The 243793-nt window shown below is 42.5% G+C and overlaps 1 protein-coding gene across 1 annotated transcript; it reads right to left on the bottom strand.

The window, feature by feature from the left end:
- Window positions 1–7132: 7132 nt before the first annotated feature.
- Window positions 7133–182231, bottom strand: LOC139415103 (mannosyl-oligosaccharide 1,2-alpha-mannosidase IA-like). The gene is made up of 12 exons (XM_071162916.1): window positions 181530–182231; window positions 140643–140739; window positions 117077–117192; window positions 103077–103157; window positions 62155–62249; window positions 35542–35665; window positions 35132–35225; window positions 24177–24292; window positions 22156–22375; window positions 18846–19018; window positions 15629–15744; window positions 7133–10298 (listed from the first exon to the last, which is right to left on the bottom strand). Exons 1-12 carry the CDS (start codon window positions 182031–182033, stop codon window positions 10172–10174), a joined length of 1863 nt encoding a protein of 620 aa, XP_071019017.1. The 5' UTR covers window positions 182034–182231; the 3' UTR covers window positions 7133–10171.
- Between the last annotated feature and the right edge of the window lie 61562 nt (window positions 182232–243793).

Raw genomic sequence — 243793 nt, 5'->3', positions numbered from 1 at the left:
GCACACTTAAATATGATGGGAGCATCATATTAATTAAGAATTAAGTGCCAAAAATATGTTTTCATGATAATATGGCAGTGTGCACACGCCTCGCTGAAATATTTGGTTGTATGTCATGTCACCACAAGGCACAGGTGGCACCTTAATAGTAATGGCTGAAATGGAATTCATTGAATGGTATCAAACGCATCAAATAATACTCCATTACAGTCATTATTATGAGCCGTCCTCCCCTCACCAGCCTCCTGTGCTACAAGGGACACTTACACAGCGATGAATAATGCATGTGTACAGCTCTCTGCACTTTGTGCAAATGTCAAGATGATGGGACCATGTAGCATTACTCAGCACTGTGTGACGCTGCCAACAGGTCAGGATGCTCTGTTCCAGTGCCAGGTCCCTGGTGTAAGACATTGCCACTCTTAGCTTTCACCAAATCTGCTACATTATGAAGCAGATGGACGCACATACGCTCACGCACACACTAACGCACACAAACACGCCTGGGTTAGGTTATGGTTAGGGTGAGGGTTGAGCATGGATGTGGACATGAAAGCAGGGTTAGGATTATACAAGGGAATATTGGAGAAATATTTGACCCATGGTGCAGGAACCTGCTTCCAGGTAGCTCCTGCTCAATTTAACCACTGCAAACAAACACACACCCTCTATGGACAACTGCATGCATATTCATTCTCCTCTTGCACTCTATGTTCTCTGAGAGTCTGTCACTGGGTCTCCTTAGGGGATGACATGAAACATGCAGAGAGAGAGAGAGAGAGAGAGAGAGCAAAATAAAAGGATTGCTAAACTCACATATAAACTCAGCAAAAAAGAAACATCCTCTCACTGTCAACTGCGTTTATTTTCAGCAAACTTAACATGTGTAAATGTTTGTATGAACATAACAAGATTCAACAACTAAGACATAAACTGAACAAGTTCCACAGACATGTGACTAACAGAAATGGAATAATGTGTCCCTGAACAAAGGGGGGGTCAAAATCAAAAGTAACAGTCAGTATCTGGTGTGGCCACCAGCTGCATTAAGTACTGCGGTGCATCTCCTCCCCATGGACTGCACCAGATTAGCCAGTTCTTGCTGTGAGATGTTACCCCACTCTTCCACCAAAGCACCTGCAAGTTCCCGGGCATTTCTGGGGGGAATTGCCCTAGCCCTCACCCTCCGATCCAACAGGTCCCAGACGTGCTCAATGGGATTGAGATCCGTGCTCTTCACTGGCCATGGCAGAACACTGACATTCCTGTCTTGCAGGAAATCACACACAGAATGAGCAGTATGTCTGGTTGCATTGTCATGCTGGAGGCTTATGTCAGGATGAGCCTGCAGGAAGGGTCCCACATGAGGGAGGAGGATGTCTTCCCTGTAACGCACAGCGTTGAGATTGTCTGCAATGACAACAAGCTCAGTCCGATGATGCTGTGACACACCGCCCAAGATGGACCCTCCACTTTCAAATCGGATCACGCTCCAGAGTACAGGCCTCTATGTAACGCTCATTCCTTTGATGATAAAGGCGAATCCGACCATCACCCCTGGTGAGACAAAACCGCAACTCGTCAGTGAAGGACACTTTTTGTGTCTGGTCCAGCGATGGTGGGTTTGTGCCCACAGGCAACGTTGTTGCCGGTGATGTTTGGTGAGGATCTGCCTTACCACAGGCCTACAAGCCCTCAGTCCTGCCTCTCTCAGCCTATTGCGGACAGTCTGAGCACTGATGGAGGGATTGTGCATTCCTGGTATAACTCGGGCAGATGTTGCCATCCTGTACCTGTCCCGCGGGTGTGATGTTTGGATGTACCGATCCTGTGCAGGTGTTGTTACACGTGGTCTGCCACTGCGAGGACGATCAGCTATCCGTCCTGTCTTCCTGTAGCGCTGTCTTAGGCGTCTCACAGTATGGACATTGCCATTTATTGCCCTGGCCACATCTGCAGTCCTCATGCCTCCTTGTAGCATGCCTAAGGCACGTTCACACAGATGAGCAGGGACCGTGGGCATCTTTCTTTTGGTGTTTTTCAGAGTCAGTAGAAAGACCTCTTTGGTGCCCTAAATGTTCATAACTGTGACCTTAATTGACTACCGTCTGTAAGCTGTTCTTAACGACTGTTCCACAGGTGCATTAATTGTTTATGGTTCATTGAACAAGCATGGGAAACAGTGTTTTAAACCATTTACAATGAAGATCTGTGAAGTTATTTGAATTTTTATGAATTATCATTGAAAGACACGGCCCTGAAAAAGGGACGTTTATTTTTTTGCTGAGTTTATATATATATACAGTATATATAGAGAAAGAGAGAGAGAGAGAGAGAGAGAGAGAGAGAGACAGACCAACAGCAGTGCCGTTGGCCCATGATGCATGCCATTCCAACACTATGGTCAGAGCAGAATGCCACAATGCTGCTTCAGTATCTAGGACACACAACCACAGGCGTAGCCCACCCTTATAGCTGGCACACTATCTGGGGTCTGTCAGCAAGACAAGTGTGACGGTCTCATTCCTCCATCTCTTCCATGGACAGAACAGCTCACACGGTGCCCTGACACACAGCTCTCTCCCCACTCATCACATTCAGAGGGGACAATTAGCTGAAGTCTGGTGAATCTGGTGATCATCTAATTACTACTGGCACCAACATCTATCTCGTTAACTGGAGAACTGTGTCCATTACTCAGCTGGTGGTTTGTCCCCAACCTTAAGAGTTAGAGTGGAACTTTTAATATTGGTTAAGGTGGTATTGTAAGGAAACATACTTCTGTCTGTCTCTCAGTACCCTGTTCTCATTGGCAGTCAGAGGAGGACTGATTGTGAGTTGTGATCTGAGCTCGGGACTCCACTCATTTTGAATGTACATTGCGACGCACCCTGTCTATGGCCCCTTGTCGACATAGATGAGGTCATTGCTAATTGATGCCATGATAGAGCTGCAGACTCAACTCATCCAATTAACACATCACTCCAATAATTGATTGGGCTGAAACAGCCCATGGGCGGACATGGTCAAGTGAAAGTTGTGCTCAGAACATCTTCCAGCAGAATTTTCTGCTTTGGTCCTAATAAAACATAAGGTCTCCCTGTCTCTCATTTCTCAGCACATTATAGCAGAACAGTCATCAAATATTAAGACATGAATAGGCATTTCATTTATCTGTCAGGCACCAAGGTCTCATCAAATGTCACTGTTCCTTGTTTATTTCTCTTTTCTCTTCCTGGTCCCTTCGATAATGTTAGTATGCTGTCCTCTAGAGCACAGGGCAGAGGTTCAAAAAAGCACTGAAGCTAAAACAGATGGAGAGAGCCCTGGGATGTTTTAGTACCCAGGATGCTGTTTAGGATGGATCGTGTGCCCTGGAGGGAGTGTGTGTGTGTATGCATGTGTGTGTGTCCTGCAGAGACTGGAAGGCTGTGACGGATTATATTAGGCGCTCAGAACACAGGACGAAGATGAAAACTGTAATATTAATAGACAACAATAGAGACAGTAAAGCACAGACCTCTAATAAAACACTGACAGTTACTTCACACGTATCCCCAAGTTCCAACACACAAATCCCCTACCTACATGAGAGCTGCCTGCCAGGCAGCATGAGTCATCTCAATGTGCATAATCTTTTTATTTCCCCCAAGTCGTCCCAATAATCTGCTGAACTCTATTAGCTCTCTCAGATCACTGCTGTGTCATGGTGTGAACTGAGCCTTAGCCGCTCTGGTCCAGATACCACACAGTACACACTCCTCCCTCCAAAAGCAACCTCCCTCCCTGTTCCTCCCCACTCCTTCTCGGAGCCTCATCCAATGGGAACGCCACAGGAAAGCATCCTCGGCTTCATCCCAGACTCAATGGGACACGGGCTGTAACCTGACAGCAAACACAGAATAAGCTCCATGCTGATTTGCATAAGGGAAAAACACATTAAATTGACTTCTTCAAAAAGCAATTTGCAAATAAGATACACATTCAGCAGATGATATACTGAATGTCTCTCTGCGTAGCTATTTCATTACCAGCAGTGTCTTGTATTTTATTTTTTTTACCAATATTCAGAACATGGAGAAAATTAAAGAGAGTGGCTTCCATGGTGGCTCTGATCTGTAGAACAGTTAGACAGTTATAAATCAAGTCAACATTTAGACTGCAGAGGAGAGAAAGGAGAATGGGTATCTGAAAAAGGAGAACTGGACATCATCAATAAACTGAAGAAAGTCTCAAAATTCACTTTTAGGTATTCACTTAACATCAATTAGTAAAAATAAACAATACAAATGAATTGTCTAGTCAAGCACAGGCGTGAATCCAACCACCAGCCTAGCATAAAATGTTTGACGTGTCTCTTAGTTTGTTTTCATAACCTTTTGATTGCTCACATCAGGCCTAAAATAATGCATTTCCAATATACTGTATCAGTAGTAGTTTTGCTGGATGCTGGTTAATCCTCTCTAATGCCTGCAATCCCGGTCAATCCCCGTAGCTCCAACAGCTGTGTGACTGTGGCTCCCAGATTAGAGCACTACCCATGGAGCGGCATCACACTGATGCATAGCAGCCCCTGCTGGAGCACAGTTCATATCAGCCCCGCGGTGTCAGTGATACTGCATAAACATATTTTTCCCTCCTGGGCGAATGTTTAATGAGTTTTTCAATTCAGAGGTTCACCTCTCCAGAAAACACACAAAAACAAACAACAAATAATAGAAAATGTGTAGAACAACTGACATCGAGGTAGACAAGTCTTTAGAGGTACGGTACAGAGGATCACTAAGGACTAATATACATACATAATCAGCTATAAATACCAAGTATATGGCCAAAGAGACATTTAGTTGGTCTAGGTTGGAAATAGTTAACTTGACTGAATAATATAAATGCAACATGCAACAATTTCAAAGGTTTTACTGAGTTACAGTTCATATCAGGAAATCAGTCACTAGAAATAAATAAATTAGGCGTTAATCTATGGATTTCACATGACTGGGAATATAGATACCTTAAAAAAAAGTGAATCAGAAAACCATTCAGTATCTGGTGTCACATCTTCTTCGCATAGAGTTGATCAGATTGTGGTCTGTGGAATGTTGTCCCCCTCCTCTTCAATGGCTGTGCCAAGTTGCTGGTTATTGACGGGAAATGGAACACGATGTTGTACACGTCGATCCAGAGCATCCCAAACATGCTCAATGGGTGACATGTCTGGTGAGTATGCAGAGTATGCAGGTGAGTATGCAGAGTATGCAGGTGAGTATGCAGCTTCCAGTATTTGTGTACAGATCCTTGCAACATGGGGCTGTGCATTGTCATTCTGAAACATGAGATGATGGCGGTGGATGAATGGCACGACAATGGGCCTCAGGAATTCGAATGCACAGAGACACCATGACAAGTTGCCATTGATAAAATGCAATTATGTTCGTTGTCTGTAGCTTATACCATAACCCCACCGCCCCCATGGGCCACTCTTTTCACAACGTTGACATCAGCAAACTGCTCGCCCACACGACGGCATACACGTGGTCTGTGGTTGTGAGGGCAGTTGGACATACTGCCAAATTATCTAAAATGACGTTGGATGCAGCTTATGGTAGAGAAATGAACATTCAATATTCTAGCTCTGGTGGACATTCCTGCAGTCAGCATGCCAATTGCACGCTCCCTCAAAACTTGAGACATCTGTGGCATTGTGTTGTGTGACAAAACTGCAAATTTTAGAGTGGCCTTTTATTGTCCCCAGCACAAAGTGCACCTGTGTAACGACCATGCTGTTTAATCAGCTTCTTAATATGCCACACCTGTCAGGTGGGTGGATTATCTTGGCAAAAGAGAAATGCTCACTTACAGTGATGTAAACAAATGTGTGCACAACATTTGAGAGAAATAAGCTTTTTGTGTGTATGAAACATTTCTGTGATGTTTTATTTCAGCTCATGAAACATGGGACCAACACTTTATATGGCATGTTTAATATTTTTGTTCAGTGTAGGGATAGACAAAGTCCCTCATAGCTATTACTGTGTATTTCTTGGTTGTGCTGCCACCCTGTGTCCTTAGTTCACAACTGTATACAGTACATTACCTAGCTTTAGATGGACCTCAATTCAATTTATTAAGTGATTATTTGAGAAATAGCAACCATTTATATTATTGGTCTACATGTCCCTGAACAATTAACATTCCTTAGCCTCCTAAGAACAATGCTCACAAGCTTACATTCGGACTATATTGATAAAAGTCACCTTGTCCGAGAGAGATTTTCATGGTAATCAAAACCTCACACCAGGGTAAGCCTACACAAAACACAGCCCTTATTTTAAGTGTTTATAAAATTCCCTATGGGAAACATTTGTGGTGGAAAAAATACTGGAACCATTTCTCTTTTTGACCGCTAGGTTTTATGGGTGTTATGACACCTCCACTGCGGGGCTCTATTCCAAAAGGTAGGTTTAACAGAGCAAGTGAAACGTGATCATACAGATCACCCATATATCGCCAATAATGCTATTTAGGCCTATATAGGATTTGTAAAGTTATCAACAGCTATTGTTTTAATTAAACTAAAATAGACAATACCTAGTTCTAGGGTTTCAAGCTCTGATTGATTACAAATTAATAATTTATATTTATTCACATCTCAATCTCAACCAAAAATCAAATCAAACATCATTTAAAGTTTGATTTGATTTAGTCCTACTCTTTAACTGATCTTTTTGATCGAGATGGAGATGTGAAGCCAACATATCAATTATTAATTTGTAGACAAACTGGAATTAAAGCCAGACTAAGTCAGTGGCACAGATGGAACTATCCAAGCAGATAGCTTTTGTTGGCACAAAAAAAAAAAAAAAAACACTGAAAGGGTTTTGATACTCTTCTGCCACCTAGTGGATAATAGCTATACACACAGTTTCACTTGGAAGTGGTTTGGATCCCAATCATTACAAAATGACAGATAGAAAATGAAGCCAGATTTTCAATGAATTCTGAGTGTGAGAGTGAGACAGTTCTGAATTTCCTCTGATAATCACATATTGACTGTCAGACACATTTGACCTGGACTGGAAGCACTAATATAAATGATGTTGAGGTCATTTCAGAATAAAAACACCAAAAATGCTTGATATTAAAGATTGTTTTTATTCACAATAGAAGTGTAACAAATATAGTTTATGAAACATTTTGCTGCTCATTTAATATCATTTAAGCTCATAAGATTTATATAAATGTATAATGGCATATTTGCCAGAATGGAATATTTACATTTCAATAACAAACCACACACAAAAAAACTGAACAGAACAATTCCTCACAAAATTAAACTTGCATATAAACCAAAATAAACTATGTGCAATGGAATGATTATCAGCATTATTGTATCATTTACATTTGAGGTTGTTTCACAAAACCATTAAGAGATTCACAAATAAAAGGCATTGTAATGTGAGAGATCATCAACACAATATTCAACCACAAAGTCAATTTGAAATTAACAGCACGTCTTCTAGTCTGCATATCTGAAACAACGACGAAAGGAAATGCTTCATATGTCATGTGTTAGCATTTTACAGCGACTTGAAGTTTCTCAGTATCACTACGAGTAATCTCTGCTGCTCCCTAAAGCTGCAACAGTCAGGAGAACCACTTAGGCTCTCCGACAGTGCAGAGATGGTGAATGCAGCAATTTCATATCTACAGTGTATCACAGTGTATAGTGACGCTCTTCCCTGGAGCCGGATTGGCTACCGAACTGAACTAGGTAGTAGGGATGTCAGCCTACATGGATATCACAGTTTCTCTCATTAACATTGCTTCCTCCAGTAAGGTAAACAGGTATTATTATTATGTCTTAAAGAATGCTGTAGAAAGCAGAGTTTGGCTCCAGTAGTGGGCTGATATCAGCTTCTCAAACCTCGTCTGGTCTATCCTCTAATGTAAGAAAATTACTTCAACCTTGACGAAGGCCCTTCTTCAAGACCTCTTGATCCTACCCCGTTTATTTCCCAATAAGATGTACTGTATGTGGACATCAGTGGCCCCTGACTGTGAAAGATGTACACTACAGAAGAACGGGACCACGAGACCTAGTTTGATACAAATCCGCTCCCCTTTAACTTTGCCTTTATGATGAGACAACAGAGTGGTTTGATGGGTCCTGTGGTCACCTGAAAATCCATTTTTGAGTGTCCATAAACTTCCATGTTCATAAGTGTGTTGGAGCGTGTGAGTGTGTAGTGTGTACTTCTGAATACGATATGCATGTACAGTGTGACCACTTTGATGTATTCATCATCTTGTCTTTATACAGTATTCAGCATGTATGTATGCATGTTCATATGTGAGTGTATGCCATCAGTGTAGTGGACATACAACCTTCCTTGCATCTTCTCATTGCATTTCAACACAACTAAACATCTCTTCTTTGTGCTTCCTCTTCTTCTGAACTGACTAACAGCTTCCTCTTCTTCTGAACTGACTAACAGCTTCCTCTGATCGGTACCGCCAGAGCCATATATTTTAGAGATTTGGGCAAACTACGAATTTGGAATATTTCTTATCCTAGACATTCCGTTACATATCATTATTTAAATATTCCCTATGTAACATAAATGGGGAACTAACATGGCTGCCATAGAATGTTGAGGTGTCATGTAAATGCCTCATAATGCAGGAACCTCAATGTCCCACCTCTTGAAATAGATTGCTCTGGGTACCACGACACATTGTTTCAGCATTTTGTGCTGTCCAGAAGAAAGGAACAAAAAATACATCTCAACAAACAAATTTAGAACAACAAAAGGTAAAATCATCTTCAGTTCACATTTGATGGTACATTCATACGATGCATTCGTTACATATGATTGACTCCCAAATTATTGGTCTGATTCTGCCCTTGTCTCCCCCACACTGTCTCCCTCCCGTCTCCCAAATAATCCACCTAAACAACAACACAGGGCCCATTCTCTCCACAGTGCCACCAAGGTGCCTGATGCCAAACCTTCCTTCCTATGTACTATGGAATAAATTAACAGCAAAGCAACTATTTTACATCACATGGATTAATGTCTCTACCACCTGTAATAAAGGAACAAACAAACAAACAAAGCACATGTCAACTTTGTCAATTAAAAAACAAAGGAACATGATGATGGGGGTGGGGGACTAGGCTGAATGAATTGATGACATGTTGGTAGAAGGAATCTACTGTCCACACGTTCCATACTTCAGGAGGAAGGGAACAGATAGATAGTCAACATTTCTACTTCTTTAAAAACAGAGGTTGTTCTCAGTGCAGGTCTTTTCCCATCAAGGTACTTAATCTCCTTCAATACTCTATGTTGACCTGCTACACTCATCTGACTGGACTGGTGTATTACTGGTGTTCAACACCAGATGTCAGTGTGGTAGAGGAGGTGACAAAGCACTCAGTCAACCATGCCATGTGAACAATGATGGTACCTACCTACCGGTTTAAATTAAAAACCTTGCCATTTGCCTGAACTGCTTATTTGATAGACCATATTAGACTGAAAGGCACTAGTTAAGATTTGACTATCAAAGCAGGTGAGAACCAAGCTCTGGGTCTTAAACAGAAATCCACCTAAATGGTCCATTGTTAAAGTGTGACTAAAATCATACTTACGATAAGAACGACACAAATGTGATATGTTGATTGACATTGATCTATTGTCAGTCACACCCACAAACACATACCTCAAATGGTGGAAAGAACGAAAGAAAATAAATGACAAAGCTTTCTTCAAATCGGTATGGCTTTTTTTGGAGTGACGGCAAATCTTACAGCGCAGTGTCCTGTTCTCCTCACAGAGGAGGGTAGATTTACAGCACTGGGAGGGGGGAGCATGCAGACTATCTTTACAAGATGACAAGAGGAGAACTCTTGGATGAGGTGGTTCCTCCCAGTCCCCAGTAGGTGGCAGTCTGGCTCTGGAGAGGCAGGCAGCCGGTCCGGTTCCATCTGGTCTGGTCAGGGACTCCAAAACAGGAGAGTCCAGTCTGCCAGGGAAGCGGCCTGCCTGGGTGAGCTCCACCCATGGTGGGGGAGGAGTAAGAGACAGCTCCGCCCACTGCTCAGAAGGGGAGGGGGTAGAGGAGTTTGGTGGTGGGAGGGGTCAGGGGGTGATCCAGGAGGACCACTCTACTCCAGCTGGCTGGGCTTGTCTGTCATCTCCTTCCTAATGACAGGGAGGGGGTGGGCCTCGGTGTTGAACACCCAGTGTTCCAAGGGAAGATGGTCATCATCAGAGAAGAGCAGGTACAGGTATCTGAGAGAGAGAGAGAGAGAGAGAGAGACTCAACTTAGCTCAAACACTCAAATGTGATCAACAAAACATGAGGACCTCAGACCGACTGACTGATGCAATCATGGACAACATCTACTAGATGTCTGAGAGTGTCAGAGACGGTGGTGGGCCGGGGGTGGTCTCACGAAGACACGTCCCAAAACCAACTCAGGGAACAACCAGTTCAGGAGCTCTCCCATGCCAATATTTCCCTGCCAAGCTTGGGGAGAGCCAAGCCAACAATGCAAATCAATGAATAAATAAAAATGACAAAAGACTAAACAATTTCTGTTTCCTTTGGCAGAAAACAGCAGCTTGGTCACCGCATGCCAAAAACTATCGCACTCGGCATTAAGTTTTTGCGAGTGAACCGGTCGCAAATCAAAAGTTGATTCCAGAACCAACAGTTAGGGGACGAGTGGAGGCGGATCTATACCCTACACGTCCTTAATCAGGTACAGAGGTGACACTTGTTGGAACCGGCTAACGCCATGCCCACCCCGAGTCCCCACGGTGACCTTGCGGACACCACTCCATGTTCAGAGAGAGAGATTCAAAGACTCAATCATGGACACTCGTGACAGTTGTGGCTGCTTCACATGATGTATTGTTGTCTCTACCTTCTTGCCTTCATGCTGTTGTCTGTGCCAATAATGTTGTACCATGTTTTGTGCTGCTGCCATGTGGTGTCGCTACCATGCTGTGTTGTCATGCGTTGCTACCATGCTGTGTTGTCATGCGTTGCTACCATGCTGCGTTGTCATGCGTTGCTACCATGCTGCGTTGTCATGCGTTGCTACCATGCTGCGTTGTCATGCGTTGCTACCGTGCTGTGTTGTCATGCGTTGCTACCGTGCTGTGTTGTCATGCGTTGCTACCGTGCTGTGTTGTCATGCGTTGCTACCATGCTGCGTTGTCATGCGTTGCTACCATGCTGTGTTGTCATGCGCTGCTACCATGCTGTGTTGTCATGCGTTGCTACCATGCTGCGTTGTCATGCGTTGCTACCATGCTGTGTTGTCATGTGTTGCTGCCATGCTGTGTTGTCATGCGTTGCTACCATGCTGTGTTGTCATGCGTTGCTACCATGCTGTTGTCATGCGTTGCTACCATGCTGCGTTGTCATGCGTTGCTACCATGCTGTGTTGTCATGCGTTGCTGCCATGCTGTGTTGTCATGCGTTGCTGCCATGCTGTGTTGTCATGCGCTGCTACCATGCTGTTGTCATGCGTTGCTACCATGCTGCGTTGTCATGTGTTGCTGCCATGCTGTGTTGTCATGCGTTGCTACCATGCTGTGTTGTCATGCGTTGCTACCATGCTGTTGTCATGCGTTGCTACCATGCTGCGTTGTCATGCGTTGCTACCATGCTGTGTTGTCATGCGTTGCTACCATGCTGTGTTGTTGTTTTAAGTCTCTCTTTATGTAGTGTTGTGGTGTCTCTTGTCGTGATGTGTGTTTTGTCCTATATTTATTTATTTAACTAATTGAGGCCTTTTGCCTTTTGATGGGCCGTCATTGTAAATAAGAATTTGTTCTTAACTGACTTGCCTCGTTAAATAAAGATAAAATCAAAATAAATAAAGATGGAGAATGAGACAGAGTGAGAGAGAAAGGAGAAGTGGCTCCAGATGTTACAGAGAGGGATGATTAAAGGCCGTGGGTGGGAGAGTCCAGGCACTCCTCCCAACAGTTAAACCACACCTGACCTGCCAGATCAAGAAACAGCTAGGGGGAGGAACATTGAGTCCACCACAGTCAGTGAGCCCCCAGTGTTCTCAGAACTCAAGTGATTACTCAAAACTCAAAGCCCCATTGCACTACACTAGGAATGATGAATACAAGTAAAATAACTCCTTAAGTCACAGCATAGCATCCCTCTTTAACAGTGTCTCGTGTCCTAATACTGGGAACAAAGTGAACATCGGGAGGGCTTTTGGGCCCCTTCATGTTGATAAGTGCTTTTGATCTGGGGGAACATGTTAATGCAGTAGACCACGGCAACAAGCCCACAGCACAGTCCACCTCCCTGGGAAGGAACGGGAGGAGACAGCAAAGCAAACAGCCAGATATACACTGTTTTCAGAGTCATCACTACTAATGTGACCTCACTCTAAGAGAGGAAGGAGGAGGACCCTGGCTATGAGGCAGAAAGAAATGGAGAAAATAAGGAGAAAGGAGAGGGGAGACAGGAAGAGAGGGTGAGAGAGGGAAAGAGAGGCAGAAAGAAATGGAGAAAAGGAGGAGAGAGAGGAGAAAGGAGAGGGGAGACAGGAAGAGAGGGTGAGAGAGGGAATGAGAGGCAGAAAAAATGGAGTGGAAGAAAGTAGGGAGTGAGGGAGAGCCAGTGTCTAATAGATGGATTTTGCAAGCATCAGTAAACAAGACATTTGGGGAGGCCTGGGATCTGGAGACCCTATTCGCCAGATTGCATCACTTTCCACCACCATTAAATACTACAGACGTTTGAACGGCTCTATTAAGCGGTGGGACTCACACAGCGTTTCATAGCAGCATCAGTCAGAGAGGCAGATTAGCCCAGGGGTTTGACCACAAAAGGAAAATAAACACCAACATCAAAGTGCTGCACAATTATTAAATGCACAGGAGGGTGAAAACATATTTAACTTTTCTGTCAAGCAAGTCTCCCTCCCTCACTTAGCCTCTTATCCTTACTCTAGCCCAACCTTGAACCTATCATCTTTTCCTCTCTCCCCGGGTCCCCCCTTTCCATCTCTCTCTTCATCTTCCTACCCCTCTTTCCCTTTCTTTCTCTCCCTCTCTCCTGCATGCAGCTTGTTGTTATCTCACTGAGTCATGGTGACGTGGCTGTGGCTATCGTACCTAGCCCCGGGGAAGAGCAGTGCCAAGCAGGGGAGGGACACAGAGCAGAGCGGGGACACAAAGAAGAGCAGGGACACAGAGACCATGACCTCTCTATAAGGTCACACCAGAGTGCTGTGACAAGGTTCCAACAAGAGGGGAGCAAAACAACACCACTGACCCTCAATAGAAACAAAACAACACCACTGACCCTCAATAGAAACAAAACACCACCACTGACCCTCAATAGAAACAAAACACCACCACTGACCCGCAATAGAAACAAAACACCACCACTGACCCTCAATAGAAACAAAACAACACCACTGACCCTCAATAGAAACAAAACAACACAACTGACCCTCAATAGAAACAAAACAACACAACTGACCCTCAATAGAAACAAAACAACACCACTGACCCTCAATAGAAACAAAACAACACCACTGACCCTCAATAGAAACAAAACAACACCACTGACCCTCAATAGAAACAAAACAACACCACTGACCCTCAATAGAAACAAAACAACACCACTGACCCTCAATAGAAACAAAACACCACCACTGACTCGCAATAGAAACAAAACAACACCACTGACCCGCAATAGAAACAAAACAACACCACTGACCCTCAATAGAAACAAAACAACACCACTGACCCTCAATAGAAACAAAACAACACCACTGACCCGCAATAGAAACAAAACAACACCACTGACCCTCAATAGAAACAAAACAACACCACTGACCCTCAATAGAAACAAAACATCACCACTGACCCTCAATAGAAACAAAACACCACCACTGACCCTCAATAGAAACAAAACACCACCACTGACCCGCAATAGAAACAAAACAACACCACTGACTCGCAATAGAAACAAAACACCACCACTGACCCGCAATAGAAACAAAACAACACCACTGACCCGCAATAGAAACAAAACACCACTGATCCTCAATAGAAACAAAACAACACCAATGACACTTAACAGAACCCATAGAGAGGGGGGTTAATGCTCTCTCAGACCAGGATTAGACTGTAAAAAAGACAGAGATCCATCTATACACCATTCTATAGTCCATCTACTCCTCAGGCATTCTGCTCTTATCAATGGTGAAAGTGGAGAGGAGACAGAGAGAAATTGAATTGAGAGGGGGGGGGGGGGGTATAATGGGCTCAGTAAAAGCGCTCTGTCTGCCTGCCTGCCGCCGCCTCCTTTTATCTATCTCTGTGTGTGACTGCTGCTATCTCTGAGAAGACTGCTGAGGTCCCTGTAGTCCACAGCACACTGCCTGCCTGTCAGTCTGAGCCGGCCGTGACAATACAATACACCCAGGACGTCAGTAGTTTCTCTTCAGAGGCCCGCAGGCACAGCACAGACAGAGGTGGAGTACTCAGTGGGGGAAGGACATTATTCTACTTGTGATCTGTTTTGAAGTGTTCAAACAAACTGAATGTCAGGAATACAACATAAAGTCTGTTTTTCAGGGTGTGATGAAATTCTAGAGCAGATCTTAGATGTCATGAAACGGTGTGGGTGTCAAACTCATCCACACACGATAAGATGAAGATAACCGTCTAGTTGGCATGATGGGGAGGAATATTCATGACCCCACCTGTCCCAGTATATTTAAGAAAATCGAATACTGTAGTTATTCAAGGGTATGTTCTGGGGGAGGATGTAGGATAACAAAATCATGCCAACAAACCTGATGTATTTTTATCTAATGGACTAACAATCGCACTTGACTTTTTTCCCCCTCTTACTAGCTCGGACTATGCTGATAGCTACTTTATTGAGGAAAACTGTACTCACTTCAAATCAAATCAAAGTTTATTTGTCACATGCGCCAAATACAACAGGTGTAGTAGACCTTACAGTGAAATTCTTACTTACAAGCCCTTAACCAACAATGCAGTTCTAGAAAAATAAGTCATGAAAGTATTTACTAAAATAAACTGAAATAGTAAAAAAAAAAAAAAAAAGAAAATAAAAGTATCAACTAATTAAAGAGCTGCAGTAAAATAACAGTAACGAGGCCATATACAGGGGGTACTGGTACAGAGTCAATGTGTGGGGTCACCGGTTAGTCGAGGTCATTGAGGTAATATGTACATGTAGGTAGAGGTAGTGACTACGCATAGCTAATAAAAAGAGAGTAGCAGTTAAAAGATTTGGGTTGGGGGGGGGGAGACACTGCAAATAGTCTGGGTAGCCCTTTGATTAGCTGTTCAGGAGTCTTATGGCTTGGGGATAGAAGCTGTTAGTTAAGAAGCCTTTTGGACCTAGACTTGGCGCTCCGGTACCGCTGTGATATGTGGGTCTTCCACCCAGCCATCTTAAGATGAATGCACTAACTGTAAGTCACTCTGGATAAGAGCATCTTCTAAATGACTGAAATGTAAAGGCAAGGTGAAAGTTGTAATGCTCGGTATCCAGATGCCTCTATGCAGAATGACAGTGTGTGACTAGAGGGTCTTACTTGAGTGTCTCGGCCAGGTAGAAGCTCTGCTGGACGTCATCATGGTTGGGGCTGGAGGCGTAGACGTCCCGCACTCCACTGTAGCCCCCCTCCACACGACAGTGCTTCTCCAGAGCCTGAGAGACACAGAGAGAACAGACAGTAGACGGGGGACAAGAACGTGAGAGCGGAGGGAGAAGTGTTGAGCTGACTCTGTTCTTAGGTCAGTGTGTTGGAGATGTATGCACAGTGCTAGCTAGTTGCTGAGTAGGCACATTTCAATTCAGTGTGGCTGCTCTGCCTGGGGGTAGGGGGGAAGAGGAGAGGAGAGGAGGGGAGGCTGCCTTAGGCACAATGACTCAGGGAGAAAACAGGGCTGATGAGGAAGGGGCTGGGGCTGGGGCTGTAGCGCTCACACATCCAGTCTGGCTGAACAAGGTTGAGGTACAATATCTGCAGGCAGGTAGAGAGGCAGGCTGATTTATGGCTAACACAAGGCCCATCATAGGTAATCTCATGTCATTTGTGGATACAATTACACAGCTCTGGGATCTGGGCAATCAGCATTGCCACTGTTCTGTTGCAGCATGGCAATGATACAGCAGACAGGGGAGAGTGAGAGAGAGAGAGAGAGAAAGGAAGAGTCTCAGAGGTTTTGGAGACTCCTGCACTCAGAACTAGCCATGCGTAGACCTGAATGAGTCTACAGATCACAGTGATCAGAGGTCAATTGGAATGCCTTTTCACTGTGATTTCAGGGGAAGTCTCTTCTCAGTGGAGGTTAAGAAGGGACAGAGTGACACAAACATGACAGGAAGGACTGTGGTGGGATAGTTATGATGGATGATGGGTACTGTAGTTTAGGCTTGGGTGGTATACCGTATATCGGGGTATTTGTAAATAGCCATGGCATGATTTTTTAAATACCAGGTAATTTTCAATACTTTTGAAATAAATGCAGTCAACTCGTGCAATGCGTTAGGAGATAAAGCAGATCGCGTTATTACTTTGTTCACCAACACCGTCGAGTCAGTCACGTGTTTGTTTGTAAACAGCACAACAGGAGAAAGCGGGAGCAGGTGAGTCCAGCTGTGCATTGTTTTAAATTAAACAGTGTTTTTTTGCTTCAATAGAGTGATCAAGGACGTGCAACTATAGTTTTCCGACACAGGAATTACATTAGAGCAACACATTCAATATAAAATAACTTCATTTTCATCAGATGACAATAGAAGTGCAACACTATTTGGCGAGAAGCCACACAAGAAGATAAGCTTACAATGAAAAAGCAAGGTCATTTTAGAAAAAACAATGCGTGGGCATCATATTTCAACTGTTCAGGCCTATCACAGAAAGAATGTAGCCAGCTACATTTCCTAATGTTTTGCTTAAGTTAATCTGGCATTTTAACAAAGAAAAATAGGCTGGCTACACTGAGAAAAGTACTGGAGAAAAGAAGCTCCACATCAGTGGGAGCGCTGTCTGCTGATAAAATGCCCCTTAGTGAATTCTCATCCGAGTTCAGAAGTGCAACTGAAGCACAAATGAGTCTGAAACCGAGCAGAAATTACAATGAGAAGCCTTTTAGATGCGTTTACAAAACGCAGCAAGATATTTCTTATATACGTTTTATTTATTTTTTCCTGAGTGAAAAACGCAGAATTGTGTGTTAACACAAAGCCTAGTTTAACTTGGCATCTAAGTAAGTGCCTCAATTAATAAGATGATGGGGCGTCATATCGTCTCAGCTTTCTGACGTGTTTGAGAAGTCAAAGCCTTTTGGATGAGTTCCACTGTTCTTTTGCCCATCTTAAATTTCTCTTTTTATTGGCCAGTCTGTCTTTGAAGGTCAGCATCCCGGAGTCGCCTCTTCACTGTTGACGTGGAGACTGGTGTTTTGCGGGTACAATTCTTTTTTTTACCCCCTTTTCTCCCCAATTTCGTGGTATCCAATTGTTAGTAGTTACTATCTTGTCTCATTGCTACAACTCCTGTACGGGCTCGGGAGAGACGAAGGTCGAAAGCCAAGTGTCCTCCGAAACACAACCCAACCAAGCCGCACTGCTTCTTAACACAGCGCGCATCCAACCCGGAAGCTAGCCGCACCAATGTGTCTGAGGAAACACTGTGCACCTGGCAACCTGGTTAGCGCGCACTGCGCCCGGCCCGCCACAGGAGTCGCTAGTGTGCGATGAGACAAGGATATCCCTACCGGCCAAACCCTCCCTAACCTGCCCTAGACCACTGCGCCACCCGGGAGGCCCTTTGCGGGTACTATTTAATGAAGCTGCCAGTTGAGGACTTGTGAGGCATCTGCTTCTCAAACTAGACACTCTAAAGTACTTGTCCTCTTGCTCAGTTGTGCACCGGGGCCTCCCACTCCTCTTTCTGTTCTGGTTAGAGCCAGTTTGAGCTGCTCTGTGAAGGGAGTAGTACACAGCGTTGTACGAGATTTTCAGTTTCTTGGCAATTTCTCTTATGGCCTTCATTTCCTTCATTTCTCAGATCAAGAATAGACTGACGAGTTTCAGAAGAAAGTCCTTTGTTTCTGGACATTTTGAGCCCGTAATCAAACCCACAAATGCTGATGCTCCAGACACTCAACTAGTCTAAAGAAGGACAGTTTTATTGCTTCTTTAATCAGAACAAAAGCTTTCAGCTGTGCTAACCTAATTGCAAAAGAGTTTTCTAATTATCAATTAGACTTTTAAAATGATAAACTTGGATTAGCTAACACAACGTGCCACTGGAACACAGGAGTGACGGTTGCTGATAATGGGACTCTGTACGCCTATGTCGATATTCCATAAAAAAAGCTGCCGTTTCCAGCTACATTAGTCATTTACAACATTAACAATGTCTACACTGTGTTTCTGATCAATTTGATGTTATTTTAATGGACAAAAAAAAAGTGATTTTCTTTCAAAAACAAGGACATTTCTAAGTGACCCCAAACTTTTAAACGGTAGTGTATAACTTTATGATCTGGATGGACTATCTTTGCAATTCGTTTATTTTTGTTTGCATATTTAGCTAGAAGCCGCTATGCAAATTCACTATTACCTGTGCTAATTTTGTTAGCATTTTGGTAATAGACGGCCAATGGGCTTTTTTTTGGTTGCTTTTTTTGGCGACCACTTGTGTACTAAGTCGATAATACAGTAAGTCCCGGGGTGAGAGAAGGACGGTATGACGATATGAAAATCGGGATACTGCCCAACCCTACTGTATTTCTCACCTGCACGGCCTCCCAGCCCCACTCCCTGTACTTAGGGTCGTGGGTGAACCTCCACATGTACATGTAGGTCTCTATGACCTCTGGCCTCAGGATGAAGTACTTCTCGTTCTGTCGCGTGGCGATGGCCTCCACGCCTCCGTCAAACCTGAACGCCTCTGGGCCCAGCTTCAGGGCTATGACATGGGAACAAAGGAAGAAGACAACATGTCAACAAAAAACCAAGCTCTAGGGGAAAGTAAAGGACACAGAATGTCAAGACAACCAAAAAAACTCAACTTCAGTTCCTGGATGGAGCATGAACCCATGACGACATTTCACAGACAAGAGACCAGATTATGAGTAAAGCAAAGTTCAAAAGGTAAAGGGAGTTTGTCACGTGATTTTGTGTGAATTAAGGGTTTAGCAATATTGTTATTTCCTGTAATCCCTGTTTGATGAGAACTAGCACCTATGCACACAGCAGGCAGTGACTCAGCGGGGGTAGGGGGAGAGGATGGAGGTGGGTTGGAGGTTGAATGGGGGCACAGGGGTGCTGTGGAGTTAGGCAGGGCCAGGGGATTACACTGCTTCATAGAACCATATTTTAATCTAATCTAGTGATGTCCTCAACCAGTTCTGTTGATAGTAAATATATAGATAGTTAGAAGGATAGATAGTTTGTAGTGATGGAGGAAAAAAATTGATAGTTGCATATCGGCATATAATCTTTTACGATATAGCGTATCGTTTTGACAATATTGCAATATTATTTTTGCACTAGTTTGCTGTACCTGCACCAAAACCCCCAGTATTTTCCCTTCATAGCTTGTTCTCCATCTTGTTTTGAAATAAGGAGCCAATTCATTTTCAGAACTTAAATTTATGACTGATCAAAATTCACTTTCTCATAGCTCTCTTGTCCTTCTGCACCAAACACATGGTGAGCAATATGTTTGGAACATCAAATCACAATACATATAGTATCGGTACGTAAGTATTGTGATATTATTGTATTGTGAGGTCCCTGGCAATTCCCAGCCCTAATAGATTTCCTGATGGTCAATCCGGACCAGAGGAAGTGAGAGAGGAGAGACCCTCTGACTCAGACTAACCTGGCTGGCACTATGCTCTGTCTACCCAGCAGCCCTTCTGGCCTCAGAGAGAAACCAGGCTCAACAGCTCCTGAAGAGGAGTGAGTGAGTGAGTGAGAGAGAGAGTGTGAGAGAGTGAGAGAGAGAGAGTGAGTGAGAGACAGTGAGTGTGCTGTTGTTGACACCCACACCTCCTTTTGTCTAGGATTCAGAACTAATATGGTCTCACCTGGGAGGGAGAGAGTTTTAGACTAAAAAAGGTAAGGCCTTCAGAGAGTAATGCCAGGTACTATGATCTTGCAGAGCAGAGCTACAGTATTAGGTTTCTATGATTGAAACAATATCTAAAGGAGGTACAGTGCCTTGCGAAAGTATTCGGCCCCCTTGAACTTTGCGACCTTTTGCCATATTTCAGGCTTCAAACATAAAGATATAAAACTGTATTTTTTTGTGAAGAATCAACAACAAGTGGGACACAATCATGAAGTGGAACGACATTTATTGGATATTTCAAACTTTTTTAACAAATCAAAAACTGAAAAATTGGGCGTGCAAAATTATTCAGCCCCCTTAAGTTAATACTTTGTAGCGCCACCTTTTGCTGCGATTACAGCTGTAAGTCACTTGGGGTATGTCTATCAGTTTTGCACATCGAGAGACTGACATTTTTTCCCATTCCTCCTTGCAAAACAGCTCGAGCTCAGTGAGGTTGGATGGAGAGCATTTGTGAACAGCAGTTTTCAGTTCTTTCCACAGATTCTCGATTGGATTCAGGTCTGGACTTTGACTTGGCCATTCTCACCTGGATATGTTTATTTTTTAACCATTCCATTGTAGATTTTGCTTTATGTTTTGGATCATTGTCTTGTTGGAAGACAAATCTCCGTCCCAGTCTCAGGTCTTTTGCAGACTCCATCAGGTTTTCTTCCAGAATGGTCCTGTATTTGGCTCCATCCATCTTCCCATCAATTTTAACCATCTTCCCTGTCCCTGCTGAAGAAAAGCAGGCCCAAACCATGATGCTGCCACCACCATGTTTGACAGTGGGGATGCTGTGTTGCTTTTACGCCAAACATAACGTTTTGCATTGTTGCCAAAAAGTTCAATTTTGGTTTCATCTGACCAGAGCACCTTCTTCCACATGTTTGGTGTGTCTCCCAGGTGGCTTGTGGCAAACTTTAAACGACACTTTTTATGGATATCTTTAAGAAATGGCTTTCTTCTTGCCACTCTTCCATAAAGGCCAGATTTGTGCAATATACGACTGATTGTTGTCCTATGGACAGAGTCTCCCACCTCAGCTGTAGATCTCTGCAGTTCATCCAGAGTGTTCATGGGCCTCTTGGCTGCATCTCTGATCAGTCTTCTCCTTGTATGAGCTGAAAGTTTAGAGGGACGGCCAGGTCTTGGTAGATTTGCAGTGGTCTGATACTCCTTCCATTTCAATATTATCGCTTGCACAGTGCTCCTTGGGATGTTTAAAGCTTGGGAAATCTTTTTGTATCCAAATCCGGCTTTAAACTTCTTCACAACAGTATCTCGGACCTGCCTGGTGTGTTCCTTGTTCTTCATGATGCTCTCTGCGCTTTTAACGGACCTCTGAGACTATCACAGTGCAGGTGCATTTATACGGAGACTTGATTACACACAGGTGGATTGTATTTATCATCATTAGTCATTTAGGTCAACATTGGATCATTCAGAGATCCTCACTGAACTTCTGGAGAGAGTTTGCTGAAAGTAAAGGGGCTGAATAATTTTGCACGCCCAATTTTTCAGTTTTTGATTTGTTAAAAAAGTTTGAAATATCCAATAAATGTCGTTCCACTTCATGATTGTGTCCCACTTGTTGTTGATTCTTCACAAAAAAATACAGTTTTATATCTTTATGTTTGAAGCCTGAAATGTGGCAAAAGGTCGCAAAGTTCAAGGGGGCCGAATACTTTCGCAAGGCACTGTATATGAAATAGAGAGACACTTTACAGAGAAGGGGTATGCAACTCTGGTTCTGAAGGGCTGCAGTGTGTACAGGATTTTGTTCCAGCCCAGCATTAACTCACCTGATTCAACTAATCACAGCCTAATCTGAAGATTAGCTGGACTAGTTGAATCAGGTGTGTTCAAGCAGAATACAAACAAAAGCCTGTACACACTTGGCCCCCGTTGCCTACCACTGCTGTGTAGAGGGACACACGGAGACTGATGTTCCCCAGACGACGGGGTCAGTCAGTCAGACTCACTGGTGCGGGCGTAGGACTCGTGGCAGGTGCGGGCAATCTCTGAGGCCTGCTCCATCTGGTGACCCGTCTTGTCCTCGGGCGCTCCGTCTGCCCCCAGGGCGATCATGCCCCCGGCGAAGCACGTCAGGTGACCCATCTTGTGCTCCAGCAGGCCACCCTTCCACTCAGCGATGTACGTCAGTCCCCCGCTGGACTTTCTTATCAAACTGGTCTCAATGGCCTGGAGGACAATGACAAGAACGGAAGACAGATGAGCACTCTATCCACTCCCAGTCCCAGACAAGAGCCATTCCCCTGCAAATGGAGTAGAACCTTCCGGAACATGAATAACTACTGCCCAAATAGCATCGTTAAGCTTGATGAAGCTGCTTTTGCAGGAAAACTAGGGGTCGTGGTCACCAGCCACTGTTATCTATTTTCTGGGGTGGCGTGGACTCAAAGTTCCTATTTGTCCCTGACATTTACACATACACACAAGGGCCACTTTACCCAGATATATTCTCAAATGGCGGGCGTGTTCAGAACAAAGGGTGGCCCCTCTCCCCCACTAGCCACACAGCAGGTGTCCAATACGGTACCATCCCATGACTGACAGACAAAACATAGTTATTACAGAAATAATGGGCCATTATTGATGTAGAAAGAGATATAAACCTACCTTTTAACATAGGGAATAAATAACCGCAGCTAAGACGAGTCGAGGGCATGCTGAAACGCTACACTATTACAGGTGCATTCTCTGATACGCCTAATTGATCATCACGTCATTTGGCATATTTTTTTCATATTCATTGGGTTTGCTTTTCTTCTGCTGGGGGAAGACCTAAGAAAAAGAAATATGGCAACTCTCCTGAAAGTAATGACATTTTCAAAAGATGATTCAGATCTGTGCTTTTGCAGTGACACATCAATCAAATGGGCCGTGTATAGGCGGCTGGGCTTTATACGCCACGATCCGCCTCAGAAAACCAGCTGATTAATATTCCCCTAAACTGGCTATTTTATTTCCTTTGGTCTCTTTAAAGGCAGCCTATATTCTGTTTAGCAACAGCAAGCCTGACAGACAAATAGACCTGGGCTGGGCCAGAACAGGAGCAGATAGACAGAGGCAGACAGCAGCGCATCTTGTTCAGCTTCTCTTCTCATTGGGGGGGACAAAGCGACAGAGAGACAAAGAGACAGAGAGAGAGAGAGAATGTAGGCCAGGCCGGCACTGAGGCGAGGATGCCAAGGAGCCATTAATAAGAGAACAGAGTCTGTCCTAACCGCCTGCCTCTCAACATGCCTCACAGTCTGCCTGACCCAAATAGAGGATGGCATGGCGTGGCCATGGGGACCCTCTCGCTGTGGGTGACCTGCTTGTGGTGATGGCAGGCAGGCGGACGAGCGGGCGGACGGGCGGGTAGATACGCAGGTGTGGTGGGGAAACGAGGCTGTCTGGGAGGGGACTTGAGGAGGGAGGGTAATATCCTGGAGCAGTCCGGGTCCTTGTGGACCTCTGCACAGAGAGAAACATCTTTATCTCCCACAGGACAGGCTGCTTGGCTCTAATGAAACAGAGAATTGGGCTAGCAGCAGTCAGAGCCCATCTCACCAGACAGAGCTCTGAGCCTGGCTGCCCCCCATCCACTGACAGCCTTCAACCCTACTTGAACTATCTCCTGTGGAGTGCAGTTTGTACTCCACACTCAGAAATAGACAACTCCTACCTGGCGTAGCATGCTTCAAATTCAGACTCCAACCCATACTTTTATTGATTTCTGACTCTGACTGTTCACAGTAATGGAAGAAATGTAACTGTTGTTGACACACAGACAAGCACTTTCAATCGAGGTCGAAAGAGCCTCTTGACAAGGTATAGTCAGTGCTTCAGATAGTGCTGGTACTGTAGCCATTAATCTCAGTAAGACAGGAGAAAAGTTGAGTAGAGAAGACAAGAGGAGAGGAGCGGAGGGGGAGTAGAAAGGAGGGGGGAGAGGAGAGAAAAAAAGAGTGTAGGCTAGGTTTCTGGAGGGGTTTACCTGCAGAGCTTCGTAGTAGAGCTTCTTGCCCTCCTCGTCCGTCTTGTCCGACATCAGCCAGGCCTTGAGGAGGTACTCATAGAAGCTGTCTCCCAGGCCGCCCACTGACACATGATCTACAGGACAGACCCAAAACAAAAGAGTAGAGGATCACGCTGGGGTCTGGCTAATAGACCTACTCTCATCCCGTTAGCACCCCCCCACCTCCTTCCTTCCCTTCCCTCCCTCCTCCTCCCGTGGCCTGCTTCACCTCAGGATGATGTATGGCCCAATGATGCTGGCCATAATCTCACCACCCTCGAGGCTGATTACACAGGTGGTGACCCCACAGAAGGTGACCCCTAAATGCCTGCTCAGCCTCAACGATAGAGGGACGTGTCTGGCATAGGCCAGGTCGAGGGGACAGGGACGGGAATGGGGACCAAACCCAACAAAGCTACAACAGTAATGTGATTAGACTCCTTTGATGGCTTATGTATTGAAGATGTATGCAGAGGAGAGATTGTCCTTCTGATGAGTTTATCAGCTCCCCCAGGCATGTCCCTGTCACTGTGTGTATGTGTGTGTGTTTGTGTTTGTGTACACCTGTGAGCGTGTGTAAAAGAGGGAGAACGTGAATGTGTGCACATCTGTCTGTGACTAATGTAGTCTGTGCATTTATATGACAGATAATGTGTGTGTGTGTGTGTGTGTGTGTGTGTGTGTGTGTGTATCGAGCAATACCACAACGTGATAAAAAGACCGAGGGTCTGTGCACACAGAGACATTCAGTGCGTTGAGGGGCTGTGCTTTGTGCTGTGCCCGGTGATGGGGTTGTACTCTCCTGTCCACTTCACCACTTCACTATCTGAGGAATGAGTCTCCTGGGTCTGGGAGAGAGCCCCAGCCAAGCCACTCTGTTTGTCATATTGATTGTCATGCCCCTCATACATATGTATATGTCATTAACAGCCACAGAGTTGTTTGGGAGATGGAGATTCGACTCCAGCAGGAATAAAGGCGACAGGACAGAGCACCAGAGGTAGGGGTTTAGAATGTTGCCGTAGGCCTTAAAGGGGCTGTACTTTCTGGCTGACTGGGGTCGTTTTGGGCCTGTCTGACTCCATGCCATAAGGGTAAACAGGTCAGAGAGGGAACACAAGGTCAAGGATCTGATCATGGCCCTATCTGATGACATCTGAGAGACATGGCGGTGGCAGGTCCTCTCCAGGCTGCAGACTGACACCTTTGTGTAGGTGACTTGGGGACGTTATCACATCATGAGTATGAGGTGTGTGTGATAGCTTGTGGGTGTGTGTGTGATGTGAGTAAGTGTGCATCACCTGGTAGATGGCTAGTGATGGCTGTTCAACAGTCTGATGGTCTGGTAATAAAATCTGTATAATAGTCCAAACACCTGGTAATAGAAGCTGTTCAACAGTTTGATGGTAATAGAAGCTGTTCAACAGTCTGATGGTAATAGAAGCTGCTCAACAGTCTGATGGTAATAGAAGCTGTTCAACAGTCTGATGGTAATAGAAGCTGTTCAACAGTCTGATGGTAATAGAAGCTGTTCAACAGTCTGATGGTAATAGAAGCTGTTCAACAGTCTGATGGTAATAGAAGCTGTTCAACAGTCTGATGGTCTGGTAATAGAAGCTGTTCAACAGTCTGATGGTAATAGAAGCTGTTCAACAGTCTGATGGTAATAGAAGCTGTTCAACAGTCTGATGGTAATAGAAGCTGTTCAACAGTCTGATGGTAATAGAAGCTGTTCAACAGTCTGATGGTAATAGAAGCTGTTCAACAGTCTGATGGTCTGGTGTTAGAAGTTGTTCAACAGTCTGATGGTCTGGTGATAGAAGTTGTCCAACAGTCTGATGGTCTGGTGATAGAAGCTGTTCAGCAGTCTGATGTTCTGGTAATAGAAGCTGTTCAACAGTCTGATGGTAATAGAAGCTGTTCAACAGTCTGATGGTAATAGAAGCTGTTCAACAGTCTGATGGTAATAGAAGCTGTTCAACAGTCTGATGGTAATAGAAGCTGTTCAACAGTCTGATGGTAATAGAAGCTGTTCAACAGTCTGATGGTAATAGAAGCTGTACAACAGTCTGATGGTAATAGAAGCTGTACAACAGTCTGATGGTAATAGAAGCTGTACAACAGTCTGATGGTAATAGAAGCTGTTCAACAGTCTGATGGTGATAGAAGCTGTTCAACAGTCTGATGGTGATAGAAGCTGTCTACCAGTCTGAGGGTAATAGAAGCTGTTCAACAGTCTGATGGTAATAGAAGCTGTTCAACAGTCTGATGGTAATAGAAGCTGTTCAACAGTCTGATGGTAATAGAAGCTGTACAACAGTCTGATGGTAATAGAAGCTGTTCAACAGTCTGATGGTAATAGAAGCTAACAACAGTCTGATGGTAATAGAAGCTGTACAACAGTCTGATGGTAATAGAAGCTGTTCAACAGTCTGATGGTAATAGAAGCTGTTCAGCAGTCTGATGGTCTGGTAATAGAAGCTGTTCAACAGTCTGATGGTAATAGAAGCTGTACAACAGTCTGGTGGTAATAGAAGCTGTTCAACAGTCTGATGGTAATAGAAGCTGTTCAACAGTCTGATGGTGATAGAAGCTGTTCAACAGTCTGATGGTAATAGAAGCTGTTCAACAGTCTGATGGTAATAGAAGCTGTACAACAGTCTGATGGTAATAGAAGCTGTACAACAGTCTGATGGTAATAGAAGCTGTACAACAGTCTGATGGTAATAGAAGCTGTACAACAGTCTGATGGTAATAGAAGCTGTTCAACAGTCTGATGGTAATAGAAGCTGTTCAGCAGTCTGATGGTCTGGTAATAGAAGCTGTTCAACAGTCTGATGGTAATAGAAGCTGTACAACAGTCTGGTGGTAATAGAAGCTGTTCAACAGTCTGATGGTGATAGAAGCTGTTCAACAGTCTGATGGTCTGGTGATAGAAGTTGTCCAACAGTCTGATGGTCTGGTGATAGAAGCTGTTCAGCAGTCTGATGTTCTGGTAATAGAAGCTGTTCAACAGTCTGATGGTAATAGAAGCTGTTCAACAGTCTGATGGTAATAGAAGCTGTTCAACAGTCTGATGGTAATAGAAGCTATTCAACATGCTGATGGTAATAGAAGCTGTTCAACAGTCTGATGGTAATAGAAGCTGTTCAACAGTCTGATGGTAATATAAGCTATTCAACATTCTGATGGCAATAGAATCTATTCAACATGTTGATGGGCTGGTAATAGAAGCTATTCAACATTCTGATGGTAATAGAAGCTGTTCAACAGTCTGATGGTCTGGTAATAGAAGCTGTTCAACAGTCTGATGGGCTGGTAATAGAAGCTGTTCAACAGTCTGATGGGCTGGTAATAGAAGCTATTCAACATTCTGATGGTAATAGAAGCTGTTCAACAGTCTGATGGTAATATAAGCTATTCAACATTCTGATGGCAATAGAATCTATTCAACATGTTGATGGTCTGGTAATATAAGCTATTCAACATTCTGATGGCAATAGAATCTATTCAACATGTTGATGGTCTGGTAATAGAAGCTATTCAACATTCTGATGGCAATAGAAGCTGTTCAACAGTCTGATGGTCTGGTAATAGAAGCTGTTCAACAGTCTGATGGTGATAGAAGCTGTTCAACAGTCTGATGGTAATAGAAGCTGTTCAACAGTCTGATGGTAATAGAAGCTGTTCAACAGCCTGATGGTCAGGTAATAGAAGCTGTTCAACAGTCTGATGGTAATAGAAGCTATTCAACATGCTGATGGTAATATAAGCTGTTCAACAGTCTGATGGTAATAGAAGCTGTTCAACAGTCTGATGGTAATATAAGCTATTCAACATTCTGATGGCAATAGAATCTATTCAACATGTTGATGGGCTGGTAATAGAAGCTATTCAACATTCTGATGGTAATAGAAGCTGTTCAACAGTCTGATGGTCTGGTAATAGAAGCTGTTCAACAGTCTGATGGTAATATAAGCTATTCAACATTCTGATGGCAATAGAATCTATTCAACATGTTGATGGTCTGGTAATATAAGCTATTCAACATTCTGATGGCAATAGAATCTATTCAATATGTTGATGGTCTGGTAATAGAAGCTATTCAACATTCTGATGGCAATAGAAGCTGTTCAACAGTCTGATGGTCTGGTGATAGAAGCTGTTCAACAGTCTGATGGTCTGGTAATAGAAGCTGTTCAACAGTCTGATGGTCTGGTAATAGAAGCTGTTCAACAGTCTGATGGTAATAGAAGCTGTTCAACAGTCTGATGGTCTGGTAATAGAAGCTGTTCAACAGTCTGATGGCAATAGAAGCTGTTCAACAGTCTGATGGTCTGGTAATAGAAGCTGTTCAACAGTCTGATGGTAATAGAAGCTGTTCAACAGTCTGATGTTCTGGTAACAGAAGCTGTTCAACAGTCCGATGGTAATGAAGTTGTTCAACAGTCTGATGGTAATAGAAGCTGTTCAACAGTCTGATGGTAATAGAAGCTATTCAACATTCTGATGGCAATAGAAGCTGTTCAACAGTCTGATGGTCTGGTAATAGAAGCTGTTCAACAGTCTGATGGTGATAGAAGCTGTTCAACACTCTGATGGTAATAGAAGCTGTTCAACAGCCTGATGGTCAGGTAATAGAAGCTGTTCAACAGTCTGATGGTAATAGAAGCTGTTCAACAGTCTGATGGTAATATAAGCTATTCAACATGCTGATGGTAATAGAATCAATTCAACATGTTGATGGGCTGGTAATAGAAGCTGTTCAACAGTCTGATGGTCTGGTGATAGAAGCTGTTCAACAGCCTGATGGTCAGGTAATAGAAGCTGTTCAACAGTCTGATGGTAATAGAAGCTGTCCAAGAGTCTGATGGTTTGGTGATAGAAGCTGTTCAACAGTCTGATGGTAATAGAAGCTGTTCAGCAGTCTGATGTTCTGGTAATATAAGCTGTTCAACAGTCTGATGGTCTGGTAATAGAAGCTGTTCAACAGTCGGATGGTAATAGAAGCTGTTCAACAGTCGGATGGTAATAGAAGCTGTCCAACAGTCTGATGGTCTGGTGATAGAAGCTGTTCAACAGTCTGATGGTAATAGAACCTGATCAACAGTCTGATGGTAAGAGAACCTATTCAACATGCTGATGGTCAGGTAATAGAAGCTGTTCAACAGTCTGATGGTAATATAAGCTGTTCAACAGTCCAATGGTAATGAAGCTGTTCAACAGTCTGATGGTGATAGAAGCTGTTCAACAGTATGATGGTAATAGAAGCTGTTCAACAGTCTGATGGTAATAGAAGCTGTTCAACAGTCTGATGGTAATAGAAGCTGTTCAATAGTCTGATGGTAATAGAAGCTGTTCAACAGTCTGATGGTAATAGAAGCTATTCAACATGCTGATGGTCTGGTAATATAAGCTATTCAACATTCTGATGGCAATATAATCTATTCAACATGTTGATGGGCTGGTAATAGAAGCTATTCAACATTCTGATGGCAATAGAAGCTGTTCAACAGTCTGATGGTCTGGTGATAGAAGCTGTTCAACAGCCTGATGGTCAGGTAATAGAAGCTGTTCAACAGTCTGATGGTAATAGAAGCTGTTCAACAGTCTGACGGTAATAGAAGCTGTTCAACAGTCTGACGGTAATAGAAGCTGTTCAACAGTCTGATGGTAATAGAAGCTGTCCAAGATTCTGATGGTTTGGTGATAGAAGCTGTTCAACAGTCTGATGGTAATAGAAGCTGTTCAGCAGTCTGATGTTCTGGTAATAGAAGCTGTTCAACAGTCGGATGGTAATAGAAGCTGTTCAACAGTCTGATGGTAATAGAAGCTGTCCAAGATTCTGATGGTTTGGTGATAGAAGCTGTTCAACAGTCTGATGGTAATAGAAGCTGTTCAGCAGTCTGATGTTCTGGTAATATAAGCTGTTCAACAGTCTGATGGTCTGGTAATAGAAGCTGTTCAACAGTCGGATGGTAATAGAAGCTGTTCAACAGTCGGATGGTAATAGAAGCTGTCCAACAGTCTGATGGTCTGGTAATAGAAGCTGTCCAACAGTCTGATGGTCTGGTGATAGAAGCTGTTCAACAGTCTGATGGTAATATAAGCTGTTCAACAGTCCAATGGTAATAGAAGCTGTTCAACAGTCTGATGGTAATAGAAGCTGTTCAACAGTCTGATGGTAATAGAAGCTGTTCAACAGTCTGATGGTAATATAAGCTATTCAACATGCTGATGGTCTGGTAATATAAGCTATTCAACATTCTGATGGCAATAGAATCTATTTTCAACATGTTGATGGGCTGGTAATAGAAGCTGTTCAACAGTCTGATGGTAATAGAAGCTGTTCAACAGTCTGATGGCAATAGAAGCTGTTCAACAGTCTGATGGTCTGGTGATAGAAGCTGTTCAACAGCCTGATGGTCAGGTAATAGAAGCTGTTCAACAGTCTGATGGTAATAGAAGCTGTACAACAGTCTGATGGTAATAGAAGCTGTTCAACAGTCTGATGGTAATAGAAGCTGTTCAACAGTCTGATGGTAATAGAAGCTGTTCAACAGTCTGATGGTAATAGAAGCTGTTCAGCAGTCTGATGTTCTGGTAATAGAAGCTGTTCAACAGTCTGATGGTAATAGAAGCTGTTCAACAGTCTGATGGTAATAGAAGCTGTTCAACAGTCCGATGGTAATAGAAGCTGTTCAACAGTCTGATGTTCTGGTAATAGAAGCTGTTCAACAGTCTGATGGTAATAGAAGCTGTTCAACAGTCTGATGGTAATAGAAGCTGTTCAACAGTCTGATGGTAATAGAAGCTGTTCAACAGTCCGATGGTAATAGAAGCTGTTCAACAGTCTGATGTTCTGGTAACAGAAGCTGTTCAACAGTCCGATGGTAATGAAGTTGTTCAACAGTCTGATGGTAATAGAAGCTGTTCAACAGTCTGATGGTAATAGAAGCTGTTCAACAGTCTGATGGTAATAGAAGCTGTTCAACAGTTTGATGGTAATAGAAGCTGTTCAACAGTCTGATGGTAATAGAAGCTGTTCAACAGTCTGATGGTAATAGAAGCTGTTCAACAGTCTGATGGTAATAGAAGCTGTTCAACAGTCTAATGGTAATAGAAGCTGTTCAACAGTCTGATGGTAATAGAAGCTGTTCAACAGTCTGATGTTCTGGTAATAGAAGCTGTTCAACAGTCTGATGGTAATAGAACCTGTTCAACAGTCCGATGGTAATGAAGTTGTTCAACAGTCTGATGGCCTGGTAATATAAACTATTTTTTTTGTCTCCTAGTCTTTGATGCACCTGTACTGTCTCCATTATGACTGTGGGCCATGTCATTGGTGTGATAGGATGTCCGTCATGACTGTGGGCCATGTTATTGGTGTGATTAGATTGTCCATCATGACTGTGGGCCATGTCATTGGTGTGATAGGATGTCCATTGTGTCTGTGGGCCATGTCATTGGTGTGATAGAATGTCCCATCATGACTGTGGGCCATGTCATTGGTGTGATAGGATGTCCATTGTGTCTGTGGGCCATGTCATTGGTGTGATAGAATGTCCCATCATGACTGTGGGCCATGTCATTGGTGTGATAGGATGTCCATTGTGTCTGTGGGCCATGTCATTGGTGTGATAGAATGTCCCATCATGACTGTGGGCCATGTCATTGGTGTGATAGGATGTCCATTGTGTCTGTGGGCCATGTCATTGGTGTGATAGAATGTCCCGTCATGACTGTGGGCCATGTTATTGGTGTGATAGGATGTCCATTGTGTCTGTGGGCCATGTAATTGGTGTGATAGAATGTCCCGTCATGACTGTGGGCCATGTTATTGGCAGCTCCACATAGGAAGATATGAAAGTCAAGCAGCTACTTGGCTCAGAGGGAAACTGTACTGCACTGACTAAATTCAAACATCCCATCAATAACAACAACAGCAACACCAGAGCTTTGATAGGCTGTCTATACTGTACAGAGACACTGAGAACGGCAAGACCATTTCTATGAGATCACCCTCAGGTGGTTCCTGTCTAATGTACAAGTAAACACCGATCACAAGTGACCTGCTGTGAACCTTTCTATTTTTGGAAATCACATCCAACATTACCATCCCTATACCCTCTAGATATTTGTCACTTGAGTTGTTTTTCTTTACATGGAAATTCTTCTTCCAGCTAACACTGACCATATAGACCACATTAATACATTGAAAAATACAAACTTTTAGAGGTGCTTTATGCAATGTTTGTCTTGGAACTTTCTCTATGTTTGAGAAAAGCTTGGTTTGGCATTATTGTTTTTTATTTGACCTTTATTTAACTCGGCAAACCAGTTCAGAACAAATTCTTATTTTCAATGACCGCCTAGGAAAAGTAAGTTAAATGCCTTGTTCAAGGGCAGAACGACAGATTTTTACCTTGTCAGCTCGGGTATTTGATCTTGCAACCTTTCGGTTACTAGTCCAACACTCTAACCACTAGGCTACCTGCCGCATTACTGGCGTGGTACATCTACCTTCCCCTAGGCAGTCAGCAAATCACAGAACCACTTTCCTCCTAGCCTGGCTGGCTCCCATCAGAATAGCTACATGTAATTACAATAATAATACTACATTTCAAAGACCCAAATATGTAGAGTCATCCAGAGAGACTCCGTTGTCCACTATATTACGGAGTTGCAAACAACACCCAGATTAATCCATGCAGAAAATCCCTCCGAGTGCCTCTCGAGTTGTACAGTGTTAAGACACTGCATCACAGTGCTAGCTGTGCCACTAGAGATCCTGGTTCAAGTCCAGGCTCGGTCGCAGCCGGCCACGACCGAGAGACCCATGGGGCAGCGCACAATTGGCCCAACGTTGTCCAGGTTAGGGGAGAGTTTGGCCGGCAGGGATGTTCTTGTCCCATCGCACACTAGCGATTCCTGTGGCGGGTTGGACGCAATGCACGCTGACACGATTGCCAGGTATATGATGTTTCCTCCAACACATTTGTGCGGCTGGCTCCCGGGTTAAGCGGGCATTGTGTCAAGAAGCAGCGTGTCTTGGCTCGGTTGTGTTTCAGAGGATGCACGGCTCTCAACCTACGCCTCTCCCGAGTCCAATACGGGAGTTGCTGCGATGGAACAAGACTGACTACCAATTGGATGCCACGAAAATGGGGAGAAAAATATATAAATAAAGAAAATCCCTCTGGGAGCAGTGCAGTAGATGGGATGAATCAAGATGTCAGAGAGAATGAGAGACAAGCAGGACGGTTGCCCTCCTTTTCCTCCCCTTCTACAGATCCACCCAGTGGCAGGAGATAGGTTGGACACACAGCAGTCAGTCATTAGGGGTGAACACGGCCCCTCTGTGCCTGCCCCCCCGGGACGACAGCAGAGACAAACACAAAGACGGTTAGTACGCGTATTCATCAGACGTGACATTTCAGCAAGGGCGTAGAGGGGGCATTCAATCATAGGAGTCACACACACACACAGACCTCACACTGGGATGATCATAGATCATTAGCATGACAGAGTTATTAGACACACAAAGATAGACTGCGGTTTAGACTGCTGGTTCATGGGGACTGGGGAGAGACTGGCCAAACTGATCGGGGGAAGGACCAATGACTGTGTGAGAGTATGTGTGTGTCTATCTGTCTACGGGGCTGGGGAGGGGAGGTAGTACCACATAGAATAGCAAAACAAACAACAAGGCTAAGATATGCATTCAAATGAGTGTGTGTGGTGTGTGTGTGAGAGAGAGGTGCAGTGGGTCCATCATTATGCTACAGCCAGAAGTGTATGTCTGAGTTAGCGACTGGTCAGGTCTGATCTGTACTATGCATCTCATTGACCTTTTGAGGGGCTCAGAGACAAACACACTCATTAATAAGGGGATCCATGGCAACTGCTGGGCACAGGGCTGTCTGAGCATGGACACACTTCAGGGTTCCTCCATTGTCATCCCCACCACCACCTCCGCCTCTCCCTAGCCACCTCACTTTAGCATAGATCAGGCAATCCTTGGGGCTGAAGCTTGTTTTGTCAAGAGTTGGCCTGGCTGGAGCTGGGTAATACCACAGTGGCAGTGGCTCCATACAAGTCAGGGATAGGGGTACTGAACTGTTGTGGTGCCTGAGTGGCATGACACTCATTTACCAAGTCAAAGGAGCAGGTGTTTGAGTTTGAGTGAGAGTGTAGTATTGTGTGGAGGTATCAGGAATTAACTGCAGCTTTGGAGGACTAACTACTTTACTGGCAGCATTCAGACACCTGAACGCCACAGTCATTTTTAAGCACTGTCATTAGCCACAGGCACTTCTTTCTCCCTGATGTCACTGTGTGGCATTAAGTTACATAATATTCTAATGCACAGCCCATGCCACCAGAGGTCATGTGTACCACTGGACTGACGTGGCTTTCCTGGCTGTAAATGGCTTGATAATTACAGGCTGCGGAACCGCAGTTGACAGCCACTGGTGTACCACTAATGGAAATGGAATGAGGTGAGATGGGAGAGAGGGATGATAGTGGTGAAAAGAGAGAAGAACGGGCCATATGGAAGATAGAGGTGAGACGGTTAATGAGTGATGTAGAGGGAGGAGAGAGGGAGAAAGGAATGAGGCAGGAGAGGGGTGAGAGATGGTGAGAGGGAGATAGGAATGAGACAGGAGAGGGGTGAGAGATGGTGAGAGGGAGATAGGAATGAGACAGGAGAAGGGTGAGAGATGGTGAGAGGGAGATAGGAATGAGACAGGAGAGGGGTGAGAGATGGTGAGAGGGAGATGGGAATGAGACAGGAGAGGGGTGAGAGATGGTGAGGGGGAGATAGGAATGAGACAGGAGAAGGGTGAGAAATGGTGAGAGGGAGATAGGAATGAGACAGGAGAGGGGTGAGATGAGAGAGAGAAGGGTCAGATGAGAGATAGGGGACTTACGTTGTCCCCACTGTCCGCTGTTAGGGTTCAGGTAGTTGGGGTACAGTCCCTGGGGCTTATCAAGGCGATTCAGAACCTTCCGGATGTTCATGACCTAGGAGGCGGAACCAGAGAAATGAGTTTCTACTTTCTTCCTGCAACCTCATTGCCTCCTCATCTTCCAGCAGCACGGCACAGTAATGCACTTTAAATGGCCTTGCTGCAGGGACGGCAGTTAAGGGAGGTATAAGAGAGAGACGCCTCTGAATCATAGCGGAAAGAAGGCATTTATCTGCAGAACAGGCGTTAACAAGAATAGTAATGAAGGTTGCGGCTATGAATAACATTGTTAGGCTGGCTGAGTGCTCAGTTTAGACTGGTGTTAATGCACTGGAATGGAAACGACGGTGCTGTGGCTCCCTAGCTCTCACCTTCTCTGCGAAGGCTGGGTTCCCTGACAGCTTGGAGAGGTGCATGAACTCCAGGTGCAGGGTGCCGTACTCCGCCAGGATGCTGCTGCCTCCAGACGCCCAAGGCCAGTTCCTCCCGATGCCACTGTAGACACAGAAGACAACACAGTTAACTCAGGTACTCCAAACAACCCCGTTGCAGCATAGGGGAGGCAGGTAGCCTAGCAGTTTAGAGCAAAAAGGTTGCTGGGTCGAATCCCAGAGCCGACATCGACAGGTGAAAAATGATGTGCCCTTGAGCAAGGCACTTAACTCTAATTTCTTCTGTAAGCCGCTCTGGATAAGAGCATCTGATAAATTACTTAAATGTAAAATATAGAACACGAAACAGAGCTCTACGAAATCTCAGGTACTCCGAACATCACTGCAGAGGAACCCCCCCCCCCCACACACAAACATTCCCTAGAGAGCTCCCTCCTCCACAAGTCAACCACTGATTCATGGGATCAAACCTTCCTCTCCTCTTATGAATGTCACATACAATACATCTGTTTAACATCATACCAAATTGACAGTGTGTGTGTGTGTGTCTTTACAACGTCCTGTACTATCTGTCCACAGTGTGTGTCTGTAGGTGTCTGATGACTTTCTAAACAGCAGGCCCTGGTCAGAGCTGCCCTGACTTCTTTCTATATCTCTCCTGAGTCACCCTGATCGGACCCGCGTGTCAGTGCCCACTAACAGGACTAATAGCTACGTGTCAGCTTGCTAATGGTGCATAATCATTGACTCCACAAATAATGGCTAGTGTCACTATTGTTATTAGAGCACAGGCAGATTTCTGTCATTAACACCACATTAGTCAGGCTGGCTATTACAGGGGGCTGGAGGGATCAGAGGGTAAGAGCCAAAAACACATCCCCTGTGTGTGTGTTGCGGAAAGTGTACTTTACTCAGACACCGAAATTGAACTGGCATCCCAATGACTTCATTACGAAATAAAACTTGTTTGTAAACATTAGTATAACTAATTTGACCTTCCTCCGTGCCAAGAATTGAGCTGAAGCTGTTTTCTGTATTTTAGAAAAGGCCTGATAAATCCCAACAGCCTACAGCTCTGAATTATTTCAAGAAACATACAGGCTGTCACATTCTGACCATAGTTCTGTTATTTTATTCTTTGTTTTAGTATGGTCAGTGAGTAGAAGCAGCCAGGAGCATGCTGCTCAGCCTCTAACACTACAACCCTTAAAGCAGTAATTTAGACTGCTGATGTTTATTTTTATTTTTTTATGTACTCTGACATTTTTTTTGTCATCCCCCTCTGTCCTTGACTTTTCCTAAATAACTATATATATATATATATATATATATATATATATATATATATATATATATATATATATATATATATATATATATATATATATACTATATATATATATATAACTATATACATACATACATACATACAGTGCCTTGCGAAAGTATTCGGCCCCCTTGAACTTTGCGACCTTTTGCCACATTTCAGGCTTCAAACATAAAGATATAAAACTGCATTTTTTTGTGAAGAATCAACAACAAGTGGGACACAATCATGAAGTGGAACGACATTTATTGGATATTTCAAACTTTTTTAACAAATCAAAAACTGAAAAATTGGGCGTGCAAAATTATTCAGCCCCTTTACTTTCAGTGCAGCAAACTCTCTCCAGAAGTTCAGTGAGGATCTCTGAATGATCCAATGTTGACCTAAATGACTAATGATGATAAATACAATCCACCTGTGTGTAATCAAGTCTCCGTATAAATGCACCTGCACTGTGATAGTCTCAGAGGTCCGTTAAAAGCGCAGAGAGCATCATGAAGAACAAGGAACACACCAGGCAGGTCCGAGATACTGTTGTGAAGAAGTTTAAAGCCGGATTTGGATACAAAAAGATTTCCCAAGCTTTAAACATCCCAAGGAGCACTGTGCAAGCGATAATATTGAAATGGAAGGAGTATCAGACCACTGCAAATCTACCAAGACCTGGCCGTCCCTCTAAACTTTCAGCTCATACAAGGAGAAGACTGATCAGAGATGCAGCCAAGAGGCCCATGATCACTCTGGATGAACTGCAGAGATCTACAGCTGAGGTGGGAGACTCTGTCCATAGGACAACAATCAGTCGTATATTGCACAAATCTGGCCTTTATGGAAGAGTGGCAAGGAGAAAGCCATTTCTTAAAGATATCCATAAAAAGTGTTGTTTAAAGTTTGCCACAAGCCACCTGGGAGACACACCAAACATGTGGAAGAAGGTGCTCTGGTCAGATGAAACCAAAATTGAACTTTCTGGCAACAATGCAAAACGTTATGTTTGGCGTAAAAGCAACACAGCTGAACACACCATCCCCACTGTCAAACATGGTGGTGGCAGCATCATGGTTTGGGCCTGATTTTCTTCAGCAGGGACAGGGAAGATGGTTAAAACTGATGGGAAGATGGATGGAGCCAAATACAGGACCATTCTGGAAGAAAACCTGATGGAGTCTGCAAAAGACCTGAGACTGGGACCGAGATTTGTCTTCCAACAAGACAATGATCCAAAACATAAAGCAAAATCTACAATGGAATGGTTCAAAAATAAACATATCCAGGTGTTAGAATGGCCAAGTCAAAGTCCAGACCTGAATCCAATCGAGAATCTGTGGAAAGAACTGAAAACTGCTGTTCACAAATGCTCTCCATCCAACCTCACTGAGCTCGAGCTGTTTTGCAAGGAGGAATGGGAAAAAATTTCAGTCTCTCGATGTGCAAAACTGATAGAGACATACCCCAAGCGACTTACAGCTGTAATCGCAGCAAAAGGTGGCGCTACAAAGTATTAACTTAAGGGGGCCGAATAATTTTGCACGCCCAATTTTTCAGTTTTTGATTTGTTAAAAAAGTTTGAAATATCCAATAAATGTCGTTCCACTTCATGATTGTGTCCCACTTGTTGTTGATTCTTCACAAAAAAATACAGTTTTATATCTTTATGTTTGAAGCCTGAAATGTGGCAAAAGGTCGCAAAGTTCAAGGGGGCCGAATACTTTCGCAAGGCACTGTATATATATATATATATAAACACACTGGTATTAGAATCTTAATATCACAAACAGAAATTGAGTTTCCCCCATTGCCCCTCCTCCTCCCGACAGGACGGCCTGCTCGCTCCTTCTTCCAACAGTTGAAAGTGCAGTGCCCTATCTTGTAACTGTCTCGACACCGAACATATACCGAAACTAATTTCACACATAAAACAGATTTAGAAAAATTAAGTAAAGTATGATGGGGAGAAAGGGGGAGAATGGGTGAGTTGATGAGCGAGGAGAAGCAAACAATGCAGAATTATGTCATCACCAATTGTGAATAAAGAACAGGGCAGGCCATTCTATTGTATTGATCCATTCTAATTATAATCTTAAAATGGTATGTACCCTATATCAGTCCACTGAATCAAAGCAGTCTTCAGTCCACTCTGACCTACTTGGAGTAGTCTACACAGTGAGCGCGTGCGTAACTGTATGAGTCCCGTGTAGCTCAGCTGGTACAGCATGGTGCTTGCAACGCCAGGGTTGTAGGTTTGATTCCCACAGAGGACCAGTACAAAATGTATGCTGAACAACTTTCAGTAAAAAAAAATATCCACATCGGGCAGCAGGTGAGTGAATGTGGTGATGATTGTGGAACCAAAGACAATTTCTTCACTTCACTGTCAAGTTGTTTGCAAAGAAAACAAGTCTGGCCGGCACCATGAACAAAGTGAGACGGGAGCTCCCTCACTCTGCACAAAATAACGCACCTGCACAGCTGTTTACTCCATAACGCATAAGGCCACTTGGCGCTTCTAATGGTGTTTAGGCTGTGTACAATCTGTTACCATGTTCTAACACATATGTATTCTGTTTCATAGGCTATTGTGTTACATATGAAAAATGTAAATAAATAAAAATATGATCTATATATGTGTATATATATATATATATATATATATATATATATATATATATATATATATATATATACACATACACATACATACAGTGGGGCAAAAAAGTATTTAGTCAGCCACCAATTGTGCAAGTTCTCCCACTTAAAAAGATGAGAGGCCTGTAATTTTCATCATAGGTACACTTCAACTGTGACAGAGAAAATGGGAAAAAAAATCCAGAAAATCACATTGTAGGATTTTTAATGAATTTATTTGCCAATTATGGTGGAAAATAAGTATTTGGTCAATAACAAAAGTTTCTCAATACTTTGATATATACCCTTTGTTGGCAATGACAGAGGTCAAATGTTTTCTATAAGTCTTCACAAGGTTTTCACACACTGTTGCTGGTATTTTGGCCCATTCCTCCATGCAGATCTCCTCTAGAGCAGGGATGTTTTGGGTCTGTTGCTGGGCAACACAGACTTACAACTCCCTCCAAAGATTTTCTATGGGGTTGAGATCTGGAGACTGGCTAGGCCACTCCAGGACCTTGAAATGCTTCTTACGAAGCCACTCCTTCGTTGCCCGGGCGGTGTATTTGGGATCATTGTCATGCTGAAAGACTCAACCACGTTTCATCTTCAATGCCCTTGCTGATGGAAGGTGGTTTTCACTCAAAATCTCACGATACATGGCTCCATTCATTCTTTCCTTTACACGGATCAGTCGTCCTGGTCCCTTTGCAGAAAAATAGCCCCAAAGCATGATGTTTCCACCCCCATGCTTCACAGTAGGTATGGTGTTCTTTGGATGCAACTCAGCATTCTTTGTCCTCCAAACACGACGAGTTTAGTTTTTACCAAAAGGTTCTATTTTGGTTTCATCTGACCATATAACATTCTCCCAATTTTATTTTATTTTACCTTTATTTTACTAGGCAAGTCAGTTAAGAACAAATTCTTATTTTCAATGACGGCCTAGGAACAGTGGGTTAACTGCCTGTTCAGGGGCAGAACGACAGATTTTGTACCTTGTCAGCTCTGGGATTTGAACTTGCAACCTTTCGGTTACAAGTCCAATGCTCTAACCACTAGGCTACCCTGCCGCCCCAATCTTCTTCTGGATCATCCAAATGCTCTCTAGCAAACTTCAGACGGGCCTGGACATGTACTGGCTTAAGCAGGGGGACACGTCTGTCACTGCAGGATTTGAGTCCCTGGCGGCGTAGTGTGTTACTGATGGTAGGCTTTGTTACTTTGGTCCCAGCTCTCTGCAGGTCATTCACTAGGTCCCCCCGTGTGGTTCTGGGATTTTTGCTCACCGTTCTTGTGATCATTTTGACCCCACGGGGTGAGATCTTGCGTGGAGCCCCAGATCAAGGGAGATTATCAGTGGTCTTGTATGTCTTCCATTTCCTAATAATTGCTCCCACAGTTGATTTCTTCAAACCAAGTTGCTTACCTATTGCAGATTCAGTCTTCCCAGCCTGGTGCAGGTCTACAATTTTGTTTCTGGTGTCCTTTGATAGCTCTTTGGTCTTGGCCATAGTGAAGTTTGGAGTGTGACTGTTTGAGGTTGTGGACAGGTGTCTTTTATTCTGATAACAAGTTCAAACAGGTGCCATTAATACAGGTAACGAGTGGAGGACAAGAGGAGCCTCTTAAAGAAGAAGTTACAGGTCTGTGAGAGCCAGAAATCTTGCTTGTTTGTAGGTGACCAAATACTTATCTTCCACCATAATTTGCAAATAAATTCATTAAAAATCCTACAATGTGATTTTCTGGATTTTATTTCGAATTTTGTCTGTCATAGTTGAAGTGTACCTATGATGGAAATTACAGGCCTTTCTCATTTTTTTAAGTGGGAAAACTTGCACAATTGGTGGCTGACTAAATACTTTTTTTGCCCCACTGTATGTATGTATATATATATATATATATATATATATATATATATATATATATATATATATATATATACAGTGTCTTGCGAAAGTATTCGGCCCCCTTGAACTTTGCGACCTTTTGCCACATTTCAGGCTTCAAACATAAAGATATAAAACGGTATTTTTTTGTGAAGAATCAACAACAAGTGGGACACAATCATGAAGTGGAACGACATTTATTGGATATTTCAAACTTTTTTAACAAATCAAACACTGAAAAATTGGGCGTGCAAAATTATTCAGACCCCTTAAGAGAATACTTTGTAGCGCCACCTTTTGCTGCGATTACAGCTGTAAGTCGCTTGGGGTATGTCTCTATCAGTTTTGCACATCGAGAGACTGACATTTTTTCCCATTCCTCCTTGCAAAACAGCTCGAGCTCAGTGAGATTGGATGGAGAGCATTTGTGAACAGCAGTTTTCAGTTCTTTCCACAGATTATCGATTGGATTCAGGTCTGGACTTTGACTTGGCCATTCTAACACCTGGATATGTTTATTTTTGAACTATTCCATTGTAGATGTTGCTTTATGTTTTGGATCATTGTCTTGTTGGAAGACAAATCTCCGTCCCAGTCTCAGGTCTTTTGCAGACTCCATCAGGTTTTCTTCCAGAATGGTCCTGTATTTGGCTACATCCATCTTCCCATCAATTTTAACCATCTTCCCTGTCCCTGCTGAAGAAAAGCAGGCCCAAACCATGATGCTGCCACCACCATGTTTGACAGTGGGGATGGTGTGTTCAGCTGTGTTGCTTTTACGCCAAACATAACGTTTTGCATTGTTGCCAAAAAGTTCAATTTTGGTTTCATCTGACCAGAGCACCTTCTTTCACATGTTTGGTGTGTCTCCCAGGTGGCTTGTGGCAAACTTTAAACGACACTTTTTATGGATATCTTTAAGAAATGGCTTTCTTCTTGCCACTCTTCCATAAAGGCCAGATTTGTGCAATATACGACTGATTGTTGTCCTATGGACAGAGTCTCCCACCTCAGCTGTAGATCTCTGCAGTTCATCCAGAGTGATCATGGGCCTCTTGGCTGCATCTCTGATCAGTCTTCTCCTTGTATGAGCTGAAAGTTTAGAGGGACGGCCAGGTCTTGGTAGATTTGCAGTGGTCTGATACTCCTTCCATTTCAATATTATCGCTTGCACAGTGCTCCTTGGGATGTTTAAAGCTTGGGAAATCTTTTTGTATCCAAATCCGGCTTTAAACTTCTTCACAACAGTATCTCGGACCTGCCTGGTGTGTTCCTTGTTCTTCATGATGCTCTCTGCGCTTTTAATGGACCTCTGAGACTATCACAGTGCAGGTGCATTTATACGGAGACTTGATTACACACAGGTGGATTGTATTTATCATCATTAGTCATTTAGGTCAACATTGGATCATTCAGAGATCCTCACTGAACTTCTGGAGAGAGTTTGCTGCACTGAAAGTAAAGGGGCTGAATAATTTTGCACGCCCAATTTTCGGATATATTTTCGGTATATATATATACATATATTCTTTTTTTTTTTTTGAATTTTACCCCTTTTTCCTCCCCAATTTCGTAGTATCCAATTGTTGTAGTAGCTACTATCTTGTCTCATCGCTACAACTCCCGTACGGGCTCGGGAGAGACGAAGGTTGAAAGTCATGCATCCTCCGATACACAACCAACCAAGCCGCTGCTTCTTTAACACAGCGCACATCCAACCCGGAAGCCAGCCGCACCAATGCGCCGGAGGAAACACCGTGCACCTGGCCACCTTGGCTAGCGTACACTGCGCCCAGCCCGCCACAGGAGTCGCTGGTGCGCGATGAGACAAGGACACCCCTACCGACCAAGCCCTCCCTAACCCGGGCGACGCTAGGCCAATTGTGCGTCGCCCCACGGACCTCCCGGTCGCGGCCGGTTACGACAGAGCCTGGGCGCGAACCCAGGACTCTGATGGCACAGCTGGCGCTGCGTACAGCGCCCTTAACCACTGCGCCACCCGGGAGGCCTCTATATATATATTCTAATGTTACCTAATGTTACCTACCTGTTGCCTTCATAAACACAACCAAATCATGATAGCATTTATAAAATGTATTAATTCCACAGTTAGAATGCTGCAGTCAGAATGACTGCTCATGAGCTTGAAGGGGCCCGTCGAGGCCCAGCGGTTCTAGTGTTAAGGACAGGAGCATGGCTGTGCATAGTGATTACCCCCTCACCCACATGCTGTGCCAAAACGATTTGTTTTTCATTACACAGCTGATTAAATAATGTTACTGGAAAATCACACAAATACTGTATCAGAGAGGAAAGAAAACGGAGAGAAAGCGGCTGTTCTTGGGTCAGAAAACCTAATTGGTGTTTATGATTGAGACTTAATCAGATTGCCACAGCCTGGGATGGAGTTGATAAGCATGTTAATGATGGTGAGTCGTGCATGTGTGTTTATTTGTCAAGAGTGTATGTGCTCCGAGGAGGATCAGACGACAATAGTGCACCTGGTGCAGCAGCCGGCCAAGAGGCTGAGGGAGCTGGATGCAGGTAGACCTGCCATCTCTCCTTCATCTCCATAATGCTCCATTACAATACAGTGGGGCTCTTGCCTGTATTGTGGCATAGCACTGCCATGTCCTCTCTTTCCAGACTCGAAGAACTGCATTAAACCTGAACAATCATGTGGACTGCTCTGTGCTCTCCCACGGAGTCCCTGCAATGGAGCCTCCATCCCTTTCACTCTCTCCCTCTCTATATCTCCTTCTCGGAGTCTTTCTCCCTCCCTCTATATCGCTGTATCTCTCTGTCTCCCTCCTTCCCCTCGCGGAAGACACCTGGAGATATCACCATCCATCCATCTGATGAGAGCTAAATCTCTGATGAGAGCTAAATCCACAGGAGGAATAACAAGAGGGAGCCTAAAACCAGCACAGGGCTAAACCTAAAGGGACAGGGCTGGGGGGGGGGGGTTGAAATGGCACATTTACAGTACAGTGTAGTACAGGGAGGGACCCCTACTGAAACATACCGTTCCAGCTGGATGTCCTCTCTCCCTCTACCTCACCTTACTGCTCACTCTCCAAGTTGAAACTTGAATCAACTTGAAACTATCCCTCTTCCTCTCCTCCCTCTCTCTGTTTAATACAGAATGCTAATGATTGCCTAAGGTCTGAAGTGTGTGGGCACTGGGTAGGCTAGAGTCCAAATTCGGTGGTATTTAGCCGTTCCTCTTAAGGGGAAGAAAGAGAGATGCAGGCTGGCACTGACAAATCTGCAGCTCTGAGTACATAATGGAGTGGCTGACAGGACCTTGAGAGAACACAAACAGCCTGCTGGACAATGAACTAACAGTGGCACTGTGGTAAAGTCCACTTCATTCCAGTCAGGTGCCAATGTTTTTATGTCTGGGTAGCGTCTATACAGAATGGATACTGAAGCTTTGGCTCACTGCTTCCTGATATTAGCTCTTAGTTCCAAACTGGATCTCTCCTCCATATCTCTTCCTCTCTCCGGGCGAAAGGGGAGCTATAGATCCAGAGTTAAGGGCTTAATTAAGGGCTTCATTCTTTAAATCACGCCAGACTTATTTGTCAGGGGGTGCTAAGGAGGCTGGGTGGGGTATTTGGGGATCCTAGTGGGAGACTACCTCCAGCAGCTGTAATACTATTGGCCTTTTTGTATACTTCAGAAAATCACAGGTGTCTGTAATCATCTCTGGCCCTCTGTGTTGCCTTATCTCATGTAAAATATTAAATAATATTTAAAAATATAAATAACATATGATACATTGCTGTAAAACATTATCCTAAATATAAACCATCAACTTAGTGAATACCATTGGTGTTTAATGTGAGGGTTTCAGCATGAAATATCCTTTATATATATATTTTTTTTTACACACTTTCATTTATTTTACTATGTTAATATGTCTTTGTTGTAAATGTTTAGTCGCCAAACTGGTATCAGTTGTGAAAAGTTAATAGTTGGAAGAGTTGCGGAGTTAATTGAAAATAATGCCATTGTTGATTAATGTTTTTTTCATCAATTAGGCTATTTTCTCTTGAACAATATGGTCTATCTACTAGAAACTCAGACAACATGACACAGATATAAAAAAAATTATACTTTTTATATGAATAATTTTTTTTAAAGTTATTCAATTATAAATTACGAAAGTTAACATAGATTGCCATTGACGACCTCTTAATTACCAAAATGACAGAAGATTCCGGTAATTCTCAACCCTTCCCTTTGGCCCAGTGGCACCAATCCTCTCACCATCAACTATCAACTTCAGGCTAACCTGGTTTCACCAGGCCAGAGCTAAAAACGGCTGATGTAATTCATATTTGAATTACAGCAGATGAAGCGGTGCCCCTGTGTCACAGTGTGGAAAATCTCAAGGGCTTTTCTAATTGAGCCACTCGGAATCCAGGCTTATTAATCAAACCACTTTCCTCAGATTCCCGGGATTGATTGCACAGCCTGAGAGTGAACCGCAATGAGGAAATCTGCTAAAGCTGGCGTATTTCATGCCAATACGGAGGGGAAAAAAAGAGAGTTTGTGTGATGCTGGCGTATTTCATGCCAATACGGAGGATAAAAAAAGGGAGTTAGCTTTAACTTTGTGTGTGATGACATCCACCTTAAAGTCAATTAGATTGGAGAGTAATTTCCTGCTTGACATTTTATCAGGGGGGAAAAAGGGGAATTCAAAAAGACATACATCAAAATGGAGCCATTGTTCCCTGAGGAGGGAGACTAATGTTTAATTATGAGCGCTAATACATCAGGCCTGGAGTCTGGCCTTCCTGGCCCTTCTCTCTGTCCCCAGAACAAACGCTCCATTAAAAAACGGTGCAGTGTGGCTAACGACATTGCGTCTACACCGAGGTACCAATATAGAACCTGTTTTATTGAATCACCACCTACTGAGGAGAGCAAATCTACACCAAGGCATTGTGAACTGTTGACAGTAAATTACATTTACGGGAGGCAGACACTTCAGTTTAACCGGTTCAACAGACATCAACGTCTCCTCGCATTTGTTAGAAATCAAGAAGCCTTCAATACGTTAAACCTACTCATGGCTTTTATTTTCTCCACTTGCAATTACTGATACTTGATTTCATACTTTGCATGATAACTTAACCTGTCCAACACGTCGTTTGGTGAAATAAATATACAATTTGCCAAGCATAAGCATGGATGCTGCTGACAGCACTGTTGTTATGGCGTCGGTGAATGTTGCTCTCTATTATTCTTTTGTCCTCTTTCTAAGAGTGTCATTTTTCGGGTTGTTGCTAGCATCAGTAAGTACCAGGGGTAAAGCCCTTCATTGCTGGGTGATATTGCCACGCCGTCCACTGCTCTCTGCTCAGGACCTGGAGAATGGAAGGGCTTGATGGGTAAATGGGACTAGTGATGAGACAGTTTTCTTCTGAAATAGGATATGGTACAAAGAGTACTTCTGTTTAAAACAACAAAACATTTCTTGGACATGTAAAATCAGCTTATATTCATTTCAAATGTGAACACCACCAGATCAGATCGCTATGCTCCTGGAGCGTATTTAACCAATAAGGCACGCGGAGGTGTGGTATATGGCCAATATACAACGGCTAAGGGCTGTTCTTAGGCATGACCCAGTGGTGGAAAAAGTACCCAATTGTCATACTTGAGTAAAGGTAAAGATAACTAGTATTTCACTGGGTGATAAGGTAAGTAGAAGTCAAAAAGTATTTGGTTTTAAATATACTTAAGTATCAAAAGTAAATGTAATTGCAAAAATATACTTAAGTATCAAAAGTAATAGTTTAAATAATCTAAAATTCCTTATATTATGCAAACCAGACGGCATGATTGTCATATTTGAATTTACGGATAGGCAGGGACACACTCCAACACTGGAGATAGATGAAGCATGTGTTTAGTGAGTCTGCCAGATCAGAGGCAGTAGGGATGACCAGGGATGTTCTCTGTTTAGTGAGACCACCAGATCAGAGGCAGTAGGGATGACCAGGGATGTTCTCTGTTTAGTGAGACCACCAGATCAGAGGCAGTAGGGATGACCAGGGATGTTCTCTTGGTAAGTGTGTGAACTTAACCATTTTCCTGTCCTGTTCAGCATTCAAAATGTAACGAGTACTTTTGGGTGTCAGGGAACGTGTATGGGAGTAAAAAGTACATCATTTCTTTAGGAATGTAGTGGCGTAAAAGTCAAAGTAGTCCAAAACATGAATAGTAAAGTAAAGATAACCCAAAAAACGATTTAAGTAATACTTTAATGTATTTTTTACTTAAGTATTTTACACCACTGCCAAAGACAGAAATATTACCCATGAGGTTATTTGACCACATTAAATAATGACTGCAATTTAAAGCCAGATATTCAATCATGATTAGCCTTTTAGTAAAAGAAAAGCAACCTGTTCTGAATGCTAGTGTATGCTTAGCACAGCAAGGTACAGTCAATATACAAAAAGAACATTGCAGCAATTAGCTTCATAAGCAGTGGGGTAAGGAGGTGGTAGGCTATTACCCTTGCTGTGCTGGTTTTCACCACCCCCACTGGCTTGAATGGATAAAAAGATTACTCACAGCAGTGGCCTTTCATTATTTTGGACTATATTCCTAACTGGGGAAAGCAATAATAACAGCAAGAATGCTAGTTTCTCACGACAGAACGTGGACATTTGTCACTGGAGTCTTAGTACTTGTCGTTATGTCACCATACTATAATTTGTCAATCAAATAAATAATTACTACATTTTTGTGTGACATTGCTATGGTTTTCTTGGTATTGTTCCACTAGCTTCTTATACATGCTATATATACACATGTGATCTTGCAATGGCTTATCTAGAATAAAATATAGGCCTGGTTTGCCTCTGACCAAAGGAAAGATCAGCACAGCTGCCCCTAAAACTCTGGAACACTCTCGCCCCAGCCACCCGCAGCTCTGACTCACCACCTTCAAAAACAATACAATTAAAAACACCTATTCAGTCTGGCATTCCTCTCAGCTTAGCTCTTACATGCTGACCACACTGCTCGCGAGCGTCTGCGTAGCCAGGCGCTAAAATAGAACTTGGTTCTTATTTTTTTTATATTCTTTGCTGTACAGTGTCCTCGTTTTTTGGGGGTGTTTAAATTACATATATTATTATTATTAAAGATGAAAAAAACAAGAAAATCATATAGTTGACACCGTGCCATGTGTGAGAATGCGGACCCACGCACGCACTCGCATACACTCACACACGCATCGCCGTGTGCCCCTGACCAAGCACCCTCTAACAATTTCCCATTTAATGGAATTTAGGCAGGTTAGGTCAAGTTAAACTGATGTCAGGCTTTGGCGGCAGGGAAATTTGATTTGAGAATCCTTTATCTTGCTTATGGTCCTAATAAAAGTAAATGGGAGAAGGTGTGGAACATAGATAAGCCCAAGGAAATGGGGTCAAAGAAAATATTTGTGTGTGTTGAACAGAGGGGGAGGGTTCATTGGCCAGCACACTTTGACAGTCCAGGGGGAAGTTTCCAACTACCGTTACCACAATTTCTAACTAGCATTAGCGTAATGACTGGACGTCTATGGGACCAGCTAGTATGCAATGGTAGTTAGTTTCGTGAACCAATGCTACCTCTAACACAAGTTCATCTGACTCTGGGAAAGTAGATAAAGGGCCTCATTGCCAAAATCCCAAATGATCCCTTTAAGAGCACACACTTCTGTCCCACCTGAGGGCTAGCATTAACAATGAAATAGTTGGATGTTTGTTAATGAAAAGCATTTATTCTGTAGAACTTTTGACTAGAGATACTTTCTATAACCTCTGAAGAAAGTCATCCCTAGAACGCTTTTAAATTTGTAAGCTCACTTCAGAGACTCTTGATAGGGTCACACTATGACACTTTTATGTGAGGTTAAAGAAATGGACAGTCCAAAGGGTTTTGGGAATTTGGAGGGATGAAGCTTAGAGTCTATTGGAGAGCTGCTGAGGGTGAGAGGGGGCTACTGTGAGGGGCTGCTACTGTCCCAGTACATCGAAAGGCTTCTTCTGACCATCTTCAGACAAGCTGAGAGGGTGTCTGTCTGTCTGGTACACCTGCAGCAGACACTCACATAACTGTCAACTCCTCAATAGGACTGGAAATGTCCTTTCGCTCCATTACTCATCCTCATCTCCCTAAACATTAGCTGGCTGTCACAGAGTACAGTATTTTTTCCCCTAGAAAAAACCCACCCACCTAAATATAGGCAATTATTACCGCGGCTTGAGTACATTTGTAATTGCTTCCGCGTTTCAAACAAACTGCTTCAGTGGTTTTGAAACTGTATCATGTAATCATGAAAGTAATGTCTGTTCCATTTGACTTTCAGAAAGGAGAAAATAGCAAACGCAAAAGTTAAGGGAAGAATTGTGATAGTGTTTGATTTCACATAAAGGAATCTAGTCATGTAGCTAGCAAAAATATTTTACCATTGCCTCTTTGATGAAAGGTTGAATTAATATTTACGTAAAAACACAATCAGCTAATTAAATAATCCAATCCCTCTGGTGTAGATTTGCTTGATTATTCTAGCGGTATGATTCTTGTCGTTTAATGTAAACCACAAGATGAAAATACTTTGTTCAAGAACAAAGACATCATCTCCACTCCATGGGAGGATGAAAAGGGAGACAAACAAACAAGAAGAGAACAGAAGAGATGAAGCCAGTCAGACTGATTACGTGACCCAGGAACAACAATTAGTGGTAGCAAGCCTAGCGGTAGCAAGCCTAGCAGTAGCAAGCCTGTATGCCAGGAACTCTCTACCTTGGTGTTCATAGGAGAACCATCCATCTGTGACCTGAGAGGACATTCTCTCACCTGGATAGCGATGAAGACACACTAGGAGCAGAATCCCATTGCCTTTTCTGCTCAATTACCAACCATCAATGGCCTCAATGAATGTGCTCTGGCCCAGTCCATGCTCACAGTGATTTGCAAAGCTAGGATAATCTGGAAGTCCATAGAAGGGAGGATGAGGAGGAAAGGAGAGGTAAGGGACTATGGACCAAGAGAGAGAGTGAGAGTGAAAGAGGGGGCGTGATTTGACCACGCTCCCTTCGGGTACACCCAATGCCACAGGCCCGTTCTAGCTCAATCTGGGTGAAGGTTGTGGCGCGGCGCTAAGAGTAAAATCAATAGTTTTCTTGTTCACCCAGCCCTGGTTCTTTCCATCCTTCCTTCATATGCTGGATGTGCATGGATTGGTAGAAGTAGCCTTTAAAAGCCTCTGTATGCAACCCACCGGGGGTGTCCTCGGATGGGGCCACAGTGTCTCCTGACCCCTCCTGTCTCAGCCTCCAGTATTTATGCTGCAGTAGTTTATGTGTCGGGGGGCTAGGGTCAGTTTGTTATATCTGGAGGACTTCTCCTGTCCTATTCGGTGTCCTGTGTGAATTCCTGTGTGCTCTCTCTAATTCTCTCTTTCTCTCTCTCGGAGGACCTGAGCCCTAGGACCATGCCTCAGGACTACCTGACATGATGACTCCTTGCTGTCCCCAGTCCACCTGGCCGAGCTGCTGCTCCAGTTTCAACTGTTCTGCCTTATTATTATTCGACCATGCTGGTCATTTATGAACATTTGAACATCTTGGCCATGTTCTGTTATAATCTCCACCCGGCACAGCCAGAAGAGGACTGGCCACCCCACATAGCCTGGTTCCTCTCTAGGTTTCTTCCTAGGTTTTGGCCTTTCTAGGGAGTTTTTCCTAGCCAACGTGCTTCAACACCTGCATTGCTTGCTGTTTGGGGTTTTAGGCTGGGTTTCTGTACAGCACTTTGAGATATCAGCTGATGTACGAAGGGCTATATAAATACATTTGATTTGATTTGACCTCATGTGTCACTCTGCTAGCAGCTTCCAGCAGTTAATGACTCTTAGTGGAGGTGAAGTTCTCTCTCTTATGTTTATTTTTGATTTATTTCACCTTTATTTTAGCAGGGAGTCATGCTGAGACCCAGGTCTATTTCCCAGATGAGCCCTGCATGAACACATCAATAAACAACAATTACACTATATACAGTGCATTCTGAAAATATTCAGATCCCTCGACTTTTTCAACATTTTGGTACTTAACAGCCTTATTCTAAAATTGATTAAATCGTGGCCGCCTCGCTTCGCGTTCCTAGGAAACTATGCAGTTTCTTGTTTTTTTTACGTGTTATGTCTTACATTGGTACCCCAGGTCATCTTAGGTTTATAAGAGCAACATCAACTCACCATCAGTACGACCAGGAATATGACTTTCCCGAAGCGGATCCTGTGTTCAGCCTTTCACCCAGGACAACGGAATGGATCCCAGCCTGCGACCTAAAACAAAGACGTCGTAAAAGAGGGAAACGAGGCGGTCTTCTGGTCAGGCTCCGGAGACGGGCACATCGCGCACCACTCCCTAGCATACTTCTCGCCAATGTCCAGTCTCTTGACAACAAGGTTGATGAAATCCGAGCAAGGGTAGCATTCCAGATGGACATCAGAGACACTAGCGTTCTTTGCTTCACGGAAACATGGCTCACTCGAGAGACACTAACGGAATCGGTGCAGCCAGCTGGTTTTTTCACGCATCGCGCCGACAGAAACAAACACCTTTCTGGTAAGAAGAGGGGCGGGGGCGTATGCCTTATGGTTAACAAGACGTGGTGTGGTCACAACAACATGCAGGAACTCAAGTCCTTCTGTTCACCTGATTTAGAATTCCTCACAATCAAATGTCGACTGCATTATCTACCAAGGGAATACTCTTCGATTATAATCACAGCCGTATACAGTGCCTTGCGAAAGTATTCGGCCCCCTTGATCTTTGCGACCTTTTGCCACATTTCAGGCTTCAAACATAAATATATAAAACTGTATTTTTTTGTGAAGAATCAACAACAAGTGGGACACAATCATGAAGTGGAACGACATTTATTGGATATTTCAAACTTTTTTAACAAATCAAAAACTGAAAAATTGGGCGTGCAAAATTATTCAGCCCCTTTACTTTCAGTGCAGCAAACTCTCTCCAGAAGTTCAGTGAGGATCTCTGAATGATCCAATGTTGACCTAAATGACTAATGATAATAAATACAATCCACCTGTGTGTAATCAAGACTCCTCATAAATGCACCTGCACTGTGATAGTCTCAGAGGTCCGTCAAAAGCGCAGAGAGCATCATGAAGAACAAGGAACACACCAGGCAGGTCCGAGATACTGTTGTGAAGAAGTTTAAAGCCGGATTTGGATACAAAAAGATTTCCCAAGCTTTAAACATCCCAAGGAGCACTGTGCAAGCGATAATATTGAAATGGAAGGAGTATCAGACCACTGCAAATCTACCAAGACCTGGCCGTCCCTCTAAACTTTCAGCTCATACAAGGAGAAGACTGATCAGAGATGCAGCCAAGAGGCCCATGATCACTCTGGATGAACTGCAGAGATCTACAGCTGAGGTGGGAGACTCTGTCCATAGGACAACAATCAGTCGTATATTGCACAAATCTGGCCTTTATGGAAGAGTGGCAAGAAGAAAGCCATTTCTTAAAGATATCCATAAAAAGTGTAGTTTAAAGTTTGCCACAAATCACCTGGGAGACACACCAAACATGTGGAAGAAGGTGCTCTGGTCAGATGAAACCAAAATTGAACTTTTTGGCAACAATGCAAAACGTTATGTTTGGCGTAAAAGCAACACAGCTGGACACACCATCCCCACTGTCAAACATGGTGGTGGCAGCATCATGGTTTGGGCCTGCTTTTCTTCAGCAGGGACAGGGAAGATGGTTAAAACTGATGGGAAGATGGATGGAGCCAAATACAGGACCATTCTGGAAGAAAACCTGATGGAGTCTGCAAAAGACCTGAGACTGGGACGGAGATTTGTCTTCCAACAAGACAATGATCCAAAACATAAAGCAACATCTACAATGGAATGGTTCAAAAATAAACATATCCAGGTGTTAGAATGGCCAAGTCAAAGTCCAGACCTGAATCCAATCGAGAATCTGTGGAAAGAACTGAAAACTGCTGTTCACAAATGCTCTCCATCCAACCTCACTGAGCTCGAGCTGTTTTGCAAGGAGGAATGGGAAAAAATGTCAGTCTCTCGATGTGCAAAACTGATAGAGACATACCCCAAGCGACTTACAGCTGTAATCGCAGCAAAAGGTGGCGCTACAAAGTATTAACTTAAAACTTCTTGACTATACTTGAGACGCAGATGTCTCAAGTAGACACCTGGAAATGCAAATGCGCTACGCTAAATGCTAAATGTACTCGTTACAACTCAAACCTTGATCAAAATTCACAAGCAGGGTATTGAATTAAAGCTACACTCGTTGTGAACCTAGCCAACAAGTCAGATTTTTAAAATGCTTTTCGGCGAAAGCATGAGAAGGTATTATCTGATAGCATGCACCACCTGAAAATGCCTGAATGCGACGTAAACAAAGACTCTGCTTATCCGACGCAGCACAAAACGCAGAAATAAAATATAAAACATTCATTACCTTTGACAAGCTTCTTTCTTGGCACTCCTATATGCCCCATAAACATCACTATTGGGTCTTTTTTTCGTTTAAATCGGTCCATATATACCCAAAATAGCTTTGTATGGAAGCTGTGTCATTCAGAAAAAAACATCGTTTTTAAACGCTGCGTAATTTTTTTAAATTAAAAAAGTCGACGATAAACTTTCACAAAACACTTCGAAATCCTTTTGTAATCCAACTTTAGGTATTAGTAAACGTTTATAATCTATCAAAATGATTACAGGGCGATGCATATTCAATAGCTCCTCGTTTGCAAATCAATGGCTGCCAATGTCCACATTAACAACATCCGGGTGAAGACTGGAAGAAACGGATGCCAGATAGATGGATTTTCCAACAATTAATTCAATTGAAAATGACGACAATGGCGACATCGTGTGGAATTTGTATGAATTGCATGCAGGTCGATATTAAATTTTGTCCTCTTTTAACAACTCATGGAAGTGACTTATGGAAATTATTTTTAGCTTTCAGAGAGCAGTTTTTCTTGTGTTTTTCAATGAAACACACGATCTGTTATAGTCACAGCCGTGATTTAACCAGTTTTAGAAACTTCAGAGTGTTTTCTATCCACACATACTAATCATATGCATATACTATATTCCTGGCATGAGTAGCAGGACGCTGAAAAGTTGCGCGATTTTTAACAGAATGTTCGAAAAAGGAGGGGGTAGAAGTAAGAGGATATGGGGGCTGAATAATTTTGCACGCCCAATTTTTCAGTTTTTGATTTGTTAAAAAAGTTTGAAATATCCAATAAATGTCGTTCCACTTCATGATTGTGTCCCACTTGTTGTTGATTCTTCACAAAAAAATACAGTTTTATATCTTTATGTTTGAAGCCTGAAATGTGGCAAAAGGTCGCAAAGTTCAAGGGGGCCGAATACTTTCGCAAGGCACTGTATATTCCCCCCCAAGCAGACACATCGATGGCTCTGAACAAACTTTATTTGACTCTATGTAAACTGGAAACCACATATCCTGAGGCTGCATTCATTGTAGCTGGGGATTTTAACAAGGCTAATCTGAAAACAAGACTCCCTAAATTGTATCAGCACATCGATTGCGCAAGCAGGGCTGGTAAAACCTTGGATCATTGCTATTCTAATTTCCGCGACGCATATAAGGCCCTCCCCCGCCCTCCTTTCGGAAAAGCTGACTACGACTCCATTTTGTTGCTCCCTGCCTACAGACAGAAGCTAAAACAAGAAGCTCCCGTGCTCAGGTCTGTTCAACGCTGGTTCCGGCCAATATGATTCCACGCTCCAAGACTGCTTCCATCACGCGGACTGGGATATGTTCCGCACTGCGTACAACAACAACGTTGACGAATACGCTGATTCGTTGAGCGAGTTCATTAGAAAGTGCACTGAAGATGTCATTCCCATAGCAACGATTAAAACATTCCCAAACCAGAAACCGTGGATTGATGGCAGCATTCGCGTGAAACTGAAAGCGCGATTCACTGCTTTTAACCAGGGCAAGGTGACCGGAAACATGACCGAATACAAACAGTGTAGCTATTCCCTCCGCAAGGCAATCAAACAAGCTAAGCGTCAGTATAGAGACAAAGTAGAGTCATAATTCAACGGCTCAGACACAAGAGGTATGTGGCAGGGTCTACAGTCAATCACGGATTACAAAAAGAAAACCAGCCCCGTCACGGACCAGGATGTCTTGCTCCCAGGCAGACTAAATAACTTTTTTGCCCGCTTTGAGGACAATACAGTGCCACTGACACGGCCTGCAATCAAAACATGCGAACTCTCCTTCACTGCAGCCGACATGAGTAAAACATTTAAACGTGTTAACCTTCGCAAGGCTGCAGGCCCAGACGGCATCCCCAGCCGCGCCCTCAGAGCATGTGCAGACCAGCTGGCTGGTGTGTTTACGGACATATTCAATCAATCCATATCCCAGTCTGCTGTTCCCACATGCTTCAAGAGGGCCACCATTGTCCTTGTTCCCAAGAAAGCTAAGGTAACTGAGCTAAACGACTACCGCCCCCGTAGCACTCACTTCCGTCATCATGAAGTGCTTTGAGAGACTAGTCAAGGACCATATCACCTCCACCCTACCTGACACCCTAGACCCACTCCAATTTGCTTACCGCCCAAATAGTTCCACAGACGATGCAATCTCAACCACACTGCACACTGCCATAACCCATCTGAACAAGAGGAATACCTATGTGAGAATGCTGTTCATCGACTACAGCTCAGCATTTAACACCATAGTACCCTACAAACTCGTCATCAAGCTCCCTGGGTCTCGACCCCGTCCTGTGCAACTGGGTACTGGACGGGCCGCCCCCAGGTGGTGAGGGTAGGTAACAACATCTCCACCCCGCTGATCCTCAACACTGGGGCCCCACAAGGGTGCGTTCTGAGCCCTCTCCTGTACTCCCTGTTCACCCACGACTGCATGGCCATGCACGCCTCCAACTCAATCATCAAGTTTGCGGACGACACTACAGTGGTAGGATTGATTACCAACAACGACGAGACGGCCTACAGGGAGGAGGTGAGGACCCTCGGAGTGTGGTGTCAGGAAAATAACCTCACACTCAACGTCAACAAAACTAAGGAGATGATTGTGGACTTCAGGAAACAGCAGAGGGAACACCCCCCTATCCACATCGATGGGACAGTAGTGGAGAGGGTAGTAAGTTTTAAGTTCCTCGGCGAACACATCACGGACAAACTGAATTGGTCCACCCACACAGACAGCATCGTGAAGAAGGCGCAGCAGCGCCTCTTCAACCTCAGGAGGCTGAAGAAATTCGGCTTGTCACCAAAAGCACTCACAAACTTCTACAGATGCACAATCGAGAGTATCCTGTCGGGCTGTATCACTGCTTGGTACGGCAACTGCTCCACCCACAACCGTAAGGCTCTCCAGAGGGTAGTGAGGTCTGCACAACGCATCACCGGGGGCAAACTACCTGCCCTCCAGGACACCTACACCACCCGATGTCACAGGAAGGCCATAAAGATCATCAAGGACAACAACCACCCGAGCCACTGCCTGTTCACCCTGCTATCATCCAGAAGGCGAGGTCAGTACAGGTGCATCAAAGCAGGGACCGAGAGACTGAAAAACAGCTTCTATCTCAAGGCCATCAGACTGTTAAACAGCCACCACTAACATTGAGTGGCTGCTGCCAACACGCTGACTCAACTCCAGCCACTTTAATAATGGGAATTGATGGAAATTGATGTAAAATATATCACTAGCCACTTTAAACAATGATACTTAATATACTGTTTACATACCCTACATTATCCATCTCATATGTATATGTATATACTGTACTCTATATCATCTACTGCATCTTTATGTAATACATGTATCACTAGCCACTTTAAACTATGCCACTTTGTTTACATACCCTACATTACTCATCTCATATGTATATACTGTACTCGATACCATCTACTGCATCTTACCTATGCCGTTCTGTACCATCACTCATTCATATATCTTTATGTACATATTCTTTATCCCTTTACACTTGTGTGTATAAGGTAGTCGTTTTGTAATTGTTAGGTTAGATTACTCGTTGGTTATTACCTCATTGTCGGAACTAGAAGCACAAGCATTTAGCTACACTCGCATTAACATCTGCTAACCATGTGTATGTGACAAATACATTTGATTTGATTTGATTTGAAGCACCTTTTGCCACGATTACAGCCTTGAGTCTTCTTGGGTATAACGCTACAAGCTTGGCACACTTGTATTTGGGGAGTTTCTCCCATTCTTGCATGGGCTCATTCCTTGTTCAATAATAGTGGTTAACGTGATTTTGAATGACTACCTCATCTCTGTACCCCACACATACAATGATCTGTAAGGTCCCTCAGTTGAGCAGTGAATTTCAAGCACAGATTTAAGAACTAAGACCAGGGAGGTTTTTCAAAGACTCGCAAAGAAGGTCACCGATTCGTAGATGTTTTAAAAAAACTATTATCCCTTTGGTGAAGTTGTTAATTAGGCTTTGGGTGGTGTATCAATACATCCAGTCACTACAAAGATACAGGTGTCCTTCCTAACTTAGCTGCCAGAGAGGAAGAAAATTGCTAAGGGATTTCACCATGAGGCCAATGGCGATTTTAAAACAGTTAAGAGTTTCATGGTTTTGATATGAGAAAACTGATGGTTGAATAATTCTTTAAAGAATATGGGCAAATATTGTACAATCCAGGTGTGCAAAGCTTACCCAAAAGACTCACAACTGTAATCAGCACCAAAGGTGCTTCTAGAAAGGTTTGACTTAAGGGTGTGAATACATGTGTAAATTAGATAATTAATTTTCAACACATTTGCAAAAATATCTAAAAACGTGTTTACTTTGTCATTATGGGGCATTGTGGGTAGATGGGTGAGAACAAAACATTGAATCAATTTTGAATTCAGGCTGTAACACAACAAAATGCGGAATAAGTCAAGAGGTAAGAATACTTTCCGAAGGTACTGTAGCTGTCATCCTCGTTAGAAAGGGCTGGAGGGCTGGACAGGTTTATACTGTAGGTGTAGGAATTTCCCTCTGCAGATACTCTACAAAACTGTCTACATGTTGAATACATATTATCTACTATAACTGTAATTTCAGTGTTGAAAATGTTGGGAATGGTCTTCTACAACATTAAAAATCACTTGGCTTCACTTAGCTGTTTTCTGAGGAGTGTGGAAAAGGAGAGGGAAAACTGCCCGTGGCTGTCTGCAATTGGGTTACTGGTTCTAACACATCTGAGAACATGTCCCTCCATTTAAAGTGGGACAAAGTACAAACGCCAAAATAGCCCAAACGTTCCTCCTTCTATTACAGGGTAAGTGTCATCTTTTAAATTGGGTTACGGTGTTGCTGTCAACATTTAGCGGGTCAAATACATTATTTACCAGGTTACAGCAGTAGCCAGGTTAGGAGGCTTTGTACTTTAAAAGGTGAAGAACCATCATCTCTTTCTATCTGCAGCGATACAACAGTGAGTTTAGATTCAGAATTCCCCAAAGGGACCACTTTGAGATTTTTTTAGCAACAAGCATCCACAAAATGAAAAACACAGGGAAGAGGGCTGGCCAAGCATAACCTCCAACAAGAAAATTAGTTGCATACAAAGAGGCTTTTGACAGCCACAGAGTTTGCCTCGTTAGTCATCACGTTAACGAGAGAGAATGAGTATGAGAGCTGCTGTGTTTCCTAACAAACATAACACAGCTCACTGTAAGTGAATGGAGGTTCTGCCTACTGATACACATCTGTTTCTAGACAGCAAGTAGACATATGCCAGCTCTGCATTAACGTGTGTATACTTTGTGAAACCTATTCCACTTTCCCATATCCAGTTTATTCGCTCATATGCCTTAGCATCTCCATATCAGAAATTACATCTGTGGTTGAGGTCTGGTGGGCTCTATATAAGCTAACCCAATTATGGTTCAGTGACGTGGGTAAATGCATCATTACCACCTATCTGTTGGAGCTCCTGGGGGCCTGTGGTGGGGTGAGGACCATGCCTGGGCGGGCGGCAGTCCTCTGGGGCCTCAGATCTAACTCCAGGAGACTAGTAGCTTCAACCACCATGTGATGATACGTGAAGAAAGCCCTTCATTCGCCATAAGCGGGGGAAATGAATTTGTTACACCGACCCGCATGGCCATCTCCAAGACAACCTGGGTTTTAATTCATATCTGACGAACTGGGCCGAGCACTCACTGGCGAGAAAAATGAAAAGAATGCATTCAGATGAATCCTGCGATTACAGGGGGAGAGCTTTGAGGTTTTCTTCTCCCTCCTGGCTAATAAAAACAGCCATCAGACAGTGTGTAGGTATCTGAGAAAATATAACATACAACATATTAAGCTAAAGACATTTATTTAATTCAGTGCAATAGCAGTGACAAGCCACACATACATGAGTATGGTATGCAAATAAGGCCTCTCTCAGCCATTGGACTGCCGGCGTTGAGCACGCTACACTAGCTTCAGGACTGGAGCAGACAGGACAGATGGGACATAACAGAGAGGATGTTTATTCTCATAGCTGAGACTAACCGCTGGCGTCACACGCCCCCCTGTTCTTCCTCTCCCTCCCTGCTTCACCCCCCTTTTACCCACCAGGCAGCAACTTGTTTAGCGTCTCTGGAAAAACAATTTCCCAACCCAATAAAAATCCTCCAACAGGTTTGCCCCTGGAGAGTAGCAGCTGACCCTCTATCCTCCAGACTCCATCCCGTCTCCCTCTCTCTTTTCTGAGGGAGGTGGGCGGATAGGTTTGTCCCTTCAGGGGGGATACGGTAAGAGCGAGGGTAGTGATGGAGGGAGGGGAACAAGGAGGTCCAGGGAGGGCAGTCTATGGATTTGTTAGCCGGGACAACACATGACCTTGACAGCGCTGCATTGTTTTGAAGCAGTTTCTGTGTAGAGCAGGAGAGAGGGAGCTATGGCAGCTATGGACACTGTAGTCGAGACGCTGAGCAGGGGCCATTCAGAGTAAGGTGCAGGCAGGATAATAATCTAGAGGCAGGCTCCATTTGCGAGAGAGCATCATCAACTAAAAACTTGGTCCAGACAAGGTGTAGTCAAAACACTGACTTATCAATGGCAGAGCCCAGAACATCGATACACAGACAACATTCCTCACTTCTGTGGTTTGGGGGATGGAATAAAGGAAGCAGCAAAACAACTGTGCTTTATGTGCCAACCACTATGCTATCAAACCAGAGTGGAGAATACTTTAAAGCCGGGGAGAAAGACAAGTATTTGCAATAGTCTGTGCAGTTAATGTAACCGAGGGAAACCGAGGGAGGGAGAGTGAAACTATTGAAGGTAGGGTGATATATCAAATAAATGTTCCACATGCCTGTATCGCTAGAATCATGAAAAAAATAAAAATGCATTAACGTTCTGTCTTTTTGGTCTAGTCTTCTGTGCTGTGTAGAGTGTGCACCTTCCCACCTGCACACAGACACCAAGCCCCCCCCCCTGCCACTCACAACAACAGAAGGAGAAAGATAACTTCTTCCTCTCTGACAACAAGCAGTTTAAACACACTACAGAATGGGTCATATGGACAGCAAAACGCTTAGAGACATTATTTTACTGTAATAGACAACTTAACCTTTCCAACCATACCCTTTATGTCTCAACTACCAAAATATAAACAGGGCAGACCCTACTAAAACAAGAGTATTAATGATTGTGGAAAATTCATGCTCAGTTACTGTTATGCGCGGCATTGCAGTACCACACACTGCTAGAAGCATTTTAGCCACAGACTGTTTTGTACTAGCTGTCTAGTCTGAGTTTTATAAATGTGCAATGAGCATTAAAAGACGCATTTAAACAAAGAACTGGCAACTGGTTCTCATTCTGAGAAATTAGCATCTTCTTATCCAGATAGGCCAGTAGATTTTATTATCTAAACAACTGGTTCTCATCCAGATAGGCCAGTAGATTTTATTATCTAAACAACTGGTTCTTATCCAGATAGGCCAGTAGATTTTATTATCTAAACAACTGGTTCTTATCCAGATAGGCCAGTAGATTTTATTATCTAAACAACTGGTTCTTATCCAGATAGGCCAGTAGATTTTATTATCTAAACAACTGGTTCTTATCCAGATAGGCCAGTAGATTTTATTATCTAAACAAAGTGAACTGGCAGTGTTGTTCAAACAATTAGAGACAGACAGGATGGTGTATGCATAACAGTTCAACTGTTCCACCTGGTTAGCAAGCAAATAGATCCAAGTTGACTAGACTTTAGCTTGCTACTTACTAGCACGTGCGTTTGTGCTTGAGAGATTGTTTATGAGACCTGTGTTCATTATATATAATGCCTGCTACAAGAAGAAGTTGTTCATTATTTGCACGGTTCTAGTTAAATTTGTAACAAAAAAGGGCATTTTCATAGACAGACTTGAAAGCTAGATCAGTGATTATTGCAACAACAAAAAAAGGGAAGAGTGAGCTGTTTCAAGCTGCTCAGTGGGTGTGTGTCATGTCTGTAGAGGTGCAGGGTCTAGGTATTGTCCTCTTCTAAATGTATAATGAGTGATGTTCCACTATTGGGAATAGTGATTTACTTGTAGTAGAGTGGGCAGACTGTACAGTGTGTATATAAACAGACAGACATGTGCTGTATGAGTGCAGGACTCACCTCTTCAGGTTTAGGAGGGCCCAGGGGATGCCTGTGGGGGTTTTGAATGCAGGCAACAGCTTCTCTCCCAGTTCTATGGCCTTCCTCCTGAACACCTGCCAAAAAAACAGAGAGCGACTCATCAGCAAAAACAATCTCTTCATGTCATTCCGTCAATGTCTAAGAGGTGGTGACAGGGATCCTTGGACAATGGCCATAAAGCTCTTCCTGTCACATGGGCCTTTATTCTCACATGCAGTATGGCCCTGCTTCCTGTTAGAGAGTAGGGAAAGAAGAGGCTGTTTCCTGGTGTGTGTGTGTGTGTGTGTGTGTGTGTGTGTGTGTGTGTGTGTGTGTGTGTGTGTGTGTGTGTGTGTGTGAGAGATGGAGAGAGTGAGAGCGCAAGGCAGAGAGGAACAGAGAGAGTGAGAGGAAAAGAAAGACAGGGAAAGAGACAGAGACCGGAAGAGGGAAACAGAGAGAGAGTGTTTAGGCCCGCTTCCTGCACCAGGCTGATAAGAACTAATCAGATAAGAGCAGAGCAGAGCGTGGAGGCTCTGAGGCCTTCCTTCCCATCCTGCACTGCACTCTGCTCTGCTCTTCAACGCTGAGCTGCCTCACACCACCTCCCTCTCTATGCCTCCTTTCTTCCCACCGTCACAGCCCTGGATATACATCTATCAACCCCTTCAGATCAGGGACAGGAAAATGTCACCATGTCACGAGAGCTTTACATTGAATCAAATACAATGACACCAATATACAAGGCACATGTGCATCTTCCCGTCTATGTTGAGTCCTGAGAGGATTCTGTACTGTAGGAAATAGGAATACTCATGTAGAATAAATACATTCCCTATGAAGTATCCAGACGTTTCTGTGAATGCACTCACTCTCAGGGAGATGCTCCAGTCAATAATCTGTATTTCATTCAGACATTTTGGCTCTCAGAAAAAGTGCTCTGTGTGCAGCTAAATGCAGCGTATGAGTGTCTGAATGAAATTCTGATTATTGGGATCTACTGTAACTAACCGAGATAACAAAGCTGTACACATGATCGTATCTGTGTGTTCCATCATCACATGTTCCTGTACTAGTTCTGAAGTGATATGGAGCTGTCAGAGGAGGTCGTAAGACGCTGTGAAGAACAGGGAGTGTTGGTCTTGGATATGCGCGGAGACGTCTCCAAGCAGCAACAATCCGGTGTGTGTCATTGCCTTCCGAGGGACCTGTGCCACATGGCTTCATGCTAATCCAATTGTTGTGAAAAGATATTCTCTCCTCTATGAAGTATTAAAATGGCATGTCCAGCCTCTCAATAGTGGGGAATGTCTCACTAGTACCAAACGCCTGCACAAAGACGAGAGGGCACGAATGAATAAGGTAAAACAGCAACAGAGTCGGTCTGTTGAAAGTCATTTAATGGGGTCTTTTCAAAAAGCAGATGTAGATGATGTATAAAGAGTACAATCTCAAAGGCAGGAGCTGGTGGCCTTTCAAAAGAAGCATTCAGGAGCTGCGTAGGTACAGGGCGGTGCTTTCCCCCATCGTTTCATTCACTGGACACCCGCTGAGACTAGTGCCCTACTCAAAAAAACACGGCTAGGGCAGTGTGCGTCAGCCACCAAATAATCTCCTGCTGTGCCCTTGGAGTCTCTGGACAAGGTCACCTGTTAACCTGCTCTACTAATAATCACAATGTCTCCCGCTGTGTCCTTGAAGCCTCTGGACAAGGTCACCTGTTAACCTGCTCTACTAATAATCACAATGTCTCCCGCTGTGTCCTTGAAGCCTCTGGACAAGGTCACCTGTTAACCTGTTCTACTAATAATCACAATGTCTCCTGCTGTGTCCTTGAAGCCTCTGGACAAGGTCACCAGTTAACCTGTTCTACTAATAATCACAATGTCTCCCGCTGTGTCCTTGAAGCCTCTGGACAAGGTCACCTGTTAACCTGTTCTACTAAATCCACAGCGCTGTTCCTTCTGCCCGCCACTCCTCCGTCTGCTCTGTGATGAGGTGTTGGTTGTCTGTCTACCTCTCTCTCGCCACTCTGTCATTTATTACATTGGACTTTTATGGCTCAATTCTGAGGAGGTTATGAAAGTAATCTGGAGCTCCCGTGCCGTAAGTAGAGGACATCCACAAATCATCCCATCCCACCAGGGTTAGCACATACAGACAGGCCGAGACTGGAGATATCCTGTGTACCTACATCTCATCCAATTTGTGTGATTAATGCTTTTAATGATGCCAGGACGCTGGAGAATAAATAAACCAGAGCCCCACCTAGAGTCATCAAGCAAACTGTCAACAAGGTTTAATAAGCAATCAAATGATCTGCAACCCCAAACAACCGGGCCAGGCTGGGTGGCAGATACTATTAGTAAATATTGATCATGATAATCATATTCCTCACTCCAGTGAGTTTGAAGAATGACTTATCACTGATATAAGAAAATCAGCTTTGAAGTAGAACAGATGTTATACAGAAGACAAATACAGCAACAGTTCTTTGTGCAGGTTTCCTGACACTGAGTAGGAATAAGGTAAACACTCATTTGGATGATTCAGGTCAAAGGAAACAAAGAAGGAAGCAGTTCTGAAGATGGGGAGATGAAAGTAGTAAAGATACAACTTGCACACACCATATTAGTGCAATAGGGGCCATATTTGTCCTCTACAAAGTCATTTAGGCAATAAGGACAAAGCAAGACAGAGACAGTGACACAAAGACAGAGAGGGTGTAGTTTGTACAACAGGACTATGTGCCCGTCACTGGGAGCCAGGCTAACGGCTCCTGTGCTTTGTGGCTGTGGGGAAGAGGGCTGGACATGCCACTAAATAAGATGAATTACCTTGCTGGGCCGGGGGTGACTGGGCCGCCTTGCGGGACACAGCCCAAATTACTCCATGCGTCTGTGGGGAAGAACCAGACAGGGCTCTGGCTCCTCCAATAGATCAACCCACACCCAGCGTTCCCCCATGGCCTAGCTGTCCCTGGATGAAGCCTGGCAGGGAGGGACTGGGGGATATAGGCCCAGTAGTTGGAACTCCAATCCCTTGACATGAAGCTCCAGGGAACACACATCACAGGTCACCAACAGGACTGAAAATGGCACTATGAAAATTCACTTCACCATGGCTACCATACCATAATATTTAGGTTAAATCTGAGAACTTACTGTACGTGCTTTCTACTGTAGCCATTGTGGATTCATACACATTGTCTTTGAAAAGTATTCAGACCCCTTCACTTTTTTCCACGTTTCAGCCTTATTCTAAAATTGATTAAATTGTCCCCCCCATCAATATACACACAATATCCCATAATGACTGACAAAAACTGTTTTTTTTAGATTGTTTTCCCAAATGTATATAAAAAAACAAATATCACATAAGTTTTCAGACCATTTCCTCAGTACTTTGTTGAAGCACCTTTGGCAGCGATTATAGTCTCGAGTCTTCTTGGGTATGACGCTACAAGCTAAGCACAGCTGTACTTGGGGAGTTTATCCCATTCTTCTCTGAAAATCCATTCAAATTCTGTCAGGTTGGATGGGGAGTGTCGCTGCACAGCTATTTTCAGGTCTATCCAGAGATTTTCAAAGTCCGGACTCTGGCTGGGCCAGTCAAGGACATTCAGAGACATGTCCAGAAGCCACTGTCATTGTCTTGGATGTGTGCTTAGGGTCGTTGTCCTGTTGGAAGGTGAACCTTTGCCCCAGTCTGAGGTCCCGAGATCTCCTTTAATCTTTCCGTCGATCTTGACTAGTCTCTCAGCCCCTGCCGCTGAAAAACATCCCCACAGCATGATGCTGCCACCACCATGCTTCACCGTAGGGATGGTATTGGCCAGGTGCCCTCCAGACGTGATGCATGGCATTCAGGCCAAAGAGTTCAATATTGTTTTCATCAGACCAAAGAATCTTGTTCCTCATGGTCTGAGTCCTTTAGGTGCCTTTTGGCAAACTCCAAGCAGGCTGTCATGTGCCTTTAACCTTCTGTCTGGCCACTCTACCAGAAAGGCCTGATTGGTGGAGTGCTGCAGAGATGGCTGTCCTTCTGGAAGGTTATTCCATCTCCACAGAGGAATTCTGGAACTCTGTCAGCGTGACCATTGGGTTCTTGGTCACCTCCCTGACCAAGGCCTTTCTCCCCCGAATGCTTAGTTTGGTCGGGCGGCCAGCTCTAGGAAGAGTCTTGGTGGTTCCAAACTTCTTCCATTTAAGAATGATGGAGGCCACTGTGTTCTTGGGGACCTTCAGTGCTGCACACATTTTTTGGTACTCTTCCTCAGATCTGTGCCTCAACACAATCCTGTCTCAGAGCTCTACGGACAATTCCTTCGACCTCATGGCTTGGTTTTTGCTCTGACATGCATTGTCAACCGTGGCACCTTATATAGACCGGTGCGGTGCCTTTCCAAATCATGTCCAATCAATTGAATTTACCACAGGTGGACTCCGTTCAAGTTGTAGAAACATCAAGGATGATCAATGGAAACAGGATGCACCGGAGCACAATTTCGAGTTTCATAGGAAAGGGTCTAAATACAAAAAAATTGGTTTACGCTTTGTCATTATGGGGTATTGTGTGTAGATTAATAAAATACAGTGAGGCAAAAAAGTATTTAGTCAGCCACCAATTGTGCAAGTTCTCCCACTTAAAAAGATGAGAGAGGCCTGTAATTTTCATCATAGGTACGTACACTTCAACTACGACAGACAAAATGAGAAAAAAAAATCCAGAAAATCACATTGTAGGATTTTTAATGAATTTATTTGCAAATTATGGTGGACAATAAGTATTTGGTCACCTACAAACAAGCAAGATTTCTGGCTCTCACAGACCTTTAAGAGGCTCCTCTGTCCTTCACTCGTTACCTGTATTAATGGCACCTGTTTGAACTTGTTATCAGTATAAAAGACACCTGTCCACAACCTCAAACAGTCACACTCCAAACTCCACTATGGCCAAGACCAAAGAGCTGTCAAAGGACTAATTTATTCCTTGCAACCCATTCTGAAACTAACCGCAGCTCTTTGTTAAGTCTTGCAGTAATTTCAGTCGCTGTAGTAGATGATGTGTATAGTGTTGAGTGATCCGCATACATAGACACACTGGCTTTACTGAAAGACAAAAATTAATGGGAACTTATTGGCACCGTACGAAACATATACACGATGTACAATACCACTCAAATGGACGTTGTTTCATTCAATACGTATTGCAAATGCCTTATGGCAAATGCCAAGTGGCACACAGCAAAAATCCAATATATGGCGAGCGCGCTCCACGGTAAATTTTCATATTGCAAATGCACATCAAGTCAAGACCCAAGGGTCAAATTTTGAAATGTTGATTTTTTTTTCAAAAACGTATCACCACCTTAAAAATGCTTTTGTATGGAAGGGAGTTCCATGCGTTCATGGCGCGCTATAAAATTCTGCGTTGCTGTGAATTCGTTTTGGACTTAGGGACTGAAGAGACCGCTGTTGGCATGTCTTGTGGGGTATGTATGGGTGTCTGAGCTGAATGGTATTTGATTATACAGACAATCTGGAATTTCCACAGCAATACTTCTCATAAAAACTAGAAGAGAAGCAGTTAATCTCTCGTCAACCCTCAACCAGGAAAGACTGGCATGCATGTTGTTGATGTTAGTTCTGTATGTGCAGTTAAGGGCAAGATGTGCTGCTCTGTTTAGAGCCAGCAGTTGTCTTTTTTTTGCTGCACTTGACTATATTACTGGACAGTAATCAAGATGGGACAAGACCACAACCTGAAAAAATAGTAAAGTTGATGTGTCAAAAATAAAACTTAAAAAAATAAAATAATAGACATACCCCTCCCCATCTTCATAACTTTTACAATATGACTTGACCATGATAATTGATCATCCAATGTTATACCTAAGAGTATAGCTTCCTCAACTTGCTTACACCCTTTATGTACAACTCAAGTCAAGGTTTAGGTCTTAGAGAATGTTTTGAACCAAACACAATGTTTCAGTTTTAGATGTATTTAAGACCAGTATATTATTAAGCACTCATTCTGATACTGACTGGAAGCTCACTGGCTTTGGGTTCTGACAAGTAGAGTGTGGAATCATCCGGCTCAAGGTTTCCATTAGCCGGTAACTGCTGGCTTTTGGCCACAAAATCATTTTTAAAAAAGCAGATAAATAAAATTGTTGCTGACAAAATGACCGGGTGAAAAAAAAATCCCATTGCAAAATAATGGTTTTCATTCATTTATGGAAATGTCAGTCGACGTAAATACTTTTGACTGTCATGCTTATTTGTCTATAGGTTAATTTGCATGATTTAGTGAAATTAAATTGTCCTTTTGTGTGTTGCTAGTCATGTGTCATATTTATCCAACACAACTATCACACACCCAGCATACAGAGCATATTTTGAGAACTTCTCCTGCAGCTCCTCAGCTGGTTGCTGCTGGAATAAAACATGTGCCTCTATTATCCCATTCATTGTGCAACAATTCTAAATGCAGTCGTGTGTGTAAAACAGTTTTGGTGCACAATTAAAACGAGATCATATTTTTATTTCTCAACTGGTAATTGAAAGCGCGCCTCCCATTCACCATCCAAGTGCAGGCAACAGGCTATCAGTGTGTCACCCACCACATAACAATGTGAGCTGGACATAGAATGCATTTTGAAAACATACTTAATAGGAAAAATCTGACTATGGAAACATAGAGTTTCAGGACAGGGGAAACAGACACATGCTCAGGCACACACCCTCCCTCAACATTATCAGGACAGGGAAAACAGACACATGCTCAGGCACACACCCTCCCTCAACATTATCAGGACAGGGGAAACAGACACATGCTCAGGCACACACCCTCCCTCAACATTATCAGGACAGGGAAAACAGACACATGCTCAGGCACACACGCTCCCTCAACATCAACAGGACAGGGAAACCAGACCAGACACTCGAGTTTTCCCCACCTCTTCCACAATAATTTGACCAAATTCAAAACAACAATACTTCTCTTTAACTATTAGATATTTTATACAAAAATGTAATGGTTCAATGCTGTCATTTCACTTGAGTTTTTCCACTTTACTTGTGAAATATTGAAATGATTGCCAATATCGAAAGGTTTTGTTATAAATGACCCATCAATTTCAATGAATGATGGAGAGGAATGAGTTTTCTGCCCATGATGCCTAGACAATAGCAATGTTTCCAGACTGGATCTTTTATCAGACAGAGTGGTCTGTCCGTCTTAAGATGCCATCTTGTGCTCAGCAGGCTAAAGCCTCAAACAGGGCCTGAAAAACTAATTGCTGGGAAAGAGCAGCTTTGTCCGATCTAATTGTGGTAAGCTGCACACACAGGAAAGAGGAGGTCAAATTGCATTACGAAATGAAACCCAGCAGGCTGTTAACCAGAGTGCACTGCCAGTTAACTTCCCCCTGACGGAGTGACTCATAGCAGTGCTGTCCTCCCTAAGGACTGAGGGGAACAACATTCAAAACAGGCCTGGACAGAACTGGGGCTTTCAGAAATGGCAAAATTCAGAAAGTCAAAAAGGAGTCCTCTGGCACTTTTTGCTGTGCCTAAGCACTGAAAAGATTGATTAAGCCATCGATTGGGCAGTGTCAGTGAAAGAACTCACCTGGTGTCCCCTGACATGAATGATCCACCTGATTGAAAAGTAACAAGACTGAAGTCTTTAAGATCAGGGGTTGGGCATCCTTGCTTTACTGTACTGCTGAGGTGCAGCTTTTTAATTCAGCAAAGAGCCTGAGGTGTGACTTGAGGGGCTCCTCTGGCCTCTCGGGAGGGGCTTCAAACTGCCCGCTGGGCATCACTTACCTCACATTTTAAATGACGACTCAGTCCTTTCTCCTCTCCTTAGTGAACGATTAAGCAGCTAGATAGATTCCCTATTTCACCCCAATAAGTATTTCTTTGAGGAATGGCGTTCCTATGCTTTAAGATTACTAGGTGCCATTTGTAGTTTGTGCCCCTCTGTTATGCCACCATTAATGGGGCTAACCACAGCAGATCACGCCCCGGGTGCAGGGGGAGACATTTTTGAAAGGACACTTCAAGGCAATTACCACACTCATTTGTAGGGATTTATCTTAAGTCAGCACTGTGTGCCTGCTATATGAGGGGCTGTAAGGCCCCTCTACTTCCCCCCTAGCTACTCATTACAACTAAGAATTCACAGCAGAGAGAGAGGCTGAGGGAAAGAGGGAGAGTGGGTTAGTGAGAGAAGGGTATTTTGTGGGAGGGAAAGTTTGAGAAAGAGAAAATGCCCTAGGGAGAGGGAGTGAGTGAGAGGGAGAGACGACATTAGAAAAGTAGAGAGAGATTCTGAGGGGCAGCAGTAAATCCAAATGAGGTGACCTAGATCTTGTGTCCTTCTGTCGATCTACTCAAAAACATTTGTTGCATTTAACTCAAATAATGACTTCCATGACATTGATAAAATGAAGCCTGGTTCGTTCAAAGGTAGCTTTAATATGCTGAAACTGTACTTTTATATTCAAATGAGATGGGTAAAACGTTACAGTATGTCTGATATGCTAACGTTACCAGCTATCAATATTGTCTTGCAAGCTACATTTAGCTAATGTGTGTACGAACAACAAAATAAACCCTTTAATTGCCTGCACATGCTTGTGAATTGTTGCATTATTCAAGAGTGAAATATGGTTGGCTTGCATTATTCAAGAGTGTAGCTAGCTAATATGTTTTAGAAGAAAAGTTGCTTACATTGTTGAATAGCTTGCAATCCTACTGGCTAGTCAGTGGCTACTTTAATACTGATATTTAAGGTACATTTTTAGCTGCAGAGCAAGAATGCCACGTTGCCAGCCAGAAAGAAAGGTAAGGCAAGGATGGTATGTAAATTTAAATGTTTATGTACATATTAAGCTAATTCAAAACCTCTTCGTGCTGCCTCTCAAACGTGTGTCAATGAGAATAGCCTCAGAGGCCAGACCAGGTGCAGGAAAACTGACTTCTCTGCCACAAGCAAGATCCTTTGGCAGAGCTAACATATAGGCAGTGGAATGGGACTATCTGGTACTGGAGCGGATAGCCATGGCCTACTTAGCCGAGGAGCAACCATTTCCACAATCTACTCTAAAGACCAAAAGGGCACATCAAGCTCTGACACAGCCTATCAACTGACCAGGGCCCAGATGTGTGGCTTAAGCTCAGTGCCATCCGACTTGGTTTTCACACTCTGGTCTATAAGCACACTTCAAGCAGTTTGAGAGAGAGAGCGAGAGGAGCGAGAGAGAGAGATGGAGGGAAGGAGGGAGGGATGTGGTATGTGTTGAAAGAGGCCTTAGATGAAGAGGGACCTCCGCTGAGAATGGACGAAAGGCGCGTAGAGGCAGACAAGGACGTCCATTCACACAGGAGCAGGAGGGCTTAGTGCTGAGAGCAATCAGGACCGGACAGACAGGAGGGAAAGGCTGAGCTGACGGGCTCTGCCTGGCTGCCTCTTTCAGCTCACACTTGGGAACCCTGGACTGCTTTAAACAACGGTTTCTCATCAGCTCCTCAGCAGTCCTCTTCAATACGGATTATTGTGCCTGAGAGCCTCAGAGCTGAACCCACTGAGCTGGGAGGAGGAGATGGCGGAAGAAGAGGAGGAGGGCTGTGGCCGACTAGAGTGATAAGCTGCTCCCAGCAGCCCCATTCCCAAAGTAATTTAGGCCTACGTAAGGCAGGGATGAGCTGGGATCTTCCTCATGTCTGAGAGGGAGGAGAGAAATAGTTGTGTCTATATGCCTGAACAAACTAGCCACAGTACTAAGATCTTCTCTCTTGTAAAAAACAAACAGAAGGCTCTCCCTGAGGGGGTAGATGATGGTAAACAACCAAACGGAAGAGAAGAGGAGAAAAAAGCCCTGGTGTTTTCTGGAGCCTAATCCTTCAGGGGTGGAACTGGCTCAAATCTGCTCAATGCGAGGCACCACTCGCACACAAGAACATAGTGCATAAATTGAAAACACCAGTGAGGAGAGATCCTCTAAAAGCCTGGATTGATACCAATCCATGGAGGAGAGGACACTGATATTCCCCGGGCCCTGGCTCTCCAGCTAATGAAAGGCATGTGCTGGGGAGATCTGCCCTATACCAGAGAGTCCGACACAGGGTCTGTTACACCAGTCACGACACATATCACTTCCCTGTGTGTTCCTTATCAATTACACCTCAGTCACAAAATAGGCAAGAGAACGGGGGAGAAAACACCAAGCTCATTACCGTCCGTGAATTGCTAGCTTGTATTGATTGGAGTTTGTGCCTGGCAAAGTGCTGCCGTGACTTTCCAAGATAATTATGTTTCAGTCGTCAGTGCGTTTTCTTTAATTCATTCATTCTCTCTGTTAATGGCGGGGTGACTCTGAGAGGCACGCAATATAACATGGCATGCAGCCCGGAAATAAGAGATTTATTCAGGAGCCGAGCTAGCGGATGTCTTTATTGTCCCAGATAGGCTGGCTCCATTGTGTTGGCTAAGGCGGCGTTGGTGATGTGAGATGAGTGAGCAGATGCTAGGTGATAGAGGGGTTTTATCTGTGCATGATCCCATTGAACAACTCTTGCTGGGGCACGAGAGCTGCTGCATTAACTCGGGAATTAACTCAGGCATCCACACACATGATAAACCGAGGGGAGAAATAGAAAATGAGAGGAAGAGATTGTAGGGTAAGCTATAAAAACTGATCTAGTCGTCCATCATGGCTTTCACTGCACCATTGACCACACTAAACATTATTGAAAAATAAATGAAAATAAGTGATGGGGGGGGGGGATCAATATTATTTTTGACAATATATAGTATCGTATCATTTTGACAATATAGCATAGCTTGTTCTCCATCTTATTTTTTAACTAGGGAGCCAATTTGTTTTCAGAACTTTTATTTCCTTGACTGATCAAAACGCTAAAAACTTTTCTCATGGCTCTCTCTTGTCCCTCTGCAGTCGACATATGGTGAGTAATATGTTTGGAACACTGAATCACAATAAAATCACAGTATCAAATCGCAACATTTGAATCATGAGAATTGCAAAACATTGTATCGGCACCTAAGTACTGTGATAATATCATATCGCGAGGTCCCTGGCAATTCCCAGCCCTAATGAAAATGAGTATATTGTGCGTGTCTGTATGTAGGGAGTAGCTCAACATGAGCCAGGTCATGTCTGCCTGTGCTGCTATTCAGATGGAAATGAGTGACTGAGAGAGGGCACACTGCCTGATGGAGGGAGATACAGAGACAGAAAGAGAGCGAGAGAGAGGGAGCTAGAGAGCCAGATAGAGAACAAGAGATAGACCTCTTAGCTCTTGTGGCGTGAATGTTCTGTGTCCCACCAGGGACCACCTGTCAGGAGCGATAAAGCAGGTTGGATCAGAGGAACTGGGCAGACAGACAGACAGAGACACAGTTCCTGCAGATGGGAGGAGAGGGAGAGGAGGAGAGGAAGAGGGGAGAGAGATAGAAAGAGTAAGAGAGCTAGATGGGGGAGAAAGATGAAGAGGAGAAGAGGGGGAGGGGCAGCATCATGGCTGGCTGTTGTTTGGCCGTCTCGGCGGGGCTCCATCAAACCAGCATGTGGGCGTCAGGCAGGCAGGCAGAGGAGCCAGTGGGACAGCTCCTGTTGGCCCCTCTCACTACCAGCCTTGGAACCTTGATTATGGCATTGTGTTGGGGAACAGACGCACATGTGCTGCTGAAAGCCCTCTCCACCACATGGACACGAGGGCTCTGGCCCTGGTACTCTCCCTCGCTGATCACTACACTCCCAGAGGATATGTCAGCCAGCCAGCCTCTCTCTCAGCTAGATAGGCTCTAGGAGAGAAAACAGAACAAATGGCCTTCAATCCTTTCCTCCTGTAAGGCTCCACTTGCACCATCCTCACAACATACAGGACCTCATACAGAGAGACTTACAACACCACCACCACGTCAAAACGGGGGCGGGATAAAACCTTCCTCCAATACCCTTAGTGGAGATGAGAAGATGGGTGTCAACGCAGCAGCTTATGGAGCGAGCACAAATGGCAGACTGGGGGATTGCGATGCTGCAGACTGTGCTAGGTTACAGCAGAGACGCTAGTCTGGGAGGTCACCACACCACCGCTCGCTAGCGCTCAGACACCCAGGTTGTTTCTCAATATGCATACTACCGTGCTCAACACTCTCATGCTCCAAGTGCATTCTCCAACGATGTTCTTGTGAGGACAAGAGTGTAGAGAACGCATAAAACATTACATTTGAGAAGCACTTGCACTCCCCCTACTCTATTACCTCACACTGCACCTCCCCATTCACTGAACCTTCTTCCAGCCAGGACAATGACAACAATAGACAAAACAAGACATACAAAGCAAACATTTTACTTTAGAATTATCAGATAGATGTGAATCTTAATAATCTAGTTAGCCAGCTAGTTAAACAGGCAAAAATGACCTAAAACTAAATGTTATGCAAGGTAGATGTCAATTATTCTACAAATGTTTCTTGGCTAGCTAGCCCGATTGACTTACTATGGACTTAGCTACCCATTCACTGAACTGTCTTTCCACCAGGACAAAAGCAACAATAGGCCAAACAAGATATACAAAGCAAACATTTTACTTCATAACTATCAGCTAGCTATATGTGAATCATAATAATGTCGCTAACCAGATAGGTTAAACAGGCAAAAATGACCTAAAACAAATATTATGCAAGGTAGATAGCAATTATTTGTGGTCATCCAGTTAGCTCTATCGACTTATTATGGGCTTGTGATCAGGTAAACATGCCAAAATTAACACAGCATGTATTTATTAACGTATCAAGATCCAATTTTGTAGTCAGGCAACATATTACATATGAATAGGCAACATTTCATTCCGAAGTCGGAGTGTATTTTCTTTTGCTTTCGCTCAAATAATGGCCACCATTGATTTCAAGAAATGTTGCGTCATATTTTTTGTGGTTGCGTCATATTTCTTTGCATATTTGCCGTTCAAACTTGCATCGATGCATGCTTCAAAATATGTACAAACGGAGTGCGCATTCGAGAAAGGCCCACCTTCCTCCGTTTCGCATATTTTGATTTGGACTCCTACACCGATCCTCCCGTGCTCGGAGCACCGTAGTATGCATTTAGAGAAATGCCCCCAGAGAGACACGGCAGTGGGTGGACAACTGTCAGCTCTTACACTTAATTTACAGGGCACTCACTTCCCCTGCCTCACCCACCCTCAAACAGATGAAACATCTAATGAACACAGCACAGCTCCCTGCTCTGAGAGTGCACACATTCATTACCTGCTGTCAGTGGGGAGAGGGGAGCACACATGCACAGCATAGTAGAGCACAATATTGGCTAGTCAGGCTCAACTCAAGCACAGATGTACCATAATTTAAAGTTAACACTAGGATCATACTGTACAGTACATGCCCTTGAAATAGTTTTATAATCCATGTACTTCCAATGAAATTCCTGCCTGTTCTCTCTTTGTAATGCAACTCAATTGAGGGAAATGTTGGTTGAGATTGATTACCATGTTCATAAATTAAACGCATTAGAGTGGACGACCACAATAGAAGTCTGATGTAGTATGTGGTTCCTGGACTCAATAGTACTCCTCTCAACCCCTCAAGTGAGAACCCTTCTTCGTGCATCATGACTGTTTGGAATGTAGGTTACATTAGGTTTTCATGAGTGAATTAGGCCCGACTCAGTGGCCCGCCCACGTGAAGATACATAGGTTGTAAACTATGAAACACGCCCCTTTTCTCCCTTCCTATATAAAGCCATGACGACAATATAACCTCCTGTTCCGAGGATGTGAGGACGACGGTCCGATGTCAGAATGGTTCAGATAATAACTACAGAATGAAGCCAACATCAGCGTGAGCTTTGGTTGCGAATGGTATGAACCTTTGAACTCTTATTCACTACAGAAGTGACACCTCCTAGCCGTTGAGTTAGCAACAGCAGCTGCAAATGCAGGTTAGGAAGGAACAGACAGAGTATCCTGTCTACCACACAACAACGTTACTACAACGTATCCAATTGACAACCAGAGACATTCTTCAAATGACAAAGGACTCGGTTTGGCAACATGGCCTTCCATCTAACACCAACCTACCGAAGCGCAGCTCAGAGTAAATATTTAGTGCATTTTCCTTTTCCAAATGGGCGGTAATTTAGAATGCATAAGATACTGTATTTACGATAGCACAGCTTCTTACCTTTGTTCCTCAGTCTTCCCGCTCTTTCACTCAAACCCAGCCCTTTTCTTTTGTGTAACAAGCTGTCATATCTGTTCCGGCCGCTAGGGACGTTTTCCTTTATGACGTAATTTGTAATCAAGTTATGATTTAATTATGTGTATGTGTAATTATGTGTGATTAGTTAGGTATTTAGCAAATAAATAATTAAACCCAATTTTGTATTGCTAGTTCAACTTGTTAGCCAGGGTTCGTGCAGATAACCAAGAATTTACAACTTTCAGATGAGACTGAATTAAGGTGACGATTAATATTGACTGCTATTGATGTAAAATATTACTAGGTCTTTAAGAGTTTATTCGGAAGATAACAGCTCTATAAATATTATTTTGTGGTGCCCCGACTCTCTAGTTAATTACATTTACATGATTAGCTCAATCAGGTAATATTCATTTTTTATAGCATATCATATCCCTTAATCCGGCATAGCCAAAGACACGACAGTAGTATGTAGGGAGATTGTAAATGAATACTGAAATACTGGCCAGGAAATTAAGAAACAAACACCACCACCTTAATGATGTGGAATAGAATAGAAAATTCTCACCTCGTCAGACTGAACAGAATATTTCCCTTCTCATGGCTGTGGTGGAGCTGACAGAGCAGTACATGTTACAGTCAGCTCTTTTGACTGGGAAAATTAAAGGAGGATCATTTGCATAGACAAAAATGGCATATATCATTTGCATAGTTGAAACACACACAAGCCAATTTTAAACAATATAGCGAGGTAGTTCATTTATATTCTTCAGTACAATAGTAACACAAGTATGACTTTTCAAATGCCCAGTCAGTAGCAGAGTTCCATTCAAACACACAATGTAGAAATATCTAAACTATCCACCAGACGCAAATACTTTGCATACTAGAACAACACAACTGAAGGCACAAGTCAAGTGAATGACATGTGATGAATAGCCTAAGGACATTAATTCTCAAGGTTCCCTGTGGGCATCCCCATAATCAGAGGTATCCATAACAGCAAGGTGGGATCTTTGCAAAAAAATGCTAGTGTTTTTACAGTTGTTTGCAAACAAAGACCAGTCACCACACCAGCTTCAAGGAGTGAATAAATCCCTTTGCGGCATGCAGAAAAACAAGGCTGGTTACCGGGTTTTGTTGTGTGCTTGCCCCTTAGCCTACATTAGCATGCAATGATGGGTCAGACCAGAGACAATAGAGCGGTGAGTAGTGTTTTTAGCTTTGATGATTATCCAGTGTGATCTTTGCAACAGGCTGACACAGAACAAAGGCTGATGGATTTCTTCTTCAGGCAGGGCCCATAAATGAGCCCAGTGCAAAACAACGCAGCCAGCCCGCCATCCCTCAGATCTCCATGGCCCAAATTTTTCTTTTCAAGATCCTCAAAGAGATGGTATAACCTTTCAAAATAAAAATCTCATCACATCCAAAGGACAACTGGGGATTTGCGCTGATGTTTTGATATACAATGCATTCAGAAAATATTCAGACCCCTTGACTAAATCCACATTTTGTTACGTTACAGCCTTATTCTAAAATGGTTTAAGTTGTTTTCCCCCCCTAATCAATCTACACACAATATTACATAATGGCAAAGCAAAATCAGGTTTATAAATGTTTGCTGAAATATCCCATTCACAAAAGTATTCAGACCCTTTACTCAGTACTTTGTTGAAGCACCTTACAGTCTCGAGTCTTCTTGGGTATAATGCTACAAGCTTGGCACACTTGTATTTGGGGAGTTTCTCCCATTCGTCTCTGCAAGCTCTATCAGGTTGAATGGGGAGCATCGCTGCACAGCTATTTTCAGGTCTCTCCAGAGACGTTTGATTGGCTTCAAGCGTGGAATCTGGCTGGCCACTCCTGCGTTGTCTTGGCTGTGTGGTTAGGGGCGTTGTCCTGTTGGAAGGTGAACCTTCGCCCCAGTCTGAGGTCCTGAACGCTCTGGAACAGGTTTCAAAAGATCTCTGTACCCTGTTCCTTTCATCTTCCCTTGATCCTGACTAGTATCCCAGTTCCTGCCACTGAAAAACCTCCCCCACATTATGATGCTGCCACCACCATGCTTGACCATATGGATGGTGCCAGGTTTCCTCCAGACGTGGCGCTTGGCATTCAGGTCAAAGTGTTCAATCTTGGTTTCATCAGGCCAGAGAATCTTGTTTCTCATGGTCTGAGAGTCCTTTAGGTGCCTTTTGGCAAACTCCAAGCAGGCTGCCATGTGCCCTTTACTGAGGAGTGGCTTCCGTCTAGCCACTCTACCATAAAGACCTGATTGGTGGAGTGCTGCAGAGTTTCTCCCCTCTCCACAGATGAACTCTGGAACTCTGTCAGAGTGACCATCAGGTTTTTGGTCACTTCCCTGACCAAGGCCCTTCTCCCCCGATTGCTCAGTTTGGCCGGGCGGCCAGCTCTAGGAAGAGTCTTGGTGGTTCAAAACTTCTTCCATTTAAGAATGATGGAGGCCACTGTGTTCTTGGGGACCTTCAACGCTGCAGACATTTTTGCTACCCTTCCGCAGATCTGTGCCTCGACGCAATCCTGTAATTTGCAAAAATGTCTAAAAACCTAGTTTCGCTTTGTCATTATGGGGTATTGTGTGTAGATTGATGATTTTTAAAATGTTTCATCCATTTTAGAATAAGGCTGTAATGTAACAAAATGTGGATCAAGTCAAGGGGTCTGAATAATTTCAGAATGCACTGTACTGGTGGTACTCAACCAGGCATAGTTAAATATAGAAGAAAAATCCGATATTAGCCTTTTATGGATGTATTTGTATCAGTGTTTTATAGTGTGAAAAGAGGGCACTCTTTACATAGCTATAAGCCTATCTTGCCTTGGCGCGCTACAGCAAGACTGGACACTATCACCCAACGCAACTACATCAGACGGAGAGGAGAGTGAAATACTTTGAACTAACTGCTTATGGTTCTATGGTGAGTGCAGAGTAGATAGAAGTTTGTCAGCTCAATAACGCGCACTGGCCACATACTGTTACAAAGAGTGTCATGGTAGGGTGTTGGGTGTCGTAAAAAACAATGGATGCTATGCCCAAATGTAAAGCAAGTGCCCTGCTAAGAATGTTCAACTCTGTGGTAACGTTAACTTTACAGCCCTTTAGTGAAGCCTGTGAAATCTGGTGTGTTATATTTGCTCTTTGCGAAGTATATTATTCCTCAAGCTCTTTCATTTAAATGTTTTCAGATGCACACAAAAAAAAACCTAGTAGGTTACAAAACAGCGCTTCGTAGCTACATTTTGATGTATGGGTTGCAGTGGCGATTTTAACATGTATATCTTGGTGGGGCAAACTCCCCCCAAAAATGTTGGATGCATGCCAGAAAAGCCACTACACAGCGCTAAACAATACATTAAATGCACTATAATGGTGACAAGCGGAGCTGACAAACTGCTAGGGCCTACATAAAGCTGTCCCAACACTTTACCACTGCTACAGCTGGCTATCAGTGAAGCCTTGTCTGGCAGTGAAACAGTTCATTCAGCCTCATTTACTGCCTTTTAAAAAAACATAGCTGATATGGCTGACTTACTAAAACAAATGTGGTTTCCACTGACAATTGAGATGTACAAACTATGGCATAAGGGGACAACGAGCGGATAAGAGGCAATCCGTAATTTAAATGAAAACATTAATGACCGAGCTAGGACGGACGTAGTAGTCAATAACTATTTGTTCATCACTTTTGAAATGTATGGCTACAGAAATCAGAACATGGGCCGTTCTTACAGTATTCTCCCTGTACACAAACTCAGAACTGAAGGATAAATAAAGGGGGCATATAAGCAGACTCTTACAATTTTCAATAATGATATTTCTTTAAAACAGGCTACATGTTCACCACCAAGTCAGAGGAGTAGGCTAAGTTATGAGGGGGAAATAGACCCAATTATTAGGGTGAGGCACATGGGCTAATAAAGAGCTTACTACACAAAATAAACTTAGTATTACTTCCTTAGCTACAGTATACATACAGTGGGGCAAAAAAGTATTTAGTCAGCCACCAATTGTGCAAGTTCTCCCACTTAAAAAGATGAGAGAGGCCTGTAATTTTCATCATAGGTACACTTCAACTATGACAGACAAAATGAGATTTTTTTTCTCCAGAAAATCACATTGTAGGATTTTTTATGAATTTATTTGCAAATTATGGTGGAAAATAAGTATTTGGTCAATAACAAAAGTTTATCTCAATACTTTGGTATATACCCTTTGTTGGCAATGACAGAGGTCAAACGTTTTCTGTAAGTCTTCACAAGGTTTTCACACACTGTTGCTGGTATTTTGGTACATTCCTCCATGCAGATCTCCTCTACAGCAGTGATGTTTTGGGGCTGTTGCTGGGCAACACGGACTTTCAACTCCCTCCAAAGATTTTCTATGGGGTTGAGATCTGGAGACTGGCTAGGCCACTCCAGGACCTTGAAATGCTTCTTACGAAGCCACCTTTGCAGAAAAACAGCCCCAAAGCATGATGTTTCCACCCCCATGCTTCATAGTAGGTATGGTGTTCTTTGGATGCAACTCAGCATTCTTTGTCCTCCAAACACAACGAGTTGAGTTTTTACCAAAAAGTTATATTTTGGTTTCATCTGACCATATGACATTCTCCCAATCTTCTTCTGGATCATCCAAATGCTCTCTAGCAAACTTCAGACAGGCCTGGACATGTACTGGCTCAAGCAGGGGGACACGTCTGGCACTGCAGGATTTGAGACCCTGGCGGCGTAGTGTGTTACTGATGGTAGGCTTTGTTACTTTGGTCCCAGCTCTCTGCAGGTCATTCACTAGGTCCCCCCGTGTGGTTCTGGGATTTTTGCTCACCGTTCTTGTGATCATTTTGACCCCACGGGGTGAGATCTTGCGTGGAGCCACAGATCGAGGGAGATTATCAGTGGTCTTGTATGTCTTCCATTTCCTAATAATTGCTCCCACAGTTGATTTATTCAAACCAAGCTGCTTACCTATTGCAGATTCAGTCTTCCCAGCCTGGTGCAGGTCTACAATTTTGTTTCTGGTGTCCTTTGACAGCTCTTTGGTCTTGGCCATAGTGGAGTTTGGAGTGTGACTGTTTGAGGTTGTGGACAGGTGTCTTTTATACTGATAATAAGTTCAAACAGGTGCCATTAATACAAGTAACGAGTGGAGGACAGAGGAGCCTCTTCAAAAAGAAGTTACAGGTCTGTGAGAGCCAGAAATCTTGCTTGTTTGTAGGTGACCAAATAGTTATTTTCCACCAACATTTGCAAATAAATTCATTAAATGTGATTTTCTGGATTTTTTTTCTCATTTTGTCTCTCATAGTTGAAGTGTACCTATGATGAAAATTACAGGCCTCTCTCATCTTTTTAAGTGGGAGAACTTGCACAATTGGTGGCTGACTAAATACTTTTTTGCCCCACTGTATCTATCTGGCATATTCCATTATTTATGTAGCAGCATACAATACATGTTTGGACTCACCATTCTATGCTGTGCTCACTTGAACAGGAAGGTGGTGGTCCTTATTGTGAGCTCTAGAAAGAGGCCCAAAATCCAGACTTGGAATTCAGAGTTGGATGACCGTTCACATTTTCTTTTCAGTATTCTCCCCAGTTGGAGGTAGTTTTATTTCCAGTTGTCTTGAAATCACTGAAGATTTTCTGGCCCATGGCGTTACCCGCTTTTAAGTGATATCCAATTGGTAGTTACGATCTTGTCTCATCGCTGCAATTCCCCTACGGACTCGGCGAAGGTCGAGAGCCAAGCCGCACTGCTTCTTGAAACACTGCTCGCTTAACCTGGAAGCCAGCCTCACCAATATGTTGGAGGAAACACTGGTTGACCGACCAGCACGCCATTAGGAGTCGCTAGAGCACGATGAGACAAGGACATCCCGGCTGGCCAAACTGTCCCCTAACCCAGGCGATGCTGGAACAATTATGCGCTGTGCCATGGGTCTCCCGGTCACAGCCGGCTGTAAAACAGCCTGGGATCGAACCCGGGGCTGCAGTGGCACCTTAGCACTCATTGTTGAATTTGCGATTTCCCACTTGTTGTGTAAGGTTTATGTCCAATGGCCAATGAGCACCTATACGTTTTTATCTATACTTTCTCTTCATATGACAAGGATTAAAAAGGATTTGCAAGTATATTGCCGACTTGATGCAAGATGATGAATGCTTGTCTAGCTTGCTAGCTAAGATTTTGAAAGTATGATGTTGACATCAGTCCAATCAAAGCTAAGGTAGATATACCGTGATTTAACATAATTTTTATCTGTGGCCAATGACCTTGAGCCTTCTTGGATGGGAACTTCTAATGTAAGTCTATGGCAGGACACAGGGAGCTTGAATTTCGGAGCTATGCCCTTACATTTTGCGGTGACATAGTGTCACCTGCATTTTGGAGCTGTCTTACTCAAGAAAACAAAAAAGAGACCATGTTTGTATGTGGATTAATTAACTCAAGGGTTATTATATATAGTTTTTAATTGTTTGGAAACTGATATGTGACCCATATTAATGCCAAAATAACATACAAAACAATATATTTTTTTATATATATATTGTTTTTACTCCTGCTAAACAGGGGGACTGAGTATCTTTGTAGGGCTGTTTTAAGCACAATCCACACAATTTATTTAATTTTATTCCAGCTATAATAATAAATATATTGGCATATACAAATATCGGTTATGGATTAATATTTCCACTCTAAAATCGGAATCCTATTCAAAAATCCCATATCGGTAGGGCTCTACTAAGCACGCAGGGAGTGATAAAAGTGTGAGACTTTGAACTGCCCTAGGGATCCTGGTTCTAACTGTGTGTAACTCCCCTGGGCTAATTTGCTTGCTGTCATCAGTTGATACAGTTTAAAACAAGGCAACACTCATACACTTGAGCGTATAATAGAGTGGAGAACAAAGGGGCAGTGTAATAGGATCCCTTTCAGCCCAGATAAGATAGCATCTCTCACAATATGGTGACGACGTCGAGGGAACCCTTAGTTGTTAAATTCCTCCCGCTGTAGCTTCCTGTGTGGAGCGATACATATTAACATTGCAGATGGCTTATTAGCCTTATCAGCCTCCCCAAATGGAGAGATAAGAGACATTGACAACACGCTTAACCTTCCGAAAGGCACAGCAGCGTCTGTGTGTCAGAGACCCACTGAAACTGTCTGGCAGTGGAAGTATGTTTAACTTACAATGAACTGTACAGAGCAGTTAGGCTACAGTACTGACTGGGGGAGCACTGAAGGGGGTCCTGAAACCGGCAGGCCCTTTGGCTGTCTGCCAGATAGCTTATATCCATATGCTATGGCTGGAGGGAGAGGGAGGAGAATGGGAATAGGCTCTTCAAACTGAGAAGAAAAACGGGAGAGACCAGGGGTTAGAAATGATAGGCGGGGGGTCTCAGCACGTCTTCAAATAAATGCTGTGCTCAGTTTTGTACGAGACGCGATTGATTTGTTGCACAGCATGAATGAGCTGTAGAGGAATATAGTAGGTATATACAGTATAGAGCACAGAGGAGATGGGGTGGAGAAAAATAAACCGTAGCGAGTGTGTCAAAATTATATCCTCTGTCAGGAACACAATGGGCAAGAAGTAACGCTTGTTTCCCTTTTACACTGGGTGGAGGGGTAGTAAACAAAACCAGTGTAGCCAAGGGCTCGTACACACACTAAAAAGCATCTCAGTTTCTTAGTTGATTAAGCCGTCGTAATCCAATGTGTGACCTCGTCGCCAAAACCAATTTCCCCCTTGTCAAACCACTGTGGTGGTGTGTGTGTTCAGTAACATATGCTGAAATGTAGGCTAGAACGCAGGCGGTTGGTTCATCCTCTTCTTATGGTAGTGGGGCGGGAAACAGGGTCATTATATCAAGTTTGGGAGAAGTTGAATGATGAGAACGATGAGAACACAGCCGACAGCTAGTAGATAAGAGACACTTTCTTTCCGTCACTGGCTCTCTGGGGTTTGGATTAAACAGATTGCTAATTGTGCTTAACCTAAATACTGTAGAGGGAGGGAGAGTGCCACTGTTGCTGAGGACTAGAGAGAGAGCCTGATAGCCCTGGCGGTTATGGGTGTGGCTTGTCATTGCTCTGCCATAGTAATCCAATTAGGACAGTTTGTTCAGAGACAGAGATGATCCAGACGGAAGGAGGCTGAACAGTTCACACTTAATATACTGTAGAAGGCCTCGTAGACTTGATGATGTTATTGTGGGGGAACAGAAAGAGTAGTTTCTCATAGAAAGAGTGTGGGATAGTCTCTCACAGAAATGATTCTTCCTGCATGGCTGTGTCGTTTAAAAATTGAGGGATCCTTCGCTAGACAAAACTCAGCTCTAAATCCCTAAGCTGGAAGAGATAGAATCAAGGCTCCTGTTTCTGGCGACTGCATTTAGAGAGTTTTTTGAAGGAGAAAATGCCTGAGTCAGTCTGAGCTAGGGCTGTTGCGGTGACCACACCGGCGGTCACGAGTCAGGAAGGCAATCAAATTCCACATGGACAAGTACATTAGAGTATCTAGTTTGAGAAACAGTCCTCAACTGCCAGCTTCATTAAATAGTGCTCGCAAAACACCAGTCTCAATGTCAACAGTGAAGAGGCGACTCCGGGATGCTGGCCTTCTAGGCAGAGTTGCAAAGAAAAAGCCATATCTCAGACTGGCCAATAAAAATAAAATATTATATGGACAAAAGAACACAGACACTGGACAGAGGAAGATTGGAAAAAAGTGTTATGGACAGACAAATCTAAGTTAGAGGTGTTCGAATCACAAAGGAGAACTTTTGTGAGACGCAGAAAAAATGAAAAGATGCTGGAGGAGTGCTTGACACCATTTGTCAAGCATGGTGGAGGCAATGTGATGGTCTGGGGGTGCTTTGGTGATAAAGTGGGAGACTGGTACAGGGTAAAAGGGATCTTGAAGAAGGAAGGCTATCACTCCATTTTATAACGCCATGCTATACCCATACTCTGCCAAGAAGGCCAGCATCCCGGAGTCACCTCTTCACTGTTGACATTGAGACTGGTGTTTTGCGGGTACTATTTAATGAAGCTGCCAGTTGAGGAATTGTGAGGCGTCCATTTCTCAAACGAGACACTAATGTACTTGTCCTCTTGCTCAGTTGTGCACCGGGGCCTCCCACTCCTCTTTCTATTCTGGTTGGAGCCAGTTTGTGCTGTTCTGTGAAGGGAGTAGTACACATTGATATACAAGATCTTCAGTTTCTTGGCAATTTCTCGCATGGAATAGCCTTCATTTCCCAGAACAACAATAGACTGACGAGTTTCAGAAGAAAGTCCGTTGTTTCTGGCCATTTTGAGCCTGTAATCGAACCCACAAATACTGATGCTCCAGATACTCAACTAGTCTAAAGAAGGCCAGTTTTATTGCTTCTTTAAATCAGCACACCAGTTTTCAGCTGTGCTAGCATACTTGCAAAGGGGTTTTCTAATGATCAATTAGCCATTTCAAATGATACATTTGCATTAGGTAACAACGTGCCATTGGAACACAGAAGTGATGGTTGCTGATAATGGGCCTCTGTATGCCGGAAGATTACATACACCTTATCAAAATACATTTAAACTCAGTTTTTCACAATTCCTGACATTTAATCCTAGGAAAAATTCCCCACCTCATTTTAAGAACGTGAAATGTCATAATAATAGTAGAGAGAATGACTTATTTCAGCATTTATTTCTTTCATCACATTCCTAGCGATTCTGAAGTTTTCATACACTCAATTAGTATTTGGCAACATTGCCTTTAAATTGTTTAACTTGGGTCAAACGTTTCGGGTAGCCTTCCACAAGCTTCCCATAATAAGTTGGGTGAATATTGCCAATTTCTCCTGACAGAGCTGGTGTAACTGAGTCAGGTTTGTCGGCCTCCTTGCTCGCACACGCTTTTTCAGATTGCTCACAAATTTTCTATAGGATTGAGGTCAGGGCTTTGTGATGGCCACTCCAATACCTTGACGTTGTTGTCCTTAAACCATTTTGCCACAACTTTGGAAGTATGCTTGGGGTCATTGTCCATTTGGAAGACCCATTTGCGACCAAGCTTTAACTTCCTGACTGATGTCTTGAAGTTGCTTCAATATATCCACATACTTTTCCTCCTTCATGATGCACCAGTCCCTCCTGCAGCAAAGCGCCACACAACATGATGCTGCCACCCCCATGCTTCACGGTTGGGATGGTGTTCTTCGGCTTGCAAGCCTCCCCCTTTTCCCTCCAAACATAACAATGGTCATTACGGCCAAACAGTTCTATTTATGTTTCATCAGACCAGAGGACATTTCTCCAAAAAGTACGATCTTTGCCCCCATGTGCAGTTGCAAACCCTAGTCTGGCTTTTTTATGGCGGTTTTGGAGCAGTGGCTTCTTCCTTGCTGAGCGGCCTTTCAGGTTATGTCGATATAGGACTCGTTTTACCGTGGATATAGATACTTTTGTACCCGTTTCCTCCAGCATCTTCACAAGGTCCTTTGCTGTTGATCTGGGATTGATTTCTACTTTTCGCACCAAAGTATGTTCACCTCTAGGAGACAGAACGCGTCTCCTTTCTTAGCGGTATGACGGCTGTGTGGTCCCATGGTGTTTATACTTGCGTGCTATTGTTTGTAGAGATGAACGTGGTACCTTCAGACATTTGGAAATTGCTCCCAAGGATGAACCAGACTTGTGGAGGTCTACAATATTTTTTCTGAGGTCGTGGCTGATTTCTTTTGATTTTCCCATGATGACAATCAAAGAGGCACAGAGTTTGAAGGGAGGCCTTGAAATACAGCCACAGGAACACCTCCAATTGACTCAAATTATGTCAATTAGTCTATCAGAAGCTTCTAAAGTCATGACATCATTTTCTGGAATTTATCAAGCTGTTTAAAGGCACAGTCAACGTAGCGTATGTAAACTTCTGACCCACTGGAATTATAGATACAATGAATTATAAGTGAAATAATCTGTCTGTAAACAATTGTTGGAAAAATTACTTGTGTCATGCACAAAGTAGATGTCCTAACCAACTTGCCAAAACTATAGTTTGTTAACAAGAAATTTGTGGAGTGGTTGAAAAACAAGCTCAATGACTCCAACCTAAGTGTATGTAAACTTCCGACTTCAACTGTAGATATTCCCTAAAAAACAATAGTCATTTAGAACATTAACAATGTCCATTAACAACTGTATTTCTGATCAATTAGATGTCATTTTAATGGACAAAAAAATGTGCCTTTCTTTCAAAAAACATTTCTAAGTGACCCCAAACTTTTTAACGGTAGATTATATGTTTTAATAAGGTTTGTATCATAACTAAATTGGCCAAATTACTTTTTAAGAGGTTTAGCGCCTAACTGGCATATAAACACAGCAAAAAAAAGGTCCCTTTTTTAGGACCGTGTCTTTCAATGATAATTCATAAAAATCCAAATAACTTCACAGATTTTCATTGTAAAGGGGGTAAACACTGTTTCCCATGCTTGCCTAATGAACCATAAACAATTAATGAACCTGCACCTGAGGAACCGTCGTTAAGACACTAAGTAACAGCTTAACAGTAAAGAGTCCTTTCTACTGACTTAGAAAAACACCAAAAGAAAGATGCTCAGGGTCCCTGCTCATCTGCGTGAACGTCAGGGGCGGTGTGCCACAGAATCATCGGACTGAGCTTGTTGTCATTGCAGACAATCTCAACGCTGTGCATTACAGGGAAGACATCCTCCTCCACTCATTTGGTACCCTTCCTGCAGGCTCATCCTGACATGACCCTCCAGCATGACAATACCACCAGCCATACTGCTCGTGCTGTATGTGATTGCCTGCAAGACAGGAATGTCAGTGTTCTGCCAAGGCCAGCGCAGAGCCCGGATTTCCATCCCATTGAGCACGTCTGAGACCTGATGGATCGGAGGGTGAGGGCTAGGGCCATTCCCCTCAGAAATGTCCGGGAACTTGCAGGTGCCTTGGTGGAAGAGTGGGGTAACATTTCAAAGCAAGAACTGGCAAATGTGGTGCAGTCCATAAGGAGGAGATGCACTGCAGTACTTAATGCAGCTGGTGGCCACACCAGATACTGACTGTTACTTTTGATTTTGACCCCCACTATTTCAGGGACACATTATTCAATTTCTGTTAGTCACATGCTTGTGGAACCTGTTCAGTTTATGTCTCAGTTGTTGAATCTTGCTATGTTCATACAAATATTTACACATGTTAAGTTTGCTGAAAATAAACGCAGTTGACAGTGAAAGGATTTTTCTTTTTTTTGCTGAGTTTATAAGCAGCGCATGACTTTCAAGTTTGAGGAAGATAATTTATAATAAAAGCATTACAATCATAATTGCATTTGCGGTCACTTTTGATAATGGTGTTTTCCGCTTTTCTGCGCTTATAGCCTACTACCATGTGCACATTTCTGTGCTTATAATATGAAGAAATAGCCTAATAGTTTATTAACATTTTAAGCTAAACGTTTTGACCTGTTGCGTCAGCCAAAGTTTTTGTTGATGCTAGTGGTTGTATTAATTTTGGATGTATCACTTCAGACTGTTTGGAGTATTTATTTCTTGCATAGAATAGTTCAACTTTTGTACTATGGGGGATAGTAGATTGACATAGGCTAGTGCTTTTGCTTTTGCTGAAGCTGGGGGGCACTATTTTTATTTTTGGAAAAATAACGTTCCCAAAGTAAACGGCCTATTTCTCAGGATCAGATGCTAGAATATGCATATAATTGACAGCTTAGGATAGAAAACACTCTAAAGTTTCCAAAACTGTAAAGTATAACAGAACTGATATTGCAGGCGAAAGCCTGAGAAAAATCCAATCAGGAAGTGACTCTTATTTTGAAAGCTCTGTGTTCCTATGCATCCCTATTGACCATTGAAAGGGATATCAACCAGATTCCTTTTTCTATGGCTTTCCTAAGGTGTCTACAGCCTTTAGACGTAGTTTCAGGCCTTTATTTTGAAGAATGAGCGTGAACGACCACATTACGTAAGTGGTCAGGTGTGGGCTCTCAGAGTGATTTTTGAGCAAAAGAGAGAATCGGCCATTGTTCCTCCCGGTCCTAGTGAAAAGCCAACTGTCCCGGTTGATATATTATCGAATAGATATTTGAAAAACACCTTGAGGATTGATTATAAAAAACGTTTGCCATGTTTCTGTCGACATTATGGATATAATTTGGAATTTTTGTCTGCGTTGTCATGACCGCTATTTCCGGTGGATTCCTGGGCATAACGCACCAAACTAACGGAGGTATTTGGATATAAAAAATATCTTTATGGAACAAACGGAACATTTGCTGTCTAACTGGGAGACTCGTGAGTGAAAACATCCGAAGATCAAAGGTAAACGGTTAATTTGATTGCTTTTCTGATTTTCGTGACCAAGCTTCCTGATGCTAAGTGTACATAATGCTATGCTAGGCTATCGATAAACTTACACAAACACTTGTATTGCTTTCGCTGTAAAGCATAATTTCAAAATCTGAGACGACAGGGTGATTAACAAAAGGCTAAGCTGTGTTTCGCTATATTTCACTTGTGATTTCATGAATATGAATATTTTCTAGTAATATTTTTTGACTGTTGCGCTATGCTATTCAGCATTGCTAATGACAAATATACTGGATCCGGGATTGGTAGTTCTAAGAGGTTTTAAGCCTACTCATCTTGTTGGCTGATGAAAAGTAAATGTGGAATGTTCTTCCAGTATCTTCAATACGCACCTTGGAATTGGATAAGGACACACGCAGTTGTGTCCCTGATGTGTCTGTCTTTACTTGTAGCCTGTGAGAAAGACTTGATCACATGATGGAGAGCCGTGTGAGTGAGAGACACTTCGGATTTCGCAGCACAGGGAGAAGGGTACAACTCTGCACTCCAGGCAACAAAAAGCATGGATTTTTTTAGGGTGCACAAAGTGGATGCTGCCTTGAAATTTGAGGCATTATCAAGTGCTTGTCAAAATGTGAATGATAGACTATTGGAGTGTGTACAGTCAAGAGACTTTTTCCAAATCATCATTAGTCTCATCATGCAGCCTTACAATGTATTAAACATCTAAACATATAGCCCATGTTTGTCAAACAACTAAAGTTACATAAATAACTCTAAATTAAGCATTTAGGAGTATCCATTTCTTGGTTAACCGTTCAACACAGAATAGCGCATGTGAGCACTCTAATCGTTTGGAGAAAATATTAATATTTTATTCAGCTTTTTTCAATTGTATTTTTCATTCTATAAAATAATATAAAATAATGCCCGCGGAATTATAAACAAATCTTGTCTGTTAAATGAACTAGTCTAGAACACAGCCATAAGGACAACTTAACATAAGGACAACTCAGAGTATGCTATTCTGTTATTCTGAAATAGACTACATTTTCGTCATATCATGCTTCTTTAGACCAGTCTAAAATCATTAATAGATTTATTGTGAAGGTGTAGGCTATATTACATGGATTTATTAGACTTTTAAAAATGGCTTGTAGACTATGTGTGGAAGCCAGGAGATGCTAAATGTGTTTATGTTCATTAACGGTCAATTGCCGTGAGTCCGACAGTTATTTGCTTGACAATCACCGGGTGACAAGATTTTGTGACCGCCACAGGCCTAGTCTGAGCCACTAGAAATCTCCCACCAGCCAGTCACCACCACATTATAAAACAGATTCAATAACCCCTCAAACACCAAGGTCCCTCTGAAGAGGTCGGCTGATCTCTGGAAGCAACATCGATAATATTGTTATAACTACATACCATACTATAGAGGAGAGAGAAATAGAGGAGAGAAATCGCTCTGAAACAGTCCGGAAAAGCAGAATACAGAGACCGGTGTGGAGTTTCACATTAATATACCTAATGAAAGGTATTTTCACGAGGCATGCACTTACCCTCCCACACTGGTTTAGAACGGGTGGTCTAGTGCGCACTTACCCTCCCACACGGGTTTAGAATGGGTGGTCTAGTGCACACTTACCTCTGAAGCTGAACAAGTTGCTATGGAAATGGGCCCGAGCAAAACACTTCACTTAAAGACAACAAAACAAACACTTTAATTCCATTCCTGACACAGCGATGTGAAGTGTGGCGAGACAATCTTAAAAAATGCCCAATGCTAGACGAATTTACTCAGAAGGGGGATAAACAAATAGCGACCCGGGATCGCCTGTGTGAATTGAAAATGGTCGCCTGCAGTCTGGATGAAATGCCCCCCAGCTGGGAGTGATGTGAATCTGTGGCTGGCCGCATCCGTAAACGCAGATATCTAATCAGACACCCGCTGAGCGTGTCGGGCCTCACACCCCCATCCTTGTTTAACTCCACTTCCACTTCAGTGTGCTGCCTCTGGTCAGGGAGCTCAGCCTCACTCAAATGTTCCTTTAGCCATCAACACCATGGAGGGCTTGTGTTCTGAGTGGGTGTGGGCTGTAGACTTCACCCATCCAACCACAGCAAACAAAACCAGAGGGACAGGAGGGTGGAGGATGCACCCCGACCGTGGAACATGTTTAAACCCTTAACCCATCTGCGGTAAATGTAATAATAATAGTATTTCTGACACTTAGGAGATAACATGGTGCAAAGCCTCCATGTGAATTGACGAATGCACTGGAGAAACCTACAATAACATCTGAACAAACAGCAGAGTAATCCCACCATGACTCCTCAAAGCAAAGGTCATCATAACATTTACACTGACCAGAAACAGCTGTGGCAGACTTATGTACATACCATACCTCCACACATACACTGGTGAGGAGAAACGATGTCACTGGCTTACAGGTTATAGCTCTGGAGAGGCTTATTCCAGCATGTGAGGTAAATAACATTTTGTTAAGGGAGAAAATTGGGTTTGCAGGGGGAGCAAGAAAACAAACTTTTATCCCTCTCTTTTTTCCTACCAATAAAGCATATTACTAAACATACTGCTAAACTTGAAGATATCCTTCTTAATCCCCTTTCCCCAAACTAATCGGCTCAGTGGAAAGTGTTGCTGGTGCCTGTGATATGTGAAGTGGATCCTGGGTGTCCTGAACCCCATCGAGGCGCGAGGCGACAGCCTGAAATTAGTTTCTGTCCTCCCTCATCTCCTCCCTGGCTCTAGGACCTGATCCTGTTGCCTGGCATTACCGTTAACACTGCTGGAGCACCATAACAATACAGTGTGGCACAGCACAAAGAAGACGGAATACAGCACCGGTGTCAGAAAACATATTACACTCTAGAATATGAGGGGTCCACGGCAGCAGACACACATACAGTAACTGGGTCATTCATATGGCTTGTAGAATTTGGCTGTGTCCCAAAATGTCTCATTACATTATCATTCAAATAGAAGCCACATGTAAATGTACAGTATAATCTGCTAATGTAAATGTTGCCCTTATCATGATGAGAACTCATTAATGTTCTACAGAGGTCAATGGGCTTGATGGACGGTCCTCCAGGGAGAGGAGGGTAGAGACCTCTTAGAGGTGTTTAATAAAACAACTTGGAATGAGAACCAGCGACAATACTTCCTTAATATCTACCACTTGGGCATACTCCTTGATTAAGGCATGCATCTAGGTATAGGCTAGGCCTATTCCAAGGAACTTTGAGCTGTTATGAATGCTTATGGCAAGTAGTAATCCTTTAGTCAATATGACCTGTGTGCAAAGCTTGATGAAGGATTTCTAGCCTTGATACATTAAGAAAGGCTGGTTTAAGGAGCCATGATCTGTTATGAATAGTTATCATATCATCCCATGCATCATGTGGTGACAAGAGGTAATAAATGAATAATGCTTTAATCACCAGCGGCTCATAGAAAGTGTTATCCCACAATAATGATTATAGCCATTATAATTTCTCCTCAGAGAACTTTGGCATATCATTGGTCATAATAACAGATGACGTCTCCTGACTAACAGCAGCTCATGTAATAATATCCGATGCTCAATGAAGCGGAGCCATCTCTTTCCCTTTCTCTAATTACTTGGTAGTGTGGAGTAATGAACACTTCATAAGCACCTGTTTCATCTCCTAAAGAGGGAGGTTTCAGTTGGAGCCACTCAGACAGACACATCCTAATAAGCCCAGGAGAGGCGATGGTGAGATCAATATTTGGGGTTGGAGTCAAGCTGCCTTCCACATGTCGCAACCGTGTTCATTATTACCTGCTCGACTTCAATGGAAAGCCATTATCGAGCGCTAAGCTCCGTCCTGACAGTTTTGTTTTTTCATCCTCTCCATGGCTGTAACAAGAGGCTGTGGCTGTAGCGTGCTCGTCTCATCAAACATGATCTACAATCTGCCAATCTGCCCTGTGCTCTCCACGTCAAACCTCTTCATCTGCCCTGTGCTCTCCACGTCAAACATCTTCATCTGCCCTGTGCTCTCCACGTCAAACATCTTCATCTGCCCTGTGCTCTCCACGTCAAACATCATCATCTGCCCTGTGCTCTCCACGTCAAACCTCTTCACTGTCACTTAACCTTCAACAACAGCTTGCAAGAAGCCACTTTGAATATGGGCAATTCCTATTAATTCATCCCATCATATGATCTGGAACCAAGTCTTTAATTATAGAGAAATCTTCCTGTATCGCAGGTATTAAAGAGAAACTGTCAGTACGACAATTGCCTTCACAGGGTCAAACTTATGGGCAATTCCACGGGAACAGAATGATGCTGAAACATTTTCAATTTAAAATGTATGCCATAGCTGTGCCACCAGAGACTCTGGGTTCACGCCCAGGCTCTGTCGCAGCCGGCCGCGACCGGGAGGTCCATGGTGCAACGCACAATCGGCCTAGCGTCGTCCGGGTTAGGGAGGGTTTGGCCGGTAGGGATATCCTTGTCTCATCACGCACTAGCGACTCCTGTGGCGGGCCGGGCGCAGTGCACGCTAACCAGGTAGCCAGGTCCACGGTGTTTCCTCCGACACATTGGTGCGGCTGGCTTCCGGGTTGGATGCACGCTGTGTTAAGAAGCAGTTTGGTTGGGTTTCGATGGACGCAAGGCTCTCGACCTTCGTCTCTCCCGAGCCCGTACGGGAGTTGTAGCGATGAGACAAGATAGTAACTACTAACAATTGGATACCACGAAATTAGGGAGAAAAAGGGGTAAAATGTAAAAAATAATAATGTATGCCAAACAAAAACCAATGATCGCAAAGTTAAGCAAACCATACAACTCTAAGCACAAGGACAACCTGTAGTCTCTCAGCTCAGATCATATCCGGTTTCCACTGAACATTTTTCAAAAACACATTTACTTCAAGACCAGCGCAGATGCAAAGTTCTTCAAGTAAATGTGTTTTTGTAAAATGTTCAGTGGAAACCGGATATGATCTGAGCTCAGTGAACTACAGGCAGTAAAAGTTATCTGTGATTAAATGCACAGCAAGGCGACTTACCGCTATGTGCTTGAACACAGCACATCAGCATACAGGACTCATCCAGATTTAGAGTGTTTATGGGACTTGTGGTGAATTGAGCTTGTGAAACAGCGGGGCTATAAAGGCAGATAACAGTCATGTCTAGAAAATGTTGGATGAAAAACCACTCCATTGGGTCCCCTCTCACTTCTAACAATGAGAAAATACGTTTGACTAGTCTATGGATTTGAGTAAAGGCTCTGACACTCTAAGCCTCTCTATTTCGACTTTCTCCAGAAGGGAGCCACGATGCTTCAAATCGCCTCATTAGAGACTGCCACAGCTGACTGGCCGAGTTAACACATGGACCTGCTATCGAGTTCTGGTTGAAACTCAGAGCTCCTACGTCCCCTGTCCTGGACAAGGTTACTGGTTAAGTCCATCACTTCTCAGTTCAGACACAGCCTCACTGCTCTGCTATTCTCCTCAGCTCTGTGCCCTGTCCAGACAGGACAGAACTGACAGTACTTAAAGGGGGGTGCAAGGTACGTGCTTAGATGGATGAGTCTCTTTAGAGAACATGAGGGAGAGACTGGCTTCTAGAGAGGCCCTCACTTATCTGTCTCAGCCTCTCAACTGTTATCCTGATGGCATATTTCATAAAACCCAGTAAGACACAGGGAAGCCTCAGGGGCCAGGGACAGTCTATGGCTCTGAATGCATAACAGAATGTGTAAACGGGGGATGTCATTGTACTATTTCATACATCTGAGGAGGCGTAGGCTGGGGCGCAATGTTTGGCTACAGCGAGCACACGGAGGGTGACATGCTGAAGGAATTTGGTGACAGCAAGATTCACTTAGATTGTTTTTCTTTTTGACATTCAGGAGGACAGCAGTCGGGCATTCCGTGTGTGTGTGTGTGTGTGTGTGTGTGCGTGTGTAGAGAGATCAGTTTGAGAGACATGTAGGTGTAGGGGGTGGGCGTTGAACCACAGGACCCAGAGCAACTGTAAACTAAAAAGACCTCATCTAATGAGGCTTGTGTAAAACTCTTTCTAGTGGAAAGATGAATGCTGCGACCACAGCCTAGATCCAATCTCCAATCCAATCTCCCTGACTGGCAGACCACGCAGGTGGGCACCAGGCAGGCAGCACATCTCCTAGGGAGAGAAGAGGGAGCCAGAGTAGGCAGACAGGAGGAATAGAGTATCGGAGAGAAAAGGCCAGGAAGTTAAAACGGTTTTAAGGCCAGGCAGTGTCACTGCCAGCACAGCAGGCAGCAAGGCCAAATTACTCCACACACGAGGGCAAAACTGTCCTATTCAAATGGCAATGATACAGCCATTTCTTGCAGGGTCATCATACCCCATAGCATATAAAAATGTCATGTTAAGCATGGAGGTAAAATGTGAGCAGGAGTAATGAGTGCACCTTGATTCAACCCCCAGGTATGCTCACACTCCAATGGACAGGAACATATGGGGGGTTATGGTTATGGTTATCAACGGTAGACAAATGTAGTGCTTCTACTCTCTCACTCCGATACAGCACAACTTATGATCCCTGAGTGTTCAACTAAGTCTGCCGAGATCTACCAAGTGTGAGATTACTACACAAATGGGACACACCATTCCGGGAGTTATTGTCAGGTAAGCACAGAACATAACGCAAAACCCACCTTCATAGTGTGGTGGGTTCTAAATGATGTCATATCCATATGGTGGTTGTTCTGTTGTGTGATGCCTCACGGTAAAAAACCTTCCCAGTGGAAAGTTTCATTGGTTCCAATGAAGATATTCATTAGTGCCACCTTGAGTGCCGTTCCAACAGATTGCAAGGAACCTCCAGGCATTCCAGCAGGGGATGTACGTTCATTGAGATGCATAGTCACATATGGCAAATGTAAGTTTGACTGTCATGTTCGTAGGGGTAGAAAGGGGCATTGCGCCCCACAGGACAAGCTGCAACAGAGTTATTCTCATTAGTGCAAACAAGTATCAAACAAGCAATCTTCATTACCGTAAAGAACACATGATCCATTACTCATGTCTTTTAATAGTGTTTAATCATACTATTTTATATACAGCTGCTCCTATCTTGGCATATTAGAAGCATATCACACGACATGTTCCCCATGTAGGCTTGTGTTGTCTCTCCAAAGAGTAGTGTGCAGTGTGTTCTACAGTAACAAAGTCCTTCAGGTCAGAGAGAAGATCTATTAACAATGCTAGAAATCAACTCTCACTTCAGAGTAAAGAGGAGCTCCGGACAACAGAACAGAAAGGAAAGTGGAGGAAAACAAAGGCAAACAGACACACTTCTCTGAGGCAAGAAGCCAGAGGAGAGGACTGAGTGACAGTGCAGTGCTTACCCTCCAAGCTACGACTTTATTTCGGTTCAAAACGTTGTCAGTCACCAACTCCAAAAGGCTAAACATATCCTATCCAAGATGGCACTCTAAAACCCTGGCCCATCCATCACTAACCAGATCATTATTAGCGCGCTCTCTCATGAACGTTGTGGCTTAATTAGGGATGAGAGTAAACAGATTGTTTACTGTAAAAGCGGGTGTCCTGTAACAGATACAAGCGGCTGTGGACCCTGGGCTATGATTAATATCCTCCATGTCGCGACCCTCTGCCTGCCGTAAACAGGGAAGATGCACTTTATAATCATACCAGCCAAAATAGCAATAAACAGTGGTAACGAGCCTTCAGCCCACTGTTTGCTAATGAGTCGTGATTTACCTGTAAATACAGGAATGTAGACAGAGCAAACAATCCTTGTGATCTTGTGATAGTCAGTCACTTGAAAATTGCTAGTGTGAAATGATTCACTGATTTGTTCGCTCGTAATAAGAGGGCTTCTCTCATCTCGTCAGATAGGCTCTAGAAAAAAAAATGTACACGCACAAACTGTCTGTCTGTTACTAAAACTTTCAGGACATTCTGAGAAACAGAGATTGCATTCAGACTGCATTAGCATTTCAGTGGGGAGAGAAGTAGTCCTAACAACATACAGAAGAAAAGATATTGCCTCGACTTGTACGTCCTAGCCAAAAGATGGCCTTTGAGTACTCATCTAGAGTCCCTGACTGTGCTCAAAGAGTTGGCAACACTATGTTTCGATCCTATCGTTTTTTTTGATGATTTCACCTTTATTTCACCAGGTAGGCCAGTTGAGAACAAGTTCTCATTTACAACTGCGAAGATGGCCAAGACAAAGCAAAGCAGTGAGACAAAAACAACACAGAGTTACACATAAACAAACGTACAGTCAATAACACAATAGAAACATCTGTGTACAGTGTGTGCAAATGAAGTAAAGATCACAGTTGTATAACAAAATCACAATGGCTGAATGTGTTTTCAGCTTGACTAACCACAACACTGACAAGAGAGAATACAGGATGTGGCAGGTGCAGTGAAAAATGCATGTTTTCTTGTTTCACAACCATAAACAGGATTAGCTACTTGATGACAGAGGAAACAGGCTTAAGAAGAGAGCGGCTGTGGAGTGGAGCCTACAGGCGTGCGGTGCGGTTTCATGCCAGCCCTATATGTGTTCCTGGCCACGCTTGCTTGCGTTCGCCTACAGCCCGTTGGAGGAGGCTAAAAATAGGAGCGGGCCTCGTCACCCGCGGAAAACCTAAGGCCTTGTGTTCGGACGGAGGGAAAAGGCAAACTCCAAAGGTGACCTTGGGTTCGAGCTGCTCGAACACACAGACAAGAGTATAACCAAGAGCTGGAAAGAAGTGAAATCAATGTATTTTATTTTCCCTCTTATGTCAAAAATAAAAGCCTGTCTGTCTGGAATGAGAGGGTGCAGCAGCGACGGAGTACATTTTAAAACTCAGTGGCTGAGTAGGAGTGACTAACTGAGTCCGTTTCTGTGTGCTTATCCCTTTGACAATGCAACACTTTCTGAAGACTAGGCTATACACTTTGAAGTATCCCCCCCACCCCACCATTTATATGAATCATCTCCACACACAGCAAACCGGAGGCTGTTATCTTCAGCTGGACCATACCCTAAATGGTGTAATAAATTAATAACAAAACATGAGAAAAGGAGAAGATAAATACATTGACATTCCTCAAACCTTGACGTGTGTGTTTGATGGGGAAATACAATTTTCCAAACTCCACCAACCAGAGTGTTTTTTTTACACAGTGGATACACCACTGGCTGTAGAAAATGACTCATTAAAGAGAGTCAAAACAGGACTACTGCTAGTCACACAATGTAACTGAACCGAGAACAGATCAAAAAGACTGCAGAAGCCCGGCTTACGAGCTAAATCCTTGGCTAAGGCGAGAAAAGAGGCAGGTTTGTTAACTGGTTCCAGGTTTCTTAATCGTAAAGGTAGGCAGCATATTAGATCCAGGCTAAACTGCATCGATAATGGAGAGGGAGAGATCTAACAAGCAGCTTCCATGTGTCTGGGAGAGACTCCACGGCCAAGGCTGTCTGTGTTCCAGCCAAACCCAGCCAGACTCCCTGCAGACCAGGCCCTGATCGTATCATTGACCGGCAGACAGACAGACATGAGCCTATTTCAACAGCAGCTCCTCCACTCTCTCACCCCACTGAGAACCACACTGTTTAAATAGCACTGCTGGCGCTACAACACATCTCCAAACAAGATCATTCTAAAGCCTCAGACAGAGCACGCACCGCCCGCCATTAATGACAGGCCCAAAAATGTAGGCGGGTTTCGCAGAGGTATTTAACTTGGTTCCCCCAGATCTCTGAAATATTTAGTCTTACATTATATTTCTTCCTCCCACTGACATGGTAAAATGTTCACATTGTGGGGTACTCAGTGCTTACTTCAGCCATTAGAGCCTAAATACCCATGGTGTATAGAGGTATATGTAAGCTTCACTAGTAAGAGGGAGAGAAGAGGATTACACCTCAATAACCTTCTCCTGACTCTGATTGACGTAAGATCCCAGATAATAAAAATATCCCCAGCGTAAGATTGTCACAGTAATCAGGTATGAGCGTGTATGAGTTTTTGTGCTGTCCCTAATCTCTGAATGGATTTTTAAAACTCTGGGGTCCATCCAGTCCATTCATTTCTGATTCCCAAATAGCTTCGGTCGGTTATGTAAAATTACCTATGGCTCCGGAAATCAATATCTGATCCATTGAGGAGTTAAGTGCTTTGCTCTGACAGATCAGCCTATCCCATTCAGCAACACGTCAGGTAATGGAAAACTGTACAGCTGTAAATAACAGCAGGTCTAAGTCAGCCCTGTATTAATCCCCATCCATTACTCATAGGAAGAAAAACAGCCATGGTCTAAATCAGAGGTGACCGGGGGCCAGGTGGCCTTCACTTCAGTACAACTTATGAATGGTAAACAACTCCACTGCATCAATAGCTTTTTTCCCAGAAGGTCCTGGTAAAACTGATCTCGCAGTACATTAAGCGGTATGTGGTGCGGACAACGGCCGCAATGAGCACATCAGGAGGGGAGGCTATTTATGGCTCCTTCCTCATCCCTTCGTCATGATGGTGAACAAGTGTTCAGCTCTCCAATCTGTCGTCTCAGGGCTGGCTGACCGACAGGGACGGGCCTGACCAGTATGCAGGGCTGTGGCTGTACTGCCAAGCATCTGTTTAGTTTCACTGATTCATTCTTTATCAAAGGGTCCGGCCCACTTTGACTTCCACCCAAGCGAAAGGGGCAGGGGCCATCACTGAAGCCAGGGAGAGATCTCAGAGGCTGCCTACCAGGCCCCATCTCCCCTACCACCCGCCCCCCGGCTTCCTGCACGTGTCTCGGCCTCCATTGTCTTGCTCAAAGCAGCTTAAAGCAGGTTGGGCGTACAGAACTGACTCCCTCTCCTTTCTGCTGCAGGACTCGGAGGAGCTCCCTGGACTCAGGTTCTAAGTCTCACATCAATGGGTCCGCCTCTCAGAGGATGAAAAGGTGAGCAGAGCTCAGTACGCTCAGTTTTAGAGAGGAGGAAATGGATCCAATCTGCTGGGAGGTGGCACAGCCTCACTGTACAGGTGTTGGAATACAACAAAGGAGAATACTATAAACACACCTGGTACACTTGTTATGTCTGTCAATAACACTATTTCCAAGCTCTGCATACCAGGACATTATTTTCTATGGTGGTAAGTCAAACACCCTATTCCCTGTGTAAATCAGGACTAGGTTCTGCCCAGGTTAAGCTGCAGAGCACTAGAAAGCAGCATTATGACATGCTTATCACGTTGTTATGATGAAAAACTGCGTTGGACAGGCTTGCCAATCCAAGAAGAACAAAAAAAAGTGCTTATTTTAACCACAAACCTCTAGAACCTATAGTCTTACCGCATGATGCGTCACTACTGTACTAGCATTCCCCTGGCAATCACTCATCTGAAAACAATATGCAATGAACTAGCTGGTACATCTACCTACTGTAAGCCCTTTTAGTCCTGTGGATTTCTGTCTCAGAATATAGTCGCTCTTACAGAGAGGACTTTAACATAATACATACACCAGGTACATAATTACATATTCCCCACTCTCCAAACTGTAAAAAAAAGAACCAGCAAAGGTGGTTCATTGTAGTTGCTTCTGTGAAGCACGCTTCCTTGTTACTTCCATTGCTGCTTGTGCTTAACGGTGTGACTTGCCTCTCCTCAAGCTCCTCTCATCTACATTTTACAGTTCAGAAATCACATTAATATGAATGGAAGCGAAAATACGAGGTCTCATTACAATGAATTACAATGCAGCTTTGTGTGCAAGTCCTGGACATAACACATTGCCATGTTCTTTGTATATTCATTAGTACAGGGAATTTCAATAGCAAGCCAATATGCAAGCTTTTTTACAGTGCATGCTGTAAGCTGATGAAACATTCCCCCAATGTCTCTCAGTCAGAACAAAATGATGGGAAGCACAATGAACTCTTGAGAATTCCTGTAGGGAACTAATACACTCAAAACCCTGTCTGCTTCTGGTGTCTGTCAACAGAGGGCTATTTGGAGAAGCCTGGTGTTAAAAGGTAAAGAATTACTGTCAACCTCACTCTCCAGTAGTATGACTTGCATAAACCCTCAAGAGGGACCTATTTCATACCATTTTACCTTAATTGGAGGGAAATTATATTAAATTAGATAATTGCTCTGAAATAATTGGCAATATTTGATAAACAGCATCCTTCAGAATGATGCATGGCTTCATAACCTAAAACGCAGTTCTGCGGCGTGTGGGGGGGAAATAATTGCAGTATGCTCTCCATTTTATTAAAAACCTCTTGCAGAGAAAAATGTGTAAGAGACAGAAATGATTTCCGTTTAGAACTCATGAGTTTCCAGACTTGGTAATTCTATAAATATTTGATAATAAGTCATCCACAGTGAGCATCCACAGTGAGCATCCACAGAATACAAAAAGAGGGGATACAAAGATCAGCTTCTTTTTATGCTTCTCTTTAGATTGGGCCTCTTCATATACTTTTGCTGAGCTCATTGAACTTCTAAGTGTCTTTCTCCCACTTTGGTGTTGCTACTGCTGTTCTGTTTATGAGAGCCACTTAGCTTGGAACCAAGGTTCAGTAGTTCCCTAAAAACCTTTTGAAATGAAGAGAGAAAAAGCATAGATTTTCTGGTTGGAAAAGTCCTCATATCTGCTGGAATTCAACTGGAGGAGTCTATTTGGTGGGATCTATGACTTGACCTTATTTTCCAACCATACATTAGAGAAAGTAATTTAAAAAACTCTGACTGCATGCAGACAAATAGAGATCTGATATGAGTCACAAAAGCTGAATGGGAAAAGGGGTTTGGTTCCTAAGAGATTGTTTCCTGACCATGTGAGAGAACTGCAGTCCCACACAAATCCCAGAGTTAGCAGATCTCCTCTCAGACGAGATTGGCTAAACCCCTGATACATTTCACAGCTTTACATCTCCTTGAAGGACTGTCCTGCACTCAAGAGATTGGCAGGCAGCAAAGCTCTCACCTCTCTTTGACGGTACAACTTCCAGAAACTTTGGAATAACACTGTTCCAACATTGCAGCAATACAATTCTCTGAAGTCTCACGTCACTCTTTTCTAGGGGCAATGGTTGTTCAACTATTGGCAGCTATCTCAATGTAATTGTCTCCACTAACATGGTGTCTATCAAACTGTGGCAGATGGAATAAATTATGTCCTCTTTTCCTTATGACATGTATCAGATCTCATTGAGTTATAGCAGTAGTTCTGGGCAGCACCAGCAGAGTTTTCACAGTTAGGTACATACCTCTTTGCCAGAAAGGTAATAGGCAGAGAGCAGGCCTCCGACAAACCGGATGTTCACTTCAAAGACAGAGACCTCAGCATTCTGCAGAGAGAACAAACAAAGGAGAGAGATGGAGAGATAGAGATACGGAAGAATGGAGAGAGAGACAGAGGGGGAGGAGTGAGACAAAGGTTACATGATTAGGAGTATTCAACCTGCTGAGTCACCAGGCAGCAGCTGGCAGGCGGTACACAGGGTAGGAATTAGAGATCGACCGATTAAACGGAATGGCCGATTAATTAGGGCCGATTTAAAGTTTTCATAACAATCGGAAATCTGTATTTTTGGACACCGATTTGGCCATATTTTTTTTTACACCTTTATTTAGTCTTTATTGAACTAGGCAAGTCAGTTAACTTCTTGAGTGTAGGAGGCAGGATTTTCGTTTTTGGCAACAAAAAAAACTTACCCATTTGAAACTGCCTATTTCTCAGCCCCAGAAACTAGAATTTGCATATAATTGTCAGATTAGGATAGAAAACACTCTAAAGTTTCCAAAACTGTCAAAATATTGTCTGTGAGTATAACATAACTGATAATGCAGGCGAAAACCTGAGGAAAATCAAGTCAGGAAGTGCTGTTTTTCCTGAAAGCTCTCTGTTCCATTGGATGCCTTGCCTACATTTAAAGGGATATCAACCAGATTACTTTTCCTATGGCTTCCTCAAGGTGTCAACAGTCTTTAGACATAGTTTCAGGAAAAATTAAAGATAACATCGCGTCAGTGGATAGCTGGGTGTTCGCAGAGTTTTGCTTGCGCAACAGAGTGGGGCAGCCATTGTCTCTCCCTCTCCTATTGAAAATGCGACAGTCCCGGTTGATATATTATCGATTATATATTTTAAAAACACCCTGAGGATTGATTATAAAAAACGTTTGACATGTTTCTGTGGACATTACGGATACTATTTGGAATTTTCGTCTGTGATGTCGTGACTGCTCGAGCCTGTGGATTTCTGAACATAACGCACCAAACAAATGGAGGTATTTTGGATATAAAAATAATCTTTATGGAACAAAAGGAACATTTATTGTGTAACTGGGAGTCTCATGAGTGCAAACATCCGAAGATCATCAAAGGTAAGCGATTTAATCTATTGCTTTTCTGACTTTCGTGACCAATCTACTTGGCTGCTAGTGTTTGTAATATTTTGTACATGTATATTCAGCTAAAATAAATCCAGGTTAGCAGGCAATATTAACCAGGTGAAATTGTGTCACTTCTCTTGCGTTCATTGCACGCAGAGTCAGGGTATACGCAACAGTTTGGGCCGCCTAATTTGCCAGAATTTTACGTAATTATGACATTACACTGAAGGTTGTGCAATGTGACAGGAATATTTTGACTTATGGATGCCACCCATTAGATAAAAAAACGGAACCGTTACATATTTCACAGAAAGAATAAACGTCTTGTTTTCGAGATGATAGTTTCCGGCTTCTACCTTATTAATGACCTAAGGCTCGTATTTCTGTGTGTTATCATGTTATAACTAAGTCTATGATTTGATAGAGCAGTCTGACTGAGCGATGGTAGGCACCAGCAGGCTCGTGCGTTTTCGTGCGTTTGCCAGCAGTTCGTCGCTGTGCTTCAAGCCTATCAACTCCCGAGATTATGCTGGTGTAACCGATGTGAAATGGCTAACTAGTTAGCGGGGTGCGCGCTAATAGTGTTTCAAACGTCACTCGCTCTGAGACTTGGAGTAATTATTCCCCTTGCTCTACATGGGTAACCCTGCTTCGAGGGTGGCTGTTGTCGATGTGTTCCTGGTTCGAGCCCAAGTAGGGGCGAGGAGAGGAACGGAAGCTATACTGTTACACTGGCAATTCTAAAGTGCCTATAAGAACATCCAATAGTCAAAGGTATATGAAATACAAATGGTATAGAGAGAAATAGTCCTATAATTACTATAATAACTACAACCTAAAACTTCTTACCTGGGAAAATTGAAGACTCATGTTAAAAGGAACCACCATATGTTGTCATGTTCTGAACAAGGAATTTAAACGTTAGCTTTCTTACATGGCACATATTGCACTTTTACTTTCTTCTCCAACACATTGTTTTTGCATTATTTAAACCAAATTGAACAATGTTTCATTATTTATTTGAGGCTAAATTGATTTTATTAATGTATTATATTAAAGTTAAAATAAGTTTTCATTCAGTATTGTTGTAATTGTCATTATTACAAATAAATAAATATAAATAAATAAATATATATATAAAAATATATACATTTTTTTGGCTTTTTTTGGTCCTCCAATAAATCTGTATCGGCGTTGAAAAATTATAATCGGTCGACCTCTAGTAGGAATATCCTCGCATCACACACTGAATGTAAACACTGCAGACATACACTAACTCTTTCAGTTGGTGGCACCAGCAGAATGATTGGGTCCCACCAATTTTTTAAATAATAAAATGTATATAGATGTGGGCTATAGCTGAGGACCCACTGAGGTATCAACATCCTTATCCCATGACTTTACAGAGGACTCTGTACAGTACATCAGAGAAGTGATCAAAAAGTGTCATTTTAGAGTCAACTACCTAATGTTACAACAACAAACATTTAACCAACTGTATCGATACAATAGTGTGGTCCACTATCCCCATAGTTAAAATAGAACACAAAGAGGAGGGTCTGTCAGAGAACAGACTTCCACAGAGCTCACACAGAGCTGAGGCTAAACAACACTGGGAAAAGTTATCTATAATTCAGAAACTACCCACACTGGGTTCAATTTACGTGTGTTATTTCATCTCAAGGTCAAGCTGGGAAGCGTGAGTTGCCACCAACAAATTTAAGCAATATGAAGAGGTGATGAGATGCCTTCCTGGTATGGAACACCGTCTTGCCCAAACACAGACCTGCACTCAGCCCATTTCCCTTCGAAGGGCCCAAGGCTTGGTTTTCTCCATTGGAATAGGCAGGCTTATTACCCATTCCTCATGTAGATTGTCATTACTCTGAAAAGAAGCATGTGGAGCCTGTCTATCCAGGATAAATTGCTATTCTTTTAATACTGAGAAATGATGGTTTTCATAACCTCATTCTAACTTCCAGCCCTTAGCTTTATATGATAGATCATGTAGAGTGGCCATCAAATACTTAAGTTAATCATATTATTATGTGCTTATTCCTTGAGGTTTTACTGAGAGGAAATGTTCATGTTATTGCCTCTACTTTGAGTGTACCACATAAAACATTTTTAAATAAAAATGGTGCTTTTTACATTGGACTAAACTTTATCTTTCCACAATATGAGAAACTTCCGTTCCTAATGGGGGGGAGAGAGGCTCAATGACCACACATGGTAATTATACCGAATAACAATGAAATATCAGTAGTTAAGACTTTTTTGCCCTCATTTTACCATGGGTTATTTGTTTCCTGCAGACTATTTGTTTTGGGACAAACAACAGAACATTTGTAAACATGTCTTTTTTATGTTGAATTGTAAAGCTTTATCTCTTAGATTTTCCCATACAAAGGCTTCTGCGTAGCATGACTCTGTATTTCAATTACAGTTTTATCATGAGTAAACTAATCTGGTCCGGAGAGATTCTGTAACTTATATTCTTCAATAGTAGAGAACGTGTGACAGGCAGGCAATTTAATTTAACAGCAGGCCAGCAGACAACCTTATAATTAAATCTGATGTATTTAGTCCAAACCTGTGGACTGTGAAACCCAAGTTCATCATATTTCTGTTTGCATTATCAATGGTGTGTTAATGACTTAACATTTTGACAGGTGGCAGTTGTTTAAATGGGGGAAGGCATTTTTCATTGCTGGAATTAAGTGTTTTTCCCCTGACTATGAACCGAATGACTTGGCACACCTCAGTGGAAATAAGAACTGTTGAGGAGGGGTTGAACTCTCCTGAGGACACTGCTCTATGTAGCTGGGGTGCTTTCCACTCTAAGAGACATTAGAGAGCTATTCTGGCCCTCAGTCAAGGACTTCAGTGAAGCCAAAGAATCAAAAGGATTTCATGACAGTCTGCTGCACTGCACCCAGGGTTCAATTCCACAAAATGGAAAGTTAAGGATACTGATGAGGTAAAAAAAATAATACACAAAGAACATCAAAATGTGATTGTACTGTATTGTACAAAGCGTGTGAACTCCGTAAAAAGGGATCAAATCTAGACCACCAAAACAACTTAAACTGACAACCTCAACGTATTCAGACCAGATGTTACAGGTTGCACAATTTGAATTTACATCTATTACAGTGAAACCAAAGCAGTCTCACACACGGTATCTTGGCAGGAGTCATTGTTGAATTCTCCAATGTCTGAAGAGGTCCTGCTGCTGTTTGTGTAAATATGCAATGTCTTCATGGAAGACTTCATAAACACCGGGGCCAAACTTGGCTGTACTGAACCATGGTTCATTAAACCCTCACTGTTAATAGGGTGGTAAAGTAGGGTGAGTGTCTGACTGAACACCATTCATTCTTCAGCCATGTGACAACCCACAGCCCTCCGTATCATGACCATCTACTGAAAACTCTAGTCAGGCCTAACTTCAACCTGAATCAGATGTGATGTTATAATGTTATCAATTATACTCCCTGTCTATGTTAAATGAATGAGCTCCTCTTCCACTGAAAAATTACAAAAGACACTAGGGAAAATAGCTGAGATGGGCTGAGGGAATGGAAGGATGGAATGATGAAATCAAATCAATTGTATTGGTCACATACACATATCAAGCAGATGTTATCGCAGGTGTAGCGAAATGCTTGTGTTCCTAGCTCCAACAGTGCACAACAATACACACACAAATCTAAAAGTAAAATAATGGAATTAAGAAATACATAAATATTAGATTGAGCAATGTTGGAGTGGCATTGACTAAAATACATTAGAATAGAATACTGTATATACATATAAGATGATTAATGCCGTATGTAAACATTATTTAAACATTCTTAAACTGACTAGTGTTCCATTATTATTGTGGCCAGTGATTCCAAGTTTATGTATATAGGGCAGCAGCCTATACAGTCTAATGGCCGTGAGACAGAAGCTGTTTTTCAGTCTCTCGGTCCCAGCTTTGATGCACCTGTACTGACCTCACCTTCTGGATGGTAGTGGGGTGAACAGGCCATGGCTCGGGTGGTTGATGTCCTTGATGACATCGGGTGCTGTAGGTGTCCTGGAGGGCAGGTAGTTTGCCCCAGGTGATGCGTTGGGTTGACCGCACCACCCTCTGGAGAGCCCTGCTATTGCGGGTGGTACAGTTGCCGTGTACCAGGCGGTGATACAGCTTGACAGGATGCTCTCAATTGTGCATCTGTAAAAGTTTGTGAGGGTTTTAGGTGTCTTCACTACACTGTCTGTGTGGGTGGACAGTCAGTGATGTGTACGCCGAGGAACTTGAAGCTTTCCACCTTCTCCACTGCGGTACCGTCGATGTGGATAGGGGCGTGCTCCCCCTGCTGTTTCCTGAAGTCCACGATCAGCTCCTGTGTTTTGTTGACGTTGAGTGAGAGGTTACTTTCCTGGCACCACTCTCCCAGGGCCCTCATCTCCTCCCTGTTGGCTGTCTCGTCATTGTTGGTAATCAGGCCTACTACTGTCGCGTTGTCTGCAAACTTGATGATTGAGTTAGAGGCGTGCGTGGCCACGCAGTCATGGGTGAAGAGAGAGTACAGGAGGGGACTGAACACGCACCCTTGTGGGGTCCCTGTGTTCAGGAAGTCCAGGACCCAGTTGCACAGGGCGGGGTTCAGACCCAGGGCCCTGAGCTTAATGATGAGCTTGGAGGGTACTATGCTGTTGAATGCTATAGTCAAGGAACAGCATTCTTACATAGGTATTCCTCTTGTCCAGATGGGATAGGGCAGTGTGCAGTGCGATTATCTGTGTAAATATTGGGGCGTAAAGCAAATTGAAGTGGGTCTAGGGTGTAAGGTAGAGGTGATATGATCCTTAACTAGCCTCTAAAAGCATTTCATGATGACAGAAGTGAGTGCTATGGGGCGTTAAGTCATTTAGTTCAGTTACCTTTGCTTTCTTGGGTACAGGAACAATGGTGAACATCTTGAAGCAAGTGGGGACAGCAGACTGGGATAGGGAGAGATTGAATATGTCCGTAAACACACTTAAATATCTTACTCACGTCTTCTCCGGCCAAGGAGAAGGAGAGCCCACAGTCCTTGGTAGCGGGTCGCGTAGGCGGCACTGTGTTATCCTCAAAGCGAGCATAGAAGGTGTTTAGCTTGTCCGGAAGCAAAGACATCAGTGTCCGTGACGTCCGTGACGTTTCCCTTCGTAGTCCGTGATTGTCTGTGGACCCTGCCATATACACTACTGTTCAAAAGTTTGGAGTCACTTACAAATGTCCTTGTTTTTCATGAAAACATACATGAAATTAGTTGCAAAATGAATAGGAAATATAGTCAAGACATTGACAAGGTTATAAATAATGGTTTTTAATTGAAATAATAATGGCATGGTGTTACAAAATGAGCCTAAAGACATGTTACGCAACATGAGCTCATGGGCTCTCATGAAGTGTTTGATTACTTTTTTGATCACACTTGCATTGATGTCAGAGTGATTAGAGGGACAATGGAGTGCTGAGTACCAGGCAGTTAGCAAGTTTGTAGTCTAGTAATGACCAACACCAGCATCAGAGCGGTCATGTGGAACGACCGTGTGAAATTTGACTGCCTTCAAGACTCGTGACCGCCGGTGTGGTCACCGCAACAGCCTGGGCTCAGACTGACTCAGGCATTTTCTCCCTCAAAAAACTCTAAATGCAGTCCCCAGATGGCGTCAAGCACTCCTCCAGCATCTTTTCATTTTTTCTGCGTCTCACGAATGTTCTTCTTTGTGATTCGAACACCTCTAACTTAGATTTGTCTGTCTATAACACTTTTTCCCAATCCTCCTCTGTCCAGTGTCTGTGTTCTTTTGCCCATAATAATATTTTCTTTTTATTGGCCAGTCTGAGATATGGCTTTTTCTTTGCAACTCTGCCTAGAAGGCCAGCATCCATGAGTCGCCTCTTCACTGTTGACGTTGAGACTGGTGTTTTGCGAGCACTATTTAATGAAGCTGGAAGTTGAGGACTTATTTTGTCTGTTTCTCAAACTAGACACTCTAATGTACTTGTCCTCTTGCTCAGTTGTGCACCGGGGCCTCCCACTACTCTTGCTATTCTGGTTAGAGCCAGTTTGAGCTGTTCTGTGAAGGGAGTAGTACACAGCATCGTACCAGATCTTCAGTTTCTTGGCAATTTCTCGCATGGAATAGCCTTCATTTCTCAAAACAAGAATAGACTGACGAGTTTCATAAGAAAGTCCTTTGTTTCTGGACATTTTGAGCCTGTAATTGAACCCACAAATGCTGATGCTCCAGATACTCAACTAGTCTAAAGGAGGCCAGTTTTATTGCTTCCTCAATCAGAACAGTTGACAGCTGTGCTAACATAGGCAAAAGGGTTTTCTAATGATCAATAATAAACTTGGATCAGCTAACACAACATGCCATTGGAACACAGGAGTGATTGTTGCTGATAATAGGCCTCTGTACACCTATGTAGATATTCCATTAAAATCATCAGTTTCCAGCTACAAAAGCCATTTACAACATTAACAATGTCTACACTGTATTTCTGATCAATATGATGTTATTTTAAAATGGACAAATATTTTTGCTTTTCTTTCAAAAACATGGACGTTTCTAAGTGACCCCAAACTTTTGAACGGTAGTGTACGTATCGTGTCTGAGCCGTTGAATTGCGACTCCATTTTGTCTCTGTACAGTCATTTTGCCTGTTTGATTGCCTTACACGGAAGGAATAACTACACTGTTTGTATTCAGCCATATTCCCAGTCACTTTGCCATGGTTAAATGTAGTTGTTCGCGCTTTCAATTTTGCGCGAAGGCTGCCCCCTATCTACGGTTTCTGGTTTTGGTAGGTTTTAATAGTCACAGTGGGTAAAACAATTCCTATACACTTCCTGATGAACTCAGTCACCGTATCCGTGTATTTGTCAGTGTTATTCTCAGAAGCTACCTGGAACATATCCCAGTCTGCTTGACAAAAAACAATCTTGAAGCATGGATTCCGATAGGTCAGACCAGCGTTGAATAGACATTAGCACATGTATTTCCTGTTTGAGTTTTTGACTATAGGAAGGGAGGAGCAAAATGGAGTCGTGATCAGATTTTCCAAAGGGTGGGCGGGGGAGGGCCTTGTAGGTATTTCAAAAAGTTGAGTAGCAGTGGTCCAATGTTTTACCAGCGCGAGTACTACAGTCAATGTGTTGCTAGAACTTCGGTAGCGTTTTCCTCAAATGTGCTTTGTTAAAATCTCCAGCTACAATAAATGCGGCCTCAGGATATGTGGTTTCCAGTTCGCATAAAGTCCAGTGTAGTTCTTTGAGGGCTGTCATGGTATCTGCTTGAGGGGGGATATACACGTCTGTGACTATAACCGAAGATAATTTTCTTGAGAGGTAATACGGTCAGCATTTGATTGTGAGGTATTCTAGGTCAGGTGAACAAAAGGACTTGAGTTTCTGTATGTTATCACAATCACACCATGTGTAGTTAATCATGAAACATACACCCCCGCCTTTCCTCTTCCCATAGAGTTCTTTATTGCTGTCTGCGTGATGTACTAAGAATCCAGCTGGCTGTATGGACGGGGACAGTATATTCAGAGAGAGCCATGTTTCTGTGAAACAAGAGTATGTTACAATCCCTGATGTCTCTCGGGAAGGAGATCCTCAGCCTGAGCTCGTCTACTTTATTATCCAGAGAATGAACATTAGTGAGAAATATGCTCAGAAGCTGTGGATGGTGTGCACTCCTCCTGAGTCGGACTAGAAGTTCACTCCGAATGCTTCTTCTCAGCCGGTAGTGTTTTGGAGCAGCTTCTGGATTAATTTCAATTGCCCTGGGGGGTACGAACAAAAGGATACAATTCTGGAAAGTCGTATTCCTAGTCGCAATGCTGGTGAGTTACCGCCACTCTGATATCCTGCTGTATTACAGTATGTAATAACACAAAAACAATTCTGGACTAATAATGTAAGAAATAACACAAAATTAAAATACTGCAAAGTTGCTTAGGAGCTAGAAGCAGAGATGTAGGCAACAGCTTACTCTCTGATAGAACCTAGTGTAGAGGTTCTAGAGCTAAGGTACTGTATAGCTGAGCTCCTTCTTATCACAATGCTGAGAGCAATGGCAGTGAATGACAACAACAGTAATACTCTGACAGTAAAATCCCCTCAAGGAAGCCCTTGCGAGGTCACAAAGAGCAGCAGTGAAAACAGACTACTGGAGATGATGCACAAATGCACTTACTAAGCCTGGCTACACTGCTACACAAATAACATGCTGCCATGTCTGTGGATCAGCTGTCAGAAGACTCTTAGCAATACTCATCCGCTGATGCTGTGCCTGTGTGCGTGTGTGTGAGAGCGACAGGATCTACCTGCGCTGCATCTACCTCAAACCTCTGGCTAGAAAATGTCTCCCTTTTGTTAGCATGCAGGCCGATGTCCAGCAAGGCTGTGCAGTCATTACACAGATCCTGCCTTCAGGCTGAAAGTGGAGCGAGGGCCCTTCCATAATACATAACCTCTGCCTTTGTTCCTGCACTGGCCTTGCCTTTCACAGCAGCCCACAACACAAAGCATCTAGGCACAAGGCAGAGGCAAATAAAGATGGGCACCAGGGGCTTGCTTGCTTTCTCGCTCTTCATCTCTTCCCGGCAGGAGTGATGGGAGAGTGAAAGAAAAGTTGTCCCTGGCCATTATAGTCCGAGCTGGTTAGCGTGTTGTGTTTGACCAGACCCGCTTTATATTCTGACCTTGTGTGTCTGTCTATCCGTCGTGCTCGTCTGTCAGAGTGAGTGGGTGCGCTGGGGCACAGCCTATTAAAGTGTAACACACAAAGAGGAGCGATGGCAGGAGAGGGACCCTGGTTCAGAGGGCAAGGCAGTGGCTAGCCTACAACGGATGGGCTTTTCGTTTAATAAAATACTTTTTAAAATCAATTTACAGGGCATGACATGAATCAAAGACTGGGGGAGCTCAGCAATACTTGAATTACCAATGCCTTGCTTGTCAATGTCAATTGGCTAGATAATCAAGACAAGTGTCATTCAGGGATCCCCACGACCTTGTCTTGAAACCTGAACATTAAACTCTGAGACATCTCCCCTGTTCCAGTGAATCTGTATTGAACAGAGGCATCAGGAGATGCAGTGGTTAGCTCCTGTCTTTCAGTATTCCAGTCATGGCTCCTCACTAATACCACAGTCAGGCGGGATGGAGGGCCAAATGGAAAACCAGACCACTCCATCCATGTTAAGACAATATTGCAAGGGGAGGAGCTGGAGAGGAGGGGGTTGTATCAATCTTTGATTTAGATGATTCTGTATTCAGAAGACAAAGTGAATATTAATGCCTGGTCCACCAGGGCTTTTGTAGGCTCCTTTATTGTTGGAATTGCTGGAGGGCAGTGAAGCCAAAGCCTTTCAATTAAAAGTTTGTTAACACTCTTTATGAAAGCTTCTGATCACTTATGCTATTTTCTCTCTCTCCCTCCGTTAGAAAAGCATAAGGGTGGACAAGAATTTAGTGCTTCTTAACGAGAGGGTTCTCCAAGGGGAATAAATAATGAATCTGGTTCCCCAACATGGGCAAGATCTAAGAAGGCAGAGGAGACATCAAAGTAAAAGGACTGAAGGTGTTTTTTTTTAACCTCAAGTTCTGCAGCGCCATCACCACCCCTCCTTAATCCATGCTAGTATTGAACAATCATTTCACACAGAGACTAGGCTTAATAACGGTACAAGTGGAAAAGTTTGTCAACAACTTTTAATTTGATGAGTCATCACATTTCCTTGTGCTATAACCTTCCCTATAATCTCTGGTATTCAATTTATCACAAAATTGCATTATAGGGATATGGGATGGTTCAGTTGTTCACATACTAAAATTGCACAAATTGCAGTTTGACATTTCTCAAGTGGGGCCATTCCTTTTATTGACGTAAAATAAACCAAGAAAATAACTTGCTAAGAAATCACAAATTGTTGAGGCATGACCAATGCTGAGTTTACACTAGATTAGAGTTGCATTAGAGTTGATCAAATGCAATTGAGAGTGGTGCAAGGCATTATGCAAATACAAATGATTGCATTCCAATAGACTAGGGAGTTGATTTACAGGGTTATTTGGGCATTATTGATAACTTTTGGTCCAGAAGCACTAGTGAGCACCATTGTCAATATCATCATTTCATAGGTATATAAATAATGGTGGATTGCAAAGTTTTTCTAATTAGTGTGACAATGTCAGAGACAGACTTTTCAAATAGTTTTAGACATCTCTTTCATTTCCATGTGTGGGAGTTGTCTGAAGGGAAAACTGTATTGTTTAATATTAGAGACAGGAAGAGACAGCGAATGGCTTGAGAAAGGCAATGTGTTCTACCTGACAGACCCACAAAGTCTTAGCTCCTAAAGCACATTACCTTCAGACTGATGAGTCAGGTCTATATTGACTGATTAGAAGGTATCAGAGTTAAGTGCTCTCTCCTTCTCCCTACCCCACACAGTGGAATCAAGGTTACTTAATTCAGTCCACTTCTACAGACATATGCCACTCTAAACAGTGGTTTCTTCCAGGCGAGTACTTTAACTGTTCTGTCTGAAACAGAGCACTTCATCAAGGCCCAATTACCTGGAGTCACCTTGAGTGTCCCTGTATTCTCTCCATGCTGATTACAGTGGGGTCCGCCTAACCAATCAGATTGTAGATCTCCTGTCCTTGTGAATGTCAGTGGGTGACTTACTAGCAGAGTTTGGTAAGAGTGCTTTCAGTTTTGCTGGCCCATAATTTTGGAAATTTTGCAGAAGGACCTGGAACTAAATAATTTTATTCCGATTGATACATTTTAAAATCACAGATCAGAGGGCTGCTGATCACAAATTGCACGTTTATAATCCTGCTCTTTTAAGCTCTTTGTTTTAACTTCCATTCATTGTTGTGTTTTATGTTGTGTTCTTTCTCATATGGAACTATATGAATGCTGCTTGGCCAGGGCTCACCTGGAAAAGACATGTAAATCTCAATGTGACCTCCTTGGTTAAATAAAGGATAAATTAATCAAAGTAAAAAGATAAGGGTGTTCTATGGTGCTACTAGCTAGCAGACAAGGGTGTTCTATGGTGCTACTAGCTAGCAGACAATGGTTGTTCTATGGTCCTACTAGCTAGCAGACAATGGGTGTTCTATGGTCCTACTAGCTAGCAGACAATGGGTGTTCTATGGTCCTACTAGCTAGCAGACAATGGGTGTTCTATGGTCCTACTAGCTAGCAGACAAGGGTGTTCTATGGTGCTACTAGCTAGCAGACAAGGGTGTTCTATGGTGCTACTAGCTAGCAGACAATGGGTGTTCTATGGTCCTACTAGCTAGCAGACAATGGGTGTTCTATGGTGCTACTAGCTAGCAGACAAGGGTGTTCTATGGTCCTACTAGCTAGCAGACAATGGGTGTTCTATGGTCCTACTAGCTAGCAGACAATGGGTGTTCTATGGTCCTACTAGCTAGCAGACAATGGGTGTTCTATGGTGCTACTAGCTAGCAGACAAGGGTGTTCTATGGTCCTACTAGCTAGCAGACAATGGGTGTTCTATGGTCCTACTAGCTAGCAGACAATGGGTGTTCTATGGTCCTACTAGCTAGCAGACAATGGGTGTTCTATGGTTCTACTAGCTAGCAGACAAGGGTGTTCTATGGTCCTACTAGCTAGCAGACAATGGGTGTTCTATGGTCCTACTAGCTAGCAGACAATGGGTGTTCTATGGTCCTACTAGCTATCAGACAATGGGTGTCCTATGGTCCTACCAGCTAGCAGACAATGGGTGTTCTATGGTTCTACTAGCTAGCAGACAAGGGTGTTCTATGGTCCTACTAGCTAGCAGACAATGGGTGTTCTATGGTTCTACTAGCTAGCAGACAAGGGTGTTCTATGGTCCTACTAGCTAGCAGACAAGGGTGTTCTATGGTCCTACTAGCTAGGAGACAATGGGTGTTCTATGGTCCTACTAGCTAGCAGACAATGGGTGTTCTATAGTCCTACTAGCTAGCAGACAATGGGTGTTCTATGGTTCTACTAGCTAGCAGACAATGGGTGTTCTATGGTCCTACTAGCTAGCAGGCAATGCGTGTTCTATGGTCTTACTAGCTAGCAGACAATGGGTGTTCTATGGTGCTACTAGCTAGCAGACAATGGGTGTTCTATGGTCCTACTAGCTAGCAGACAATGGTTGTTCTATGGTCCTACTAGCTAGCAGACAATGGGTGTTCTATGGTCCTACTAGCTAGCAGACAATGGGTGTTCTATGGTCCTACTAGCTAGCAGACAATGGGTGTTCTATGGTCCTACTAGCTAGCAGACAATGGGTGTTCTATTGTCCTACTAGCTAGCAGACAATGGGTGTTCTATTGTCCTACTAGCTAGCAGACAATGGGTGTTCTATGGTCTTACTAGCTAGCAGACAATGGGTGTTCTATGGTGCTACTAGCTAGCAGACAATGGGTGTTCTATGGTCCTACTAGCTAGCAGACAATGGGTATTCTATGGTCCTACTAGCTAGCAGACAATGGTTGTTCTATGGCCCTACTAGCTAGCAGACAATGGGTGTTCTATGGACCTACTAGCTAGCAGACAATGGATGTTCGATGGTGCTACTAGCTAGCAGACAATGGGTGTTCTATTGTCCTACTAGCTAGCAGACAATGGGTGTTCTATGGTCCTACTAGCTAGCAGACAATGGGTATTCTATGGTCCTACTAGCTAGCAGACAATGGTTGTTCTATGGCCCTACTAGCTAGCAGACAATGGGTGTTCTATGGTCCTACTAGCTAGCAGACAATGGGTGTTTTATGTATAATGGTTATACTCACCACGTTGAAGTCCAGGTTCTTCTCCACCCACTCTGTGGCCATGTCAAAGTCCTCAAACATCTCCATGATGTACAGGGTATCCAGAGCATCCACGATGGTGGCTCCTTTTATGCTCCCTGGGAAGGCAAACAAAACAAAGCCTTTAGGACTAACATCATATTTTCCTCTCATAGCAACATATTGTATTGGTGGAACAACAGCACAGTCAGAGTCATGGTTCTGTGATTAAGACCAGAGGTAAAGCCTATAGGGAGGAGGTCAGATCTGGCAGTGTGGTGCCAGGACAACAACCTCTCCCTCAACGTCAGCAAGACAAAGGAGCTGGTCGTGGACTACAGGAAACAGAGGGTCTAGGCACCCCCATTCACTGAAGTGGAATCGGTTGAGAGATTCAAGTTCCTCGGTGTCCACATCACTAAGGATCTATCACAATCCAAACACACCAACACATTTGTAAAGAGGGCACTAGAACACCTCTTCCTCCTCAGGAGGCTGAACAGATTTGGCATGGGTCCTCTGATCCTCAAAAAGTTCTACAGCTGCACCATTGAGAGCATCTTGACTTGCTGCATCAACTCTTGGTATGGCAACTGCTTAGCATCCGACCACAAGGCGCTACAGAGGGTAGTGCGTACGGCCGAATATATTACCGGGGCTGAGCTCAATGTCATCCAGGACCTTTATACCAGGTGGTGTCAAAGGAAGGCTCTAAAAATTATCCAAGACCCCAGCCACCCAAGTCATAGACAGTTCTCTCTGCTATCGCACGGCAAGCGGTACCGATGCACCAAGTTTGGAACCGACAGGACTCTGAACAGCTTCTAGCCCCAAGCCATAAGACTGCTAACTAGTTAGTTAAATAGTTAACCAAATAGCTACCCGGACTATCTGCATTGACCCTTTTTGCACTAACTTTTTTGACTCATCACATACACTGCTGCTACTGTTTACTATCTGTCACTTTATTCCTAGTTAAATGTACAAATCTACCTCAATTACCTCGTTCCCCTGCACATGGAGTCGGTACTGGTAACCCTTGTATTAAGTAAACCCTTGTAAGTTATCATTACTCATCGTATATCTTATTAAGAGTTTCACTTTTCTATCTTTTTTTTTTTTTCTTTCGCTCTGTATAGTTGGAAAGGGCCGTAGTAAGTAAGCATTTCACCTGTTGTTTACGAAGCACGTGACAAATAAAATTTTATTTGAAAGGTCCAGGGCAGCCGGGTGTTGGAACTGGAAGTGTGCTGTTTTATTCAAAGAGCGGAGCATATCTCCTGCTGCGCTGGAATATCGCTTCAGGCAACCTCTGTTTATCTCTGTGCAACGTCAGGCATATGAACAAGTCTCACAGAGCACCTTTGGCTATTCTGTCAGGTTTTACCTGGTCGAGGAGGATGTCTGTGGCAGAGAGAGTGGAAACAGAGTGAAAGAGTACATTAGCGAGGGTTTCTAAGTCTTTTCACAGTGGGCTGATGCTTTGGGAAGGCTCTTGGCCACCAGACTTTACTTCACTAGCTAGATGACATTATACCATCCTGACAGAGCACCGTGTTCATTCATCTGGTATTGTGCAGCTAAAACTGCTTCTGCTTCATTAAGATAAGAGCAACAAGCTAAATGGAATGACTGTGCTGTAAATACATGTAGCCTGTATGCAATTTATTCTCCATTGAAGGTTCTGTTTTCCACCTCATTTTATTGGGCTAAGTGGTGGTGGGGTACGGATGGTTATTCCATCCAAACACGTGATGATCAACTATTGCATGACAAGTTATATTGTTGCTGTGTTTGTTAGATCCATAAACCAATTCATACATCAAACAAATCTCTGGAGGGTTAAAGCCTTGTATTCAGCTTTATGGCAGTGACCTAAGACACTAAGCCTATACTGACATGGTCTGGTTAAGTCTGACCCTAGCCAACTAAAACTCAACTCCAATATATATGTGACGTCAGGGCTCCAGTCCGCCCACTCTCATCTCCGCTCAACTCCGTTGATGTGAAGTAGTACATCTTGGAGTTACGTTTTACTTGGCTAATCAGACCCAAACAACCTCCCAGTGTTGGATCTCAGCTAAACAAGATCCAATACGCACAATAACAGGTGTCAGAATCACTTCTAGTAACACAAGAGCAGCTAATGGAAGTGCAGATGTTGTGTGCTGTGTTCGGGGGTAAACCTTTCATTCAACAGATGGTGACAGAGGAAACATTTATTAGCCACAATAAAAAAAAGAGAGGAGTACAGTGAGGACTGACAGCAGGAGGGCTTAGGTCCTTTTTATGCTTTAATTATAAAATCCTGCTTGGCTTTAATTATCAAACCCTGCTCGGGTTGCCAAGCGCTTAGCATAGAACCCATCCCCTGCCATCTAGGGCTGGGCGGTATACCGTATTTTATGATGTACCAGTACTGATACACAGACTGGTTTGGGTTTTGTTAAATGTGATATGCCATTTGTAATGTCCATTTTTATAGATTACTTCGCTACTTGAGTCATCTCTCTCCGCTCTCTCTCTCTCTCTCGATGCTGCATTTCACACAGACCTAGCCCCGCCCCGTCAATCAAGGACTGCGTTCAGTCTCTCCATGGTCAATGCAGCACATGCAACAATGTTGATGGCAACAATGCTGTTTTTACTTCGCTCAATATAAATCTACTAGCATTTTATAATTACACTATTAGTTTGTTCTTCTAACATCTGCAAACAGCAGGTTCGTCTTTTCTTAGCAAGTTGGGCCTAAATCTGGTTAGTCGCTAATACTAATCACTAGCTAGTACATTTAACAACTGAGTCAGAGCAAACTTAATTAGCTATACAGACTGATTATACCAGTGATGGTGGAGACCTAAATCTTTTTTTGTGCAACAATATCTTGTAAATCAAAAAGGAATATGCAAAGTAAGACTATGTTAGCTACATGAAGTTGTTAGCTACAATAAATAGAGCCAAAGATAATAAGTTCCCCTAGGAAACACTTATCAACACCTTGGTTCCTACCGTGTCACAATAACTCCTCCTTGGAATTTTCATGTCTAACACTGTATAAAAGTGCCCACTATTATATTCTAACTATAGAATTAGAATACTCATTCTATTTCCATGATTCCAACAGTTCACCCAAGTGTTTCACTCTAAATTGCAAGTCAAATCACAATTTCAAAATTTGGGTAGAAATAAGGCCTAGATTGTTTGTCCATATCGTGCAGCCCTACGTGACAGTGTGGAAATTATCTCAAATGAGTGCAGGTAATGCAGAAGAAATTTAAATGCAGAAAATAATTTGTGGTTGAAGTTGAATTGAACAGTAAAAAACAATCAGAATGAAGAAAGACCTATTGAAATCAAATACAGTTGAAGTCGGAAGTTAACATACACTTACGTTGGAGTCATTAAATCTCGTTTTTCAAACACTCTGCAAATTTCTTGTTAACAAACTGTAGTGTGCCAAGTCATTTACGACATCTACTTTGTGCAAGACAAGTCATTTTTCAAAAAATTGTTTACAGACAGATTATTTCACTTATAATTCACTGTATCACAATTCCAGTGGGTCAGAAGTTTACATACACTAAGTTGACTGTGCCTTTAAACAGATTGGAAAATTCCAGAAAATGATGTCATGGCTTTAGAAACGTCTGATAGGCTAATTGACATCATTTGAGTCAATTGGAGGTGTACCTGTGGATGTATTTCAAGGCCTACCTTCAAACTCAGTGCCTCATTGCTTGACATCATGGGAAAAATCAAAAGAAATCATCCACGACCTCAGAAAAAAAATTGTAGACCTCCACAAGTCCGGTTCATCCTTGGGAGCAATTTCCAAAATGCCTGAAGGTACCACGTTCATCTGTACAAAACAATTGTACGGAAGTATAAACACCATGGGACCACGCAGCAGTCATACTGCTCAGGAAGGAGATACAATCTGTCTCTTAGAGATGAACATACTTTGGTGCGAAAAGTGGAAATCAATCCCAGAACAACAGCAGGACCTTGTGAAGATGCTGGAGGAAACAGGTACAATATCCACAGTAAAACGGGTCCTTTATCGACATAACCTGAAAGGTCGCTCAGCAAGGAAGAAGCCACTGCTTCAAAACCGCCATAAAAAAAGCCAGACTACAGTTTGCAACTGCACATGGGGACAAAGATTGTACTTTTTGGAGAAATGTCCTCTGGTCTGATGAAACAAAAATAGAACTGTTTGGCCATAATGACCATCGTTATGTTTGGAGGAAAAAGGGGGAGGCTTGCAAGCTGAAGAACACCACCCCAAGCGTGAAGCATGGGGGTGGCAGCATCAGGTTGTGGGGGTGCTCTGCTGCAGGAGGGACTGGTGCACTTCACAAAATAGATGGCTTCATAAGGGAGGAAAATGATGTGGATATATTGAAGCAACATCTCAAGACATCAGTCAGGAAGTTAAAGCTTGGTCGCAAATGAGTCTTCCAAATGGACAATAATCCCAAATATACTTCCAAAGTTGTGGCAAAATGGCTTGAGGACAACAAAGTCAAGGTATTGGAGTGGCCATCACAAAGCCCTGACCTCAATTCTATAGAAACATTGTGGGCAGAACTGAAAAATCGTGTGTGAGCAAGGAGGCCTATAAACCTGACTCAGTTACACCAGCTCTGCAAGGAGGAATGGGCCAAAATTCCCCCAATTTATTGTGGGAAGTTTGTGGAAGGCTACCTGAAACATTTGACCCAAGTTAAACAATTTAAAGGCAATGCTACCAAATACTAATTGAGTGTATGTAAACTTCTGACCCACTGGGAATGTGATGAAAGAAATAAAAGCTGAAATAAATCACTCTCTACTATTATTCTGACATTTCACATTATTAACATTATTAAGTGGTGATCCTAACTGACCTAAAACAGGGGATTTTTCCTGATTAAATGTCAGGAATTATGAAAAACTGAGTTTAAATGTATTTGGCTAAGGTGTATGTAAACTTCTGACTTTAACTGTATGTGTTGCCACCCTAGGGTCATGCACTACTCAAAAAGCAAACTTTGAACTTTTATTATTCAAAAACAAAATACTGTCAAATAGTCATACCATCCAATTTTATTTTTTAAACACCATATGATTTTATATTTTGGCCATATCGCCCAGCCCTACTGCCAACTCTCTACACTCGTTTGGCGGGCCGATATTTCTTCTCTTTTATGCCACACGGAGAGGAGGATGAAAGGACAGGCACCAGTCAGGCAGGCAGACGAAGAGACTAATGCTCACCAAAGCTTTTATTCCACAGTTATCTAAAGTAAACTCAATAATGTGTCTATGGCACTTTCCCATTCACTTCCACCTATACAGGTTTCTTCAATAGATTAAATACAATGTGGTGGTACTGGTTGTTTTGATTTATTATTTATTTTATTTACAGATAGATTGGACACCCCCAATGCTTAACAATAGGCAGCCTGGGCTCTGTGAGAGATGAGGGGGGTTACATTTCGTGCCTTCCACCTATTGTCTACCAGCCCGGCAGGCTTTGCTCCTGCAAAGCGTGCCTGCCCAATTATAAAACGCAGTAGAAAGGAGGAGTGGAGAAGGGTCATCCTCATCCCATTACTGGGACAAGCCTCCTGGACCGCACAGCAGACAGCACGCTGTGTGAAAAGGTGTGTGTTTGCATGAGTGCTCATGTGTGCGTTTGTATTTGCATGCGATTGCCTGTGCATAAATGTACACAAGCCATGGAGTGACTTGAATACAAAGCCACATTTCTCTGGTCTCTAAGATTCCAATTCAAATGCATTCCTATGGCACGGTGTGTACCAGCCTTTATTGTTATGACAAAGAGATCTTGAAAGCTTGGTCAATTGTGAATGTAAGATAACAGATTTGAGAAAATAAGAATATGACCTGGATCAGTTCTTATATAGAATTCCAGTGTCTTAATGATAAGAACAATGGAGCAGAACTTTATCAAGTTCCCATTAAGACATCTTGAATTGACTTCTGAAGGAGGACATCACTTTTAATTTCTCTGGGGATGGCCATCTCATGAACAGGCAAAATATATTCCCCCAGTTCAAAAGAGCCTGGTGATGGATGTGCGAGCAGCATTCACGGGACGGCAGCTCTTGTGTGTCAGAGCCTTCATTCATCACCTGCTCTCTCCCTTCATATCTCATACTTTAGAGGAGCAGAGACTCCTGCGCATTTTATTGACAGATGACACTTGCCAATTGAGTTCTCACATCATTACCGGTGGAAAAAGGTGGAAAACTGAATTTCACTGGGCTGAGAGCCTTTGAGGCTTGACAGAGAATTATGCAATATTCGGACAAAAACAACCTTCACGTAAAAGGTGACAAAGTCACGCTGTAATTTCCCGGAGAAACAGAGAAGCGCAGCACATTGCCTCTCAAAACAAAGGTGTGCTCAGAATATCAAACCCATACAGACAGTGACACTACTCAGTGTACTGAGGGAGGACATTATCTTATCACTTCATTGAGGCCCATTTTAGAAAACAAATGGTGCTGTTCCAATGAGACCCGCACTGACTCCAGTGGGCCACCAGTGTTTTATGTTAATGTAAGCTCTAGTGTTGTGTTTCCATATTAAGACAATACTATGTCCAAAAATACAAGCAGCGAAAACAAGAGGCAAGACATGACACATATTTGATTGTTTTGTTTACTCGGGCATGGGAGGTGGGAGGGTGGAACTGCAAGAAATCAGACTGTGGGTGGGTGTGTCTGAGAAAACTAATGGTAAACTGAGGCTACGTAACCTATCTACTATTAAAGTGTTTTTTCCTGGGTCTGTGGCTGAAAGCCCAGGTGAGGACAGAGCATATCATAAATCAGCCTGTTAGGATACACAGTGCTCCATAGTGCTCTTACGAAGACCTGGTTGTGACAGGGGGTTTGACGCAGGGACATGCAGGTCCCCAGATCCCACCTCTGTGGGAGATTAATTCCCCCGCTCTGTTGCAGCCCGTTCACCCCTCCCAGTCCCAGTATAATCTGCATCGGCCCAGTCACTGTGGGGACCACACACACACACACACACACACACACACACACACACACACACACACACACACACAGAAGCCCAGGGGAGGCCCAGGCTGAATTACACCAGCCATTCCAATTACGGAGATGGAATACCTGATGCGCACACGGAATGGATTTGGAATGAAGGCATAATGGAGTCTCCCCAACATAGTGTACCTTGGACAAATAGTGTGCAAACCCGTGTACATCAGTAATATGCTTGTAATCCTATGAATATGTCACAACAAAAGGAATACAAAAAGGACAACCTCTTTCCGTGAAAGGTGACAAACCTTACAATGTGTCACATTCTGACCTTAGTTCCTTTTTTATGTCTCTATTTTAGTTTGGTCAGGTCGTGAGTTGGGGTGGGTATTCTATGTTTTTGTTCTATGTTTTGTATTTCTGCTTTTGGCCGGGTATGGTTCCCAATCAGAGGCAGCTGTCAATCGTTGTCTCTGATTGAGAACCATACTTAGGCAGCCTGTTTTCGCCCTTGAGATGTGGGTAGTTGTTTTCTGTCTCTGTCCCAGACAGGACTGTTTCGTTTGTTCCATTTTGTTATTTTTGTTCAGTGTAATTCAAATATCATGAACATGTACCACGCTGCACCTTGGTCCTCTCAGTCTTCCACCTACGACGATCGTTACACAATGCTAACACTGAAGTAACATTGAGTTGATCAAATGAGGAGAATATGCTGTTCTTGTAAAGATGCAGCAGTAAAGTAGTGGATCAAATTGAAGTGCCCTGGGAGAGGATGTTCAAGATTATTGATCAACAGAATGAAAAGGGTTGACCTTAACGTTTGAAATTTGATCTCAGAAAAACTGATAAAGGTGGTAAGTCTTATAGCCAGGTGTTTGCGTGCGGTGATGCCGGGGTCAGGTTCAGCTTGGATGAAACTTTAATGCTTAATACTGGTGCATTTTCTCTTTTTTTAAATCTTGGTTAAGAAAAAGTTGTCTGAATGGACAAGGTGGTGTTTGAAGGTGGCCTCTGTGTAATATGGAGCCCTTCTCCACGGGGACAGCTAGGCCAATGTGACAGATGGTAGATGATTTCAGCTCGGAGGGCTAGCTGCCACGAACAGAGAACCTTCTGGAATTTACAACACTCAATAAGCAAGTCAACCTTCAAACCCATTTGGCAAGAAAATGTCATTGGCAATGTCACCGCAGTGGCCCAGTTCAGCGCGTTTATTTTTTGTCAGATGCAGGCTGGCTTACGCCTGCAAGGATTTTCCAGGTCAATGTGCCTACAAGTCCTCACACTCACCCCCCAGTGAAAGCAATGTCGTTCTGTCAAGCTCTTCTGTCATTTTCCATTTTAACACCATGTCACATTCTGTGATTGTGTTGAAGTGGGCCTTCAGAAAGAGAAAGGTGAGGAATTATAGATACCAATGAGGTTATGGCTGGCAATACAAGTGGCCTTATCCATAATTCACATAGCGATGTGCTGCAGTAAGGCTGTGTCACATTCGGCCGTGACCGGGACACCCATGAGGTGGCGCACAATTGGCCCAGCGTCGTTTGGGTTAGGATCTCACAAAATTTGGGAGAAATGTTTTAAATAATAAATAACATAATAATAATAATGATAAAGATATCCCCCAGACATTATCATCTGGTCTGTGGAATGGTGTGTACAATGTACAACATAATCATACATAGGCTACATTGACTCATTTAGCCTACATGTGGAACAGTGCAACATGAAATACACTAAAAGTATGTGGACACCCCTTTAAATTAGTGGATTCGGCTATTTCAGCCACACCTCTTGCTGACAGTTGTATAAAAGTCGAGCACACAGCCATGCAATCTCCATAGACGGACATTGCAGTAGAATGGCCAGTACTTAAGAGCTCAGTGACTTTAAATGCAGCACCGTCACAGGATGCCAGCTTTCCAACAAGTCAGTTTGTCACATTTCTGCCCTGCTAGAGCTGCCCCGGTCAACTGTAAGTGCTGTTATTGTGAAGTGGAAACATCTAGGACCAACAACTGCTGAGCTGCGAAGTGGTAGGCCACACAAACTCACAGAACGGGACCGCCATATGCTGAAGTGTGTAGCGTATAAAAATTGTCTGTCCTCTATATTAATGCCCATGATTTTGGAATGAGATGTTCGACGAGCAGCTGTCCAGATACTTTTGACAATGTTGTATAGATGCATAATACACTCTATCAAGGCCGACTTCAAATGCCGACATCAATGTGAAAGTAACCGGAGCATAAAACAGTTGACTGCGAATGCAGATAAATTACATCAACAACATAGCTCAGGCAGTAGGAAGCTCTCTCATCCATATATATGCAGAAGATAGTCTTATCCTCAGCTGGCCCCTCCCTGGATTTTGTGTTAAATGCTCTACAACAAAGCTTTCTTAGTGTCCAACCAGCTTTCTCTACCCTTAACCTTGTTCTGAACACCTCCAAAACAAAAGGTCATGTGGTTTGGTAAGAAGAATGCCCCTCTTCGCACAGGGGTTATTACTACCTCTGAGGGGTTAGAGCTTGAGGTAGTCACCGCATACAAGTACTTGGGAGTATGGCTAGACGGTGCACTGTCCTTCTCTCAGCACATATTAAAGCTGCAGGCTAAAGTTAAATCTAGACTTGGTTTTTTCTATCGTAATCGCTCCTCTTTCACCCCAGCTGCCAAACTAACCCTGATTCAGATGCTCATTCTACCCATGCTAGATTACAGAGACATAATTTAGATCGACAGGTAAGGGTGCTCTCGAGCAGCTAGATGTTCTTTACTATTCGTCCATCAGATTTGCTACCAATGCTTCTTATAGGAGACAACACTGTATTCTATACTCCTCTGTAAACTGGTCATCTCTGTATACACATCGTAAGACCCACTGGTTGATGCTTATTTATAAAACCCTCTTAGGCCTCACTCCCCCCTATCTGAGATACCTCCTGCAGCCCTCATCCTCCCCATTCAACACCCGTTCTGCCAGTCACATTCTGTTAAAGGTCCCCAAAGCACACACATGCCTGGGTCGCTCCTCTTTTCAGCGACTGGAACGAGCTGCAACAAACACTCAAACTGGACAGTTTTATCTCAATCTCATCATTCAAAGACTCAATCATGGACACTCCTACTGACGATTGTGGCTGCTTTGTGTGATGTATTGTTGTCTCTACCGTCTTGACATTTGTGTTGTTGACTTTGCCCAATAATGTTTGTACCATGTTTCTGTGCTGCTACCATGTTTTGTTGCTACCACGTTGTGTTGTCATGTGTTGCTGCCTTGTTATGTTGTTGTCTTAGGTCTCTCTTTATGTAGTGTTGTGTCTCTCTTGTTGTGATGTGTGTTTTGTCCTATATTTATATTTATATTTATTTATTTAATAATTGTTTAAATCCAAGGCCCCAGTCCCCGCAGGAGGCCTTTTGGTAGGCCGTCATTGTAAATAAGAATTTGTTCTTAACTGACTTGCCTAGTTAAATAGGTTAAATAAAAATAAATAAATACATCAAAAGGAATTACTTAGGCCTACAAAAGACAAGGATGCATAAAGACAAAAACTCAAGGAAGGAATGAAGACAAATCTACACATTAAGGCCACACCTGTAATTCAGCACTGCTGAGTGGACAGCACCTCGGTATACATAGTGGAGCGCCGTGGGGTGTGGCTGAATAATGTCTCTGTCTAGTAGCCAGCTAGAATGAGGCTATTCAGTTTGTGGGCAGTTGAGTAGCCTTCAATGCTTATATAAAATCATAACTGGCACGCAGATCTTTAGAGATGGTAAATTGTCACTCACATGAAAAGGGTTGCAGACCACCTGCTGTAGGCTATATGAAGTCACCCGTGCAGAATGGCACATACAGTGTACTATGACACTGTCATTGTCTCGTGCGCTTCCCACCAAAATTGTTGCTCTGAATTCAGGAGATGTTCCTTATAATGTGTGCGCCCAACTAATTGCCTGTCTGCATTATTCGCCAGGGAAGGGAAACATTCTGCGAATATTGAAGCATTGTATCGACAAGGTGTTTCTGAGAATATTGAAGCATTGTATCGACAAGGTGTTTCTGAGAATATTGAAGCATTGTATCGACAAGGTGTTTCTGAGAATATTGAAGCATTGTATCAACGAACGAGGCAAAATAATATTCAAACATTTTTTTTTAAATCAACAAGACTGCTCGGGGAATATTAATATTGCAACACAGTAGCCAATGCTAAACCTAAATAGAAAAGGATAATTGTGCACGACTTCAGTATTACTTACTAAAACTGTTACACTAAGATTATTCTTTTTTTATTAGGATTGTTTTGCTCTTACTGTAGTACTATAGGCCACTCCCGACCGATCCCGTTGTACAGTGCCTGAGTGGCTCAACCGTCTACGACACTTCATAGCAGTGCAGGCTGTGTTGCTATAGATGCTGGTTCAATACCCGTGCCGACCTCGACTGGGAGACCCGGCTTTTGGTTTTCATTTAGACTGTAGGTTTTTGGTTTCGCTCCCTCTAAAAACATAAATAAATTATTCTAAATACCAAACTGGCTTTATTTACAAACTATGGCCTTTTTCCTCGCTCATTTTACGTTATTTGAAAATGAAATCTCCAAAATATTGTTATTTTTTTTAAACAAAGGGATTATAATTATTATTTAGAATTATACAAAAGCCCCTTGGATATTCTCACAGATATATTATTAACCCTGTTATTAGCAGGGGACAATATATATCGCTCATGGCTCCGAGTGGCGCGCAACGGGATTGCCTTGCAGTTCTCCAGCTGTATCCACTGAAACAGCAGTGGACCCCGCCCCACTGGGTAGCACAGAGCAACACTGTAAGGGGCATTGCACTAATAATGGCGCTGACTAGGGAAACGTTCCTGCTGGTCTTAGTGCCAGTCTGCACGTTCAAACCTAAACAAATGTAATTAATAATGTCGTGAAAAATGCCCCTTAGATATGAATTCAGAGGGCAGATATTATTAAATATTAAAGCATTAGACCTCTCACTAAAGGCGTCACTCAAAAGTTATACTTAAATCCGAACTAGATTACAACAAGGCTTACAATGTAAAGTTCAAATGCCGACATCAAATTAAAGCTATCGGCGCACTGCCTAAACAGCTGACTGGCAAAGCAAATGGCCCTGTTTTCTAGAAGTGACATAAAAGGCAAACAGGCTGGCAGCTGTTCTCCGAGCAATGAGCTGCATGGTCCTAAAGCCAGCCATAAGGTAAACAGCCATTGCATTTTAATTGGAATGATTTTAGTCTACTTTTTTGTTGTTGTTGCCTATCCATATGATGCACGCTACAGAAGGCTATATCGAACAGCTAATACAGGACGAATAAAGGCCCAGCGCACAACTTTGGTGAAGAAAAAATATAGATATATTTTTTTCAGCACCCTTACTTCCCGCGGCTATGCTCTCTTCACAGCCACTGACAGACAGAGTGCCTTATCACTTCCTTTGTGATGACAGCCATGTGTAAATCAGCAAGAAGTCAAGTCTCCTGGGAGCTTCTTCTCCAGCCGCTGGGCCAGTGGGAATGACGCATTGATGGATGTGATAGAGAGAGAGAGAGAGAAAGGTAGTGTAACCAGAGGGTGGATCGTACTACAGCTCACACCACAGCGCTCTGGGTCCGTCTGTCTGCTTCCATCCGGGACTAGTCATCTGAAAGGAAAACCCTGGCCTCTCAGGAGTCTTGACATACTCTCAGGAGTGTTTGTCACTAGCGATGCAAAGCAAAGTGATGTGCTTTGAGCATTTGGAGAAAAGGCATCATCTTGTAAATCCTACTCATCATCATCGTCTTCATCATTAACTGTACATCTACATCGGACAGTAAATGGGGAAGGATAAAACATGGCAGTACAATCGAGCATTGTCGAGCATATCGAAGATATGTCAGCCTCTTAATGTAGCTCCACGTCATAATCACACTGGAGCTCTTATCATCCCGATTAATGCAGAGACTTATTCCTCTTTTCCTCACCTTGTTCTCCCTTCTTCCTACTAGCGGTGTCCTCTCACTGCGGCCTTTTCTTCAGGGCACGAATGCAGCTTCCATCAGAGGAGATTACACTGGTGATTACAGCTGAAGCAGATACCCTTGTCTTGCTCAGCGAGAAGCTGCTGGTAAAGGCATCTCAGATCAGCCAGGCGGAGGGACGACGAGGGTCCTCTGCTGGGAGACAAGAGAGCCCTCCAGTCCCATCAGACACACTGGCAACCCTCCAGGGACTGTGAGTGTGTGTGAGTGTTTTCACCATGCCATCCCCAAAAGCAGAACAGGGAGCTAACCAATAGCCATGTCAAAACAAGCTTGATGAGCAATTCTGGCTGAGAAGCAATGGCTTCTTATTCCGTGCAGCGCCTAATGGATCTGTTTGTAAGCTGTAACAACTCATCCATCAGATCAGAGAAAACAAATCAAACTGACAAACATTGAGATGGTGTTAGCTCTCATTCATGAACAATCGCTTCAAATGGTCAGGCTCGCTTCATCAAACACGCCTCTGCAGAAACGCAAAAGACAAACAGTCTCAAAGACAAATAGAAAGAAAAAACTTGCATCTAGCTGCTATTGCTGCCTCTTCCTTCATTGGCAAAGACTTAGGCCTATTTCTTGAATAGAAATTTCCAGAGCTCTGTGGGGAGCAGACACTTAATCACCACCAAGCCAAGCCACACACGGGAGGCCCTGCAAAACGATAATGCTCACACACTCACAGCACAGCGCTCCACTTGTTTTGTTGGGTAATTAATGTGAGCGCAGCCCCAGATCCGGACGGCGCGTCACGGTTCGGTAGTCATCGCGGTAAATTAGCTCACAGGGGCACAGAGCTGAAATGCACTCTCCTAAGGCTTGCTCAGCTCCACTGTTCTTCTCCTTTCAGAGGCCTGATGAATTTGTAACTTTCAGCAACTCAGAACCTGGACGAAAGCGTAACATCTCAATCAGCCAGAGCGGTTTGACAACTTTGAACTCCCCCATCATACTGCAAGACAGAGATAATGGGAATATTTGGTTTTCCCCATTGTGTTTCTACTGCGCTTGATGTTAATGGATGGAGCATTGTCCACACATGCTGTGTCCTTGTGGGTTTATTAGCCATGATACTGTTGAGGCTTCTCTGCTCCCACCTGGGCGTGCCACCACTATGCTTTAAAAAAAACTCACAAGTAACTAGAGTGCCCCCAGTGCTACACCTTCTTTGGCAAGCACACGTGTGAGGAGTCATATAATGAATTATTTATCAAACCACAGAGGCAGCGATGCTTTTAGCCCCTATGACTACAGGTGTATTGGATCTGGTATCTGGTTCAGGGCAATGAGACCTCTTAATCCTAAACGTGTGTCTGTCACTGCTAAAGCCCTGGACTTATCATCCTCATGACTGAGATACCAATTGCATTGTGACATCACAGCATTGATACCACACACTATCAGAGCCAGCCGCATACTGACTTGCCTACTGACGGACCTACCAACCCCTGTAGGGGAGGTGATGGGGTAACATAAAAACACAGGGAGGTCCCTTATTACATCTGGCCATTCACATAGAAGGGGTAGGAGAGGAGGGACTTCCGAATATAGTTTATGACCAGCCTGAGGAAATATAGCTAAATCTCCTTTTATTTTCCTGCCAAACTACATGGGTACTGAAACTACTCACAGACAAGTCAAATTACTCAATATTATGGATCACATTTTAGCTAACAACTAATAAAAACACTCATTGACGTGCATATACACTGACACACCTTCCTAATATTGAGTTGCACCCCCGTTTGCCCTCAGAACAGCCTCAATTCATCGGGGCATGGACTCTACAAGGTGTTGAATGCGTTCCACAGGGATGCTGGCCCATGTTGACTCTAATGCGTCGCACAGTTGTGTCAAGTGTCCTTTGGGTGGTGGACCATTCTTGATACACACAGGAAACTGTTGAGCGTGAAAAATCCAGCAGCGTTGCAGTTCATAACACACTCAAACTGGTGAACCTGACACCTACTACCATACCCCGTTCAAATGCACTTAAATATTTTGTCTTGCCCACCCACAAATACACAATCCATGTCTCAATTGTCTTAAAAAGGGATGTAAGGGATCATGGCTTTCGCCTAGATTCACCTGGTCAGTCTGTCATGGTGTTCCTAATGTTTACAATAGAACATCAACAGGAGTCCCATTTCCACACAAAACTGAGATACAAAACCATGATTGGTTCTCTCATCCATGTCAATTCTAGATATATTTAGATTTTGTTTAAACAATCAACCGTAGCTCTTTTTTTCTGGCTGTATCTTGGTAGAGGCTTAATGCTGATGTTGTGAGGGAGGAAATTACTTACAAATCAATTCTAAACTGTGGATGAATCCCTGTATTCACTCCACAAGATAAATAACCCATTTGATTGACTTTGCTCATCAACAGACATGAGAAGGGTAGGTATTAATAAGTCTAGCCATGAGGGAACAGAGACATCAGCAGGACTATGCTGACTTCATTGATCAGACCAAATAACGGCAATCATATTAGGATAACATTTCCTGACTCTGATATTCATTTCCCAACTCTGGGAGACAGGAGACCTAGACTAAAAACACGTCAAAACACAGAGTCAGGCAGCAAGTATGATTACAGTTGAGGATGAACTATAAGGTTGGACAGAAAACTCAAAAACGGAAGAAAAAAAATCAAGTGAAATACATTAGCGAAGTGTGCCAAATGTCTGGAATATTCTGAAGCTTCTAATTGCTAGGAAGGGTCTCGAAAAAGCGTTGCTTTCCAAGCAGCATCTCATATCAAAACATACTTCAATAGATAAGTGGCATCCCACAGCCCAGAGTCTAGGCCTACTTACTGAGCTAGGGTGGGTTGGCTTCCTCTGTGACCAGGCTGACATCCTGCAGGGCAGAGCAGGGGGTGTGTCTGCTCACCTGGTTCCTGTCCGCGTCTGCAGCTGGCGGAGCAGCCATAAGCCATGCATCGGACTGATCAATGCTGCGGCCTTGTCTCCATCTTCCCCAGTAACAGAGCCAGACGCAGAGCAGATGTCTGGCCATGTCTTATGCATACCTCAGGTTCCATTAACCAAGCACTCCCATAGATTAATAATGCAAAGCTCTGTCATTTCTTGATTAATAGGAGGCCGACTGAATTTATCCTTGGCTCGGGATGGCGTTGGTAGTATCTGTGTGTATGTATTTTTGTGTGTCAGGGCTTCTGTTAACCGGAAATAGCTGACTTTTGCCCGATATTTATTTTTAAAGCCGATAAAACTGCCGCGGCCAATTGTCCGGGAGAAGAAATAAAATCCCATTGCAAAATAATGGTTTTTAGACTATTCATTGATGGAAATACACTTGACTGCTGATGATTCAGTCAATAGGTCCATTTGTGTAATTTAGTGGAATTAAATTGGCGCGTGTGTATTTTCGTTAGTCGTTATGTTTATCACACGTGCACAGCATACAGATACAAAGAATATAAGAGGAAATCTGTCAGGCAGCACGAGAGCTGCTGCTACAGCTTCTCAAACTGCTCCTTCATTTCTGCTGGAGTGAAATCAGTGGAGGCTGCTGAGGGGAAAACGGCTCACAATAATGGCTGGAACCGAGGAAATGGAATGACATCAAACAGATGCAAACCATGTGTTTGATGTATTTGATAGCATTCCACCCATTACACTCAGGCCATTACCAGGAGCCTGTTATCCCAATTAAGGTGCCACTAACCTCCTGTGAGTGAAACGTGCTTTTAGAAACCCAATCATCGCATAACAATTCTAAATACAATTGTGTGTTAAAAGGTGTTGATGGCCTGGAAAATTGAAGCGTGCTTCCCATTCTCCATTCAAGAACATACAGGCAATGGTAAGCAAGCTACAGCGGGTCATACACCACTTTGCAATGAGCTGGAGACGGTATTAATTTAGAAAATATACTTAATTGTTTGAAACCTGAAATTTTACTTCTTATTATGAGGCATGTCTTACCTCGCTTTAAAGTAAAGTATGACTATCTGAAACGTGGAGGCAATTATTTTATATAGACTTCCATATGCCATTGAAACCAGTAGCCTATTTCTCTCATGTTCTATTGGTTTTCAAATCAACTTTCTTTAATTGTCCAGTAGCCAAAGGCAGCATCCTAGTCATATTAGCGACCCATGCTAGTTGTTGCATCTTTAGATCTCCCCTCCTTCAAAAATTTTTTACAGATATTTTCATCTGTGTCACATGAAACCGCTCGCATGTGCAGTCAGTTTTTGACAACGGTACCTATACTGTGCAGCAATGAATTATTTATTATATTATGTATTATGTAGCATCCATGACAGAGGGAGAAGCGTTCATCTATGTATATGGGTAAGAGCCTAGCTATATTTTCCGATATTATATAGTTTTTGTACTTTAACCCCTTTATCGTGATATCAAATTGGTAGTTACAGTCCCATCGCTGCAACTCTCCTACGGACTCGGGAGAGGTGAAGGTCGAGAGCCATGCATCCTCCGAAACACGACCCTGCCAAGCCACACTGCTTCTTGACACACTGCTTGCTTAACCCAGAAGCCGGCCGCATCAATGTGTTGGGGGAAACATAAACCCGGGGCCGTACTGATGCCTCAAACACTGCGATGCAGTGCCATAGACTGCTGCGCCACTCGGGAGGCCCTATGTCAGAAAGTCATTTTCATTGCGAGTTAAAGCGAGCTAACGTTAACTGGCTGGCTCACTAGGTAACATTACGTGTATGATCTGTGTAGTAATATTATTTGTATCTCAGAAACCATTTGCATTGCTAACTAGCTAACATTGAACCTAGTTGATCTTCAGGTCGGAAAGTTGGAGCTCTAGAAAGAGTTGGATGACCATACAAATCCATTTTCCCCAGTAGGAGAGAGTTTTTTCCGATTTCCCAGTTGTTTTGAACACACTTTAGTCAGAATTCTGAGATTTCTGAGTTCCCAGTTGTTTTGAACGTGGCATTAAAGTTGGGATTTTGGCTCATTGTTTAGCTAGCTAGCGAGCTATATAGCTACATGGCTAAACAAAAAGACTCAACTACGCAAGTATCCATTTCACAGTACCGTTTACACCTTCTGCATCCTGTGCATGTGACAAATAAAAACATATTTTATTTGATATAGTGTGTGTTTACCAAAGACAGTAATGTGAAGAACAACATGACCTGCACCAAAGTCAGATTAGGATATAGGCCAACTACTACGGTCACCACTTTTAGTCTTGAAATCTTTGATTGTTTTCTACACTACCTTATTCACTCTGTTTAGCACATGACCTCACATGTGAATCCTTAAAGAGATGTGTGGGCTCTCCGCAGCCGATGTGAGTGAGACCTTTAAACATCAACATTCACAAGGCCGCAGGGATTACCAGGACGTGTCTCCCGAGCATGTGCTGACCAACTGGCAAGTGTCAACACTGACATTTTCAACCTCTCCCTGTCTGAGTCTGTAATACCAACATGTTTCAAGCAGACCACCATAGTCCCTGTGCCCAAGAACACTAAGGTAACCTTCCGACCAGTAGCACTCACGTCTGTAGCCATGAAGCTTTGAAAGGCTGGTCATGGCTCACATCCACACCATTATCCCAGAAACCCTAGACCCACTCCAATTTGCATACCGCCCAAACAGATCCACAGATGATGCAATCTCTATTGCACTCCACACAGCCCTTTCCCACCTGAACAAAAGGAACACCTATGTGAGAATGCTATTCATTGACTACAGCTCAGGGTTCAACATCATAGTGCCCTCAAAGCTCATCAATAAGCTAAGGACCCTGGGACTAAACACCTCCCTCTGTAACTGGATCCTGGACTTCCTGATGGACCCCCCAGGTGGTAAGGGTAGGTAACAACACATCCGCCATGCTGATGCTCAACACAGGGGCCCCTCAGGGGTGCGTGCTCTGTCCCCTCCTGTACTCCCTGTTCATTCATGACTGCACGACCAGGCACAACTCCAACACCATCATTAAGTGTGCCAATGACAATAGCGGTAGGCCTGATCACCAACAACAATGAGACAGCCAATATGGAGGTCAGAGACCTGGCTGTGTGGTACCAGGACAACAACCTCTCCCTCAATGTGATCAAGACAAAGGAGATGATTGTGGACTACAGGAAAAGGAGAACCGAGCACGCCCCCATTCTCATCAACGGGGCTGTAGTGGAGCAGGTGGAGAGCTTCAAGTTCCTTGGTGTCCACATCACCAACAAACTAACATGGTCTAAGCACACCAAGACAGTCGTGAAGCGGGCACAACAAAACCTATTCCCCCTCAGGAGACTGAAAAGATTTGGCATGGGTACTCAGAACAACAAAAGGTTCTACGGCTGCACCATCGATTACATCCTGACTGGTTGCATCACCGCCTGGTATGGCAACTGCTCGGCCTCTGACCGCATGGCACTACAAAGGGTAATGCGTACGGCTCAGTACATCACTGGGGCCAAGCTTCCTGCCATCCAGGACCTCTATACCAGGTGGTGTCAGAGGAAGGCCCTAAAAATTGTCGAAGACTCCAGCCACCCTAGCCATGTTCTCTCTGCTACCGCATGGCAAGTGGTACAGGAGCGCCAAGTCTAACTCCAAGAGGCATTTAAACAACTTCTACCCCCAAGCCATAAGACTCCTGAACATCTAATCGAATGGCTGCTGCTACTCTCGGTTATTATCTATGTATAGTGACTTTAATAACTCTACCTACATGTACATATTTACTCAATTGCCTCGACTAACCGGTGGCCCCACACATTGACTCTGTACCGGTACCCCCTGTGTATAGCCTCGCTATTGTTATGTTACTGCTGCTCTTTAATTATTTGCTACTTTTATTTCCTATTCTTATTTTGTGGTATTTTCTTAATTTGGTATTTTTTAAACTGCATTGGTGGTTAGGGCTTGTAAGTAAGCATTTCACTGTAAGGTCTACTGTTGTATTTGGCTTTTGTGAAAAATTATATTTGATTTGAGGCTAAGGCTTAAGAGGGTGTGAATACGATACTGAATGGGTGTGGACAAACACGAGCTCACCAGTAGGTATACCAAAACATTCACAGGCCATTTTCTCAAAAGTGGGGTTAGTTTATCAACTTTCAAAGCAGAATTACTTTCCACTGTTCCTCAACTGCAGTGTATGATATACCATTTTCTAGCGAGTCTCTACTTTCATCCAAATGTGAAAAACACCATTTCACATTTTGCTACATAGGACCGAATCCAAGGTTGTGGGTCACAAATGGCTCCCTCTCACCGTGGCCCCTGGATATAATAGCCTTTGCGCTGGGTGGTTGTCAGGGTCGACGATTGTCGTGTGTGATCTCTCACACTGCTGCAGATGCCAAGAGGACTGCAGTGCAGCAGACAGGGGAGAGAAGGAACATCGCTGGGCTGTGTTGTGCTATGAACCATGGGAAGCCCCTTCGCTAGCGTCTGTGTACCGTTATGAGAGTGGGTGACAGGAATAAATGCCAGTGTCAGTATATATTACTCCAGCTTCCCTGGCTAAATTAAGGGTGTTAATCAAATGTGGTACATAAATTCGCTGCCTGTCCTGAAGCCTTGTAGTGGCAGCAGGAGGAGAGAAGTGATGGCGGGAAAGCAGAGTATATTGCTGCAAAGCCATGAATGTTTCATCAGGCACGGGTTCTCCAGTCACCTTTGACCATAGTTGGAAACCTTTTTTTTCCCTAGTGATAAACAGCTTGAAGAAGAGTACTGTTGTCAAGCTTTGGGGCTCAAGGTGCGGCAATCAATGGCACCTTAAAGGGGTTGTAGCCTTCTCCTTTATATCCAAGAAAAAACCAATAGGCTTGGCAAGCGAGGTTGAAAACACAACCTAATTGCCTTCGTCTACTCCAGTTCTGTGGAAGTAAGCTAATGAGGCTTCCTTCTAAACACATTAGCATTCTCAGCTGAAATCTTGCAAATAAGTTTACTTTTCTGAAAAGCAGAGAGCAATGGATCTGATGCCCCAAAATACAATGATAGAGTACAGAAAAAGCATTATGCCATGACTTTACATCGCCGTCAAAACTCAGTGTGTGACATACTCCATTTTAAATTCCATGCGGTATGCTATGTTGAATGTGCGTAAATCATACCTTAGCATCAAAATATACCAATGACAGGTTCTTGAGAGCAAGCAATGTACAGTACTCCTGTAGAACGTGATAGTTTATGTCTAACATTCAGGTAAAACATATTTGCTTTAGATTAGCAAGAGAAAGGCCTGAAAAATACTCCAAAACAGAGAAAGCAATCTGCCATTCTGGATTCAGAGAGCTTTCGCTCATACAGGCATTTGCATATCTTAAATCCCTGATAATGAAATAGAATTTATACAAGGGTGATTGAAATTCTAAGTTAAATATGAAAGTGTTTGAAAGATATTTCAAGAGAGTAAAAGATTAAGTAGGAGGAATTTGTATTAGGCCTTTAAATGAGGTACCATATTTCCAGAAGTGAGCGCTTGCAAAAGGTTATATGACACTCCTGTCCCTAATGGAAAGTTATGAGTGAGGAAGGAGAACATTCATGGCGTATTAGGGAGACATTTTAATTAGAATGCAAACTCTGTGTGAGATTGTAGCCCATGTCTGAAATGACTGGTGTTATCGGTAGGGGAGAGGAGAGCTGTTCATCAAAAACACAGAGACAGATAGAGAGAGACAGAGAGAGACAGAGAGCTCTCCTTCTCCACCACACCAGACTCCACACCTTATTTAGCACCTCTGTGAGACAGCCTGGTTTTCTGGCCCATCTGAAATCCTGTAATCACTCTACTCCCAACTGTCACAGCACAGCTCACCCACATACAGCCAATCACACACCAGAGCTCATTTACAGCGGTAAAGACATTTTATCAACAGCCCAACCAAATATCCTCATTGTTCAAGTTGAATTAGACCACACAAAGAGAGGGAGGGGAGAGAAAGTGCAATGATAGTGTAGGTCTTAAAGTACATTTTCCCTTCCTATTGAGTTTTTGAATTCTTCTGGAAAAATCCATTTTCATAATGTACACACTAGATATGGATCACGTTTAATTCAAGTCAAATATTAAAGCTGAAGTTTAACTTTGTTTAACCTTTGTGAATGAAACAGAAATGGTGTTAAATACCATCCAGAATGGGCCACCTCAACCAACTGCATACAGACCTGGGTGGTGGAACGATAAGCATAATTTATCCTTAATCTGAAAATGGAAGCGAGGTCATTTGAACATGGAGTATTCATTTAACTCCACAAATGAAAATCAACGATAGTGATGGCTATAACAAAGGGGTTGTAATACCTGTAAGAGGAACCAGCTGTGCTGAGTCATTGTTCTACTTCCATTCAGCAAGTACAGCATTTTAACAAAACCCAATATGCGGGGGTCGTTATGTAGTCCAAGCCAAGCAGTGTAATACCAACCACACAGGAGGGGGTTGTTTATTTATGTTTGTGTAGAAACAAGAACACTGCAATCGTTCCATTTCCCCAGGAGTCATGCAGAGGGATACAGTCTAGTATGTCCCACATGGGACAGAGAGATAGGAAGCAGCAACACTTATTAACACACACACCCACAAAATCTCAGAGACTACAGAGAGACTACCGAACAATGTACATCTATCTGGATCTATCAGTCAAGAGATACTTCTAGCAAACATATCAAAGCATAGGGAGTATTAAGAGCTTTCTCCAGTACAGAGGGGGGTGTTTACTAAAAGTTTCTCATGTGTAAAAGCAAAGGGTTTATTACTCAAAGTGTTTAGGATGAAATCCTCTGTACCAGCCAGAAAAAGTAGAGAGAAATTCTTCCATCAACCATACATCTTCAATAGAAGTCTACAGCAGCAGCGATACATCTTCAATAGAAGTCTACAGCAGCAGCGATACATCTTCAATAGAAGTCTACAGCAGCAGCGATACATCTTCAATAGAAGTCTACAGCAGCAGCGATACATCTTCAATAGAAGTCTACAGCAGCAACGATACATCTTCAATAGAAGTCTACAGCAGCAGCGATATATCTTCAATAGAAGTCTACAGCAGCAGCGATACATCTTCAATAGAAGTCTACAGCAGCAGCGATACATCTTCAATAGAAGTCTACAGCAGCAACGATACATCTTCAATAGAAGTCTACAGCAGCAGCGATACATCTTCAATAGAAGTCTACAGCAGCAGCGATACATCTTCAATAGAAGTCTACAGCAGCAGCAATACCATCCACTAACAAAACAAGATTACAATTTGAGAAGACAATACAAATCATCTATTTATTCGGAGCCTCCCAGGCCTACTGGTAAAGACTCCAGACAGACTCAGCGATGCTCCAGGTAGCCTCTCCTCTCCCCGGCATGGCTGGCACCACAGGATTATTGATTGATAGCTTTGACTAATTGCCAGTTTGGTCCTAATCTGTAGGGCAAGGTCAATGGCAGTGGGGTTGGGCATGAATCAGCCTTCTGGGGTATTGAAGGGGACCTGGGGACAGATACTCACCAAACAGATTGCTGGAGTGGCCTTGCTTGGAAACAGGCCTCAGCTCATTAGATCCCCAGGCGTAGCGCTTGTAACTGTCCCAGGCAAATGTCATCATCTGTGGGCAGAGGGAGAGGAAGGGGGACAAGGGTGAGAAATAGGTTTAGGTCTAAGCAGATCTGTGAAGGGTGATTCACTTCCTATGGGTGTTTTGGTCATTGTGGGCAGGTTTCCAGCAAAGTATTTGACAGTTTTGTTAAATAAAGAGTGTAGGCCAATTTGTGAGATTATATAGACTTTAGGCTATTTTATGTTTGACAACATGTTGATTAGCTTACAGATATTAACTGTGCAGGGAAGTCTGTCAATCATTTAATAAACCTTGACATTAAAACAGGAAAAATCTATAAGACGTCTCAGTTTGATGTCTTCAGTGACCCTGGTGTAACCCGAGAGACATCGCATCCGACATTAATTCTGACATTTCCAAAAAGAATAATGACGCCAAGCTTTATGCGTCACAAGGCTGTTCTTCAAATCAGTGACTTCTGATAGTGTCTGGGACCAAAATAGAAACTATAACAGAAGCCGAATCCTCCTTAAAATCAATGGAATCATAGCCGAGAAACCCTGGAGATTACAGGATAAACCCTTTCCTTCTCTCTCCCTGGTGACTCAACCCAGATGGAGTCAGATAAGCTGTTAAAAACAAGGACAGCTTTTCAAAGTTTTCAAATCTGAATGAAAAGGTATATTACTCACTTAAATCTATAAAAGTTGACTTTGTTGAGTGTCTGAGATTACGCTTACCATTTTAAATCGCAACACTACTGCATTTGGCTATAGCACAGTCCAACTAAGTTTTTGAAGTTAGCATAGCATATGGGAAAATAACAGGCCAGAAATAATTAGGGCTATTGAAGTGATAAATTGGAAGGGAATGGGCTTTCCGGCTGCACTAACAATGCATCCCAACACAGTGCTAGTGCCTAATTCTCTCTCTGCACAGTCATATCTCAGTTCTCCTCTGCAGGGTAGCGACTACCAGTGTGTCCTCTAGTTTGTTGTTGGGAGGATTAGGCTGTAAGGGAGAAAAAGAGAAATATGCTGCCATTCTCTCCAGTTGATACAGAGAGACAGATTGAAGCGGAAATCCCCCTCGAGCAAAAGATGAGACCAGACAGAGATTAAAATAATGTTTTCTCCAGGAATCTCAGCCGCTCAGATCCACATAGGGAGATGGGATCAACTGCACGCTGTCTATTGAAAATCACTAGCAAAACCATCTAAGTGGATGAGGGTAGCCACGATATCCCTGTTATCCCCATATCCTATGAGACAAATCTTTAGAGAATCACGGGACAGAAACAATACAGTCCCTCTTAAGCGGAGCAGTGGGCCGTGAGATATTACTCATTGGTTTACAGATTAGTATTTTCTGGAGAGTTTTGTGAGATCGACACTTCTTTCTGCGATACTTAATCAAGCGAAGAATAACAAGAACACCAAACACAACGGCAAAAGTGTTTATTAATGATGTCTGCTCTTCCTGCAATGTGAACACCATAGCAACCACTGCGTTCTCTCTCGGTTACCTCTGGCATTTCTAATGATGAGATGATAATGCACAAGCTATAGTCTCCAAGATGGAAAGATTGGAATGAAATTGAGTGTTAAAAAGTAAATCGTTCGTGCCAGATAGAAGACATGAATTAGGAGGATCTACCCTTCACAGTCAGAATAGTTTAGCCTAAGTGTGAGTCTGTGTTTGGCTCAGTCCATCATGGAAAGTCCACTGTATAGGCTTAAGATTGTGGTAGAAACTTCGAGAGGGGCTCATAGTGTTGTTTATGGAAAGGCACCTCTCACCCTTTTTCCCCTTGATAAAATGTACCCAGCTCCACTACGCCTGGGCCTAAACAAACAGCCCCAGAACAACTTCTCATCCCTCTGTTAAAGGGCCCGCCTGTAGAGAATGCTGGTAGGAAGTAATTTACAGCACAGCGTGGACTCCCCATACCAGCCAGCAGTCTCCTACGGAAATTAGATTAGTTTATCGACTCCCACATAGAGAGGAAGAGAGAGAGATCTTGGCTCAATGAGTCCGGGGTTTAATTTACCCCGAAACTCTGGGCTCCACTCCCTCATAGCCTCTCGGCGTTCACACCTTACTCTTAGACAACAGTGGTCCTGCTGAGGGGACGCCAGGAACAAGCCAGCGGTTCTGTTGGTTGGTGTAGCTAGTAGCTAGGCGACTGGGAGCCGGAGCCATTTGTCAGAGCCACTGAATTAGAAGCTGTGGAGAGATGGGAGGCATTGAACACAGGGCTGTATTGATTCTCATTCAGTAGTGCTAGGATTTGTTTGCAATAGAAAGCAGCAGGCTGTTCTGGTGGACTATTCCCTAATGGGAAAGGTTTTGTTCACTGTGGGTTACCTGTCTCCATCCAGACAGCTCTATTTTCAGCCTCCTGCACAAAGCCTTGTCTTCCCGCAGCGTGGTCTGACTGGAGGCACAGGAACCGGCACAGCCAAGAGAGTTCTGCTCCTGCTCAGAAGGAGCGCCAGCCTCCCTGATTTACAAGGCTGTAATTGCTTTTCCAGTCAGGGTTTAATGCAAGCGTTTGAGTCAAAATGTAATCTCGTCATTCGTGGCTCTCTTGTGCTCTCTGCATGCTGTCTGTTGGCGGGCGGATCAGTGGCAGAAGCTCTCCCATTGTTTACTGCCGGCATTGTCTAGTCCAAAGACGTCACGGCAATACTGGAATGAGGTGACAGCCCAGATGTGATTACCGCAGCGACAGCGGGTGTTCAGAGGGGGGGTGTTGGAGTTGAGGGAGAACATGTATCTTCTGCAGTGAGAAACAAACAAACTCAGTGCAGCAGAGATCATGCTGGCATATCACTAGGGCTCTCCTATATGGCATCTACAGGTGCCCTCGGGGTGCAGAGTAGGGGTGGGCACGGTTATTAAAATATTTGAATATCCAAACGGACGTTAGTATTCAAACACGTGTGAGTGTATTTTTTATTGGCCTATTTTATCAATGAAAAAGCATTGGTCTTAATTAAATTAAATGATCCTTGTGACATAGTTACATGAAAGGTGTGTTGAGCTACTGCTGAGTATTTAGCCCTCCAGTCAGCCCTGCCAACAAACAGTATGCCATTTCCCCCCCTTCAAATAGCTATTACAGGCACATACCAAGAGGAGGACCTGACACAGATCAATGTCAAACTCTGACCAGAAAAAGTTTTTGTAACTTAAATCAAAATTCTGCTTCACTGTTGCCGTTAGCCAAAAACTACCGGAGAAAAGCAGCCTGCCCGCTGTTGTACTGCCCTCGGCATTTGCGTCAATCTGATTGGTCAAGAGAGTCGAGAGCAATTTGTTAGATTCTTTTGAATTTCGACTAACCGGATATCCCAAAAAATGTCATGATATTAATTGAATAGTGAAATCATTTCAAATGCCCACCCCCATTGCAGAGCTTTGTCGTCAGGTAACACATGCCTGTGCTCAAATACAGGGCTCTGAGGAGATAGGAGACAGAGAGACTTCTGAATGACTGTGTTTGGTCTCACAGATCAGAGGGTGTTTACGCAGCAGAGACAACTCTTTGACCTGCTGAGCCAGGCTAGATCTATGCAGGAGAGTCAGTCAGAAGGGACCTGAAAGTGGAGCTGGGAATAGTGTGCTTTTCTGTGTGTTAAGGGGATTAACCTCCCTCAGTGTGTTGTCCTTCTAAGACTGCAGGGAGGGGGCAGAGCAGATCAGGGGCAGATGTCTATTGATTCATAAACAGCCCCAAGGGAGCGCTTTATTTTCTATAGGCCTACATACTGTAGGGTTGGTTGGAGAGTCAAGGGGGTCATGTGAGGACAAAACAGGGATGGAAGCAGAGTGAAAGTACCAACATAACCACAAAGTCTGTGAATCACATGACTCATAACTGGCTATTCAAAAAGGCAAAGGAATCAAAGGGCTAAGCCTAATCATTAAAAACTATTCCTGCCCTCATGTCCGTTTCCATCCCCTAGCAGCATGTCCTCCATGTTCCTCTCATCGTTTCCCTGCTCTATTCTCTCTGCTGACCAGCCTGGAACATTCAGCTAGTTTGGGGAACCTGGGAAATAATCATCTGTTTGACAAATTTCCATTTCCCTTATTCCCTGCTGTCAGACCACCCCCCTCATCTCATATTGAGGACTCTCAGAGCAGTGTGTGAAGGAAAGCAGAACTATGATGTGGAGAACGAACAAATAGAATGAATAAAAACAGGCTTGGAAGCTCTAACTCTGGCAATTTGACTGGTAAACTCACGGGTACACTCACAATGGCTGCCTGGTATTGTGATGCAATAGTTTCCATTGTATTCTGGAGATAGAACGTCACGGCCAAGGCCTGTGGGGAAAACAACCTGTGGTTACCCCATTGGCTCACAGCAAATACTTGGCTTTTTTCAAACACAATTTTCTTGTTGTCTGCTTGCTTTAGTAAATTACAAAACTACATTAAAAAAAGTACAACGTCTAAACATTACTTTTCAACACTGCCTGCACCTGAGTGTTCTCACTACTTAGAAAAACGTAACATTGTAGGGCTCATGCCCCTTTTCATGATGGTGCTAGCAGCCATGTGAGTAAGCGAGTGCTAGCTAGCTTTTACAATGGGGGTCAATAGGAAAGCGTTTTAATCACCGATTTCTGGGCGTGGTCGAGGGGAATTTCTTATTATTACGTGAATATCAAGTCGGGGTATGCTGGATTGCCATGGTAATGTAGAATGTTCATTCAAATGATGTGGCTCATGCAATGGAATGTATGTTTTGTAATGTTAGTTGAGTTCAATCAACAAATCAGAGCACAAATTGAAGGGTACACTTCCTGCTTTTACTTCCTGGCATGAGTTCAGGTTAAAAATATACAGGATTCTAATATCCCATAACTCTTTCCGCCACTATTCAACAAGTGACCAGCTTCTGCATTTGGAATGACTGGGAGTGAATGGTAGCAGCACAGAAAGTTTGCCATCAAAGTGAAAAATCAAACACAATTGTAGTGAATTTCAGATAACTATTCAGTGAACACATAGCATAACTGCTTTACTGTCATTCTATTCATTTAGACGTTTTGAAAATAATCTACAGCCACTCTATTCATTCTATTTCTATAGTGTAGGAGCTCAGTGCCTTGGATGTTTCTGAAGGAGACGAGAGCCAGATAGACAGAGACAGACAGTGCCGGCAGCAGGCACAGAACACAGGGCTCAGGACAAGCAGCTGTAGGACAGGCGAGTTGGAGAAGATCCTCTTAGCAGAGCTTTTTTTTGCCTGGCTGAAGCTAATATGAACTATTGGAGGTGACAAATGTAGACCTTTGTTTCTTTGACAACTTGAATACAACTTGGAAGCCAATATAGTCAGTCCAGAGAGCGCTGCTGATAGGCGATATAGCTAATGGGAGTACGGCACAAAGAACTGCTTGCTTGAGAGCACTGGACGTGTAGCCTATTCTTTGATCATTAAAAGTGCATATGATGAAATCACTGCCATAATTATGTAAATGCAGCCAAGCATAGAAATCTAAATCATCGGCAACATGACTGTAGCTGACTATTTTCTCTGGAGGATCAGGTTAGTGAAACTTTAAAGGGAGGGAAGTCTCACTGCTGTTTCATGATGGATCTGCACTTCTGCAGCACACCCTAAAATCTATTTTCCTCATCTCAAGCGTCTCATGCACATTCAGTACCTTATCCTCTCTGCCCGGCACGAATCACCTATTCCCACAAGGAGCCTCACAGGACCAACTACGCTCAGCATCACTAATTCATAATATTCCCACCAGCCCCTGACAACTTCACAGGGAGCCATGCAGTATGTGGCCCAAAACCACAGGGAGCCATGCCGTATGTGGCCCACAACCACACCGAGCCATGCAGTATGTGACCCACAACCACACCGAGCCATGCAGTATGTGACCCACAACCACACCGAGCCATGCAGTATGTGGCCCACAACCACAGGGAGCCATGCAGTATGTGGCCCACAACCACACCGAGCCATGCCGTATGTGGCCCACAACCACAGGGAGCAATGCTGTATGTGGTCCACAACCACAAGGAGCCATGCAGTATGTGGCCCACAACCACTCCGAGCCATGCAGTATGTGGCCCACAACCACACCGAGCCATGCCGTATGTGGCCCACAACCACAGGGAGCCATGCCGTATGTGGCCCACAACCACAGGGAGCCATGCCGTATGTGGCCCACAACCACAAGGAGCCATGCCATATGTGGCCCACAACTACACAGTCCCAACTACACAGTGTATGATGTTAGGGGCTGCTGGGAACTGAATTGTTGTAGAGAATAGCATTAGCATAGCCTAGCACCACTCCCCATTAAATCCATTCTTTGTTTGCACACCTTGCACAGGTAGATAAACACCTTTAAAACAAAATGCCACATTTCCATCAATGTCCTTATCATCTGTAATAAGACTAAGTGAACAAATAGCAGTCAAAGACAGCCATCTTGGCCGTAACATTGGGCTAGTGAGTGAGAGAGACAAGCACAAGAAGCAACAGCTCCTGATAGTCAGCTATGCTCTTAGTGTAGTTAAAACCAGTCTGCAGGAGCACAAGTCTTCAGCAACAGACAATAACAATATCTGTGTCATTGTTTTCACTCTGGGGTCTAGTAAACAAGACTGCAGCCTCTTGTCAGGATCATCATGTATCCCAGTTAGCCAGGTTGTACAGCCTTCCAGAGTCTTCACCAGATTAGAAGGCAGTAAGCTGTTCATCCCATTCCTCAATCAATTCTCAGCATGGCACTGCTTCTGCTGCCTCCCACCTGCTCCACACAGACCACACTAGCCACACAATCTGTTCACATCATGAAGAGTAGGTACTTTTACTGCTCTGTGTGTGTGTTGTATATGCTACATTATGCAAGCTGTAATGTGAGAGAGTCCCTGCATGAACATGTTTTTCCCTTGACACACATTCAAGCACACACTGATTCAAGGCTGTTACGGAACAACAGATGCAGGCTAATTGAAGGAAACAATCTAATTGTGGAAGAATTCATCAAACACAGAACAGAAAGTGTCCCCCAGGACAGTCCAGGTAGGTACTGTAGGAGAGTCTCAGAGAAGCCCTCAGATGAAGCATGGTGTCCCAATGGAGATGGATTCACACCAGTGTGGTGGATCAGAATGGTACAGGTATCCTTTTGATGTAATTATACCCGATATTCCCCTCTATTTTATTGCATTCCATGTTTCATTGCTGTGTGTGTTGGGCAATTCCACGATAAAGGAATGGCGCTGAGACTCAGATTTGTCACTTAAAATGTATGCATGCCAAACAAAAGACATTGATTTCAAAGTTTAATAAACCATACAACTCTATGCACAAGGACCACTTTTAACAGTTTACACTGAAAATTTTACAAAAACACTGGAAGAACTGTGCAGATGCAAAGTTTGGCAACACCATTTTGGTCAAATCTCCCTCAGTTTTTATGCGTCCACGTTTTCCCCAAACTCTAAAATATCTGCTCCCAATGAAGATTCAACTACGTCTGCAGAAAGAATAGGGTGTCAGCTATGACATCACACACTGACTTTGAATATATTTTGGCTATTGAACTACAGTACATGAAGTGGATTTACACCCTGTAATGGAATTGCGGTAACCGAATTTCATCATGGGTCCCCGATAGAGGTCGACCGATTATGATTTTTCAACGCCGATACCGATTATTGGAGTGCCAAAAAAAGAGTACCAAAAAACACATCGACAACAGCTACCCTCGAAGCATCATTACCCATCGCTCCACAAAAGCCACAGCCTTTGCAGAGCAAGGGGAACAACTACTGCAAGTCTCAGAGCGAGTGAGGTTTGAAACGCTATTAGCTAACTAGCTAGCCACCCCTCTAACGAGGCAGCATCAGGCACGAAAGTGCTGTTTGAATGAATGCTTACGAGCCTGATGCTGCCTATTTCGTGCTGTTTGAATGAATGCTTACGAGCCTGATGCTGCCTACCATCGCTCAGTCAGACTGCTCTATCAAATATCAAATCATAGACTTAATTATAAGTCTAAATATTGTTGTTACATTGTACAACCTTCAATGTTATGTCATACTTACGTAAAATTCTGGCAAATTAGTTTGCAACGAGCCAGGCGGCCCAAACTGTTGCATATACCCTGACTCTGCGTGCAATGAACGCAAGAGAAGTGACACAATTTCACCTGGTTAATATTGCCTGCTAACCTGGATTTATTTTAGCTAAATATGCAGGTTTAAAAATATATACTTCTGTGTATTGATTTTAAGAAAGGCATTGATGTTTATGGTTAGGTACACGTTGGAGCACCGACAGTCCTTTTTTTTTTGGTGATGTATCCTAAATGGGTACACAAAAAGGTATACATTTGCATATTTGAGAATTATTCTACACACTGGCTATTATTTTAAATGAGCTCTGCCTTCAAACAAGACCAAATTTGGTTGGTCCGGACCAAATCTGAACCAATCATAGACATCTGTGTTTCACAAGTTTGAATCTCAAAGTACAGCACAGTAGAGCTCAGTACAATAGAGTTCAATACAGTATATTTAGGTACAGTAGAGTACATTATAGAGTACTCAACTCTAGTGTGCTCTACTGTGTACTGTACTCTACTATCCTTTACTGTATCAGTGCTTTCCACTAGCGCCGGCTGTAAGACTCATTTTCAGCTGGGTATGTTTTCCACTTAAATTAACTAGGCTACTTTTCAATTTGCCAGTCAGAAAAGAGCCTGCTGAGCCCTCTTCCGCTAAAATGAATGATATGCATCTTCTAGCATCTATTGATAGGACAGTCGCCTGTCAGTCACAGAGTGAGCGATGACAGGGAAACACTGCTGGTGTGACAGTCTTCTGTCTGTCCCGTCTCTTGGTGCCTGGGTGTGGTATCTTGTGTCAAATGTACTTGCGCTGAGGGAGAGAGAATGAATGTGCATATGTCCCATATAATCTGGTAATGATGAGTTGAAATCCACCTATTGTGTTCATTTATTTTCTTTGGCATGCAGGGTCTGACATTAAGGGGCCAGTAAAAACATGTCAGTCGGGCCTGTAGATCTCGTAACTTTCACCCCATTTTTGCATTCCAGTTCCAGATTTACCTGCTCTGTCGCAGTCTACCATTGAAAATCATTGAAGACTAAACATGCACATTTCATGCTATTTGAATTTGAGCAAAATGATTGGCCACTCACTTCTCGAGCATTACATGAGCTGATGCCGTCACACAGCACACGCAAGCTGGCATCAATCATCACCCATCAATCTACTCGCTGAGCTTATTTATTTTAGGTAAAGTGATTCGCAAATGTAAACGTTCAATAGTGAACATGCTAGCAATATGCTGGCGATGGTTTATAGTCTACACAAAGAAAGCTACAAAAAGACATCCAGAGTTCATCTTGGCCAGTCTACTGTAGCCATGTCGATATCTCTTTGGGAACGTCTGTCTTAAAGGGGCAGCGTCCTATTTTCTAATCTTCTCAAAAAACAACATAAAATGAATGCAAATGTTACAAGCAAAATATAGAATAGAAAATGATTTGCATTGCTAAATTATATAACACGGGCATTGTTTTAAGATGGTCATACCAATGATTATTTAGCATTTTAGGAACCCTTTAGGTATAAAAGCTTGACTAGTTTAAAAAAGGTGTCGAACTGACTGAATAAAGTATCTCATATATCCTTGCCATTCATAAATCATACAATGTAGTTATATGTCCATGGTATCGCATCGGGACAAGTAAGCTAAAGATCTCGTTTGTATTTTCGATATGAAGTCCATCAGGACATGCCAGAGGGTGATGTTAAAGTGAGTGATTTGTCAGTAGCCTACTGAATTGCATCATTAAGAAAGTTGTTCATTTGGCATCCTTACTTGCACAATGGTAGGCTTTCGGTGAATGTCAGCAGATAAATGATATCAACATTCAACGAAGATGGTGAATCCCCCTCACAGAAGGAACGGGTTGACTAGTGGAGAGAGAGCCTCAATCTTGTCCAAAATAAGATAAAAGAAAACAGATTTAATTGTTTTGAAAGCTAATGATAAGTATATGGTATTTTCAAATATATTCCTATAGGTCTACTGATTTAATCAAAGTGTAGACAATGGAGTAATCAACTGTTGCTTTTTGTGTAGCAAATCATACCTGTATTGCAGATAGCTGAGAAAATACCTCTTAAAAGAAAGTTTGAAGCACGTGGAAGTCAGAAGACTCTCAAAGTATTCTTTAAAGGCTCAGTCCAATCAAAATTAAGTTTTGTCTGTGTTTTATATCATATTGTACAACAGCTGATGAAAGTGTAAAATTTTTATCAGTGATATTTCCTTATAGTTGCTGGTTGAAAATACAATCTAGCATTAGAATGTACCAGAGTCCACCAAACTAGAGCTTGTTTGGCAAAAATGTCACTGTACACTGCTGTACTAAACCCTACTGTACAGTACTGAACTATACTCTACTTTCTTTACTGTGCAGTGATGTCCAAACGTGTGAACCCAACAGTGGTGTGAGACTACTATGATTTCTCTTTGTAGACGATTTGGTAACGGAATTGAGTTTTAAATCACTAAATAATTCATTAAAAAAATTGATATCAGTAAAAACCTTAACCAATTGATAGGTCTACCTTTACTTCTGTGAACTGTCATTATCCTCCCTCCTCACGGGGGAGAGAAATTAAAGCACAAGGCATTGTTTCTTAAACTTTTCTCCCCAAAACTACTATAAATAGAAGTATTGATATTAGTTGGCAGGGGGCTTTACTTCAACATCCTTGTTTTTTTATGTATTTTTAATAACATTTAAGACTTTCTGGTAGATGTTTTCTAAGATCCCGTTTCCATCTGTTTGACTAGAAATCAAAGCCTTTGCTTATTCCATTTTTTTTGAGTGGAAATGGTTCAAATGTATACATGCCTTAATTAAACAAATATATGCATTTCACTCCCAATTTGATATGCTCCTATGAACTTCACGTTGGTGCTCATTGGTCCTTTTACACGGAAATGACCTGTTCTCTCTCTGTTCTACATCCATCATCTCTCTGCCATGATCTCTTTGTAGCCCGCCAACACTACTGACCCACAGCAAGACAGCAGATCGCACTGAAGGAATAAACAGGAAAAACAACAAAAAAGCCATTTGTAGAACATGACAAATGTTAAATACAGATACAGCACACAAATACGCCACACATCCGTTTATTATTCTGCAGAGTAGCACAAACTCTCTCTACTGGCCACTGGAGAAAAACAAACGCGAAAGAGAGAGACGTGGAGGGATGTGTACACGACATATTACAGTTATCCCTCATGTCACACTGGTCTGGGTGGCGACTCCCTGATGCACCCACATCGACAAGCAAATAAGACACTGAGGCCTAGTGTTGGTGGGAAAGAAAAGCACAGCTCGGAAAACGTAATTTGGTATTTTATTAGGATCCCCATTAGCTGTTGCAAAAGCAGCAACTACTCTTCCTGGGGTCCACACAAACCATGGAACATACAGAATGACATAATACAGAACATCATTAGGCAAGAACAGCTCAAGGACAGAACTACATACATTTTTAAAAAGGCACACGTAGACTACATATCAATGCATACACACAAACTATCTAGGTCAAATAGGGGAGAGGCGTTGTGCCGCGAGTTGTTAAAAAAAAAAAAAAAAAAAACAGGTTTGATGTTTATTTGAGCACTATGAGATGGAAGGAAGTTCCATGTAATAAGGGCTCTATATAATACTATACGTTTTCTTGAATTTGTTCTGGATTTGGGGACTATGAAAAGACCCATGGTGCATGTCTGGTGGGATAAGTGTATGTGTGTCAGAGCTGTGTGTAAGTTGACTATGCAAACAATTTGGAAATTTCAACACATTGTTTCTTATAAAAAGAAGAAGTGATGCAGTCAGTCTCTCCTCAACTCTTAGCCAAGGGAGACTGGCATGCATAGTATTTATATCAACCCTCTGATTACAATGAAGAGCAAAATGTGCCGCTCTGTTCTGGACCAGCTGCAGCTTAACTAGGTCTTTCCTTGCAGCACTGGACCACATGACTGGACAATAGAGGTTGACCCATTAATCGGAATGGCTGATCAAAATCGGGAAAAACATTTTTTTATACCTTTATTTAACTAGGCAAGTCAGGTAAGAACACATTCTTATTTTCAATGACGGCCTAGGAACGGTGGGTTAACTGCCTTGTTCAGGGGCCGAACGACAGATTTTTACCTTGTCAGCTCGGGGGATCCAATCTTTCAACCTTACAGTTAACTAGTCCAATGCTCTAACCACCTGCCTCTCATTGCACTCCACGAGGAGCCTGCCTGTTACGTGAATGCAGTAAGCCAAACTTATCTTATAAAAAACAATCAATCAATCATAATCACTAGTTATAACTACACATGGTTGATGATATTACTAGTTTATCTAGCGTTGCATATAATCGATGCAACACTGGGGGATGATTTAACAAAAGCGCATTTGCGAAAAAAGCACAATCGTTGCACGAATGTACCTAACCATAAACACCAATGCCTTTCTAAAAATCAATACACAGAAGTATATATTTTTAAACCTGCATATTTAGCTAAAAGAAATCCAGGTTAGCAGGCAATATTAACCAGGTGAAATTGTGTCATTTCTCTTGCGTTCATTGCACGCAGAGTCGGGGTATATGCAACAGTTTGGGCCGCCTGGCTCGTTGCGAACTAATTTGCCAGAATTTTACGTAATTATGACATAACATTGAAGGTTGTGCAATGTAACGAGAATATTTAGACTTAGGGATGCCACCCGTTAGATAAAATACCGAACGGTTCCGTATTTCACTGAAATAATAAATGTTTTGTTTTCGAAATGAGAGTTTCCGGATTCGACCATATTAATGACCAAAGGCTCGTTTTTGTGTGTGTTATTATGTTATAATTAAGTCTATGATTTGATAGAGCAGTCTGACTGAGTGATGGTAGGCAGCAGCAGGCTCGTAAGCATTCATTCAAACAGCACTTTCGTGCATTTTGCAAGCAGCTCTTCGCAAGCACAGCGCTGTTTATGACTTCAAGCCTATCAGCCTAATGGCTGGTGTAACCGATGTGAAATGGCTAGCTAGTTAGCTGGGTGTGCGCTAATAGCGTTTCAAACGTCACTCGCTCTGAGACTTGGAGTGGTTGTTCCCATTGCTCTGCAAGGGCCGCGACTTTTGTGGAGCGATGGGTAATGCTGCTTCGAGTGTGGCTGTTGTCGATGTGTTCCTGGTTCGACCCCAGGTAGTGGCGAGGAGAGGGACGGAAGCTATACTGTTACACTGGCAATACTAAAGTGCCTATAAGAACATCCAATAGTCAAAGCTATATGAAATACAAATGGTATAGAGAGAAATAGTCCTATAATTCCTATAGTAACTACAACCTAAAACTTCTTACCTGGGAATATTGAAGACTCATGTTAAAAGGAACCACCAGCTTTCATATGTTCTCATGTTCTGAGCAAGTAAATAGTCCTATAAATACTATATTAACTACAACCTAAAACCTCTTACCTTCGAATATTGAAGTCTCATGTTAAAAGGAACCCCCATCTTTCATATATTCTTATGTTCTGAGCAAGGAACTCAAACGTTAGCTTTTTTACATGGCACATATTGCACTATTAATTCTCCAACACTTTATTTTTGTATTATTTAAACCAAATTGAACACGTTTCATTATTTATTTGAGGCTAATTTGATTTTATTGATGTATTATATTAAGTTAAAATAAGTGTTCAATCAGTATTGTTGTAATTGTCATTATTACAAATAAATTAAATGTAACCGTGAGGAGAACAAGTATTTGAGACACTGCCGATTTTGCAGGTTTTCCTACTTACAAAGCATGTAGAGGTCTGTCATTTTTATCATAGGTACACTTCAATTGTGAGAGACGGTATCTAAAACAAAAATCCAGAAAATCACATTGTATGATTTGTATGTAATTAATTTGCATTTTATTGCATGACATAAGTATTTGATACATCAGAAAACCAGAACTTAATATTTGGTACAGAAACCTTTGTTTGCAATTACAGAGATCATACGTTTCCTGTAGTTCTTGACCAGGTTTGCACACACTGCAGCAGTGTGTGCAAACCTGGTCAAGAACTACAGGAAACGTATGATCTCTGTAATTGCAAACAAAGGTTTGGCCCACTCCTCCATACAGACCTTCTCCAGATCCTTCAGGTTTCGGGGCTGTCGCTGGGCAATGCAGACTTTCGGCTCCCTCCAAAGATATTCTATTGGGTTCAGGTCTGGAGACTGGCTAGGCCACTCCAGGGCCTTGAGCTGCGTCTTACGGAGCCACTCCTTAGTTGCCCTGGCTGTGTGTTTCGGGTCGTTGTCATGCTGGAAGACCCAGCCACAACCCATCTTCAATGCTCTTACTGAGAGAAGGAGGTTGTTGGCCAAGATCTCGCGATACATGGCCCCATCCATTCTCCCCTCAATACGGTGCAGTCGTCCTGTCCCCTTTGCAGAAAAGCATCCCCAAAGAATGATGTTTCCACCTCCATGCTTCACGGTTGGGATGGTGTTCTTCTTCCTCCAAACACAGCGAGTGGAGTTTAGACCAAAAAGCTCTGTTTTTGTCTCATCAGACCACATGACCTTCTCCCATTCCTCCTCTGGATCCAAATGGTCATTGGCAAACTTCAGACGGGCCTGGACATGCGCTGGCTTGAGCAGGGAGACCTTGCGTGCCCCTCAGGATTTTAATCCATGACGGCGTAGTGTGTTACTAATGGTTTTCTTTGAGACTGTGGTCCCAGCTCTCTTCAGGTCTTTGACCAAGTCCTGCCGTGTAGTTCTGGGCTGATCCCTCACCTTCCTCATGATCATTGATGCCCCACGAGGTGAGATCTTGCATGGAGCGCCAGACCGAGGGTGATTGACCGTCATCTTGAACTTCTTTCATTTTCTAATAATTGCGCCAACAGTTGTTGCCTTCTCACCAAGCTGCTTGCCTATTGTCCTGTAGCCCATCCCAGCCTTGTGCAGGTCTACAATTTTATCCCTGATGTCCTTACACAGCTCTCTGGTCTTGGTTATTGTGGAGAGGTTGGAGTCTGTTTGATTGAGTGTGTGGACAGGTGTCTTTTATACAGGTAACGAGTTCAAACAGGTGCAGTTATTACAGGTAATGAGTGGAGAACAGGAGGGCTTCTTAAAGAAAAACTAACAGGTCTGTGAGAGCCGGAATTCTTACTGGTTGGTAGGTGATCAAATACTTATGTCATGCAATAAAATGCAAATTAATTACTTAACAATCATACAATGTGATTTTCTGAATTTTTGTTTTAGATTCCATCTCTCACAGTTGAAGTGTACCTATGATAAAAATTACAGACCTCTACATGCTTTGTTAGTAGGAAAACCTGCAAAATCGGCAGTGTATCAAATACTTGTTCTCCCCACTGTGTGTGTGTGTGTGTGTGTGTGTGTGTGTGTGTATATATATATATATATATATATATATATATATTATTTTTTTATTTTATTTTTTTCAAATTTTTAAATTAAAAAAAAAAAAAAAAAAAAAAAAAAAATTGGCCAATTAATCGGTATCAGCATTTTTGGGTCCTCCAATAATCGGTATCTGCGTTGAAAAAAAAATCATAAAATCGATCGACCTCTATTGGACAATAATCAAGATTAGACAAAACTAGATCATGCAGAACTTGCGTTTTGGAGTGTGGTGTCAAAAAAAGGAGAGCATCTCTTCATTACGACCAGACCTCTTCCCATCTTTACAACCATTGAATCTATATGTTTTGACCATGACAGTTTACAATCTAAGGTAACGCCAAGTAATTTAGTCTCCTCAACTTGTTCAACAGCCACACCATTCATTACCAGATTCACTTGAGGTCTAGCACTTAAGGAATGATTTGTACCAAATACAATGCTCTTAGTTTTACATATGTTCGGGACCAGTTTATTACTGGCCACCCATTCCAAAACTGACTGCAACTCTGTTAACCTCTAGTGACACCCCATCCCGTGAACGGGACCATTGTCATCATCTGACACACAATTAGCATAACGCAATGGACATAAATATTACTAGAAAATATTCCTATTCATGAAAATAGGAATATTGTCACCTCAGATTTTCAAAATATGCTTTACAGCCAAAGCTAGACAAGCATTTGTGTAAGTTTATCGATAGCCTAGCATAGCATTTTGTCCAGCTAGCAGCAGGTAACTTGGTCACGGAAATCAGAAAAGCAATCAAATTAAATCGTTTACCTTTGATGAGCTTCGGATGTTTTCACTCACGAGACTCCCAGTTAGATAGCAAATGTTCCTTTTTTCCAAAAATATTATTTTTGTAGGCGAAATAGCTCCGTTTGTTCTTCACGTTTGGCTGAGAAATCGTCCGGAAATTGCAGTCACGAAAACGGTGAAAAATATTCCAAATTAGCTCCATAATATCGACAGAAACATGGCAAACGTTGTTTATAATCAATCCTCAAGGTGTTTTTCAAATATCTATTCGATAATATATCCATCGGGACAATTGGGGCGGCAGGGTAGCCTAGTGGTTAGAGCGTTGGACTAGTAACCGGAAGGTTGCGAGTTCAAACCCCCGAGCTGACAAGGTACAAATCTGTCGTTCTGCCCCTGAACAGGCAGTTAACCCACTGTTCCCAGGCCGTCATTGAAAATAAGAATTTGTTCTTAACTGACTTGCCTGGTTAAATAAAGGTAAAATAAAATAAAAAATAAATAAAAAATGCGTTTTTCAGTAGGACCGATTGGAGTAATGGCTACCTCTGTATTTTACGCAAGAATCTCTCTGGGAGCATCAGGTGACTACTTGCGCAATGTAGCCGCCTACGGGTATTCTTCAACATAAATGCGTAAAACTACGTCAAAATGCTGTAGACACCTTCGGGAATACGGAGAAAGAGTAATCTGGTTGATAGCCCATTCACTGCTCAATAGGGACACATTGGAACGCAGCGCTTTCAAAACGAGGCACTTCCGGATAGGATTTTTCTCAGGCTTTCGCCTGCATCATCAGTTCTGTTATACTCACAGACAATATTTTTACAGTTTTGGAAACTTTAGAGTGTTTTCTATCCTATGCTGTCAATTATATGCATTTTCTAGCATCTTGTCCTGACAAAATATCCCGTTTACTACGGGAACGTTTTTTTTTCCGAAAATGAAAATACTGCCCCCTAGTCACAAAAGGTTAAGGGTTTTAGTGACTTCATTAGCTGTGTTTGCTGATGCGTATATGGTTGAATCATCAGCATACATGGACACACATCATTTGTTTAACTTCTTGAGAATACTTGACACGCAGACGTCCCAAGTATGCCCCTGGAAATGCAAATGCGCTACGCTAAATGCTAAATGTACTCGTTACAACTCAATCTTTGATCAAAATTCACAAGCAGGGTATTGAATTAAAGCTACACTCGTTGTGAACCTAGCCAGCAAGTCAGATTTTTAAAATGCTTTTCGGCGAAAGCATCAGAAGCTATTATCTGATAGCATGCACCCCCCAAAATGCCAGCTCGACACGTAAACAACAGATTTTGCGATAGCCGGCGCTACCCAAAACGCAGAAATAAAATATAAAACATTCATTACCTTAGACGAGCTTCTTTCTTGGCACTCCTATATGCCCCATAAACATCACTATTGGGTCTTTTTTTCGTTTAAATCGGTCCATATATACCCAAAATAGCTTTGTATGGAAGTTGTGTCATTCAGAAAAAATCATCGTTTTTAAACGCTGCGTAATTTTTTAAAATTAAAAAAGTCGACGATAAACTTTCACAAAACACTTCGAAATCCTTTTGTAATCCAACTTTAGGTATTAGTAAACGTTTATAATCTATCAAAATGATTACAGGGCGATGTCTCTTCAATAGGTCTTCACTTCAAAAACAATGCCGTCTGATCTCTCCCTCAACTGCATCCGGGTGAAGACTGGGAAAATGGAGGTCAGACAGAAGGATTTTCCAACAATTAATTCAATTGAAAATTAGGACAATGGCGCCATCGTGCGGAATTTGTATGAATTGCAGGCAGATTCCCATTAAATTCTGTTCTCTTTTAACAACTGGTGGAAGTGATTTATGGAAATTATTTTTTGCTTTCAGAGAGCAGTTTTTCTTGCGTTTTTCAATGAAACACACGATCTGTTATAGTCACAGCCGTGATTTAACCAGTTTTATAAACTTCAGAGTGTTTTCTATCCACACATACTAATCATATGCATATACTATATTCCTGGCATGAGTAGCAGGACGCTGAAAAGTTGCGCGATTTTTAACAGAATTTTCAAAAAAGGAGGGGGTAGAAGTAAGAGGTTAATGTCAGTGACAGGTCATTGGTAAAAATAGAAAAGAGTAGAAGGCCTAGAGAGCTGCCCTGCGGTACACCACACTTTACATGTTTGACACTTCCATTAAAGAAAACCCTTTGAGATCTATTAGATAGATTGCCATATTGTGGATTCAGAGCTGAGGTTAAAAAGCCATAGCACTTAAGTTTTTTCAACAACAGGTTATGGTCAAAGATATCAAAATCTGCACTGAAATCTAACAGTACAGCCCACCACAATCTTCTTATTATCAATTTCTTTCAACCAATCATCAGACATTTGTGTCAGTGCAGTACATGTTGAGTGCCATTCTCTATAAGCATAATGAAAGTATGTTAATTTGTTTACAGAGAAATAGCATTGTATTTGGTCAAACAATTTCTTACAACAATTTGCTAAGAGCTGGCAGCAAGCTGATAGGTCTGCTTTTAGAATCAGTAAAGGCTGCATTACCACTCTTGGGTAGCAGAATTACTTTGGCTTCCCTCCAGGCCTGAGGACAAAGACTTTCCTCTAGGCTCAGATTATATGACAGATAGGAGTGGCTATAGAGTCAGCTACCATCCTCAGTAGCGTTAGCGTTGCCTAAGTTGTCAATGCCACGAGGTTTGTCATTATTGATCATTAACAATTATTTTTCCTCCTCTCCCACACTAACGTTATAAAATTCAAACTTGCACTGCTTTTCTTTCATTATTTGTTTTGAATATGCATGAATACACTGATGCTACTCGCGGTTAATTATCTATGCATTGTCACTTCACCTCTACCTACATGTACAAATGTCCTCTAACCTGTACCCTCGCACACTGACTCTGTATATTTATAGAGAATATGGTTGCTTTTTGGTGGATATCCTGTAAAACCACATTAATTAAATCATATAAATGTAAATATTTTGTTAAGAAATCAACTGAAAGTTTTGTTAATCCTTTGGAGCACAAAAAAAGGTCTGTTTTTCATTCCACCTCTAAAAAAACTATATTACATCAGAAGATATATAGGTACTCTGTGACTTTTATCGGTCTGGCTATAATTATTTGTGGTGTGAGGGGGAGAGGAGGAGGCAGGGAACCTCTTTAGACTACATGCTAACAGGGGTGGAAATTACAGTGTTCTATAACAGATTGAGCCTTGCTGCTTTTGATGTGACCTAGAAACTAGAGGAAGATCAATTGTGCTGAAAGAGTTTCCGCTGTGTTTACAGTAAATTCAAGAACGTTCAGAGAGAGCGGAACACTGAAAGATGGGAAAACAACCCGTCCACTATAACTAACAGTAACGCCTACCCTAATTTAAGGAGGTAGTGAACAAAGCCATACAGGTGTAGGACATCAACAAACCTGACCTGCAGAAAACCAACACACCTCACCCACCTGTACGTCAGCTCAGTGTTGAGTATGCATGTCTGTGTGTTTTCAGTGACTGCGTCTGTGTGTGTGCACTCATCCTCTTAGATCTATCTGCTGCCTTCGACACCATCAGATCCTCCTCTCCACCCTCTCAGGGCTGGGCGTCTCAGGCTCTACACACTCTTGGGTTGCATCCTACCTGACAGGTCGATCCTACCAGAAGATGTGGAGAGGATCTGTGTCTGCACCACATCACTACTGGTGTCCCTCAGGGTTCGGTTCTAGGCCCTCTCCTCATCTCTCTATACACCAAGTCACTTGGCTCTGTCATATCCTCACATCCTCTCCTATCATTGCTATGCGGATGACACTCAACTACTTTTCTTCCCTCTGGCTTCCAGTCAAAGCTCGCATCTACTACAAGACCATGGTACTTGCCTACAGAGTACACCAACAGGAAGTGCCCCTCCCTACCATTAAGCTATGGCTCAAACCCTATACCCCAACCCGAGTACTCTTCCACCTCTGGTCTCTTGGCCCTCCCACCCCGATGGGAGGGCAACTCCCGCTCAGCCCAGTCAAAGCTCCTCTCTGTCCTGCACCCCAATGGTGGAACCAGCTTCTCCCTGAAACTAGGACCTGCCCATCTCCCGAAAACATCCGAAAGCCTACCTCTTCAAAGAGTATCTTAAATAAGAGACTATGCATCTAGTCCATAAAAGGGCTAGAGGCCTAACCATGAAGCAAATCAATTAGAAAATGTTATGCGAGGGTAACAGCAGTTACCGGAGAGACCTCTCTTTGATCTGCTCTCCACTGTCAACCAGATTACCATTTTAAATAAGCTCCAACCAATGACGCAATCTGGCATCAGCCCATCAGGACAATTCAGTGTCCAACACAAAGAGACTAAAACGCTCCGTATTGTTTCATCCCACATTTTTCTTTTATCTTCGATGTGGGATGAAATGAGAGGTTTGTACAATGGGAGAGAACTAATTAGAACACAAATATTTTTTTAAATCAGCTTCTCGTTTTGTGCAAATGAAAACCGGAGGAATCTCCAAAGGGACTGGCTGGCAGGAGGCTCTGTAAGGAGCTCTAATTAGCTCTCTCTCTCAGCCTTCCTCTTTGGTGTGCTGCTCAGATCGCTCCATGAGCTCTGAGCAGACTGTCTCATACACACAGTCCATCCCAGGTCCAACTCTGCAGAGGAATGCTACTGTAGCAACTCCGTTCAAAGAAGTCAGAGGCTATTCATAGCCAGGTATTTACAAGAATGTAGGCTAGTCCACCCATTTCGCACATTACACAAAGAAATGCATCACTCTTTGTCTGCACAGGTGTCTGTCTGTGTGTCATACATAATACTGAGAAACTGAGAAAACCTCCACAATATGTACAGTAAGGGCCTATTGGATTTCCTCCTCCTTACAATGAGGTGTGACATCACAGCAAGCTCAGTCTTGTCATTATTACAGCTCTCTCACTAACCCACTATCAGAAATCAATGCAGAGGACAGGGGGAGGATGATATCCTTTATCTAACATGATTACTACCTTTACCACCCTTAAAATGTTCCATTACATTAAAATGAGAACAGAGGGGGGCAGTAACCTACATCATCTCCCAGCACAGATCAAATACCTGTCCTAGATTATCCCCAGCACTGATCAAATAGGCTGTCTCATCTGACTGACAAAGAGATGGGGAACCAGACTCTGGAACTCAGAGTCTGTGTTTTAGTTAGATTTCGGGGTGAATAGGAAATGTTTATTGTTTTCCATAATCGAAGTTAGACATGGACACAAAGCTAAAGAGAAGTTGTCTAGGGTTTCACTGCAATAGATTGTGAAATGATTGAAGTGGCATACAAGCTTATCAATGGCTGACATCAATGGCAGTGGAGTAGACCCAACGCAGCACAATGAGCCACTGTATCCATTTCAGCATTCCCCACGGACGTAGCCACTGTTACGGCGGCTTGTCATTACGCCAACGTGTTCACTGGAGAGGCAAGCAACGAGTCCCCCTTCCTTCCTTCCACATACAGATGATGGCAAATCATTGACTGCTGTGTAAAGATCTGCGAGTTAATTACCCTGTTTGCATTCTATTGAGTAATTTGTAACTGGAGGCATGTAGTGCTGAAGTCCCCAGGGAGAACTGGGAAATTACAGGACAACAAATCCAGTAGTGAAACAGAAGCTGAAAAGAAATCCTCCCTGGTGGGTCTCCGGGGAAACTAACAGGTGCAGCTCAGCGGGGGTATTGATGGGTGAAGGGTGGGTGGAACACTTGGTACTGGAGATAAAGTGGGTCTTTGGCACAAGACGGCCAACCGGCACACGCATCCACGTACACACACACACACACACACACACACTGCACATCTGCTGCCAATGTGGCCTCCCTTGGGACATCATGGGCACACAGCTGAAAGTGGGAGGCAGAGTTGGGTTACGGATGTTTGCCGTGCGGTCTGAAAGAAAGCAGAGGGGTGGCTGCATGCCAGTGGGGTAAATTGGCTGTGGTCGATGATGGCATCTTTCACACATGGTAAAGTCCTGGACTGGCTGTATTGAGTTACTCAGGTGCACGCCTAGTCAGACGCTATCTGCACACTAAAACCATAACTTTGTTAAATAAACGTATATCTCCATTTGCTTAATGCACTTAACAGTGGTAATAAAGCTCCCGTCTAAGCCTTTATTCTAATACAATCCAAAATATTGGGTATTTTTACTCCTCCAAAACAATTATTATTTTCAATGTTGTGATATTGAGCAATCCCCAAATAAGATACACAACTGCATCTGCATAAATGTAAGGGCCAACTAATATCTCTGATATGTTCTCCCCCAAAACATAGCAAAACGACATAATCTGTTTCAGTATCTATAGTTAGCTAGCGACCTATCTAGCTAGGTGTCATCATCTAAAATACCCCTAATTTATAAAAACAGTTTTCGTATTTGGTCGGACCCAGTCCGATCAAGCTCACTAGCAAGATTACATTTTTATTTTCTTTAATTTAACTAGGTAAGTCAAATTCTTATTTATCATGATGGCCTACAGGGGAACAGTCTTGTTGTTCAGGGGCCTTGTTCAGCGGCAGGAGAACAGATTTTTACCTTGTCAGCTCGGAGATTCGATCCAGCAAGCTTTCGGTTACTGGCCCAAAGCTACCTGCCGCCCCAGATGAAGCTAGCTAGCTGCTTATAATGCTAGCTTTGGGCAACAGGGCAAGGTAGCTGGCTAGCTTGTTATCTATCTAGCTAGTTATTTCCATGAACTGAAGTTCAATTTCAATAGGAGGAAAACAAGTGGCTGCCTAGCTAATATAGTCACACGGATTCCTAAATCATTGCTAAGAACATGGAAAATAATTGCAGTTTCTTGTTATTGTTTTCAGGCTGTTTGCAATGGTGCCAACTTAGTACCAAGCTAACGCTAGCTAGCTAGCTACCCCAGAAGTTTCTAATAACATGTGTATCAAAGACGCAAACCAAAGTTAATGTGGTAGGGAGACAGCCTTCTTCCAGTTTCCAAACTGGCATCAATGTAGACAAAATGCTTGATTATTATTCTGTATTTTGACTAGCTACGATGAATCAGGAGCAACTTCTTGGATGTGGCTAGCTGGCAGGCAGAAGCAGCAGGATTATCATCCTTTCTTCCCTGCCTCCCTGGGATGGATGCATGTCGAGGAGAATGTTGGATCCTGCTTGTTTGATCCTGATCTTATTTCAAATGCTCCCACAGACGTTTTTCCAGTCGGCCTAACAAAAAATGGCTTATTAACAATGTGGTATTGTAAACACATTGCGGCCGATGTGTGTGTGCTTGTTTGCAGACCTTTTATTTTACAGCTTTGACAGTGCACAGTGGTGGCAAACACTCTCTTAAACCAGAAGCCAGCCGCACCAATGGGTCGGAGGAAACACTGTTCACCTGATGACCAGCCTGCAGGCGTCCAGCCCACCACAAGGAGTCGCTAGAGCACAGTGAGCCAAGTAAAGACCCCCCAGCTAAACACTCCCCTAATCCGGACGACACTGGGCCAATTGTGCGACGCCCTATGCGACTCCCAATGACGGCCGGTTATGATACAGCCCTGTGTCTGTAGTGACGTCTCTAGCACTGCGATGCACTGCCTTAGACCGTGGCGCCACTCTGTATCTTTTTTTGACATGCAAAGACCCAAACAGCGTGCGATATTCAAGCAACTAGGATATTACAATAACTAATTTTTAAGGCATCAAGGTGCATTCATTGTTGCTTCTGTTTATGCGCCATTAAGTCCCACTTCCGTAAAGTGGCACCATTGCTGGCGTGACCAAAAGTGGTGCAAATCTGTGAGCTTCTCCTCCCTGGCATCTCAATGGCTTTTCAGTAAATCTCAGGCTTCTCCCAACCGGCTTTACATGAGACGAATTGGTCAGGAAATCAATGAGCCATTGTTCCTTTAAGTGTGATCTATCTCTGTGAAGTGTGGCCTGAGAGATGCTTAAGACGAGGTAGGCGAAGAGGAATCATTGGGCCACTATGATTGACTGACAGATCAAGCAGATCAACCTTCTCCAACCATTATTCCACAACAGGTAAACCACACTGATGATTGTCTGCCCTCAGTAGCTATTAAAGCCACTGTGGCCACAGCTTTCAGAGGTTCATGGAGATTTTTCTCATCTGCAGAGCATAGTAGACTGCATTGTCATAGCGAATAATTCCTTTCTCTTAATAGTTTGACTCATTACACCCATTACCTCATGCAGCTGTAGCCAGTGACCTGAGGGTGTGGATATCACTGCAATATGTTGTCTTGTCACCCTCAAAGCAGAGCAGCAACAATGTCGTGTGTAGGCTTAAAGCATTTGCTATGAAGATGAAAATCTATCTTGCTTATCTCACACATCCTGTGATCACTACAAAATCGAGGGTAAAGAATCACAGGGGTAAATCCATTAGACCACCAACAGTGTGATAGGTAGATAGGGTTGTTTAGCACAGTTAACTAGGCTACAGAGGAACACCATATTAAACCAATCAATAGAAACTAATTGTGTACAGGGAAAGATGAAATTGAAAAGGAAAATCCATAAACTCGCACCTCAGTAAGCTCCTGTTCTTAATTGGGTAAAACAGCCGCTGGAGTATAGATATTGGCAACATAAACATGCTATTGAACAAAAATTATTATCTGAGTGTCCTGGCAAAAACCATTAGTAATGTGGCAGAGAAATTTGAATTGAAAGGTGTTACTTACACGCATCTTTAAAATGAGGTCCGGAAAGGACTATAATTGAAGAGGGAGTGTTCTGTTCAAACTCAGCGGACACATTTATTTGTTGGCTTGACCTTTTTATTCATTATTGGAAAAAGGCTCAAGGCAAACTAATGAAGACCTTCTGATAGGCAAATTGATTTTCTTCCCTCCATATGGAAGCAGTTAAGCCAAGCCATCAATCATTTGTTTAACAGGCTGGAGATCACAATTAAAGAGCAGAGGCCCAACTATTCAAATCTGTTGGCACGTAAGAGAGGTTTGTTGGAGGAATAGCCACAGCACAGCACTGTCTGCGAAGGTGATCCATTCTGCACTGTCAGATCGGATGGGATCGATCCAAAAGTCTCACTGCAAGGTCTTCAAAGAACACAAATGTGGTGTTTGAGTTTTGCTTCAGCGAACCCTCACATAAACTATATAGCCTAGGTCTTGCTCACATGGGCAACTTCTTCCACGCGCCATATAACATTTCTCGGGCACTATGACTGGCCGCTCTGCCATGTTCCACCTTTAGCTCTCCGGTGTAACGGTTTAGGTGCAGAGGTCAACCTGGAACAGCTCCTAGGGACCATTAATCATATGATTCTAGGGTTTGTTTAATATTGATGTGTCCAATCAGTGCCTCACACAGGGGATTGGCAAGTAATCAATAGGGTCCATGCTCTACAGCACATACTGTAGGTGTCAACATTGATTTGCCTGCTTGATGACCTCACTAGGCCGACATTATGACTCCCATACAGAGGGGTTAATGCATGGATGTCGAGGATCTAGGATTGTACCTTAGCACTGGCGGTAACTATGGACATTAGAGAGTGAGCCAACATCCTGGTCTAACAGAAGAGACACAGTGCCATGGATCTTCCTTAACCACCTACATAGTTAAAAGTTTCAATTTGTAACCATTAGTGTGCAAGAAACAAGCAGCCAAAAGGAGAGGAGAGTACTGTGTTCTGAAGTCTAGGAAAAAGGACTGAGCTAGTCCTTTTTCCTAGACTTCAGAACACAGTACTCTCCTCTCCTTTTGGCTGCTTGTTTCTTCAGCCAGTCTTTGAGATTCCATCCACGAGGCTTTTGGTTCTCCTCTGTCCACGTGAGAGTGCTGCCAGCCTCCTGCTGTATACCTCTCTCCACTCTTTTATAGCAAGAATAAAAATTAAATGTTCATTCTGAGCATAAAAGGGTAGCAGGGCGGTGATGAAAAATAAAAATAGGCAGGTGCCTGCAGATGCTCGAGGGCTTCAATTACTGCCTTTATGGTGCCGCGGGTCAACAGGGGGCCGTTGGCACAGGCCTGGCTCAGGTCAGCCCAGTCCAGCTGAGTTTGAATGAGGCCAGGGCTTGACTCTGGGCCGGGCTGTGGTCTGACATGAGAAGGTGAGATTGTATGGGGTTAGGGGGACAGGAACGAAAGAAGAGCTTTTATAGATAAAGCAGGCACCTAGAGGGTTAGGGCCAGGCAGAGAGAGAACCTCATCGGAGCCCTGCCCTCTCTTCTATCTCTTCTCTCCTCTGTGCTACCTACCGCCCTTATTTACAAGTAGAAAATAAGAGGATGCTGGCTGAATTATTTAGTGTGTAGCCTCTGCTTTCCTTTTCCAGTAAATTAAATGTGGTGTGTTGTGCCACGTACACTGCCAAAACCAACCTGGGCAGGGCCCATAAAGGTCCTTAAAAACACACAAAAAACACTATTCAATCTGAGACACAAAATAATGGATACTGCGAAATAGAAGCAACTCTGTAAAGAGCCAACAGCTGGACAGCATGGGCCCGCTCTGTCAATAACACATTTGTTGTCCACTTGACTTTACAAAGAGCATCAATCCAAACCCCTAACAACATTCTCAGATGTAAGCGGTGTCGTCCAAAGCAACACTAAATGGCCCAGAGGCAGAACTGCCCAATGCTTGGCACACTGGATTTAAGACATAATTTCACAAAACGGGACCTCTCAAAATGAAACAGCCATAATTCAGATATGCCTGGTTACTTAAATCCCCAAAGATAAACAGTCTGGAAGAGGAAAAACGCTGTGAGCTTGTCCTTTACCATAATGGTGTTAAAAAAGGACAGGCCTAACAATAAACAGGGTTTAATGGTAGTAATCACATGGTGGCAGTCTGGCAGATAGAAGGGTTAGAGCTGCCAGGGTACTCCAGCCCCTTGTACTCTGCCTCTGCTCTAGTCTGTATTCAAGAGTATAGCTGACAGAGGGAAAAACCCAGCCTGTGGCCAAAAGCAGAGGATTGATGGCCCCTGGTTCAGCAGGGCCGATTGATCGCATTCACATTGGGCAAAGTTTGTCATCATAATAGGATTCAGGGCAGCAGTGGATGGGGTAGTGGAGAGTCTACCACACTGCCAGGCTGGAAGGACTAATCCGTTAACCACAGGTCCTTATTGAAATGCATTTCCTCATTTAGTGCTGCAAAATTAATGGTGAGTGGGATGGTGTCTGAAAATAAAACATATAATGAATGAGTGGTACAGTCAGAGGAGTGCACTTTTTCAGCCAGTTTGTCTGTCTGGCGGCCCAATGCAATCTTCATGCAGACATACAGCAGTCAGTCAGACTGGTCTGCCCTCATGCATGGGAAGTGAGATATATGAAGGCTGCTGGAGAGATATATTCAATCAGGTGACATTTGTACCGTGAAAATGACTTTCTCTTCCATCTTCCATCTGTGCCCTGGCTTGACAGTATTGACCATCCTGTGAGCAATCCTCCGCCTCAAAAACAATTCCATTTTTAATCCCACTGACAGGCAGTGCATGAGAGGATATGCTCCTGGATTGACCTGCGGGTCAGTACTCCATCTATCTTTTCAGAAGTAATGTAAAATTAAATATATTTTTGTGAAATCCCAAACCTTTGTGCAAATTGAAAATAAATGATCTGTGTGATTGAGAATCTGAGTACCAGGCTGCCAGCTATGATACCCTAGTGGGGCTGAAGTCAGAGAGTTGTTGTCCTATAACTAGAGGTCGACCGATTAATCGGAATGGCCAATTAACTTGAAAATCGGCCCTAATTTTCATAACAATTGGAAATAGGTATTTTTAGACACCGATTTGGCAAAAAAAAAAAAAAAACACCTTTATTTAACTAGGCAAGTCAGTTAAGAACACATTCTTATTTTCAATGACGGCCCAGGAACAGTGGGTTAACTGACTTGTTCAGGGGAAGAACGACAGATTTTTACCTTGTCAGCCCGGGATTCAATCTTGCAACCTTACAGTTAACTAGTCCAATGCTCTAACCACCTGCCTTACATTGCACTCCACGAGGAGCCTGCCTGTTACGCGAATGCAGTAAGAAGCCAGGGTAAGTTGCTAGCTAGCATTAAACTTATCTTATAAAAAACAATCAATCAATCATAATTACTAGTTAACTACACATGGTTGATGATATTACTAGTTTATCTAGCGTGTCCTGCGTCGCATATAATCGAAGCGGTGCGCATTCGCGATAAAGGACTGTCGTTGCTCCAACGTGTACCTAACCATAAACATCAATGCCTTTTTTAAAATCAATACACAAGTATATATTTTTAAACCTGCATATTTAGTTAATATTTCCTGCTAACATTAATTTATTTATACAGAGTCAGGGTATATGCAGCAGTTTAGGCCGCCTGGCTCGTTAAGAACTGTGTGAAGACTATTTCTTCCTAACAAAGACAGTCAACTTCGCCAAACGGGGGATGATTTAACAAAAGCGCATTTGCGAAAAAAGCACAATCGTTGCACGAATGTACCTAACCACAAACATCAATGCCTTTCTTAAAATCAATACACAAAAATACATATTTTTAAACCAGCATATTTAGTTAAAAGAAATCCAGGTTAGCAGGCAATATTAACCAGGTGAAATTGTGTCACTTCTCTTGCGTTCATTGCACGCAGAGTCAGGGTTTATGCAACAGTTTGGGCCGCCTGGCTCATTGCGAACTAATTTGCCAGAATTTGATGTAATTATGACATAACATTGAAGGTTGTGCAATGTAACGGAATGGTTCATTCAAACAGCACTTTTGTGCGTTTGCCAGCAGCTCTTCGCAATGCTTCAAGCATTGCGCTGTTTATGACTTCAAGCCCATCAACTCCCGAGATTAGGCTGGTGTAACCGATGTGAAATGGCTAGCTAGTTAGCTGGGTTTCAAACGTCACTCGCTCTGAGACTTGGAGTGGTTGTTCCCCTTGCTCTGCATGGGTAACGCTGTTTCGTGGGTGGCAGTTGTCGATGTGTTCCTGGTTCGAGCCCAGGTAGGAGCGAGGAGAGGGACGGAAGCTATACTGTTATACTGGCAATACTAAAGTGACTATAAGAACATCCAATAGTCAAAGGTTAATGAAATACAAATCGTATAGAGAGAAATAGTCCTATAATTCCTATAGTAACTACAACCTAAAACTTCTTACCTGGGAATATTGAAGACTCATGTTAAAAGGAACCACCAGCTTTCATATGTTCTCATGTTCTGAGCAAGGAACTTAAACGTTAGCTTTCTTACATGGCACATATTGCACTTTTACTTTCTTCTCCAACACTTTGTTAATGCATTACTTAAACCAAATTGAACGTTTCATTATTTATTTGAGGCTAAATTGATTTTATTGACATTAAGTTAAAATACGTTTTTTTTTTAGTAAAAAAAACAACAAAAAAACGGCTACTTAATCGGTATCGGCTTTTTTGGTCCTCCAATAATCGGTATCGGCGTTGAAAAATCATAACCGGTCGACCTCTACCTATAACACAGTATTATATCTAGCTCGTAATAATTAAATATAAAGCAATTTATTGTAGTCTAGTCTAGAGTCATTTAAAGCAGACAAACAGCCGTGATTCTGCTGATGAATTGCTGTGAAGCAAAGACAATCGCACAGAATCCTAATCACACAGGCAGGAAGGCAGGTATGTTGACGAAAGGAAACAGGACACTAGAAGATTAATTGGAGCTGAATCTCATCACTGATCCTTAGCCCTGCCTCTCTAGGTGTGAGGGAAACAGAGTGGGGCCCTCTGAACAGGGGGAAATTAGAAAAGTAATTCATACTAACTGGTCATTGGACCCATAAATTATGGTTTACCTGAAGCAATATGAAAAAAATATATCTCCTGGCCACAGGGTATACAAAGGGAAGATGCATTCATACATACATTATGAACTTCAGACTACAAATTAGCTTACCTAGAATTGAAGGTGTAGGCCTATATTGGCTTTAAAAAAAACAAATAAACATCCCAGCACTCAAGTGGATCCAACGGTATCACTCAATATGACCTACAGCAGGGAAGAAGAAAAACCTGTGTCTGATATCAAGACTGCACCTGTATACTGTGAATAAAGATTATTTTCAAGAGGGCACTGAGTCAGTGTCGCAGTAGGTGTTTATTGGCATTCAATAAATGAAAGCTACTGTACGAAGAAACCTTTACCTCCAGACGTATGCCAGCTAGGAGACATCAATTTCCCTTTTAAAAAGCAATTAAGACTGAAGGTCAGGATGCCTCACACAGAGCCCATTCAAAAGGAAGGGCCCTGCAGAAAGTGGTTCCCAATACTTCCCCACTGGGATTGTTTGTCTCTCCCTTGGCGCTGATCAATTGGATTAGGCCTGTTCTACTTTACGTACCAGAGTCCAAGTGATTATTAGTGTGTGTCAGTCAGTCAGGTGGAGGGGGCTGGTGGCTTGGAGTTTGTCTGAAACTCTGAGACGTAGTAGTGTGTTGTGGAGCCACAGTGGCCCACCAGTCCTGGCCTCATTATCAATCAGTCCTTCAATCACTCAGAGGCATGGGATCACTGGGCTACTGGACTGGTGGTCAGCGACAGGACGGAGCGCCCGGGGCTCCTAAGGCCCGTGTTCACTGAAGTATAGAAACATATTGTACACACACGCACACACAAACACACACACAGAGGGCGATGGGTTCACAGTATATGATTACCCTGAGTGACACAGTCCTCTGCACATAGTTCTAGAGTACAGACAGTGCATGAGGGCCCCATAAAACCCCCCAAAAAGCATAATGGCTGCCAATACTGCCTTTTCGATAGCTTTTTCCTCTTAGAGAAAAATAGGCCTATATCCTAGCTCTAGGAAGGCTTGTTCCTGGGGCTAAGATATAAGATGACAAGATGATGATCAGGTAGCCTAACTCTCACTTATTATGAAACACAAAATAACTATTACTTTTTTTTGGTACTTTTTACCCCATTGTCCCAATTTTGTGATCTCCAATTGTAGTTACAGTCTTGTCCCATTGCTGCAACTCCAGTATGGACTTGGGAGAGGCGAAGGTCGAGAGCCACGCGTCCTCCGAAACACAACCCTGCCAAGCCACAATGCTTCTTAACACATTGCTCGCTTAAAACGGAAGCCAGCAGCACCAATGTGTCGGAGGAAACACCGTACAGCTGGCGACCGAAGTCAGCATGCATGTGCTCAGCCAGCCACAAGGAGTCGCTAGGGTGCAATGGGACAAGGACATCCCGGCCGGCCAAACCATCCCCTAACCCAGACGACGCTGGGCCAATTGTGCACTGCCTCATGGGTCTCCCGGTCGCGGTCAGCTGCAACCGGGTCTGTAGTGACGCCTTAGGCCTCCCGAGTGGCGCAGTGGTCTAACTACAATTACTATTGACTAGTTAGAGGACAAGCCTAAATTCTTCCTCAGTAAGGCAACACCGCATAAAATAGCACTAGCATACAACTGCGATACTCAAGTGGCCACTAATATAGTATGCTCCTGTAAAGAGGCATCAGGCTTCATCAGTGTACAATAGACTTTGTCCACCGACAAACACCACCGTGCCCCTCTGTGAGATGCAGCAGGATTGGCAGGCTGAAAGAGGCCGCTATTAAAGCCATTAGATATTTACACTGAGCACCTGGAATCCATTTAAAGAGGTAAATTAACAAAAGACAGGCTAGTAGCACAGTATAGAACAATAAGTTACAATTAGTTAATGACATAATGTACTGTAGGCCAGGCAGTTATCTGATTTAAAAGCTATTGAGGCAGTAGACAACATAGTGAGGAAGTTATCAAAGTAAAAGTGAGGAATAGAGGCTACTAGTGGGTTTATCAGAATGTTCCATGGGTAGGTCAGGAAGGGGAATGCCATTTGGCTGTCGTCCATGGTTACAAAAAGCAATCCATTGTCTTGAGTGAGCAAAAATAACTCAACTGGATCTTAAGTGAAGTGGAAAGAGAGAGAGAGAGGACCGCATCTTCCTTCCTTTCTAGACAGCCAAGGTGACTCTAGACCTTTAACAAACCCACAGCTTCTAATCCTTGGCTGCTGAGCCGGCTGGCGCTGTCCTCTCCGCCTGCAGAGTGGCGGAAAGCCTGACAGGGTATTAACCGTTTGTCCTTTAAGATACAGAATGCATACTGATAAAACAGGTCAACCCTACAGAGCTGCAGCCCAGGCAATCATTTGCATCTTATTTCCAAACGCCATGTTGAGAATGCTGTTCATTGACTACAGCTCAGTTATCATCACCATTGTCCCCACCAAAGTCAGAAAGACCAAGGAGCTGATCGTGTACTACAAGAAACGGAGGGGGGGGGGTCCTTGGTTTCCAAATCACTAGACTTAAAATTGTATAAATACACAAGCACAGTTGTGAAAAATGCACGACAGCACCTCTTCCCCCTCAGGAGGTTGAAAAAGTGTCATGGGCCCTCAAATCCTCAAAAGGTTCTACAACTGTACCATTGAGAGCGTATAAACTGGCTGCATCACTGCTTGGTATGGCAAGAGCACCACCCTCGATCGCATGGCACTACAGAGGGTTGTGCGGACAGCCCAGTACATCACTGGGGCCGATCTCCCTGCCATCCAGGACCTCTGATATCAGGTGGAATAAAAAGAAGGCACGAAAATCGCCAGACTCCAAACACCCAAGCCATAGACTATTTTCTCTGCTGCCGCACAGCAAGAGGTACCAGTGCATCAAGGATGACACCAACAGGCTCTTGAACAGCTTCTTTCCCCAAGAAAGATATGTAAATATGGTATTACTGACTTTTTAAATATTTCCTCTATATAGTATGCTTACTTACACTTGGATATTTCCTATTCTTATTTTTCCAGAGAGCTGACGTTTTTTTCTAGTAATACTGTACATTGTTATTGATAATTGCATTGTTGGGTTTTGAGTTTGCAAGAAAGGCATTTCACTGACATGTGCACGTGACATTTAAAACTTGCCCGGTAGCCTGGGGAAACATCAGGCAGCACACACAGAAAGAGGATGACATGTGAATCATCAACAATAGTATGCTGCGTGTGGTGCCTATGTACTCTGTTGTAATTAGCCAATGGTTGCAACGGCAAAGATAAGCCTAAACGATTTACCCAGTAAGGGTCTTTGACAAAGAGGCTTTTTCCTATGGCAATGTTTTGTTTCTACTCTGTACCTGTGGAGGTTTGTTAGATGGGATGTGTGTAGGCTACTACTGAACTACAGTAAAGACCGGGGATATAAACAGAGAATGTTAACCTCTAACCCTGTCAAATTGACTGGTAAAATCATGGGTACCTTGCAATGGCTGCCTGGTATTGTGATGCAATAATTTCCATGGTAATGTAGAATGTTCATTCAAATGATGTGGCTCATGCAATGGAATGTATTTTTTGTAATGTCAGTTGAGTTCAATCAACAAATCAGAGCACATATTGATGGGTACACTTCCTGCTTTGCTCCTCGCAATGGCCGCCAGTGAACCCATTATGCCATCATTGACTTGAATAGATCCGGTAAAGAGGTCAATGGAACACAGATGTTGGGGGATAGAAGAAGGACGCAAGATTGGTGCACATTCAAAGCTGACCTAAAAATCTGGATATTCGTCAAATCCGTCATGATTGATGTATTGTAAAAAGGCCCACAATGTGGTTACTAAAGTATATATTTGGAAGTTTTCACTGCATAACATTTATAAGTTCTTCCTTTTCATGTTTAGGAGTTTCTGCTAAATGCTAACTCCTGATCGTATAAACTGGTAGCATAGCTAGCATAGAGAAATTAGTGGTGGTAGTCAATGTAATTTTTAACTGCAGTTAAAACGATGATGACGTGAACATAAACTCAGCAACAACAAAAAAGAAACGTCCCTTTTTCAGGACCCTGTCTTTCAAAGATAATTCGTAAAAATCAAAATAACTTCACACAGATCTTGATTGTAAAGGTTTTAAACACTGTTTCACATTCTTGTTCAATAAACCATAAACAATGAATGAACATGAACCTGAGGAACGGTCGTTAAGACACTAACAGCTTACAGACGGTAGGCAATTCATGTCACAGTAATGATAACTTAGGACACTAAAGAGGGCTTTCCACTGACTCTGAAAAACACCAAAAGAAAGTTGCCCAGGGTCCCTGCTCATCTGCATGAACTTGCCTTAGGCATGCTGCAAGGAGGCAGTTCTGCAGATGTGGCCAGGGCAATAAATTGCAATGTCCATACTGTAACGCCTAAGACAGCGCTACAGGGAGACAGGACAGACAGCTGATCGTCCTCGCAGTGGCAGACCACGTGTAACAACACCTGCACAGGATCGGTACATCTGATCATCACACCTGCGGTACAGGTACAGGATGGCAACAACTGCCCAAGTTACACCAGGAACGCACAATCCCTCTATCAGTGCTCAGACTGTCCGCAATAGGCGCAGACAGGCTGGACTGAGGGCTTGTAGGTCTGTTGTAAGGCAGAAACAGCGTAGCCAGAAACAGCGTCGCCTATGGGCACAAACCCACCGTCGCTGGACCAGACAGGACTGGCAAAAAGTGCTCTTCACTGACGAGTTGCGGTTTTGTCTCACCAGGGGTGATGGTCAGATTCGCGTTTATCGTTGAAGGAATGAGCGTTACACCGAGGCCGGTACTCTGGAGCGGGGGCGATTTGGAGGTGGAGGGTCCGTCATGGTCTGGGGCGGTGTGTCACAGCATCATCGGACTGAGCTTGTTGTCATTGCAGGCAATCCCAACGCTGTGCATTACAGGGAAGATATCCTCCTCCCTCATGTGGGACCCTTCCTGCAGGCTCATCCTGATATGACCCTCCAGCATGACAATGCCACCAGCCATACTGCTCGTTCTGTGCGTGATTTTCTGCAAGACAGGAATGTCAGTGTTCTGCCAAGGCCAGTGAAGAGCTCGGATCTCAATCCCGTTGAGCGCCCTCTGGATCAGAGGGTGAGGGCTAAAGCCATTCCCCCCTGAAATGTCTGGGAACTTGCAGGTGCCTTGGTGGAAGAGTGGGGTAACATCTCACAGCAAGAACTGGCAAATCTGGTGCAGTTCATGAGGAGGAGATGCACTGCAGTACTTAATGCAGCTGGTGGCCACACTGTTACTTTTGATTTTGACCCCCCCCCCCCTTTGTTCAGAGACACATTATTCAATTTCTGTTAGTCACATGTCTGTGGAACTTGTTCAGTTTATGTCTCAGTTGTTGAATCTTATGTTCATACAAATATTTACACATGTTAAGATTGCTGAAAATAAACGCAGTTGACAGTGAGAGGACATATCTTTTTTTGCTAAGTTTACAAGCATTATATTCAGATTTTTACCTCAACATAGTGTGAAATACACATAAACAATAGCCTAAATATAGGCACATTTTACTGGGGGGGCAACGAGAAGATTCGGGATCTTAACCCCATGGCATCTTTCCCCCACACGTTTCCATGCATTTCCATTGTTTGGGTCGAGTTCCATTGACCTCTAACACATCTATTGGGATGCCTGTTCTAATCATTCAATTTTATGGTTCATCTACCATCTCTGATATACCCATACAGAGAAAGATGGCCAACGCGGTTCCTTTTTCTAATTTGTACAATAATTTACATTGGAACCTTGAAAGCAGGACAGGCAGGTGGTTGTGCAAGGGAACTAGGCCCATCTCAACTACAAAACTACTTTCAAAAGAATGGGAATATATTTCTGTACAATTACAAATAAAAATAACCCAGCTTGTCTAAAACAAACCACACAAAACATCACTGCTGGTTATTTGGTTGAGCAATGTTTCCATAGCAGGCCTAAATCAGCATATCCCTACCCCTATACAAACGATCAGATAAATGATGCGATTCTAAGCCCGATGCTGGGACCTGAGCCGAGGACTCAGTCTCACAGGCAGCTTTGCACCCATAAACATGACAAATGTTGATTGACTGCTGAAAAATTTGCCACCACTGCAGTTTCCTCTAAATCACCTTATGCCTCCTGAATAAATTTGATCTCTTCGAGATGTGTATTTTTTCAGCAGAAGGGCTGTATCAACTCAGCAGAGGGGCTGTATCAACTATCAAAGTAAGCTGATAGTCGACATGAGGAGAAGCCAAAACCAAATGCACAGAAGCCAGAGAAATGTCATGCTGAAGTAGGGCTGGACGGTGTACCATATTTTACGATATACTGGTGGTGATGCATGGACCATTTTGGATTTTATCTTTACCTGCTCTTTTTTGGGGAGTGGGGTGTACCCACCTTTTTCTCCCCAAATTCTATCTCGTCTCATCGCTGCAACTCCCCAATGGGTTAGGGAGGCAAAGGACGAGTCATGCGTCCTCTGAAACATGACCCGCCAAACCGCGCTTCTTAACACCAGCCCGCTTAAACCCGGAAGCCAGTCGCACCAATGTGTCAGAGGAAACACCATTCAATTGTCAACCGATGTCAGCCTGCAGGCACCCAGCACGCCACAAGGAGTCGCTAGAGAGCGACGAGCCAAGTAAAGCACCTCCGGCCAAACCCTCCTCTAATCTGGAAGACGCTGGGCAAAATGTGATACAGCCCGGGATCGAACCCGGGTCTGTAGTGATGCCTCTAACACTGCGATGCAGTATCTTAGACTGCTGTGCCACTCGGGAGGCCCTGATCTGTACCTTCCATAACGGTATTTAAATGTTTGATTTGTTAAATGTCATAGGCCGTGTGTAGAATTCATTTTTATAGTTAATTCGCTACTTGAGTCATCTCTCTCCGTGTCGCTTTCCACAAAGACCTAGCCCTGCCCCGCCACTCAAAGAAAAATCTAAAAATCTGCCGTTTACAGCTACAGTAGTCATTTACAACATTAACAATGTCTACAATGTATTTCTGATCAATTTTATGTTATTTTGATGTGGCCAAAATATCATACATACTGTATATAGGTGAAGTCAGAAGTTTACATACACCTCATCCAAATACATTTAAACTCAGTTATTCCCAATTCCTGAATTCCTAGTAAATATTCCCTGTCTTAGATCAGTAAGGATCACCACTTTATTTTAAGAATGTGAAATGTCAGAATAGTCGTAGAGAGAATGAGCTTTTATTTATTTCATCACATTCCCAGTGGGTCTGAAGTTTACATACACTCGATTAGTATTTGGTAGCATTGCCTTTAAAATGTTTAACTTGGGTCAAACGTTTCGGGTAGCCTTCCACAAGCTTCCCACAATAAGTTGGGTGAATTTTGGCCCAGTCTTCCCGACAGAGCTGGTGTAACTGAGTCTGGTTTATAGGCCTCCTTGCTCGCACACACTTTTTCCAGTTCTACCCACACATTTTCTATAGGATTGACTTCAGGGCTTTGTGATGGCCACTCCAATACCTTGACTTTGTTGTCCTTAAGCCCTTTTGCCACAACTTTGGAAGTATGCTTGGGGTCATTGTCCATTTGGAAGACAAAGCTTTAACGTCCTGACTGATGTCTTGAGATGTTGCTTCAATATATACACATAATTTTCCTCCCTCATGATGTCATCTATTTTGTGAAGTGCACGAGTCCCTCCTGCAGCAAAGCACCCCCACAACATGATGCTGCCACCCCCATGCTTCACGGTTGGGATGGTGTTCTTCAGCTTGCAAGCTTCCCCATTTTTCCTCCAAACATAACAATGGTCATTATGGCCAAACAGTTCTATTTTTGTTTCATCAGACCAGAGGACATTGCTTCAAAAAGTACGATCTTTGTCCCCATGTGCAGTTGCAAACAGTAATCAAGCTTTTCTATGGCGGTTTTGGAGCAGTGCCTTCTTCCTTGCTGAGTGGCCTTTCAGGTTATGTCGATATAGGACTCGTTTTACTGTGGAAATAGATACTTTTGCTGTTGTTCTTGGATTGATTTGCACTTTTCGCACTAAAAGTACATTCATCTCTAGGAAACAGAACGCGTATCCTTTCTGAGCGTTATGACGGCTGCGTGGTCCCATGGTGTTAATACTTGCATACTATTGTTTATACAGATGAACGTGGTACCTTCAAGCGTTTGGAAATTGCTCCCAAGGATGAACAGACTTGTGGAGGTCTACATTTATTTGTATATATATATATATATATATATATATATATATATATATACACACACACACCCACACAATATTTAGGCCATATCACCCAACCCTATGCTGGAGTGACAAATCAGCCAAGTTTCTTACAAGTGGTGAGTTGTTCTGCATTCAAAATATTTTTGGGTAAAGTATGGTGATGTACAAAAACAGACATTTGCCCACTGAATTGGAGTGATTCTGACCCCTTCACTACTCATACATTATTTACACTATCATTCAAAGTATGGGAGTTAGGGGTAGGGGGGATTAATACATTAGAGTATCGCAATATTATTTTTGACTATATGACCTTTTTTTGCTGGCTGTACCTGCGTCAAAACTGTTGTTTTTCTCCTCCTATAGCTTGACATCAATCTTCTCTTAAATAGTGAGCCAACATGTTTTCAGCACTTTCATAACTGATTAAAACTTGCATTCTTATGGCTCTCTTGTCCCTGTACTGCAGACATATAATATAGTGAGCAATATATTTGGAACAACAAACAGCAATATATTTTTTACGTTACAGTCTTATTCTAAAATAGACAAAAACAAATTAAAAATCCTCAGCAATTGTCACACAATACTCCATAATGACAAAGCGAAAACCCTTTTTTATTTTAGCATAATGTAATAAACAGAAATATCTTATTTACATAAGTATTCAGACCCTTTACTATGAGACTCAAAATTGAGCTCAGGTGCATCCTGTTTCTATTGATCTTCTTTGAGCTGTTTCTACAACTTTATTGGATTCCACCTGTGGTAAATCCAATTGATTGGACATGATTTGGAAAGGCACACACCGGTCTATATAAGGTCCCACAGTTGACATTGCATGTCAGAGCAAAAACCAAGCCATGAGGTCGAAAGATTCTGAGAAGGGTACCAACAAATGTGTGCAGCATTGAAGGTCCCCAAGAACACAGTGACCTCCATAATTCTTAAATGGAATTAGTTTGAAACCACCAAGACACTTCCTAGAGCTGGTCGCCCAGACAAACTGAGCAATCGGAGGAGAAGGGCCTTAGTCAGGGAGATGACCAAGAGCCCAATGGTCACTCTGACAGAGCTCTAGAGTTCCTCTGTGGAAATGGGGGAACTTCCAGAAAGTACTGAGTAAAGGGTCTGAATACTTATGAAAATGTTATATTTAATTCTTTATTTTTTTTAAAATAAATTTGCTAACATTTCTAAAAACCTCTTTTTGCTTTGTCATTATGGGGTATTGTATGTAGATTGATGAGGAAAAATAACAATTTAATCAATTTCAGAATACGGCTGTAAAGTAACAAAATGTGGAAAAGGTCAAGGGATATGAATACTTTCCGAAGGCACTGTAGAGAAATGATATTGAATTGCAATAGATATCGTATCGGCACCTAAGTATCGTGATAATATTGTATTGTGCGGTCCCTGGCAATACACGGCCCTAATGGGAGTGTCTCTGAAATGGTTGGCTCATTCATTGTTTAAAAACAGGTCTGTCAGGAGGATAAAGGTTCACACACATTGCACTGAATGTGGATCTAACGTTCGTCTGCTGATTGTGTTTTAGGGACCACACACGGTTGATTTTTCAAGTAAAATCAGTGCACACTGTTCGCAAATTCAGAGGTGCTAAGTAGTCTGGGCCAGCAAACATTACTGGTGTGTCTGAGCCCTTAGACCTGCTTGCCCCATCTCACCAGATATAAAGGTAGTGTGATTTATGTCTCCTACTACATTGCACAACCATTGGCAAATAACTAGGCCTAACTTATGTACAATACAATAGACTGTTCGTTTCCACAAATCTCAGTTGTTAGACTCACCGAGCTAGGTTACATTTTACTTCATAGTGTTGATATTGTGTATTACCATAAGTGTAATAAGCAATGCACAAGCCTGCTTATTGTTACACTGTCCTTAGGGTTAGGGACACTGCTGTGAGTATAGTCTAATAGTGTACCACTTAATTAGGGTACACCACAGACATTATATACTTAGAAAAAATTAAATGGCTAAGCATATATTTTGAAACAATAAATTGCCCTGAGCTACACAGTACACTGTAAAAGTGTTGTCCCAAATTATATAAAATGAAGGAATACAAGGAATACACAGGATGTACTCTGGTCAATCTGGTGAGAATGAAAAGCATGATATTGAGAACATATCAATACAGGATGGATTTCTACAGTGTATCTGGATACAAAGTAAATTCATTAGTTCAAAGTTTCAGTTGACAACATTATGCCTGTGCTGTGTACAGACTAGAGTCGTAAAACTGTATTAATGTGTGTTGTGTACAAGGAACTTACCGATTAGGCTACACAGTATAGCAAAAGCAGGCAGTATTGGAAGCGAAACTAGCTAACCACACACACCAAATGTTGCCATTCTGGTTGTCTTTATATATTTTTATTGTTTTTTTATCACTCACCTCTTTAATTTTTGCTCGTCTCTCTTTGGTTTCCGGATCGGAGGGCTCGTGCCCTGTTGCTCCGGGTGGCCGAACATATTCAATGACTGGCAGGTTATTGTAATCTTTCCCACCTTTACCTTCCTTCAAAACTTTGTCCTTCTCGTCTTGTATATCTTGCTTTATCTCGTCTGGTCGTTTCTGGAGAGTGTCTTTTGCTTCAACCAAAGCCTTTTCGTGGTCCTTTCTAATCTTGGTTAATATCTTTTCTTCGGTCCCAACTGCAACGTTTGAATCACTATCCGTACCTGTTCGCGTGTTGGTTTCTACCGCAGACGAGTGGAAGAAAACTCCGCTCAGTAGCTTCGATGAATCCGGCAGGAAAAAAATTGCCCCGAAACAAAGCGTAATAAAAGCACTAAAAACTAATAGCAAAATGAATTTCTCTGTCAATCTAAAGGAGGTCGGGCTGGCAGACTTCCTACTCGGGGTAGCTGTAAAAGGCAATAGAGTTGCTACTGGCATTTTCCTTGTCGTTCAAGACAAAACAAATGAATGAAATTCTAAAATCGGCACAGTCTTAGATTCCGTGCAACAATATTAGTTATCAATTTCCCATACGTATATCAGAAATTAATAATTTAGTATTCTGTAAAAGTTACACTATTGAGCAGTGTCCTGCTGTTTCAACTGCCCATGCTGAAACACATCTGCAAACTCTTCGCCAAGCTCAGGAAAGAACGGAAAGAATGGCAGCTATGCGCTATTGACAGCCCTAATTGTCCAATGGCTTTTCTCTGCGCGTACATTTAGCAATTGTGGGCGTGTTTTCCGGATCCGAAGGTGACACACTTGTTTTAATGTCTTGTACAAACGGAATTGTTCACTCACAAATAAAGACACATGTAGTGATCAAAACGATAAAATAAAGTGGTAATATAAAACGTTTCTAGATGTATGTCTTCCGTCAGTCAGTAGAGCTTTGACATTCCACATCGTCTCTTGCATTTATTATGTGCCTTTGCGGGATTTGTCACTAGATACCACAGCCACAAAATATTAAACCCCGCCTATTTCTACAATTTCTCTCAATTCTGATTTTAAACTTAACCTTAACCACAGTGTTAACCTTATTCCTAACCCTAACCTTAAAATATATATATTTTTAAATATAGCCAATTTTGACTTTGTGGCTGCGATTGGCTGAGGATTGTCAGAGGACATATTCTGGGTGATTTATGAAAGATCCGATTCGAACCATAAACCTTGTGTCCACTCCCGAGGCTACTTTAGTAAGCCAAGATTTTGCATTGGTTGGACTTACAGTGCATTCAGAAAGTATTCAAACCCCTTAACTTTTTCCACATTTTGTAACGTTACAACCTTATTCTAAAATGGATGAAATAAATGTTTTTCCTCATCATTCTACACACAATACCCCATAATGACAAAACGAGAACAGGTTTTTAGAAATTTTAAATGTATTAAAAATAAAAAACAGATATCTTATTTACATAAGTATAGAGACCCTTTGCTATGAGACTCGAAATTGAGCTCAGGTACATCCTGTTTCCATTGATCATCCTTGAGGTGTTTCTACAACTTGATTGGAGTCCACTTGTGGTAAATTAAATTGATTGGATATGATTTGGAAAGGCACACACCTGTCTATATAAGGTCCCGCAGTTGACATGGCATGTCAGAGCAAAATCCAAGCTATGAGGTTAAAGGAATTGTCCGTAGAGCACCCAGACAGGATTGTGTCGAGGCACAGATCTGGGGAAGGGTACCAACAAACGTCTGCAGCTTCGAAGGTCCCCAAGAACACAGTGGCCACCATCATTGTTAAATGGAAGAAGTTTGGAAGAAGAAACACCAACACCCTTCCTAGAGCTGGCCACCCGACCAAACTGAGCAATCGGGGAGAAGGACCTTGGTCAGGGAGGTGACCAAGAACCCGATGTTCACTCTGACAGAGCTCTAGACTTCCTCTGTGGAGATGGGAGAACCTTCCAGTCACGTCTGGAGGAAACTGTGGGGATGTTTTTCAGTGGCAGCGACTGGGAGACTAGTCAGGATCGAGGGAAAGATGAACGGAACCAAAGTACAGAGAGATCCTTGATGAAAACCTGCTCCAGAGTGCTCAGGACCAACAGGACAACAACAAAGTACTGAGTAAAGGGCCTGAATGCTTATGTAAATGTAATATTTCAGTTGTTTTTATTTTGAATACATTTGCAAATATTTCCAAAAAGTTTTTGCTTTGTCATTAATGGGTAGTTTTTTTGTTCTACCTCTATTTTTGTGTAGATTGTTGGGGGGGACGGGACGACTATTTAATCCATTTTATAATTAGGCTGTAATGTAACGAAATGTGGGGGGGTCTGAATACTTTCCGAATGCACTGTATATACAGTATAATGAAATAAAAAATAATCAATACAATGGAGTTGTAGTGAGATGTTTGGGGGATTTAGCGATATCTATTCATTATGTTGAATGCTAGAAAGTAAACAAGTATTTCATATATTTTTATTTTACCTTTATTTAACTAGGCAAGTCAGTTAAGAACAAATTCTTATTTTCAATGACGGCCTAAGAACAGTGGGTTAACTGCCTTGTTCAGGGGCAGATCGACAGTTTTTTTACCTTGTCAGCTCAGGGATTCGATCTTGCAACCTTTCAGTTACAAGTCCAATGCTCTAACCACTAGATAAAACCCAAAGAATGCTCTTAAATATATATATTTTTTACAAATATAATAGTTTTCCCTTAGTTATGTTGGAAGAGATACTAGGAACTTAAAAGGGATAATTCAAATTACAAAATGACACATTTGGTTCCTTACCCTATAAGCAGTCTATGGACAAGGTATGACAGCAATCTATGTTTTGGTTTTATTTCCCGGGCACTGTTTCCAAATGCATTGTGGCACAAATCCCATGTAGCGTTTAGCAATCTCTTTAAACATTCCCTCTAGTGGCAAACTGTTATTGGGGGAAGAGGTCTATATAATTAAGCAATAAGGCATGAGGAGATGTGGTATATGGCCAATAGACCACGGCTAAGGGCTGTTCTTAGGAACAACCTCGACATGCCTTATTGCTGTTAGAAACTGATTACCAACGTAATTAGAGCATTAAAAATAAATGTTTTGTCATACCTGTGGTATACGGTCTGATACCACGGCTGTCCACCAATCAGCATTCAGGGGTCGAACCACCCAGTTGATAAAATGTAATAATTAGCTAATACATTTTACGATTCAATTGATAATTTGGTGTGTATAAATTAAAAGGGTCATTGGTGTTACTCAATTTCAATTAAAGGAAATTACATTGTGTGTAAAACGATTAATCAATTCACTTCAGTTAATTATTTTGAGAGGAAAAATCCCCAATTACTTCAAATGTGTCATTTGTGTTACTGTCATTGGTGTTACTACTCTTACTGGTGGCACAATGTTATCGCAATGGTACATTAAGTAATTAAGCTGTCATATTAGTTGATTTAGAATGGTAAAATACCCAAATAATTTAAATAAATAATCTAGAAAAAGGAAGTAATCCCCCCCCAAATGCCATGCCCAAATGGCACAGCAATTCAAGAACGACCCTTATGTAAAATGAGGCCCGCCTTATCCCACCACATGCCAATCACTTACAATAGTCCTTCATCTCATGATTCTGTTATGTGATGATTTGTATTGGAACAAGCAACATTCCCTAGAAAAGAGTAGCCCTGCTTTGACATGTTTTTCACTCACATTCAGGGGATTGCCCTAAGCCAGGATTTACTCAACTCAGTCCTCGGGACCCCAAGTGGTGCACATTTTGGTTTTTGCCCTTGCACTGATTCATATTATCGCCTAATCATCAAGCAAAAACCATTACATCCACCCCTTTGGTCCCAAGGACAGAGTTTGGGAAACGCTGCCCTAACTTGTACTTTTGTCCAGATTGGTTGCTTACAAGTCATTTCATCTTTACAGTACTGCTGCTATATGATGACATTGACACATTCACAATACTATTTGTCTATGCAGGAATTCAAAAGAAAATTGAAATGACAAAACATGGTTGCTCTGACATTAGATGCTTGTTGCAGCAATCTGCTGACAACCAATCATCCTAGATATTATTTTCTGTTTCCTTTCATTGCAATCTAACATCAATATTTGAATATTTCCTGGAAAGATCCTGTGTTTGATTGACACTTCCAGAGAGTTTTGAGAGGCAGAATCAGCTACTAGTGTTGGTTGTGTACCCAGTTAAGCTTTGCATCCAATCAGATGTTAAGTAGGCCATGTCAGCTCAGCTATCACCATTGAGACCGTGTCTGTGCCTCGACCTAGGTTGGGCAAAACTAAACATGGCGGTGTTCGCCTTAGCAATCTCACTAGGATAAAGACCACCTCCATTCCTGTCATTATTGAAAGAGATCATGATACCTCACATCTCAAAATAGGGCTACTTAATGTTAGATCCTTCAAAGGCAATTATAGTCAATGAACTAATCACTGATCATAATCTTGATGTGATTGGCCTGACTGAAACATGGCTTAAGCCTGATGAATTTACTGTGTTAAATGAGGCCTCACCTCCTGGCTACACTAGTGACCATATCCCCCGTGCATCCCGCAAAGGCGGAGGTGTTGCTAACATTTACGATAGCAAATTTCAATTTACAAAAAAAAAAACGACGTTTTCGTCTTTTGAGCTTCTAGTCATGAAATCTATGCAGCCTACTCAATCACTTTTTATAGCTACTGTTTACAGGCCTCCTGGGCCATATACAGCGTTCCTCACTGAGTTCCCTGAATTCCTATCGGACCTTGTAGTCATAGCGGATAATATTCTAATCTTTGGTGACTTTAATATTCACATGGAAAAGTCCACAGACCCACTCCAAAAGGCTTTCGGAGCCATCATTGACTCAGTGGGTTTTGTCCAACATGTCTCTGGACCCACTCACTGTCACAGTCATACGCTGGACCTAGTTTTGGCCCATGGAATAAATGTTGTGGATCTTAATGTTTTTCCTCATAATCCTGGACTATCGGACCACCATTTTATTACGTTTGCAATTGCAACAAATAATCTGCTCAGACCCCAACCAAGGATCATCAAAAGTCGTGCTATAAATTCACAGACAACACAAAGATTCCTTGATGTCCTTCCAGATTCCCTCTGTCTACCCAAGGACGCCAGAGGACAAAAATCAGTTAACCACCTAACTGAGGAACTCAATTTAACCTTGCGCAATACCCTAGATGCAGTTGCACCCCTAAAAACTAAAAACATTTCTCATAAGAAACTAGCTCCCTGGTACACAGAAAATACCCGAGCTCTGAAGCAAGCTTCCAGAAAATTGGAACGGAAATGGCGCCACACCAAACTGGAAGTCTTCCGACTAGCTTGGAAAGACAGTACTGTGCAGTACCGAAGAGCCCTTACTGCTGCTCGATCATCCTATTTTTCTAACTTAATTGAGGAAAATAAGAACAATCCGAAATTCCTTTTGATACTGTCGCAAAGCTAACTAAAAAGCAGCATTCCCCAAGAGAGGATGACTTTCACTTTAGCAGTGATAAATTCATGAACTTCTTTGAGGAAAATATTATGATTATTAGAAAGCAAATTACGGACTCCTCCTTAAATCTGCGTATTCCTTCAAAGCTCAGTTGTCCTGAGTCTGCACAACTCTGCCAGGACCTAGGATCAAGAGAGACGCTCAAGTGTTTTAGTACTATATCTCTTGACACAATGATGAAAATAATCATGGCCTCTAAACCTTCAAGCTGCATACTGGACCCTATTCCAACTAAACTACTGAAAGAGCTGCTTCCTGTGCTTGGCCCTCCTACATAATAAACGGCTCTCTATCCACCGGATGTGTACCAAACTCACTAAAAGTGGCAGTAATAAAGCCTCTCTTGAAAAAGCCAAACCTTGACCCAGAAAATATAAAAAACTATCGGCCTATATCGAATCTTCCATTCCTCTCAAAAATTTTAGAAAAGGCTGTTGCGCAACAACTCACTGCCTTCCTGAAGACAAACAATGTATACGAAATGCTTCAGTCTGGTTTTAGACCCCATCATAGCACTGAGACGGCACTTGTGAAGGTGGTAAATGACATTTTAATGGCATCGGACCGAGGCTCTGCATCTGTCCTCGTGCTCCTAGACCTTAGTGCTGCTTTTGATACCATCGATCACCACATTCTTTTGGAGAGATTGGAAACCCAAATTGGTCTACACGGACAAGTTCTGGCCTGGTTTAGATCTTATCTGTCGGAAAGATATCAGTTTGTCTCTGTGAATGGTTTGTCCTCTGACAAATCAACTGTACATTTCGGTGTTCCTCAAGGTTCCGTTTTAGGACCACTATTGTTTTCACTATATATTTTCCCTCTTGGGGATGTTATTCGAAAACATAATGTTAACTTTCACTGCTATGCGGATGACACACAGCTGTACATTTCAATTAAACATGGTGAAGCCCCAAAATTGCCTTCATAGAAGAATGTGTTTCAGACATAAGGAAGTGGATGGCTGCAAACTTTCTACTTTTAAACTCGGACAAAACAGAGATGCTTGTTCTAGGTCCCAAGAAACAAAGTGATCTTCTGTTGAATCTGACAATTAATCTTAATGGTTGTACAGTCGTCTCAAATAAAACTGTGAAGGACCTCGGCGTTACTCTGGACCCTGATCTCTCTTTTGAAGAACATATCAAGACCATTTCAAGGACAGCTTTTTTCCATCTACGTAACATTGCAAAAATCAGAAACTTTCTGTCCAAAAATGATGCAGAAAAATTAATCCATGCTTTTGTCACTTCCAGGTTAGACTACTGCAATGCTCTACTTTCCGGCTACCCGGATAAAGCACTAAATAAACTTCAGTTAGTGCTAAATACGGCTGCTAGAATCCTGACTAGAACCAAAAAATTTGATCATATTACTCCAGTGCTAGCCTCTCTACACTGGCTTCCTGTCAAAGCAAGGGCTGATTTCAAGGTTTTACTGCTAACCTACAAAGCATTACATGGGCTTGCTCCTACCTATCTCTCTGATTTGGTCCTGCCGTACATACCTACACGTACGCTACGGTCACAAGACGCAGGCCTCCTAATTGTCCCTAGAATTTTTAAGCAAACAGCTGGAGGCAGGGCTTTCTCCTATAGAGCTCCATTTTTATGGAACGTTCTGCCTACCCATGTCAGAGACGCAAACTCGGTCTCAACCTTTAAGTCTCTACTGAAGACTCATCTCTTCAGTGGGTCATATGATTGAGTGTAGTCTGGCCCAGGAGTGGGAGGGTGAACGGAAAGGCTCTGGAGCAACGAACCGCCCTTGCTGTCTCTGCCTGGCCGGTTCCCCTCTTTCCACTGGGATTCTCTGCCTCTAACCCTATTACAGGGGCTGAGTCACTGGCTTTACTGGGGCTCTCTCATGCCGTCCCTGGAGGGGGTGCGTCACCTGAGTGGGTTGAGTCACTGATGTGGTCATCCTGTCTGGGTTGGCGCCCCCCCCACCCCCCCTTGGGTTGTGCCGTGGCGGAGGTCTTTGTGGGCTATACTCAGCCTTGTTTCAGGATGGTAAGTTGGTGGTTGAAGATATCCCTCTAGTGGTGTGGGGGCTGTGCTTTGGCAAAGTGGGTGGGGTTATATCCTTCCTGTTTGGCCCTGTCCGGGGGTGTCCTCGGAGTGGGCCACAGTGTCTCCTGACCCCTCCTGTCTCAGCCTCCAGTATTTATGCTGCAGTAGTTTATGTGTCGGGGGGCTAGGGTCAGTTTGTTATATCTGGAGTACTTCCCCTGTCCTATTCGGTGTCCTGTGTGAATCTAAGTGTGCGTTCTCTAATTCTCTCCTTCTCTCTTTCTCTCTCTCGGAGGACCTGAGCCCTAGGACCATGCCCCAGGACTACCTGACATGATGACTCCTTGCTGTCCCCAGTCCACCTGGCTGTGCTGCTGCTCCAGTTTCAACTGTTCTGCCTTATTATTATTCGACCATGCTGGTCATTTATGAACATTTGAACATCTTGGCCATGTTCTGTTATAATCTCCACCCGGCACAGCCAGAAGAGGACTGGCCATCCCACATATGCTCTTTCTAATTCTCTCTTTCTTTCTCTCTCTCGGAGGACCTGAGCCCTAGGACCATGCCCCAGGAATACCTGACATGATGACTCCTTGCTGTCCCCAGTCCACCTGACTGTGCTGCTGCTCCAGTTTCAACTATTCTGCCTTATTATTATTCGACCATGCTGGTCATTTATGAACATTTGAACATCTTGACCATGTTTTGTTATAATCTCCACCCGGCACAGCCAGAAGAGGACTGGCCACCCCACATAGCCTGGTTCCTCTCTAGGTTTCTTCCTAGGTTTTGGCCTTTCTAGGGAGTTTTTCCTAGCCACCGTGCTTCTACACCTGCATTGCTTGCTGTTTGGGGTTTTAGGCTGGGTTTCTGTACAGCACTTTGAGATATCAGCTGATGTACGAAGGGCTATATAAATAAATTTGATTTGATTTGATTTGATTTGATGTCACCCAGCTGTGTAATTTCTCCTTGCTCCCTCTTCAGCTATATAGTCCAAATATAACCACGGATTCAACCACCATCGCCACCTTGTCCCCCAGGCAAGATGGACTCATTTGTGTAGCTGAAGAGAGAGGCTGGATATATTCAGTGAAAAGGGTCACTAATTGGAGTGGGAGTTTAAACTCCCTCACATTCCATTTTGTTCCTCCCTGACAGAAATCAAACAAATTATTTTGAAATGTTTTAATTAGACTAGAACATATTCTAATTTGTAGGCCTACTGGACTGTTTGCTTTGCATGCAGTGAGGCTCAAACAAAGAATGTGCCAGCCGAGTTTTTGGAGGAAGGGGGCATTCATTGTAAAATAAACAGCAGAGCAGAAATGATCATATCAAAGCACACTAAGGCATGTGAGGTCTATATTATCTAAATCTACACCAGAGGCTTCCATGCATATTTTTCTCTGCACTAGCAAGCATTAACTTATCATTGTTATTTCCCCTCAATGGAGTTAACGGGGCTTCCTGTTGAGGAGAAATGGAGGCTGTGAAGTCTTTTCCTGAAAGGAAGTATATACAGTGCCTTCGGAAAGTATTCAGACCGCTTGACATTTTCCACATTTTCCAGCCTTATTCTGAAATGGATTAAATAAATACAATTCCTCATCAATCTACACACAATACACCATAATGACAAGGCGAAAACAGGTATTTAAACATTTTAGCTATTTTTTTATTTACAAATTAAAAACAGAAATATCTTATTTACATAAGTATACAGACCCTTTGCTATGAGACTCGAAATTGAGCTCAGGTGCATCCTGTTTCCATTGATCATCATGGAGATGTTTCTACAACTTGTTTGAAGTCCACCTGTGGTAAATTAAATTGATTGGATATGATTTGGAAAGGCACACACCTGTCTATATAAGGTCCCACAGTTGACATTGCATGTCAGAGCAAAAAACAAGCCATGAAGTTGAAGGAATTGCACGTAGAGCACCCAGACAGGATTGTGTTGAGGCACAAATCTAGGGAAGGGTACCAAAAAATGCCTGCAGCTTTGAAGGTCCCCAAGAACACACAGTGGCCTCCATCAATCTTAAATGGAAGAAGTTTAGAACCACCATTACTTTTCCTAGAGCTGGCAGCCCATCCAAACTGAGCAATCGGAGGAGAAGGGCCTTGGTCAGGGAGGTGACCAAGAACCCGACGGTCACTCTGACAGAGCTCTGGAGTTCCTCTGTGGGACGGGAGATCTTCCAGAAAGTACTGCGTAAAGGGTCTGAATACTTGTGTTAATTTAACATTTCAGTTTTTATTTTGAATACATTTGCGAAAATTTTGAAACTATTTTTGCTTTGTCATTATGGGGTATTGTGTGTAAATTGAGGGGGGGACAATTTAATCCATTTGAATCCGTCTGAATACTATGGAGTTGAATGGGAGACATTGTACAGACTATGATGTATGAGGTTTGACATGATTACATCCATAAATGATGACTACTGTAGATCTACACATTCATAAAGGAATGTATCAATATGACGGTATCTTTCATACAGCATACCTTTTATTGCAGTGTTTTTCAAATGGTTACTTTCATGAACTATGACTAGGTCTACACAATCATAAAGCAATGTTTGAATATGACGGTATCTTTCATACAGCATACCCTTTATTGTGTTGCACACTCTGACTCTGTATTCTCTGTATATACCTAACCAATGCCTCAAATGTGAAAAACTATTAAACAATATTTGATTAGACTACGTGTTTGAAATGACATAGCAAAAGACTTGACTGAACTTGTTGACCCAGTCTCCAATCTCTTCCTTGTTTACTATCCTGTTAGCACTGCACCAGTCCCAGAAGAATCTGTGTGTCTTCTCTACACACACTGCTGGATTGTCAGCAGCAGCCTTTCAGTCGGGAGCTTCATGCAGGGAAACATGCGCCGCACGCCACCCACTCAACACCTGCAGCAACAACCCACCTGCCGAGTTCAGAGCTCTGCTACAGGTAATTCATCATGGGTAATACACTGTGATCATATTCCATTTTCATTTCACACATCATTATGAGGGCTTGTAGGGAGTGCAGCCCAGAAAACACAGAAGAGCATCTTTTAAATGACTAAAATGTAAACATTTAAATGTAAATTGTTACTGTAATAGGAAATTGCATACAAAGGTTCTACTTGGAATAGGAGGCACATGAGGTAAATTGAACAACATGCTTGGCTTGCCTTTTGATGGGTTTGAGGATGCAGTTCTGAGGTCAACGATTGTTTCCTTATTGTATGGAAATTGGAAGAATAATTCAGTAATAATTACTTCTTTCAGAAGGCTGGCAGGCTCAGGCCCTCAATGAAATTAAATTTACACAACCTTTATGGTTAGAGACTTCTATACTTCCTATACCTTATGAAACCTATTAGTTTCACCACCCACACATGCGATGACATCACCTGGTTTCAATGATGTTTCTAGAGACAATATCTCTCTCTTCATCACTCAATACCTAGGTTTACCTCCACTGTATTCACATCTTACCATACCTTTGTCTGTACATTATAGCTTGAAGCTATTTTATCACCAGAAACCTCCTTTTACTCTCTGTTCCAGACGTTCTAGACGACCAATTCTTATTGCTTTTAGCCGTACCCTTATCCTACTCCTCCTCTGTTCCTCTGGCGATGTAGAGGTGAATCCAGGCCCTGCAGTGCCTAGCTCCACTCCTATTCCCCAGGCGCTCTCTTTTGATGACTTCTGTAACCGTAATAGCCTTGGTTTCATGCATGTTAACATCAGAAGCCTCCTCCCTAAGTTTGTTTTATTCACTGCTTTAGCACACTCTGCCAACCCGGATGTTCTAGCTGTGTCTGAATCCTTGCCTCATTGCCTGCATCCGTAATGGGTCAGCGGTCAAACGACTTCCACTCATCACTGTCAAACGCTCCCTGAAACACTTCAGCGAGCAGGCCTTTCTAATCGACCTGGCCGGGGTATCCTGGAAGGATATTGATCTCATCCCGTCAGTAGAGGATGCCTGGTTATTTTTTTTAAATGCCTTCCTAACCATCTTAAATAAGCATGCCCCATTCAAGAAATTTAGAATCAGGAACAGATATAGCCCTTAGGTTCTCCCCAGACCTGACTGCCCTTAACCAACACAAAAACATCCTATGGCGTTCTGCATTAGCATCGAACAGCCCCCGTGATATGCAACTGTTCAGGGAAGCTAGAAACCATTATACACAGGCAGTTAGAAAAGCCAAGGCTAGCTTTTTCAAGCAGAAATTTGCTTCCTGCAACACTAACTCAAAAATGTTCTGGGACACTGTAAAGTCCATGGAGAATAAGAACACCTCCTCCCAGCTGCCCACTGCACTGAAGATAGGAAACACTGTCACCACTGATAAATCCACTATAATTGAGAATTTCAATAAGAATTTTTCTACGGCTGGCCATGCTTTCCACCTGGCAACCCCTACCCCGGGCAACAGCACTGCACCCCCCACAGCAACGCGCCCAAGCCTTCCCCATTTCTCCTTCTCCCAAATACAGTCAGCTGATGTTCTGAAAGAGCTGCAAAATCTGGACCCCTACAAATCAGCCGGGCTAGACAATCTGGACCCTTTCTAAAATGATCTGCCGAAATTGTTGCTACCCCCTATTACTAGCCTGTTCAACCTCTCTTTCGTGTCGTCTGAGATTCCCAAAGATTGGAAAGCAGCTGCGGTCATCCCACTCTTCAAAGGGGGGGACACTCTTGACCCAAACTGCTACAGACCTATATCTATCCTACCCTGCCTTTCTAAGGTCTTCAAAAGCCAAGTCAACAAACAGATTATCGACCATTTCGAATCTCACCATACCTTCTCTGCTATGCAATCTGGTTTCAGAGCTGGTCATGGGTGCACCTCAGCCACGCTCAAGGTCCTAAACGATATCTTAACCGCCATCGATAAGAAACATTACTGTGCAGCCGTATTCATTGATCTGGCCAAGGCTTTCGACTCTGTCAATCACCACATCCTCATCGGCAGACTCGACAGCCTTGGTTTCTCAAATGATTGCCTCGCCTGGTTCACCAACTACTTCTCTGATAGAGTTCAGTGTGTCAAATCGGAGGGTCTGCTGTCCGGACCTCTGGCAGTCTCTATGGGGGTGCCACAGGGTTCAATTCTTGGACCGACTCTCTTCTCTGATGTCGCTCTTGCTGCTGGTGAGTCTCTGATCCACCTCTACGCAGACGACACCATTCTGTATACTTCTGGCCCTTCTTTGGACACTGTGTTAACAACCCTCCAGGCAAGCTTCAATGCCATACAACTCTCCTTCCGTGGCCTCAATTGCTCTTAAATACAAGTAAAACTAAATGCATGCTCTTCAACCGATTGCTGCCTGCACCTGCCCGCCTGTCCAACATCACTACTCTGGACGGCTCTGACTTAGAATACGTGGACAACTACAAATACCTAGGTGTCTGGTTAGACTGTAAACTCTCCTTCCAGCCCCACATCAAACATCTCCAATCCAAAGTTAAATCTAGAATTGGCTTCCTATTTCGCAACAAAGCATCCTTCACTCATGCCGCCAAACATACCCTTGTAAAACTGACCATCCTACCAATCCTCGACTTCGGCGATGTAATTTACAAAATAGCCTCCAATACCCTACTCAACAAATTGGATGCAGTCTATCACAGTGCAATCCGTTTTGTCAACAAAGCCCCATACACTACCCACCATTGCGACCTGTACGCTCTCGTTGGCTGGCCCTCGCTTCATACTCGTCGCCAAACCCACTGGCTCCATGTCATCTACAAGACCCTGCTAGGTAAAGTCCCCCCTTATCTCAGCTCGCTGGTCACCATAGCATCTCCCACCTGTAGCACGCGCTCCAGCAGGTATATCTCTCTGGTCACCCCCAAAACCAAATCTTTTTTTGGCCGCCTCTCCTTCCAGTTCTCTGCTGCTAATGACTGGAACGAACTACAAAAATCTCTGAAACTGGAAACACTCTAACCCTCACTAGCTTTAAGCACCAACTGTCAGAGCAGCTCACAGATTACTGCACCTGTACATAGCCCACCTATAATTTAGCCCAAACAACTACCTCTTTCCCTACTGTATTTATTTTATTTATTTTGCTCCTTTGCACCCCATTATTTTTATTTCTACTCTGCACATTCTTCCACTGCAAATCTACCATTCCAGTGTTTTACTTGCTATATTGTACTTACTTTGCCACCATGGCCTTTTTTTGCCTTTACCTCCCTTAACTCACCTCATTTGCTCACATCGTATATAGACTTGTTTAAACTGTATTATTGACTGTATGTTTGTTTTACTCCATGTGTCGTTGTATGTGTCGAACTGCTTTGCTTTTTTTTTTTCTTGGCCAGGTCGCAATTGTAAACGAGAACTTGTTCTCAACTTGCCTACCTGGTTAAATAAAGGTGAAATTTTAAAAAAAGTTTAAAAAAAATAACTGGACAGGAAGTTCCAAGAAAGACAAATGTTACCTGAATGAATTAGAATGCAAAAGAAATGGTACATACTGTTATTTTGTCCCGATTTATATGAACACAGGACCATTTTTGTGTGAGCTAAAACAAATCCTACCAAATAAAATGTTTACTACCTTTGTGAATTAGGCTACCGTAGCTACCAGCCTCAAGGAATTGGCCATGTTGACTCAAGTGGATTTTTGCTCCATCACTTTTAGCCCCATGCATTACGCATCCAAGCTCCTCTAGCTGCAGGCTTGACCATTCATGTGGCAGAATCGAAGGCTCTGTGAGAAGGCCGCTGTATAATTCCTAACTGATGTACATTAAATATTAATTACCCATTGCTTTTATACTCTGGTGTTTAAGTGTGAACTTCAAAGTTAAGGGAATTTAACATGCAAGCAAGTGTTTTTCCATAGCAACCAGTTGCACAATGGCAGTATTTCCCCATCTCTGTATGTGCTCCAGTGACGGAATCAATCATTACTCTACCCCGGTTTTGTGTGTAAGCTGTGGTGATACGATTGTTGGCTGATCCTATCAGTTTATGTAAGCTATTTTAATTGCGATCTGTTTTCATGTGTGCTCCCATTGCAATATTGCTCAATAACGGCAGACTCAGGCGCAGGGGTTTACTCAATATTCACCCAGTAAAACATACCCAGAAGCATCTTAGACGGCACCTTTACCACAAATGTCTCTGTTTCTTTCTACCTATTGACTTACATTGACCCATGTAGGTTGACTGGAGCCAAAATTGTGCAAGCTCTTTTAATTATGATTATTTTTATGTTAGCTAGAGAGAACCAGATATTTCCAATGTAACATATTCTGGTTTTACAGGGAAGATCATCTGAAATCCTATTAGTGCATTTTCTCCTCAGAGGACAGTCCCCTATTAATAGCATAATGTATGCTGATTCCCATGTAGAGCAGCATGTTGGGACCCTCTGGAACAGCCTTTGTAACCAAAAGGTCATGAAGCCCCAGACAAGTGTTTTGAGTTCTAATTTCGCAGGTCTGAAGTGTTTTGTTTGTTATTGTAACCTTCAAGAAACCTCGGATCAGAGTGAAATCCTTCAGGGAGCAGAGTGAAATCCTTCAGGGAGCAGAGTGAAATCCTTCAGGGAGCAGAGTGAAATCCTTCAGGGAGCAGAGTGAAATCCTTCAGGGAGCAGAGTGAAATCCTTCAGGGAGCAGAGTGAAATCCTTCAGGGAGCAGAGTGAAATCCTTCAGGGAGTGAAATGTTGCCACTCAAAGAGCTTTTGGTTAACCACTGGTGGTTTGTTTGCCTGATGATTGAAAATAGCCCTAGGTGTATCAACGGTCATGGTGTTAACCCAAGTCATTGCCTGAAACTAAGCCGAATCCTAGCCCTACCCTTTGCTCAGTCATTCTTTGCCAACCTAAACAACCAGGTCCTTTCTTGCACCCTCTTTGACTTTGAGGACTGCATTATGGACTCGTAGGAGCTGGGATGCCATAGTGGCATGTTGCCACCCTCCTGAGAGACTCAGTGCAGCGACTAATGTTGTGGCTTGTGTTTGTCTTCATCTCTCCCTTCTGTGGAGGTGTCACTGTTTTATCCTGGAGGCCCAGCCCTCCTCGTCTCTGTGTGGCCCCTGAGACATCGGGTGATTTTCATATGGGAAGGTATTTCCATATGCAAAATATTGATCAGGGAGGAGATTGAATTTGTTGTGTTTTTTTAACCAGCAAGAGAGAAAGGCAATACCTCAAATATGGCAATCTACAAAAGTGTATATCCTGCCTTTCCAGGAGTAAAAACACAATGTTTCATATAAGGATGTACTGGTGAAAAGCTATTTGGGCAACCAAGATTACTATTCCAGTGTTCACATCCACTACCCTAAAAAGTGTAAGCATAATCCTTGAAGCGTTTGGAGACAGTAACAATGTATTTATGTGGAGTTTGAATGAACTTAGGAATTACATAACTTTGCACCACAATAGGGAGTCAGAGATTATGCCACCATGAGATTTTGAGGTCGTGGTCCTCTGCTCACTGTGAGGGATGCTACTATGTAATCACCAATCAACTAAGCCTATGCTTAAAGGCTGGCTACATATTCAGGCTACCTCTGAAAATAAGCCTATGTCCTACAAAGTAATGTATTATGTTTTATTTTGTTATTGATCTCATCTACTGCCTTACTGCCTTTTTGCCAGTGTGTTGCTCATCATCCTTGAATATTCATTTATCCCAAACTCTTCCTCACCATCTACTCTCCCTGTTGCAGACAAACTGAACACACTCTTCCTCCCCCTCTACTCTCCCTGTTGCAGACAAAACCAAACAAACTGAACACACTCTTCCTCCCCCTCTACTCTCCCTGTTGCAGACAAAACCAAACAAACTGAACACACTCTTCCTCCTCCTCTACTCTCCCTATTGCAGACAAGACCAAACAAACTGAACAGACTCTTCCTCCCCCTCTACTCTCCCTGTTGCAGACAAAACCAAACAAATTGAACTAAACGCTTGGCTTCAATAGATCTCTGTCCTCGCAATTGATAAAAGGAAAATATCAATATCACCATTTGCCGCAGTTTGGAGATGAAAACATAACCCTTCCTTATTTCTCCATTGGCCTTAACATCGATTTCTGTGGGCGGGAGGATAGCCTACAACACAAGGAAACTGTCTGACTTTATTATTACATCTGGATTCCTGCTTAGTACCACTATAACAGTCTCACTGACTGCAAGTAAACCACTATATTTATTTTTTAAGACTTTGATTATCCATAATGAAACACTGGGGTTTTCAGGCATGCTGCTTCTCTTGAAGTTACTGCGTTGTCAAGGGGATGAGAGAAACATCTCTACTTGAACAGCGGGGTCAGTAAACTGTCTCACATGATGTAATAAAAACCAATGCAATAATAACCAATAACCACTTCACTCTGGGGCTCTCTCGTGACTTTGAGATTACATTGCCCTCTTCCCCCGCAGGTGACCGGGACGCCCCTCAACCCAGGCAGCCTGGAGAATTCCATGGTGTGGGACAAACCACTGACCTCTCCCCTCCCTTCCACTGAAACTCTGGGTCTCTCTCTTAGGATGGTGCAGACAGAGGGGTGACAGAGTCAGGCCACCTGAGGGACTTTGGCATTGAAACATGCCTGAAGTGATAATTAATAGGAATTAGTATCACCACAAGCAGCACTTAGCAGCAGCCAGTGTTCAGAAGTTGAGAGAGGAAAGCGTAATTATGCTCGCACAAGATTGCCATAAGTATGTGCTCTCCCGCTGCACATACCATTTGATTCTCTCACTTTATGTGACATGTCAAATGTTCTCAGCAGCGCTGTGTGATGATGAATAAGCTGCACTGCCAGCGTTACCATATACGTGGGCTGATAACTGTGACCTGTCAATATACAAATGATTTAGCTGGAGTTTTTAGTCCCTGTCACATCTGAAATGAATATACTCTTCAATCCGAGCGAGAGATTCCACTTCATCGGAGGTCATAGGTACTTCGTTATTCCGACTGCGCTCTAGTTTCTAGAAAATAAACATTCGATATGAGAGGGAATGAATAGAAAGCCGGGAGGTGTAATTGTCAGGCTGATGCAGTGCATCAGTTTTATATGACTTTTCTGAAGAATTAATGAATATGATATGGCCATATTGTGACAGTTCACAACCCCAAAGCTGCAGGGGAAAACAAAATGCTTCCATCACATTTTCATTACCTTCTTTAACGAGATTCTTCTTAGGCAGGCTTTCACCGTGAACGTTACCTTTGTACGTTGCTGTGGTAAAGTTTCCCTGAAAAGTATTGTTTCATTTATAACTTCTAACTCCAAGGACAAAATCACACCCTGCAGGCAGCCTATGTAAGTTTAATGTTTACACATTTATGATTTCTGGACAACTCTTATATAACACCCCATTCCCCATATTGTGCACCAATTTTGGCCAGAGTGACATTTGTAACATTTGTATAGAACCAAATATTATACCAGTTTATAAAACAACTTTAAAAAGGAATTGAGGGTTAATTTTCAACAGTTTCCCATTGCATCAGAAGTAGACATGACAGCAGTATACTTTCCCACTGGAAATTCTAACCAATCCTGACATCCTTTGTTATATTATTCCAATGAGATTATTAGATGACTATATTCATCCAAATCAAATCACTTACCAGTACATTGGCCTATCAGTGCTTTCCAAAGCTAAATAGTATAGTCAGGTTTAGCTGGACTCTGACATTTTAAGTCATATTAGCCAGCATAATAGATTCAGCTCAGCTCATCAGAATTTGTTGGGTTTAGCAGAGTGCGCATTGACATTCCACACCATGATCCCAGATAAGGACAAGACAACAGGACTGTTTGATATTTCAGACTATGGACAAGATGCTGACAAATTAAACAGCCAATACAGACCAGCAGTGTACTTGGTGGTTTTCAACCCACTTTTCTCAAGGTCAAATTGAGGCCCTTTGCATCATGCTGGGATCTAGCTATGAAATGACCCATTCTAAGCTCTCGGATGTACTCTGAAAAGCAAATCTCATTGATGAATTTGGGGGATTAACAATTGTCTGTGTTGGGATACTTGGTGAATAAAACTGCAGTGCTCATTACACTGGGCCTACAGTACCTTCCCAGGACTGGATTAGAAAGTGACTGAAAGAGTCCGGTGTGGGAGTGTCTCTAAACATTCATTAGCAGGTCAGTGTTTTGGTGCAGTATTAATCAAGGATTGCTCACTTATCCTCCATACGTTTGTATCACACACACTCTGCACTGCTCTGTCTCACAACTGTACCGTTCTCCCTGTACCAGAAATGTTGTATACAGTGCCTTGCGAAAGTATTCGGCCCCCTTGAACTTTGCAACCTTTTGCCACATTTCAGGCTTCAAACATAAAGATATAAAACTGTATTTTTTTGTGAAGAATCAACAAGTGGGACACAATCATGAAGTGGAACGACATTTATTGGATATTTCAAACTTTTTTAACAAATCAAAAACTGAAAAATTGTGCGTGCAAAATTATTCAGCCCCTTTATTTTCAGTGCAGCAAACTCTCTCCAGAAGTTCAGTGAGGATCTCTGAATGATCCAATGTTGACCTAAATGACTAATGATGATAAATACAATCCACCTGTGTGTAATCAAGTCTCCGTATAAATGCACCTGCACTGTGATAGTCTCAGAGGTCCGTTAAAAGCGCAGAGAGCATCATGAAGAACAAGGAACACACCAGGCAGGTCCGAGATACTGTTGTGAAGAAGTTTAAAGCCGGATTTGGATACAAAAAGATTTCCCATACTTTAAACATCCCAAGGAGCACTGTGCAAGCGATAATATTGAAATGGAAGGAGTATCAGACCACTGCAAATCTACCAAGACCTGGCCGTCCCTCTAAACTTTCAGCTCATACAAGGAGAAGACTGATCAGAGATGCAGCCAAGAGGCCCATGATCACTCTGGATGAACTGCAGAGATCTACAGCTGAGGTGGGAGACTCTGTCCATAGGACAACAATCAATCGTATATTGCACAAATCTGGCCTTTATGGAAGAGTGGCAAGAAAGCCATTTCTTAAAGATATCCATAAAAAGTGTTGTTTAAAGTTTGTCACAAGCCACCTGGGAGACACACCAAACATGTGGAAGAAGGTGCTCTGGTCAGATGAAACCAAAATTGAACTTTTTGGCAACAATGCAAAACGTTATGTTTGGCGTAAAAGCAACACAGCTCACACCATCCCCACTGTCAAACATGGTGGTGGCAGCATCATGGTTTGGGCCTGCTTTTCTTCAGCAGGGACAGGGAAGATGGTTAAAGTTGATGGGAAGATGGATGGAGCCAAATACAGGACCATTCTGGAAGAAAACCTGATGGAGTCTGCAAAAGACCTGAGACTGGGATGGAGATTTGTCTTCCAACAAGACAATGATCCAAAACATAAAGCAAAATCTACAATGGAATGGTTCAAAAATAAACATATCCAGGTGTTAGAATGGCCAAGTCCAAGTCCAGACCTGAATCCAATCGAGAATCTGTGGAAAGAACTGAAAACTGATGTTCACAAATGCTCTCCATCCAACCTCACTGAGCTCGAGCTGTTTTGCAAGGAGGAATGGGAAAAAAATTCAGTCTCTCGATGTGCAAAACTGATAGAGACATACCCCAAGCGACTTACAGCTGTAATCGCAGCAAAAGGTGGCGCTACAAAGTATTAACTTGAGGGGGCTGAATAATTTTGCACGCCCAATTTTTCAGTTTTTGATTTGTTAAAAAACGTTTGAAATATCCAATAAATGTCGTTCCACTTCATGATTGTGTCCCACTTGTTGATTCTTCACAAAAAAATACAGTTTTATATCTTTATGTTTGAAGCCTGAAATGTGGCAAAAGGTCGCAAAGTTCAAGGGGGCCGAATACTTTCGCAAGGCACTGTAGCTATGCGTATGCAGCTATTTACACTAGCTGTGCGATAGATGACATGTCAATGCATTCTTTATGAGGGTGTCCAGTAAACTGTAACAGTAAAAACCTGCTCCATATCTCACCCATCATATCAAACCATCATATCTTGATGGCTGCATTAATATAATGTGATGAATGGGGGTTTATAGAGGACATCCATGTAAGAGAAAGCTTAACACACATTGCCATCAATTACCTGTCATCTTAACATCAAGTTCAGCCGTTTTGGTTTTTCTTTGAGTGAAATATTACAAGACCTCCATTGCGGCTCCGCAAAGTTAATGTGGCAATCACAATAATTTTACTGCTGCATTAAACTCTTGGGAAGATCATAAATGTGCAGTCAGCTCTTATTATGTCTCGAGTGCAACTGTGACGTGTTGTGCCTCTGAATCGTTTCCAGGAAGAGTTTAGCCTGTTTTGACTGCTAACATTGGTTGTCAACAGCAACAATGTAGAGGGTGAAATATGTATACAGTATGAGGAAGAGGCCATGGGATAAACTGTTTCTGAGTATGTTTGTGTTGACTATGGAACTTGACCAAACCAGTTATGGAATGTCCGGGAGAAACAAAGACTACAAACATGTGTTTTGATGGCCATAGACTGCTGAATGTGCCAGCAGGTGAGACTGATTCGTGAGTTAATAATGTGTTGTTTTCTGGTTAAACCAGGCCCAAAAAATCTAACAGAAGTATAAATGGTACATTTATCTAATGTGTATAATGATATAATACCACCCACACATCAATTTAAACACTGCAACCTTGAACTCAGTTTGGTTTTATTTAGAACAATTGGCTGACATGCCTTACCATAACTGATGAATGAGTCAATTATGTTTAAAAAATCTGTCTACGCATTCTTTGGGTTGAAAGGACTGCCCGGAACATTAAAAACATTAAATTATACACAAAGTGATATGTGATGGCTTGGGACCAAGATATTTATTTTGTGTAGTGTCTACTAAGTGTACCCTTGAGATCCCCCTAGTTCCCCTTCCTCCAGCTGAGGCCTGAGGGGACTTGGCATGTGACCAAGCCTCTGACCTGTGAGCTAGAGCTTGATAGATAGCATAGTGGCAGGCTTTTTACATATGCCACACATCCACGGCTTGGCAGAGGAAACGTCGACTCAAGACCAATCTGGATTTATTGCCCGAGATCCTATTCACGGACATCAGTTTCAAGCCCTCACTGACCATTTCAACAGCATGAATCGGTTATAGGACCATATGTTGTACATCTGAGGAGGCTGGTGGGAGGAGCTTTAGGAGGAGGAGCTCATTGTAATCGCTGGAATGGAATCAATGGAACGGAGTCAAATGTGGTTTCCATACACTTTGTGTTTGCTACCGTGCCATTCATTCCATTCCAGCCATTACAAATAGCCCATCCTCCTATACCTCCTCACACCAGCCTCCACTGTTGTACATCTTTAGAAGGAATGTGACTGACCCTTTTCGAAGTAGTTTTTGTTATATGATTAAGAAACAATTATATTTTTGTTTTTATTCTCAAGGAATAATTTAAACGTTTGGTTTTGATGGAATATGATATTAAGTGTTCTTGAAAGATTTGATGTGAGATGTGTTTGGGCCACGTCAATTCATATACTATTTTGGGAACTCTATAGTAGGATTGGTTCTGTATGCCATTCTTGCTATTTTGATTGTACCTTTATTTCAACAGGGAGACCCTGCATTTTACAATTTACACACTTTATAGAATACAAGCAACAGTTAAAATCCACAAAAATATACAATCAAATATAAAATCTACATCTCTCAGCTACCAGGTCTTCAATCAATACCCTAAATGGCCCGAGCCGCACCAGAACATCCCATTTCAATGATAGAGAACATGATGCAGGCCTAAACTCCTGAGCTGCATTTGGTATCTAGAGTATTCAGAACTGTGTTTACTCTAGAAAGCCACAGCCTCCCCTGATGGGAATGTTGAGTAAATATGATATCAAACTAAATAATTTAAGAGGGTATTTTAGCATAGACTGCTTTTTCAGTTCGATGCCCTGCATCTACTTGCATTCAGAATCTCAGTAAATCATGAATCTAATTTGACACCTCGATTAATAAATGTTTGAAATGCCTGAAGTGATATGCCAACAAGCATATTCAGTTAGGACACTTCTTTCAGGATTAATTTGGAGAGGAACATGCAGATAGATGGGGCTTTGGATGCGCCTCATCTGAGGTAATTTAATCTTAGTTTTAGGGCCTACATAACAACCATGTGTGGTATTAAATAGGGATTATGAGTTATGATTCCTGTGTTTCCCTCTTAAAATCAGAGTACGTTTACTTGCACACTAATAATTCAATATTAAACTGATTTTGGCAGTAGGCAGATTATGCAATAGTCATGTAAGCACTTTACGATGCTTATCTTAACCGACGTAAGGTCAACATCTAAGTAAGCATACCCCGATTAAAACAACTGGTTTTCTGAGTAATCTTAAGAATTACTATGACATGTAAACACCTTAATCTGCGTTTCCAGCACTGTTATTTTGATCTCTGCATGTGCTAGCACCAGCGGAGCAAGCCTCCCTCTTTAGCGCAGGTGAAGTGAGTTCGGAACAACTGAATGAATAAGTAGTTTTCACATACCAGTACAAACTTATATGTCTGAACTCAAAATAAAATACGCTTCCCAAAATTAACATGGTCGCTGTGGTAGAACGTTTATTCTGATTGGCTACTATTCGGGAGTCTGATTTCTGATGTGTACATGTAACAGGATTATTAGGGAAATCGTTCTGGCAAAGCATGTAAACGCTTTAATCAAACTTTTATATTAATCTGCCTATCCACAATAACCGCATTATTGTGTGCATGTAACCGTACTCACTAATGTTATGTTCAGCCAATTTGACACTTCCATGTAGGAGAGAGAACTCCCTGTACCTATTTGTATCATAATTATAATAATTTGTCTCATCTCTCCTGTAACCTGTCTCTCAGTGGGTTACAACTCATTACCAGTTTGCTTGTAAAAATCACGAGCTACATCACGATCACAAACTATTTTTGAATTTTCAAAGGTGTACATGCTCATCACATAACTCAATATATACTGTCTATACACCTTTAATGAAGGATGCACAATAAATTGTTGAATGGTTTGGGCTTTTAGTGATGCTGTGCGAATGTGTCATTTGGTCCCAGTGAAGCTATGCAGGGAAGGCAATCAGTACAGGTGATATACTGCACTTGTCTCTTGGTGTGTTATACACATGCACAGCCATATATAGCATGGCAGATCAGCAGCCGTCTACTGTGCTGTATGTATGTGACCAGACAAGTCCATAAACCCTTCGTCTTGTACCCTGCCAGTGGTTGTCATCCCACAAGAAAATAGGGCTCTGCATGATCTAGACACATCCAGCTGAGTCTACACAGCCTATCTTATACAAATGCATTTAACATGAGAGGGCGGGAGAGAGCACCCTTCCCTGTGCTCAATTCGATTAAAGTGTTGGGCTGGTGCAATACTCTCTGTCATGACTGTCACATCAGGATAAGGGGAGAACCGGACGTCTTCAGCTGGAAAACAGCTCTCCTGTGCAGTGGAAGAGGGGGAGGCTTGGGGGGGTGGCCATGGAGGAACACTGGAAACTGATGACACTTGACGCTGTACAGATAAGACTGTCATACCATCCCCTCTCCTCAAAAGTCATACTGCAGCATCATGTTATGAAGTACAGCATCGACCCCTTCCTCATGTTATCTCATTGTGTATTTGTTTACCATTGACCAAGTAAAATCCCCCTCTCTTAGATTGGCTGGGTTTTAGAATAATAGGAAGTCCATTAAATAGATTGCAGTGTTTGTATCTGGGTTTACAGTGGAGCCTATCTGTTCTATCTGGCCCCTTCTATGTGCTCTTTGTCCACCTTTTCAAACACTCTGTGTGTGTGAGCCGCAGTCTAGTGGGGTGGAACTTGGAATACACCTTTTCTGGTTTGCAATCAGAGGAAAGTGATCTTCCAGCTGTTATTGCTTCCACATGAGCTCCAGTGGTGTGTGGAAACATGAGGAGAAGTCTGCTTAGGATCCTTGATTATGAATGCTGCTGAACATCTCGATATCGGCAGGATTCATTTGCAGATGTGCAGCCCTGGTGTTTAGAAACCTTCTCATTGTCATTCTACTGTTCTTTGTAGTCAAATGAACACACCAGGGGGATAATAGAGGCACAGTACATGTTTTTGAGTGCTTCAGAGGTGAATGTGTATTTGTACAGTATTATGCATCCATTTATCCCTACAGCTATAATCCACAGCTGTTCCTGTGTTGATTATTCATCTCCAAGGGATATACATTACTGTTAATAATTCATTATTAAATCTGAGCTTAAAGACGTTCTGTTCTGATGAAATATATTCTGTACAGTTGCAACAGACCCATATGCAATCACTAATGTAAGCCATGCGAATTCACATAATAACACAACCTAATATGCCCTTACATCACGAACATAGCAGATATCCATTTCTTTTAATGACATCAAGTACCGAAATAATGCTTTTATTATTTCAATCCCCCTGTAGACACTTTTGCTCCTTTTCAATTTCCCTAAGTCACGGTGGCTGCTTTCCAAAGTTCACGGTTTATTTAATCATAAAATTGGACGTGTTTCATTCAAATCAGATTTGAATGAAAAGTTATTTTAACTATCTGATTTACTTTTTGTTTCAAAAGGAATAGCAAAAACCACAGGTGTGTTGCTTATATAGTGTGGATCCTTAGTAGACTAATCCTGACTTTGCAGGGTTGTTATCCGGTTTTATGTTAATGACCTAGATCGTTAGGATTTGATGGGAGTACTTCTGAAGGTCCGGTGGTTTGTTATCACAGATATTAGAATCCATAGTTTATATCACTTTCCAATCTGCTCAGTGTGGTGTCTGTTTTTAATCTCTTGATGTACATCTTCTCAGTTGGCTCGTTCTAATGCCACCAGAACAGAACAAACACAATTGCAATCAAAAGGAACATAATGTAAAGAATGTTTTCACATAATCACTCACCCATCCAATGTACTGTGTTGCTTTTGTGTTACCTCGAGTGAGAACATAGTGGTATGACATTGTAGTCGAGTAATATTTTATATATCAGTATATCATTACTCATATATATATATATATATATATATATATATATATATATAGTGCCTTGCGAAAGTATTCGGCCCCCTTGAACTTTGCGACCTTTTGCCACATTTCAGGCTTCAAACATAAAGATATAAAACTGTATTTTTTTGTGAAGAATCAACAAGTGGGACACAATCATGAAGTGGAACGACATTTATTGGATATTTCAAACTTTTTTAACAAATCAAAAACTGAAAAATTGGGCGTGCAAAATTATTATTAATGTGTTCCCTGATCAAAGGGGGGGGGGGGGGGGGTCAAAATCAAAAGTAACAGTCAGTATTTGGTGTGGCCATTAAGCATTAAGTACATCTCCTCCTCATGAACTGCACCAGATTTGCCGGTTCTTGCTGTGAGATGTTACCCCACTCTTCCCCAACAGGTCCCAGACGTGCTCAATGGGATTAATATCGCTGGCCTTGGCAGAACACTGACATTCCTGTCTTGCACACCCCTCCAGTATTATGGCTGGTGGCATTGTCATGCTGGAGGGTCATGTCAGGATAAGCCTGCAGGAAGGGTACCAAATGAGAGAGGAGGATGTCTTCCCTGTAACGCACAGCGTTGGGATTGCCTGCAATGACAACAAGCTCAGTCCGATGATGCTGACACATCGCCCCAGACCAAGACAGACCCTCCATCTCCAAATCGATCCCGCTCCAGAGTACAGGCCTCGGTGTAACGCTCATTCCTTCGACGATAAAAGCGAATCTGACCATCACCCCCTGGTGAGACAAAACCGTGACTCATCAGTGAAGAGCACTTTTTTCCAGTCCTGTCTGGTCCAGTGACGGTGGGTTTGTGCCCATAGGCAACGTTGTTGCCAGTGACGTCTGGTGAGGACCTGCCTTACAACAGGCCTACAAGCCCTCAGTCCATCCTCTCTCAGCCTATTGCGGACAGTCTGGGCACTAATGGAGGGATTGTGCATTTCTGGTGTAACTCGGGCAGTTGTTGTTGCCATTCTGTACCTGTCCCGCAGGTGTGATGTTCGGATGTACCGATCCTGTGCAGGTGTTGTTACACGTGGTCTGCCACTGCGAGGACAATCAGCTGTCCGTCGTGTCTCCCTGTAGCTCTGTCTTAGAGCTGTCTCACAGTACGGACATTGCAATTTATTGCCCTGGCCACATCTGCAGTTCTCATGCCTCCTTGCAGCATGCCTAAGGCACGTTCACGCAGATGAGCAGGGACCCTGGGCATCTTTCTTTTGGTGTTTTTCAGAGTCAGTAGAAAGGCCTCTTTGGTGTCCTAAGTTTTCATAACTGTGACCTTAATTGACTACCGTCTGTAAGCTGTTCGTGTCTTAACGACCGTTTTACAGGTGCATGCTCATGAATTGTTTATGGTTCATTGAACAAGCATGGGAAACAGTGTTTAAACACTTTACAATGAAGATCTGTGAAGTTATTTCGATTTTTACAAAAAGGGATGAAAACGGGATGTTTATTTTTTTTGCTGAGTTTATACAGTTGAAGTTGTAAGTTTACATACACGTTAGCCAAATACATTTAAACTCAGTTTTTCACCATTCCTGACATTTAATCCTAGTAAAAATGTCCTGTCTTAGGTTAGTTAGGATCATCAGTTTATTTTAAGAATGTGAAATGTCAGAATAATAGTAGAGAGAATGATTTATTTCAGATTTTATTTCTTTCATCACATTCCCAGTGGGTCAGAAGTTTACATACACTCAAGTAGTATTTGGTAGCATTGCCTTTACATTGTTTAACTTGGGTCAAACGTTTTGGGTGGCCTTCCACAAGCTTCCCACAATAATTTGGGTGAATTTTGGCCCATTCCTCATGACAGAGCTGGTGTAACTGAGTCAGGTTTGTAGGCCTCCTTGCTCGCACACACTTTTTCAGTTCTGCCCACAAATGTTGTTTCTGGTGTCCTTTGACAGCTCTTTGGTCTTGGCCATAGTGGAGTTTGGAGTGTGACTGTTTGAGGTTGTGGACAGGTGTCTTTTATACTGATAACAAGTTCAAACAGGTGCCATTAATACAGGTAACGAGTGGAGGACAGAGGAGCCTCTTAAAGAAGAAGTTACAGGTCTGTGAGAGCCAGAAATCTTGCTTGTTTGTGGGTGACCAAATAAATTCATTAAAAATCCTAGATTTGTGATTTTCTGGATTTTTTTTTCTCTCATTTTGTCTGTCACAGTTGAAGTGTACCTATGATGAAAATTACAGGCCTCATTTTTTTAAGTGGGAGAACTTACACAATTGGTGGCTGACTAAATACTTTTTTGCCCCACTGTATCATACAGTAATACAAATTAGAGAGGTGAGGAAACATCTGTGGGCTTATGAATGAGAACCATGCACCTACTACCTCTCATACTGATCATCTGCAGTGATGAATAGTTAATACTCCCCACTGATATGTAAAATAGTTTATTCAGCACCATGGACAGCAGCGCTGAAAAAAGGGGACCGAATAGGTAGTTTAGACAGCGGTCAGGCTTAATTGAAAGTGAATTGAATTAGATTTTTTTTGCTGTGGACTTTGTCCAACATTGCCTGCTTTGTGTGCTGTTGCTCTAATATTCCTAACTCACCACTCAACTTGCTATTTCAGCACCGCGAGCCACTGGGGGTTTCATAAAAGGATCCCCTTTTATCTTGTCCTTCTTTAACACACCTTTCAGTTTCGATTTTCTGGATGACCAGCATAGTCTGTTTTCCTTCATACAGGGTTATGGTTCCTCTGAAGAAAAGCCCCTTCTATCCCGCGTTCATTTGATTTTCTTATTGCTTCACACGTCTGTTTTTGTTAATGGAGTTTTAAAAGGTGAGTAATCACAGTCTCAATCCCTCTCTCCAGTACAAACAGGTTTTTTTTTTCATTAAAAATGGTAGGAGCATCTATGCTGGATTTGGACCCCCAATGTACTGCATATACATTATCTAGTTGGATATATTTATTTCAGTCATGTAACAGACAGAACAATGTGGAAAACTTTATAATAGCTTGAAAATGAAGTCTAATACTAAACAGTGTAGTCTCCATTTCCAGGATAGTGAATGTTAACACTGTCTAAAATGGCTGGTAGACATAGATTAGGAACCAGGTTATTCTTACTTTCAAGGTTGATGAAAAAGTAATATTCAGAGAAATGGGAAGTCAAAGAATCAACAGTATGTGCCCTGCATAAGAATAATCTCCATTCCCTGTGTTTGGTCTACATTTTACAGGGAAGTGTAGCTCTCCCAGAAGTCTAGCGCTCCGAGGGAACAAACACACCCAGCAATCAGGTGATTGGCTGGTATCTGGGAAGACTGGGGCCTGAAAGAGTAGTCTGTCTGCTCCCCGTCTGTCAGTCACAGCTGATTTATCAGGGATTGATGGAGAGGTCTCCCCTGCTCAGATCATCACAGGGGGATCTGTCCCATCTTGGGAGCAGGAGATGAGCCCTAGATATCAAGGACCATAGAGTCGGATAGAACCAGGTTATCATTAACTCAGCCCTCCCCTCATCATGAGGCTGGACTGGGGACAGCTGGCTACAGCAGGGTCATACATCACTGTCACCCAGCCAGACACACCAGGCTTCACTGTGTTGTTTGTCCTTGTCACCGACATTCTTTGGGTTAACAAACATGTAGATTGATGGTACTGTGTTACACACAAGGAGTATGCAGTAGGGAAGAGTATAGGCATTTTAAAGCAAAGCTCCTCATTGATTGGTAGATTTTTGGGGGCTTTTTTTCTTTATTCATTAGTGACTTCATGGAGTGGAGAGGTTTTTATATCTCTGATGGGTATTGGGACTGAGACAGGTGCTGAAACATGGCCAGACTTGGGAGTACTTTTCACTGAAATGACAGTGTCAATCCTGAGAGGGAGGCAGCTGAATGACAGTGGTTTTGGATCTCAGGAGGAGTTATTGGCTGATGAACTGAGAAAGGCTTAAGTGAATTGAAGCATAAATCAATTGGCAGGACAGGTTCAATAGAACACATCAGCTCAGGTTTGGCTGCCCAGGGAGGAGGCAGAAGCCTCTGTCCGGGTTGGTTATTTGGTTGTGGTTGGATCTGGGGGATCCAAATTGGGTGCGACCAGAGCCAGGGAGGACAAAGTCAACTGCCCACTCCACCCTACCCTACCCCCTGCCCCTAACTAGCCAGGTCGATGATGTGTTTGGAAGCAGGGTTAAGGTGTCCCACATTACCACAGGACCAGATGGTGTAGCCAACTAGCGACCAGTGGAGAGTTGGCTGGATCAGACTGCTGTCCAGTCCAGAGGGTTCTATTCCATCTGCACAGCTGCACAGCCAGGGCTGCAGTCAGTCTGTTCCATGCCTAGTGAACTGATGTTGGCTGTCTGGTCACTCAGTATCTGGTCCTTTACCATCCTCCTCTATCTTCCTACTCCTAGCCACTCTCCTTTACCCTCCTCGACCCTCCCCCTCTACCTTCCTCCTCCTGGCCTCTCTCCTCCCTATTTTCCCCCTCCCCCCAGCTGGGTGTGTAGTCCAGTCCTGACCTGGGTAAACGCCACGTTATTCAGCATGATTGCTCTCTCCAGCCGGGCACTGAGGTAGCCCATCTCTGGCCAGCTCACTGCCTTGATGATGGCAGCAGCTGACGGATTGTGTTGGCAGGCAAGCTCCAAACAAACAAAAAAAACATACAATTTCTCCATGTATTGGAATGGAGAAATTGGATGTGTGATGACCAATGCTGATTTAACCCGCGATGGCTCTGATTAAACTCTCATTTAGGACATTGTGGACTGCTATTAGATTGAGCTGCGAAAGGCATTTGCGTTTTTCTCAGCAGGATAATTAGGAAAAGTACAGAGGAATTAAACAGAGAACAAACAGGAGGAGAAGAATGACTCGGCATGTCATCTCAAAGTCTAACCCGCCTGCCCAACACATCAGACTAAATTGAACTGGTTTGTTTTTGTGACAGAAATCCAGTTAGATTTTAGGTCAGGTGGTTTTGTGACCGGCAAACATTATCAACATATCTCTGTATAACTGAAAGTGATTCATAAGTCTTTGTTAATGAACATGACATTGATATTATCAATTGAAGTGTCAATGAATCAACGTAGGGCTGAGCTTGCAGAAGAGATGGTCTCTTTGTGAAGCTGTACCATCGTGATGATCGAAGTGAGCCGTCCATCGGTGGCTAAATGAATGCTCTCCATTTACAACCACCCAGAGAGCAAGAAAATGAAACATTGACCATGAGTTATCATCTATGGAGCAATCACTGAAGACCAGTAGTAGTACGTGGGTAAAATCACTGGGGAAGCCAAGCCCCCCCAAAAAAGACACAACCTATGTGTTGTGATAATTGCATTATTTTCTCTATAACCTGTTAGATTATTTGCCTTGCCACCGTGATATATAGGCTTAAAGCCGAGACAATAAGAAGACACAGTGGCAGAATAAATTCAAATATACATTTCTTTCATCACATAACCGGAGAGCAAACATCTGTCCGCTAAACATCCATCTCCACAGCTGCACAGTCAGGGCTGTTCACAAAACATATTGCATGTAACAAACAGTTCGTTACATGACCTACAGCATGGTCAAGCAAGGTAATGTTGCCGACATTACCGGACTACTAAACAACAATAGATTTAGACTTTAACATTTCAACAATCTAATCGCCTATGCTTAGTCTAATACAGTGACATCTAAAAGATACCAAAAACAATTTAGTCCAATCAACATAAGCTAAATATGATATGCCTGTCCATGGTACTGATTCCTGTTTATGTGTGGTGTGTGTGTGTGCAAGTAGAAAAAACATGTAAACTCACCCTATTTTTATCTCTCCATTTTTGTGATATTCAATTGGTAGTTACATTCTTGTCCCATCGCTGCAACTCCCGAACAGACTCAGAAGAGGCAAAGGTCGAGAGCCATGCGTCGTCTGAAACACGACAGCCAACCCGCACTGCTTGTTGACACACTGCCTGCTTAACCCGGAAGGAAACACTGTACAGCTGGCGACTGAAGTCAGTGTGCATGTGCCAGGCCGCCACAAGGAGTCGCTAGAGTGTGATGGGACATCCCAGCCGGCCAAACCTTCCCCTAATCTAGGATGGAAACGCCAATGCTATCCTCCTTTTTCATGTTGCCTAAATGGTATTTGACTCTGTCATAGAGTACACAATTTTTGTTTTTGTTGTCCTAGGCTACCTGGCTAAAAATGCTTGCTTACTAGCCTAACTTCCTTTCATTGACCAAAAAAAAACACAAAATAATTGATCTTTCCTTCCTCTGTGTTTCATAATTTTCTCAAAAGGTTTTTTTTTAAACTTGAGCGGCCAAATAAAACCACCTGCGAGCTTAATTCCATTGTCCTATTGTGACTGTAACATGGTGTCTTCAGAAAATGTTACAAAATCAGCAGTGAGTCAGACAAGAAGCAGTTGTATCTCTCTCACCATTTTCAGTTGACTTGTTTTGTGTTAAGGCAAAGCAAAGGGGAGAACATAGACAAGATAGACATGATAGATCATACACCTTGACACTCTTCTAGTGTCTAGTAGTTCTTCATACAGTGAAATCCTCATGTTCTCCGGCAACATTGCCCTCTGCTGGAAATAACGTTATCACCCACATGTCACCTGTGCTCGTCATAAAACACAGGTGACACATCATAAAACACAGGTGACACAAAAATCATAGGTTACACACAATAGTTAGACAACGTTGGAAACAATATAATGAGATACCTTGAAACTGTTGTACATTTTGTGACATATAATTATATATATATATATAATTATATTCACAATATTCAGATTTCATACACTTATTTTCAGAATATCATGTACATTCCCAGGGGTAACTCTGTCAAGGGGACAGGATTCAGTATTATAGGATGCAGTGTAGTCACCATGATAAGTATACTGCAGCCTCCACTGCAAACCAACGCCCTCATTAAAACTCCACTCAGTGTTTTTTTCCTCTCAAGAAAAAGTAATGTGCTTCAGAGAGGGATCTATTTTCCGCCACTCACCCCTGCCCTTCCATTGGCGGCTAATTACAGCGCGCTGATCAAGCGGAGGAGAGAGCAGGAGTAGCGCTAGATAGTGAGAGAGAGAAGGAGTGATAGAGACAGAAAGAGAGAATATTAGTTGGCACGCAGCAAATGTGGCCCAGGCTTTTCATGTCGCAGGAAGGCAGAGACAGGAATCCTGGAGAAATGTCAGTCAACCTAAACATAGATCAATAGATACATGCGGTGCTGTCACCGCGCAGTAATGCATCTGCCCTGATATTTTATTAATGAGGCTGTGTTAAACACAGCTCCCAGACAAGCACAGGGAATCACATGCCTTCATTCTATAGCTAGAGGACTCCTGATATCTCCAGGAGTGAGAAGTATAATTTTGGTGGTCTAGTACTACTTTAAGTGATGTCCTGTCTTCCCAGTGGCCTTCTTGGTGTGTGAACGGGTGACTGCTCATAATTTGCAGATAGCTGTTGACACATCAACCAGGATCAAGGGGCAACGCAATTTGTGACTTGTTTTGGTAATCAGTGGCTGTGTTGGATGGGGAGTGGTTTCACCTCTCCTATGCAATCAGAAATTAGTACCGGAAGGTGTGCTCTCCACCTCTGTTAGGTAATTACCAATTAGTGTTAGTTCTTCAGTCTCCCCTGGGTTATCAGCGGGAGCTGTAAGCGGCGATCGTGTCAGTGGCGGTTTTGTCACAAAACTAAGACAGTCGCCCGAAACAAAGACTGTTCCGCCGAGTTGTTTGAGGAAGGAAAGAGAGGAAGGCTCCACACCCCTCTCTCACAGTATCTTACCTAGTTAATTACAGATTCTAATTTTGCTCTTTTGTAGCTTTGTCAGCTACAGTTGAAGTCTGAAGTTTACATATACTTCAGCCAAATACATTTAAACTCAGTTTTTCACAATTCCTGACATTTAATCCAAGTAAAAATTCCCTGTCTGAGGTCAGTTAGGATCACCACTTTATTTCAAGAATGTGAAATGTCAGAATAATAGTAGAGAGTGATTTATTTCAGATTTTTATTTCTTTCATCACATTCCCAGTGGGTCAGAAGTTTACATACACTCAATAAGTATTTGGTAGCATTGCCTTTAAATTGTTTAACTTGGGTCAAATATTTTGGGTAGCCTTTCACAAGTTTCCCACAATAAGTTTGGTGAATTTTGGCCCATTCCTCCTGACAGAGCTGGTGTAACTGAATCAGGTTTGTAGGCCTCCTTGCTCGCACAAGCTTTTTCAGTTCTGCCCACAAATCCTCTATGGGATTGAGGTCAGGGCTTTGTGATGGCCACTCCAATACCTTGACTTTTTTGTCCTTAAGCCATTTTGCCACAACTTTGGAAGTATGCTTCGGGTCATTGTGCATTTGAAAGAGCCATTTGCGACCAAGCTTTAACTTCCTGTCTTGAGATATTGCTTCAATATATCCTCATCATTTTCCTACCTGTCCAGTCCCTCCTGCAGCAAAGCACCCCAACAACATGATGCTGCCACCCCCGTGATTCACGGTTGGGATGGTGTTCTTCAGCTTGCAAGCGTTCCCCTTTTTCCTCCAAACATAACGATGGTCATTATGGCCAAACAGTTCTATTTTTGTTGCATCAGACCAGAGGACATTTCTCCAAAAAGTACAATCTTTGTCCCCATGTGCAGTTGCAAACCGTAGTCTGGCTTTTTTATGGTGGTTTTGGAGCAGTGGCTTCTTCCTTGCTGAGTAGCCTTTCAGGTTATGTCAATATAGGACTTGTTTTCCTGTGGATATAGATACTTTTGTACTGGTTTCCTCCAGCATCTTTGCAAGGTCCTTTGCTGTTGTTCTGGGATTGATTTTCACTTTTTGCATTGTCAAGTACGTTCATCTCTAGGAGACAGAACGCGTCTCCTTCCTGAGCGGTATGACGGCTGCGTAGTCCCATGGAAGCTTGCATCCACTACAAGATCATGGTGCTTGCCTACAGAGCAGCAAGAGGAACTGCCCCTCCCTACCTTCAGGCTATGCTCAAACCCTACACCCCATCCCGGGCACTCCGTTCTGCCACATCAGCTCTCTTGGCCCTCCCACCCCTACAGGATGGCAGCTCCTGCTCCTTTCTCTGTCCTGGCACCCCAATGGTGGAACTAGCTTACCCCTGAAGTTAGGACAGCAGAGTCCCTGCCCATCTTCTGAAAAATATCTGAAACATTATCTTAAATAATCCTCCTCCTCACTTCAACTTTTTTTGATTTGTAACTTAACCAGCACTTGACCCCCTCCAACCCCCTTCTAGCTCTGACTCTACTGATAGCTACATTGAGGAAAAATGTACTTTCTATGCCTGTGATAGCTTGGTGGGACAAAAACATATCTTAAGATGAATGCACTAACTTTGAGTTGCTCTGGATAATAGCGTCTGCTAAATAAAAAAAATATCATTCACAAACATCATGAACTGTCACCAGAGGAGCATCAGGCCTGGAGGAGCACATGCCTTTATCTCTGGCGCATGATGGAACAAATGTGGTGATTATTATTCACCCAACTGAGGAAAAGTAGAGGATAGTGTTGAGAAATGGAGGCCTGCTGGGTGTATGGGGATACCTGATACATATTGTATAAGATGGAACCATGACAGATATTGTCTTTCTAGAATGTCAGAGCCATCATCGTCAACAACCCTCAGGATTCCATCAGAGGGAAGGGTTCAAACTTTTTGAACAGCGCTCCAGTTTCCACAGGTGTAAATCAAACAGTCATCGTCTGTATTCTGTCTTTCTCATAAACCTCCTCTCCGCAATGTGGATGAACGGCTTTGAATACTGTGGTTGTTACAGAGGTCAATTATGTCCACCTATACATTTTATGTGCACTTAATCGAGGGCTGGTACAGGTCGTAAAATACACCCATCTGCTACACACATCAGTCATTTTTATGCCCCTCACCGGTCCCTTTTTATTTCTTTGGATTACTCTGGCATTTCCAGCTACTTCTCTGGGCTGCATTACTGCTCCCCTGGCTCCTTTCTGGAATGCAGTGCCATGGAGATACATGGTCTGCTTGTAACCTTGAGAAACAATTAGATGAAACAGCATCTCCACTGTCTGAGACAAACAACATGCTGCTTGCCGTGAGGGGAAGTCTACATGGTGTTCGGTTCAGTGGAGAGGTGTTAACTGTATGATACATTTTTAAAGCCCTTGTTTGGCTCAGTTTCTTTGTGGGATGGATCTCCTATTCTGTCACATGTACCAAAATGGCCGCCAACCTGTGTCTAACATGTGATGTGGCAGATGTTCAGAATAAATACAAAAAGCCACTGATCATTCTTGTTATGAAATATACACACACTGGCGTGCACAGTTTTGCATTTGAGAGGAATGAACAGGAACAAACAGAAGACATCGAAAGTGTTTAGGGATAACATGACTGTCGAGTTTATTACTTAGAAATAGAAAGAGGGATAAGGCCAACATGGTGTTTATTCAGCAGCTGGATCAAGTATTTACTTCATAAACATATCAACCCATTCCAACACATATATTCGAATGTAGGCTAGGCCTACTGTATTTGTGAGTTTCAGTTGAGAAGAACTCCGCTTTTGGAATATGGAACAAATCAATGTTCACATAGGCACTTGCATTGGTGCCAAACTTTAAACCGGGAACAGAAGCCGTGAAGACAACAGCTCATTACTAAAACAAATACTGTGTTTGCTAACAACTTTATCACGCATAACAAGCACCAACTCATTTGAGTTGTTGTTTACGTTTTAGTAGGAATAAATGCTATGCCACTGCTAAGGGTAACACTTGGAAATGTTTTTTGGCAACCTCATTTTGTGTGTTAAAAATCAAACAACAGTAAGATATTTACTTTTGTCTGTGGGGAGAAGCTTCTTATTTATACATGCTAGTTTAGGTTTCCGCTCACTTGCTCCTAGTATTCATATTCAGTGCATCTCCTTTGTCGTGCAGAAGTGATAAAGACGACAACATCTTTGTGCTGTTGCATTCTTTATGAATTGTAGTACCTCTGGGAACACACAAAGGGTAATCAGAGTGAAGCTGAGGACATCTTAGTGTAAAAGGAGAAAAACATAAACATCAGGTTACAAATGATCTCTTATACAACCGCAAACAAAAACACATTTTAAAGGAATAGAAAAACAAATAACATTTGAAAATGTAGCCTACATAGCTGTATAAGGAATTTCTTACTGTAAAGATTCACAGAATGACTGCTGTGTGCTACTGTACCTTCCCACAGGGCACACCACATAATTTCAATGTGGAAATGGGGTAATATTTTTGTTGAAACATTGATCAAGGACATTTTAACCTTCATTCGTCCACTCAAAAAGTTTGTTGAATTTCTAATAAGTTATCACTACACTCTAAAAACAATGTAGGTTCTCCTAAGATCCTCAAAGTTCTTCAAAGAACCTTAGGGTTCTTGGCACTGAAAATGGCCCCCAAAAGGTTTTTTCCAAGAACCCCATAGGAGATGTGGTTCAACGAGCAACCTCCTTAGTTGGTGAGAGTTCTTGCAGGAACCTAACTGCCCAACTGATTCATTAGGATTTGAAAGGACAGCAGGTGCAGGCACTTTTTATTTATTTATTTTAAATTTTACCCCCTTTTTCTCCCCAATTTCGTGGCATCCAATTGTTAGTAATTACTATCTTGTCTCATCGCTACAACTCCCGTACGGGCTCGGGAGAGACGAAGGTCAAAAGCCATGCGTCCTCCAAAACACAAACCAACCAAGCCGCACTGCTTCTTAAGCCAGCCGCACCAATGTGTCGGAGGAAACACCGTGCCCGCCACAGGAGTTGCTAGTGCGCGATGAGACAAGGATATCCCTACCGGCCAAACACTCCCTAACCCGGACGACGCTAGGCCAATTGTGCGTCGCACCACGGACCTCCCGGTCACGGCCGGTTGCGACAGAGCCTGGGCGCAAACCCAGAGTCTCTGGTGGCACAGCTGGCGCTGCAGTACAGCGCCCTTAACCACTGCGCCACCCGGGAGGCGTTTGAGTATTATTTTTTGTATACATCTTTATATTTATATCGTTTTTAATGTTATAATTATTTGTTTTATTCCAAATGTCTGAATAAAAATTACAGACAGTGAGGGAATGGTGCTTTTTTGGCAGGGGGCTGAAGGGTGGGTTCACCCATGGAGTCATACAAGCTAGAACCACCACTGGCCCCAATAGATCCACAGACGATGCAATCGCCATTGCACTGCACACTGCCCTATCCCATCTGGACAAGAGGAATACCTATGTAAGAATGCTGTTCATTGACTATAGCTCAGCATTCAACAGCACAGTACCCTCCAAGCTCATTATTAAGCTCGTGACCCTGGTTCTGAACCCCGCCCTGTGCAACTAGTTCCTAGACTTCCTGAAGGGCCGTCCCCAGGTGGTGAAGGTAGGAACAAAACCTCCACTTCGCTGATCCTCAACACTGGTACTCCCTGTTCACCCATGACTGCGTGGCCACGCACGCCTCCAATTCAATCATCAGGTTTGCAGACGACACAACAGTAGTAGGCTTGATTACTAACAATGACGAGGGAGCAGAGAGGAGGGGTCTGGAAGGTGAGGGCTATGGGAGTGTGGTGCCAGGAAAATAACCTCTCACTCAATGTCAACAAAACAAAGGAGATGATCATAGACTTCAGGAAACAGCAGAGGGAGCACCCCCCTATCCACATCGACAGGACCGCAGTGGAGAAGGTGGAAAGCTTCAAGTTCCTCGGCGTACACATCACTGAAGGCAAATGGCTCAAATGGGTCTTCCAAATGGACAATGACCCCAAGCATACTTCCAAAGTTGTGGCAAAAAAGTTGTGACAACAACGTCAAGGTATTGGAGTGGCCATCACAAAGCCCTGACCTCAATCCCATAGAGGATTTGTGGGCAGAACTGAAAAAGCGTGTGCGAGCAAGGAGGCCTACAATCCTGACTCAGTTACACCTGTTCTGTAAGGAGGAATGGGCCAAAATTCACCCAACTTATTGTGGGAAGCTTGTGGAAGGCTACCCGAAATGTTTGACCCAAGTTAAACAATTTAAAGGCAATGCTGCCAAATACTAATTGAGTGTATGTAAACTTCAGAACCGCTGGGAATGTGATAACAGAAATAAAAGCTGAAATAAGTCATTCTCTCTACTATTATTCTGCCATTTCACATTCTTAAAATAAACTGGTGATCCTAACTGACCTCAGACAGGGAATTTTTATTAGGATTAAATGTCAGGAATTGTGAAAAACTGAGTTTAAATGTATTTGGCTGAGGTGTATGTAAACTTCCGACTTCAACTGTATATAACATGATTGACAGGACTGAAACAACCCTGGAAGTACCATAAGTGTAAGCCAACATAATTCATTATTTTACATTAACCTGTTTAACTTCATTGATATGGCTTAATTGATCCTAGTCCAGACTCGTTATAGTTGCAAATACCATGCAGTTGGACCAGGGGAATTTAATCAAACAGATTTGATTTGCAGGTCTTCCGTTACCTCACATTTATTGATTCATTAATTTCCCATCATGAAAATGTATCTCTATTCCCTAATCAAATACTTTCATCGATTCCACAAAATAAACTGACAAATAGAACTTTTTACTCCAATCTGGCAACCCTCATAAAATCAGACATAGAGTATCCCAAAGTATTACATGAAAACAAGCAAATAAAACAGCATTGACATTGATAAAAATATTCTAAAAACCTTACGGCTACTATTGTATTACAAGTATTTCGGTGACAACCTGGTTGATTAACAATATTGGGTTGTTAACACGTTTGTTTTTTATTTAAATACATGTGGAACACAAAAAAGGCAGTGTAGAACACCATTGCTCAAAATGCATTGCTCCAATAACTTTCAAAAGATTGTTCCAAAATCCCCCCCCCCCCCAAAAAAAAAAAAAAATGTTCCTGTGAAGGAAGTCACACTGTAAAAAATATTGTGCCCTTTTTACTTAAAAAAAAAAAATCTAGGTACTATTTGCATCAACCTTTTAAGTAAATCCAACAAGGAGGATCATTTAAGTACAATATACTTCACTTTTGGTGCATTACAAACTCAAATATATTAAGTGCAAACAACTAACTGGATCTCAAAAATTCCTTTCATTCAACTTAATTTTATCAGGTTCAGAACAGTTTTGTTTCCTTTGACCTGCTTAAGTCCTTCAAGTCCCAGAACTAATGTTATAAGTTTGATATACTTCATGTAATCAGTTACAGAACTAATGTTATAAGTTTGATATACTTCATGTAATCAGTTACAGAACTAATGTTGTAAATTTAATTTGCTGAATTTACTCAGTATCGTAATTGATATTCTATGTTTAATCTACAAATGTGTTTTGCTCAGTTACTTATGGTACTCAGGTTAGTAAAATGTATTTAAATTGGGTTCCACTTCCTACTACTCTAATATATACTCACAACTATACTTAAAAAGCTGATGCAAATAGTTACCTCAATATACTTGGGATAATTTACAAAAAATTACTATTTCTATACAAGAGAATATGCAAAAAGAAACAACTGTTCAACTTCAAACTTCAACACCTGTATTTTGATTAAAGGTTTTCTTCAAACTTCAGTCTCAATTTGTCCCTTAAAACTTACTCCTTAAGCATTTGTGGAGAGCTCATTATTTTGTAATCTGTAAGCATTCTGGGTAGAACTCCATTTTACCTCCTTAGGTAAAATTACATTCAGATAGCATGCATCAGACTACAAATAATTTCAGATCTTCACAACTGCATAAAGTTTAGGTGATAGTTTGGGATTAGCACTTGACCTCACATCTTGTGCAGTTTGGCAAGAATTCTCTGGTGGTCTGTGTGCCCCTTAAAGTCAAAGCGATATTTTAACAGAAACCTAAATGAACGATTTATCTTAATAGACTTTACACAAAGCACCATATGAACTTTAGCTCAAATACAACGTCATTCAAACTGTTTTAGATTAATCAAAACATGGGTTTTCAAAACATACGTTGCACTATATTCCAAATTGTCCCTTAAACCTGACTCCATTTGCACTAGTGAAGCCCATATGGACATATTATTTTGACAGGTGTAAGTATTCTGGGTATAACTCCAGCTTTCCTCCTTAGGTAAAGATACACCCAGATAGCTTGCATCTGACTACAAATAATCTCAGAAATCCACTAGTGCATATAAAGTAAGTTTTAAAACAAAGCTGTTTTTTAACCAGGAATTGACCATGTCTCTTAGGACCTGAAAAATAGCATCATGTAAACTGTAGCTCCTTTACCACCTAGCAACTAGCTTTTCAGCTTACTGAGTAGGGTTTAGACCACTGTTTGTGAGTGGCCCTTTGAGAGTTCTCATAGATATCTCTGAAAACAAGTAACTTCATCTTTAGAGCTTGGACCCGTGGGGAGGTTCTGAGATCATCAAGTTCCAATAATACTTTTTGGAACACCTCAAAGTTATATTTCGGTTCTTTGAGGTACCTTAGATTTAAGCCATAGATGAAGCTGTGGGGCGGCAGGGTAGCCTAGTGGTTAGAGCGGTGGACTAGTAACCGGAAGACATGCTCTATATTCTGGTGCAGATCCCTCACAGTGAACACCTTCATTACATGCTGAACGAGGTCGGATCATGGTGTTGTCAGAGTGAAAAAATTAAGAAATAACAGACTAGGATATTACATTAACTGTGCAACTTGAGGAGGAGAGGGAATCAATGAAGATACCTCATTTAGAGATAAATAAGGATACAAAAATAAAAACCTTTAACTTGTATTCTGTAATAAGGTCTTCAACCCTCTCGCCAAGGTATATGATCAGGCCACGGATCACACTGTCTCTTCTTTCCTGGATGGTGTTGCACTGTAAAATTATGTTTTACAAATAATTGCATTTAATACCGGCAACTAAATACATACAGTATAACCTATATACTATTGTGAAGGTGTTACTGTGCATACCCTGTACAGAACTTCCAACATTTTCTGCATTCCCACCTTTACAGCACATCCTTTTGACTTAAACAAGTCCAAAAGTTTTGGTGTATATTCGTCCAGCTTCTGGATAAAGGTGGACTCAAGAGCAACAGTTGTAATTATTCTGAACTCTTCCTTAAAACTTATTGTGGAACGCTAGCGTCCCGCCTAGCCAACATCCGGTGAAATTGCTGAGCGCGAAATTCAAAATACAAAATTCGTAATATTAAACATTCATGAAAATACAAGTGTCTTACATTTTTTAAATGCTTAACTTCTTGTTAATCCAGGCGCTTTGTCAGATTTCAAAAAGGCTTTACGGCGAAAGCATACCATGCGATTATCTGAGGACAGTGCCCCGCATACAAAAGCATTAAACATTTTCCAAATAAGCAGAGGCGTCACGAAAGTCAGAAATAGTGATCAAATAAATCCCTTACCGTTGAAGATCTTCCTCTGTTTGCAATCCCAAGGGTCCCAGCTACATAACAAATGGTCGTTTTGTTCGATAGTCCTTCTTTATATCACAAAAAAGTCAGTTTAGTTGGCGCGCTTGATTCAGTAATCCACCAGTTTCCCTCGTTCAAAATGCATACAAATGAATCCCAAAAGTTACCAATAAACTTTGTCCAAACAAGTCAAACAACATTTCTAATCAATCCTCAGGTACCCTAATATGTAAATAAACAATAAAATAAGGACAGAGAATAGTATGTTCATTACCGGAGATAAATAACGAAGTGCGCGCCCTCATCCACGCGCGCCACAATACTACAGCCAAAATGGGAGCCACCTAGAAAAACGTCAAATTCTAACTAATTTTTCAAAAAACAAGCCCGAAACTCTTTCTAAAGACTGTTGACATCTAATGGAAGCCCTAGGAACTGCAATATGGGATGCATTCCATTGATTTTCCCATAGACAGCTATTTCAATGAGTGCTGAGCTCAACAAAAAAAAAATCCGGATGGATTCTCCTCAGGTTTTCGCCTGCCATTGTTACGGTTTTCTTCGGGTGAAGTAGAGTCGGACCAAAATGCAGCGTGGTAATTTAGATCCATGTTTAATGAAGACGAAAAAACGTAACGTGAAAGGCTGTATAGGTTATCTGATGACAACAAACACAAAGACAGGAACAATCACCCACAAAACACTCAAAGAATATGGCTGCCTAAATATGGTTCCCAATCAGAGACAACGATAAACACCTGCCTCTGATTGAGAACCACTCCAGACAGCCATAGACTTTGCTAGAGAACCCCACTAAACCACAATCCCAATACCTGCGAAAACCCCAAGACAAAACACACCACATAAATAAACCCATGTCACACCCTGGCCTGACCAAAATAATAAAGAAAACACAAAATATAAAGACCTGGGCGTGACAGCCATATCAGTTCTGTTATACTCACAGACATTATTTTAACAGTTTTGGAAACTTTAGAGTGTTTATATCCAATACTACCAATTATATGCATATCCTAGCTTCTGGTCCTGAGTAACAGGCAGTTTACTTTGGGCACCTCAGTCATCCAAACTTCGAAATACTGCCCCCCTATCCCTAAAAAGTGTTTATTTCTGAGAGAACGAAAGAGAAGGGGGAGGAAACATCTTCAGAACAGATAAGGACAAAAGATGATCTGAGAGCCAGAATGCTATTGGGGAACCCCTCCCAAAGCATGTGCAGAGTGAGAATGTTCAGACTAATCTTTAATGCATATATAATCGTAGATTAGAATATTAGGTCAAGACAACACAAAATATTTAAATGAATATAATTTTTTTGGACCTACATTGACTATTTTCATTCAGCTGTATTTTGTACCTGAGAGGGCTCAAACAGAGCTGGCCATCTTTCTTTGAAGTCCTTCACAGGAAGGGCCTGAACGACATCTTGTGTTCGATATGAGAAGGTTTTTGCCATTTTGGCACTCACAATGTTGTGGTTGTCACGTATTTATACTTGAATGGAGCAAAACTGGAGATCTTACATTGCATGTGCTGCCTGATCCCTACGGAATTAAGATAAAAATCTATTCATTTTTTGTGTATACATAAGCTTTAACATATTATTACTTGTGTAACCTTTATTTAACTAGGCAAGTCAGTTAAGAACAAATTCTTATTTACAATGACAGCCTATGGGGGAACAGTGGGTTAACCGCCTTGTTGCCAGAACAACAGATTTTTACCTTGTCAGCTCAGGGATTCAATCCAGCATCCTTTTGGTTACTGGCCCAATGCTCTAACCACTAGGCTACCTGTATGCATTCTCATTCTAAAATAAGGAAGACACACATTGTCAATACCTGCCTGGGCAACAATGCATTGAGTAAAACACTAATAGGGCCCTATGAAATTATTGTTATTTTTTGCCCCAAATGCTGTTTTATTTTCTGGAATTCCGTGTTAACCCTTTTGTTGCCTAACGTGCTCAATCCATTTGGTTGATTTAAAAATACAGTATATATCTAATACCTATTATTCACACTAATGTTGTGTTACTGTAATAAAAACATCCTGTGTATCCTGCCTGAGGGGTACCTGTATTCTGTTTAAATTTCGCATTGCGGAAATCGTGGGGCCCTACAAGCCCTTATGTGAGTTACAATGAAAACACAGATATTTTAAAATATTGACATACCTTGTCAATGTAGTCTGGAAAATATGGTATGTCCAGTACTCAGGAACGTCTGAATACGTGAATACCTACACCTAAAGAAGAGAAGTTGTATTAAAATCTATAACAATGTCAGGAAAATAACTCAAATGACTTCAGCTTTAGATAGCTAGCTAGCTAAAAAAACGGAAATCCAAGCTGACTTGGAAGAGCTGCTTGTTATCTATCTTACTAGCCAGCCCAATTATTTCATTTAGCTAGTTTGCCTGTTAACGTTAGATATTGACTAGATAACTACTGCCCAAGGTCAACGTTTGCAGTGCTGCCTTGAACATGTTGTGAATACGTGAACAACAAGACGGTTTCTGCAAGGACAGGTGTAGTTAGATAGCTAGGTGTAGTTAGCTGGCTAGGTGTAGTTAGCTAACTAGCTACGTATTGTTCCTACCGGTCTCTTCCTGGGTAGGTTGCCTAAGCAGGCAAACATTACCTTGCAGGGGCACATGTGTTCAGTTCGACTGTAATGTTTGCTGATGATGTATTTTTTGGTAAGCTAGGTGGCTAATATGTTACATAGCTATTTCGGGTTCATGTAAAACTTACACAAAAATTACAAAAGTTATAAACAGCGCTGAGGCGAGTAAATGCCCTGCTAACTTACTAGCTAGTAGCATGCCCACCACTAGCTAACTAACGTTATACAGACATCATGGCCATTAACTAGCTAGCTTGTCAATATAGCGTTAACGTACTCTGGCAATATAGCTAGCTAAAGGCTTTTCGTACTTGAATTGTTCCAAGCACAATTGATGTTCATAACTTGATCTAGCATGTCAGTCCAACACAATAATGATAATTTGAATATCATATTTTTTAAGTTGTTGGTTGTTACTTAGAAATATTTGTTCAAATTTAGCAGCATATTACCTTGAATTTGTATTTGCAAATGCCAGTCTTTTTCAACACATAAATTAAGAACTATATTCAAAAATTTAAGTAAAACCAGAAACCTATTATTTGTAAGTAAAAATCATTGATTTTCTTTTGCAATATTTACTAAGCCCGTGGATCTTTATTTTGTAATTTTTTTTACAGTGCACACAAAATGTATGTCTTTTCCTACCAATGAAGTCACCAAAGAATGCATTTTCACATGAATTAAACCAGACTAAAACGCACAAAGAAGCTGGAAATCTGCTGAAATACTTTTTGTTCATATTTGCACAAATTGAGTGAGATTGTGTTGCTGGTTGGGTAAATTTCTCAAAACCAAGGGAAATTGCAAAAAGAAGTGTCTGGACACTTCTATAACATGTAATTTACATATTTTTTTTTAGATTTGGTTCAAAAAAGCGAACTTGTCCTTTCATGTATGTATTGTTTGATTATCTGTTTGATTATCCTTAAATCACCTTGTAGTGATATGCATCCATTTCTTATCATTAGCAGTCTAGCCACCCAATTATCCCAGTATAATTGAATTCACCCATATAATTGCTGAAGTCTGAAACTCTGGACATAGATTGTAACATCACTTTATTGTAATGAGTCAGAAGTCAAATATATATATATATAATAAAAAGTTGAGGGAACATTAACAGTACCTTCATTATCACATTTGAAAACTATGCAATTTTTTTTAAGGAAAGGTCATACCACAGAGCAGGGCAGAAATTGAGCAGGTGGCGCAGTGGAGCTGCCACTCCAGACAAGCAGGGCAGAGGTTAGCCCACCTTCCTCATCAGTCTGGTGCTGGTCCTCTTAAAAAGGCACTGACCTTTAGCCGAGGGGAGCGCTAGCACGCTAATGGCCCTGTCAACTCTCCAATTAGGGGAGCAGAGAAATGTATTTTCCCAGGTGGTGTCTCTGGACCTGAAGTGGGCACCTGCAGAGTCACGGGGTGGCTGGGGGTAAAGCCTGTCTCGTCCAACAGATCGGACCCAGATGTGCTCTGTTATAACCGGTCTCAATGAGCCTGGGGATTGAACCTAATGTGGCCAGAGTGAGATGGTGGGCTCTATTTTCGGCTGGCGGTAAGGAGACGCAAGTGTCAAACGCACGTTAGTTTGCAATTTCGTCATGCACAAACTGGTGCACTGGCATTGCCCAGCCCTTACGCCAGGTTCGGCAATTTACCTGTCTGACATCAGCTCACTTGCGCTGAGGTGGGAGGGGTGGAAATATGCCAATTTCATTGAGCGCAACTAGGATATTTAAGACCAACCTAAAGCTGGTTTTAGCGGTAACTTAATTGGTTGTGGCACTGATTTTGCCAGCGGAGTCGCAAACATGAGATTTATGTACATCACCAATGCTTCACTAAAATATCACGAGCAGAAAAATAGTCAGACATTCCCCGTTTTATATTTATACTGGACATTATTTTTGTCCAGCTTCTGTGAAACGTTTGGACTCGTTATGTGTGATGCCCATTGCATAAAATGTGTCAGTGACTGTAGGAAGCATGTTTAGGAACATAAAGTTTATAATTTTTCTTCTACTTTCCTCTGTTGGACTCAACTGTCAAACAGCGGGAATTCCTATCGCTGTCCGTGGTGCTGAATCCGCTTGTAGGCTATATGTGTATGTTTGTTTACCATTACTGTCCATATCAAGGGCCATGGTAGACTATAGCTATATATATTCAGGAGCAGTAACGGTGAGTTCACATTCCCCGTTTCTTTTAATATTGTCTCTTATTCCAGCTTCTGTGAAAAGTTTGAATGTGCATAAAACCCCCCATAATCGTAAATTATTTTAGGCCTAATATTATATGCCCAGAGGAAGCAATTACGTGGCCTGTAACTGTTGTTTCGTTTTATTATAATTTGATTTGAATTATTCACTGTCTTTTTAGGTCTGTCCATGACTGAGAAATAATGCATTTTACACTAGCCCAATATCAGTGCGAATGTTATGTTAACAATATATGTATTTATTGAAGCCATGCAATTACTGCAACTCAGTGTAGATTTGACCTTGTGTTTTATGTAAATTAATCTCCCAGTGTCTGGTGGAAATCAGCCTGAACCAAGTTTTCTTCTAGGATTTTGCCTGTACTTAGCTAGATTCCATTTCTTAATTTATCCTGAAAAACTCCCCAGTCCTTAACTATTACAAGCATACCCATAACATGATGCAGCCACCACAATGCTTGAAAATATGGAGAGTGGTTCTCAGTAATGTGTTTAATTGGATTTGCCCCAAACATAACACCTTGTATTCAGGACAAAAAGTTAATTGCATTGCCACATTTTTTGCACTATTACTTTAGGTTGCAAACAGGACGCATGCTTTGGAATATTTTTTATTCGGTACAGGCTTCATTCTTTTCACTCTGTCATTAAGGTTAGTATTGTGGAGTAACTACAATGTTGTTGATCCATCTTCAGTTTTCTCCTATCACAGCCATTAAACTCTCTAACTGTTTTCAAGTCACCATTGTCCTCATGGTGAAATCCCTGAGGGGTTCCCTTCTTCTCCGGCAACTGAGTTAGGAAGGACACCTGTACCCAGTAGTGACTGGGTGTATTGATACACCATTTAAAGTGTAAATAATAACTTCACCATGCTCAAAGGGATATTCAATGTCTGCTTTATTATTTTACCCATCAACCAACAGGTGCATTGGAAAGCCTCCCTGGTCTTTGTGGTTTAATCTGTGTTTAAAATTTACTTGACTGAGGGACCTTGACTCAAGACATTTCAGCTTTTAATTTTGAATTCATTTGTAAAAAAAAAACATTTGAAAAACATAATTCAACTTTGGTGGTTATTAATACTTTCTGAAGCCATGGAGCATGTTCTGATTGGCCAGTGAGGGGCCAAGCCTCGACACACTTTCAACTTGTTTATTCATTAAAACCCAGCCATTTCACGCCACAGTCAGCTACTGCACCCATAATTCAGGTAGAGAAAATAGCAACAAAAACCTAGAATCGAAAGCACTACCACCAGCACTTAGATTTACCATTGAACTAAGTTTGCTAAAATTACTCTTTACCACAGGGGAAGTCTCATCACTGTGATGCTCCCCTAACAGATGGGTGTGAAATGTAAGCTTACTATAGTAAACAGACTGTATTTCATATAGACTGTGTCAATGCACGTTAATTTATAGAGTAAGTATTCCTGTACCTCAGCATTTCGTCCTTAATTTCCAATTTCCAAAATTAACATGGGAGGGAAACTACAGTTGAAGTCGTAAGTTTACATACACTTAGGTTGGTAATCATTAAAACTCTTTTTTTCAACCACTCCACAAATGTCTTGTTAACCAACTATAGTTTTGGCAAGTCGGTTAGAACATCTACTTTGTGTATGACACAAGTAATTTTTCCAACAATTGTTTACAGACAGATTATTTCACTTATAATTTACTGCATCACAATTCCAGTGGGTCAGAAGTTTATATACACTAAGTTGACTGTGCCTTTAAACAGTGTGTAAAATTCCAGAAAAGGATGTCATGGCTTTAGAAGCTTCTGAAAGGCTAATTGACGTCATTTGAGTCAATTGGAGGTGTACCTGTGGATGTATTTCAAGGCCTACATTCAAACTCAGTGCCTCTTTGGTTGACATCATGGGAAAATCAAAAGAAATCAGCCAAGACCTCAGGTTTTTTTTAAACCTCCACAAGTTTGGTTCATCCTTGGGAGCAATTTCCAAATGCCTGAAGGTATCACGTTCATCTGTACAAACAATAGTACGCAAGTATAAACACCATGAGACCACACAACCGTAATTTCGCTCAGGAAGGAGACGCGTTCTGTCTCCTAGAGATTAACGTACTTTGGTGTGAAAAGTGAAAATCAATCCCAGAACAACAGCAAAGGACCTTGTGAAGATGCTGGAGGAAAAAGGTACAAAATTATCTATATCCACAGTAAAACGAGTCCTATAAAGACATAACCTGAAAGGCCGCTCAGCCTGGAAGAAACCACTGCTCCAAAACCGCCATAAAAAAAGCAACGGTTTGCAACTGCACATGGGGACAAAGATCGTACTTTTTGAAGAAATACCCTCTTGTCTGATGAAACAAAAATATAACTTTTTGGCCATAATGACCATCATTATGTTTGGAGGAAAAAGGGGGAGGCTTGCAAGCCAAAGAACACCATCCCAACCGTGAAGCACGGGGGTGGCAGCATCATGTTGTGGGGCTGCTTTGCTGCAGGAGGGACTGGTGCACTTCACAAAAAAGATGGCATCATGAGATGAGGGAGGATTGAAGCAACATCTCATCAGTCAGGAAGTTAAAGCTTTGGTCTCAAATGGGTCTTCCAAATGGACAATGACCCCAAGCATACTTCCAAAGTTGTGGCAAAATGGCTTAAGGACTAAAAAGTCAAGGTATTGGAGTGGCCATCACAAAGCCCTGACCTCAATCCCATAGACAATTTGTGAGCAGAACTGAAAAAGCGTGTGCGAGCAAGGAGGTCTACAAACCTGACTCAGCTACACCAGCTCTGTCAGGAGGAATGGACCAGAATTCACCCAACTTATTGTGGGAAGCTTGTGGAAGGCTACCCGAAACGTTTGACCCAAGTTAATCAATTTAAAGGCAATGTTACCAAATACAAATTGAGTGTATGTAAACTTCTGACCTACTGGGAATGTGATGAAAGAAATTAAATCTGAATTAAATAATTCTCTCTACTATTATTCTAACATTTCACATTCTTAAATAAAGTGGTGATCCTAACTGACCTAAGACAGGGAATTTTTACTTGGATTAAATGTCAGGAATTAAGAAAAACTGAATTTTAAAATATATGGTGAGGTGTATGTAAACATCCGACTTCAACTGTATCCCCTGTAATAGCAAATACCTGCTATGTAGTATACAGTAGTTTGTCCCATAAATGTGTTTCAGACAGAAACACACCTCCATTCATGACCATAACTATTATCACTGCCAATGTTGTCACACTTTATCTTTAAGTTCTCTAACCAGATGTCAACTTTATACACCACAACGATTTGCAAACAACTGTAAGTCGTGCAAGACCCAAAAGGCTCACAAGGCAAGACAACTCACATTATGCTGCATGCCTAAATAGCTGGATGAAAAATACATTCTGCAGGCGTCACAAAACGTAGCCAAAGTCATTACTCAGCCCATTCAACAATGCACGTGTGCACCATATGTTCCCAGCTTTCCTCTAATTAGCTGGACGAACAAGCTAAGACAGCTTTGATATGCATTGATTACATAGTTCCCAGCCAGTCCAACAGCAGTGGCTCATCCATATTCATTGAGGGACAAAAGCCGCTCCTTCAAAAACAGGCCTGGGTAGCGACTGTAAGGACAGCTCCACTGAGGGACACTACAGGAAGCCATGATGACCCTCAACGTCAATGCGTATCTCGAGATTTTATCAGACAAAACAAGTTCATTAGCATGGTTTTTAATGATTAGTTTACATTGTTACGAAGGGTTACCATTGACCATGTAAAGAAATGCTTACCATTTGTTCTCCAAAAGCCGTCATTAGAGTACTCTTTGTCTGCTTGGTGACATATACACATTAATGACTATCTTTAAAACTATATATTTTCATTTTTATCAGTGCCATGCATACTAGTTCCAACCCCAAGGGAATCAGGAGTGACAGGCAGTAGATAAACACTTCAGTAATTACAACTCAAAAAAAGAATGATTCATTTCATTCTTTAACCCATATCTCCTTTTAGTGCAATCGCACTAATGCAGTTGTTCTGCATAGCTGGAGCAGGAAAGCAAGAGGCACTGGAATGTATTCACCACCTGCAGTCAGTCGTGTCGCATGTCTAAATGGGAGCTATCGCTGGATCTGGAACGGTTCCGAGTATTGACATCAATGTGCAATCCAGCCCCCACAAAACTGTCGTAGAGGGGCACCGCAGAATTTCAATAAAGCTAATGAAGCTGTAAGTCTTTTAATAGATTCTGATTCTGGTAAAGAAATCTGCAGGGACGCAACGGAGAGAGAGGATTTGGTAGAGGATGAGACACAGAGCAGTAAATGACGGCCAAGTACAACTTGCCCACACATTAGGTAGGCCATTAGCATAGAGGCTTAGAGTTTTCACGATTAATCAGTGAACAAATCCCCACGCGCCCAATTAGCTTTCCGGCAGTGTTAGATATCAATATTCACTTGAGAGTGTATAGTTAAACTCTGTGGCTTCCTATCTCTCCATGGAGCCCATAGGATGATACGATAATTTCCTTATTGATCTGTAAATTCACTGTTGGAATTCCATTTCCAGTCTGATGTGATGCTTTTTTAATCTAGGAGGTTGTTATTGTGTCTGGGTGATTGACAGACATTGATCTCTGATCTCTGACGTAGCTTCTAACCCTGATGTCACGGTCGTAGTTTCTGTGTGTTTTATGGCTCATGTTTTAGTGCTATTAAACGCAATCCTTCTATGGAGGTCAGACATACAGTAGCCCTACCATAATGCAGTTTACAAGTAACCCACTGGGCAGAAATTAGTTGAATCAACATTATTGTATTGTGACATTGTGACATGGAATCTACATAGAAAATGCATTTGAGGGTGACATTTCAACCACAGGATTATGTCATCATTGTAACACGTTTTCAAGATAGGCAAACCTTGTATAAAATATGCTTGAATTTGTACCTTTGAAACAATGTCAGATCTTCAACGTTATTTCCCCTATATTAAAAAAGTAGTCTGGTTAGCAGTTGATCTACTGCTATTCATTTGGTCTCCGATCCAGGGTTTTAACCAAGCCCTGCTTAGCTTTTATAATTGCCACTGACTATTACCAATGTGCTATTATGAAAATTATATAGAAAGATCTCTTAATAACTAAATATATTCAATGTTGCTATCAAACTCATTCCAAAGGGTAGGTTTAACAGAGCAGATCAAATGTAACCATACTTTATCACTCATGTATCATCAATTATACTATTTAGGCCAGTGGTCACCAACCGGTCGATGTCTAAGGTATTCCTAGTTGATCACCAAATGAGAAAGCCTTCCGTTTCTATTTTTTTCTTCTTCATTTTGCGCTTTTAGCACTAGGTGCGCTTGATTCAGCAGCCCTAGTGCTGGGAAGGCAACATTTTCCCATTTTGAACAATTTCATGTGTCTGAAGGTACAGTAGAACGCTGCCTACCCGGCAGCCCCAGAAAGCAAATCCAGTGCACCTATAGGCCTACCTCTGGCTAATCAGATAGCTCAGATCACCATGTCTGCACAGTTTCCTAGAGCCATAGACTATAAAAAGATGCCTCCAATGCACAGCAAAGTTGATACTGTCAAAATGTTTAAAAACATGACTAGCGAGAGAACTGCTGTTTTTACGAGTAAGTTCATCTTTAAGTTATTCAGCACTGTCAACACTTTATTCAATACTTTAATAAGCCACAAAAAAAATTGTTCTTCCTACTTCCACTCACGCTATAACCAGCACTGCAGCTGTGATGAATGAGTATAGCAAAGTGTTCCGATAAGCTTGTATTGTTATTATTAGCGGTTTGTCTTTTAATATCGAGGAATACTTCACTTTCTATGGGCGTAGGAGGAACAACATGAATTGGTGCATGAGGCAGAAATAATGCAGTGCGACCTGAGTTTCGCCTTCTGCTGGAAGACTGTGTCCCTTTTTCTCAGCAGAGGAAGGGAGAGAGGAGGGACGGTGAGTCAGGTGAAAGGCAGCCTCACCACTGCTCCCTCCCTCCCCTCAGACTGACTAACAGATGCCATTAAAAAAAGAAATGATTATGCTCACTCATCTGTGTCTCACAAGTAACACAACAAATTATATATTACTAGTGTGATCATATACCAATTTCTTTTCAATATCATTTCAAAATGGTCTGAGAACAACATCATTGGAAGGGCAATTCAAGCATAGCAAACATGCAGTGATAATCTATTGGGCCTATTACTGTACAAACCTTATCACTACATAACTGTTTTTAATTGGTTAATGTTGCATAGGCTTATGTTTTTAAAGTAATTTTTAAAGGCCTTATTTAGGCCCATATAGAATTTGCAAAGCCATCAACAGCTATTGTTTCAATTCAACCCAGGATTCAACTAAAACTTGACACTACAATAGGCCTAGGGTTTTAAAGCTTTGGCTGATTCCATATTTATCTTCAAGTTAATCACTAATATGTTGGAATCACGTCTCCATCTTAACCACAAATCTAACTTAAAGAATAGGACTAAATCAAATAGAACTTTATTTAAAGTGTATTTAAAGTTTGATTTGAATAGATTTATTCCTATTCTTAATTTACATTTTGGGTTGAGAGAGAAAGACTTGAATACAACATATAAATTATTATTTGTAGACAAACTGGATATTGAATTATGTTTAAATGTCAACACAACCAAAGATCAACATTTGAAGGAGATGTATCCTCTGCTTGGATAGTTCCATCTGTGCCACTGACTTAGTTTGGCTTTAATTCCAGTTTGACTACAAATGAATCATTTATATTAATTTAAATAACATTTGATTTGATTTAGTCCTATTATACAACTTTGATTCTTGGTTGAGATGGATACGTAAATCCAACATATAATATACAAACTGGAATTTGTTGACAACCAAACACAATTCAATATCACTTTTTTCAATACAGTAAATAGCCTATTAACTTGTCAATGAGTTAACAAATGATATGTTGGATTCACATCTCCAACTCAACCAAAAATACAATTTAAAGATTATGATTAAGCCAGGGGCTCAGATGAAACTATCCAAGCATTAGATATCCTTTACATGTTGATATTTGGTTGCATTGTCAACCAAATTCAATAATCTTTATGTAATACTGTAAATAGCTTTAAGTTAAGGCTGTCTTACAAACTAATGTAACAGTATTTATTCAACCTTAAAATGAGTAACATTGAGTAATCAAGACAGCATGCAAGGGTCGCAGCTCTGTGGAGTTCTTCACAATTGCTGTAATAATCTGCGCAGACTCTTGAATAGCATTGATCACTTGCACTATGTACTTTAAATATAATCTCAACTGCAATTCAGGTCATTTGGTTGTGCTATTAGATGAACAACAGTGATAACACATTAAATTGTATAAATACAAAATAGCTGACATTGTACTCCTATTTTAACTTGGTTGTTCTTTTAAATGGTTCAAAGATTGGGTTTAGATGACAACTAAACCACAACTCTGACATTGTTTTTCTCTTGGAATTTGATTGTGCTTTAGATGGTTAAAAGCATATTTAGACTATTGTAACAAGCCAAATGCCAGCAATGTAGGCCTACTGCCTCTACCCAGAGGCCTACTATTACAACGGCTGTTAGAGCTCACTGTGCCACGTATGAGCCCTGGTTAGTGTCCCTGTTGCAGCTTTAACTTTCTTCCGCTACATTGGTGGCAGCGTTGGGGTCAAGTCCAGCTCACATCTAGTTATGTGATCTAGTGGTGGGAAGCGTTCTGTTTTTCAACATTGTGTTGGGGTGTAATTACATTGATATAACTAGTGAACAGTGGATAAGCAGCAATGGCTGTGACAAATAGAAGTAGTCACTACAGGTGTGAGCAAGATTTATATCAATGTTGCCTGAAGCTGAATGGAAAGTGCTATGCCCTGACCAGCTATTCAGAAGAAAATCATCTGCGACTGTCTAATTTACGTAAGTTAATTTACCAGTGTGGACCCAAAACAAACACATTCTACCTATTTACAAACTCCCTGTTTGAAGGGTTTTTATAGCCGTTGGTGTTCTTTTGTGATCCACATCATATGGCTACACTAATAAGCTAAGTGTGTTATGAAGCAAAACACAACTATCCTTTTTTTAGGATGCAAACCAGTAATATAAATCACTGTTGATCCATCCTGTTCTGATCTAATGAGATGGATGTAGGATTTTCTATTGCCTAAAATCGAGGCCTTTCCCAGTCATGAAGGATGAAGCTAGGGGTCTTGGTTCTCATTGGTGAAGACTGATCTCAAGTTAGGGGTTATATGTCAGACTCTCCAAGAGTGTGCAAAGCTGTCATCAAGTCAAAGAGTGACTACTTTGAAGAATCTAAAATCTAAAATATATTTGGATTTGTTTAACACTTTTTTGCTTACTACATGATTCCATATGTGTTATTTCATAGTTTTGATGTCTTCACTATTATTCTACAATGTAGAAAATTGCCAAAATAAAGAAAACCCCTGAATGAGTAGGTGTGTCCAGACTTTTCACCGGTACTGTATTTGCACGAATTGAGTGTGAAATTGTGTTGCCACCAAAGATAGACTGCCTGAGGCTCGTTCTGCAGTATCAGGGCAATGATAAAACATGAACAAGGGGTAATAAAACACCCAAATGTCCTGGTAAATATGGCAAAGCTCTCAGTATGGTTAATGTAGGATACATCTTGATGACACTTGCTTCACTACCAACTATATTCCCCTTTGTTGCTCTAATCTGGTTAAGATGACTTGTATTCATTTATTTCACATGGTGTTGAACATTGGAAGGTTTGCACTATGATGTGTTAATAACATGAAATGAGACGATTTGTCATGGAGGCACTGAAACGTGCTGGAAGTGGCATTTCTCTTCTTGCGGCAACCTTAGTCTTGTTCTGTCACTGTCTAAGTGTTGCTGCATCTTTATGTGAGTTTGACTGGTACTGTTAAATAAACTGTCTCTATAGAAAACGGTGAGAAAACATGATATTACTAGGGATTTTATTTCTTTCAACACACAAATTATGAAAAGAGTTTGACAGCTAGGGAAAAAAGCACCTGCTCTGAACTTTTCAAAAAGTGCTGGAGGATTAATCCATATAAATAGCATCCCACAGTATGCGCACTCGGTGCATGTATCAAATGGTGCAGAGCTCAGGTACAGATCAACATCTACCTGTGCTGGGGAAACAGAAATAAAACTGACAAAGTGGCGGCTTCAGAATATGACTTTGCACCTATTGCAGTAGTTCAGCAAATGACTATATTGAGAGAGGCCTTCCTGTCTGGAGATGGGAAAGGGTCCTCGGAAAGGTTCTTGGAAATCATAAGATGTTCTCTTCTGGGCTATTTTTGTTGTTGTTGATGGAACATAGTGATTATCATCTGACATTGAGGGTTTATTCTTACAAACGTAGACAGGCAAAGAGTCTGGAAAATAGTTCATTTCAGCTCTTGCCACTACCTCTAACTGCCAGCATCCTCTCTCAAGTAAAGCCATTATGAACAGAAAGAGGCGTAAAATTACTCTACCAAATCAACACCTCTCTAGTTCACTCCTTGGAGATACAGACAGAAGATAGCACAATGTTTGGCTATGTGATATCCTAAAAATCATAAAACATCCCAAACATTCCCCCATGCTAAGGAGCTGGACTACACCACCACTAACATCTACCTACCCACTCCGACCTCTCATACAGACCCATGTCTGTACCAGAAGCAGGGTAGGCCAGGGGCACAGTGAAGGGGTTTGACTGGAGCTCAGTACTCTCTTGACATCAGGTCATATTTCCACTCTGCCTCCCTCCACTGGGCTCTGGGTGGTTTTCTCACCCTGCCAGATGTTAGCTGCAGCTTCAGCCAGCAAGTCAACCATGGTAAAAGTAAGTAGACACTCCAATGCATAATTCAGGATTTTTCCCTGTAGGGGAGAGTGGGGTAAGATGAGCCATTTTTTACATTCAGCATCACTACCTCAAGGGAAATATAGTGGAAATAAGAGTATTATTTCTGACAAAGATATCTACATATATTTCAGGATTTTGTGTATCCATGGAAATAATCAGAATGTATGTAAACATAACAGTTTTGAAAATGTCTCTTGTCTAAAAAAAAGTGGTATCTTAGTACAGTAAGTTGAGGATAGGGGCAGGGTAAGTTGAGTATAGGGGCAGGGTAAGTTGAGCCACCTTGGGGTAAGTGGAAGTGGTGCTGGTAGGTCAAAGTTTAATTCATGGAATGGGGGTGTGGTATATTGTATTTCTTAAATGTCTGCCTACATTCAGATATACAGTTGAAATCGGAAGTTTACATACACTAAGGTTGGAGTCATTAAAACACATTTTTCAACCACTCCACACATTTCTTGTTAACAAACTACAGTTTTGAGTCATTTTTCCAACAATTGTTTACAGACAGATTATTTAACCTATAATTTACTGCATCACAATTCCAGTGGGTCAGAAGTTTACATACACTAACTTGACTGTGCCTTTAAACAGCTTGGAAAATTCCAGAAAATGATGTCATGGCTTTAGAAGCTTCTGATAGGCTAATTGACATCATTTGAGTTAATTGGAGGTGTACCTGTGGATGTATTTCAAGGCCTACCTTCAAACTCAGTGCCTCTTTGCTTGACATCATGGGAAAATCAAAAGAAATCAGCCAAGACCTCTGAAAAAAAATTGTAGACCTCCACAAGTCTGGTTCATCCTAGGGAGCAATTTCCAAATGGCTGAAGGTGCCACGTTCATCTGTACAAACAATAGTACGCAAGTATAAACACCATGGGACCACGGAGCCATCATACCGCTCAGGAAGGAGACGCGTTCTGTCTCCTAGAGATGAACGTACTTTGGTGCGAAAAGTGCAAATCATTCCCAGAATAACAGCAAAGGACCTTGTGAAGATGCTGGAGGAAACCGGTACAAAAGTATCTATATCCACAGTAAAACAAGTCCTATATCGACATAACCTGAAAGGCCGCTCAGCAAGGAAGAAGCCACTGCTCCAAAACCGCAAGAAAAAAGCCAGACTACGGTTTGCAACTGCACATGGGGATAAAGATCATACTTTTTGTAGAAATGTCCTCTGGTCTGATGAAACAAAAATAGAACTGTTTGGCCATAATGACCATCGTTATATTTGGAGGAAAAAGGGGGAGGCTTGCAAGCCGAAGAACACCATCCCAACCGTGCTTGGGGGAGGCAGCATCATGTTGTGGGTGTGCTTTGCTGCAGGAGGGACTGGTGCACTTCACAACATAAATGGCATCATGAGGGAGGAAAATGATGTGAATATATTGAAGCTCAAGACATCAATCAGCAAGTTAAAGCTTGGTCGCTAATGGGTCTTCCAAATGGACAATGACCCCAAGCATACTTCCAAAATTTGTGGCAAAATTGCTTAAGGACAACAAAGTCAAGGTATTGGATTGGCCATCACAAAGCATGACCTCAAACCCATAAAAAATGTGTGGGCAGAAAACCTGATTCAGTTACACCAGCTCTGTCAGGAGGAATGGGCCAAAATTCACCCAACTTATTGTGGGAAGCTTGTGGAAGGCTACCCGAAACGTTTGTCCCAAGTTAAACAATTTAAAGGCATTGCTACCAAATACTAATTGAGTACATGTAACTTCTGACCCACTGGGAATGTGATGAAAGAAATGAAATATGAAATATTTATATAATATAATATATATATAATGAAATAAATCACTCTCTCAACTATTATTCTGACATTTCACATTCTTAAAATAAAGTGGTGATCCTAACTGACCTAAGACAGGGACTTTTTAGTTGGATTAAATGTCAAGAATTGTGAAAAACTGAGCGTAAATGTATTTGGCTAAGGTGTATGTAAACTTCCGACTTCAACTGTAGATATTGCTGTTCAATATCACTTACGTTTCTATTTCTTGAGCAGTTGTCAGGGACAGTGATGTTGTTTCGATGTGGAAATTTGTAGGCAAGTTCTCTGCATTTGAGGCTGCTAAGCCCATGAAACTGGTCTGTGAGATTCTTGATATGTTTAGCAAGTTCAGACTCCATGTCATCAGATAAGACCTTGTGTGTCTCTGCTACTCTATCACAGCCTCTCTTTATACAGCTCAGACTCCATGTCATCAGATAAGCCCTTGTGTGTCTCTGCTACTCTGTCACAGCCTCTCTTTATACAGCTCAGACTCCATGTCATCAGATAAGACCTTGTGTGTCTCTGCTACTCTGTCACAGCCTCTCTTTATACAGCTCAGACTCCATGTCATCAGATAAGACCTTGTGTGTCTCTGCTACTCTGTCACAGCCTCTCTTTATACAGCTCAGACTTCATGTCATCAGATAAGACCTTGTGTGTCTCTGCTACTCTGTCACAGCCTCTCTTTATACAGCTCAGACTTCATGTCATCAGATAAGACCTTGTGTGTCTCTGCTACTCTATCACAGCCTCTCTTTATACAGCTCAGACTCCATGTCATCAGATAAGACCTTGTGTGTCTCTGCTACTCTGTCACAGCCTCTCTTTATACAGCTCAGACTCCATGTCATCAGATAAGACCTTGTGTGTCTCTGCTACTCTGTCACAGCCTCTCTTTATACAGCTCAGACTCCATGTCATCAGATAAGACCTTGTGTGTCTCTGCTACTCTGCTCAGACTCCATGTCATCAGATAAGACCTTGTGTGTCTCTGCTACTCTGTCACAGCCTCTCTTTATACAGCTCAGACTCCATGTCATCAGATAAGACCTTGTGTGTCTCTGCTACTCTGTCACAGCCTCTCTTTATACAGCTCAGACTCCATGTCATCAGATAAGACCTTGTGTGTCTCTGCTACTCTGTCACAGCCTCTCTTTATACAGCTCAGACTCCATGTCATCAGATAAGACCTTGTGTGTCTCTGCTACTCTATCACAGCCTCTCTTTCACACAGAAATATGCTTGTTTTATTTTTGTCAGTGTCATAAGCTAGGTTTCTTTCCAATTGGCAACTGATTGTCATGGGAATATTCTAAAACCTGAATAAAGAAAATATGAACATTTTCCCACAAGTTGTCTGTTTTCAGAAACGGATTTGTTGCAGATAAAGATCGGTGTGTGATGACTTACATTTTCAGGTAACAAATAAAAATCTAAAGTTTAATGTGTTACCATCACATTTTCAAGTACCGATAGTTTTGTCACCTACCAAGTTGTGTTAAATAGCAAATGTGCCTACTCTGGTCTTGGCACATGTGCTCTAGCCAACAACTCGCAGATACAGTGCAGTGCTGGTAGGCTGTGCTGGTAGACTAGTGTCATGTCTTTACTATCATTAAATTGAAGACTTAGTTTTTATCAAAGATTCCTGTAATTAGTATTACGCGATTAAACTGAATAATCATGTAACTGTAATTAACTAGGAAGTCGGGGCACCAAGGTAAGTATTCCGATTACAAAGTTATAATTTCTCAACATAACCTTTCAGATATTTAAATATCTGATCAATAGTCTTCTGATTATTTATTTATTTATTTTACCTCACGTTAGTCTCATTCCAAACGTCGTAAATTGTTGGTTATCTGTACGAACCCAGTCTTACTACGAGTCATCCATACATCAATTGTCTTAAATCATTTATTTATTACTAACTAAGTAATTCACAGAAATGCATAAACAAACAAACATGGTAAATGTGGTAACATGAAATGATAGGAAAATGTGCCCTAGTGGCTTGTTAGACAAGAGGGGGAGTGGGGTCGACTAAGAAGTCACTACAAAGTGATAACTATAACAATTGAAATGCTAATCCTTACACATGAACGCTCACTCAGTCGGGAACAATTACAATCAATATATATATTTACGCTCAGTGTGTCGTCTTGATCGCTGGTGAAAAGTTAATTTATTTTGTAGAATTGTCCGTCTCTCTCCCTCTCTCTCTCGGTTGTGGTTAGAGGGGATTGTTCAGAGTGACATTCGTTATAGAATGGATGTTTCGGTGGTTGTCGATTTTCACGTTCAATGATACCGAATTCCTAGCTGCAGACTAGTAATTAATATCAAAGACTTGTTCTCATTCTGTCGGTAACGATAGTCTAAGAGTTTAACCACGTGGTATGGTTAAAAGATTCTGCAACCTTCAGCCATCTCGTAATTGAGGTAAGCTCGGTCTACAACCTTTGTCCCCCTCCTAATGGAGAAAAACATGGTCTGGTGATAATTTCTCAAAGTTGGGTTTTATTCAGAATGGCAGGAAAGGGCTGTCCCAGGATGTCTGACCCTCACTGGGCTCAGGGCCGGTCCTCTGATTTAGTTAAAATCCAATTCCCTTTTTGAGTTTTCCTTCATTAAACAGTCCAAAATCACATTGTAAAATTGTGTAAACAGTATCATACTCACTCATTCATCTTATACAACAATTAGATGTAAACCTTATATCTGGGGTTATTATATAAACAGCGTTATGGTAATGTGGCCACACCGTCTCCCATGAGCTTCCCAAGTTGTGACAAACGGACCAGTTCGTAGCTGGATTCTTCACTGATCTTTTACACTTTCTCCGGAACATGAAATTTGTTCGTACCTCAAGTTCTGTGAGTTGGAAGGATTTCCTTTGTCTCCATGAAAAACTACTCTCTATATCTGTGTGTCCATGAGGTCTTCTCAGGAATTTACGACCTCTGACCACAACAGCCTAGTTGAAGGAGGCAAGGGGGAGGCAGGAAGAGGGGGATGGGCTTGCTATACCCAAAGAGGCCAACGTCATGACACTAGTCTATATGAGATTATTATGGATAAGAGCGAGAATATTTTATTTGTCAAACGGCAGTCAAGCATCGATATTCATGTCACCAGAGTGTCACATATGTGTGTCACACACATAGTTCTTTTGTGTTTTCTTTGTTTTAGTGTTGGTCAGGACGTGAGCTGAGTGGGCATTCTATGTTGTGTGTCTAGTTTTCCCATTTCTATGTTTGGCCTGATATGGTTCTCAATCAGAGGCAGGTGTTTGTCATTGTCTCTGATTGGGAACCATATTTAGGTAGCCTGTTTTGTGTTGGGGTTTGTGGGTGGTTGTTTCCTGTCTTCTGTCTATGCACTAGATAGGACTGTTTTGTTTTTTCCCCCCAAATTTGTTGTTTTGGTATTTTGTAGTGTTCACGTTTATGGTCTTTATTAAACATGTTGGACTCTAACCACGCTGCGCTTTGGTCCGATCCTTCGTCCACAGAAGAAAACCGTTACACAGAGTAAGACCCTAGAATATTTACTGGA

This window comes from Oncorhynchus clarkii, chromosome 8, assembly GCF_045791955.1.
Source record: "Oncorhynchus clarkii lewisi isolate Uvic-CL-2024 chromosome 8, UVic_Ocla_1.0, whole genome shotgun sequence".
NCBI classification, from domain to species: domain Eukaryota; kingdom Metazoa; phylum Chordata; class Actinopteri; order Salmoniformes; family Salmonidae; genus Oncorhynchus; species Oncorhynchus clarkii.
The sequence above is the reverse complement of the archived record's forward strand: the minus strand, read 5'-3'. Positions and strand labels throughout refer to the sequence as shown.

What these genes read in the sequence shown, in the direction of transcription:
- LOC139415103 (XM_071162916.1), bottom strand. Translation starts at nt 182,033, where the DNA reads ATGCCAGTAGCAACTCTATTGCCTTTTACAGCTACCCCGAGTAGGAAG. An exon ending in CCACTCCAGCAATCTGTTTG is followed by an intron (nt 117,193 to 140,642) that starts GTGAGTATCTGT and finishes TTGCCTTCCCAG; the next exon opens with GGAGCATAAAAGGAGCCACC. An exon ending in ACCCAGCCTTCGCAGAGAAG is followed by an intron (nt 35,226 to 35,541) that starts GTGAGAGCTAGG and finishes TCCGCCTCCTAG; the next exon opens with GTCATGAACATCCGGAAGGT.